Source organism: Pan troglodytes, chromosome 14 (assembly GCF_028858775.2).
Source record: "Pan troglodytes isolate AG18354 chromosome 14, NHGRI_mPanTro3-v2.0_pri, whole genome shotgun sequence".
Lineage (NCBI taxonomy): Eukaryota > Metazoa > Chordata > Mammalia > Primates > Hominidae > Pan > Pan troglodytes.
In genome coordinates this window covers 53,885,149-54,159,212 of record NC_072412.2, presented here as the reverse complement: position 1 = coordinate 54,159,212, position 274,064 = coordinate 53,885,149, and the positions used below count along the sequence as shown (strand labels likewise).

General features: G+C 37.9%; 4 protein-coding genes, 1 long non-coding RNA gene and 2 pseudogenes across 64 annotated transcripts; 6 read left to right on the top strand and 1 right to left on the bottom strand.

The window, feature by feature from the left end:
* The first annotated feature begins 33,999 nt into the window (after positions 1-33,999).
* Positions 34,000-78,611, top strand: RCBTB2 (RCC1 and BTB domain containing protein 2). 17 transcript variants are annotated; one of them, XR_010150700.1, is made up of 17 exons: positions 34,334-34,538; positions 42,796-42,894; positions 45,156-45,251; positions 45,597-45,661; positions 49,447-49,620; positions 51,836-51,991; positions 52,221-52,371; positions 54,678-54,844; positions 55,399-55,557; positions 55,696-55,803; positions 56,803-56,945; positions 64,662-64,852; positions 65,710-65,836; positions 67,815-67,954; positions 71,233-71,363; positions 74,784-75,086; positions 77,322-78,611. XR_010150700.1 is itself a non-coding variant. In XM_063792532.1 (16 exons), the coding sequence occupies exons 5-16, from the start codon at positions 50,226-50,228 to the stop codon at positions 77,460-77,462; spliced, it is 1,686 nt and encodes a 561-aa protein (XP_063648602.1). In that variant the 5' UTR covers positions 34,292-34,538; positions 42,796-42,894; positions 45,156-45,251; positions 45,597-45,661; positions 49,447-50,225; the 3' UTR covers positions 77,463-78,611. The 17 variants fall into 17 exon arrangements, 13 of the variants coding, with proteins under 13 accessions (XP_063648603.1, XP_016781190.1, XP_054520912.1 ...); XR_010150702.1 differs by lacking the exon at positions 74,784-75,086 and having other exon boundaries at positions 34,292-34,538; positions 49,447-50,297; positions 68,119-71,363; XM_063792532.1 differs by lacking the exon at positions 74,784-75,086 and having other exon boundaries at positions 34,292-34,538; positions 49,447-50,297.
* Positions 60,724-62,752, top strand: LOC129136728 (uncharacterized). The gene has a single exon (XM_054664939.2). The coding sequence runs from the start codon at positions 60,874-60,876 to the stop codon at positions 61,498-61,500; it is 627 nt and encodes a 208-aa protein (XP_054520914.1). The 5' UTR covers positions 60,724-60,873; the 3' UTR covers positions 61,501-62,752.
* A 7,078-nt stretch (positions 78,612-85,689) lies between the features above and the next one.
* On the bottom strand, positions 85,690-256,565 carry RB1 (RB transcriptional corepressor 1). 11 transcript variants are annotated; one of them, XM_509777.6, is made up of 27 exons: positions 256,227-256,565; positions 252,871-252,997; positions 217,524-217,639; positions 215,039-215,158; positions 212,393-212,431; positions 211,234-211,301; positions 200,131-200,241; positions 197,299-197,441; positions 195,300-195,377; positions 192,664-192,773; positions 191,663-191,740; positions 186,765-186,852; positions 183,228-183,344; positions 180,607-180,663; positions 180,177-180,208; positions 180,020-180,096; positions 178,816-179,012; positions 108,376-108,494; positions 105,139-105,284; positions 101,653-101,798; positions 97,668-97,772; positions 96,401-96,514; positions 96,144-96,307; positions 94,193-94,223; positions 90,748-90,890; positions 90,187-90,236; positions 85,690-87,580 (listed from the first exon to the last, which is right to left on the bottom strand). In XM_509777.6, exons 1-27 carry the CDS (start codon positions 256,361-256,363, stop codon positions 87,507-87,509), a joined length of 2,787 nt encoding a protein of 928 aa, XP_509777.3. In that variant the 5' UTR covers positions 256,364-256,565; the 3' UTR covers positions 85,690-87,506. The 11 variants fall into 11 exon arrangements, with proteins under 11 accessions (XP_509777.3, XP_063648580.1, XP_063648578.1 ...); XM_054664916.2 differs by having other exon boundaries at positions 87,398-87,599; XM_063792510.1 differs by lacking the exon at positions 192,664-192,773.
* On the top strand, positions 116,791-201,819 carry LPAR6 (lysophosphatidic acid receptor 6). Of its 33 annotated transcripts, none has more exons than XR_010150680.1 (9): positions 116,824-116,941; positions 137,382-137,522; positions 144,423-144,533; positions 153,485-153,669; positions 155,970-156,052; positions 158,511-158,728; positions 158,826-158,935; positions 166,504-166,592; positions 170,447-170,688. XR_010150680.1 is itself a non-coding variant. In XM_054664917.2 (7 exons), the coding sequence occupies exon 7, from the start codon at positions 147,801-147,803 to the stop codon at positions 148,836-148,838; it is 1,038 nt and encodes a 345-aa protein (XP_054520892.1). In that variant the 5' UTR covers positions 116,791-116,941; positions 121,673-121,876; positions 136,050-136,176; positions 137,382-137,522; positions 142,901-143,054; positions 144,423-144,533; positions 147,116-147,800; the 3' UTR covers positions 148,839-149,089. The 33 variants fall into 33 exon arrangements, 9 of the variants coding, with proteins under 9 accessions (XP_054520892.1, XP_001151721.2, XP_063648588.1 ...); XR_010150687.1 differs by lacking the exons at positions 153,485-153,669; positions 155,970-156,052; positions 158,511-158,728; ... (1 more) ...; positions 166,504-166,592; positions 170,447-170,688 and adding exons at positions 142,901-143,054; positions 180,302-180,422; positions 186,017-186,097; ... (1 more) ...; positions 199,369-199,416; positions 201,442-201,819 and having other exon boundaries at positions 116,828-116,941; XR_010150682.1 differs by lacking the exons at positions 153,485-153,669; positions 158,511-158,728 and adding an exon at positions 168,671-168,859 and having other exon boundaries at positions 116,825-116,941; positions 158,894-158,935.
* LOC129136726 (PEST proteolytic signal-containing nuclear protein-like) lies at positions 231,692-232,214 on the top strand (annotated as a pseudogene).
* On the top strand, positions 239,774-243,569 carry LOC104001834 (protein phosphatase 1 regulatory subunit 26-like; annotated as a pseudogene).
* An 8-nt stretch (positions 256,566-256,573) lies between the features above and the next one.
* On the top strand, positions 256,574-263,777 carry LOC101056985 (uncharacterized). Of its 2 annotated transcripts, none has more exons than XR_008538676.2 (4): positions 256,574-256,983; positions 257,782-257,935; positions 262,307-262,647; positions 263,120-263,777. It is a non-coding gene; the product is annotated as an uncharacterized LOC101056985 (long non-coding RNA). The 2 variants fall into 2 exon arrangements; XR_001708993.3 differs by having other exon boundaries at positions 256,609-256,790.
* Positions 263,778-274,064: the final 10,287 nt, after the last annotated feature.

Here is a 274,064-nt window from a genome sequence, read left to right as displayed (position 1 = left end):
TAGCAATGGACACATCTGATACCCAGATTTTGGTTTCTAAATATCATTTCACTGGGCATCTTGGAGAAACTGAATATGTTCAGGGCTAGGAGAGAGAAAGTACAAGGTAAACCTGTTCTGTACCAGAAAGTAGAAAAACATTCAAAGACCTATAGGTTTACGTTAAAAAAAGACATAAGATCTTGCAGGCCCAAACAGGGATAAGTGGCTCCCTGAGGAAGGAATCTAATGGACAGAAACAACTCTACCCACCAGTCATGTGGTTAATGTTATGTAAATGATGCTTTTGAAGCCACTTAAACCATATAAAGTTTTTTTTTTTTTTTTTTTTTTTTAAGAGTTTCGCTCTTGTTGCCAAGGTTGGAGTGCAATGGCGTGATCTCGGCTCACGGCGACCTCTGCCTGCCGGGTTCAAGCGATTCTCCTGCCTTGGCCTCCTGAGTAGTTGGGATTACAGGCATGTGCCGCCACCATACCTGGCTAATTTTTTGCATTTTTAGTAGAGATGGGGTTTTGCCATGTTAGCCAGGATGGTCTCGATCTCCCAACCTCAGGTGATCCGCCCGCCTTGGCCTCCCAAAGTGCCGGAATTACAGGCTGAGCCACCATGCCCAGCCTATAAAGTCTTAAATACCCCAAATTAATCTTGGTCTTCTTTGTATATTCATTCTCCTCTTTCTTGCTCATAAGATTAGGTACTTAGTTTATATTTATGGATTTGATTTAGTTTTTTATTCTGTTTTTTTTTTTTTTTCATTGAAAGGGACTTTTGGAAAGTAACCAATTATTTGATCATATAAATAATCACCTTGAGGGTTATCTGTTTTCCAACTTTAGATTTTCCTATACTGGATTTCCTAAAAGCAAAGAATATACACTGTACTCATATATGTACGTGTATATTACAGAACTAAAAACTATAAATGGTGGTATATAAAGTTTATAAATGAATTTAGGTAATTAATGGGAAAATTAGAATGAAGTTCCAAACATATTGCAATTTGTTTAATAGATGTTTGATTCAGACATCACCTAAAGTTTTATATTGTATTGTAAATATATTGAATAAGCTTTAATAACGAGTACAATTGAATTAAACACATAAAGTTTCTCTCCATCATCCCCTAATGCACTCCCCACAGAAGACTTACAGGCCTCATAATAACTAAGGGCCTGTGTGTCACAGACCCTAGGACACAAAAGGCAGGAATATCTTTGATGAGATTATCACTCTCTAGTACCTCCTCCGAAATCTGGAGAATCCACCTGCAGTACCTCTGAGATGAAGGACATTTTGATTTGATGTGGCAAAGTCAGATGAGCCACATGAAATTTCAAGAATACATTTCTCATGTTCCCAGTTGCAAGCATACCTGTGAAATATAGCCTAATAGATGGAATGTTACCTGAAGCCTACAGAAATTAAAGGCTGATGCCTCATGTTGTCCCTGGGCTAAATCTGTGGTCCTCAGAAGACTGACCTCACCAGCATGCCTCATCTGGGGCACACGCACATGCACACTCACACTCATGCTAACACACTCACACATACCTATGTTTCCCACTCCCTGCTCTGGCTGATGGAGTTGCTTGTGTGCAGACTGTTTCATCATTGCAACTACTACTTGTTTTCTGGTCTGTACCTTGGCTAACTTGAGGAGAGCCACTGTTTTCTGCGTGCAGATATGAGAAAAAGCCTGAATTCTTCCTTCTGGTTGAATTAGTGACTACAGGAGTTTCTTACACTTTACCTAAGATCGGTGAAATAATCCAAGAATTACCCGACTCAGGTGCAGTTTGGTGGCCTCTGGCCACGCACATTGGATTGGGTACCTTAAATCATGGCCTAGCAGCTCCATCTCAGTCAGGGAGTTTCCTGACCCAGGCTTGGCATATGGGAGGCCTTATTTATCTGGTCAACCTTCCAACTCTCTAGGAACAGAGCTGTTCCTCCCCTAAAAAGGCATACCACAGAAATCATCTGTCCACACCAAATGTTTATTGATTTTATCCTTATAATGCTCATCAGGGTTTCTCAGCTTCAGCACTATTGACATGTCGGACTGGGTGACTGTCGTTGGGGGCTTTCCTGTGCAGTGAAAGATGATTAGCAGCACCTCTGACCTCTACTCACTGAATGCCAGCAGACCTTCCAAAGTTGTGACAACCAAAAATGTCTCCAGGAATTGCCAAATGTCTCCTGAGAGACAAACTCATCCATGAGTAGATACACTGATATACACAAATAATATTGTTCAAATTGGCTAACCATCTTGGGTTACAATCACCTGAAATCTGTACAATCGTCTTACCATTTCATACTTAGCAATTACCTACATTATCATAAGGCAGGTATCAACTACATTTTAAAAAGCAGAAAATATTGAGTGGTCATAACAGTTTGAGCTATCATAGTCTTGGTTTTAAACTATATTCCTACTTCCTCTAGTCAAATATATCTGTGACTTTTTTAGGCCCCTTTTCCCCCTCACAATACTCAATTCTAAGATAAACTGCAGTGCGCATTTGTTTTTATTTTCTCTTGCCTAAAGAAAGGACACAGGACAAAGTTACTGATAACTCCAAGTTGCAGAGTCAGTATTTGTAAAACCTCTCAAAGTGTCTCTTATCACTGTTATAATACAGCAGGTCAGCAGTCAAAAGAGGAAAGGAAACAGGGAAAGATGATCTTTTTAAACTGGTGTAAACATCCTTCTTTATTTGCCATGGCCCCTTATTATCATCACTTTTCCTTAGCTGGGATAGCATAAATATTTTTTTCATGCGACATTATTGCCAATTTCTCCAGAGATAAGATAGCATTTATTTATCATTATTTCTACATAAGAAACTTGAGGACATTGTGTTTTTCTGCCTTTGAAGTAGCAATTTCATTTTCAATCTCTCTCCAAGATGCTGATGGGCAACTGTATATCCTATCTTCCCTTGGGCACTTTTACCAACAAAACGTCTAAAACACTAGCAGAATCTATTGCTCTGTCTTCCGGGTGAGTCACACAGCTTATTAAAAGCTTATCAAGGCCAGAGCAAGCTCAGATGACTTGATAGTTGATGAAACAGAAAAGTTTTTTTATTTTTTAATTTAAGGAAGTCTCACATGGCCTAATTAAGGCTAAGGTTCCTACGGCCATGGTCCCTTATAGTTTAAACACTTATATTTAAATATGATAATTACCCTTAAATAATTATAGCAATCCAGCCTTGAATACAAAGCAACCAGAAGAATGGGATTGATAATTGGAAACTTTATAGAATAATTAGGGAAGAAATTACTTTCTCTTGGTCCTCTGTAGAATTGGGAATTTTTAGAGCAGGGAGAGACTTTGGGGTTTACCTAGACCAGTCCTTTTATATTACAGATGAGGAAGCTGGGAGTCAGGGTGATCTGGTGATTTATCTAAGGTCAGCAGAGAGCTGTTGACCAAAAAAAACAAAAGAAAAGACAGAGAGAAATTTTCCTATGTTTTTCCATTAGACCATTGATTTATATTATTTTTGGACATTTGGACAATAAAGAAATCTATTTGCTAATTAAATTGAGACTTTTTATAGCTAGACATGATAACAGTAAGGGGCCATGATGATAATAAGGGGCCATGGCAAATAAAGGAGGATTTTTACACCGGTAGCACCAGTAGTGCTAGACATTATGTGTATCTCTTAGAAAGAGGTTTGTAGTACAGAGATCTGGGCATAGAGAAAAGTATATTATTTAAGGCTTCAATACAGATTTCTAGGAACATTTAGATATTGGGTACATTTAAGTTCAGTGAAGAAGAAAGAAAATCAAGTTCAACATTTTGTGATTTTTTTTTTTTTTTTTTTTTTTTTTTTTGAGACAGAGTCTTGCTCTGTTGCCCAGACTGGAGTGCAGTGGCGCAGTCTAGGCTCACTGCAATCTCCACCTCCCAGATTCAAGTGATTCTCTTGCCTCAGACTCCCGAGTAGCTGGGACTACAGGCATGCACCACCACACTCGGCTAATTTTTGTATTTTAGTAGAGACAGGGTTTTGCCATGTTAGCCAGGCTGGTCTTGAACCCCTGACCTCAGGTGATCCACCCGCCTCGGCCTCCCAAAGTGCTGGGATTACAGGTGTAAGCCACCATGCCTGGCCTGATTTAAATGAAGAACTGATTGCATTTGAAACCATTTTGACCAATAGAGGAGATAGTCAAGTATTGCTGGAAATAAAATGTTTTCTGCCAGTTGCTTTTGGTTTCAGCAATCTTGAGTAGAGATATCATTGAAAAAGAAATCTGATAGGAAGAATTCAAGGCAAAGAGACCATTGTGGTTGAAGAGGCCTGTCATTCTAGACAGAGATGGGAAATGGCATTGCCTAACATCTAAGTTAATCTAGACAGCTGCAATGGTCAGGAGCCCTTGTTCTGCAGCCTCCACTGCCCAGTTTCAAGCCACATCTGCTGTATTATATTAAGCTTGTCCACCTTTACCCTGTATGACACTACTATAATTAGGTTCCTTCTCCCTTCAGGTAAGAAATCATTAAAAAATTTTTTGGTGTTCCCATAGACTTTGTCCAAGCTTAGGCGTATTATTTAGTTGATCTGAGGAAATTGTACCAAGTTTGAGTCTGCAATTTTGGGCAGAGAGGTTTACTCCATGGCAGAACAGAAACCCACACCTGAATCTCCCTGGTTCAAATATGAAGCCACACTTTGCATGAGTAAGTACTTCTGTGGTTCAGAGGCAGCTCTCACTACCTCTATGGGAGCTAACTCTCATGCGAGTGGTTTGAGGTTTCCTTCTCTGAGGTGAGTGTTGCTTCCTGCAGATAAGGGACTAAACATCTCAAATCAGGGTGTATCACATTTTCTATGAAGGTGATATTCAGTGAAGAAGACACTGGTCCACATAAATTCTATTTGCAGTAGACTTGTTTTTTGATTTATCATCGTCATCCTGAAAGAATAGCTTTCAACAGCAGGTTTCTGTATACTTTTGGTCTGTGAGTCCATTTCAGTGAACATTTTCTAAACACTGTCATTGGGTTCACTGTTTTGACAGGTCCAGTAGAGAAAATGGTCCTTTCAGGAGCAACATCTAGTTTATTTTTCCTGTCACTTTACTGTAGTTTAGATACATTTGCTTCAAGTTGCATGGGTTGTTTTGTGTATCTCAGTCACTTACTTCCTTTTTCAAAAACATCAGAGCAGTAAATGGTGCAATTGCTGCTGAATTTTTTTGTGTACTTTATTCCCCTGATTAAGAGTGTGTAAATTCACTGATTCAGATGCTACATAACAATAAACCTAAAAATAGTAATATCAATATTTATCAATGTTTACTTGGTAAATGACAAATTTATCATGACCTTAAATATTTTAAAAATTAAATATTACTGCAAATAGAGTCACAAAAAATGACTGAGCATTTTGGGTTGGATTTTCAAAGTCTTAATGGAATGAGTAAGTCTGGTTTCTTAGTACTAATCTCTCAAAAAATCAAGGTGTTTGGGAAAGAGCCAATATTATAATGAGCTTGAGGAATATTATCAAATTAGTCCTGGTTGATGCAGTGACTGTCCTAACTTGTGAAGCCACTAGTCTCCATTTGAAGATGTCAACATCAAAAGTGAAACCGTGCCTACAGTGCTCCAGGCAGTGAAGAGGAAACTAAAATGAAAAAGCCTCACCCCCACAAGCTTCTAATTACAGGGAAATAATAGGTAGGAGATTGTAAGGGACAAATGAACAGAAATAACAAGATAATATTGAGCAAGAAGAAATTTTAGAATGAGCTCAGGAAAATAATTCCATCAAACTTCTCAGTATAATCACTGGAGCCATTATACTGCATAATGTTGTTGGGGCTATTAGTATTAATAATAGTAATCATCATTACTACAAGTGCAGCGGAGAGAACAATTTTGCAGCTGTAGAAAGATAGTACAGATAGACTTCAAGAGAAATGTCCCTTCAGTCACATGATGCCATGTACAATATGAATTCTAAGAAAAAAAGATCCTAACCATTTCATTACCAAGAAAATGCTGCCTGACCACATTCGAGGGAAGTGTCTTCTTTACAACCATACTCTTTTAATTATAGAAGATAATTTTTTTTTTCGTTCGGGTCTCACTCTGTCTGCTGTGGCACAATCATGGCTCACCGCAGCCTCTACCTCCTGGGCTCAAGCGATCCTCCTATCTCAGCCTCCCGAGTAGCTGGGACTACAAGTGAGCCCCACCCCACCTGGCTAGTTTTTGTTGTTGTTGCAGGTCTTGCTATGTTGCATAGGCTGACCTTGAACTCCTGAGCTCAAGCAGTCTCTCACCTTGGCCTCCCAAAGTGTTGTGATTATAGGAGTGAGTCCGGCAGAGAAGATGATTCTTAATATAACTGACTCAGCTGAAAAAACACCAGAACCGAGAAGGGTCGTTTTACTACTTGTTAGTTAGTAGCACATTTATCCATCTTACTATTTTCTTTCCTCTTTCAGAAATAACCTGCAAAATAAGTTTACCTTGTAACCCTGTGTAAGAAATCAGGTAAAGGGTATAAAATAGAACTTTAGATAAAAATTAAAGATGTATAGATTATTTAATAGGGCATTTTTATAGAAATTTTTTATTGAGATAATTGTAGATTCACATGCAGTTGTAAGAAATAATCCAGAGAATACTTTCTACCAGTTTCCCTCATTTTGCAAAACTGTAGTATAATATAACAATCAGGATATTGACAGTGATACAAGCCACCTATCTTATTCATATTTCCCCAGTTTAACATGTAAATATTTGTGTATTTAGTTCTATCCAATTTTATCATGTATATGGGTTCATGAATCCATCACCATAGTTAACATACAGAATATTTCATCACCACGAGGGTCCTCCTGCTGCCCGTTTATAACAACACCCACCTCTCCCCTCCCCCATCCTTAACCCCTGGCAACCACTAATCTCCATTTCTAAAAGTCTGTCACCTTTAAACTGTTACATAAATAGGATCATAAAGGATGTAACCTTCCAAGATTGGCCTTTTTTCATTCACCATAATTCCCTGAAGAATCACCCAAATTATGGCCTACGTCAATAGTTTGTTCCTTTTAATTCCTGAGTAATAGTCCAAGGAATGCGTGTATCACAGTTTGTTTAATCATTCATGTCTTGAAAGACATCTGGGCTGACTCCAGTTTTCAACTCTTAAAGAAAGATGCTATGAACATTCTTATACAGCTTTTTATTTCATTTGATCAAGAGTACAATTGCTGGTCATATCGTAATTACATATTTAGCCTTATAAGAAATTACCAAACTGTTTTCAAAATGACTGTATCATTTTGCATCCCCACCAACAATGTAGGAGTGATCCTGTTTCTCCATATCCCTGACAGCACCTGGTGTGGTCACTGTTTTTTTATGTTAGTCATTCTGATGTGTGTGCAGTGATAGCTCATCATGGTCCTAAGCTGGATTTTCCTAATGGCGAGAGATGTTGAACATTTTTTCATATGCTTACTTGACAACCGTATGACCTCTTCAGTAAAATGTCTTTTCATGGCCTTTGTCCATTTTCTAATTGGATTGGTTTTTTGAATGTTACATTTTGAGAATTCTTTATATTTTCTGGAAACCAGTCCCTTGTTGACTATGTTGTTTGTAACTATTTTCTCCTAGTCTGTAGTTGATCTTTTCATCCTCCTCCCATAGACTTTTGCAGAGCAAAGTTTTTAACTTTGAGGAAACCCAGCTGATATAGTCTAAAAACTTTTTGCCTAGCCCTAGATCTTGAAGGTCTTCTTCCTGTTTTGTTTTTGGTTGGTTGGTTTGTTTGTTTGTTTTTGAGACAGAGTCTTGCTCTGTCACCAGGCTGGAGTGCAGTAGCACAATCTCGACTCATTGCAACCTCTGGCTCCTGGATTCAAGCAATTCTTCTGCCTCAGCCTTCTGAGGAGCTGGGACTACAGGCGTGCGCCACCATGCCCACCTAATTTTTTTGTATTTTTAGTAGAGACAGGGTTTCACCATGTTGGCCAGAATGGTCTCCATCTCCTGACCTCGTAATCCGCCCGCCTCGGCCTCCCGAAGTGCTGGGTTTACAGGCGTGAGTCACCGCGCCCGGCCTTGTTTTTAACATTTTGTAGTTTTGTGTTTTACAGTTAAGTTCATCTTTCGGTTGGTTTGTATAACGTATGATATTTAGGTTGAGTTCTTTTGTTTTTGATTTGTATTGTTTTGTTTTTTGCCTATGGGTGTTCAATTGCTCCAGCACCATTTGTTGAAAAGATTTAACTTCCTCCATTCAATTGCTTTTGTGGATGTATTGTCAAATGATTTTTGTGTGAATTGACACTATCATATTATCTTTTCCTTAGGCCGATATACCAATGTTTAATTTTGAATGTTGAACCAATCTTACATTCCTAGAATAAGTCCAAATTGGTCATGGCGTAGAATTCTTTTACACACTATTGGATTTAGTTTGCTAATATTTTGTTAAGGATTTTTATGTTTAAATTCATGAGAGATATTGGTTTGTGGATTTCTTTTCCTTTCTTCTTTATTTTTTAATACTGTCTTTGTCATATTTTAGTGTCAAGGTAATACTGGGCTCATAAAATGAGTTGGGAAGTATTTCTGCTGTTTCTATTTTCTAGAAGAGTTTATGTAAAACTAGTGCTAATTTTTTTAGATGTTTGGATAAATTCACCCATGAAAACATCTGTGACTGAAGATTTATTTTTCATGAGTTTTTAAATTATGAATTTAATTTCTCTAATGGTTATAGCTACTCAGATTGTCTATTTCATCTTAGTTGAGAGTGGGTAATTTTTGGTTTTTAAAAAATTGATCCACTTCTTTTTTTTTTTTTTTTTTTTTTTTTTTTTTTGAGACGGAGTCTCGCTCTGTCGCCCAGGCTGGAGTGCAGTGGCGCGATCTCGGCTCACTGCAAGCTCCGCCTCCCGGGTTCACGCCATTCTCCTGCCTCAGCCTCCCGAGTAGCTGGGACTACAGGCGCCCGCTACCACGCCCGGCTAATTTTTTTGTATTTTTAGTAGAGACGGGGTTTCACCGTGTTAGCCAGGATGGTCTCGATCTCCTGACCTCGTGATCCGCCCGCCTCGGCCTCCCAAAGTGCTGGGATTACAGGCGTGAGCCACCGCGCCCGGCCGATCCACTTCTTTAAGTTATCAAATATATAAGCATAAAGTTGTTTGTAGCATTCTTTTATTAACTTTTTAATAGCTATAAGATCTGTAGTGATATCTCTTATTTTATTTTTGATTTTGATGATTTATGTCTTCTTTTTTATTTTGGTCAGTCTTGCTAGAGGTTTATCAATTTTATTAGTTTTTTTCAAAGAACTAGCTTTTGGTTTCATTGATTTCTCTCTGTTGTTTTCCTGTTTCTATTGCATTGACTTCTGTTTTTACTTTGTTTCCCTTCTTCTGCTTACCTTGGATTTATTTTGATCTTTTTTTAAAAGTTTCTCAAGGTGTGAACTTAAAGTATTGATTCGAGGCCTTTCCTCATTGCTAATTAAGCATTCATTTACTGCTATAAATTTCCTTCTCAGGACTGCATTAGTTGCATCCCACATGTATTGATATGTTGTATTTCATTTCACTCAGTTCTATGTATTTTCTTTCCTTTGAGAGTTCCCCACTGACCATTGGTTAGTTAAAAGTATGTTATTTAATTTCCACATGTTTAGAGATTTTTCTATCATTTTTCTGTTATTAATGTCTAGTTTAATTTCATTATGGTCAGAGAACATACTCTGTATGATTTCAGTTCTTCTGTTGAGGGATTTTTCTTTAATGGCCTATGATATGATCTACTGGGAAGGTTCTATGTAGCCTGAAAAAGAACTGTGTCTTCTGTTCTCATTTGGTGGGGGTATTCCATACATGTCAGTTAGAACTTGTTGTTTGACTGGGTTGTTTAGATCCTCTCAATCCTTGCTGCTTCTTAGTCTGACAGTTCTAAGAGAGGGTAGAAAAACATTTTGAACAGAAAACCTAGGCTAGTTGTTTACTTTCTTTCACATATTAGTTTACTAATTCAATATGCACAGAACGTTAAGAAAAATATTTAGCATTTTATGAAAAATAAACATTAATGATTACTGAAATAATCTCCACCTTTTTAATTTCAAAGAAATATAAAAGTGAATGACTCAAAACCTAGAAGGTGTTTTTCCAACCTAAACAAGTCTTCTTTCCTCATTAAATCTTAAAGAGACCATTCATATTTTGCTAAATTTGCACCAGTTTCATATCTGATGATCAAACATTTTACTGTACCTAAATTCACATTGTAAAGTAATCCATGCTGTTGTTTTCTATTATTTCTAAGATTTCTCTGTGTGTGGTAAGGATTTGTCTTGACTTACATGAATTTTGAGTAATGCAAAATCTCCACAACTACATGCCTTCCATGAAGTGTGACTGCTGTATAATAAAAAGCTAGTCAAGTGAAAAGAATATGGCCTTAGAGTTAAAAGGCCTAAGCTGATGAAAGAATCTTCAGATTGTGGAAGTATGAGTTAGTAGCAAAAAAAAAAAAAAAAAAAAGGAAATTTATTTTAGCTATTTCATAGTGAATCTGCATAATAAGAAGAGTAATGAGAAAAAAACGTTAAAGCAACCTGAGGAAAACACATATATTAAGAAGAAATGAAATTTAGACTCAAACAGCACATGACTCAATAGCAACAACAAAAACCGGATGGTAATAGTCTGTTATCTTCAAATTGCTAAGAGAAAATAAATGCCAATCTAAAATTTTATATCAAGCTAAACTATGATTTAAATGTAAGGACAAAATGAAGACTTTTCAGCTAATAAAAACTGAGCTTACCATTTTTTATCACTCAGTTGTTGCTGAGTAATCAACAAAGGAATATAATTAAGAAAACAAGAAACAGGACACAAAATGAGTATGTGGATATAAGAAGCAACATTAAGCAAAAAAAAAACTGGGTAACATGTGGGTATATCCAACGAATTATTAACTATAAACTGATTTAAATGATTAATTTTGAGATGTTTAAAGGGAATATAGAACCATAAAAAGACTACAGCATGGAATATTGGCAAGCATGGGAGAAACTGGAATTAAAGCATAAGAATGGTATGTAATTTAGTATGAGGGACAAGATTTCATTAACATTTCAGTTATCTGTCATCATGTAGAAATAGATCCCAAGTATCAGAGGCTTAAAACAACACCACTTTATTTGCTCACAATTCTGTGGGTAAATGTTTTTTTCACTCACTTAATACTTGTATTAATTACTTTATTACTTGTTTTCATTTACTTGTATTAATTAATTACTTGTTTACTAGTATAGAGGCAGTTCAAACAACTGGATGCTGGCTGGAACACACAACTGGGACCATAGGCTGGCACCTCAATTCTCATTGTCAGCTCAATTCCTCAGTTCTCTTCCATGTGATCTCAAGGCTTCTCCCTCTCCCTGTGGTTTTTCCATACAGTCTCTCCATGTGGCTCTCCAGCAAGTTAGCCCATGGCGCCTAAGAGTGCAAAAGCAGAAGCCATTAGGCCTTTTAAAATGTTATATTCAGATCTGATGTCACTTCTGCCACATACTATTGGTTAAAGACAAGCCCAGATTCAAGAGGAGCAGACTACACAAGGGCCTGAATACTGAGAGACACAGTTCAGTGTAACAGAATATTACAATTAACTTTAGAGTTTGTCATATCAGTTATGCATGCTAAAAATTTAAGGTAACTAGTAAAATAATTAAAATAAAGTGTTGAGGGCCCAAGAAAACTTAATAAATCGAATACACTAGAGAAAAGTGATGGTAATAGGGAAAAGTAAAAACAAAGCATAGTAAATGCAAAACACAAAAAAAGGTAGCAGACATGAAACCAAACATGTCAGAACTTACAATAAATATAAATGGGTTAAATTAGCTTTTTAAAAGAAAACTTTTTATAAATTATTTAAAAATTAGCTTTTTATAAGAAAACATTCAAATTATAATGACCCAGAAAAATTGAAAGAAAAAAGAAAAAAAAGAAAAATATACTAGGCAAATATTATACAAAATGAAGATGATGTAGTTAAAGTAATATCAGATAATAGATACTTTAAGAAAAACTTTGGTTTTAGTGATAAAAAGGATTAAGACTTAGTGACAGAAAAAAACAATTGATCAGTAACAAATAATCTTGAACCCGTATGCAATGAACAATATAGTCTTATATGCATATAAAGCAAAAAAAATAGGAGAAATTGTGAAAATCTCATTAGGATGGGTGAAAGAGAAGACAGAAGACAGAAAAAATAAGTCAATATATAGAGAAATTGAATAAAATGATATTAACAAGCTTAATATAAGAATACATGAGGAACTCTTACCAACAATTAAAGTTTGGAGCACCTATAGAGAATTTATAAAAACTGAGCACTCTTCTAGGCCACAAAAGAAGTCTTAAAATACAAATTATCAATAGCATACATAATAAACTGGTCACAAGGCAATAAAATTAGAAACTGAAATTTCAAAGTAGTCTGAAAGAAACAATTACAATTAAATTTGAGATGTGTTTAAACCTGAATGACATTCTATGAGTATTGCATTTTAAAACTTATGAATTACAGATAGTGATACTAAGAGGAAAAATTATAGTTTTAAATATCTACATTTTTAAGTTAGAAAATAGATGAGTTAAATGTTCAATTAAAAGTTAGAAAAAAAGAATGGAGTAAACACCCCAAAATTATAATTATATAAGAAAGTCTAAGTAATTCTCTGACAAGATTGATCAAGAAAAGAAGGCACAAATAAACTATATGAAAAATAAGAGTTTAACATAAAGATCATTAAAACTTAACTAAATACTATGAACAACTTCATGATAAAAAGGGCATTTTTGGTTTAATGTAAATTATGTAAATTGACTCAAGAAGAAATAAAAAACTTGAATAGGTCTATATCCAAGAGTAATATTTTAAAATATTCAACTGATACAGGATAGACAATGACGAAACCAAAGGACAACTAACAAATCCAAACAGACAATTGCTGAAAAAAACTGGTATTGACTTATCATGGGTACTAGATTACTTTCAACCCACTCATAACTTTTGAAAAAATTAATTCAAAGGTTTACAAAATAAACATACCAAGAAACACTATGCCCAGAAGAGTTTACAAACAAGTTTTACCAAAACTTTAAGGGGCAGGTAACTCTTTTTAATATTAGAAATGTTTCTAATAGAGGCCAGGTGCAGTGGCTCATGCCTGTAATCCTAACACTTTGGTAGGCCAAAACAGGCAGATCACCTGAGGTCAGGAGTTTGAGACCAGCCTCGCCAACATGGTGAAATCTCATCTCTACTAAAAATACAAAAATTAGCTGGGTATGGTGGTGCACACCTGTAGTCCCAGCTACTCGGGAGGCTGAGGCAGGAGAACCGCTTGAACCCAGGAGGCAGAGTTTGCAGTTAGCTGAGATCATGCCACTGCACTCCAGCCTGGGCAACAGAGTGAGCCTCCATCTCAAAAAAGAAAAAAGAAATAAATATTTCTAATGGAAAAGAAGACTCATTTCCCCACTTAGAACCAGGCAAGAAAATATAAGAAGGAAAAATTGAATGTAAGCTTATGTATAAATATAGATGCAAATCCTATAAATAAAATTTTAGCAAACTGAATTCAGCAATGTATGCAAAAATGTTATCATGACTTAGAAGCAGAGAGTAGAATGATGGTACTAGATCCTGGGAAGGATAGTGGGAAGAAGGGATGCCAGAGGTTGGTTAAGGAATCAAAAGTACAGTAAAATAGGAGAAATAAGTTCTAGCATTCTATAGCACTATAGGATGACTATAGTCAACAATAATTTATTGTATATTTTCAAACAGCTAGAAAAGAAGATTTTGAATGTTCCCAACATGAAGAAATAATAAATGTTTGAGGTGATGGAGATGGTAATTACCTTGATTTGATCATTACACATTGTATGCATGTATCAAAATATCACCCTGTACCCCATAAATATGTAAAATTATGAGTCAATTAAAAATAATAATTTAAAAAATTATTATGACTAACCAGTTTATCACAGGAATGTAAGGATAGTTTAAGGCATAAAAATATATTAATATAATTTGCCATATTAAAAAAAATTTTAAATATATGATCATCACAATATATGCCCAATAAAAGCATTTAATAAAATTCAACATTTATTCATGATTTTAAAATAAACAAAAAGAATATTTAATTGAGGAACAGAAGGAAACTTTCCTAAACCATCAAGAACATTTATTAAAAACTTACTACAAATGTCACACTTGGTGGTGAAATGAACTTTAAAAAATTGTGCTCTTAATTCTTAGTGATGTAAAGGGAAAATGCAACATTATCGCAAATGTGAATGAATTTTATTCCTCTGACATTTCTCTTCATATCTAAAAATTTATTATTTGCTCCCATGCCCCATATACACCAAAAATATCTAAATTTTGTAGCATAGAGTCCAAAGCTTTCTTGATTATTGCCACATAAAGTAGATAGCATCCTCACTGGCATCAGTTAAGATAGGTTCAGTCAGCCGGGCGCAGTGGCTCACTCCTGTAATCCCAGCACATTGGGAGGCCGAGGCGGGCGGATCACGAGGTCAGGAGATCAAGACCACGGTGAAACCCCGTCTCTATTAAAAATACAAAAAATTAGCCGGGCATGGTGGCAGGTGCCTGTAGTCCCAGCTACTCAGGAGGCTGAGGCCAGAGAATGGCATGAACCTGGGAGGCGGAGCTTGCAGTGAGCCGAGATCACACCACTGCACTCCAGCCTGGGTGACAGAGTGAGACTCTGTCTCAAAGAAAAAAAACAAAAAAGATAGGTTCACTTACAGTGTGCAGAGAACACACGAACGGTGACTTATAGAAGACAAAAGTATGGTATGGCAACTCTACAGTCATCAGAGACCCAGGCTCTTTCTCAATTGTTGCTCTATCATCTTCAACATATGGTTTCCATCCTGTGATCCAAGAAGCTACTTTAGGTCCAGCCATCACATCCACATTCTGGCCAAGCAGATGGAAAAAGTGAAAAAGAACAAATATCCCCTATCTCTAAGGACATTTTCAGGATGTTGTACACATCACCTTATGCTTATATCCCATTGTCTGGAACTTAGCTATATGCCATACCTACCTACAAGCACAGCTGGAAATGTAGTTTTTATTCCAAGTGGCTAGTACCCAGCTAAATTTTCGGGCTTCTATTATAGGGAAAGAAAAGAAGAACTGATATTGTGAGAATAATCAATAGTTTCTGACACACCATCCTTCTCCCTTTCTTTTCTCCTTCTCCAAAAGGGAGAATACTAATTTGATTCCAGAATATTGACTGGGTCATGTTGTCACAGAATCCTTGGGGTATCACTTCTCCAGCCAGAAACCTCTGTGGCCGGGGTGCCTTCTGCCTGAGTATTGCTCACACTCACTGGGCTCATTCCACCCACCTGGCCCAGCAGGCTGCACTCAGCTCACACTACTGGCCCAGATCCCACACCTGCCAAGTGCCAGCCAGGCACAGAGCAATTAGGGGTGTGTGGGCAAGTGAGCACAGGGTCCAGACACTGCACACAGTCAGTCACACTGGTGGGGCAGGCAGCTCCAGGCATGGGCATAGGTACCAGCTCCATGCAAGGCTGCAGCTGGACTAGATGTACTGCACGCAGCTTCCACTATGGGCACCTGCATCTGGACAAGGGGAACGTGGTGGCACCTGGAAGTTTGGAGATGCCAGAAACTGCAGAACCCCAAAGAGGTTGTCACAGCCTTGGTTCAGGGAGCCCCTAAGTCTGGGATGCCCAAAGGGCCATAGCTCTTCTCTCCTTGTCACCCACAACATGGTGAGAGGGAAGCTGGGGGATGCATTTCAGCCTTGTTTGTGTTACAGCTCTTTTAGTCCTGCTATTTGGCAGGTCCCGAGTTGTTGTCCCATGTCCAGGAAGAATGCGGTACACAGACAAGTGGATGGTGAGCAAGGCAGAGAGGCTGAGCAGCAGAACAGTTCTCAGGAGACCCTAAGTGGGTAGCTCCTTTCTGCAGGCAGGTTGACCAATGAGTGTCCAGCCCTCAGTGGAGAGGAGACCCAGAGTGGGTAACTCCTATCTGAAAAAGGCAGGTTGTTCCATCATCAGCCTGAGTCTGGCTGAGTGCAGAGTTTTTATGGGCTTCAGAGGGGAGGGAGTGCATGCTGATTCATCTGTGAGTGGCCATGGATGGGCCAGGAAAAAGCACCATAAATTCTCACCCCATTTGCAGAACTGGCAGCCTGGCCCCCCGGCTTCATGCCATCCCTGGCTTGAAGGTAGGGCTTCACTGGGGATCTGTCCCTTTCCACCCAGAAGCCTGTCTGCCTCCTGCCACCATCAACCTGCCCTCTATGGCACCCATGGTGCCCAAGCTGTTTGTGCTCAGGGGTGCCTGCAGGCCCCTGAAGAGCTGTCCTCAGCACCCCCTCATCCTCCCTCTGGAGCTCATGTTGGAGCCCAAAGTCTGGAGGGAGCTGAGGTGGCAGGGGGCTGGCATGTCAGTGCTGCTCCGGGCATGTGCACACCTGGCCATGTTGCAACAATGCTTGGACTTGGCCTCAACTTTACTCCTAAATTGGAGCAGGCACTGGGAGCAGGGAGAGGCCAAGCAGTGGATGCAGGCACTTTCAAGCCTGCAGGGACGGGGGGCTTCCTGGGTCCCCAAGAGCACGGGGATGCCTGGGTCCTCAGCCTCGGCAGGGTGGCTGCAGCTGTGCCCAGGAGGGCAGGGCTCTACTCCTCCAACTCAGAAGCCCCCACCTGTTCCCTGCTCCTGTCAACTCCATGGATCCTGCAGCCCCTGCTGCACCTTTCCCACTGCAGTTGGCATCATGACTGCTGCTGCCATCGATATTTACTCCTGAACAGAGCCACTGCACAATAAAAGGTCTCATGCATAGATGCATTGATGTAACCCTTCTTGGATGCTCTGCTCCATTTCTTCCCTCCATGAAGCTGAACTGGTAAACTGATCAAGGCTTTGTCTGAGGGATAATCTAAGCATCTTTGTTTCTGGTCTCTTTTTCTTGATTTATAATTGTCTGGTTGTTCTCAGGGCAGCAGTTTGCTAGTGGCTTGCTTTGGGCATGCATGGGATGTGAATCACATGCTTCCTTCTACTTTACCCAAAAGTCATGTCTTAAGGGTTATGGGCTTGAGACCAGCTAATATGCAAAATAAAATGGATATATTGGTTTTAGTTTTAAAGAAAAAGTACTTGGAATCAAAGTCAAAATCTCAAGGGACTGCTCAAGTAATAAAAGATGGTAGCTACATTGTTTTACATATAGAAGGAACCAAAGAGGCTGGAGGCTGTGAGGTGGAAGGATCAGAAGGAAAACCACCTATAGTAGGATGGGGCAAGGAGAGATGAGAAATGACAGTGGGGATCTGCAGGCTGTGTTCTGGGCAAATACCTTGCCAACCTTCTCTTTTTTCTTATCAGTGAAATATTCAGTAAAGTGTTCATTGTTCACTAAGGCATTATATGAGTAGATTCTTGATGGAATTCAAAGAGGAGGAGGAGACAGGTGACAATCTGGATTCTACCACTTGCAAGTTCAGAAACTCAAGACAAACTAACAAGGAAGAGAAAAGGAAAGTAAGTTGGCTTATAAAACAGGGAAGTCTGGGGATGAATTTAGATTTACGCATAGTAAATAACATTGTTTTCTCTCTCATTTCCCTTCTCTCTCCCTGCCCTTCAATCTCTCTCTCTCTCCTTCTCTCTCTCTCTTTCTTTCCATGGCTGCTTCTGTTTTCCTCTTTCTATTGGCCTCACTCTTTTCCTTTCCACTGAAGACAGGCTTCCTCCATGCAACCAGGGAAGGCACCCACTGGTAGCCCCAGATTCACATTCTCCCAGCCCAGCCATCCCAGAAGAAAAGCAATTCACTCACCACATTTGTATATCAATTCAAAAGAAAGCTGTTCCTGTGGAATCATGTGGCCATTCTTAAACCAATCAGTTTATCAAGCATATAATGAACCATGAGTGACCCAGTCTGGATCACATGACCATCCCATGGCCAAAAAGTAATTGACACCCTGTCAGTCCATTTGTGGTGCTATAACAAAATACCTGAGACTGGGTATTTTAGAAATACAGATATTCACTTCTTACAACCCTAGAGGCTGGCAAGTCCAAAATCAGGGCACAAGCATCTGCAATCTGGTGAAGGCCTTCTTGCTGTGTCCTCCTATGGCAGAAGATAGAAGGACAAAAGGGCTCAAACTCCTTCCATCAAACCCTTTTATAATGGCATGAATCCATTCATGAGGGCAGAGCCTATATGTCCTAAACACCTCCCAAAAGTCACCATCTCCCAACACTTGCGTTGGGGATTAAGTCTCCAACACATGCATTTGGGAGGACAGATTCAGACCATAGCACAACCCCACATGCATTTGGGAGGACAGATTCAGACCATAGCACAACCCCATCCAGACCATATGGAGTTAGGAAAATGTTCCCCAAGGCAAATGGCATACTGGGACCAAATGTGCTGGGCAGGCAACAACAACAATAATAACAAGACCAAATAACCCAACAGTTTCCCCAGTCCACTATACTATGTTATGTTTTCTATCTTTAAACTAAGATTAAATCACCACCCCAGAACTGAGCAATTCATATTCTCCTACCACTGTGAAAGTGTTGAATGGATGGTGTGGAGAAATAAAAATGGGCCTAACAAGGACTGAGAATACCATTTTTGAGTCAGAGGAAAATTACGGAAAAAACTGGGTTTGGCTTGGCAGCTTTTGCAGGGATGCTAAGTTCATGACAGAATGGATTCCTAGAAATAAAATTAAGATGTCAAAGTATGTTCATATTAAATATTGACAGATTTTACCAAATTGCACTACAAAGAAGGGGTTTCAGTGTACACTCCCACCAGCAATGCCTGTTTCCCACACCCTCAGCAAGACTTTATATTATAGAACTATTTAACCTCTTCCCTCTGAATAGTTTATATGATGGCTTTGCAAGGCAGGGTAGCCCGCAATTAATCATGAGAGAAAATACACGATTTTTTCCCCAGATTTCTTAGCTGAGGATGGATTCTTTCTTTTGTGTATGTAATGATCTATGCCTATAATAAGTCCATTTTATTTCCTTTTTTAAAATGAAAGGATGTTTTAAAATGGAGATAGTAATGTGCATTTACTCAATATAGAGAACATATGTGTGTTTTTTAGACCAATTCCATCAATGTAGAATGTGATTTCATTTCAGGAGTTTAAGTGAACAGACTGAGAGAAACTATTAAAAAATATAAAAGATTAAAAGGCCTGAGAGATAAAACAGTTTTCACAGGGAAGAGAAAATCTTCTGGAGAAAGAAGCTAATTTTAAATTAAACAGACCACATTCCCAAATTCACTTGCTGTATTTATGAAGCACTGTTGGAGAGAATCTGTGCTTCATGACCTGACACTGCTGAATGGTGCAATCCTCCCACGAATACCAGGGCTGGCCTATACCTGTGGTTTTGCCCCCAAACGCCAAGGGCAAAGGTTACACTCAGCCAGTCTTAAATGCCTGGCTAAAAAAGGTCTGAAACACAAAAGCAAATATGGGTAGGTTTTCGTTCATTCTTTTTCCAAAATGTCAAAAGCAGATATTTATTTATTTATTTGAGATAGGGTTTACTTTGTCACCCAGGCTGGAGTGCAGTGGGAGGATCATAGCTCACTGCAGCCTTGAACTCTTGGGCTCAAGTGATCCCCCGACCTCTACCTCCCCAGTAGCTAGGACTACAGATGTGTGCCACCACACCCAGTTATGACCAGGCCCATTCCAGAAATTATAAGAACACTCCAAGGTGCTAGAGATGGGGGTCTCACTATGTTGCCCAGATGGTCTCGAGCTCCTGGCCTCAGTGGATCCTCCTAAAGTGCTGGGATTACAGGCATGAGCCACTGTGCTTAGCCTTAATTTTTTTTTTTTTTTTTGAGACAGAGTCTTGCTCTGTCACCCAGGCTGCAGTGCAGTGGCATAATCTCGGCTCACTGCAACCTCCACCTTCCAGGTTCAAGTGATTCTCCTGCCTCAGCCTACCGAGTAGCTGAGATTACAGGTGCATGCTACTATGCCCGGCTAATTTTTGTATTTTAATAGAGACGGGTTTTCTCTGTTTTGGCCAGGGTGGTCACGAACTCCTGGCCTCAAGCAATCCACTTGCCTCGGCCTCCCAAAGTGCTGTGATTATAAGCATGAGCACCACGCCCAGCCTGGCCTTAATTTTTTAAATAAGAGGTTGTATACATATTTTACCTACTAGATTTAAATAGAAATTTTCTGTGTATGATTAAGACTAGCTATATATTAAGATAGAATTAACCATGTAAGCCTTCTGATATTGTAGCAACAAACACAGATGAAATGAAATGACGCAATGTATACATTCTCATGAAATGGTCACTTGAGTTCCATTGAAATCTGTGTTCATAGCCTAAATGTAGTAAATTGAGATAATATGGATAATCTCAGTCAAAACTCATTTATCTCATCATTATTTAACTATATCAGGTCCAAGTTATGCCATGTGACTCAGCTCTTCATTTTCTAAAACTTTAAAGTTTTAAATCCATAGGAAGTTTCATCCATTTTTAAAATATGCTGTAAGAAGATGCTGGATTCAGACAGACCTGGGCTTCGTACTCAGTTCATCTTAAACAAGTTACTCAGCCTCTTTAAGCTTCTCTTTTATAAAATGAGGACAGTGACACAGTGCTCATCTCATGGAGTTATTGTGAGGCTTAAAATAGGTCATATGTAAGGACTTAGAGCAATGCCTAAACATAATATGCATGCTCCAATATTGTCATTATCACTATGATTAATGGCACATGGTACCTAGTACACAGCACTCAATAAGTGTTAGTTCCTTTTCTCTCTAACAGAAGCTCTTGTTGCTATGGTTCTGCATTTCAAATCATTTGCCATATACATGTCTTACCACTAATTTATATTCTAAAGCCAAATCAGTTCAGGGTAAAGGAGTTACACTGAGACAGGAGTTTCAGGGACAATGCTAAAAACATCAACTTTGTTCTAAAAAATAGTTTTGATCATATTCTGTGAACAGACGAGAATTGTATGACTTAGCGGTGTCAGCTTTCTAGCATTATCTTCAAAACACAATTCTCCATTTCACAGTGGATGCTTTCATAGTGATCCATAGGCCTCTATCCTCTGATGAGCCTAGAAAGCATCAGAATAATCCTCTTCAAGTCTCAAACACTGAAAGAAAAAGGGAGGGGACCAGCAGGTTTCCTGAGGATTATCACTTTGGGGTAGAAAATCCTCTGAGCTTTTTGGAAGATGTGGAAGACGTATCTGATCCATGAGCTGGTTCAAGTGGTCCTATGGGGAAGGAAAGGGAACAGGGAACTACGAAGACTGGTTAAATGAGGGCCTGGACATTCCCATGAATGAAGTGGCAGTGCTGGGTCATAGGTGATCAGGAAAGACAGACTGCTATGGAAAATGTTGAGATACACAGATGTGCTGGGAAAGCATTCCAGGATGTTGAAACCCCGAGTGAGCCAAGGAAAAGCTAAATCCTAATCCAAGAGAAGTCCAAAAGAAAGCCCTGTCAATCTTGTGGAAAGAGATCAGAAATAGAAGTGAACTGAGATGAAAAGCAAATAGAAGAGAGCATGGGGCATAGCCACAGAGCCTGGAGCATTGCATTGCATCTTCCCGGTTTCTCAATAGTGTGGGTCCTGCCTACTTGGCAGCCCTGTTGTAAACCATTGACTGATAATCGCCTCCAAATTTGCCTGTCTTAAGCTTCATTTCTCCTTCTATAAATTACTTGAGAAGTCCCCTGGGAACAGAATCAACAGCCATTTTGGTGGTGATGTTGGGACAGGGTTTCAGTCCCACGGGCCATACCCCAGGCTGCATAGCTCCAGGGGATAGGGCCAGAAATTTTCTATAGACCTCTCTCTTAATTTTAATTTTGGAAACCCTGAAGCTGAGTTTACCTCAAACCCATCACAAGGGTAATTATCTCAAAGTACAGAAAAAATTAAAATGTTCATGTTGTTTCTTATTCCACTGTCATGTATATAAGACCATCAGTTTAGACTATACTATTGAGCTTTAGAAACATTATACCAGGTCTTGCAAAATGAGACGGTACATTGGTTTCCAAGGTTTCTCTAGCGACTTGTGTCTCAGGCCCCAAACTCTAGCTAGGAACTAGCACACCAGATAGGAATCTCAGGAGAGAGGATTAAATGGACACTGGTTCTAAATAATACAGACTCAATACCGTTTCTTCTAGGTGAGGCTCTTAAACTTTCTCACTGACCCATGCATTGTGATTTCACAGCTGGGATGGCATTCTTGAGCCAAAGCTGATGTGAGATTCCGGATTTTGAACATCTTGGTGGGGAGACAGCCCCAACCTTCCTTCCAGGTTGCAGATTTGCTACAGTATCTCCAGACCCAAGTTGGCTCAGACTGGAATGGCAAGATCAGGTTTGAGTTCCTGCTGTTCCAGAGAAAACTTAGGAAGGCCTCATCTGACCTCTAACTAGATTTCAGAGCAGTCTGTTCCCTAAAGTGAAATTTGAGTGAAGAGCCAGTTTTGTAGGAAGGCTGCAAATGATCAGGCCCATTCCAGAAGTTATAAGAACACTCCAAGCTGAGGGTGTGAGGAACACCACCCCACTGAATACCCTAAAAGGAGAACAGAGATTGGATATCAAGGCTCCAATATGGCCCTGGGATTGATGGCCTACTGTTTTTGAACTGGGGTCAGGATAACATCTTTATCTGTATGTATGGGGAGGTGATTCCTACTGTCAGTCATCAAGTGAAGATGTGGATTTGTCCAACCAAAACACAAATCTGCAGATGTCTTGGCTTAGTTTTACGAGTTCCATGCTGGCTGCCAGGAGCCAACTGTTCCTCCTTTAGAGCTCTGACCCAAGGATGGACAGAAAAATCTTGTTTTCAGTTTAACCCTTCTGAAGACTCCAATGATGCTAAGAGAAAACAAGCGAGAAATGACCAAAGAGACTATACAATGTAAGTATTTGCCTAATTCTGGCTTTCTCTTCTCCTCTCCATCTCAAAACCACTGCTCAAATTCCTCTGGATTCCTTCAACCACGTCTATTTGTTTCCCTACATCCAACCTGTCCCCCTCATGTCATCCTCCAGACCGTATCTGCTCTTTGTTTAATATTTATCAATGCCCTTGAGGAACTGCCTTTCTAGATTCATCTTCAGCCTCGGCTCCACATGTTTCTTTCTGCCATTTCTGACTTTACTTTATGAGATCCAGAGAGTAAGCTTATAGCTTATGTTGAATTTGTCACAACTTTCATAATGTGGGGCATGCAGCACTGAGCCTATTTCCTTTGTCTACTGTGATAGCCTGGCCTTAACTCCCTGTGCAGGACCAGCCATTTAAAAGGTCATTAACAAAAGAAAGAAGACCCTTTTTCAATTTTTCTCCGGAAGCCTAGAAATTTTTTAAAAATATCCTTTCTGTTTTAAGAATATGCAGTGTCTTAGGAGAATTAAATGGACCCAAGAAATTGAAATTTCTTAAAGGTAGGCTAAAGGGAGACTGCTTATCATTTTTACCACTAAGTGAAAAATGTACTAATTTCATTTTTCTAGTGAGTAGAAAATGTCTATAAAACTCACGTTTTTCTGAAAGTGTTTTTTCTCTGACAAGATGACTGTGCTCCACTGGGCTGGAAAGCATTATTAAGTATAACAATAAACTATACAAAGAAAAAAATCACAAAAATTTTCAGATCAGGAAATGCTTAAATGTTTCCAAAAATGTTTATCAGTAAATGTTATTCTAGAATTAAAACATTTCCTGTTGATGATCATGCCATGGAGAAAATCATGTAATGCCAGTTATGAGATCTTATATATTTAGAAAAAAAAACCCATTATAAGTAACATGAGATAAATAGGAATCATACTTTTAAAAAAGATTATTATTCACATAAAAATTTAAACCTTAAACAATATAAAAATACAAGAGAGAAATAAATTAGTCAATATTTCAACTCTCAGAAATGACCACTCAATATTTAAGTATTTCCAAGCAGGTCTCAGTGTAAATAGACACACTTGTGTTCAATTTTACATATATAGTTTTTATGACTTGTATTTATATCAGCAACACATCCTGGACAGCTTTCCCTGTCAAAAAGTCTGGATCTGCAGTATTAGTGTTCACAATTGTGCATTTGTGTCACTTGTATCCATTGAGATGTTCCAAGCTTCAGCAGCACCTCTCCAAACAAGTCCTCATGTGACAACCTAAAAAAAGCAGGAAGGGAAGGAGGGGGCAGCCGAGTGGGTGGGTGGGCGTGTTTTTTCAGAAGCCTCCTAGTGGACTTCCTTGTATGAAATTGAAGCACGATATTTCCCTGACCCCTTCGTGGGACTCACAAAGGGGCTGTCTTGTTTACTGCGCCCACAGCTCTCAGTTCCTTGAGGGAGGGAGCACGTGAGCAAATGAGGCAGGAACTGGAGTGCACGGGTGCTGGAACTAGCCAGCTGCTTCAGTGCCAGCAGGAGTGAACTCCACTCACTTGGATCTGCTGCGCTCCACTCCTCACGGGAGGGAGCACATAGGTGAGCAGGTGCAGGAGCCAGGGCGAGTGCTTTTGGGTACTGGCAGGAGTGAACTCTGTGCAGGCCCTGCGGCAGCATTTGCAGGGGGGTGTGCCTGCAACCCCTGAAACCCCAGAGGGAGTGCTACAGTGCCCTTTTAGCTTTGCCTGCTGTACACAGACAACTTGAGTGCTAACAGTTCAGCAGGCCCTCTGCCTTTTCATATGAGGCGGCTGCCTTCTGCCAGAGAGGGCAAAGGGCAAGTGTGACAGCTTTTTTGTATCCTCACTCATGGCTCCCGAGCTCTTGCCCAACATCCAGGAGAAATGAGGTCTCATGAATGAATTGAAGGATGGTAAATGCATGGATTTTATTGCCAATGAAAGTGATAATCACCAAGAGAGGCAGCTGAAAAGGGGACAAGATGGGAAGGTAATCTTCCCCTGAAGTCTGGCAGTCTCCAGCCAGATTCTTCTCCAAAGTTACGCCACCAAGCTGTGCTTCTGAAGTCAGGCTGCTTCTCTCTGATGTCCAGCTATAGTCCCTGACATTCAGCTGCTTCTCCTCTCTCTGCCAGCTGAGGCTGATGTTTCTATAGGCACAGGATGGGGGGCAGGGTGGGGCCATGGGTGCTTTGGAAAAGGCAAGATTCGAGCAGGGAAACAGGGGTGTAAGTTCTAACTTTGGGCCGCAGTCTCAGGCTTTTCAGCTTGAGATGGGGCTTCACCAGGGACCTGCCCTTCTTTGCCTAGAATTTCTCTGTTCCCATTCCCATCAAAATGTCTATGGCTAGGACCAGTCACATGGCCACCCCAGACACTATCAAGTGAGAATGAATTGATATGACTGTCTCGGACAAGCCAGGCTTGCTCCTCTGTGATCATCACAAAAACCAGAGTCCTGTGGGCAATAAAATAAGCTTAAATTCATGAATTCACGACAATACCAACAAAGAAACTCAATTAGTGGCCATTGCAGACTGCTAATGACCAACCCATTATTATAAAATTATTATAAAAACTGGCAAATTAAGAGACAGAATCAAATGCTTATCATGCTTTTCCTATGTCATTGGGAAATCAAATCATTGAGGAAGAAAGTTTCCCTTTATAAAAGCATGTCAGCTAATAAATGAAGATGAAATGATAGGGTTAGGATATCACCATTTCCAGTATCTGTTGACTTAATGGATCTAGGTATTGAGCACTAACAACTACCAATATCACAGAAAGAAACAACCCAACATTAAATGCCTCCTGGTGGAAGGACACAATACCATCTAGGAAGTCATCTTGCCAAAAATATAGAACCTCAATCTAACGGAGACTCTAGATCCAATCACACCAATTTGAGGGAAATATGAAGGGTACATTCAAGGAAATCAGATTTTGGAAAACTCAGTGATTGGCACAATTGTAGGCTACAGTTTGTTTACACCTCTACTTGTTTTTTTTTTCTTTTTTTAATTTATTTTTTATTATTATACTTTAAGTTTTGGGGTACATGTGCACAACATGCAGGTTTGTTACATAGGTATACATGTGCCACGTTGGTTTGCTGCACCCATAAACTCGTCATTTACATTAGGTAGTTCTCCTAATGCTATCCCTCTCCCAGCCCCCCACCCCCAAACAGGCCCCAGTGTGTGATGTTCCCCTCGCTGTGTCCATGTGTTCTCGTTGTTCAGCTTCCACTTATGAGTGAGAACATGAGGTGTTTGGTTTTCTTTTCTTGTGTTACTTTGCTGAGAATGATGGTTTCCAGTTTCATCCATGTCCCTGTAAAGGACATGAACTCATCCTTTTTTATGGCTGCATAGTGTTCCATGTACACCTCTACTTGTTATAATTTATGATGTACAGAAAAACCTTTAGGCCAAACTTAAAATATGTAAGGAGGCAGCTTTAAGCTAAACTTGATTTAACAATTATAAATGTTTCTTATCAGATTGAAGGTCTGAGTTAATGTTAATGCTGGCTGGCTTTTCCTGAATTCCAAAAGGGAGGAGGGTATAATGAGGCATGTCTGACCCCTCCTTCCCATCATGGCCTGAACTAGGTTTTCAGGTTAACTTGGAGTGCACGTGGCCAAGAGGAGGGGTCCGTTCAGATGGTTGAGGGGCTTAGAATCTTATTTTTGATTTACAACTATTAAGCATGAACCTAGCTTTCATCGTATGTAGCCACTTACTAAAGATTTCTTTGATCAAAAATGACTACAGACTATTAAATTTTATCAAACATTTTTCTCATCATGAATTAAAACATTTCTATTCCTTTGACCTATTATTATGGAAGAATATATTAATCAATTTCTTAACACTGAATCATATTTACATCACTGAAAGGAACCCAATCTTGGTAATCGTACAATATATTTTTAAAAGTATTGCTAGTTTCTATTTGTTACATTTTATTTAGTATATTTTTCCTAGTTAATATGCAAACAATGTGCCATCTTTATCACATTTTGTTATCAGTTGGCTTTGCAAAAATCTTAAAATATTAAGGAAACACTAAGTCTAATCCTCCATTTTTAAAGGTAAAGATTTTTGAGGCCCCCAGAATATTAAGTGACTTACTAAGTTCACATTATTTTATTTTTTTTTATTCCCTGCAAGTGTTGCACATCTACTCTTTTTTTTTTTTTTTTTTTTTTGAGTTGTGGGGTCTGGAAAACTCTGTCACCCTGGCTGGAATACAGTGGCACAATTAAGGCTTTGTGGCCTTGAACTCCTGGGGCTCAAGTGATCCTCCCACCTCAGCCTCTCTAGTAGCTGAGACTGCAGAAATGAGCCACCACATCCCACTAAGTTCTTTTGTGTGTGTGTGTGTGTGTGTGTGTGTGTGTGTGTGTGTGTGTGTGTAGAGACAGGATCTCACTGTGTTGCCCAGCCTGGTCTTGAACTCCTGGCCTCAAGCCATCCTCCTGTCTCAGCCCCACAAAGTGCTGGGATTACAAGTGTGAGCCACCACACCTGGCCATTTTCTACTCTTTATATCCAGTCTTGCTAATTTCAACTTCTGAAATTTTCTCAAATCCATGTTCTCCTCTCTCTTTAAGCCCATGCCACTGTTAACACTGAATTCAAGGACAGCTGGTGTCCTGCCAGGGTTGATGCAATAGTGTCTTCAAGTGGTTTCCCTGGCTCCAGGCTCACCCTTCTCCCCACTGGCATGATGGTGAGCCATCATGTTGTCCTCCTGCTTAAAATATTTTGTTAGATCCTATGATACATCTTGCTGTTACATTGCCAAGGCCTTCTATTATTTGGCCCATTTACCTTTACATCTCATTTGGAAAGAGGCCTCATGGTCCAGTGGAAAGAGCTCCAGATGGGAATCAAAGATGGATTTGAGTCCTAGTTCCACCTCTTACTACTTATGTGACCTTAGGCAAGTTACCTAGGTCTCCACTATCTCACCTGTAGGATGGGGCAAAAATGACTTAAGTTGCCAGTAACTGTAATGTTGACAAAAAGAGTCAAACTCTGTAAAATGTCTGAAGGGGTTTATTCTGATCCAAATATGAGTGACAGATGGCCCATGACACAGCCCTCAGAAGATTGTGAGAATATGTGCCTAAGGTGGTCAGGATAAAGCTTGGTTTTATACATTTTAGGGAGACATAAAACATCAATCAATACATATAAGGGGTATATTGGTTTAGTCCAGAAAGATGGGACAACTGGAAGGAGCGGCTTCCAGGTTATAGGTAGATTCAAAGTTTTTCTGATTGGCAATTGGTTGAAAGAGTTAAATTATTGTCTAAAGACCTAGAATCAATAGATAGGAATGTCTGGGTTAAGATAAGGGGTTATGGAGACCAGGGTTTCCATTATGCAGATAGAACCAACAGAAGGGGATGTCTGGGTTAAGATAAGGGGTTGTGGAGACCAAGGTTCTCATTATGCAGAGGAAGTCTCCAGGTAGCAGGCATCAGAGAGAATAGATTATAAAAGTTTCTTATCAGAGGTGATTCTCTCCTGGAACAGGAAAAAGGAGGGAGAAGAAAAGGGATTCTCTTTAAAATACAGATTTTCCCCACAAGTCAGCTTTGCAAGACTATTTCAAGATATGGCAAAGAAAATAAATTTGGGCTTAAAATATTTTGATTTGCTTCCTTATGTATCATGTGATGTTATGCCAGAGTCAGACTGGAAAGTGGACCACGTTATATAGCACTAAGTAAAACCCGTCTGATGAGACTATGGTTTGGAGGGCGTGACTCCCCAGGCCCCAACATGGTGAAACTCGGTCTCCACTAAAAATACAAACATTAGCTGGGTATGGTGGCACATGCCAGTAGTCCCAGCTACTTGGGAGGCTGAGGCAGGAGAAGCACTTGAACCTGAAAGGCAGAGGTTGCAGTGAGCTGAGATCGTGAAACTGCACTCCAGACTGGGTGACAGAGGGAGACTCTATCTCAAAAAAAAAAAAAAATTATTGCTATTTTAAACAATTAATTTTTACAGATTTATTTTTTAATTAACAAAATTCTTTATATTTACGGTGTATAACATGATCTTTTCATATATGGATACATTATGAAATGGCTGAATCAAGCTAAGTAATATATGCATTACCTCATATACTTATCATTGTGTGTGCCTGCTGAGCACATTTAACATCTGCTTTCTTGGCAATTTGTAAATATACAAAACATTGTTATTAACTACAATCACCGTATTGTACTATAGGTATCTTGAACTTATTCTTCCTATCTAACTGAATTTTTTTATTCTTTGACCAATATCTCCTTGATCCTTCCCAGCCCCAGCCCCTAGTAACCACCATTCTGCTCTTAACTTCTATGAGTTCAACTTTTTAAGGTTCCACATATGAATGAGATCATGTGATATTTTACTTAATGACCTCCATGCTCATCCATGTTGTCACAAATGACAGAATTGTCTTTTTTTTTTTAAGGCTGATTGATTTTTGACAAGGCTGTGAACACAACGGGAAAAGAACAGTCTCTTCAAAAAAATGGTGTAAGTAAAATTGGATAGCCATATGCAGAAGAATGAAATGAAACCTTTTTCTCACACCAAATACAAAAATCAACTAAAAATGGATTAAAGACTTAAAACTTAAGACCTGAAACTATAAAACTACTATAACGTAGGGGAAAACTCCATGACATTGGTCTGGGCAATGATTTTTTTGAAGATGACCCCAAAAGCACAGGCAACTAAAGCAAAAATAGACAAAGAGAATTACATCAAACTATAAATCTTCTGTACAGCAAAGAAAACAATCAACAGAGTGAAGAGAAAAGCTAGCAAGTTGGAGAAAATATATGCAAACCATACATCTGTTAGGGCGTTAATATCCAAAATATATAAGGAATTCAAACAATTCAGTAGCAATAAAACAACCCAATTTAAAAATGGGCAGAGGACCTGAATAAACATTTATCAAAGAAGAGCTACAAATGGCCAAGTAGATGAAAAAAAGTTCAACATCATTAATCATCAGGGAAATGCAAGTTAAAACCACGATGAGATATCACCCCACACCTGTAAAGATGGCTGTTATAAAAAAGATGAAAAATAACAAGTGTTGGCAATGATGTGGAGAAAAAGGAACCTTTGTTGATGGGAATGTAAATTAGTACAGGCATTACGAAAACCAGTACAGAGGTCCTCAAAAAATTAAAAATAGGACTATTTTTAGCAATCTCACTACTGAGTATATGTCCAACAAAAATGAATCAGTATGTTGAAGAGATATCTGTGCTCCCATGTTCACTGCAGCACTATTCACAATTGTTGAGATAAAGAATCATCCTTAGTGTCCATTCATGAATGAATGGTTACTTTAATTTCCTACCATTGCCCTATTCCCTCCATATAGCCTTTGTTTCAGCCTTACTAAGCAATTTATAATTCTCAAACACATCACATTTCTTATTCTACTTAGACTACTTCCCTTCCCTAACACTTCCATCCCTAACCTTTGTTCTCTTAGCTAACTCACACTGACTCAGCCTCCCAAGTGGCTGGGATTACAGGCACCCACCACCATGCCTGGCTAATTTTTGTATTTTTAGCAGAGACGGGGTTTCACCATGTTGGCCACGCTGATCAAGAACTCCTGACCTCAAGTGATCCGCCCATCTCCGCCTCCCAAAGTGCTGGAATTACAGGCATGAGCCACGGCACCCAGCCCACACTGAAAACTTAATGCTAAAGTAATCTGTTTTGGAAAGCCTTCTCTGATCACCTCTTGGTATTTTGTCATTCTTTCACTATTGCCACAGTAAGTGTATATGTGCCTATTATCATCTTTATCACTTTTATATTCTAACACCAATTATAATACCATGCTGACATGCACAATGCTATACAGCATGGTAATAGCATGCATCAGTAAAGGTGCAGTGTGACTGATACCTCTACAAAACACAGAGCTGGGCAGTGCACCAATTTAATGGAGTCTCAAGGAATTTAAGTTCTAGAAAACTAAGGTGCTACCCAAGGTCATTCACCTAATCAATGGCACTTAGGGCACCAAAGTGCAGGCTGCTTGCAATCATTCATTCATGCATTCAATCTGTAACAAGCAGACTGATGTAGAAATTTACTGGTGCTAAATTTTTGTTCTGGAGACTCAAAGAGGAAAAAAAGAACATTTTCCTCTTCCCTGAAGCATAATTAGACTTTCTGAATTTCCAAGAAAAAGTCAAAAGATGGCCCCATCCACCTTTTCTTGTGATTAGGGCCTTGGTGCCTGGATACCTGAAAAGAAAAAAGCAAGATGAATTCCTCTGCTTTTGGATAACTAAAGGAGGCTTAAAGATACCCCAAAAGCAGAAGTAATTAGGGGGTTTAAAAAGGGAAGAAAGGGAAGACTTTTATTGCAGCTAGATCCCCATTGTGGGCTGGAAAAGGACAAGGGCTCCTAGTTTCACAAGAGTAGTGTCATGAACTTGTTAGGACATAAGAAGTGGCAGGACTAAAACCATGTCTTGAAATAAAATTACTAAGGGAATGAGAAGATAGAGAAGTCCAAGAACCAAACTCTGGGTATGCCAATGGCTGGAGAAGTGGTGGATGAGCCAATGGAGCTGCCAGTGAGATGGACGAACCAAGAGACAGGGGCCACCTGAAGGCCAACAGAAGAAGATGAATGCTTCAAGATGGCAGCTGTAAGCAAATGTTTCTAATGCTGCTGATAGTTCAGGTGAGATAATGGAAAAGTAACCACTGATTTAGCAATTCTGAGGTCATTGGTGACTTTGCCAAGAGGAGTTTCAATGGAGGGGTAAGGGCAAAAGCCTGGCTGAAATAGATTCAAGAATGAATAGGAGGGCCAAGCATGATAGCTCACATCTATCATCTCGGCACTTTAGGAGGCTGAGGTGGATAGATCACCTGAGGTCAGGAGCTCTAGACCATTCTGGCCAACATGGCAAAACCCCATCTCTATTAAAAATTCAAAAATTAGCTGGGCATGGTGGCACACACCTGTCGTTCCAACTACTTGGGAGGCTTAGGCACGAGAATCACCTGAACCCGGGAGGTGGAGGTTGCAGTGAGCTGAGATTGCGCCACTGCACTCCAACCTGGGCAACAGAGCAAGATTCTATCTCAAAAAAAAAAAAAAAAAAAAAAAAGAGGATGAATAGGAGGAGGGGATGAGGATACAGTTAGTATAAGTGACTCTTTTAAGACATTTTGGAAGAGACCAGAGAATACATTGGTAGCTGATAGGGGACATATAATCAAGGAACTTTTTAAAAGATAGGCAAATGTTGCGCAATGTTAATATGCTTATGGGAATGATCCAAAAATTAATGATACAAAAATTAATAATGTAGGATTGAGAGGTGACAACTACCTGAGTGAAAACCTTGAGACTGTAAGGAAGACAGGATCTAATACAAAGGTGGAAGAGTTGAACTTAAATAAGAGCATGCACAGCTCATTCCCAGTAATGGGAAGGAATAGAGTGCACAGGTCCAGATGTAGGTAAACTTGGGAGATGTGGTGATGGGAACTTTAACTCCTGAAATACTAACCTATACTCTCTCAGAGTCTAAATTTTTAGTCTACTGAATTCAGCAGTAGACTAAATACAGTGAAGTTTAGTAGACCAAATTATCCAAAAGTGTTGAAGGAAACTTATATGTGATGGAGACATTTTTACTTCTTACTTTTAATTTTGACCGCCCTGGGAAAAACTGTTGGACCCATATAAAATTAAAATCTTTAGTGAAACACATTCTTTTATAGGTATATTTTAAAGTTTTAACTTCTGAGATAATATCAGTTTTCAAAACATTAAGACATGTTTTTATTGTTAGCTAATTGTCAGGCTTCAGCTGAAGCACAGCGTAAGGCCTGCATGAACTTCAGCTGTCCGTAATGCGTAAAAGACCAAGTGCGCAAGGCAAACAGATCTTGCCATGGTTGCTGATGAAAGAAACTTAATCTCTTGGGGCCTGAGTTGCCTTATCTGTAAAGTAAGGATAATCCTTGCCTTACAGGATTATTGTGAGCTCCAAATAAGATAAACCTCTTGGCACACAATAGGTGCTTAAAAAAAAAAAAAGCCAGCTATCATCACTGAAGTGAGCTTTTTCTGAGAGCAAACCTGTTTAACTCATAAATTTCTTTCATTGATAAGATGTAACCAATGGAGAAACTTGGGGCAGGCACACGATGCCTCTCTGCACTATCTCTGCAACTTCCTGTTAATGTATACTTACTTTTTCTTCCATTTAGAGCTCTACAAGAAATACCTGTGTACCATTTTGCGTGCCTCCTTCTGAGGCTCAGTGGGCTATGCTCAGAGAATAGAGATAAATGTCTGCCCTATGTAGCAGAAAGGCAGTTATACATTTTAGAATGATGTTTTTCCGAAGAAATGACAAAAGCCAGACGAAACAGACTGACACGGTCACTGTGGTTTGGAATGTCAGTTTTTCTCTTTGGCTTTACTACTTTTGGCTCTACACTGTAGAGGAACCAGTGTCCTCATGAAACAGCCAGTATAAAAGCAAGCAGCTTACTTCACAGGAATAGCTAATAACATTTAATTGTTGAGCATTTTACCAAAACCCACTCAGGTCAATTTAAGTGTAGTGCAGTGGAAGAAATTATTGCACACTGCAAAGTTGTGGTGCATTTTACTTAAATCTACAAAGGCCAACAGAAGTGCAGTGTAATATAATAAATTACTGCAAAATATAATCATAAGGGGAGAAGGTGGCTGTTTTCGAAGCCCTTGGCCCCAAGGTAACTGAGGTCATCCCCCTGAACCCCCCAGCACACATCCTCATTATTTCAGCATTTGTACTACAGGGGGCTACAAGACTTCCGCCCCACAGCAATGGGGTGAAAACGTGAAGTGATCGGAGCTCCCAGATAGAGGGGCCAGCAATAGAAGAAAAGCTGGGGCAGGCTGGAGGAGAGGGGCTGTGGAAAAGGTTGCTCTCAGCATCATACACGCCTCATCCTTCTAGGTCGGGTATCCACAAATTCCCAAAATTTGCGAGAACATAACCCTGGAGAAGGTGGGGGTGACCCACGGAGGAACTCCCTGGAAAAGCGGAGGCGGCCCCAATGGGAGACTCCCGGGGGTCAACTCCGAGGGGAGGGGGCGTCTGCGAGAAAGGGGAGGGGCGGCGGTGGGCAGCCTAGGGAGGAGAGGAGGGGCGAGACGCCGTCGCCAGCCCCCTCCTCTCGTCTGCGCTCCCTTCGTTTCCCTCTCGGCCGGGCACCCGAGCGCATCCCGCCGAGGCCGGGCCGTTTCAGGGGGAGGCGCCAACTCGTCGCGGCGCCGGGCCCCTGACCGTGCAGTAACCGCTACCCAGGAGGCGGAGCGGACAAGGCTCCGGCCTGCGAGGAGGTAAGAGGGTGGAGGAGTGGTGTGGGAAGCCGAGGGGGATCGCGGCCGTGACGTGGGATGCTGTCAGGTACCACTGGGGGAGGCCACCCCTCCCCGCCCCTGCGGCCCGACCTCCCCGCCAGAGACAGCTGAGGGGCCCAGGGGACTAGAGCCGCGACCGTGCCACAGGCCTAGGCGTCGTCGCGCATGCGTAAAACTGCTGGCGGGAGTTAAGAGCTAGGTTCTGGGGCTACACCCAGCCCAGGCCGCAGGCAGAGGCGGCCCTGCGCATGCGCAATTCCGCTGGCGTGGGCCCGGTGCGCTGCTCTGCGACTACATCCTGCCCAGGCCGCCGGCCCAGGCTGCGCTGCGCATGCGCGAGTCCTCTGGTAGGGGTCGCGTTTGGCGTCGTTCCAGGCTGATCATCTGCTCGGAGGCCGCTCTCATCCTAAGCTCACGCGTCTGGTGTGGCTGGGGCGGGGGGGGGGGCGTCACAGGTCCCGAGGGAGCGTTCTGCCTGAAGTTTCTCCCTCCTAACCCACTCGCTGCACTGCATATGTTGCCGATGTTTTCATTTCTGTGGCCTCGACCCCTAGGCTCCCGTCCCATAAATCTAGTACCCCAGGTCCCGGGCACCGGCCCGGCTCACTAACTCAGTGGCAGTATATGCTTTCGACATTTGGACCTGATGTCCAGGAATAGCGCGAAAAGTTTGACTTTGTTAGGTGAAGCCGTTTTGGAACTGTGGAGGGATTGGAAGAAATCGCCGAGCGTCTTAAGCCGCAACATAGTGCTCTGCTCAGCCCTGGAAATAGAGGTTTTCAGACATTGAAAACTTTCCAAGTGCTCCGTCTTGGCGGAGAAAGAACTGAGTTGGAAGGCGAATTTAGAATGAACTTTTTGCTTTTATTCTTTGCAAAAATTACATAAAATGTTGCAACAGTTCGAGACCAGGACTATAACAAAACGCATTTCGTGGAGCTACTTTGTACCGCGCTTGGCGACTTACCTTGTCAGAGCTGAATAAAAGTGGTTGAGTTCACAAACAGTGCTCTGGATCGTTGCTCTTTCCCCCAGACACTGTTTAACGTTTATTGAGCCTCCTGGCTTTGCACCTTCCTAGTATTGCGTTCCTGCTGGGTTTTACACCTTACTAGACAGTGGGTCTTAGTTAAGTCAGTTTCGTGACTCCTGGGGCTACTGTGAAGAGTTTCTAACAATGTCATTACTCTGTGCTTTGTAATCTTATATGATGTGCTGATACAGATATTTGGGGGCTGGAATAGAAGAGCCACTTAGGCTCAGAGAATGAGTATTCTAGGTGAAACGTAATCTCTTTATTTCCTGCTAGACAGTACATGCGTGTTATTAAGCAGCAGGTAAAAGCAACAAGAATGATACGTTCTTGCATTCCCCACTTCCACCACTCAGGCCTTATTGCTCTTGCTGGGCTCGCCAAGCGGACCCTCATCCCAGGGCGTCTGCGTTTGGTATTTCCAGTATGCTCAATGCTCACTTTCCCACTCTTCGCAAATCTGCATGGCACAGAACTTTATTTAAGTCTTGAAACAATTGCCATCATTTCAGAGAGGTGACTACCTCACCTAAAATGTCTGGCTCTCCAAACTCTTGTACTGCTGGTTCGGCTTTGTAGCACTTAATCACCATCTGATATTATATATTTGTAAGGGTATGATCAATCTATCTCCACCATAATTGAAGCTCAGAAGGTATTTGTGAATTGTAGAAATAAAATTGGAAACTAACTTACTCCAGAGATATTTTTTTACTGAGCTCAACCTAGATTCATTCATTTATTCAACAAAAATTGATTTTCTATCACGTCCTGTCCTTGATGCTTGGGATGCATCAATGAACAAAAGAGACAAAGATCCCTTCCCTCTGGAGCTTACATTCTAGCAAAGAATGATAAAAAACATATTTGTATATTAGGTTAGAAAAGTACAAATGCTATGAAAAAATGAAAAAGGAGAACAGAGAAAGGGAATTGGGAGTGCAGGTGTGGGTTGCAATTTTAAACATCATGGGTACGGTGAGTCTGAAGGATAAACCAAAGGTGATGTTTAACATGGGGAACTGGGTTTTAGAAATAAATGTTCTTCTGGGAGAAAACGTTCTTTATCGTGCTCTACAATGTCTTTTATGGGAGCCCACGGCATGACCCTTGTAATAAACGTCACCATTTTTTATAGTATATAGGTGAAAAAACATTTTTTTCCCAAATAAGAGTTCAAATTATTCAGGAGTTTACAGTTTAACTTAGCACATCAAATGAAGACACTGGACTTTTACAAGGAAGAGCTAGCCAGACATCTATGTAAATTGTGCTGAGAAAAACTACGTTGTCTCCACAGTTTTTGCAGTTGCTTCTAAATGTCCCTCTGACTGTGAATGACTAGTGAAGATCTTTTCTAAGAATGATCATTGCTTTTCTGTATTTGAAACTGTGTAGGAGAGGAGCTTAAATCACTTGGTGTGATGTTATGCTATAAGGTATTAAATGACCTCTCTTAGAGGTATCTGAATGAACCAGATAGACCTAACTAAATTTCAATCCATAATTAAAGAAGGCTTAGAGAAAGAGGGTGATGGAGAAGAATAATTTTAGAAAGTAAAGTGTGTTTCCCCTCATGTCCTTTACTTACATAGATTACAAATACTCTGTTCAAACACCAAAATATTATTAATCTAGGACCATAAATGTAAGGAGTCCATGGAATTTGCTTATGCCCTATGAAATTGTCATATTCAAGTTTGGTTTTATCAGTTGGTTAAAGTAAAATTTAAATGCCCCAAGATACTGCTACTGTTGAGGTTTACTTGGATTTAAATTACTACAAATCAGGCCGGGCGCGGTGGCTCACCTGTAATCCCAGCGCTTTGGGGGAGACCAAGGCAGTCAAATCTTCTTGAACCCAGGAGTTAGAGACCAGCCGGGACAACATGGCAGAACTCTGTCTCTACAGAAAAACGAACAAAAAAAAAAAAAATGAGCCAGGCATGGTGGCACACACCTGTAGTTTCAGATACTTGGGAGGCTGTAGTGTGAGGACCACTGGAGCCGGGAAGGTTGAGGCTGCAGTGAGTCATGATCACACCATTGCACTCCAGTCTGGGCAATAGAGTAAGACCCCATCTCATAAATAAATAAATAAATATTGCTACAGATTAAAATTGTCCAGGAAAAGGCAGATTGGAGACCAGGAATTATTGGGGTTACAGAGTGACATTAAGGACTCTTGTTAAAGACTAAAAGAGAGTTCTACTTGGAGATTTTACTTCAAAGGAGTGGATGGCTTGCCTCCTGGTAAGGGATATTGATAATGTCCATCAATGGAAGGCTGAGATGATACTTCCAGCTTTCATTGTCTGGAAGGAACATGTATCTAGTTCACATGGTGATCACATTCTAACAACGTGAAAGTTTCCAGGAAACTTAAACCATAATAATTTTTCAGCATTAATTTGACATTAGAGTGGGTTTCTTTTACGTCTTCAGCCTTGCTAATTGGCCTGAGCTAATATCTCTTATGGATATCTCCCTATGGAAGATGTTTTGAGCTAACAAGTACCAGTAGGAGATAGTATGTGAATAAAACATAAATTTTGACTGCATTATAATATGTCCTGTATTATGCTGCGTGTATGCATGTATATAATACTGAACAAAACCAATCTCAAGTGGAAATGAGCCAAGGCCAAGAGGGCCTGCCATGTTGAAGGAATATATATGCTGTGGGTCAAAGATCTTTAACAATTAGGATCTCTGTAGCAGGCGTGTTCAGATTTTTTTTTGAAAAATTGGATTAAATCTATAAGGACCTAGATTTAAAATGGATTTACAAATGAGATCTCAAGTCTCAACTCACATTAGTGCATATAACAACTTAAAAATATTTTTATCATTTATGTTGGTTATTTTTCATATTTGAAAATGACACTTTTGCCGTGTGTGGCTGAAAAGACCGAAGTTGTCAAGCTCAGTAATCTTTTCAATTAAATACCGCTTTGCTTTGTACTGAAGATCTGACTCATCACTCTTGTTGAAATTTGGAAAACTTTTTAAAAAAACAAGTAATTAAAATAGCAACAGGGTTTCTGTATTCTACACAACAGTTTTCTGTTTTTCATGAACATATGACAATACCATTTCCTTTGAGGTTGTGTGCTAGTTTTAGTTATGCTTTTAGTGTTTTAGTTTTGTCCGTCCTGTTTATAATTGTTCCATTTTAATTAGCCATGTAGGTATTTTACTGTTACTTGTCATTGATTTTAGACATCTCATTTAAGTGGAGCTAATATTACAGCTAACACTATCCCTTTTTGCAAGTGAAAACTGGGATCATGTTTTATTGTATATGTATTTATATTATTTATAACTTGAAGATGACCCTTAAAAAGCTATTAAAGATACTATCTAATGACTCACCTAAGGATATATTTGGGAACCATCATTATCCTATCGAAATTTATGTGGTCTGCAGCTCATTAACACACCGATGCTGTAAACTGCATGCTGGTACCCTAAAAGATATCGATATTATTTAATTTCCTGTTTCTTTTGATTATAAAAGCATCATCAAATGTGTTACCCACCCAGATGGGATAATTTTAAGCATAGAGTTCTATATTGAGAGAATTCTAAAAATATCAATGTGTTTCTCAAGCATAGCTTTAGAGTTGATCTCATTAAGTTGAATTTTAAAATATGTAATACTGGGACTTCTCTGCAGGAATTGCTATTTTTTTTCACCCCTTCTTCTGTAATCACTTCTAAAGAAGAATTATTAGCATTTAGAAGCCCCTGATTAACTGCAAAATATCAGCATTTAAAACCTACCATTGGGTTGGGGTAATGTGGACAGAAGTCCCTAAGAGAGCTGGATATTGTTTTGCTCTACGTTATTCTGTTTGCTCTCATGTATTTGCTTTCAATTCAGTGCCTACTGCAGGCACTGAATTAATATTTGTTGAATGAATTAGGCAAATGAATCTATGTCCCATAATCAGCTTAACTCATTTTTTAGGTCAGAGGTATTACCGAGTAATATAACACATTGTGTAGCAGATACACTGATTAATACTGATTACTTTACCACAAATAATATGTACAGACTGCCTGTTATATCTTTTGTACAGGCAAATGAATTATTTGACTTTATGTGAGGATTAAGAATGAATGTGTTTATCACATTATCAAAAGAGTGTCCCCTTGTTCAGTAGTCTTCAACTGTGTAGTTTTTAAAAGTGTAGAGAAAACTCTCAACATAGAATATATAGAAATAAGGAGTTATCTGCCCCAAACAGGGATACTTTAAAAATAAATTAGTGAACCGTACAATTAGGAAAACAGCTGAAATAGGAAATGTCATGTGACAGATTACCTTACTTGATATATATTTGGCTTTGAAACATTACTTTTGTACAGACTTGAACTACTGGCCACCGAGTGTCCCATTTGGAACCTTTAAAGACAGAGATCAGTGGCAGGAACTTCTGCTTGGAGAGGTTACTTATCATTCCATTTTCTATTTATATTGCAAGGCAAACATTAGTACAATAAGATTCTGTAAAAACAGTTTTAGGTTACATTTTAATAAAATGAGGAAATAACATAGGAGACTGTTTTGCAAAGAACAAAGCACCTTTTAATATAAATATATATCATATATATATATATATGAGCCAAGTCATATATCCCAAAACAAACATATAAGGGAAAAACTAATAAAGTAACACATAGTAAGATAGTAAGATAATATTACTGTCATCCTATAGTAAGATGATATGAGATGATCTTATGCTGTAACACTGTCACTATGAAGAAAATCTTCCCAATACTGTTGCCAGCTTCTGCCCTGGCTCTACAAGAAACATTGCCCTCCTATGCAGAAAAGGGGGGACATTTGTAAGCAGATTTAGACCATAAGTAGAAAGCACATTTTTGCCATTTTAATACACTGATATTAAACATTTTTTTAACTATTTTGGATTTTTCTTACAGGTACAATAGTATAAATGCTACTCATTGGATATGTTATTTAATCCTCCTATTTAAAAAAATCTATTTATTATTATTATTTTTTGAGATGGAGTCTCACTCTGTCACCCAGGCTGGAGTGCAGTGGTGTGATCTTGGATCACTGTAACCTCTGCCTCCCAAGTTCAAGTGATTCTCTTGCCTCAGCCTCCCAAGTAGCTGGGACTACAGGCACACACTCTTACGCCTGGCTAATTTTTGTATTTTTAGTAGGGATGGGGTTTCACCATGTTGGCCAGGCTGGTCTCCAAACTTCTGACCTCAATTAATCCTCCCATCTCTGCCTCCCAAAGTGTTGAGATTACAGGCATGAGCCACCGCGCCCAGGCTATTTTTATTTTCTTAGAGACACAGTCTTGCTCTGTTGCTTAGGCTAATGTGCAGTGGTGCGATCATAGCTCATTAAAAAAATTATTTATTTTTTATTTTTTGAGATAAGATCTTTGTCACCCGGGCTGAGTGCAGTGGTGTGATCATGGTTCACCGCAGCCTCCACATCCTGGGTTCAAGCGATCCACCTATCTTAGCCTCCCGAGTAGCTGGGACTACAGGCGTGTACTACCACGTGTAGCTAATTTTTAAGTTTTCTGTAGAGACAGTGTCTTCCTATGTTGCCCAGGCTAGTCTCAAACTTTTGGGGGCCTCAAGCGATCCTCAAAGTGCTGGGATTACAGGTGTGAGCCACCATGCCTGGCCTTCCTAGGGTATTGATTCAATTTTATTTTACAGATGGCTAAAGAAATTATAGTTTATGAGTTTTCATTACCAAACGTTTATTGAGTTTCCATGTCCTTGGTAAAGGCAAAATTAGAATGATAGCATTCTCATTTTAAGAGTTTATTTTCTTTAACATTGGGTAACCTTCATCTCTCCATCCTGAGATGATTAATTTAAGCTTAAAATCTTGAAAACCATCTTGTCAGATGGAAAAGCTGTAGCATACCAATTCATTGACAGAGTTACATGGGACCTTTTATCTTTGGTATTCCCTCCACCAAAACTTCCCCACGAAAAAATTCCCATCAAAGTCTAGCCATGCATATGTTGGTATCCATAACACATTAAAATAGTACTGTCTTCTGCATGTTTTAAAATGTTATCAAATATCAAATGTTATCAAATGATACCATATGTATCATTTTGTGACTTAGTGATTTTGGTGAACATTGTTTTGTAGATATACCTGTTTTGATTCTAGATAATTTATTTTAATAGCTATATAGTATGCATATGCCACAGTTTATTGGTTTTGTTGATCAATTTGTTCTTTCTTGCTTTTTGCTATTGGGAATATTTGTGTGTATGCTCTTGAGTTTATCTAGGGCAGTGTTGCTAAAATTGCAGGACTTGTTAGTGATCTGGAAATTAGTGGGCTGAGATCAGCATTTTCTTTTAAAATGAAATTGAACAGGATAAAATAGGATAGAGTAGGGTAGAATAAAATAGCGTAAAGTAGAAAAATGGAAAAGATATCAAGCATCTCATGTAGGAGGAGTAAGAATTATTTTGTGAAATTTCAGTTATATATACATCTATAACTGAATATATATATATATATATATATATAACATGAATCCTTTGCTCACTTTTGAATTGTGTTGTTTGTTTTATTCTTACTGATTTGCAGGCATTCTTTATATATTTTGTGTATGGATCCTTTCCAAGCTGTCCATTATGTATGTTACAAATATCTTCCCCCATTCTGTGGCATATTTTTCCCTTTGTTCAAGTTTACTTCTCTTTTCTTTGTGTTTTATGCTTTCCTGTCTTATGTATGAAATCTTTAACTGCTCTGAGGTCATAAATATATTTCTATACTTCTAAAAGTTTGAAAGTTTTGCTTTTTTTTACATTTCCACATGGATTCTCTTTTATTTTCCATATGGAAATACTATAGATTAAATTCTCCTTAGTGTGCATTTTTTCATGTGTTTCAGTGTCCAAATTGTTGAAACCCTCTCCTGAAGCTTATAAAGTATGATATTCTAAAGTTACATTTTATAACTTTAGTATTTTTATAATAGAGCATCTCTGCTGCTGACTTTTTAATAGTAGATAGCACAGATACAATTTTTAAGCTGTATTTTTCTCAGATAAAGAATGGATTGTTAAATGTGCAAGACAGTATAAAGAATGGATTGTTAAATGTGCAAGACAGTATATTCTTTTCCTTCTGTTTTTCTCTAATAGAATTTATTTGTGTATTTATATTTCCAGTCACATTAACTTTGCTCTAGAAGACAACTTTACAAGGATCTAAAAGGAACAGGATTAAAGATGACTGAATACTGGGTTCCAGAAATTTAAAACAATCAGGTACAAAAGTTTTTGGAGGGAATGCTCCCAGCCAGTCAGTATAAAATAGAACTGTTGAGAATGTACACAAGAAAAACTTAAAGTATCTAGCCCTGAAATACAGTGGAGGGTCCCAAAACAAGGGCTTTGGAATAGTCCTGGTTCAAATACTGGCTCTGACACTGATTGGTTGGTGACTATTGGTCACGTTACTGAAATGTGTGAATAAAATGGAGGCAATGATTAACCTGTTTCATTTGGATATTATAAAGATTAAATAAAGTGAGGCACTTAGTGCCTGGCACAGAATAACTTTATTTTTACTGTTGTTATTGCTGTTGTTATTTAGAATACATTTTATCACATCATGGATATGGCTTTCTGTATGTATATTGTGAATTGTTATTTTAAGTATATATATCAACATATTGTTAATAGCCTGGTGAAATCACATGGATAACAGGGTAAGGTAATCTCCACGTGTAGTGCACAAACTATACATGCAAATTGGGGATGATAGTTTTCTTTATTATGTATGCATCACATTGAAATAATGTAAAAAAAAAAAAGCCAACCATCTCCCACAATGCTAAAAAATTCAAAACACTTTTTAATAGTATTATACAATAGTAATTAATCTTGATTTATTTTTAAATCTTGAAGGACTTTCTGATTGACAAATATGAAATTATGTTAATCTTACATTTCATTCAATTTGAATCCTGCACGTCATTTCTTTGAATGTGGTAATTTCCATGACATACATACAATTATGTCTTAACCTGATGTCAGATAAACAGAATGGCCTGTTTTCCTACCATTCTAATTTTAAAGAGTTTAATTTTACTTGAAATTGATAAAAGACACTGAAAAGAGGTTATTTCCTACTCAAAAGCCCAGGATCAGTTTTTCATGATTTTAGCACATTAGCAAGATTTCCCTTCTGCTAGGAACGAAAGGGGCCTAGGGTAGTGCAGTGAGGGGCAGTCACATCTCTACTTGGTCCCTTCTCCTTTTTTCTCTTCTCTCCCTCTTTCTTCTCCTCTCCTTTTATTTTTTATTCCAGTAAACTTGGGGCAAATATGGAAAAAGTGTTTCCTGGTAGGGTGAGGCAGAAGGAGAGGGAACTTTGGTTACAGGCCAGTTCCAGTATACAAAAAGCTGGGTTCTAAGGATGCTTTGTATGAATACGTTGCGTTTTACTCTGAGCCATGGGCTGTGGGTTATAGCAATGAAGGAATCGTCTGCCCTTTTGAAGAACTTACCAATTAATAGACAAGGTACATCATACAAGAATAACTGTCATATGAGGCAGAATTTGAAAAATGCCTTCAATGTAGTTAAAAACAAAACAAAAAGTGCTGTGGAAATACAGAGAAGAGGTCCCAGCCCATTTGGGTAATCAGGATCCACATTGATGTAAATCTCAGTGGCAGTCATGCTGGGTCTTAGAGAAAATTAGGATTTTAACAGATCTGCTAAGATGCCATAGATAATATGTAGTAAGTATTAATTAAAATGACAGAATATCTTTCCATATTGTCAATCAGATCGGTTTATAAATTTTTAAGTGAGAAACTTCTAAGTAATCTTCTAAAAAGCAAGCATATCTTTTTTACTTGTTTCCAAATGTTAGAAAGTAATACTTTGCTATTAATTTTCATAATTTTAAGTTATAATAATTCTGAATAAATTATGATTTCTCGTATTCTGAGAGATCTTTTTATAGCTGAGGAAAAAAATTACTAATATCCTCAAGGGCATAGAAAACATTGATAAGGAACACTGTTTAGACTTGGCCGTATTTTGATTATTGTTTTTATCTGTCTATTATGAGGCTCTCACTCTACTGTAGAAAATACCAGATAAAATGTTCTGATGTTAGTACCTGAAATAATAGATTGTATTTAAGTAAATAGACCCTAGCTCGTCAATTAGAAAAAGCAACATCATTAAATACAGCCTTATTAAATTGCTTTTTGGAGGAGAGAGAATATTTTATTTTTATTTATTTTTAATGATGAAATCGTTAACTACATAATGATTAAACCACAGTCCAGACATATTGCATAGCTTCTGCTAGAGCTGCTCCTGCTGTTACTTTTACCTGGTAGAAAGTAGGTGATGTGGGCATGGTTATTAAGGCAAGAACATTTAGTGCATTGCTACATATTTGATGGCTGTTGTTTCAGATTTTTCATTAAGTCCAGAATAACAAAGCCACATTCATTCATTCATTTTTTTTCATCATTTTCATTCATTTCTCCTTTTTTTTTTTCCAGCTTAGCAAATCATATATTCTTCTGTGGAGCTGAGAATTGATGTCCGCTCTTCCCCGTGATTTGGAACTTTCCAATCCCAGAGAAAAGTTGACAAAGGTCTAAAATTTATTTTTCCTTATCACAGGAAGTCAACTCTGAAATGAAAATTTTCTACTGATTTCCTTTATAGAGTTAAGGACCCATGTGAATTTTGAGACTACTTTTTCAGACCTCAGCAGGAAGATTCCCGTAAGAGGCCATCCAGTAGTTCCAGAACAGTTAAAACATTTTTGGAGTTTTATAGCTGTTAATTCCCATGCCTAAAGCTTAATTCCTTTATCGTCCTTTCACAACATTTGAGCTTAGCTTATTTTCCCTGCTAATTAGAAGTAAAGTAATTTTAACCTGCCTGGTTCCATCGAACATAAGGGATCCTGATTTTACCACATACTTTTTCCTCAGGGACTGCCCAGGACTGAGTCCATATGGAAGAAGAACTTCCTCTTTTCTCTGGAGACAGTGGCAAGGTTAGAAAAAAATCATGCCCTTGGAGCATGTGTGTTCTGTTGCATGAAACATACTTCATGAAGCACCTATTGGTCACCGATAGGAAAATCAATGAGATACTATCTATCTTTGAGGGGCTCACAGTGTAATCACTGAGATGCCAACAGATAATCGTTGTGGGTATGGAGAATGCTGAAGGGGCCAGCAGGAAACTGATATACCTCAGGTTCAGAGAAAGGGCTCCCAGCGATGGTGGGAGTGACAGATGAGGCGCAAAGGCCATCCCCTGCTTTCAGACAGTGCTGGCCTGCAAGAGGCTATGAGTTGATCAATGTTTATCCCATTCCCAGAGATTTTTAAAATTATAAACTGTCTGATCTTAGATGATATGTTCTCAATTCATCATAGACATTCTTTAATTTCTTTCTTCATCACATCTGAACATGACAGTCAACCAACTTATGTCTACTCAGTGTCCAGTTGTTGTTAAAAGCCTCACATCTTCCTGCACACATATTGATTTCCATCTTGTGTTATTTTGTTAAATTTACATAATATCTGCTTATTGCTATTAACAGCTTAATATTAACTCACTATTATTTAATAAAATCAGGTCAAAATTCAATAAAACTGTTAATAATTATGCAAAGCCCGCATTGTATACAAAGATGGCAAAGCTTTTGAAACTAAACTGTAGCATTACCGTGTGCAGACTTAAGTGTTCATTTGTGAGCCCTTGTAGGAAAGTCCAAAAGTAGCTTACAAAAGTAATGTATAGAACTCGAGAGTCCTACAAAAATGTTAACAGAAAAATTCCTAATTTTTCCTAGGAACAGCTTTCATAAAATAAAGAATAGATTCACAGAATCAGCAATGAAATTACTATATTATTACTACATAGTGATTGAACATATACAAATATATATACAAAGTGTTATAATGAATGAATGAATATGATATAATGCATACTACATAGTGAATATATTTATAAGATATAATGAATATAATGAATATATATGAAGTGTTATAATGCTAGGAAGTACTCAAAAGTTGAGGTGTTGGCATTTTTTCTTAACTCTTTTTTGCTAGGTATGCCTAACGTAATTTTGATTCTCTTTAAATATACTGTATTTTAAATTGAATTGCAACAACTTGATAGCTGTCTGTAATTAAGTGAAGTTTGGTTATACACTCGATTCTTCATATTGCTGGAGAAGCATAGTTATACAGGTATCACACACTCAAAGGAATAATAAAGTGCAATTTGGTCTCTAATTTTGTGGCAGATGTATTTCCTTAATTATGTTTTCCTTGAGCTAATATTAAAATTTCACTACTTGACATTTCTCAAACAGACGCCAGGTCTTGAAGGAAGGGGAGGTGGACTAGATGTGAGAAAAGTAGTAAAAGAAAGCCAGTCTGGGTTAATTATCACCTGCGGTAGTGTTATTTGCAGTAAGGAAGGTTACCTGTGCCAAACTAGGACTGAATTCTAGGGACACCATATTGCCATGCTCTCATTCCTTAGTAGTGCTTTTTTCCCCATACAGATTTTTCTCTTGACCATACTTGGCTCTTGCTCAGCCAGTTTCTTACTTGACAGTTGGGCACGGAGTTGATTGGGTCATTCTGCAGAGACAGCTGCTGTCATGCAGAATGGCTGCAGATAGATTGAGGCTCCTACGGGGGACTATTGTGTGAATCCTACATTGTTTCATGAGTGTGCTGGACAGAAGAATGTATATTGCTTCTGTGAACAAAGATGCTGTAATTCCTTGAGACTGACACAGGTAGAGTATCCCTTATCCGAAATGCTTGGGACCAGAAGTGTTTGGATTTCAGATTTTTTTTTTAATTTTTGAATATTTGCATTATACTTACCAGTTGAATATCTTTAATCAGAAAACCTGAAATCTGAAATGCTCTAGTGAACATTTCCTTTGAGCAGGACCTTTGAACATCATAATTGGTGCTCAAAAAGTTTTGGGTTTTGGATTCAGATTTTTGAATTAGGGATGCTCAGCCTGTATTAAATATGTACTTCAAAAAATGCAAATACATGCATTTTATAAATTTAGTCATCAGTTCCCTATGTAATAGTTGCCCTAACAAACTTAAAAATTGAGTCTTTGATGACTAACTTCCAACAGCCAGCCTTCTGCCAGAAATTAAAAGCAATGTATTCACATCTCTGTTGTACTTAGGTTATATTGTAATTATTTGTTTTCTATTAAATTGTGACCTCCTTGAAGGGAATGATCATGTCTTATTTTTGTACCTTAGTCAATGATACTATCAGATCCCACATTCTCTTGACTTGTAGCATCATTTCATAAAACTTACAGACTGGAGGTTTCATTAAAGAAAACACACGCATTGGAATCCCAGTAGCCAGTAGAGTTACGGGCTGGGTACCATAGGTTTTTATACAGGTGGGCCAGGAAGAAAGCCTAGAACTAATCATTTGTAGACAGGTATGTAAGAGCTGGCTGGAATTTACAGCCTGATTCTAGACATCCAGAAAACCACTTGATTTTATAGCAGAGCAGGATGAAATATAAAACTCTGCTTGCAAGGGAAAAATGAAATAGCCGTCAGTCATTGTATCTTTCCATGTGTGCTGTTTGTGGAAGACAACCCACAGTAGGTATTATTGCCTGTTCCTTAAGGAGTCTGAGAATAGCCAAAGCCCTGCAGATGCAAGCAAACACTAGGTCTACCAGCAGTATCACAGTTTATGTAAACTTTTTACTCAACAATCAGATGATATGTGGAAAGAACTCTGGGCTTTAATCTGGCTCATCCACTGAGAAGCTAGTGATCTTGAAAGATTACTTAGTCTCCCTGTGCCCCAGTTTCCTCATAGGTAACATGAGGATAATAATATCTATGTCCTACAATTGTTGTGAAGATCAGAAATAAGATATAAGATATAGACATTATTAGATTATTAACATCTACATTAAATACTTTTTCCACTTCCTAAACCTTGTTCTTTTGGAAATTTACAGACTTAAAATAGGAAAAAAAATAAAAACGAAGGCCTCATAGAAAATAAGATTTCTTCATGATATTGGGTGGTGGGGTAATTTAAAGTAGAAGCTTAACTAAAAGCTAACGTAACAAAATTCCATCCTTAGCTCTATTGTGGCCTTGGGCAAGTTGCTCTTTTTTCAGTAAACCAAGTGTCATAGAGAAGAAATACAAATTTTAAATAAAGATTCTTGGATTCCTCGATTAATGTAACATCACCATAGAACACTGTGTTCCTAAAATTATATATATAATAAAATTGGGGACATAGTTTTACACTTGCATATAACTGGAACTTCTTACATATGTGAGATTTTTTTTTGAATTCCAAATTCCAAATTAAGGTTGTCCTGTAGGAAATGCCTGTGGATTTTCCTACCTCTAAGAGGTATATATATATATATATATATATATATATATATATTTTTTTTTTTTTTTTTTTTTTTTTTTTTTTGCAAAGTACTCTGTAATTAAAGTAAATGCAGAAACAGTAAGCACTGTTTCAAAAGTGAATGGGAGAGCCAACTGTTGGTGTTGCCCAAAAGATAACAGAAGGTGTCCTTCTTAGGGCAAGGTCTTATGATCCAAGTGGCACGTGAGGGAACATGACTAGATTTGGCATCAGGAGAGCTTAGCCCTGGTACAGGCTCTGCCATTAACTCACAGGGTGATGCTGATAGCAGGGACAAGCTGCTTGTCTTCTCTGTTAGTTTCTTTGTGCTGCTGTAACAAATGACTACAATTCAAACAACAGAAATTTCTTTTCTCACAGTTCTGGAGGCCAGAAGTCTGAAATCAAGGCATCATCAGGGCAATGCTCCCTCGATATCTCTCAGGAAGAATCTTCTCAGCTTCTGGTGGTGGCCCCCAGCAATCCTTGCTGCTCCTTGACTTCCAGATGCATTACTGCAGTCCCTGTGTCTGTTGTCACCTGGCCTTCTTCCCTGTGCGTCACTGTGTGCCCTCTCGTCTTCTTTTAAGGACACTAGTCATTGGACGTAGGGTCCACTCTAATCCAGTATGACTCCATCTTAACTCATTACATCTGCAAAGACCCTATTTCCAAACAAAGTCACCTTCTGAGGTTCTAGGTGGATCTGGACTTTGGGGGGAAGCCATTCAACCCACTGCAGCTCCTCTCTGGGGTTTCTTCGGGTTTCTCAGAAAACTATCTTTTGAGCTCTTTTTAGCTACAGCATTCAATAGTGCCATGAAGATTATTCAGAAAAGATAGAAACCTGAAAACAAAGCTTTATTTACAAGAAAAAAGCTGGTGGCTCTGCTTATTTTTGCTTTAGGTCCAGTGGCCATTGGGACAGCTGCTCTGTGCATCCTAGCTTCCCTTTACTGACTGCAGACTTTACTTTGGATACAAGTTAATACTGTTGGCCGTGATCAGAAGGAAACTTAAAAGTTTGAGGACTTAGTAACAAAGTTGTGTTTGATGATATGGCTCAGGTGAAGTAGAAATGGAGAGCTTGGAGCCGAGAGCAGGGATTTGGGGCCCAGTTTTCAGAATGGCTTCCGTGTGAAGGAGTTACAGAGGATGAGATGGAAAGGAGGGCTGTGAATCTGGAAATGAGTCACAGCCATTCATTTACTTGTTCATTAACCAACACAAAGGTAGGTATTGCATTGTTAGCTCCTTTCAAGGGATGGATGACACGGTGGTGAAAGACTCGGTCTCTGTCCTCCTGAAGTGTACTCAGGAGTCTGTGAAGGTGGCCCCAGAGAAATTCATGGTAATGAGGACAGGGGAGGCTTACTAAGTTAATAGTGTGGACTTGAGAAGAGCAGAGTTGCTGACTTGTGCTCTCCTAAGGTGGAAGGGACAAGTAGGTGTTCAGATCTGTAGAAGGTAAGTGGATAGTCCACTCAGTTATACACCAGACCACATTCCCAGTAAGGTTGATTTAATAACTGATGGGAAAGAGAGGCCTTAGAAAATCTTTGTTGCTTTAAATAATGTGTAAGTTTGTTGATGCTGTGGGAAATAGCAGACATGCCATTTGATAGACATATTGGCTGTTTATGTATCTTATTATAACCTACAAAATGTTGGCAAGTTGAAAAGTATATCAATAAAAATGCCTCCTAAGTAGCAAATAGGTAAAACTCTTTTAAACAAATTTATAACTTCCTCTTATAGGAGTGTGGGTGCTCGTGATCTTAATGTATGCTGTTAGGGGGTTAATTGTGACCCTGCAACATTTATGTGTTGAAGTACAGCCAGTACCTCACAGTGCAACTTATTTGGAAATGGGATCAATGCAGATGTGGTTAGTTAAGATGAGGTCATTAGGGTGGACCTTAATCCAATATAATTGGTGTCCTTATAAAAAGGGGAAATTTAGATGCAGAGATATGCAGGGCATGGGGGGAGATGATGTGAACAGACATAGGGAGAAGACAGCCATCCACAAGCTGAGAAGCACAGCCTGGAAGAGATCCTTCCCTCACAGCCCTCAGAAGGAGCTAGCTAGCTGATACCTTGAGTTTGGACTTCCAGTTTCCAGAACCATAAGACAGTAAATTTCTGTTGGTTAAGCCACCTCGTTTGTCACTACTTTGTTACGGCTGCCTTAACAAGTACACGTGTTTTCTGGGTGTTAATTCCTGTCAACCCCCAAACTTCCTTGAGGGATGAGGAAACCCACCAATTCCTTAAACTGAAGGCCAAGTAAAGCTTGCCCATGAACTAAAACTTCGGACCATTTCCTTGGTGTCACTTTCAGCGTTGTTCTTTACCAAGCATTGTTCTTGACTTAGGCAGCAGATGACATGGCAGCTCTCTCTCTCTCTCTCTGTCTCTCTTGCTTTTACAACCAGCCTAGTTTCCACAGCTACTTTTAAGACATAGCCAATATTTAAAGTATCTGCTGAACATTCAGTTCCCAGAAGCCCAGCTTTGGATGACTCCTGTGTCCTTGAGGACAATGAGTAGGGGAGACCTGGTTCCATCCGGGCCTCCGCTGCTCGATGGCTGTGAGCCTCCCAAAAGCAGCTGGCAGAGGCAATCCCTGCAGCTGCGAGAGGCCTCTCAAAAATGGATGCAGTGTGTTCCTCCCAAAACCAGTGTTCACCCTCTTCTACAGAACTGAAGGGGCAGAGAAAATTCACTTTTTAATTGGTCATTTCAACATATATTTTTTCCTTTTCAGCCAGTACAGGCTACTCTGTCATCTTTGAAGATGTTAGATGTGGGAAAGTGGCCAATTTTTTCCCTTTGTTCTGAAGAAGAACTACAGTTAATTCGTCAGGCTTGTGTCTTTGGCAGTGCTGGCAATGAAGTTTTATACACTACAGTAAATGATGAGGTAATTTTGAAGAAAATAAATCAGCTACTCATATTTTTAGAAATGGATTTGCCAAATTGAAGATCTTGGGGGAACTAGGGAATAAAAGGTTAAAAAAAAAGCACGGAAATTAGGTTTTATTTATTATATAAAGAAGCAGTTTGCTTAAGGAAGATGATTCCTGTTTGGATGTAATTTATAGATTTGTTAGAAATAGAACTGCTTGAACTAACAGTGGTTTTTCCCATAGATTTTTGTGCTTGGCACAAACTGCTGTGGCTGTTTGGGGTTAGGTGACGTCCAGAGCACCATTGAACCTCGGAGACTGGATTCTTTAAATGGCAAAAAAATAGCCTGCCTCAGCTATGGGAGTGGTCCACATATTGTCCTTGCAACAACAGGTAACCTAGGAACCCCATGTAGAATTTCAGCTTTATTCGCAGCTGCCCTTGAGAACATTGTTTAATTGGTTGAGAGTTGCTAGCTCTTCCTGTGAAATTGACTATGTTTTGCATACCATAAAACATGAATGTATCTGAATGCCAGCATAAGGTGATGTGGCAGATGGAATCTAGGAATCATTGGCATTTTAGATGTATGAATGACAATGCTATAAGCCCAGTAAACACTGACGAACTGATTGTGGACTTTGGCAAGTCTGTCTGAACTTTGGATTCTTGATCTATGAATTGAAAGACTAAACCTTGTGTCCAACATCCCCCCGCCAACTCTTAGCATTCTGTGATTCTTACACTAAAGAGTGACTGATGGCTGTAGTTGGCATTAGTAGTAGGGATTAGCCACTTCATAAGGGATTGACTAGAAAAATTCCTTGCTCTGAGTGAAGCAAGGAGGAAAAAAGGAAGAAAATAAATAAAACTTCTCCCCAAAAGGTTGTAACCATGGATTTGTAGTTTAATTCACATCAAGACTGAACGGTCCAAGAAATCTCAACCCTTGAATTTATTCAAGGTACTGGGTGGCAAGTGCCTTAAGGGCATGATAGAAGTTAATGCAGATCCTTTCTAGGGGAAGGCACCTTTATCCTAGGCCTGAGAGAATTAACCAAAATAATTGTTCAGTAGCAATAGGCAGCACATAGTCAGAGATAACCAGATATACAGTAGTCTCCCGTTATCCTTGGTTTTACTTTCTCAAGTTTCAGTTACCTGCAGTTGACTGTGGTCTGAAAGTATAAATGTAAAATTTCCAAAATAAACAATTCATAAGTTTTAAATTGTGTGCCATTCTGAGTAGGGTGATATTTCACCATCTTGCTCCATCCCACCTGGGACATGAATCATTCCTTTGTCCAGCGTCTCTGCCATAGACACTCCCACCCGTTAGTTACTTAGTAGCTGTCTCAGTTATTAGATTGACTCTCTTGGTTTCATAGTGCTTGTGTTCAAGTCACCCTTATTTTACTTAATAATGGCCCCAAAGTGCAAGAGTAGTGATGCTTGCAATTTGGATATGCCAAAGAGAAACCATACGGTTCTTGCTTTAAATGAAAAATGGAGAGTTTCCATGCTGAGGTTGTTAAGATTTATGGTAAGAAAAAATCTTCTATCTGTGACATTGTGAACAGTACATTTTGTAATTGTTCTCTTTGATTATTAGTCATTGTTGTTAATCTCTTACTATGCCTAACTTACAAATTAAACTTTATCATAAGTATATACGTATAGGGAAAAACAGTGTATACAGGTTCAGTACGAGAGTCTTAGAATGTATCTCCTGCAGATAAGAGGGGCTTGCTATGCAAGGAAACAAGGTACCATGAATGGGAACCAGAAGAAACAACAGACAGCAAGAACGGATTACTAAATATCAGGCATTAAAATTATCAGACACCAATTATAAGACAGCTGTATTTATTATTTGAAGAAATTAAAATGAGCTTGAAAATAATCTGCAGGGATTATAGAAGATTTGAAAAGATCCAAATGAACAATATGATTATCAAAATGAAAATTCAGTGGACAAATTTTGTAGCAGTTTGAACACAGCAAATTAGTAAAATTAGTAAACCGGAAGATAAATGAGAAGTCACTATTCAGAATATAACACTAAGAGACAACATGCTGGAAAATACAGATGAAATGAGTACAAACTGTATGATTCCATTTATTTAAATTTCAAAAACAGGAAAAACTAAACATTTGTATGCAAGATGCATATGTGAGGGCCTTTTGGGGGGTGATTATAAGGTTATATTTCTTGACTTAAGTAGTACATGGGTGTGTGCTTTCTAATTTATAAAACTGTACATATATGTTTTATTAACTTTTCTGTATATTATGCTACCCAATAAATAATAACAAAGATTTTTAAAAATCAACTTGGTGATTATTTTAAAGATAAGGAAATTAAGACCTAGGGGAGTTAAGTGGCCTTCTAATATTTGACTTCATTCTAATGTTTTTGCTATTACTCCCAGCAGCCTTTTCTCTGCTCTTTATTAAAAACTTATTTTCCAGTTGTTATAACTGCATGCATTTAAATTTCACCTTGTTGCTTTGAGGTAGAATGCAGTTTATACTTTCCAAATAGATTCTTTTGTAGAATGACTTTGGTGGAATGGGGAAGTTGATTAGCTTTTTGCACCTGAATTTTTAGATTTCATTTGTGGAAGCTGTGCTACATATATTTTCGTATAACGAAGTAGATGTTGTAAAAAACTGATTGTCTTTCTTTTTATTTTCAGAAGGAGAAGTCTTTACCTGGGGTCATAATGCTTATAGCCAGCTGGGCAATGGGACAACTAATCATGGTTTAGTGCCCTGTCATATCTCTACTAATCTGTCAAACAAACAAGTCATTGAAGTTGCCTGTGGGTCTTACCATTCTTTGGTGCTAACATCTGATGGAGAGGTGAGAACAGTCAGCATAAAGCTCATTGATTTTTTTCAATAAGATTATGTAGACTTCTATAGTAGTCCTGGAAATACAATCATTTGATTAAAATAACCACCTCCCTCAAATTCAGCCTTATTTTTGGTAGCAATTCACAGTCAGGGTGTTGATGTTGTGACATTTACCTGTACGTAGTAAGGTCTTCCATAATTGCAAAATTTAAAAGGAGGTATTGTTCCTTCTCTGTTGCTGTAGTAAAGAGGTTATTTGCAATAAGAAAAATCCCCAAATGCTGGAAAAGATGGCTGGGGCAAAGTAGATACTTTTGTGTTACATTTTATTTAATAGTAATTATTACTGTTTGTATAGATAGCACCAATAACCTAATTGTATAAAATCATGTACATTGTATAAGAATGCATTTTGTAAACACTTCTCTGCCTGTGTTGTGAGGATTTATGAATGTGAAGCACTTTGAGAGGAAAGACTTGGTGCCACAAGTACATGTCAGTGTCCAGTTGAGACAGTTTATAAATTAATGTGTTTCATTTACTGATCTTTCCTTTAAACAGGTATTTGCCTGGGGTTATAATAACTCTGGGCAGGTAGGATCTGGATCAACAGTTAATCAGCCAATCCCTCGAAGAGTCACTGGCTGCCTACAAAATAAAGTAGTTGTGACCATAGCATGTGGGCAGATGTGCTGCATGGCAGTAGTAGACACGGGGGAGGTAAGGAAGTTATTTTACATCTTGTTTAAAAACCATGTTTGCCACATCAGTCTCATGCCAGTATGGTATGTCCCACATAACAGACAGCTTGCTGGCCATTTGTCTCTTGAGAGGATTGAGGGTCTCATTTTCTCTCAGGTCTATGTCTGGGGTTACAACGGAAACGGGCAGCTTGGACTCGGCAACAGTGGCAACCAGCCAACCCCTTGCAGAGTGGCAGCTTTGCAAGGCATCCGTGTCCAGCGGGTACGTCCACTGTCAGTTTGTGTGCGTGTATTTTTAAGTCTTCGCTGGCAAAGATATCAATGTATTAAAAACATAGATTTGTTGGCAGGATGAAAAGTTTAGCTGCTTGGATGTCTTCATTAAAGTAAAGGTTAAGTCTCTTTTTCCTTGAATTAAATTGCAGCTGTTCAGAAAATTTCTGTTCCAGGGCACTGTCACATACCTTTTGGAATATAAATTGTTACAAGCTTTCCTGAGGAAGCTTAAAAGCTTTTATACCCTTTGACCTGTAGTTCTACTCCTAGGGAATTTCCCTGAGGAACCAACAATTCCTGTAACTGTCTTACAGAATTAGTTAAGAAGATACATATACATATAAAAAGAGGATAACTTTAATAAAAAAAAATAGGTGTAACAGAATTTACTAATCAAATCGTAAGTTAATCATTAGATAAATTATGCCAAGTATATATGCTGGAGATGATGTATTGTATACAAAGAATTTTTAATGATATGGAAAACTGCTATGTGTAATGGTAAAATGAAGCAAGATACAGAACTGCTTATACAACATGGTCAGTAAAAAAATGCTATAGGTACATATCTCTATGTCTATATAGAAATAGAAAAAAAATGCCTCTGATCTTCAGAGTACGTTTATATTTATATTTTTCTATATTTTTCAAATTGAACATGTTTTACTTTTATAATCAAAAAAGAAAATAATTATTTAAAAAATACAAGTGTCTGTTTCTTACATTCCCCTCATACCCCTTGATTTCTGTGAGTATTAAAGCTCTAGTGAACTGGGGCAGGTGCTCACGCCAGGGTACTCATGGCAATCTTACTGCAGTTCTGGCCCACATGTTCTGGAAGGATGTTGGTTAACTTAATGCTTGCCTCTCCTACGGGTAGGCTGCCTCTTCCTTTTTTTTTCATTTTTGATTCTTAACCTACTTTGTGGAAGCAGTGAAATAATTACTTATATTTGCAGTCCTGAGTGGATTTTTTTCCTTCCAGGTCGCCTGTGGCTACGCACACACATTAGTATTAACAGATGAAGGCCAAGTGTATGCTTGGGGCGCCAATTCTTATGGGCAGTTGGGCACTGGCAATAAAAGCAACCAGTCCTATCCTACTCCTGTCACTGTGGAAAAGGACAGGTAACACGGGCATTTTCACAGTCCCCACACTGGTCTTTGGTGATTGTGATTAAACAGGACTTAGATATATAGAGAATGGTGGGGAATGTACTGCTAGTGTTAGAATATTATTTAACAAGAGTATTTATTCCTTTAGAAAAATTGGCTTTGGAATTGTTGGGGAGGTTGATTGTATGTTAAATATGCTATTTTCACTTACCCATGTTTCATCTATACCTCCAACAGCTATTCTAAGCAAACTGCAGTGACTAAACTTGCAACAGCTATTCTGTTACTCTTCTGCCTTACAAATCACCCTTTTGCCCTCCTCCTTTTCCTGTTTTACATTCTTAAGGGGGTGTCAATAACATTCAAGGTCGCTCTTCCCTGGCTTAGGAAAAGGTACCTTGCATGGGGTATAAAGCTGGTCACTCAGCTACATAGAAATTTGCCAGTTGAAAAGGATAGGGTTATTTCATTACTTTAACTCCCAAGCTGTCACTACGAGGAGGAGTAAAATGGTTAGGAAATTAAGATTTACTTTTGTGCACTTGTTTGCAAGGTTGTGTTATGTAATTAGCACATCCAGAATTAGTTTCCACGTTATTCTGATATTTTTGAAAGCCTTTGGAATTTCTCAAGCATGGTCAGATCGCTGCCTTTCCACTTTTCATTTCCTGATAGTAGTGTAGAGCAAAAACGTTTCATTATCTTTTCTTTTAAACCAGGGTTGCAGTCATTGTAGAAATGAATGCTGCTGTTTTTACTGCATGTATCTTTATTATATTTAATTTTAAAAGAAATATGTAGACAAACAGATTAGCTCACATTTATATGCAGTTCTTTTCTAATTTTCTGTTGGAATACTTAACAATGAAAATGAAGAACCAAATTATCATTTTTCAACTGCCTCAGTTTTCATTTGAGTATTGTGAACTTGGCTGACTTTCTTTAACCTACGTTTTAAAAGTTTTGTTTAACCAATTTAACATAGGTTAATTTTATAGGTTAAATAAAACTTTTTTCTCCAAAAACCTTAAAATTTAAGACCCCTGGCCCCTTCAGAATTGGGAGGAGGGACAATAATGGAGGCAGGAGGTGGTGCAGGTAGATGCCTGCAGCTGTTCATTCACATATCTTGTAGCTTAGAGCTCCTCAGAAGAGAAGGGACAGTCCTGAGGCTTTGAATAACCACAAAAGTGCCTCAGTTGGTAGGGACACTTAACATTTAAACTGAAAAACAGAGTTAAAGGATCAAATAAAGATGGCATGGAAATAAAAACGATGGATTTGTATGGCCTGTTATTTTTTTATTTTTATTTTTTGAGACACAGTCTCCCTGTCTTCCAGGTTGGGGTGCAGTGGTGCAATCACGGTTCACTGTAGTCTTGACTTCCCAAGGTCAGGCGATCCTCCCACCTTAGCCTCTGGAGTAGCTGGGACTACAGGAGCATGCCACCATACCTAGCTAATTTTTGTGTTTTTTGCAGGGCCAGGGTTTTGCCACATTGCCCAGGCTGGTAGCTCCTGGGCTCAAGTGATCCTCTTATCTCGGTCTCCCAAAGTGCTGGGATTACAGGTATGAGCCACTGCGCCTGGCCTGGCCCATTACTTTTTATGGTGCTCCTACACTTACCCAGAACTTTAGCACATCCATCCCTGGTCTCACAGAATTCTGCCGTCATTGCCCACCAGTGACTTGCTGCATTGCACTGCTGGTCCCTGATCCAGAATGATCACCCAAGGCTTCTGATTCAGGTTCTCAATGGGGCAGATGGATTGTGGGGCGTCAAGATGGGAGAAAGAAAAAGTAGCAGAGAAGCAGGTAATGGGAATGGAAGCTGTGTGAGTGCCAAGTTGCTTAACTGGACATTGGGAGTTATCTATTGCATTTCTGTCTTCTTAAACTGCAGTTATTTTTGAATTATAATTTGGTTATAAAAATCATGGATGGGCCAGGCACTCACGCCTGTAATCCCAGCACTTTGGGAGGCCAAGGCGGGCGGATCACCTGAGGTCAGGACTTTGAGACCAGCCTGGCCAACATGGTGAAACCCTGTCTCTACTAAAAATATAAAAATTAGCTGGGCACAGTGGCACATGCCTGTAATCCCAGTTACTTGGGAGGCTAAGGCACGAGAATCCCTTGACCCCAGGAAGTGGAGGTTGCAGTGAGATCGCGACACTGCACTCTAGCCTGGGCAGTAGAGTGAGACTCTGTCTCAAAAAAAAAAAAAAAAAAAAATGGATGAATGTTTTAAATGAGATGTTCCTGATTTTCTGTTTTCCGTACTTGAATTTCAAGTGGTGGTTTCTGAACTTGCACAGTTTCAACCAGGCACTCAATCACGGGCGTATTCCGAGGGAGGGGTTTATAGGTCTGTGCTGGGACTTGTTCTGCACTTCTCCACCCTTTCCAGGGATGGGAGAGTCAAGTATATGTCATAACTTATCCCTGGGGAACCCCGGAGCCTTACTTCTGACTCTTCTGCGGCCCATTGCAGGAAAGCCTGACTAATTAGGAACTGGATTGAATGTGGGGTGGGGTGGGTTTCAGTTCTTAGTTACCTGTTCACAGAAGTGGGAAGGAGAAATCTGTCTACATTGTTTTCTTTGCTGGAACAACCATCCAAGGGAAACCTTTTAAAATCTTTCCCAGAAAAAGATTTTATTTATGATGGAGAATACTGATATTTGTCAGCAATATATGTTTACATAAAAATAAGTTTAATGATTAAAATGATTGTCTTCTCCTAATCCAGTCATCCAATCTTTCTGAAGTTTCAGTACCTTGGGGACAGATTGACCAACATTTGTATCTTTGTTCTTAACGTTCCCTAACAGCATATTTTAAACTAAACTGATGTGAAGCTAACTTTTCCTTGAATTTCTGAGAATTCTTCGACTTCTGAGGTAGTTGGTATAATACTTGGGCTCTTACAAAACCAGGATTGGGAATCCCTGCTGTGGATCTGTCATCTTTGCTGTTTCTTCTCCAATATTCTTCTCCCTCACAGATGACCTTTCACCCCCCTCAAGGTTTTCCAGTTTCTATTCTTTCTCACTCTCTGCTTTTTCATTTCTAGTACTTCATAGCCAATAAGCTCAGCAGTTGTTGTTGATCATTCCCTCAAGGTGACACAAAACCTGTTTATTATCAACATATAGTGATTTTTTTTTCCCATTAAGATTGGCTACAAAATAAAAGTGTGAAATACGCCAGACATCCTGACAGTAAAGGTTAGCTCAGTTGATAGTCATTGTCTGTCGCATGTCTGGCTGGAAAATTGGAACGTCGGTGTTTGCTGCTTGGTATGAGTCCAGTTTAAAAACCAACAATGACCTTAGGCAATGGCAGGATTCCTTAGCGGTTGCTTGGGTCACAAGCCTAGACCTGAAAGTACCCTCTAAACTTTCTGCATTCTCATTCCTGTAGCAGCTACTGCAGCCAACCAAATCCGTGCCCCACCCCTGACTTCCCATGTGGAGCCGGGTGTGCCAGGTATATGTCACAAGGCCATGCCCCGGGACGGGCAGCATCACATGGCCTTCCCTGACCCACCCTTTGGCTCTGTCTGTCCCAGCCCTTCTCTAGAGAGTAGTGTCCCACTTCAGGTCACCAGCTGCTCTAGGGGCAGAGGCTACCCTCTTTCATGGATGCTAATAACAAAGAACAAACATCTCAGAAGGGAACATAGGAACCGCATTATTTGGCTTTTCTGATGTTGGGCAGATCAGTGAAGGATGCTGTTGTGCTCCAGTCACTGACATTTTTCATAGAACATTACCCCAAAGGACACAGAAATGATTCCAAAAAATGTAGAAGTCTTTGCCTAGTAGGTCACTGCAAAGTGCTAAAATCTGAAGAAAGGAAGAGCAGTTCACAAATGCTTATCTTCACATTGTTCATTGGGCTGCCCTAACCTCCCCTGCTCCCAGAGAATGCCAGATGGCTTTACAATTGAGGTGGTTCAAACACAGAAGGCCCTTTTTCCTTTTATTAATTGCTCAGCTATGTGTACATTGGCCCCCACACCTGCCACCTGACCAGCGCGGCTTCTGCCTCCCTCAGCACTGCCAGCCGGGGGTTTTCTTAGACTCATCCCCTGGGCCACCTTCCGCTCCTCTCCCTCCCTCTGCATTAACATCCAGGCCACCCTCATTACTCCTTGGCAGCCTAGCTTGGGTTGGCCTCCCCAGCCAGCCTTCCAGACTATTCTTTCTCTCCCTTGCAGCCTGTCTTGCACACCACTGTGGCCAGGTCAGTCTTTCTGAGAATACCATTTCCTCACATCATGGCCCTGTTTACAAAGCAGTTTCCCATTTGCCTATCACATCAGATCAAATCAGAACTCTTCGGCTCTGGATTGAAGCCGACGCCACTGTTCCTGGCAAGCCTCATTGCCCTCCGATCCCGGCGTTGGCCTCCGTCCCTGTCAGGTCTTGTACGATGATGCTGCTCTCTGCCATCCTGCCGTCTCCAGCTCTGCCTGCATGTTGGTCCTGCATTGCTCTCCACCTCACACACTCTTATTCCACGGCTCTGGCCAGTCCAAAGCATACATGGCCCAGTTAGTTCCCTTTTACTTGAAATATTCCCTGAGGAGCCCCCAGGTATTTTTCCTTACTCACTGGAGACTTGTAGTCAGGGCCACACTGATGTCATTTGGGAATTATTTGCAAAGTCACAGATCTGGACTTCTCTCTCCAGCTAAATCATGAGTTCCTCAGCTAAATCACGGGCCCACAGTTCTGCAGCAGCTGGTAAACACTTTTAGTCACGGAAGGAAGCCTTTTTCGGTTCTCAGCTCTGCCAAGGAACTTATTTCACGTACACAAAACCACAAACCGTGAGAGGATTGCTGCCTGTATCCTGTTCCCCCTCATCTTTTTTTTTCTTTGAAAAGATGGTAAAGCTGATTATAAGAATTGAAATAACGTGGCCCTAGAACTACACTCTGACTCTGATCCGCGTGTCCTGCCCACAGCACCAGGCCACGAAGACAGACCATGTCGCTATCCTCACATTTGCTTGTAACTTAGGAGGCTTGCCAGTAAAATCGATACTAACAGTGGACGTACTTCTCTTTGAATAAGTTTATTCTATTTCCTTCTCCCATTTTCTTTATTTGTTGAAAAGAATGGTGCTGATTGAGAAGCCAAATATTGTTAACCATTTTCCCCATCTGGCACGGTTCTTTTGCACAGCACTGGATTAGGCCAGGGGACTGGCCTAACCCTGCAAATATCAGGAAAGGACTCTTCTAGGGAAAGTCGTACTAATCTGAATTGATCACTAGAAATACATGGTCTCCACCTAAAAGATGCTTTGTCACTTAAAAGGCTGAGTAGTCATCATAATGTAAAGAAACCTCTATTGTCATGCAACCATTTGCACCCAGACATTGTGCCTGGTTGGCACTTAACATTTTATCACTTGATTCTCACACCACCCTTGCAATGTGATGAAACCAAGGCTCCTAGGTGCTAAGTGACATTCCCCTAGTCATGCAGCCTAGTGCTAGTCACACAGCCTAGTGGTAGAGCGAGGATTCAAACCCAGTTTTTGTTTTCCTTTGAGCTGGAGCTGCAAGAAAAAAAAAAGAAAGAAAAAACAAACCTAGGTGTGACTCCAAATCCTGAGCTCTCCACTGTGGGCCATCGTAGCCTCTTTTCCTCTAGTATTTGTGGGTGGTTTTCAAGGGCTAAGAACGATCCTCATAATAAGTCAGTGAGATTACCGCACATGAGAACAGCATGTCTCAGCCTCTGAGGTGAGCCGGTACAAGCTCCAGCTTCTGTGATAACACCTCCCTCCTGGTTTGAGAGCAACTGCCTAAAGGAGGCAGTGGAGGATCATCCTCACCCTTCAGGTGCTAGCCCGTGTCAGTGGGGTCTTATACAACCTTTGCTCTGTGTTGTTGAGTCTTCCTCAGTCAGTAAAGTGACCCATAGATTATATTCAGTAAGACACCACGTTATGTGCTTAGAGAGAATTAAGCCAGTGATTAGGCCTGCCAGAAACTGGTCATCTCGCTGAACAGGTGAAACGGATGCATAAAGTAACAGGGCCAGGCTGGAATGGTGTGGACAGGAAGTGCTGCAGGAGCTCAGGTGAGCGGGAGACCTCAAACTTGGGGCAGTTTGAACTGGGCCTTACAAGATGGGTAGGGTTTGTAAGGCAGAGAGAAAGAACATTCCTGAACAACCATGTATGAAGTCATTGAAGGGCAATGAGAAAGCCTGTTTGTTGAAACAGGGTGTGTGGACAAAATTGACTTGTGAGATGTATGTACAGAGGTGACGCCAAATCATGGACGGAGTTATGTCTTGTGTCAGGATTTTATCTGAGAGAAGCCACTGCCCGTGTGAAAGTTCTGATGAGAACGGTGTTCCAAGAGGATGATTAACCTGCCAGCACTGTGTGAGTTGGGGCAGAAGAGAGAGTCTAAGGCAAGGGAGACCTGGGAGGCTGTTACAGGGGCCAGATGTGGGGTGTGCCTGACCCCCCAGTGGTGGCTGAGGGGAGACATTACAAAGAAAGCATCTTTGTTATTTAACTGGATATTCTAAAGAAAGTGGTAAATGAGGAGGGAGAAGTCAAAGATGACCCTGAAGTTCTGAGCCTAAGTCTCTGAGGATGCTGGTACCATTGTCTGCTGTAGCAAAATCAAGATGGGGACTTCCCCTGGGTTAAAAGAGTTTACCATTTTCCTTCCATCTGTATGGTGGCTTATTCTGATGGAAAAGAAATTACTTCCAGATCAACAAGACAATGTTTTCCATTAAGAAGTGTTCTGAGGCCGGGTGCAGTGGCTCACACCTGTAATCCCAGCACTCTGGGAGGCCAAGGTGGGCGGATCATTTGAGCTCTGGAGTTCAAGACCAACCTGGGCAACATGGCAAAACCTTGTCTCTACAAAAAATACAAAAGTTAGTCAGGTGTGGTGGCTTGCACCTGTAGTCCCAGCTACTACAGAGGCTGAGGTAGAAGGATCGCTTGAGCCTGGGAAGCAGAGGTTGCAGTGAGCCAAGATCCAAGATCGTGCCACTGCACTCTAGCCTGGGTGACAAGGCAAGACTCCTCTGTCTTAAAAAAAAAAAATTGTTCTGAGAACTACCTCCTCATCAATCGTGAACTTAGATCAGTAGGGCATATCACATAGTGATCCTAGGAAACTGCTCTCCTGGGCTCCAGGTCATACAGCCCAGTGTGGTAGAACTACTGAATTTACTCTGTGCAATAGGAGTTGGAATGACCCATAGCATTCTAAAAATCGGTGAAGTCTTCATTAAAATATTTATTTATTGGCCCTCAGTCCAGATGACCCAAATCTTTATTATTTTCTTCAGTAAGTGATGTTTTAGGGGGAAAAATTTTAAACCACCCTTTTTTGGTAGGGGGGACCACTACTCTCTTGGGTTATACTTGAATTTCAAAACAGGGTGGTGCATATTTTTATAGGCCTACTGGCTAGAAGTGGTACAAACAGATCTTCATGAGTTATAAGTGCCATTGAAGTGTGGCTTAAATGTAAATAACGGTTTGGTGCCTGATAATTTAGGAGATGAGGTGTATGAGTCATGTGGTGGGTTTTTTTTGTTTTTTTTTTTCCTTTTCCTGACCCTTTTTGTAATTTTATGATGTCCCCCATCAGTTAAACCTGGCGGGAGGAGGACCCAACTTGTTTCTGCCCCTGGTCACTGTGCTTATGTGGTGTGTGTTTGTGAATTTAGGATTATCGAGATTGCAGCCTGTCACTCCACACACACGTCTGCGGCCAAGACGCAGGGTGGGCACGTGTACATGTGGGGCCAGTGCCGGGGTCAGTCCGTGATCCTCCCGCACCTCACCCACTTCTCCTGCACTGACGACGTGTTTGCCTGCTTTGCCACACCCGCCGTCACGTGGCGCCTCCTCTCCGTGGGTAAGCTGGTCACTGTCCATTTGGGGGATGGCCTGAAAATCTGGGAAAGAACTCAGGGCTTTACTTTGATAATGAGGATTTTGTTAGGTGCACTATCATAATTTATTTCTCTCTGATGGGCTTTTGCAAAAGGGAACTAATTTTATTTTCTTCAGAGCATCAGAAATCAACACCAGTACTAAACTAAAAGTAATTTTATTTGACTACTTTTTTTTTTTTCTTTAAGAGAGAAAGATGAGGTCTTGCTCTGTTGCCCAGGCTGGAGTGCGGTGGTGCAATCATAACTCGCTGTACCCTTCAGCCCCTGGGTTCAAGCGATCCTTTTGCCTTAGCCTATTGAGTAGCTGAGACTATACATACCCATTACCACGCCTGGCTAATTTAAAGAAACTTTCTTTGGAGGTGGGGTCTCTCTGTGTTGCCCAGGCTGGTCTTAAACCGTGGGCCTCAGACCATCTTTCTGTCTCTGCCCCTGCCAAAGTGTTGGGATCACAGGTGTGAGCCATTGTGCCCTATCCTTATTGGACTGCTTTTTAATTTTACTGAGAAACTGTGTTTTTTACTTTTAACTAGCGTATTTACTCAAATGTTTAAAATTTCATGCAAAATTAGTGATGTGGCTTGGGACTTTTTCTTGTTATTTTGCCAGATTTATAAGCAGATATGTGTGAGATTCTTATTCTTAATGATTACAGAGGTGCAAATCTGTCTTCAGGGGAAAAAACCCATTGCTCAGTTGCTCAGTTATTTTGAGGAATTGGTCCTTTCATGAGTACCAGTAGAGTAGTGCCATATCCTGTCCTGTGTGTTCATTATGTCTGTAGCTAACTCTGGAAGCATTTGCATTATTCTCCTAGAACCTGATGACCACCTCACGGTGGCTGAGTCACTGAAGAGGGAATTTGACAACCCGGACACTGCAGACCTGAAGTTTCTAGTTGATGGAAAGTACATTTATGCACATAAAGTCCTTCTCAAGATTCGGTAAGGAATCATTTATTTGAGAATTGAGAAAAGTAATTCATTCAACAATTATATTCTAAGTGTCCAACTATATTAGGCACCTCAGTAATCAAGAAAAATTGTAAGGCTGTTTTTGCTCTTACAAGCATACAGTGGAGCAGGGAGAAATATACATGAAACAAGAAATAAGACAGGTTGTGTGGTTCCGGGAATCAGTACCATAGGCGTTCCTTAGGCTTGAAAAGTGGTGTGGTCACCTTGGCAGCAGGGAGCAGCCAGCGCACGCTCCAAGTGTGTCCTGTGCTCTGAACACCGTATTGATACTTGGACGTCCATCAGTTACCGTCTCTGCCTGGGAATCAAGCTCAGCTCATAATAATCACCTTCTTATAATCACTTGTGGTGTACTTTTAGATGGTTTAAAAAAGAGAAGATCAAGGCCTTTCCAGACCAAAAAGGTCTATAGTGAGGCTAGCACAGAGATTTTAAAAAATCACATTTGTGAATGTTTTTGAGCAATGAGCTGTGTGCATTTCAAGTGTGCAGTTTGATGAGTGCTGACACATGTCTACGCCTGTGAAACCACTGCCCCACATCCAGACAGAGAACATTCCCATCACCCTTCAAAGACCCCTCATGTCCTAGCCCTGGGTGACCGCAGCTCCTTCTGTCACTGTAGCTGAGTTAGCATTTTCTAGAGTGTATTTAGATGGGATGATACAGGATGCATTCATTTGTGCTTGGCTTCTTTCTTTTACATGATGATTTTGAAATTCATTATGTTGTGTAACAGATATTTAAATCCTACTGCAGTGAGTCACACACTCAACACAGCATTTTAGTCTCCAGTTCCTCTTTAGTAAGATCAAGCTGTGCAGCGTTTGTTCACTCTCTCTATATCACATCAACCTGCATGAAAGAAGGGGGGTGGATTTGTTTGCTGTAACACAGTACTATGGCCCGGGTGGCTTAAGCAACATAAAGTTCTGGAGGCTGGAAATCCCAGATCAAAAGTGTCACCTGGATGGGTTTCTTGTGAGGCTGTGAGTGAGAATCTGTTCCTGCCTCTTTCCTAGCTGCTGGGGATTTGCAGACAGTCTTTGGCCTTCCTTGGCATGTGGCTGCTTAACTCCAGTCAGCATGTGGCATTCTCCCTTTGTGCATGTCTGTGTCCAAATTTCCCCCCACCTTATTTTTTTTAGATGGCAGAGTCTTTCTCTATTGCCCAGGCTGGAGTGCAGTGGCCTGATCTCGGCTCACTGCAGCCTCCTCCTCCCAGGTTCAAGTGATTCTCCTGCCTCAGCCTCCTGAGTAGCTGGGATTACAGGCGCACACCACCATGCCTGGCTAATTTTTGTATTTTTAGTAGAGATGGGGTTTCACCATATTGGCCAGGCTGGTCTCAAACTCCTGACCTCGTGATCCACCCGCCTTGGCCTTCCAAAGTGCTGGGATTACAGGCGTGAGCCACCGCGCCCTGTCCAAATTTCCCCTTTTTATAAAGATGCCAGTCATATTGGATTAGGGCCCACCCTAGTGACCTTCTTATAACTTGATTACCTCTTTAAAGGCTCTCTCTCCCAGTAAGGTCACATTTTGAGGTATTGGCCATTAGGACTTCAACACAGGAATTTTTAGAGGACATCATTCAACCCGTAATGGAGTGAGGAAGCAGAATTACTTAGATTTTATAAAAATAAACCCACTGATTTCTCTAAATGCTGACAGTGGTTGTGGTGTGAGAGAGATGCCAGGGAGCCCAGCTCTGTCCCCATTAGCACGGCCATTGGGGCTGCTTCCCAGGCCACCCCTGGCAGCAGGTTTGCATATACAGCCTTGCTGAATAGATGATTGTTTGAAAACCCTGGCCAGCAAAGAAAGTGAGGAGCCACAGCAGGGACGTGCCAGCGTGCACCTTCGAGAGAAGAACGTGGTCCTCACAGAGGCCATCTGTCCTGGCTGGGAAGCTAGGACCTGACATACTGCTTTTTTCCTTCAGATGTGAGCATTTTCGTTCGTCATTGGAAGATAACGAGGATGATATTGTAGAAATGAGTGAATTTTCATATCCTGTTTACCGGGCCTTCCTGGAATACCTATACACAGACAGCATCAGCCTTTCTCCTGAGGAGGCAGTAGGTAATTGCCAAAGACTTCCAAAAACTTGGCAAAATGTTGAGGAACTGACAAGGTGGTTTCTATAGAACCTAAAAGAAAGTCACTGTGAGAGTAATTACAGAAGTATTTCTTTTTGTGTGTGTTGAATCCAAACACGTTTCCCTTGTTACTACTTTATTACAAAGGTTGACTGGACAGATAAGAGAGAGAAGAATCAAATCATCACCACCGTGGAGCATTGCAGGCAGCAGCATGGAGGAAGGGACAGAGACTGAGGGCCATGCAGCAGATCCCCGTGTCTCCACCAGCAGGGCCCAGGAATTCCACTTATTTCAGGCTGTGGGCCTGAGTCAGTCAAGTCTGTGCCCAGCGGCTTAGGAGGCTGGGAAAATGGGCATTTCCAGAGGGCCGTAGCTTGGCTAAAAATTCTGTGGTTTCAGTAGAAAGGAAGAATGGATGTGTGTGTGAGAGAGAGAGAGAGAGTGTGTGTGTGTGTGTGTGTGTGTGTGTGTGTTGGGGTAGGGGTCGGGAGAGAGGCAACTAGCAGCTTCTGCCACAGGAGAGATGTGATCTGTGTTTAAAACATCAGTTATTATATTGGTTCAGGTGTGAGATGATGGTCTCCTGGGTTGGGGTTGTATAGCAGTGGAAGTATTGAAAAGAGATCAGATTCTAGATATATTTTAAAGAGGTTGCTGATGGGATTTGTTGATAGATGGGATGAGAGGTGTGAGTTGAGAGAGAAGGATGGCTGCACTGAGGTACTTGGCCTGGGTAGCTGCCTTAATGGCACTGAGGTGAGGAAGATAGAGAACAACAGGCTTGCTCTGGACTTTGAAAGTCAAAGGAGTTTGAGCTTCCCATTAGATACCCAAGTGATAATTTTTTTCTTTTTGAGACAGAGTTTCACTCTTGTTGCCCAGGCTGGAGTGCAATGGCACTATCTCGGCTCACCACAACCTCCGCCTCCCGGTTTCAAGCGATTCTCCTGCCTCAGCCTCTCGAGTAGCTGGGATTACAGGCATGCACCACCATGCCTGGCTAATTTTGTATTTTTAGTAGAAACGAGGTTTCTCCTTGTTGGTCAGGCTGGTCTTGAACTCCCGACCTCAGGTGATCCGCCCATCTTGGCCTCCCAAAGTGCTGGGATTACAGGCGTGAGCCACTGCGCCCGGCCGCGAGTGGCAGTTTTTTATCAGCCCACCACTAACATTTGTGGGGCTGTAGCCAAGACTCCAAATGGAGACCTATGTTCCATATGTCTAAAAACTTAAAGTTATATGTCAAGCTAGTGAACTTCAGATAAAAATATGTCCAATCCTCCCACCTTGAAAAATGTAATTTCATTAAGAACTGAAAGGACAGGTTTCAATTTTAGTTGACATTTAGAGTTGCAGGACTTCTTGTGCCAGAACCCAATGGCACAGGCAGGACAGGCCCCTCCTCCAGCAGAAGGGTGTGTGGGCACCCTAGCTTGCATTCCAAGCTCTATCCACCCCCAACCCAGGTTACCCTTTTGGGCCAGGGGGTCTGCACATTGGTGGTGGGGTCTAAGGGAGGAAATACCCACACATGTGGCCTCAAGGCCAATTATGCAGGCAGTCCCAGGTTCCCAGGTACCCAAAGTGTGGTCTAGAAGTGGGCATGTGGCTCCTTAGCCACCCCGTGCTGAAGGTGTGCGTGGAGGAGGCGCAGAGCCGGGGCTTGGGGCAGAGTCCTCTCTTAGGGCAGTGCAGCTTGCATGTGTGTCTGAAGCTTGGGGCCAAAAACAATGAAGCCATTCACAACTCAAGATTTCAGTGTCCTCCAGTGGGCTATCTGTCTTTCCTCTATAACTTTGATAATATTTGTTATTAAAAAAGCAAGTTTCCAACCAAAGTCTACCACATGTATAAGATTTATTAGCAGATAGACACAAAAACAATTAATATGGTGAAATTGATGAAATCCCTGCTCTTTATACTTCGTACACTCTATTAAGTACCTTGCGTGAAAAGTTAGCTTGAGGTGGACATGACAGTGTTCTAGTAGCCGGATTCAGCTAGCCTTTTGATCCTGGCTACCACTCATTTCAGCAATGACAAACTAATTCTGACATTCTTTATGCTAATTACAAATCCTGTAATGAAGATTCAGAAAAACAAATAGGATCTTTCAGATGCTGATTGACTGCTTCAATTAGAGTACTTCCTATCATTCCTTGGGGTAGATTAAAATTAATTTACATATGTCACCTCACCCAGTCTACGTTGAATTACTTGAAAATAGGTGACAGGTAATATAACAGGACTTACCTGCATATATAGATGATATTTAAAACCCTGGGGCTGGGGTTTTGGGAAGTAAGTGAGGAAAGTGTCTGAGGATTTAACCCTGGGGCACTCAAACATTTGGAAGTCAGGAAAAATGATCCAGCCTAGAGAACTGAGGAGCAACTAATTAAAGAGAAGAAAAATGCAAGCAAGTGACAAAGTGTCCTAAGGAGAGCATTATCAACCATATCAAATTCTGTGTAAATGTCGAGTAAGAGGAAACCAGAGAATATTGCACCCTCAAAGCCACTGTGACTGCCACAGGTGTGACCACCAAGGGTGTGACTGCAGTAGTGGTGGGGATGGGGTTCTGCTTGTAATGGCTTGAGGTCAGAATGGGAGGTGGGAAAATGGAGACAGCAGATACAGATAGCTCTGTCTAGGAGTTTTGCTGTAGAGAGGAGCAGTGGGATAGGGTAACAGGAGGAAGACACGTGTCCATGAAAGGGTCTCCCCTCCCCTCCTCTCCCCTCTCCTCCTCTCTCCTCACCTCCTCTCCCCTCACCTCCTCTCCCCTCCCCTCTTCTCTTCTCCCCTCCCTTCCCCTCCCCTCCCTCTCCTGCCCTCTCTTCTTTTCTTCTCTTTTGTTTTCTTTTCTTCTTTTCTTTCTTTTCACGGCGGGCACTCTTACAGCATGTGTGTGTGCTCCTGGGAGTGGCCCAGGAGAAGCTGACATTGAGATTGCAGGGGAAGGGGTCATTCAAGGCGCACATGCTTTTTTCCTAGGAAAAAAATATTAAAGCTATTTTCCCTGTGCTCCTGTTTTTCAACAGCTAATGATTTGTGTATCATGTTTGCTCAGCTTGGCTGCCATCCTGGGTAGAGCCCCACACTGAAGTATAAGTGTCAGTCAGCATCAGTCTATGCAGTGCTTCACTGAGGATTATATCTAAAATAGTGTCAAAATCATCTCTGAGTGGCTGAGTGAGCAAGTGTAAATCAGGATGCTTGAAATCACTCCCCCTAATAAACACCTCTTTCCGCCAGGACTGCTAGACTTGGCTACATTTTATAGAGAAAATCGTTTGAAAAAGCTCTGCCAACAAACTATCAAGCAAGGCATCTGCGAGGAGAATGCCATCGCTCTGCTCTCGGCTGCGGTGAAGTATGATGCACAGGTAAGGAAAGCTTGCTTCCAGCTGCCGGCCTCCTGGAGAAATGGAACCCAGGTGTCTGCCTCGTACCTTAAACTAAAAGAAAGTCTGGGTAGAGGAAATATTTAATATTTTTTTAAAAATGAAGTAACAAGAGTACTAGACAACATATAAGCGAGTATTTATATAATGTTGGGATGGACATCAAAGGCAGAAGCCATAAAGGAAAGGATTTATAGCTCTGATTTAAAAAGATAAGAAACTTTTATCCACTTAAAAATACCATAGAGAAACTTACAAAGTAATGAGACACTGGGAAAAATACTTGCAACATATAATGAAGTCTGTTTACCAGAGTGAAAAACAAAAAGACAATAGGAACAGTTTGGTTGAAAGAAATGGACCAAAGAACAAATGGCTCTATAAATAGACAAAAAACATAAATGAAAACAAGGTATAACTTTTCACCTGTCAAAGCAGGAATATATTTTTAGAGATAATGTATAGGATCAGAATAATGGTGTTCTCCTAAACTGCTGATGAGAGTACAAATTGGTATGGAGAACAATTTGGTATAATACGTATTAAGCACCTTAAATTAAAGACATAATTCTTCAAGGAATTCACTCACAAGTATTTATCTTGAGGAATTAATCATGGATTTGCACAAAGACTTAGCTTCAAAGGTGTTTACTTCAGCAGTTTATAATTTTGAAAAATCAGAAAAAGGTTAGTGTGAATAGTGGAGGCTTGTTTATAAAATGTTAATATCAAGAAATTATGCAGCTATTCAAGATATATCACTAAGTGAAAAACTGTTATCCTATTTTTATTTTTTGAAAAAGTATAAATAGCTGAATAAAACACTAAAATTCATTATCTACATAGAAAAAAAGACTGAAAACTATGCTTAGTGGTTATCATTGAATGGTGGGATTGTGGATGATTTTTATTTTCTTCTCTTTGCTTATTTTTTTTTTAACTTTTACAGTGACCATGTATTGTTATGATAATAAAGAAAGGAAAGAAAACCAATCTTAGAACCAAATCTTTAGGAAACAGGCTGTAACATCTTCGAGTCAGTTTCCTTTTGGTATAAGGATATCCTCTCCTTTGGTCAAAGAAAACAGAGACATTACAGTAGATGAAAGGTTATAACTTTTTTTCTGTTTACATAAATAATACTATGCTTATTAAAGAAAATTTGTAAAAGACAAAAAGTGAGGAAGGTAATGACTCATCAACCAGAGAACATTAGCACTTTCATATAACAGCTTCTGAGTTTTTGTTTTATGTCACATTATATATTTGTAAATACTTGAAACCTAGATTTTTTTTTCACTTAACATTAAAAAAAAAAGTACTACCTCAAAACAATGACATTTAAAAGCACAGTGAATGTTTTATATCAAGGCAATAACATATTGGGCACTTACAACACAGAATGTTTCATGGTCAGACAAAATCCATGCACTTTTCCTAGTCCATTCTCGAGCATCACAGTGATGAGCCACGGTGATGGAGGGCCATCTCCAATGTCAAGATGGTGGCATGTGGTGTTTGCATCTGAATCAGGCTTCATTTTTAATACTTTTTTATATTCTCTATTTATGTGAATTATTTGTCTGGCTACCTTCCAGCTCTCTGTTTTCTAGAAAGTAAGCTCTTTGAGGCATGGCAGGGACTTTGTTTTGCTCACAACCATATCCCCAGCGCCTAGAACGGTGTCTGACACAGAGTAGGTACCTACTAAATACTCTTTTCATGGATGTTCAGTTTTGCCTATAGAGATGCACTGTTGTACTACAGCCTGTCCAGCTAATTGCTGTACCCTAAATTAGTATAATAGACTATAAGTAAAATAGACTGTATATGTACTTAATGTAAAATACAAGCTTTCGTAAATAAAGAACAGTGCTGTATTTGATTTGCCTGGCTCAAATAAGCAAGAAATGGGCTCTTTCAGCAAATTATTATCCCTCATGCTGGACTGTCACTTAGTACATAATTAATATGAGCCAGGGATTATTCTAAGCACAGTTCATGTTTCATTTACTCCTCAAAACAACCTTATATGACATAGGCATTATTATATTAGATCCAGTTTATAAATGAGAAAACTGAAGCTTGGAAAGATTAAGTAATCTGAGTAAACTAGTAAACTGCAAAACTGGGATACAGTCCAAGATTGGGCACATTTTAAAACTGCATGTTTAACTACAATTCTCCATTGTCCTCAGTATTTTGAAATCAGGAGTATTTATGCATGGATTCAACAAATATTCACTGAGTGCCTGCTACATGCCTGGCACTGCCCTAGGCACTGGGGTACTGCAAATGAGCAAAACAATCCAAAATCTCTGCTCTCATGGGAATTTCTGGTGAGGGGAGATAGGTGATCAATAAATGAATAGGATATATAGTATGTCAGATGGTGACAAGTGATATGGAAAGAAGTAAGACAGGGAAGACAGCCTAGGGAATGCCATCCTGAGATGAAAGTTGAAATTTTGAATAGAATGGCCAGGGAGGCAAGACATCAGTGAGCAGGTGACTCAAGCAGAGACCTGAAGGAGGTGTGGGTGGCGTGTTCGGGGCAAAGCAAGCCCGGTGTGGAGGGAGCACCGTGGGGAGGGAAGTAGCTGATGAGGCAGGGAGATGGTGTGGTGGAGGCGCACAGTGGCGTGTGTGGGAGGAGGCGGGGCCTGCAGAGTCCATAGGCAAGTTTCAGGAATCAGAGTTCCAAGGTGAGTGGCCATCAGAGGGTTTGGAGAGGAGCAGATATGATGGGCATTTGAAGTAATCCTCCTGCCTCCTGGCTGCTGTGTTGAGGAGGGAGGGAGGGAGGTAGGGAGAGAGAGAGAGGGTGAGAGAGAGAAGAGAGAGAGAGAGAGAGAGAGAGAGTGTGTGTGTGTGTGTGTGTGTGTGTGGAGAGAGAGAGGGTGAGAGAGAGAAGACTGTGTGTGTGTGTGTGTGTGTGTGTGTGTGTGTGTGTGTGTGTGTGTGTGAAGGAGGGTACTTAGGAGGCTGTATAATCCAGTAAGTGATGATGGTGGATTGGTCCAAGTTATCACCTGTGGGGATGGTAAAAAGTGGTTAAGATTTTGAATACATTTTGAAAGTAGAGCCAACAGGATGTGCGGATGGATTAGATGTGAGGAAAAAAAAGACGACTGAGGAGGTTCTGTCCCTCAGCAGCTGTAAGGATGAAAGTGGCATCTATTGAGATATAGAAGATAGGAGCAACATTTTGGGGGAAATATCCGGAATTTGGTTTTGAATATGAGAAGTATGTGATGTCTATTAGACATCCAAATGGAAATGTCTAATAAGCAAATTGGATAAGCAAGCCTGGAAGTCAGAGAGAAATGTGCTGAAGTCAAAGCTATGAGGCAGTGACGTGAGACAGGTTTGAAGATTAAGTCCTGAGCTCTCTGTGCTTAGAGGTTGAGGAGATAAGGAGATACCAGCAAAGGAGACTGAAGAGGAGTGAGCAGTAACGGAAGAGAGAAACCAGCAGACCGTTTCCTGCAGGCTGGGAAAGAAAGCGAAACAGGAAGGAAGAAGTCCGAACCACACCAGATGCTGCTGGCACGTCTGCACGAGGACTGAGAACTGACGAGTGGGTTTGGCGATGAGAACGCCGGGGGGGCCTTGGCAAGCAGTTTTAGCGCAGTGAGGCGGGAAGTCTGATCGGAGCGTGGAAGTAGAGGAACTGAAGATGGGGAATAGAGGCAGCTTTTCATGGTAATTTTATTATAAAGATAAAAAGGAAGAGGTTTGGGGCATTTGAGGTAAAACATCTTTACTTTTTTAAGATGTGGGAAATGGAAGCTTGTCTAATGATGCAAATGACTCAGTGAAGGGGAACAAGCCAGTGATGCAGGGGACAGTTGGTAGAGCAGGGCCCCTTAGTAGGCGGAGCAGTGGGATCTAGTGACAGAGCAAGGGCTCTGCTTTCTATAGGGTCTTGGACCTTTGATCCAGAGAAGATTGCATGCACAGGCCTCTCTGTAATAGGCAAGGAGACGTGGTGGGGAGAGCTTGTGGAGGTTCTTTTCAAGTGATTCTGGTTCTCAGTGAAATAGGAAGTCATGTCAGCTGAGGATGAGGATGAGAAGGGAGATGTCAGGCTTATGGGGAGAAGTATGAGAGTCCTGTAGGAGAATGAGCAAACTAGGAGAATGTGGTAGGACTGCAGGACAGAACAGAGAGCCCCATTTTGAACATGAAGCCATACAGAGTGGTAGCATTCAAAATAGACTACAATTCTTTAACTGAAAAATAATGGGGGCCTTGTTTTCTATGGACAGAATTCCCCTATAACCAGTACCACCACCCTATGCCAATTTATTGAATTCTTAGAATCACAGGAACTCTTTCCAAGTCCTGTCCTTAATTTAGTATTTAGGGGAAGATCCCACTCTAGAATAAAGTAAAGGAGCATGGATCCAAGTGATAACTTTTTAGGGTCCTTTCATTCTCCCATTAATTAGCAATTTTCCTGATGCTGTCCAGATCTGTGAGGCATCAAACTGCCCAGCCACCTAACTCCAGACACACTCTAATGTGTGTGGTGTAGGTATGAATTCCTCCATTCCTCTCTGTAGACTTCAGCCAAAGAGATGATGCATCTCTATCTGGTTTCACTTTTGTGTGCTGTAGGCAAAAATGTCATTTCTGAAAATTTAAGCAACAGCACATAATTTTAAATGGACCCTGAGATATTCAGCATGTATCATTGAAGCACATTTTTATGTATAGTATGCTGTGATGACAAGTGGGTGTGTGAATTTTCCCTGTTTATCACTGAGGGCTTACCTGGGACAGAGGCGCATCATATTGCTGGTGTGGTACCAACAGCCTGCCCAGTTATGTTCAGGCATGAAATAAACATTTTCCTAGTATAGTTTCTTTCTTTTCTTAAAAGAAAATGTACCGTAGGTTTATATGTACATTGGCAAGGCTATCAGCATTGCTATTTTTTTTATTTTTTCCATCTTCAGCATTTGCTATAATTTATGTCTAAAGAAGAAAAGACTATCGTGTGTAATGTTCATATGTAATTGCTTAGAAAGTATTTGGGGCTTTTATTTTTTATAAATTACCTACAGTAGCTTGGAGAGGAAACTTTTAAAAATTGACCACCACCTAGCAGCATCTTGTCCTAGGCCAAGTAGCCTAGGGTTTGAGGCATATTGGAGGTCTCAGCAGCCTGCCCTCACTTCTCCAGGGCCAAAAAGCATCTGGTCAGCCTCATTCTGATTTTCAAGTTATAGTTCTAATCAAGAGAATTACTACAGCATTATTCTTTGGCCCAGAGTGCATTACAGTAAGCCAGAAAACACCAATCTGTTGGGTCTCTCTTACCAGAGACTTGGAAGTCATGATTTCTTTAAAGCATTTTCCCAGTTGAGATTATTGAAGGCATATGTAGTGTGATCAAATCCATCCATCCCATCCTGTGTCGTCTCATAAAGAGAAAAAGCGGTGGCCTGTTAATGACTTCAGAGCAGCAATTTCCTGGCATTACTGCTTTTTATGGCTTACCTTTTTCTTCCATCAACTCTTTATAGGCAGACATACTTAAAGACGCTGATATAAATATAAAAGAGGAGTATAGGGCTTTTAACAATTATTGAAAGTGAAATCAACAGTTACAAATACTGTCACTAGACAAAGGTACCAAGGAATTCACACACTCACATGCCTATCTCTGGGAAGAAAAAGTTAGATTCTTTACCTAGGTTAGTGCGGAGGAACTTGAATGTTACTCTGTGCTACTTAAATTTTTACAAGCATAGATGATTCATACTTGTTATACTTTTTATGACTATTCTTTAGGTATTACCATGCCATCATTTCCTCCACTTGCCTATTAAATCCTTTTTCTTTGCCTAACTTGTTTTAGCGATTTTCATGCTATGTTGCATTGAATTAGTAAATATGAATTTATTAAACCATCTTTGTTGTTGTTCCTAGGATTTAGAAGAATTCTGCTTCAGGTTTTGCATAAACCATCTGACTGTAGTAACACAAACATCAGGTTTTGCAGAAATGGACCATGATCTCCTGAAGAACTTTATCAGCAAAGCAAGCAGAGTTGGAGCCTTTAAAAATTGATCCCATCTGCAGGAAAGTTTTTGAGCCTTTCCATTTCCCCTGCAAAAGCCAGAGATGAATCACTTCTCTTTAATTAATAGTATGTATGATGAGCTATGTTTGGCTGAGTACTTGTAACTGTCAGAAGAAGGATGGTGGTGAGTGGGCTTTGTCTGCCTAAACCCAGAGTTTATGTAGAAAGCATTGAATGTTCTGATCAGATGTGACTAAGGTCAAGGAAAAAAAATTGAAATATCTTATTTACCATTTCCTCTTTTTGAGTCACTTAAGTTGGACACCTTTGGTACCCTGGTCTCAGTATATGCTATTCTGGCCCAAATGTTCCATTATTCAGCTGGCTGATACCACATAGATAGCTTGACAAGGAGTGCTGTCTGTCCTTACCACATTTTCAGCACTCAGCACAGCGCCTTGTGTATAATAGGCACTCAATTTATTATAAATCTTCAGTATGTCCTGAGAACAGCTTTAGTCATGGAATACTGGGAGAAGGAATAACTTTCACAAAATAAACTTAAAACAGCCTGTAATTATTGAGGTTCATGTTCTTCTGGTATATCATTCTGAGAAATTGTGGCTAATTTAGAACATTGTTTAGAATTGACAAAAGGCCCTGGCAATTAAATTTTCAGAGGCCCAAGGGCTAATTTTAATTTTCTTTTTACTTGGAGTCATTCATTAATTTCTCACATGGGATTATGGAGTATGAAGTATTATCTTTGAATGAAATTCCTGGGCTGATCTGCCTTACATAATCATATAAGGTCCTTTGCTTTTCTTTGTGTTAAGAGGGATTTGCCTCTGTAAATGAAAATGACAATGTGCTTTTCTTGTAGTTGACTTTCATGTCACTATAAAATAGGTCTCTTAACCTGGCATCAGTATAACTATAAAGCACTAGCTGAGAAGGAAGTGATACTTACATTTCATGGACAGCATTAACAAGAATGAGATAAATTTGTACTTTTTAGATCAAAACAAATTACCTAATTGCAAAAGAGAAACTGAAATGGAACATAGTCTCAGATTCTTCTAATGTGTATCTCACAATATCATGTAATGTAAAGAAAACCCTTTTGGAATTAGAATTCTTGTTCTGATGCTGAACTATTTGGTAATAAAGTGCTTATTTGCAGATAACAGAACAAATGTGTTGGGGTTTTTTTTAATCCCAAAACAGCAGCAAAATTATAAAATTGTCAACCTCATGTCTCTTAGATGTACATAAATCAATTGGATATATTATGCTCTTATCAAGCAGTTACTCAGATAAAGTCTCATAGGAAAGCCCACCCTAGACCACAAATAGCTTATAAACAACCTAATTATCATTCATATTATTGTCTTGGTCTGCTCTTTATTGGCGAGGTGACTTTTTTGAATACTATTTTTGTAGAGCAGTTTTAGGTTCACAGCAAAACTGTGAAGAAAACACAGTTTTCCCTTATGCCTCATGCCCTACACATGCACAGCCTTCCCTGCTGTCAACACCCCCCACCAGAGTGGTGCATTTGTTATACCTGATGAACCTGCTTGGACACATCATTATCACCCACGGTCCATAGTTTACATTAGGGTCCATTGTTGGTGGTGCACATTCTGTGAGTTTGGACAAATGTATAATGACCTGTGTCCATCATTATTGTATCATAGAGAGTGGTTTCATTGCCCTAAAAATCCTCTGAGCTCTGCGGAATTCATCCCTTCCTCCTTTGCCCCTAACTCCTGGCAGCCATGGATCTTTTTACTGTATCCATAGTTTTGCCTTTTCCAGAATGTCCTATCGTTGGAATCATACAGTATATAGCCTTTTTGGATTGGTTTTTCACTTAATAATATGCAATTAAGTTTCCACAAGTCTTTTCGTGGCTTGATAGCTCATTTCTTTTTAGTGCTGAATAATACTCCATTGCCTGGATGTACCACAGTTTATCCATTCACCTCCTGAAGGACATCTTGGTTTCTTCCAAGTTTTGGCAATTACAAATAAAGCTACTATAAACATCTGTGTACAGGTTTTTGTGTGGACATAAGTTTTCAACTCCTTTGGGTAAATACCAAGGAGCATGATTACTGGATTATATGTTAAGAGTATTTTTTTTTTTTTTAAGAAACTGTCAAACTGTAGTTCAAAGTGGCTGTACCGTTTTTCATGTCCATGAGCAGTGAATGAGAGTTCTAGTTGCTCCACATCCTCACCAGCATTAGGTGTTGTCAGTGTTCCAGATTTGGGCCATTCTAATAGGTGTATAGTGCCATCTCATTTTTGTTTTAATTTGCATTTCCCTGATAACATAGGATGTGGAGTATTTTTTCATGTGCTTATTTGCTATCTGCATATCTTCTTTGATGAGGCATCTGTTCAGATTGGTAGTCAATTTTTAAATCTTTTTTTTTAATTGTTTTGAGTTCATTGTATATTTTGGGTAACAGTCCTTTATCCAATATGTCTTTTGCAAATATTTTCTCCCAGTTTGTGGCTTGTCTTTTCATTCTCTTCGTTGGGTCACATTTTGAATCCATTATTTCTGCTATGATTTGGATGTGGTTTGTCCTTTGCCAAAACTCATATTGAAATTTGATCCCCACCGTGGTGGTGTTGGGAGGCCTTAGGGACTGGTGGGAAGTGTATGGGTCCTGGGGACAGATCCATTTTGAATAGATTAATGCCCTCCAGCAAGAGTGGGTTCTGGTTCTCTTGGGACTGAATTAGTTCCCAAGACTGAGTTGTTATAAAAGGGGTTTCAGGCCGGGTGTGGTGGCTCACACCTGCAATCGCAGCACTTTGGGAAGCCAAGGCGGGCGAATCATAAGGTCAGGAGTTCAAGACTAGCCTGGCCAACATGGTGAAACCCCATCTCTATTAAAAATACAAAAAATTAGCCAGGTGAAGTGGCGGGCACCTGTAATCCCAGCTACTCGGGAGGCTGAGGCAAGAGAATCACTTGAACCTGGCAGGCGGAGGTTGCAGTGAGCTGAGATTGGCACCGCTGCACTCTAGCCTGGTGACAGAGTGAGACTCTGTCTAAAAAATCAAAGGGATTTCAGCGACCTTGGTTTCTCACCACATGATCTCTTTGTGCACGTCTGCCCCACTTTGGCTTTCCACCATGACTTGAAGCAGCCCCAGGTCCCCAGCAGATGCATCTGCCCAATCTTGAAGCTTCCAGCCACCAGAACCATGAGCCAAATACACCCCTCTAATTTATGAATTAACCCAGCCTCAGTTATTCTGTTACAGCAACACTAAATGGACAGTTTCTCTTTAACAAATTGCTTAACCATTTTTCTTCAGACTTTATCTGGTAGAGGCAGAGTCTGAGTGTCTCTAGATCTAAATCTGAATCCTGTTTTTAAAACTATATAGTTTTATTCTGTTGTTATTTTAAAAGTAGTATTATACCATTTGTTTTCAATTTTTGATAAGTTTGCTATTTTATCCAACAAAAAAACATTCAAACATGGCAAGCACCTATAGCATCTGTTCTGGCCATTAGACAACCACAGTCTTTGTTTCTTTGGTCTCTCTCCCCCACCTTCCTGTGCTAGCTATAGCTGACCAAGCTTTTATAGCTTCACAGTGTCTTCCTTTTTCTTGCTTATTTCTGACAGGGTCTTCTGAAGCTCCTCAGTGCCTTTTTCTTTTGTGAACTCACTTCATCTAAAAATTGGAACACTCAAATGGGAACAGATAAGTTTACTGGGGGATGAAAAATGGACTACCTTTTACACACTCCACCGTGGGTCAGTAGGCATACTGCCAGAGTACAGATTGTTACTCTGGACTCTTACCCCGTTTTGCTCCCTAAGCTTTGTTTTGTGTAGGTTTACATGCTTCTTATCTCTGCACACAACAGAATAATCTATGGAATTTTTTTTTTTTTTTTTTGAGACTGAGTCTCACTCTGTCGCCCAGGCTGGAGTGCAGTGGTGCGATCTCGGCTCACTGCAAGCTCTGCCTCCCGGGTTCATGCCATTCTCCTGCGTCAGCCTCCCGAGTAGCTGGGACTACAGGTGCCCGCCACCATGCCCAGCTAATTTTTTGTATTTTTAGTAGAGACGGGGTTTCACAGTGTTACCCAGTATGGTCTCGATCTCCTGACCTCATGATTTGCCAATTTGCCTGCCTTGGCCTCCCAAAGTGCTGGGATTACAGGCGTGAGCTACCGCGCCTCGCCTTTTTTTTTTTTTTTTTTTTTTTTTAAGAAGACAGAGTCTTGCTCTGTTTGCCCAGCAGGCTGGAGGCGCGATCTCAGCTCACTGCAACCTCTGCCTCCCGGGTTCAAGCGATTCTCCTGTCTCAGCCTCCTAAGTAGCTGAGACCACAGGTGCACACCACCATGCCCAGATAATTTTTGTATCTTTAGCAGTGACAGGGTTTCATCATACTGGTCAGGCTGGTCTCAAACTCCTGACCTCAGGTGATCCACCCACCCTGGCATCTCAAAGTGCTGGGATTACAGTCATGAGCCACCACGCCCTGCCCAAATTCAGTACATTTTAAAAGCTCCACAAGTAATTTGATGTTCAGCCAAGGATGAGAATTAGTGGTTTAGCCCTTAAAACTTCTGACGCCAAACAATAAAGAAGAGCTAGTTTTAGATCTGAGAGATGACAGATGAGTCCTGGGTGTGGGTACATCTATCTGAAAAAACATGCTTTCTTTCTGGTCTTTGAGGATAGGCTTGCCATTGACACTCCTATGGGAAGGAGAAAGATTTCCTTTTTAAAATTTTCTTCTAACAGATGAGTGTTTGAAGAACCTTAGTGATATGAGAGAAAAGGTACATTTTCATAAGGACACTACATTAGAAATTAATGGATCCTTTTTTTTGCACAAGTTTATCTTAGATTTTCCCAAAAGTTTTGTTTCCTCTCTTGCTCACACAAGGAAGTCAATGTTTTAGTGCTTCTAAAATAATTGTCCACTAATTTACACAGAGAAAGGTTAAGATTTTATAGGAATGAAGAAGTGCCCTCATCTGCTGATAGAGGTTTGTGAAGATGCCATTGAATTCATTTTAAAAAACAAAGGTTAAGAATGTTAAGTATGTTCTTCAGGTTATAGTTCATGTAAATTGCCAGTCATTCTGGACCTTAACATGGAGAGTTTTATTTAGAGGCTGGATTCTTAACCAAGAATAATGAAAAGATGCAACTACAAACTATATAATCTTAACTATCTTATTATGCAACCCCCCTTTATTACATCAACAGAGTTGGGAGAATTGTGAAGAGAAAGGAAAAAATCAAATCTTACTGTTATTTTTAATTCAATCTTTGTCAAAACACATAGAAATACAAAGCTTACCAATTTTCTCAGTAAATTCAGTTAAAAATAACATTTTGTATTTAGGAAGTAACTGAGGTTGGTCTGTGTAGTAAATTTAACCTTTCATATTGTCATTGTTTAATATGACAATTGTCATATGTCAATACTACTATATATAGTCCCAAGATAATGGACACACAAAAAAAGTATTGAGAATGGATGACTATGCTTACTGTGTATTAAAAGAGCTTGTTTGAATCTCACGTAGATATTATACAGTGCTACCATATTTCTATTTAAGAAGCTACACCTACGGTGGAAATTTAATATTTCTGGAGGTAAGGTTTGAGTCGTCCTGTAAAATATCTATTTAGTCCAAAGGAAAATTCTACTGAAACTTTACCTATGCTATGTATACTATATTGGCCCTAAAATGAGGAACAAAAATGTACTTCTAAAAGCAAGTTTCTATGAAACCATCCAGATGATAATAGAACTAGTATAACTAGTTTCTTCCTGGCCATTTGTACCTTTAGAAAGCTGTAATGAAAAAGTAAATAGGCGAGGTGCAGTGGTTCACACCTGTAATCCCAACACTTTGGGAGGCCAAAGTGGGCGGATCACCTGAGGTCAGGAGTTCGAGACCAGCCTGGTCAACATGACAAAACCCCATCTCTACTGAAAATACAAAAAGTAGCCGGCGTGGTGGTGTGCTCCTGCAATCCCAGCTACTGGGGAGGCTGAGGCAGGAGAATCGCCTGAGCCCGGGAGGTAGAGGTTGCAGTGAGCCAAGATCGTGCCATTGCACTCCAGCCTGGGCAACAAGAGTGAGACTCCATCTCAAAAAAAAAAAAAAAAAGTAAATATATGAATTTGAATTTGCCCCTTTTATTATAGTGAGTATTTATTCATTGGAATACTAAATTCATCTCTAGAAGTGAACAATTCTCTGCCATGCAGACAAAATTTTTTAGTGTCATTTAGGCTGCTTGATTTTGACGTGACCTAAGAGACTGCATTTCATTTAAGATCCCCGCCCAATATAAATACAGCCTACTGAGATACGCTTGCTGCTTTTCCTGCTCTGCACACTTTGCCTTTCTTCTTTCAGGAACAAACATGTCACTGTCCCAGAAGGAAAGAATTTCATCTGCCATGTTTTTGAGAAATCATATAAATTTAAGATAACCCCTTGTCTGAAACCCTTGGTGCCAGATGGGTTTCATAATTCTGGGGGAGTTTAGAATGATTAGAATGATAATATGGTACGTATGCCAAATAATACCTAACACCTAAGGTGGGTCTGGGTTAGCTCCCAATCAAACATATTAATATTTCTGCAGTGAAATGAGACTATTCCAATTATGATAAAGATTATAAATAGCTCTGTGCCAGTTTACCTATGGTTTTGATGCCATATGACTTTTGGCACAAAACACACAGAATCACTTGGATTTTAAAGCTTTCTCAATTTTGGAACTACAGATAAAGGATTATACACTTGTAATATACATAAAGGCCTTTTATACTTTGCATTAGACGAAGAGAGATACTTGCTGCCCATTTTGCTATGACCTCCTAATTGTTCTTCAAACACACCAGACATACTCCTACCTCTCTCTGTGGAATGTTTGACTCCTGCTTGTGTCTGGCTCACTCTCTTGTCTCCTTCAGATCTTTGCCCAAATATCACTCAAGTCTTTCCCTGATCACTCTCTTTTAAATTTTAAAACTCCTTTCCCTACCAGCCTTCCTTGCCCTCCTCTTTGCTTTGTTTTTCTCTGCAGTCTTTAATACAATCTCACATACTATGTATTCCTCATTTATTCATTCATTTGCTCTCTTTGCCTGAAACTAGAAAGTCAGTTCTGCAAGGATGGGGATTTTGGTTTTATTTATTCATTGTTATAGCTCTAGCATTTAGAACTGTGCCTGGAATATGGTAGATACTAGTACGTGGCATTTTAAAAGAGGAAGAGAGTGTTGTTTGTTGTCACATACTTGGAAAAATATGGAAAACATATATTCTGTTTCTTACTCTACAGATGGACTTTCTAGGTGCTAGACCTAAAGTGGTAAATAAGAATAGATAGGCTGATGGTTACAATCTGGGGTGGGGAGTGGCTAGGGATGGGGAGACAGGTAACAAGAAAGGCAATTTCAGATGGTGGGAAATAGTGATAGATGGATGCTGTTACACTTTTGAAGGAGAATGATACAATACACAGTGATGATTTTAGCTTGGTGGTCAAGGAAGCCCTCTGAGCTGAGTTCTGAAAGACAGAAAGGCACTGGCTATGCAAAACTGTGGGAAAAGAGTATTCCAGGCAGAAGGAAGAAGAAATATAAAAGCCTAAGGTAAGAATAGGCTTGGCGTTTTAAAGAAAAAGGTTCAGTGTGGCTAAAGCACAGTGACAAGGAGAAAATTCTACAAGATGAGGATGGGAAGTCAGTAGGGGCTTTATAATTCCTGTTAAGTACTTCAAGTAGAGAGCAATGTGAATCAATTTATATTTTTAAACAATCATTTTTGTTCTTTATGGAGTTTGACAGTAAAGAAAGAAAGGGAACAGGGAGACTGGTTAGAAGTCTTTAGCAGTGGTCCAGACAAGAATTAATAGATAGCTTCTAAGTTTTTGACTTGATAAGTGTTTAATAAAATGGAGAAAGACCAGGGTAGAAAAAAAAGATTTTTATTTATTTGATTTTAGTTTATATTTGGAGACATTGGGTAGAGGGGAGTAGGAATCAAGAGTTCTGTTGGCTATAAAAGCCTTGACCTCTGTGAAAAGATCAGGGCTGAAGAAATAAATTTGGAAATCTCTAGCATATAGAGCCCCTTAAAGGCTAGGAATGGATGAGATACTAGGAGAGTTATCTTCTATCTATCTTCTCCTAGATAGAGAAGAGAACATTAGTGTACTTAATACAAAGAACACAACATCAAACCATTAAGACTCTTAACAACTAATTTATTTTAAAATAGACAAACTATTAATTGTAGAAAATAGTAACATAGCAATTTTAAATGTACAGTTTTAACCAATACAAAAAAAGCAATAAAGCAATAATATCTGAAGCATTATTTAAGAAATCTCAATACACGATCTCTGAAGTTCCTAAAATTCTGGCACTAATTCTAATGTGAACTTAGTAGCAAAAGACCCAGAAATAGTAAGCCCTTGACCTAAAAACTAACTGATTTGTATGATATTCATGCAGAAACAATGATGAAATGGAGTCAAGTTTTCTAGTGTCATTGTTATCAAAATAACTGTCAAAATAGTAAGTTTGAAACTTAATTGAGCACAAAATAAAATTTTGTTTTCTAACAAGACCAGATTTCTTTTTAAAAATAATTCTGAGTTAGACAAAGTGATCTTCCTAAAAGCTAGCTGAAGCTACCTTAAATATCCCCTATTTTAAGTTACAGCATCTCTAAATAAGTTAATCACACAAGATAGTTTAAATACACCTTTAGGTGTAGGGGAGGGGAGAAGCGCCTCTTTTTCTAATGCAGCTGTTTTAATTTGAAGCTTTTGCACAAAATCAGATAGAAACATTAATGCCTAACCCATAATGACCCTTGATTACTTGTAATTTTGGACTAGAAATAATGTGGCTTTGAACATGCCAGTGTTAGACCATACTGACTTAAAAAAATAAAAGATAAATAGACAATTGCCAGTTCAAAAGATACATGGAAGACATGTACCATTCCAGAGAAAACACAAACCTTCCCAAATTAAGGAGGGCAGAATAATTTTGAGATGCAATTAGACAAATCTCTATGAAAAAAAAATTAAGGCTCCTATAATTAACAGTCTGTTTATGGAGTAAAATTAATTTGTATCTTAATTCTTCAGGACCCAGAAACATTAGAAAGTGCACTTGGGATATACTGTGTTAGGGTCCTCTATACCTAAGATCTGGCAGAACACTTTACTTTTTCAAGTACTAGATGGGTACTTTATAAATTCAGTGATCTGAATGGTATAAAAACCAAGAGTACTATCAATAATCCTCATTTAAAAACATAAGTTGGATGAAGAAAATAATCAGTAAGTTCTTTTACGTTCTGAGGTATGAAATCTGTTTCAGTAGTATGATAGTATCATATGGTTATACTTTTTGCTTCCAGCTTTTATTTAATTAAAAGTAAAATTTTATAAAACAAGCACACAGTATATCAGATTCCAATAGTAAAATAAAATCTAATGTGTAAAATTAGTAATTTTTTTCTAATTTCTAATAATATCCATTTTTGCAGAAGAGTTTAGGATAATTTGGGTGAATGGGCAGTCAATCAAATTGCATTTGGAAGATAGATAGGACACATTTTCTAAGGGTGTTCATGTTAAATTAAAAAAAATACATATAAATTAATAAAAACAAGAGCAAACATCACCTATATGCTACAAAAGAAGGCAAAGTAGTCAGACAGGCATGGGTTATCAGGACTCCCACTCTAGGGCCATTCTTACTATCCATAAAGCACAGCAATTTTACTTTGGAAGAGGAAACAATCTGCTACAACTTTTTAAATGGCAGGATTTACACAAGATTTTCAATCTTGTATAAATAACAATGACTAACATTTCAAGTGGCTTAGGAATCACCCAAACAATTGCATCTGCACATTTTATATCCACAAAAAGAGCTGAAGATATTAAATGTGGCCATAAACAGAACCTGGGAAAGTTATACAGTCACATCTGTGAGAGACAATGAATCCAGAGGTGTACACAGTGTCCACCAAGGTCCTGAGATCCTCATTTCTCTTCCTTGTTTGAGGTATCCATGCTATCATTCATTTTCTGCTTTTGCATTCGTGTTCGAGTAGAAGCTGGAAAAAGGATGAAGAACTGTTAACAGCATTGATGGTACTGGGTAAGTTGGCAAGTGGCTGCCATATATATTATGCTCATGTCAAACTGATGGCGCTCAGGACCTTGCAAAAGCAGTGGTCTTCATTCTAGTATTTGACAGTACCGTAGGGAGTTACAGTTAATTTACTGCATATTTCAAAATAGCTAGAATTGTAATGTTCCCAATGCAAAGAAAAATGTTTGAGGTGATATATATCACAATAACCCTGATTTGATCATTACACATCGTGTACACGTATCAAAACATCACATGTACCCCTAAAATATGTATAACTATGATATATCAATTAAAAAAAAAACAAAAATTCCCTCCCCACCCCCCAAAAAAACAGTGGTCTCCAAATCTTTAAAAATCATATATCCCTGTAAGTAAATTTTTTTCCAAGCCTGTACCACAAAAATACGTATGTATGTACAAATTATAAAACACATACCCCAAGCAAACATTAAAATGAGATAAATAGAACTTCTACTTTATGTACCCCAAAAGATGACCTTGCATACTTCAGGTATGCCCCATTTTGTAGGCCACTATTCTAGAGATGAGTTGGTTGATGCTTGGCATATACTTCAGCAGACTAGAATACTCGGCTGGCCCAGACTGAATCTGCCAGAGTGAGTGGTGGTATTCTTTACAAAGCTATAGGTTCCCTTATGTTTGCAGATGCCTTGCAGGTACTGCAAATACATCAAATCATAGCTCATTTAAACTGGGCATGGATTTTTTTTTTTTTTTTTTTGAGACAAGGTCTTGCTCTGTTGCCCAAGCTGGAGTGCAGTGGCATGATCATGGCTCACTACAGCTTTGACCTTCTGGGCTCAAGCAATTCTCTCACCTCAGCCTCTCCAGTAGCCAAGACTACAGGCACATGCCACCAGGCCTGGCTAATTTTTGGATTTTTTTGTAAAGATGGGGTCTTGCTATGTTGCCCAGGCTGGTCTTGAACTCCTGGCCTCAAGCAATCCTCCCACCTTGCCCTCCCATAGTGCTGGTATTACAGACATGAGCCATCATGCCTACCTGGGGCATGGCCATGTTAAAAGCATATTATGAATTACAATATAGACAAAGCCGGGATACTTATTAAATTTCTTAAAAATTCTTAACTTGATTTTAGAGGTAGGCATGAGTTCTTTATAAAGAAGCACATTTGGAAAAATGGAATGCCCTTCCATTCTGGGCAATCCAGCATTGTATGATGATCTTTTCTAAATGTAATTCTTTAAGAAAAGCTGAAGAGCATCCTAAAGAAATGCCTTAGCCTCAGGGGTTAAAATTCTGCCTGCTTTGTCACAATTTTGTAGATGCACAAAGGTCCTGAACTTTGGCCTGGCAGAGGAAGCTCGCCATCATAGCTAAGTGTGTCACTGGGAGATGTACTAACTATAGCAACTGAACTCTTCTCTAAGAAAATATACATGTTTTTACAGCTTTCAGCTCCTTTTTAAGTGCATATTTGTGGGTTCCAAAATGTTTCCATATGTCTTCAAGGCCTGATTTTGGTTATGAGCCTCTTGTCTATTTTCATGTACTGAGGGGAAAAGATGCAACTATTTAAAAGTTAAAATAGGAATATGTAAGTTGACATAAAATCCAAAAAGAGATTCATTTATAACTAGAAAATTTTGTTTTATTTATTTAGTTTTAATTACACTTTAAAAATAATACATAGAAAAAAAGCATCCTTTTAAATATCTTATTTTCAAAGTTAGTATCTACAAAGATGTATTAAAAGAAAGCCTCTCATGTTAATTGGTATTGTTCTCATTAGTGTGTCCTGTGACCTAGGAATGATTGTTTTAACACCTATCTCCTGAATATTTGTCTTCTTTCAAAATCCCAGTTCCTTTTCCTATCAATGGATCTGGCAGCAGATACTGGGAAATGTTACACTCACTACCATAACTACCTAAGACAACCCAATAATAGTTAGTGAACATTTATCTCTTTCCTAATGTGCTTTCCATCTACTATACTTGGATTAATTTTTTTGTCTAGTCTCAGAGTAGTTTTGAATAGAATTCCACTTACCCTAACATGATATCACTCTGTATAACTTGGAAAATGACATAGTGTTCTTTATTAAAATTCTGATTTCCAGTAATGGAAACTTTTGTTTGAAATTGTTTTAAGATTTGCAAATAAGGAAAGTTTAATAATGGTAGAATCAAAGGTTATTCCTTAAATAAGGGTGATGATGTTTACATATGCTAGGTTTATAAAACTTTTCCCTATATCTAACACTCCCAAATAGTTCCTCTTTGTAGTTCTGCTAAAGTATTTTCTAACTGTAGCCATTTGTGTTGAATGTGGTCAAGCAATGTTTCACTTCTTAGTCTTCCTGCATGAAAGATCACAGAAAGGGTAAAAATGACCTTCACTTTACATCATACATTTAATCCACAAATGTTTGTAGATAAATAACCTTGATTGAATTATATTTTAAATGCATAAACAAACCTGCCAACTGAAGAAATTATACATTCTTTTATATAACGAAAAGACTTCTTGCAGTGTAAACAATTGTTTCTTTCATTTACACAAGGTGAAAAAAGTACTTACTCATTTCTGCCAGTTTCTGCTGAAATTTGGACTCTCCTGGGAGATGTTTACTGCAGATTTAAAAAATGCAAAATATTTCATGTGTATTTATAAATGGAAAACTCAAATTTCCAGTAACTATGATGCTTTCGATGACTTATTTTATGCTATTATTTTAGTGAGTAGCTTTTAATTTTAAAATTTAAAAACTAACCATCTAAAACATAAATGTCACAAATTTATGATGCTATGTATTTTTTCAGTGGTTCTCACAAAATACAGTGGTTAATATTTTTCAAGAGTAAACATTTTTAAATTTAATGTTAAGAATAACAAAATTTTATCAATAGCTTTGTAAAAAAGATCAGGGTTTATTAGATATCTTCACTGAATGTTGGTATGCAATTTGTAAGATGTTTTTAACTTTGCACTATACTCATATCTATTATTTTGAGCCATTCTCACAACTTCCAAATAAACTTGGCATGAAAGAAATTGGTATAAGCCAGGAGCAGTGCTGAGACTCTGGATTCCCCAGATGACCATCTCAGCTACTGGAAAACATTCAAAACTGGTTCCTACCTTCCATCTGCTTCATCTGATCCTTCAATATCAAAGCGTAGTTTTTTCAGTGGTTTAGGAGGGTTGCTTCCTTCAGCACTTCTTTTGAGCACACGGTCGCTGTTACATACCATCTGATTTATTTTCTGGAACTTCTCAGAAGTCTACAAATTACAGAATTCTTTACTTTAAATCATTAAATGCCAGTGTTTCATAGTTAGCAACCTCAAGTTATAGTTTGAGGTGTGTCAAAAATCAGGCAGAGGTAATAACTTCATTTAAATTTTCTGCTTCATTGGACCAAATAAAAGATATGAAAAATCTAAAAATCAGAATAACTACCTAATTCCATCCCCAATTAAACACCCACTCTTTGTAAATCCTCCTGTCTTTTCCCATGCAGCTCACATTCTTCCTCCAGCAACTGCCTACTCTGCAAGTCCTGGTTCCTCATTTTCAGAACCCACCATACAGGACTACTTTTCAGAAGTAGGCAAGTCAGAACAGCTTTCTGGAAACTTGCTTTTGTCATTTTTTTTTTTTAGGCTATTATACAACCAGAAGGAAGGTCACAAGAATTTGATAAGAGATGATGTGTTCAATGAATAATAATTTTTGATTCACTTTATGGGTATTATGTTGACAAGTCATATAGACTTTCTGATAGAAATTATATCTGATTTGACGGATGGATTCAACAGTGAGGATTAGCTTTGCCAATTATACTTTATTTTCCAAAAATTAAACTAGCGAATTCTCCCAATATTAAATTCAAAACAGGTTTTGATGGTAAATCTATTTGGAGCACATATACAATTTAACAAAAACTAAATCCCGTGCTGCTATTAAATGTATAATATTTTAAATTATCAGCTTTAAGATACGGAAGTACATTCAACTTTTTCCCAATTATTTTAGAGGTTATGGCAAGCAAAAATGTTTGAAGACCACTATGTGATACCTAGCCAGTTCCAGCTGTTCTTATAAGGTCCCATAGCTCCTTTGTAAAGTCTGACAGCTGAGCCCATCGTGAACTATTTGTAACACACATTTTAATATTTGGTCATTTGGCATATAAACTTTTACCTCTCCCTAGTTACTTGAGGCAGTGTGGTGGGCAGCCTCTCAGATGGCTCCCAATGACCCCACCTCCTGGTATTCACCTCCTTGTGTGATCCTCCTCCCCTCGTGTGTGGGCTAGATCTACTGTTGTCTTGCTTCTAACCAAAATAATATGCCAAAAGTAATGGGCTGTCATTTCCAGAATTAGATTACAATAAGACTGACCTCTCTCTTGCTCTTTATTTCCCTGCCTCCCTCAGAGTCCCTGCTCTGGGCAAAGCAAGCTGCCATGTTGTGAATAGCAAGCAGTACTATGGAGGGGCCCAAGGGCAAGAAACCAATAGAGGGGCCAATAGCCATCGAGGATCAGCCGACAGCCATTTGAATAAGTCTGCCAGTGAATGCTCCTCTAGTGGAGCCTTGAGATGACTGCAGGCCCAACTGACACCTTGATCACAGACTTTGGAGAAACTCTGGCCCAGCTAAGTCATGCCTAGATTATTGACCCACAGAAATGGAGATAATAAACGTTTGTTTTAAGTCACTAAGTTTGGGGGTAATGTATTATGTAGCAACACATAACATAGGCAGTCTTCCCATTCCTATAAGACTATAAGCTCTCTGGCCAGGTGCAGTGGCTCACATCTGTAATCCCAGTTCTTTGGGAGGCTGAGACGGGGTATCGTGGAAGCCAGGAGTTCAATACCAATCTGGCCAACATGGCAAAACCCTGTCTCTACAAAAAATTTAAAAATTAGCTGGACATGGTGGTGCATGCCTGTAGTCCTGGCAACTTGGGAGGCTAAGGTGAGAGGACTGCTTGGGCCGAGGAGTTTGAGGTTACAACAAGTAGGTGACAGAGTGAGACACTGTCTCTAAAAATAAAAATTAAAAAATTAAAAATATAAGCTCTCAGGGGAATGGAGATGGTGCAACATATTAACAGTAATGCATACTGAATATGGGACTGCTGAATTAGTGACTTTAATGGAAGGCCAACTAGGGTTGTGGATTTGCAGCCTAGAATAAATGTTTCAAAGCAAAGCTTTCCCTTGGATCTCCTAGAATGAAGCTCTGCCACTTTCACTGAGGCAGGATCTCATGTAAACAATTCCTAATCAGTGTACCAGAACAAGAATATCCTAGAAGTCTGAGAGGAAGGACAAGCAAAAAGTGCATATGTATGGAAGGAGACCAGTAGGCAGGGACAGGCTGGTGACATTTGGATATCGGGCTTACATTTTGGAGTATCTCATTTCAAATCACACTCATAATGAGTGAATTTCAAAATTGTTTTATAAACATTCCTGTGAGGTTGTGTACATACATACATGGTATCATTGAAAGATATTTGGTCTTTGTCCCCAGTTCCTGGGACAGAGCTCCTAAAACCCTTCGAATTTCATGTGTGATAAGGGTGATGGGACCATCTTTTGTTCTAATGAGGTGATACTTGGTGGGTACCTAGCTAATTTAGGGTGGAAGCTGGTTGCCAGAAAGACCAAGTCTTGAGTAGAAGCTTGGAACTTTCAGCCCCACCCTCTATCCAGGGAGGGGAGGGGGTTGGAAATTGAGTTAATCAATTATGCCTATATAATGAAACCCCCATAAAAACCCCTCAACAATAAGGTTGGGAGATCTTTGGAGTTGGTAAACATGTCTAAGTGCTAGGAAGGTGGTGCACCCCAACTCCCCAGGGACAGAAGCCCCTGTGCTAGGGACTCTTCTGGACCTCACCCTATATAATATTTCTTCATCTGGCTGTTCATTTGTATCTTTTATGATGAACTGATAATAGTAAGTAGAATATTTTCCAGAGTTTTGTGAGTAGTTCTGGCAGTGGATCAAACTGTAAGGAAGAGGCACTATCGGAACCCCCCAACTTTGTATTCAAGTCAGACGGAAGTGTGGTGTAGCCTGGGGACCTGACACTTGTGACTGGTGTCTGCAGTGAGACCATTTTTGTGGGACTGAGCCCTTGAACCTGTGGAGTCTGATGCTGACTCTGGGTAATTAGGGTCAGAATTGAATTGAATTGTAGAACACCAGAGAGTTGAAGAATAGATTTGGGTGAGAAAAAAATCTCACACATTTGGTGATAGAAGTGTTGTGAGCAAAAACAGCTCACGTATATATGTATGTATATACACAAATGTATATATGTATTATATAATCTCAAGTGGATATTTAGAAAAGTTTTGAAGTTCACCAATTAGGAGTATGATTTGAGATTAAACTTGATTTGAAAGTAAATCTGAGATATATATATCTCATAAAATCCTATGCAATATGCCTGGATGAGGTGTTTGAATAACTGCATTTGGAAATTCAAATTATAGAAAGCTTTAATTTCTTTTATACTTACAATGCATACTATTATATTTCATAGAAAGAAAATACTCACCCCGAATGATTCACCAATTGATACTAAGATTCTGTCAAGTTAAGATGAAATACCAATTAGTAATAAAAAACCATATACAATTTTGCAGAGATGAGCATAGATACATCATTCTGAACTATTAGGAATACCAAATTAAAGGTTACCTCTACCCTAGAACCACTGACAAACTATATTCATTTGGGAATTATTCTAACAGTGCCCGTCTAATCATATACTCACCTAGTCTCTTAGTTTTAAAGCAAAAGTTATAGGTCTGCAAGAACATATTCTGCCATTGCCCATATTTAGGGAGGGCAAAGGCAAGTTTCAAGGTTACCCCTACTTAGTTCTTCATAAATCAATGGGTAAGTTATCAAATTTCTTTCATATTTTCTCATTTAAAATTCAAGTTATATTTGGAAAAAACTTAGAATATTAAGTAATAATCAGAATTCTAATTAGCATCTATATTGACATAGTAAAGGCTATTTATCATATATCATAGAGTCAGAAATCTTTATTAGTCTGTCTTTATTTGAACCATATAATTTATGTTCTTTATAATAAAGCTGAAGAACATCATTAGCCTGACATGACTCGACAAAGATTTGAAAACATGAACATGGAACTAGTGAATATAGAGATTTTTTTGCCCTCCAATTCCTTGATAAGTGGCCATCACTCTACATATAATATTTGATTAACCAGAGTACCTAAATGTACTGGGTAGAGTGTTAAGATGCTCTTCTAATGCCTGGTCAATGATTTATTAGTTAGGATGTTCAGAATGTGACGTTTTTGCTGAAGAATACCAACACAGAATTTATTTCACTAAGGATCAGCAAGTAGCCATCATTATCACCATAATATGGACTAATTATCACTATTAAAAAAAACTACCTAAGTATACATTTTCATATAGTGGCATGGAACAATGTAAATTTTCTTAAATAGACATGACGTGGCATCTTAGCAGCTTAGAACAAGTAGTAGATATCAGTACACAGATATCCAACTACAAGAACACCAAATAAATAAAGGATGATACAGAGACACATGAGAGCATTTGTATCATATTGCCAATTATTTCTTACTTCATATTTTTCTGTAGAGTATGAGTACGTACTACTTAAATAATTAAATATACCATGCAAATATTTTCTGAAAGGCCAACATATGCCCCCTTTTCTTGCCCATTAGGTACAACCATATGGGCTGATAATTTCTGAGATGAGACTACATTAACTATACTAGCTAATCTGCCTCCTACTTTACACAAATAAAGTCAGTTTCAAATAGCCCATGATAACATATAATTAGTCAACTGAAGCACTTCAAAGCTAGAGAGCACTTGTGGTTGGATATGGAAGATAATATAATGATTTGTAGTTGCATACAACCTTTCATCTGAGAATTTAAAACAGCTTCATACTCATCATTTCCCTGATCCACAGCACCCTTGTGAAGTACAGATAGAGACCTGCCCAAGGTGAGGTGGTAAAGAGGCCGCCAGCAGGATTAGGGATGGACCTCTAAAGACTTAATTGACAGTAATCTACATTTAATATAACAAGCAAAAGGAAAAAAAATCCACAGGAAGCAAAATTTACAGGACATCCAATAAACTGCAAACTAAAAGTACTCAACCTAAAGTAACCTGCTTTGTTTAGCAGATTGGCTATTTACAAAAATATAAAAGTGTTTTGAAACATATAACCAAACTGGTTCTCAAATTGTTCTCAAAAGAAGATACCTAACAGTCAGGAAAGCTGATAACTAAATCTGTAAACCCATCCAAGTAAATAGATTTTCTTCACCCCGCCCCCATATTCTTATTATGTTACTTAAATAAGCAAATAGAGTTTCAAGAGTCTAGCTTATTTGAAATGAAGACTGCTTTATATTTTTTATTCTTGGATCAAAATAATCCCCCTCTCATTCTTTACTACTTCCCTAAAGAGAAAACACACACCTTGATCTTGGAGTCATTTTTGTTGGTGTTGGCAGACCTTCTGAAATTTTATATGGACTCTTCAGGGGTGAAATATAGATGTTCCCTCCAGGAATCCGTAAGGGTGAACTAGGAAACTTGTAAGGGCTTCGAGGAATGTGAGGTATTGGTGACAAGGTAGGGGGCTAGAGCAAAAACAAAAAAGTAGATTATTTATTTAATGTTTTGGTGGACCCATTACATTAGATTTTTCCAATCAAAGGATACTTTTGACCTACCCTGGTGGAAGCATACTGCAAAATATTTGTTTTCAGTCTCTGCATGAAGACCGAGTTATAGAATACTATAATAGAATCATACTCCTCTTCTTTGATCAAAACACGTTTGAATGTCTGAGGAAGAACAGTAAAAAAATATAAAAAAGTAAAATTTACTTGTTAAATGAATTTTAAAATTTCCACCTTTAGATTTTCTTTTCTAATAGTTTATAATACTTTTTGACTGGTAAGAAGCACATATTATAAAGGAAAAAATAATAAATAAATAAAATTACTTCTTAGGCTTGAATTATAGCTGCTCTTCTAGAAGTGAAATGTCACAGAATGATTGAGAGAAATAGCCAGGCAGCAGCAGATGGAAGAGCTGGCCATCCAAGAAGAGAGGAGTAGATAGACTGGGAAGAGAGGAGTAGATAGACTGGTAGAATGGAAAGCATGATGGGAATCAAAGGGCCAGAGCTGAGCGAAAGCCAATAATATTATCCACCAATATTTGGACTACATTCTCTGGCCTGTACCTCCCGGTATCCCCCCCAATCTATAAGGGTTTCAGTATACATTACTCAATTGCAGGAAGTAGACATTTAGTAAAAGCACTATATTTTAGTGATAGTTAGATTTCACTCAAATTTTAGGGAAAAACACAGAGGTTATATCAGATGCCTCTGATATATACAATTAAAATGATTGAATTTAGAAAATAACTTCAAACATACAAACAAAAATGACTTGGTTTGTATTACTTTTGAAAACTCCAAAATAAATGGGAAAAATATCCCACAACTCACTTTCCACAGAACAATATGAAATGTGTCATACCAAGTATATTTTACTACTACTATTTCTCTAAAGGGAAGGTAAACCGGAAACACAAAATGTGTTTATACTGAACATTTGTATTATTGATTTGCAAGGCTGCATTTATACTGGCTTTTCCTATAAAGTAATAAAAATAACTTCAAAGAATATCTAATGTTCTATGACTCATGTCAAGTTTATTACAAATACCTGCTTATTACAGGGATAAAATATTATTTATTAACTTTATAAAAAACTATGAATATGGGTAATTTCATAATTACCCTTATCTTTCCAATTCTATTTAAGTTACAAATAAATAATATAAAAGTTTTTATTTGTGAATTTACATAATAAGGTCAGACAGAATATATGATCTCATTAATGAATAAATGAGATCAAATGAATTACCTATGTTATGTTATGGATATGGATTTATCAAAAAAACTTACTATGGAAAATTACCTACCTCCTGAACAGCATGAGGAAGATCCTTGTATGCTGTTACAATGATTTTGAATTTAAGGTCTATATTCTTCACTTTGCATATACCATACATGGAACACATCATAATCTAGTAAATAAATTGATGTAAAAGTAGTCAGAATTTTATTACATGGTTTTGTTCTTAAAAAATACCATTTTCTTTCTTTTAGCCTCAAAAAAGAAAGGTTTAATCTTCTACAGTTATTTCTTTCCATACTGAGCTCAGTTTGAAAGTCTACATGAAGTGTTTAACCCAAAGTGTGTTTAAAGAACAAAATGCAAATCACCAAGGCTCAATTATTCAGGACTGATCATCTGGTTTGTAAATTACCCTAACTTTGGCTCTTGTCCCTTAAATGTTTCCCAGAAAAGTTGAAAGTAGAATCAGTTAATTTTGTATAACTAGCACTTTAAAAAGCCAGGTGTGAAAATGTTTCAAACTATTAGATAAAATAATATTGAACACACTTGGTGGTGGTGGCAAGGAGGCTATGGTGACTGGAAGAGCATGTAAGAGAGTCTTATGTGTTGCTGACAATGTTTTGTTTCTTGATCTGGATGCTGGTTATATAACTAAGCTCAGTTGATGAATTTTTGTTAGAATGTATCCTTTTGATACACAGGTTTTTACATATGTGTATTACATTTCAATAAAAGATATTTTAAATGCAAAAATAAGATCTGAAAATGATTCCCTGTGACTTTAAAATGTCAGATTTTCTTTATTTGTATGAACTTTATAGCCTAATTTAAGTACTCATTGCTTCTGCAACATTCTTGCTCTTACCTACTATTGCCAAGAATGCCAAATAATCATTTTTGCTTGGCATCCTACAGCCAAGTGTACAGTGTAGTCCTGACATAAGAATAGCTTATGTAGATCTCATATGAAACAGAACTGAGAGTCCAGAAATAAATATTTATATATTTACAGTCAACTGATTTTTTGACAACTGTCAATGAAGAGAGAAAAAAACTCTTCAAAAAATGGTGCTGGAACAACTAGTTATCCACAAACAAAAGAATGAAGCTGGACCCCTACCTCAACTATATTAAAAAATTAGCTCAAAATGGAGCAAAATCTAAATGTAAGAACTACAACTATAAACATTTTGGAGGAAAACAGGGATAAATCTTAACAACTTCAGATTTGGCACTGGTTTCTTAGATATGACACTAAAGCATCAATAACAAGAAAACAACTACATAAATTGGACATCATCAAAATAAAAAACTTGTGTTTCAAAGGACACTAACAAGAAAGTGAAACAACTCACAGAATGGGAGAAAATATTTTCAAATTATATATGTGATAAGCGACTTGTATGTAGACTACATAATGACCCCTTACAGTTCAATAATAACAAGACAAATAACTCTATTAAAAAATGAGCAGTCTGGGCATGGTGGCTCACGCCTGTAATCCTAGCACTTTGGGAGGCCAAGGTGGGTGGCTTACTTGAGCTCAACCATTCAAGACCAGCCTGAGCAACATGGCAAAACCCTATCTGTACAAAAAAATACAAAAATTAGCTCGGCGTGGTGGTGTGTGCCTATAGTCCCAGCTACTCAGGAGGCAGAAGTGGGAGGAACACTTGAGCCCGGGAATTCGAGGCTGCAGTGAGCTGTGATCATGCCACTGCACTCCAGCCTGGGTGACAGAGTAAGACCATGTCTCAAAACAAAATGGGCTGGGCATGGTGGCTCATGCCTGTAATCCCAGCACTTTGGGAGGCCAAGGCAGGTGGATCACAAGGTCAGGAGTTCAAGACCAGCCTGACCAACATAATGAAACCCCGTCTCTACTAAAAATACAGAAATTAGCCAGGCGTGGTGGCACACACCTGTAATCCCAGCTACTCAGGAGGCTGAGGCAGAAGAATTGCTTGAACCCAGAAGGCGAAGATTGCCGTGAGCTGAGATCGTGCCACTGCACTCTAGCCTGGGCGACAGAGCAAGACTCCGTGTCAAAAATAAAAAATAAAATAAAATAAAATAAAATGGGCAAACGGTCTGATAGACATTTCTCTAAAGAAGATATACACATGGCCAGTAAACACATGAAAAGGTGCTCACCATCACTAGCCATCAGAGAAATGCAAATCAAACCACATTGAGATGCCATTTTATACCCACTAGGATGGCTATTATTAAAAAAAAAAGATTTAAAAGTTGGTGAGGATATAGAGAAATTAGAACCTCATACATTATTGGTAGGCATGTAAAATGGTATAGCCACTTTGGAAAATGATCTGGGCATTCCTCAAAAAGTTAACATAGAATTATCATATGACCTAGCAATTCTACTCCTAGGTATGTACCCAGGAGAAATGAAAACATGTACATGAATGTTCACAGTAACATTATTCATAATAGCCAAAAAGTGGAAACAACCCAAATGTTTATCACTTTATGAATGATAAGCATAATGTGGTATATATCCATACAATGGAATATTGTCTGGCAATGAAAAGGAATGAAGTACTGATACAAGCTACAATACAGATGAACCTTGAAAACATTATGCTAAATGAAAGAAGCCATACACAAAAGACCACATATTATATAATTCCATGTATATGAAATGTCTAGAAGAGGCAAATCCATAGAGAGAAAATAGATTAGTATTGCCTTGGGCTGAGGGGGTAGGGGAATAGGGGGTGACTGCTTGAGGGTATGGAGTTTCTTTCTGGTGTGATACAAATTCTAAAATTGATTGTGGTGATGTTTGTATAACTGTGAATATACTAAAAACCACTGAATTGTACATTTTAAATGGGTGGTTTTTATGGTGTGTGAATTATTTCAGTAAAGCTATTAACTATATATGTATATATTTTTTTAATTAACAAAATTTTTTTTGAGACAAGGTCTTGCTCTGTTACCCAGGTTGGAGCACAGTGGTGTGATCTCAGCTCACTTGCAACCTCCACCTCCTGGGCTCAAGAAATCCTCCCAGTTCAGTCTCCGAAGTAGCTGGGACCACAGGTGCAAGTCACCACACCTGGCTAATTTTTAAATTTTTTGTAGAGACAGAGTTTTGCCAGGTTGCCCAGGCTGGTCTCAAACTCCTGAGCTCAAGCGATCTGCCCACCTCAGCCTCCCAAAATGCTAGGATTACAGGCGTGAGCCACTGCACCCAGCCAAAAGTATATTGTTCTTATTAACCTATTTTATAGAGAAAAAGGAGGAGATGAAAAATGATTCTCTCATTGTAAACTAATTGATTTCATTCATTCATTCATTCAATAGGTATTGTTTTAAATCAACTGATTCTTAAGTCTCATGCTTTTTTCACACTAAAATGATATCTAGCTCACTACTACATAGAAAAAGCCAGTGATAAGAAGGTTCTTCAGCTATTTTTTTTACAGGTAAGATCTTTTGTGTCATTAAATAAGCAGTTACTAAAATATACTCTTGAGTGTTAAAGCTTTAATTTCTAAGAATTACAACAAAAATGTAAATGGTAGCCAAAAAGTGAACATATATTAAGTCTAATAAATTGATCTAGTTTCTCATTTGAATCTAATATTTTCTTTAGAAATCACTTAACAAGGCTGGGTGCGGTGGCTCATGCCTGTAATCCCAACACTTTGGGAGGCCTTAGGTAGAGGGATCACCTGAGGTCAGGAGTTTGAGACCAGCCTGGCCAACATGGTGAAAACCTGTCTCTACTAAAATACAAAAATTAACAAGGTGTGGTGGTACACGCCTGTAATCCTAGCTACCTGGGAGGCTGAGGCGGGATAATCACTTGAACCTGGGAGGCGGAGGTTGCAGTGAGCCGAGATTGCGCCACTGCACTCCAGCCTGGGTAACAGAGTGAGACTCTATCTCAAAAAAGAAAAGAAAAGAAAAAAAAGAAAGAAAGAAAGAGAGAGAGAGAAAGAAAGAAAGAAAGAAAGAAAGAAATCAGTTAACAAGTAAGTAGGGAGGAGAGAAGGTGAAGTGCTTGATTTTCTTACTTGGTCCAAATGCCTGTCTCTCATGAGTTCATACTCATTCTGCAGGGTGTGCTGGAAAAGGGTCCAGATGATATGTTCTAATTCTGGGTGCTCAGACAGAAGGCGTTCACAAAGTGTATTTAGCCGGAGATAGGCTAGCCGATACACTGTGGGAATAAGAAAAATTAGTCATTTTTACTGTTCATTTTGAATTACAAGTAGATTTTTTTCAAATCATGAAATTGCTCTAATTATAATGCTGTTAAGTAGCATTTTAACAGAAACCTCTTTTTTATCACTCTTTTCTTTCCCCCAGAGAAACATGTTTACTGGTTTATTATGAAGCATATTACAAGGGATACAGATGAAGAAATGCAGAGGGCAAGGCATGTGAGAAGGGGCATGGATTTTCCTTGCCCTCCCCAGGCACGCTATTCTCCAGGAACCTCCAGTTGGGCAAATATCCAGAAGCTCCCAGAACCAGGTCCTTTTGAGTTTTTATGGAGGCTTCATTATGTAGGCATGAGTTTTTTTAAAAAATAGGTGTTTGGGGGAACAGGTGGTGTTTGGTTACATGAATAAGTTCTTTAGTGGTGATGTTTAAGATTTTTCTACCACTATTTTCCTTAAAAATAATTGATTCCTTGTGTTAGCACAGTTATAGGTACATATAAGGCAGAATGATACTTGCTGAATTAACTATTATGGCATGAAATTGGGACAGAGGTGGGAAGTAGTGGAGGAAAGGTCATAAGACACTGTAAAATTAGACAAACCCAATAGGGTTTGTTTCAATTCCATTAATAATCACTCACCACTGGTCATTCCCACTATCAATATTAAAGAGGAATAATCATTTTTTAAAATTATATAATTGCCAGTGTCTATGAATTTTTCCAATCCTAAAAAAATTAAACCACACATTTCTCTATAAAATACCAATGGAACATACTCTGTTGAAAAATGGTAAACTTGTAGATTACCTATATGTAAAATGACTGCAATATGTAATTTATTTAGTTTATAAAAAATACTACTGAAAATGCAAATTTGGCAAAAAGGAATCCATAAAATTGAATTTTCCTTCATCTACTTTAAATATCATATAAAGACCTTTTATATATCTCTTTCAACGACTTGCATGAGGTAATTTGAAATTTTTAAAGCTAACAATTTATCTCAGTGGTCTTAAACTTTAGCATACATCAGACTTAGCTGGAGGGTTGTTAAAACAAGGTTTTGAGGGCCCTATCTTAAGAGTTTCTGATTGAGCAGGTCTAGGCTGGAGCCCCAGAATTCTCATTTCTACAATTTCCAGGTGATGTGGATTCTGCTGGTTGGGAACGACACTTTGAAAACCACTGCTCTAACTTAAGGATAATATCTGACAATACGCCTGTAAAGCTCAGCATAATTCTTACTTGAATAAAATCAGGAAAAAGATTATCATGGAGGAACATGACCTTTTACTGTCTTTCAAAGAGCTCCAAGTGGATATGCACTAGGAAGTATATACGCATGCACAGACACTCAAATCAACCTCCCCACCCCACCATATATATACACACTCAGAGAATGCTACATGACCTGGTTACTGGCCTTCTTAAATGTCCTGAAAATATCCAGGAAATGTGTCTGCAGTAGGCAACAACACACTACTTTTGTATGTACATCACACCTGCTGCAGCAGGGAGGCGTGGATGGGGCGGCACGCTCCAGGAAGCCCGGAGGAGCCGGGGACAAGCAGGAACCCCGCCCCTTCCGAGTTGGGACAGGAGCTCCCCAGTGCTTCTGCAGCCGCCCAAGCCACCGCTGCGGACCCAGGCATCCCTGTGCTCTCTGGGCTGGGGAGCAGGTAGGAGTCCCACCCTCCCCAGTGCAGCTGCAGCTACCCAAACCGTGGCTGTGGACCCAGGCATCTCTGTATACTTGGGGGCCGGGGAAGGCACCCCCCAACCGCCACCGCCCTCGCAGGCTCAGAAGTGCCTGCTCCCACTGCCTGGTTTCTCCCTGCTGCCAGCGCCCACTCCAATCTCGGAGCAAAGTCAGGGCTGAGCCTGGGTGCTGCTGCAGCCCAGCCAGATGTGCGCACGCTCAAGGCAGCGCTGACACGCCAGCCCCCTGCCGCCTCAGCCCTCTCCAGACTTTGGGCGCTGACAAGCACGGGGGGGAAGCCGAGGCGGGGGCTGAGGGCAGCTTGGCACTGGCCTACAGGTGCCCCTTGACGCATGGATGGCGGCAGGAGGCAGATGGGCTCCTGAGCAGTAGAGGATGAGTCCCTGTTGAGGCCCCACCTTCAGGCCAGGGAGCGCCTGAAGGCTGGGGGTGGGCGCTGCCAGTCCCACGGACAGGAGTGAGGACTTGTGGTACCTTTTCTGGGCCCACTAGTGGCCGCCCATGTACCAATCGGTGCACACTTTCTTCCCGCTGAGGCCCACAGAAGCCCGAGTCTCAGCCAGAGCAGAGCAGAGGATGGAGAGACAACTAGCTGCAGCGAGGAACTACCCTCTCTACTGATAGCTGAACACTTGTCAGGACGAGCAGCTGCAGAGAGGAGCTACCTTTTCTGCTGAGAACTGAACACTTGTTGGGACGACCTGCCTGCAGAGAGGAGCTACCTTCTCTGCTAGGAGCTGAACACTCATCGGGACTTTGTGGTTACAGAGAGGAGCTGCCCACTGTGGGTCTTCTCTAAGCTGTTCTATTGCTCAATAAATCTCCTCTTCATCTTGCTCACCCTCCACTTGTCTGTGTACCTCATTCTTCCTGGCTGCAGGACAAGAACTCAGGACCCACCAAATGGCGAGGCTGAAAGGGCTGTAACACAAACAGGGCTGAAACATGCCCCTTGCTCGCCATGTTGTGGGTAAAGAAGAGAGAAGAGCTGCGGCCCTTCGGGGAGCCCAGAATTGGGAGCTCCTTGAGCCAGGGCTGTGACTCCCTCTTTGGGGCCCTGTAGTTTCTGGCGTCTCCAAGCTTCTGGGAGCCATTTTATTGTTCCCCAGTGCCAGCTGTGGAAACCGCTTGTGGTGTGTCTGGTCCAGGTGCAGCCTCACAGAGAGCTGGCACCTGTGCCAGCACCTGGAGCTGCCCGCCCCGCTGCAGCAGCCAGCATTTCTGACTGTGGGCAATGGCCAGATCTCATGCTTGCCCACACACCCCTCTCCGTTCCATGTCTGACTTGCTCCTGGCTGGCATGGACCCAGGCCAGTAGTGTGAGCCGAGTGCAGCCTGTCAGACCAAGGGGCTGAAATGAGCCCGGTGGGCCTGAGCAAAAATTGATCAAGGGCGCCACCAGTCACAGAGGTTTCCAGCCAGAAAAACGACTCTGAATAGTCAAGAAAGATCTCGCAACATTATCATTTCCATTTTATAGATGAGGAAACTGAGACACAGAGATATTAAGTGACTTGCCCAGTAATGTACCTAGAAAGTAGAAGAAACATGATTTGAACCCAGTCAGCCTAGTTTCAGAGTCCATGCTCTTGAAAATAATCATCTACTAACCTTTTTTATAAAACAGTGAAAGAGAGGTAGATTTCAATGGCTTCTGGGTCTGGAAGGCTGAGGTTGCTTGTGTCTCTGCATTTGCAGTAGAATTTACACGCGTAGTTGAACCTTTTTTCTTTGGAGATCTTACAGGAGAAAGATACCTAGATATATTTAAAGGAAAAGTCTTCATTTCAAGTTGGCTAAGAATCACAGATTATACATACACTTCAAGGTTATACACCCAGATACATCTTGTCTATTTAATTGGTATTATAGCAGACTATTTAAATGCAAGCTGGGAAAGATATATTAATAGGAAAACTGCTTGTCATCATCATATCTAATTCTATTTTAATAAATGGCTTTTCCTGGGGATTACTGCCTTATTAGAAAAAAATAGCTATATATGTATAATGTACAATTTTAATAATTATATTGGTATTGAGACCATAAGGTAATTCCAGCTTAAAAAACAATTTATTGATATTAAATACTGTTATCTTGTTTTTGTGATTCTCCTTCTAAAAATTTTTTTAGCGATAACTATGGTTCATATCTAAGATTTCAGTTATACACACAGATTTACACACACCTAAATTACACAGTACAGAATTCTATGAATTAATACTTCAAATAACATTATTCAGACAGATTTACACCATACTAAATATGTCAGGCATAACTCAAGGCAGGGATATTACAAATATTATCGTTCTGTGCTGCCCCTATTTAACAGAATAATCTAGATCCACTTTCTGATTTTCTTTTGGTAGCTGGCAAATGAACTTATTTTTAAAGACAAACTTTAAGAACAAAGAGAACAGGAAGTAGAATTTGTACCTTACTATGGATGTTTCTACAACATGTAGTATATTAAACAGTCCACTAAGAAAAGCGACCCATTATCACAATGATTTTAGAAGGACCAGTGTCTGGTCTAGTATCCACTTTGGATTTTCATTCAGTTCACTGACAGTATCGTAAACTGGCCTAACTTGGGCAAAGTTAGTCTCTGAAGTTCTAGGTGTAAATCTCCAATTACCTACCGGATATAACTACTCGAATCTCAGACTTAATAAGAACAAAGCAGAGCTCTGGATTTATTTTCCCATCTCAAAGAATAGATCCACATTACATCTAGTGTCTTAAGTCAAAAACCTAGGGTTATGTTTAATTTCTCCATTTTCCAAATTCCTGAAATCCAACATAAAACCAATGTAAAACCTATTAATTTATCTCTAAATACACCCCAGATCTCTCCATTTCTATTTCTAATACCATACCTTAGACCAAGTCACCTACATCCCTCATCTGAACTACAGAAATAGTCTCCAAATTGGTTTCCTCGCTTTTTGCCTTGCCCTGTCCCTTTCCTCCAAACCCACCTGTACTTCAGATAGCAGCTAGAGAGTGGAGATCTCTACAAGATCTACCCTAGCTTAGCTCTTCAGTCTCATCTTGCACCATTCTCCTCTTCCAATACCCCAGCCACACTAGGATTTCTTTCTTTCTGTTCCTAAATCCAACTAAGTTTGATCTGCCCTACAGCCACTGCACTTGCTGTTTGTTCTGCCTGGAATGCACATCATGCAGGTTTTTGCCTAGCTAGCATCAGCTTGCCCTTCAGGTGTGACGTCAAAATATCACTTTATCAGAGAAAGGAAAGTGCCACTAAGCATTCTATCAGCCTCTCCGTTTCTCTCTTTCACACCACTCTGTTTATTTCCTTTGTAGCACTTATTATACTCTAAAATCATCTTACATCTTGGTTTACTTGTTCATTGCCTGTGTTCCTCCTCCAGAATGTGAGCTCTATGAGGGGAAGGACCCAGGCCATCTTACTTCTGTATTCCCAGTGCCTACACCACTTCCTGGCAGTTTACAGATGACTGCTTCTTGAATTTTAAAAAAACAAGGCTTAACTTATTTATACAATGCATTAGTTAGGAAACAAATGTATACATGAAGGCAGGGTCTCCATATGCCAGAAACACTTTGGGTACAAGTTAGCATGAAAATGACATCTCTGGAAAATGGCCCCTGCACTAATACAGAATACTGTAATGTCAGTTCCTACACAGAATTAAACAGAAACAAAATATTAGGCACATTCTGTGAAAGGCAATGTAGTTAGAGTAATTAAGAGCCTGGACTTTGGGATTAGATAGCTTGTGTTTGAATTCTATTGACCTTACGCAAGTTATCTTATTTCTCTAATTCCTATTTTATAGTTAACAGGCTGACAGCAGTATCTATTACCTTATGGGCTGTTATGAAGATTAAATGAAAAAATAAATCTTAAGTACTTAGGCCATTGCCCAGCACACAGTTAGTGATTGCTTTTGTGAAAGGAAAATAAACACTTGGGACCCCAATTCACTATGCCAAAAGGAAAAAATTAAGCTGAAATCTGAGTCATGCAAGAAACTGCCTTTCCTTTTGTTCCCACACAAATAAATACAGATAAAAGGTTAAATACCTCCACAGACAGTGACTCTATGTTCACCTTATCTTATGTAAAGTGTCGATTCACTCAGCATGAGATGGATAGATAATTGACGATTCCTCTACCTGCTCTTTTTCTCTTGCAACATGTGGATTACCATACCCTTTTTCTTTCCCCTCCAGACTGACTTTCCCATTTAAATATTGGAGCCCTCAAAATCATCACTGGAGAAAGGCACAGATCTCTCTCCTGGGCACGTCCTTAACTTTGGCAAAATAAACTACTACATTGATTGAGACCTGTTTCAGATACATTTGGGTTTACATTTTCTTTTCCCATCATCATCACCAGCACACACTAATCAACTGTGTGTTAGTCCACATCCCATACTTCTCCCTACACTTATCCTATGCTTCACTCCAAATGGACTGACCTGCACACTCTGAAAAATGTTTTCTGCTTCCTTTGACATTTTTGAGTTAATGCCATTCTGACTCTTGGAACACACTCCTCTGTCTCCTCTATTCTCTCCAGTTTCCACATTGAAATCCTATTCCACCTAAACTGCCAACTCTGCCATGAAAACTGCTCTCATTATGCAAATCCTAGGTGATTCAGTAGCACTCTGTACTCTTTTATATGACTTTATTTGGGTCATGTACCTTTTATTACTAATTTCTTAAAAACTGAAACAATTCTTATTCAAAATTCTATTCCCTACAGTTTCTTTATAGAATGTTACATTGCACTTATGCTTAAAATCTATTTGCAGTTTGAATGGTCAACATAACATATATTTTGCTTACATATCTGCTGCAGTGTGATTATTCTGGAGAGGAAGATTAAGAGGACAAGCAGATTCAAGGTGATCAGTTGGTCCTTCTCGGTCCTTTGATTGTTTAATAAGATCAAATAAAGGTGAATCCTATATGAAACATGATGAAATTAAAACCACATTAGTAAGCATAATTTTCCCAGGCACATATCAAAATCATATTGTTTGACATGGTAAGTACTATGAATTTTAGGCACAATTGACAGTGGCAATTTAAAAGTCAGAATGAAATATTTTTCTCTACTTCGAAATTCCCAATTGACAATTTTTGTACTTCCCACACACAAAAAAGTAGAAAAATGTATAACCTTCAACGCTTATATTAGAAAATAAGTTAGAAGTTAGGAGGAAAGACAGAAAAAAAACAAAGAAAGTGGAGAGAAAGAAATGAAGACATGAGCAGAACTTAATGAAACTGAAAACAAAGATAAAACACAGTTTGGTCAACAAAGCCAAAAATGGGTTCTTTGAAATAACTAATAAATCTCCAGTCAGATTGATCAAGATAAAGAAAAGAGATAGATAGGCAGTATTAGGTATGAAAAATGGGACAAAATCACAAAGATTAAAAAGATAATAGGGAATTATTATGAATAATTTTATATCAATAAATTGGAAAACGTAGACCAAGTGGAAAATTACTACAAAAATACAAATTACCAAAACTCAATAAAAAAGAAATAAAATAACTTACATAGTCCTGCAACTATTAAATAATTTGAATCAATAATTTAAAATCTTCCCATAAATAAAACATCAAGCTCATTTGGTTTTACCAGTAAATTCTACCAAACATTCAAGGGACAGATAATTCCACTTTTACTCAGATTTTCTTCCTGGAATGGAAAAACTAGAAACATTCCTCATCTCATTTTATGAAGCTAGTACAATATTGATACTAAAACCAGTTCAAAGAGCAAACAAACCCCAAAGCTAGCAGAAGACAAAAAATAACCAAGATCAGAGCAGAACTGAAGGAGACAGAGACACAAAAAACCCTTAAAAAATCAATGAATCCAGGAGCTTATTTTTTGAAAAAATTAATAAAATAGACCACTAGCTAGACTAATATAGAAGGAAAGAAAGAAGAATGGAATAAACACAATCAGAAATGACAAGGGATATACCACCCTTACCCCAAAGAAATACAAACAACCATCAGAAAATACTATAAACACCTCTATGCACATAAACTAAAAAATCTAGAAGAAATGAATACATTCCTGAACACATACACCCTCCCAAGACTGAACTAGGAAGAAATCAAATCCCTAAGTAGACCAATAACATGTTCTGAAATTGAAGCAGTAATAAATAGCCTACCAACCAAAAAAAAAAAAAAAAATCCCAGGATCAGATGCATTCACAACTGAATTCTACCAGAGGTACAAATTTCTACTGAAACTATTCTAAGAAATTGAAAGGAAGGGACTCCTCCCTAACTTATTTTATGAGGCCAGCATCATCCTGATAGCAAAACCTAACAGAGATACAACAAAAAAAGAAAACTTCAGGCCAATATCTCTGATGAACAGCAATGCAAAAATCCACAATAAAATACTAGCAAACCAAATCCAGCACACACCAAAAAGCTTATCTACCATGATCAAGCTGGCTTCATCCCCAGAATGCAAGGCTGGTTCAACATATGCAAACCAATAAATGTGATTCATCACATAAACAGAATTAAAGACAAAAACCACATGATTATCTGTGGTTGCAGAAGAGGCCTTTGATAAAATTCAACATAATGTTAAAAACTCTGAACAAACTAGGTATTCAAGGAATGTATCTCAAAGAGCCATCTATGACAAATCCACAGCCAACATAATACTGAATGGGGAAAAGCTGGAAGCATTCCCCTTGAAAACCAGCACAAGACAAGGATACTCTCTCTCACCAATCCTATTCAACATAGTATTGGAAGATCTGGCCAGGGCAATCAGGCAAGAGAAAGAAACAAATATATTCATATAAGAAGAGAGGAGGTCAAATTATCATCTTAACCCAAAACATTCTTAAGCTGATAAGCAACTTCAGCAAACTCTCAGATACAAAATCAATGTGCAATAATCGCTAGCATTCCTATACACCAACAATAAGCAAGCAAAGAGCCAAATCATGAATGAACTCCAATTCACAATTGCTACAAAATGAATAAAATACCTAGGAATACAGCTAACAAGGGAAGTGAAGGGCCTCTTCAACAACCACAAACCACTGCTCAAAGAAATCAAAGAGGACACAAACAAATGGAAAAACATTCCATGCTTATGGATAGAAAGAATCAATATTGTAAGACTGACCATACAGCCCAAAGTTATTTATAGATTCAATGCTATTCCCATTAAACTACCATCGACTTTCTTCACAGAATTAGAAAAAACTAATTCACATGGAACCAAAATTCATAAAATTCATATGGAATCAAAAAAGAGCGCAAATATCCAAGACAATCCTAAGCAAAAAGAACAAAGCTGGAGACATCACACTACCTGACTTCAAACTATACTACCTGACTTCAAACTATACTACAAGGCTACAGTAACCAAAACAGCATGGTATTAGTACAAAAGCAGACACACAGACGAATGGAACAGAGTAGAGGACTCAGAAATAAGACCACACACCTACAACCATCTGATCTTTGACAAACCTGACAAAAACAAGCAATGGAGAAAGGATTCCCTATTAAATAAATGGTTCTAAATAAATTCCCTATTAAATAAATAAATGGTCCTCAGAGAATTGGCTAGTCATATGCAGAAAATTGAAACTAGACCCCTTCCTTAAACCTTATACAAAAATTAACTCAAGATGAATTAAAGACTTAAATGTAAAACCGAAAACTCTAAAAATCCTAGAAGAAAATCTAGGCAATACCATTCGGGACATAGGCATGGTCAAAGATTTCATGATGAAAACACCAAAAGCAATCACAACAAAAGCAGAAATTGACAATGGGATCTAATTAAATTCAACAGCTTCTGCACAGCAGAAAAAAAAATCATCAGAGTGCACAGACAACCTACAGAATGGGAGAAAATTTTTGCAATCTATCCATCTGACAAAGTTCTAACATCCAGAGTCTACAAGGAACTTAAATTTACAAGAAAAAAACAAACAACTCCATTCAAAAGTGGGCAAAGGATATGAACAGATCTGAATTCATATAAATTGGAAACTTCTGGATGACTAAAACTACAACAAACTAAATTAAATGGAATCTTCAGAAGATAAACAACATTGGTTAAAGATGACAAATTGAATGCAGACATTAACTCTCTCTCATAAAACCCCACTAAAACGGCAATAAACTGACTTATTTTAAAAGACATAAACCTTTCAGATACAACACTTTTTTTTTAAGAGACAGGGTCTTGCTCTGTCACCCGTGCTGGAGCACAGTGGCACAATCATGGCTCACTGCAGCCTCCTGAGTAGCTGGGACTATAGGAATGCGCCATGGTGCCCAGCTAATTTTCTGAAAATTTTTTTGTAGAGACAGGGTCTCCCTATGTTGTCCAGGCTGGAGATACAAAATTTTGAAAGCTTGGAAGGCAGATACACAAATGGTAACCTACTCAGTAGGTGAGAAAAAACTGAATTGGAACTCAGCATTAAGGAAAGCCAACAGGCAAACCAGATAAACTTTTAACCCACCAAAAGGATGTGGCAGTGGCGATACCAGGTACTTTGGGCAGTGAGGTACTGAGTAACAGGATAAAAAACCTAAAGATATGCAATGGGGGTTTCTTAAGAAATTGCTCTACCAAATAACTATACAGTGAAGTTCACAAACCTCACCCAGGTGCTCAGAGTTTCTAACTAATTTTTAGTGATTTACTCTTTTATATGAGTGGCAATCAAATATTTCCAGAAAGTCCCTAATATAAATATGCCAAAACAAAATAACAAAAAGGCGATCTGGGAGATGCAGAAACTATGCAGGGAGAAGAAATTTAAAAAGAAAGAAAAAAAACGGCGATTATGCAACAGTTCTTTCAAATAGGAAGTTACTCATGCCTAAGCAATACATTACTAAATACTATTTTTCTTATTTATCCTGCTCTTAATTCACTCAACAAAAAAAAGCATGAAGAACAAGTTTAAAAAAAGCCATTAGCAATAAAAGCACAGGTCCTGGAATTAGAGATACATAAGCTCAAATTCTTGTTTACTAGTTTGAAGTTTACTAGCAATGAAACGTTTTGCTCTCTGAACCTCAGTTTCATTACTTGAAAAACAGGAATACAGCACTCATTTTGCAGGATTACATGATACATCACATGAAGTGACTTCAAGTAGCCACTTGAACATTCAACTCTTTTCTCAGCTTTCAGTGATTTGGCTTGATTATTTTATTTGAATTTCTTGGATGTATGTATGAATGTGTTAAAGATGCGCTTTCAACTCTAAACTTTTAGGAGAAAAAAACTGTCTTTTCTTAACTTTACTCTTTTCCTTTCTACATGTCAAGTAGGTACTTGATAAGCTGTGAATAAAAAGAGGCATGATAATCATATAGTCATTACACATATCACTGCAAAAGTTTAACAATTTTCAGCCCTTTTTCAGTTCCAGCAGACCAACAGGAGATGGGTTATTATCTGTAATAGTGACTCACTACAGAAATAATTCTTAAAGGTGGAGATGGTGAGCATGAGTTGTCTCCTATGGAGGCATCAGAAGAAAAGGTGTCCTACAGGAGCTGGATTTTATGGGGGGGAGAAAAAAGAGAAGGTGGCATGTATGCTTTGGAAAAAGAAGCAGACTCTACAACTCCAATCATATAATTTTTGTTGACAAGTCATCTTTTCCTATATTCATTAGGGGTACTGCAGTATAAATAATGGCTTTCATCTGAGCAAAGTAATGCTAACAATTAACACTTAGGAAATTCATTCCAGCTAATACACATACTGTTATACTAAATATTTTATACTTCCTAGCCATGGATGAATTGAAAATCTTTAACTAAAATGGTATGAGTATAAACCCACATATATTCAAGAGTGGCCTACTACCAATTTTTCTCTCAAACAATGAAATTTTAGGAGACTCTTGAGACCTTGCAAAGATGTGTGATTAATAGGACTTAAGTACACTAATTAGATATTTTAGATACCTTTCAGATATGAGATAAAACCTAGTTGTGCTTCAGATTCACCCAATAGGATTATACTAAAAGTAAATTTCTCTTCCAAGGATTAAGGTGGCATTTTTCACCAATAGTCTTCATATTTCATTCAAATATCACTTTTATCACTCCATCACCCCAAACCAAATGGTCACACAGATATATAGATATTGGTTTATGATGATGAGTATGTCATGATCATGGGAAAACTATAGTGCAGTAGGTAGGAGCACAAACTCTGGAGCCACAGTACATGGGTTCAAATCCTGGCCACCTGTAGCTACATGACCCTCAATAAGCTTCTCAACTGTAGAGCAGAGATACTAATGATAATAGTAGTAACTTAAATCATAGTATATGAGAAGTGAATTAATAATGTTAAGAATTGGGAACAGTGCTTGACACAGAGTAATATATAATATTTGATATTATTATGGTTGTGATTATTTACATCTATGAGTGCCATTATACAAAGAACACTCTATTTCCTCAAACATATGACTGTATGCCTAGTTATCCATCCATCCACCCAGTATATGTTGTATGTCTATGCTAGGAAGTAGAGCCATAAATGTAACAATGCTCCATTTGTCAGATACTAAATAGCCTTGAAGGAGTATTTCAGAAGCATCTGCCCTATTTGACCTTACTCAACATCTTCACTTGATGTCTACGTATAAAATAAACTTTAATCATCCTCTACCACCCCCCAAAAATGACTGCTTCTCCCTAGTCTTTACCATATCATTAAATCACTCCTTATATCCAGTTGCCCAAAGCAAAAACGACAAGGAGTCATCATTATTATTCTTTCTCTCATACTTATCCAAGACACCAGGCAAGTCATATTGGCTCTAAATTCAAAATATATTCCAAGTTTGACTTCTTTTCATTACCTGTACCATTGCTAGAGTCAAAGCAATTCTTATCCTTTTCTGTCCCACTGCAAAAGCATCCTACAAACTGGTTTCCATACTTCTACTCTTGCTGCCTCCTAGATGTCCTCATAGAGCTAATATGTTACTCCCTAACCCACCTCCATATTCAAAACCCTGCAAGAGCTTCCTGTCACACGTAGAATAAATTCAAATGCCTTATCTTGGTTTACAAAACACTACATGAGTTCTGGCCCCTTGATACCTCTCAGACCTCATGCTCTAACACTCTTCTTACTCCAGCCATCCTGGTCATCTTTCTATTCCATGACTGTGGCATAATTCTTCCTTTCTCTGGGTTTTTGTACTTGCTGTTTCCTCTGCCCAAAATACTCTTTGACCATGCTTCCTATGACTCACCCCACTCCATTATTCACATATCTCCTCAAATAGCACCTCCTAAGCAAAGCCTTGTCTAAACATCTTGCCTAAGACAGCCATAATTCCCATTTATTTGCTACTCCTACCTCTGCTCTATTTCCTTCATAGTATTGATCACCACTTGAGGTTATGTTATAAATTCATTTATTTTCTTATTTATTATCTCTCTACTAGCAAGCAAGATGCAGGAAGGCTTGGGCTTTGTCTATCTTATTCAATAGTATCCCCAATGTTTAAAACTACCTGGCACACAGTAAGGGCTCAATAAACATTTGTTGAATAAATGAATAAAGTGAGAAGGTTGATATTAAGATAACTTAATCTCAAAGTTTTCTGAGATTAACTCCACCTCAAAGTGAGAATAAGATTTAAAATGGGGCCAGGCATGGTGGCTCAGGCCTGTAATCCCAGCACCTTGGAAGGCTGAGGCAGGTGGATCACCTGAGATCAGGAGTTCGAGACCAGCCTGGCCAACATGGTGAAACCCCATCTCCACTAAAAATATAAAAATTAGCCGGGCATGGTGGCACACACCTGTAATCCCAGCTACTCAGGAGGCTGAGGCAGGAGAATCGCTTGAACCCAGAGGGCAGAGGTTGCAGTGAGCTGAGATCGTGCCACTGTACTCTAGTCTGGGTGACAGAGCAGGATTCCCTCCCAAAAAATAACAAATAAAGGGAACCTTCTTAGTTATATATACCCTAAATCCTCTAAAAATATGTGTTATCTGCTCCTTTCCCCCATGTTTTTTACCTCAAATGTTAGTCAAATAGAATACGTGTACATGTATACCTTAGCCATTAAGTATAAACAGATAAACCGTTTCAGACTTGGGTCTTTGAAATAATACTTTGTTCCTACTTACATGGTGCTCAGGGTCTGGTGAGAAGAGGCACACAAACAAGGAAATAAGTATGTGATGACAAATTCAGAAAAATCCTATGAAAGAACAGGGTTCTCTCATGAAGAATAAACAGGGAGATCCAGGTGGATGGGCTGGGTTCAAGGAAGGCTGATTTGGGAAGGTAACATGGACGCTGAGTCTTGAAATGTGAGAAGGAGCCTGTGCTTTGAAAGGAGAAGGGGCAGAGATCTTCCAAAAGATGAAAGATCATATGCTAAGAAACTGATGTTCTTTCAGAAAATGAAAGAGGCCACCAGAACTAAAGTACCCGGGTGGGATAGTGGAGAGGTTGCTAAAGAAGAGGTTGCTGTATGATCATGCAGAATCTGAAAGACCATGGTAAAACGTTTAAATATTCTAAGAGAAACAGTAAACCAATTACAATAGAAACTCTGTTTTAGGATAAGTCACTAATATAGAGATAGCTAGTTCAATTGTGTCTGGCTTCCTATCACATCACTAGCACTTAGTACAGAATTGGGGTCCTAAAAATATTTGGCAATGATGACCTGTGTTGCTTTCAGGAAAGTATTCCAAGTGATAGGGTCCACCATAATCCATATTGCTTTAGCTCTGTTACAAGTGACAAAATTTTCTATCAATTTCCAACTTCCTAGCTCCAATGTCTCAAGAATATGCCAGGCGGGTGTAGGCACAGCTCCAGACAGCAAACAACTTTGGGGTTGTATGCATATAACTCAGGAGTTAACTCTATTGATCTGTGAAATTAAAAAAAAAAAACTACTATTTACTCAATTTACCTAAGTCTTTAACTTCATATTATGCAAAACTGAAAATATATAAAAACTGTTGTGTTGTTATAATGTTTGGTGTGGTAGGCCTCAGGGGCAGGCCTTGGACCTTCTCTTGCCCTCCTTTAACCTGTTCCAAGGCAGGACTCTAATTTTTCCCCCATCATTGTAAATTGTGTGTCTTTAAGACCCTCCCCAGAGAGGGTTTTTGCCCTATAGTGTAGGGGAGGAGTGCTGACATCATAAAAATCCCAATGCTGACATCATAAAAACTGGATTAGGAGAGCTTCTGGATAGCTGAACACATGGAGGTTTCTGGAGGGTGTGGCCCCCAGAGGGCATGGAAGCTCTGCACCCCTGCTCCCATACCTCACCCTACGCATCTCCTCATCTGTATCCTTTGCAATATCCTTTGTAATAAACCGGTAAGTGTGTTTCCTTTGATTTTTTCTTTTTGTTTTTTCAGACAGTCTTGCTCTGCGGCCCAGGCAGGAGTGCAGTGGCACAATCTCGGCTCACTGCAACCTCTGCCTCCTGGGTTTAGGTGATTCTCGTGCCTCAGCCTCTGGAGTAGCTGGGACTACAGGGGCATGCCACCACACCCAGATAATTTTTGTATTTTTAGTGGAGACGGGGTTTTGCCATGTTGGCCAGGCTGTTCTTGAACTCCTGGCCTCAAGTGATCTGCCCACCTCGACCTCCCAAAGTGCTGGGATTACAGGCTTGAGCCACCGTGCCCAGTATCCTTGAGTTTTGTGAGCAGCTCCAGCAAATTAATTGAACCTAAAGAGTGTGGTGTGAGAACCCCAATTTGAAGCCAGTAGGTCAGAAGTTCTGGAGGCCTAGGATGGTGTCTGGGGGTATGAGGGGCAGTCTTGGGCACTGAGTCCCCAACCAGTGGGATCTGACACTATCTCCAAGTAGACAGTATCAGAACTGAGTTGGAGGATGCCCAGCTGGTATCTGCTGCTTAGTGTGTGGGGGAAAAAACCCACACATTTTGTCACAGAAGTCTTTTGTGTTGACAACTGTTGTGGTGGTATGAGAGCAGAAGAAAAACATGGTTTGAGAGAGTTTTTTCCTACACATCACTATGTTCTGGGTTTTTATTTCAGCAATAGCATGTCATCAACAAAAATGTTTTTCAGCTTTTTTCCAAAAGAAAAAAAAATGTATATAAGCAATATAAAACATAGCCAGGTCTAAAAGCAACGGAGGTGCCTAAGATGGAAAATTTAAGGAGGCATTTACTCTCACTTGCACAATCTTAGTATGAAATGTACCCTTGGTGCGCTGAACACTAAACTGACAATAAAAGCTAGTTAATTTAAGATACACTGGCAAAATAGAATGATGTGTCTTTTACTTTCATGGTTTCCTTACACAAGAATGAAAGTACTTTCAGTTTAAAAGGTTTTATTTGAATGTATTACCTCATTTAATCTTCAAAATAAGTCTTAAAATTAAGTGTTATTATTCATTTTATGAATCAGAAAACTTAGCTATTTTAGTAAACTGTGACTGAATACATTAGAAATATTTTTTGAGTGTGGAATAACATTTGAAGTTTATAGATATTAAAACTAAAACTCTTTTAAACTTCTTTTTAAAAATAAAAAAGCAAATGAATAGAGAAGCTTCCTAGAATTAAGTATTAAGATATTTATGACTCTTTCTTTAAAACATTTTATTAATTTCTTATTTTTCAGCTTTATCCATTTACTGAAAAAGGAATCTTTTTTCTTAGCTAAAAAATAGCTAAGCATTTTTTTAAGTCTTTCAAAACAGTAATCCTTTCGCTAAATTATAGACTAAGAGGAGATATTTTTAAGAACATAACAATGTTTAAAGGAATAGTAATGTTATATCAATGACATAATTTTATACACATGAACAAACACATTTTAAAATGTGTTTCAAATGGATTTATTAATTAAATGTCTTAAAATGTCTTTCAAAGTGGATTTATTAATTGATATCTTGGTCAAAATTTTCAAAGAAAATGAGAGCTATATCAATTTGATTAGGTCTGATTTCAAAAATTTTTATTTTATTTTAAACTAAGTTACTTTGTGGTGTTGGGTATTTTTTTAAATATTTAAAGTATTTTGAAAAGTGCAATATGTAAAATATATTTTGTGATTGTTCTGTTAATTTTAAAATATTGTTTAAAGAAAGGACTTCCTAACTCAAAATTAGCCAAGATTTCTAAAATTGGGTCCAGGTTTACTTGAGGATGTCTGATATACCAGCTCTGGGAGGCAGCTCCAAGGGAGATGACAAAATTCATGTAATTAAACTAAAATAGTCACTTATCTGAATGAGGTGTTAACAGAAGTCAAAGTCCTCACCCATCATTACTATCTTCAATTCAGTGAGGGTCTTCCTCCTTTCTAATAGCCAGGAAAAAAACCTTGTTAAAGAGTTTTTGTGGAATTTATCCTAAGTACAGTAGGAAAGTTACCTTCTGAATCCAAAGAAAAATATCTTGTTCTAACTGAAATAAGACAAAAATATCTATGATGAATATTTGCAAAATGAATAAAAACTCATACTATATCCATCCTGGCTAACTCAGTGAAACCCCATCTCTACAAAAAATTAGCCGGGCATGGTTGCATGCGCCTGTAGTCCCAGCTACTCGGGAGGCTGAGGAAGGAGAATGGCGTGAACCCAGGAGGCAGAGCTTGCAGTGAGTGGAGATGGTGCCACTGCACTCCAGCCTGGGCAACAGAGCAAGACTCCATTTCAAAAAATAAAATAAAATTCATACTGTAGGAAGAATTAATACTATAAAAGGAACTAATACAATGTGAGAAACAGACATTAAAAGAGGAATAGGAAAGTTCTTGAAGCTAGCATGTCTGAATATGATGAAAGTCAAAGATGCCTCACCAAATTTTGTAGATGTAGAAGGAGTGGGGTTACAACTGAATAGAAAAACACAAGAAGGGTGAATTCGAGTTTAAAAGTCAGAAATAAACATGCTTGTACTGCTAAGTGACAAGGCATCAAATTATCTATTAATAATGCTCATGACTAAGATTTGTGAATAAGTTAAAAACAAGTGAATAAATAGATCCTATAATTAAATGATCAAAATTAAAGTCATTTTAAAATAATTCCTGCCTCTTAACTAGGACCTCTATACCACAGAATGAAAATCACCAGGTTTTTGCCAATGGGAATCTAACTGGTACCCTTTACCCATATATATAATTCTATGATAGCAAATTGTGTCAAGTTTAACCTATTCCTAGTGCTAAAGTTTTTTGTTAAAAATTGCTTGGTGATTAAACATGGTATAGTTTTATTTTCCAGTAAATAACACTTAAAAATTAAACAACACTATTAAAAATTGTATTGGTTTTTTGGGTTTTGCTGCTTCTACTTCTAGGTGGACCTACTCCAAGTTCCCAGAATTTCATAATCCTTAAAGCTTCCAATTCTGAAACAGAACTAGATCTGAGACAGTAGGAGTAGGCTTATTAGCTAGTATTGGGTTCCTACCAAGTGATTTTTGTTGATATGCACATGTTACTACTTCTATACGTTTGGAAACCCGTTGGTCATTCTTGCCCTAGTGCCTTAAAATCAAAGGTTTGCCAGATACAATAGAAATTTGATATGTAAAGGTAACATAAGGGTCTTCAGGCACAATTTAGTTTCAACACATCCCTCATGAAAAGGATGATTAGTACCCTTATAAAAGGGACCCCAGAGAGCTGCCTTGTCCCTTCCACCGTCTGAGGACATGGTAAGAAGGTGCCATCTATGAACCAGGAAACAGGCCTCCGCCAGATATCAGATCTGCTGGAAACTTGATCTTGGACTTCCCAGCTTTCAGAACTGTGAGAAATACATTTCTGTTGTTTATAAGCCACCAAATCTATGGTATTTTGTTAAAGCAGACTGAACAGATCCAGTGTAATAAGAGTTCAGAAAATCTAATGATTAATTTCAAGCTTAGACTATCAATGGCCTAGGTCATCCTTAGAATGTCTGCAGGATTCTTTTTTTCTTCCCTACATTTTAATTATAAGCAAACCTTGAATATTACAATATAGGGCATTCTTAGCAATACAGATGAGAGTTTAAAATCATAATTTTAAAATTGTTTTCTCTGATAACTATGTGTTCAATTTGCTTTTTAAGCTCCTTTCATTTTCTATTTATTATGAATACATTAATTTTTTAAATGAAAAGTTAAGCAAGTATAAGAGATGTCTCTTTTTTACCTTTTAACAAAGAAAACCCTTTATCTATGAGTGCAACTACAATTTTAAATTTAACTAAGTTCTTCTTGGTTAAAACAAAATCATATAATTAATACTGACTCTAGCCCTTGATCATAAATTCTTTGACACAGTAGAAGAAAGGCAAGGCAGATCGCCTTACCCCAATCTTTACATATATGAAGCCAAATACTAAATTTCAACCAAAAAATTAAACTTTGGATCATGCGCCCATCAGGCTATGCATGTAAATAACAAACATTAAAGTTAAAAAATATGCATTAGCTATTTGTACATAAGTAAATGAAAATTAACAGGGCCCAACATAGACAATATCATACATAAAAGAAAGATGTCTTCATCAACTCTAGCCTCCCTCCTCTTTGCCTCACAGAACATAGCAAAAGTTATCTCCCAAATTTCAACCACTTCTATCTCAGGAAAAATAGTTAATATTTTGTAGAACATCTGACTTTAGTTTTCGGTTATATTTTATACTGTAAACTCCTATTTCCTGATATGGCTTGTAATTTATTTGGGAGGCAGCATATATCAGAGTCCCCAAGGAAGCTTTATTAAACATGCATGCCAGGTTTCCCTTTTACTCCCAAGATTTTGATATACCCAAAAAGAGAGAATATCTACATGTAAGAAAAGCTCCTAAGCAGATTCTAATGTAATCCTACTATTCTATCTCCTTCCTACCCTATTCCTGATACTTCTCTCATATACATATAAAAATATTTAGACTTATGTATATATGTATGCATGTATCTATCTAATCTCCTCCACCACCTCCTTAAGAAGTATAAACTATATTTCTGCATTTTTCTAATTCTGATATAAATTTCTGAAAAGTGACTTAATATTCTTTCTTAAATAGCAATATTGTGATAACAGTTCAATTTCTTGTCTTCTTAGGTTCAAAAAGGCCTTCTTTCAAACCTTCCCCAAAGCCTATTTTCTGGAACACTAATAACTCAGGCAAATTTGAGGTCTATCAAATGTAAAAAGTACAGACTCTACTGTGAATCTCAGAAATTCTCTAAATCATAACACATTCAATAGCTGACAGAAGACTTTTGTTTCTCTTTTTCCCAGCATTTGGGCTAAAGTGATGATACGGTAAGAAGGCAGAATATTCTAAACATTTCATTAACTTTAGTTTATGAGGATTAATTTTTAACTTTATCCCAGACTCAGTGGGCAAAAATGTTGTGTGGACTGGTGAGGATACTGCATTATAAGGAAGATTAACAACCGTAATCTTTCTATCATGCCTGATTTCGATAACTATGATTAATGATTCAAAGTCATTACCTTATACTTCATGATTCTATTTTATTTCTCTCACTACCTCACTACCAAAATTCTGTCTTCATGATTATCTTAATTTAATAATAGTACTAGTTAATATTTATTGAATATCTACTATATGCTAGGTTCTATGCTAAATATTTTACATATATTATCTCATTTAATCTTCAAAATACTTCCATAAAGTAGATATGTGTATTTTATAGAAATTATAAATTTTGCCCCATATTATATGGCTGATAAGTGATGGAGCAGTGATTCAAACCCAAGTCTACCTGTTTCTAAAACTTGTGCCGTTAGCTGCTATACTAGTATGGGAGTCACGTTCCTTTGCTTACTGTCTCTTTCACTCTTTCTTTGCCCATTGTCATGCTTTTAACCATGTTTCTAGGTTGCTGTTTACCCCTACAATTAGTTCCACTGGCCACAATTCCATCTATCATTCATTCACTGATCCATTCATCTAGAGATGCTAAGAGAAATAGCACATTCATAGTAGTACCCACTACATAGAGTTGTTGTGAAAATAAAATAACCTATATAAAAAGTTTGGTATGATACATGGCACATGATAAGCAATCAATAATTCTACCCTCAAAGAGCTTAACAGATAACATTTATTGAATGCCAGACATAGCACCAACCACATTACTTATATTATTTAATTCTCACAACAAACTCTAGAAAGAAGGTAATTATTTTTTAAATGTCATTTTATAAGTGAAGAAAGGTAGACAAGGAGTAAATTGTCCAGTCACATGAATAAGTGGTGGATCCAGGACACAGTTCCAAACTGTTTGATTTCAGAGCCTTTGTTCTGAACTTTTATGCTATAGTTTACAGTCTAATGAAAAAAAAAAAAAAAACAGATAAGTAAATAAAAAATAGCAATACAAAGTGCTAAGTACCAGAATAAAAGAATACACAGGGTGCCATGAAAATCAGAAGAGACAACTAACTCAGATTAGGAGCATTAGAGAAAACTTCTTGGAAGAGATTATGCTTGAGTTGAATCCTAAAGAAAGAACAAATTATTTTAAGTAAAAAGCAGAAGAATAGTGTGCTCAGAAGCAAGAGAAGAAAAAATAATATGGCCCTGGGGAAACTTCATGTAGCTAATCTATAAGATAAGAAAAATAATGCTTACTATAGGGCTGTTTTGACAATTAAGTTAGATAATAAATGTAAAGTGCTTAGAAGGGCACCTGGCACACAAGCCTTTGAGACAGAAATTTTTCTTTCCATAATGCTAAAATACAGATTTCATAGCAAGGAAATAGCAAAATATAAACTCGCTGAAGGATTTTAGACAGGTGACTACCAGGGTTCAGATGGGACTTTCAGGGAGTTCTTAAAATAAAATTCCAGTGCCAAGCATATAATGGACACTTGGTAAATATTTCTAGAATATTGACATATGATGCAGCCATATCATGAGTCAAATTAACTACAGCAAAGCACAAACAAGAAAACTGACAATAGGATTTGTTTTCTAATTGACACTAAATCATAACTATGGCAGCCAGCCTCCAAGATCACCCCAATAATCTCTGACACTGTGTATTTATATCCTTGTGTAGACAGTTCCTAAACTGTACCAGGGTTAGTCTGTGGGCCAATGACATAGGGCAGAAGTGATGGCATGTCACTTCTGAGATGAATTTATAAAAATCTGCAGTTTCCATCTTAGGTTCTCTCCCTCTCTAGGATCTCTTCCACTGGGGTTGAGGCAGGGAGCTCCTATGGAGTAGCCCTACGGAGAGGCTCACATGGCAAAAAAAATGAAGCCCCTGGCCATCAGCCAGCAAAGAACTGAGGCCTGCCAACAACCACACGAGTGAACTTGGAAGTAGACTCTCCAATCCCAGTGAAGCCTTAAACTAGCTGCAGCCTTGGTTGACAATTTAAGAATCTCTCATGAGGAAACATGAGTCAAAATCACACAGTAAAGCCACTCCCAGTTTCCCGACTTTCAGAAATTGTGTGAGATAATAAATGTTAGTTGTTCTAACAGATAATTAATATAGCAATTGATCTTTTTTAACTATAAAGAAAATATTTCATGGAATACTTAACTTTTGAAAGTAAAATATGTATATTTCTTTCTAAAGCATTGTTTCTATCCAGGACTTGGGCAGTAGTTTTCTCTTGTACTCAACTCATGTTATTACTTATCTACTCAAATTAACTGTCAGCCTAATTGCTCTCTGAACAACGCTTCACTCTGTTTTGCTACTTAGTCTTGTGAAGGAAACCAGGCTCTCACTGTCAGCAAGATTAGTATAAATTTCACTGGGTAAATACTATTGATAGAAAAAGTAGAAGCTATAAGTCTGTTCTACATGACTTTTCATAACTAACATACATTTCTAAGGCAAGCATGAACTTGTCTAGAAAGTAAAGGACTCCAAGGCTATTAAGTCAAGGTGCTCCTAAAAGAGATTCTGATTATCAAAGTAAGTACAAGTCAGTAGTGCTAGTAGAAAAATTAACAATAGAGGAAGTGGAAGGCAGAAATTGCTATTGTTTTCTGGGTATTTTAAGGAATATTATTAGAACTACGTTACAGGAAATGTTTTTGTACCACCCTAAGCTAAATTCTAAGACTGTTTTGCCTCGCAAGAGGAAATTAGAATAGAAAATAGAAGGATTTTGGCAGACCTTGGCCTTTCTGAAGATCTTTTCCATTTTACCTTGCTGGTCCTTTAATACTAATATTTCTGCAGATCTGCTTGCCAATACATATGCTGGCTGAGCCACTATCATGATTTTTTTTTTTTTTAAGAGAGAGTCTTGCTCTTGTCACCCAGGCTGGAGTGCAGTGGTGCAATCTCGGCTCACTGCAACCTCCGTCTCCCGGGTTCAAGCGATTCTCCTGCCTCAGCCTCCCGAGTAGCTGGGATTACAGGCATGTGCCACCACACTCAGCTAATTTTTGTATTTTTAGTAGAGATGAGGTTTCACCATGTTGGCCAGGCTGGTCTCGAACTTCTGACCGCAGGTGATCCGCCTGCCTTGGCCTCTCAAAGTGCTGAGATTACAAGCATGAGCCACAGCACTTGGCCTCATGATTTTAACTATATCTATATTATTCCTAAGTCTACATTTCTGACTAAAACTACGCTTTCAAGTTCTAGATCCATATTTCCAACTGGACACCAAAGATATCCACATGAATATGTGGCAAACATCTCAAATATAATAGGTTCAAACATTAACATGAACTCATTTCCTTCATCACCAACCAGCTATGAGATGGTCTTTCAATACCTACTTTGGTTAATTGTGTTATCAACCACCTAATCACCCATAGTACAAATCTTAAAATTATCCTCAGTTAACCTCAGTTCCATCCAGGACCTAATCTTTTCATTCATCCTTTTAACATATTCGTGTCTTTATATTTACAATAGATTTCTTTTGGATAGCATAGAGTTGGGTTTTGTTTTTCATCCACTCTGATAATCTCTGCCTTTTAATTGGGCTGCTTAGAGCACTGACATTTAATGCAATTATTAATATAATTAGTTTAAATTCTACATCTATTTGTCTCATCTTTTCTTTGTTCCCTTTTTGACAAAGATACAAAAGCAAATCAATAGAAAAAGGATAGCCTTTAAAACAAATGGTGCTGAAACAACTGAACATCCATGGTGCCCAACTCAGCACCCCCTAAAAAAACCTCAACCCAAATCTCAAACTTTGTACAAAAATAAACTTAAAATGGATCATGGACTTAAAATGTGAAACTATAATTTTTTAAGTATAAGGGAAAATCTTCAGGATCTGGAGTTCTTAGATTTGACACCAAAAGCATAATCCATAAAAGGAAAAAGTGATAAACTGGACTTTATGAAAATTAAAAACTTTTGGATGAGAAACATGATGTGAAGAAGATGAAGAAAGAAGCTACAGGCCAAGAGAAAATATTTGCTAACCACATATCTAACAAAAAAGACTAGTATTGAGAACATATAAAGAACCCTCAAAACTCAATGGTAAAAAACAAACAATCCAATCAGAAAATGAGCAAAGACATGAAGAGAAATTTCACCAGAGAGGAAATACAGGTCACAAATAAACAGGGAAAGGTTAATCAATATAATTAGCTATCATCCTGATGGGAAATGCAAATTATAACCTCACTGAGATATCCTTACACTATCAGAATGACTAAAATAAAAAATAAAGACATCATCAAATGATGGAAAGAATGCAGAGAAACTGGATCACTCACTCGTATATTGCTGGCGGAAATTTAAAATGATTCAACCACTCTGGAAAATACTTTTGCAGTCTTTTATCAAAGAAAATGCAAAATAACCATACAACTCTTCAATTTTACTCATTAGGCATTTATCCCAGAGAAAAGAAAACCCATACTGATACTAAACATAAATGTTCATAGCAGCTTTATTTGTGATAGCCAAAAACTAGAACCTGTCCTGATATTCTTCAACATGTGTCTGGCCAAAGAAACTGTAGTACATTCATGCTACAAAATACTAGTCAGCAATAAAAAGGTATGAACTATTGATACATGTAATATCGTGAATGGATCTCCAGAAAATTATACTGAATGAGAAAAAAACTAATCCTGTTTGATTCCACTTACAAAACATTTTTGAAATGACAAAATTTGAGAATTGAAGGGCAGATTAGCAGTGGCCAGGTGTTAGGGATAGGGGTAGAGAGGCTGGAGGGATATGGGTGCGATTGCTTGTGGTGGTGGATACATGGACCTACACATTTTCACCAGGTCAAGCTGCCTGGTGGAATGGTGTATAGTGGAAACCCCTGAATAGTGTCTCTCTACAGGCCTGGTGTTCCTGGGCTGAGAAAGAGTCTCGGCTGTAGGGTTAAAGAGACTTCCTGGGCCAGGGTGTTTTTTGTGGCTGGGTCCCTTCTGCTGGTTTCACTTGCTTGCCTGGAGCTTCTTAATGGGGAAGGGAATCTTAGGAGTCTTAGGCTTGTTGGATAAAAGCACCTGAAGAAAAATGACTAATGCTATTTCCAGATATTGCTGACAGAGCAATATTGAAATAATCTATCTGTTAAAAATTTTTTTCTCCGTTTTTATTATCAAGACTGAATCCAAAAACAGATTCACTGAAGAATAATTTTATTTATTTATTTATTTATTTATTAAATGGAGAGAGATTCTCACTATGTTGTCCAGGCCGTTCTCAAACTACTGGCCTCAACTGATCCTCCTGCCTCAGCCTCCCAAAGTGTAAGGATTACAGGCATGAGCCACCAGCCCTGGCTCATTGAAGAAGAATTTTAAAACTTCAATGTTTCAATTTATAATATAATAAAATACAAAGCTATTATGATTGGAGAAATTATTTATTTTAATTCTCAACATTTTAAGAACATATATTCTTGTAACCTTTAAATAAATATTGAGGCCAGGCACAGTGGCTCATGCCTATAATCCCAGCACTTTGGGAGGCTGAGGCAGGAGAATAACTTGAGTCCAGGAGTTCAAGACCAGCCTGGGCAACATAGCAAGACCCTATCTGAAAAAAAGTATATATGTATATACATATAAATAAAAAATATTGAGGTAATAAAGACAAAAGTTGTAAGATATGCTTCTTCTCAAGAAGAAACTAATTCAAAGATGATGAATGGAATAAATCTGAATAAGCCAAAGTCCTTATTTGTCTAGTTTAACTGAAAGTTTTCCAAAAGATATCATTGTTTTGTAATACAATGCATACCTACTAAAGGTAAAAAAAAAAAAAAATGCATTTTTGTTAACAGTAAAACAAAACAGTGGAACAGTTTTATCAAGAAACAATTATGCTTTTGTCATAGTATTTGGTGTAAGTTATAAAAAATGGTTTCATTTAAATACAGTCTATCCTATGTGGCATACTTATTTAAGACTTATTCAGTGGCAGAAATTCTCTGAACAAAAATTTTTTACAGATTCATCTCCAGCAGGTACTCTGAGGGAGTCCCTGAAAAAGCTCTTTTAAGTTACAAAGCAAGGCAACAGAATCCCAATTCTCTTCTTCAAATAGTATACATCTTAAATAAGAATTTTAATGCTTCTAATCAAAGATAGTTTTAAAATTTAGAGTTAGTGGTATATTTAAATAATTTTAAATGTTTTAAAACATCAAAGTACATTTTCCTATGTTCTATATTTACCCAGGTATACTCATAAATAGAAAAGTACATATGTATCTTTTTGAAAAAAAATTAACATCTAAAAGAATCTATTTCTAATAAGTCACGTTTTAGATATTTCATAATACTGAGGTTTAGTAGCTTACATGTATGTTCATATCAGAAATTAATTTATTTCTCATATTGTTTAAAATGTACAGTGGTTAAAATCACTTTGAGAAACTTATGGTATGACAGAGTTTATAAGACACAGTAGAAAGAGTTCTTATCTAAGAGCACATAAAAAGAAAGAGCAGTATTCCGTTCCAAATCTTAAAGATATTCTCTGATTTCAACTATATAAGCATAATAGCAAAGACTGAAATTAAATCTGGAAAATCATAAACAGCAGATTTATTAGAGTTGTAGGGTTATGCTATCTTTTTTCCTTTTAATTTTATTCTGTCTCTTATAATTGCTTTTTAAGAGCCTTAATAGTAATATCTCTCCTATATTATAAATTAAAATTTTATTCCAAGGAAATAAAATTTTATATTCCTGTATGCTCACTCAAGCATAGTTAGGACAAATAATTGACAGAAGTCAAGGAAGACAGTTGACATAGGCTGTCAGATGTCCCTGCTATCAGGGAAATTAAATTCAGGAGAAGAAAGTTCAGTCTCTTGAGGTAAACAGGATGCTAACCAAAGCATTAAAGAGTAAAAGACATGAACCTAATCACCGAATGGTGAGAAGAGACAAGTCAGGGTGGAATGTGACTGAAATGGAACTGTTGATCTGGGGCTCTTTAATGAGAGACAGCTACTCTCTGAGAAGTATTTAGTTTCAGAACACTGGCAAGTAGCCTAAAAAAAAACAAAAAAAAAAAACAAAAAAAACATGCATTCCTATTTTATGAGGTGCCATGAAAAATAAGAATCAGAAGCAGAAATGTAGAATCTTACCAAGTTGAAATACTGTTTAGAAATTTCTAATTGCCCCAAAGATCTTGGGGACATGAACATGGTGAGTGAATTTCTGGGAGGTGAGCTGGAAATACAGATTGGAGAAGGCCTTTTAAAGATGTTGATCAGTTAAAGGTTAATTCCCTGAGACAACCACATGATTCATTCCTTCACTTCTTTCAAGTCTCTGTTCAAATGTCCCCTTATTAGCAAGGCCTTCTTTGACCTCTATGTAGAACAGTAAAAGCCCACCCCCTTTTTCCTCCTAAATTATTTTTCTTCAGAGAACTTATCACCATATGACCAGTTGTATAATTGTTTATTTATTGATTGTCTTCTCCAAATAAAATATAAGCTCAGGGATTTTGTTTTATTCACTGCTATATTCCCAGCACCTAGAAAAGCACCTGGTACACAGTTACACTCAATAAATATTTTGCTACTGGAAAAAAAAAAATAAGTATCAGTTGACCCAGAGATTAAGACAACATAAGCAGGAAAAAATTTTAATATGCCTGTCTTAATTTCCTATTTATATGGCCAGGGCAAAAATCCAGCAATCTTTTTCGGTTAGGTTGAAATAGTCCACTTCTGTTTAACTAAAACAACAACAAACGGCTGGGCTTTAACAGGGAGCCTTTTGTAGAAGCCGTCCTTTGGTCTTTTGTTTCTAACCTTTCTGGAGTAGTGCTCGTATCTTCTAGTATAGACAGGAAACCCTCAAATTTTCCAAACATGTGAAAACAGTTGATTAAAGCAAGCACACTAGAAAACCAATAAAAAAAAGTAACCACAGAAATTTTGCTCTGGGAATAGATGACTAGTGGCTTAGAATCATACCAATAATTCTTCCTTACCTTTGAGTATCAGTATCTGTTAAAGAGCTAGTCTCTTTCTTTGAATTCCAAGTGGGTTAAGAGCGAAACATTTATCTGCATAAATGCCTAAAGTCAAAATATGTTTTTGGTTTTAAGCATACTTGCTTTAATGTTCATAGCACTAGTCCTTAAAAATCAATCATCTATAATAAAAAGAAAAGAAAGAAGTCTAATCAAATGTATAGTCATTTTTATTTTGAAGGCCAAAACTTAAAAAAAATACAAATATTAAATTTGGGTACCTAAAACTGAGAACCACTTTTAAGTTAAGGACAAAATGTTATGCTTGTTTAGATGCATCTCCCACCTTTTTGAATGGGTTGTTATTTTTTGTTAGTTTGTTCTAACAGACTTGTTTCCATAACTTGTCATTTAACTATTCTGTAAATGTTATAACTCATATGATTCATATGATGGACTGATGTTTTCTTTCCACTTTATGTTGTTCTTGCAACAAAATTATTTAGTCAAACCTATCTTTTTTTAAACACTAGATTTTATATAATACTTAGAAAGCCTCTACTGCTATTTTTAAATATATTATTTTATTTTAATTGTTAGAGTTGGGCTGTCACCCAGGCTGAAGTACAGTGGCATGGCCTACTGCAGCCCCAAACTCCTGGGCTCCAGAAATCAATCCTTCTGCTTCAGCCTCTTTGCTGGGATTACAGGTGTGAGCCACAGCAGGCCTCTACTGTTTTTTGTTTTTTTTTTTTTGTTTTTGAGATGGAGACTCACTCTGTCACCCAGGCTAGAGTGCAGTGGCACAATCTCGGCTCACTGCAACCTCCGCCCCCTGGGTTCAAGCCATTCTCCTGCCTCAGCCTTCCGAGTATCTGGGACTACAGGCACGTGCCACCATGCCCAGCTAATTTTTGTATTTTTAGTAGAGACGGGGTTTCACCACGTTGGCTAGGCTGGTGTCAAACTCCTGACCTCAGATGACCCACCTGTCTCGCCTCCCAAAGTGCTGGGATTATAGGCATGAGCCACAGTGCCTGGCCTCTACTGTTATTTTTCTAACGTGCTCATTTTTTTCCAGAACTTATATGGAGTCATTTTTTAAATGGAGTCATTTTTTATTGAGATTATTGATCTAGCTAGAATTTATTTTGGTATAAAGAATAAATCAAAGTCTACCTCTTTTTTTTCAAATTGCTATCCTGATAACTCATGAGCATTTACTGAATTATCCTGAATTTTCTCCACTGATTTGAAGTGGATAAATTATCCTACATTAAATTCCCCTGGGTATGGGATTATTTCTGGACTCCTTATAACTAAAGAAATGCAAACTAAACAAGATACTACTTTGACCTGTTAAAAGTCTAATAATAATCTGGTTTGGGTGAAGGTGTGGAGAATGCAAATTAGGAGGGGATTTTTTTCTTAGAAATGAAACTGCTAGGTGATATAACCCACGGTATCTACAGGTGAACAAACTTGTAAAAACATGCACTGAAAACATACTGAGATTTTTACTGGATTGGCATTAAATGTATAGATTTGTCCCAGGAAAACTGCCTGACACATGTTCAAGTATTCTCTTATGGCCTTTATTAAAGTTTTGTAGTCTTTTGCTTTGTTTTCATCTACATCCTGCACTTTGCCTATTAAGCTTATTCCTAAGGTATTTTATACTATTTGTTATTGCTGTAAATTGAATATTTTTCATTACATTTTCCAGTTGATTACTACTGGTACATAAATTGTCTTATTTGAGAGATTGGCACCAGTTAATTTAAAAAGCTAAGCAGGAAATCATTTTAAAATAATATATATAATTCCATATAACATTTTAATTTTAAAAACACAAAAAGTGTATTCATTTGAAAATCTCTTTACGTAAGGTCAAGGTTTTTTGTTTTTTTTTTAGTTCTAAGTTGTTTTTCTTCTATAAACCACACCAATAATGTGGGTTTATGATTTTCACTATGTGCAGGGTGAGGACAGAAAAATGCAAAGGAGTCTGAGGCCTAGAGACACAATCCTTCTACTTTCTGACCTGGGTGGGTTCGCCCCTCCTTGGGCAACCTGGTAGTCCCCTGCTCCCAGGAGGTCACCATATTGATGCAGAACTTAGTGTGGACACCTAATCAGCATAGCGCACAGCCCAGAACTCCTGGGCTCCAGTGATCTTCCCACCTCAGCCTACAGAGTAGCTGGGACTACAGGCATGTGTCACTGCACCTAGCAATCCTTTCTAGTTTCTTACGTTGCCCCCTCATATCTTTTCTACATCTAAGTCTACAATATTTTCTGCAACTTGCCTCTGAGTCATTTCAAAGCACCGAACTTGGTTTGACTAAAACAACCCTTTTTTGCACTTCCATTTTATAACATTACAATAATATGAAAAACCAGCAAATATAAATCAGGGAGTAAACAATGCTTAAACTTTTAATACACACACAATTTCACTACTGGGAGCAAAAGAATTCAGGTATATCAGAGAATAGCTTTATAGCCACAAGCATGCAGCTTCCAGGAGCATCCTGAGAGACCAATCCTTTTTAACTTCTACCCCTCAGTAATAGGTAAAAGATACAAGTCAATAAGTGTTTACTTTAACTGAAGAGTACTTGAATTTCTGATAATAATCTATGCTGGAAGGTGTTAAATTTACTATTCACAGAAAACCCTTGTTCTAATTATTTGAAAGCAGCAGAGATATTTCCTGCTTTTGTATAAAACTTGGCACATTACTATGTACAAATGCAAACTTTTTAAATAAATAAAGATGAAGCTAAAAATGAAGGATGGTCATCATACGATTTTAATCTACAGAAGGATGAAAATGTCTAAAATCTCTTAATCTTAAATTTCTATCATAATGTTAGAATTTAGTGTTTTAAAAAGTCTGCAGAGCTTACTCATTTAAAGACAAAGTTCTTTACTTAATATTTACCTAAGCTATGGACCAAGTTTCCTATTTTATGTCTGATATGGTTTCAATGTTTGTCCCTTCCAAATCTCGTGTTGAAATGTGATCCCCAATGCTGGAGGTGAGGTTTGGTAGAAGATGACTACATCAGGGGGGTGGATCCCTCATGAATGGTTTAGCACCACCCCCTTGGTGATAACTGAGCTCTCGCTCAGTTAGTTCACAAGAGATCTGCTTGTTTAAAAAGGGTATGGGACCTCCTCCTTCCTCTTGCTCCTATTGTCACCACGTGACATGCCTGTTTCCCCTCCGACTTCTGCCATTAATATAAGCTTCCTCAGGACTCACCAGAAGCTGAGGAGAAGCTGGTGCCATGCTTCCTGTACAGCCTGAAGAACCGTGAGCCAACTAAACCCTACTCTTTTCTTTACAAATTACCCAGTCTCAGGTATTTCTTTACAGCAATGCAAGAACGAACTAGCACAACATCAGTAAGAAAAAAAGGGTGAAAGCTACCTGTTACAACGAGAACATTTGACTAGAAGTCAAGAAACTAGGATTCGAGTTCCTGCTCCAGCAATAATCAGCTATGGTTTTAGTTTCCTAAGTTGTACTTGAGTGACTGGAAGGAGAGCTAAACTATATACCAAAGAAGATGAATGGCTAGTTGTAACAGGGGTAAGGTGGACTTTTATTCTGAATTTCTAGGATCCAGTGCTAGCTCCAACATTAGAGGATATTAAGACTAATGCAATATGCAATGTGTTAACCACCAAGCAAACTAACTTAGAAATATATGTGGTTTTTATAAGCAAAGCCTATGTCTATTTGATTTAAATTGGCTGTACATTAGCAGTGCTAAAAAAGGCATACCAAATGCATCACATGATCACTTCTTTATCTGACAGAGCACAGGCATCCTATCTGGTCAAGAAAACAAAACAAATCTTATTGTTCCATGATTTCCCACAACATAACCTTTATTTGTATAAAGTTAAGATATTATAGGTGATGTCATCTATAATAATATCTTTTTAGAGGTTTACATTCAGAATATGTTTTCATTTCATTTTATTCTGAAAACTCTTCATAAGGTCAAAAGGGCATGTCATATCCATCTTAAAGTTCAGGGCAGAGTTTGCCCAAGGTAAGGTCAAAATTTAGAAATCAAGGATTCTGGATCTCTAGGTCACAGTGCTTTCTATTATCCCTTTATGCATGCACTCACTAAGTTGTATTCTTTCATTATACAAACATGTATAAGGAACTGGGTTGGGTACTTCTTGTGAGGACCCAGTTTTTAGTTTTGACTTCATCATTCTCCACCAATAATCACTTTGTAATCCTAAGCAAGTCACAACTTCTCTGAATTTTAGTTTCTTGGTCTGTAAAATTGAAACAATAATATATGTTCTTTCTGTCATTGAAAATTAGTGGGGAGACTGAATTAGATAGAAAGCTAAGAGCTGAAAAGAATTCTATAGGTCTAATTTAATACTCTCCTTTTACAAATATACAACAGAGAAGCTAAATTATTTGCTCAAGGTCATGTCATTTTTTTTTTCCTTTAAGAGTTGAGGTCTCTCTATATTGCCAGGCTAAACTGGAATTCCTGGGCTCAAGAGATCCTCCTACCTCTGCCTCCTGAGTAGGTGGGGCTCAGGAGACGCACATTAATTTTTAGTAACTTGGATTAGAATCCAAGTCACTTAACACCTAGTGAAATTGGTCCTTTCATTACACTTTGCAGCGTCTAGACTAGGTGAAAAATTTTTGAAAGCTACAACCCACCTAGCCTTACCCAGCTAAGGTTTTATGACCAAATTCAGCCTTTATGCCACAAGGCATATATTGTATGTGAAGAATTAACATCTTCCAGGAATTCAGAGTAGGACTAGGTTACATAGCATCCTTGAGAGAATGGAGAAAATAGTCACTCAAATAGTTTTCTGTGTTTTTGGATGAGAAAGGCAGCATGACTATATTAATGGGACATTATTACCAGGAATGGCTCTAGCCTTCAAGACCTGAAATTTAAAATTTGTATTCAACTGTAAAGGCTAGCCTTCATTACACATCATCTCCTCAAGAAGCTCTTTACTAAATTCGTAGATTCTCATGTCTATGTGTTACTAATAGCTGTTGTTATATCTTGTATTGCAATTATTTCTTTGTTTTGTATTCTTTTTTTTTTTCTTTTTTTTTGAGACAGAGTCTTGCTCTGTCACCCAGGCTGGAGTGCAGTGGCATGATCTCCGTCACTGCAACCTCTGCTTCCCAGGTTCAAGCGATTCTCCTGCCTTAGCCTTCTGAGTAGCTGGGATTACAGGTGTGAGCCACCACACCTGGATAACATTTTGTACTTTTAGTAGAGACAGAGTTTCACCATGTTGGCCAGGCTGGTTTCAAACTCCTGACCTCAAGAGGTCTGCCCGCCTTGGCCTCCCAAAGTGCTAGGATTACATGCATGAGCCACCACACATGGCCTTGTTTTTCATTCTTAATTGAATTGCACGTATATGTCTTAAAAGGCAAACTAAGTACTGTGGAAGTACAGAAAAGGAACTGATGAGATTAAGGAGACTCCATAGAAAAGACGTGATACGATTCTAAGAGTTGGAGATGAAGAAGCAACAAGAGAGTTCGGAAAAAAAGATAAGGAAGAAGGGACAATTCAAGTGTATGCACAGATAAATATGCTTATTCAAGTTTTAAATCTTACCACAATAACATTTTCACTCCTCTTGATTTCCTTTCCCTACTTGTTTGAACCTGCTTCAACCACCATTCCCATCAACTTTTACTTTGCTCTAATCATCATTCATCACCCTTTAAATCTTTCCTCTTCTACTCCCATCCAACTCTATAAAAGTTGGTTCAACTCTTTGAACTTGGGTAGATGACTCACATTCCGGTAAAAAGTAACATACAGTATTAAGTGTTTACAATAATGAAAGGAAGGTAAATCACTTCGAAATGATACCGATAGACTTATGGTAATACTAGTCTAGAATTTAAGATTTTTTCTCCTTAGGCTAAAAGATATTTTTATAGAAAATAAATATATTCTGTCAACATAAATTACAAATGTTCATTTCTCAAATTGAAAAAGGTTTGTTTCTATACCTAAATAGAAAATTTTATCATAATGAGCATCAAAAGAATCCCAAATGAGAAAACTGCTTTTTTCATAAGTGTAAATTAAGAGATGGAAGTCACATTTCACCATGGCAAACATTTGCTGCATGCAAAATGACTGAAGTAAGTTTAGAATAATTCTTTTTAAATTTTAAAATATCAATGTCCCATACTTTTTTCTTTCTTTCTTCTTTTAAGAGACAGTGTCTCGTTATGTTGCCCAGGCTGGAGTGCTGTGGCTATTCATAGGTGTCATCAAAGAGCAATGAAGCCCCAAACTCCTATGGCCTTAAGTGATCCTCTTGTCTCAGCCTCTAGAGTAGCTTCGACTACAGGAGTGTACCACTATGCCTGGCTCACACTTTCTTTTGAACTTAAATGAATTTATTTCTGTTTTAAGTCTCACATACTCTCTCATCTGATTTTTTTCTTTTTTTTTTTTTGCATATCCCCTGTTCTCAATGTTATGTACAATTTCAATTATGGCCTTCAAAACTTTTAATGAGAGAATTCTTTAAAGTTTTAATCAATTCCTCTTTGATCAATTTTATAGTAAAAGAACACGGTGTCTTATTGTGGAAAAAATACGTCTTTTAAAGAAGAAAGCTATTGAAACATAAAGGGAAACCTTTTACAGAATATTTAATCTTATACATGTTTCTTGTGCAACCTGTTTCAAAAATCAGAAATCCTTAAACATAAAGAGTGTAAGGTGACTCCTTGATCTATTATACCTGAGAGTGAAAAAACCCAACCTGCGGAGGTTGCAGTGAGCCGAGATCGCGCCACTGCACTCCAGCCTGGATGACAGAGCAAGACTCCGTCTCAAAAACACAAAAACAAAAACAAAAACAAAAACCCAACCCAGCAGCTTAAGCAGTGAAAGTATTCAAAGAATCATAATCAGATGTCATTAAATTTTAAAAACCGATGCATTACATAATGAAATTCACTATATTTCATTCTTTTTATTTATTTACTTATTTATTTGAGAACAGGCCTCTCTCTGTCACTCAGGATGGAGTAAAATGGTACAATCATAGCTCAATGCAGCCTCAATCTCCCGGGCCCAAGTGATCCACCCACCTCAGCCTCCCTAGTAACCAGGACTACAGGTGCCCACCACCACACTTGGCTAATTTTTGGAAACAGGGTGTCACTATGTTGCCTAGGCTGGTCTTGAAATCCTGGTCTCAAGTGATCCTCTCATCTCAGCCTCCCAAAGTGTTGGGATTATAGGTGTGAACCACAGATCCTGGCCAAGATTCACTATATTTTGAATTGGTTGTATATGTAGGCTATATTCTTTCCTTTTTGTTTTTTTTTAGACAAGGTCTTGATCTGTCACCAGGCTGAAGTGCAGTGGTACAATCAAAGCTCACTGCAGTCTCAACCTCCTAGGCTCAAACAATCCTCCCACTTCAGCCTCCCAACCAGCTGGGACCACAGGTTGACATCACCACACCCAGGTAATTTTTAAATTTTTTATGGACACAGGGTTTCCCTATGTTGCCAAAGCTGATACACTATATTTCAAATCAGTCTACAAGGTCATTATGGCAACAGTCCTAAAAAAAGGCTTGTCTTCACCATTTTTTAAAAGTATTATACTTTAAGTATTGGGATACATGTGCAGAACATGCAGGTTTGTTACATAGGTATACACGTGCCATGGTGGTTTGCTGCACCCATCAACCCATCATCTATGTTAAGTATTTCTCCTAATGCTATCCCTCCTCTAACCCCCAACCCCGACAGGCCCCGATGTGTGATGTTCCCCTCCCTGTGTCCATGTGTTCTCATTGTTCAGTTCCCACTTATGAGTGAGAACATGCGGTGTTTGGTTTTCTGTTCCTGTGTTAGTTTGCTGAAAATGATGGTTTCCAGCTTCATCCATGTCCCTGCAAAGGACATGAACTCATCCTTGTTCATGGCTGCATAGTATTCGATGGTATATATGTGCCACATTTTCTTTATCCTGTCTATCATTGATGCGCATTTGGGTGGGTTCCAAGTCTTTGCTATTGTAAATACTGCTGCAATAAGCATATGTGTGCATGTGTCTTTATATTAGAATTATTTATAATCCTTTGGGTATATACCCAGTAATGGGCTTGCTGGGTCAAATGGTATTTCTGGTTCTAGATCCTTGAGGAATCGCCACACTGTCTTCCACAATGGTTGAACTAATTTACACTCCCACCAACAGTGTAAAAGCATTCCTATTCTCCACATCCTCTCCAGCATCTGTTGTTTCCTGACGTTTTAATAATCGCCATTCTAACTGCCGTGAGATGGTGTCTCATTGTGGTTTTGATTTGCATTTCATTAATGACTGCTGATGATGAGCTTTTGTTCATATGCTTGTTGGCCACATAAATGTCTTCTTTTGAGAAGTGTCAGTTCATATCCTTCACCCACTTTTTGATGGAGTTGTTTGCTTTTTTCCTGTTCCTTGTAGATTCTGGACTTTAGCCCTTTGTCAGATGGATAGATCGCAAAAATTTTCTCCCATTCTGTAGGTTGCCTGTTCACTCTGATGATAGTTGCTTTTGCTGTGCAGAAGCTCTTTAGTTTAATTAGATCCCATTTGTCAATTTTGGCTTTTGTTACCATTGCTTTTGGTGTTTTGGTCATGAAGTCTTTGCCCATGCCTATGTCCTGAATGGTACTGCCTAGGTTTTCTTCTAGGGTTTTCATGGCTTTAGGTCTTACATTTAACTCTTTAATCCATCTTGAGTTAATTTTTGTATAAGGTGTAAGAAAGGGGTCCAGTTTCAGTTTTCTGCACATGGCTAGCCAGTTTTCCCAACACCATTTATTAAACAGGGAATCCTTTGTCTCATCTTTGTCAAAGATGAGATGGTTGTAGATGTGTGGCATTATTTCTGAGGGCTCTCTTCTGTTCCATTGGTCAATATATCTGTTTTGGTACCAATACCATGCTGTTTTGGTTATTGTAGCCTTGTAGTATAGTTTGAAGTCAGGTAGCATGATGCCTCCAGCTTTGTTCTTTTTGCTTAGGATTGTCTTGGCTATATGGGCTTTTTTGGTTCCATATGAAATTTAAAGTAGTTTTTTCTAATTTTATAAAGGAAGTCAATGGTAGCTTGATAGGGATAGCATTGAATCTATAAATTACTTTGAGTGGTACGGCCATTTTCACAAGATTGATTCTTCCTATCCATGAACATGGAATGTTCTTCCATTTGTTTGTGTCCTCTTTATTTCCTTGAGCAGTGAAGTTTGTAGTTCTTGAAGATGTCCTTCACATCCCTTGTATGTTGTATGCCCAGGTATTTTATTCTCTTTGTAGCATTTGTGAATGGGAGTTCACTCATGATTTGGCTCTCTGTTTGTCTATTATTGTTGTATAGGAATACTTGTGATTTCTGCACATTAATTTTGTATCCTGAGACTTTGCTGAAGTTGCTTATCAGCTTAAGGAGATTTTGGGCTGAGATAATGGGGTTTTCTAAATAGACAATCATTGTCTCTGCAAACAGAGACAATTTAATTTCCTCTCTTCCTATTTGAATACGCTTTATTTCTTCCTTTTTTCTAACTGCCCTGAACAGAACTTCCAATACTATGTTGAATAGGAGTGGTGAGAGAGGGCATCCTTGTCTTGTGCCAGTTTTCAAAGGGAATGCTTCCAGCTTTTGCTGATTCAGTATGATATTGGCTGTGGGTCTGCCATAAATAGCTCTTATTATTTTGAGATACGTTCCATCAATATGAAGTTTATTGAGAGTTTTTAGCATGAAGCAGTGTTGAATTTCATCAATGGCCTTTTCTGCATCTATTGACATAATCATGTGGTTTTTATCTTTGGTTCTGTTTATGTGATGGATTACATTTATTGATTTGCATATGTTGAACCAGCCTTGCATCCCAGGGATGAAGCCGACTTGTTTGTGGTGGATAAGCTTTTTGATGTGCTATGGATTCAGTTTGCCAGTATTTTATTGAGGGTTTTCACATCGATATTCATCAAAGATATTGGCCGAAATTTTCTTTTTTTGTTGTGTGTGGCAGGTTATGGTATCAGGATGATGCTTGGCTTATAAAATGAGTTAAGGAGGACTCTCTTTTTTTCTACTGCTTGGAATAGTTTCAGAAGGAATAGTACCAGCTCCTCCTTGTACCTCTGGCAGAATTCAGCTGTGAATCCATCTGCTCCTGGGATTTTTTTGGTTGGTACGCTATTAATTACTGCCTCAATTTCAGAACTTGTTATTGGTCTATTCAGGGATTCGACTTCTTCCTGGTTTACTCTTGGGAGGGTGTATGTGTCCAGGAATTTATCCATTTCTTCTAGATTTTCTAGATTACTTGCATAGAGATGTTTATAGTATTCTCTGATGGTAGTTTGTATTTCTGTGGGATCAGTGGTGATATCCCCTTTAGCATTTTTTTATTGTGTCTATTTGATTCTTCTCTCTTTTCTTCTTTATTAGCCTGGCTAGTGGTCTATGTATTTTGTTAATCTTTTCAAAAAACCAGCTCCTGGATTCATTGATTTTTTGAAGGGTTTTTCGTGTTTCTCTCTCCTTCAGTTCTGCTCTGACCTTAGTTATTTCTTATCTTCTGCTAGCTTTTGAATTAGTTTGCTCTTGCTTCTCTAGTTCTTTTAATTGTGATGTTAGGGTGTCAATTTTACATCTTTTCTGCTTTCTCCTGTGGGCATTTAGTGCTATAAACTTCCCTCTAAACATTGCTTTAGCTGTGTCCCAGAGATTTGGGTATGTTGTGTCTTGGTTCTCATTGGTTTCAAAGAACTTCTTTGTTTCTGCCTTAATTTCATTATTTTCCCAGTATTCATTCAGGAACAGGTGGTTCAGTTTCCATGCAGTTGTGCAGGTTTGAGTGAGTTTCTTAATCCTGAGTTCTAATTTGATTGCACTGAGGTCTCAGAGACTGTGTTATGATTTCCATTGTTTTGCATTTGTTGAGGAGTGTTTTACTCCCAATCATGTGGTTAGTTTTAGAATAAGTGTGATGTGGTGCTAAGAAGAATGTCTATTCTGTTGATTTGGGGTGGAGAGTTCTGTAGATGTCTATTAGGTCTGCTTGGTCCAGAGCTGAGTTCAAGTCCTGAATATCCTTGTTAATTTTCTGTCTCATTGATCTGTCAAATATTGACAGTGGGGTGTTAAAGTCTCCCACTATTATTGTGTGGGAGTCTAAGTCTCTTTGTAGGTCTCCAAGGACTTGCTTTATGAATCTGGGTGCTCCTGTATTGGGTGCATACATACTTAGGATAGTTAGCTCTTCTTGTTGCATTGATCCCTTTACCATTATGTAATGCCCTTCTTGTCTTTTTTGATCTTCGTTGGTTTAAAGTCTGTTTTATCAGAGACTAGGATTGCAACCCCTGCTTTTTTTGTTGTTGTTGTTGTTTTTTTTTTTTTGCTTTCCATTTGCTTGGTAAATCTTCCTCCATTCCTTTATTTAGAGCACGTGTCTTTGCATGTGAGATGAGTCTCCTGAATACAGCACACTGATGGGTCTTGACTCTTTATCCAACTTGCCAGTCTGTGTCTTTTAATTGTGGCACTTAGCCCGTTTACTTTTAAGGTTAATATTGTTATATGTGAATCTGACCCTGTCATTATGATGCTAGCCAGTTAGTTTGCCCATTAGTTGATGCCCATTAGTTTCTTCATATTGTCGATGGTCTTTACAATTTGATATGTTTTTGCAGTGGCTGGGACCAATTTTTCCTTTCCATATTTAGTGCTTCCTTCAGGAGCTCTTGTAATGCAGGCCTGGTGGTGACAAAATCTCTCAACATTTGCTTATCTGTAAAGGATTTTATTTCTCCTTCACTTATGAAGCTTAGTTTGGCTGGATACAAAATTCTGGGTTGAAAATTCCTTTCTTTAAGAATGTTGAATATTGGCCCCCACTCTTTTCTGGCCTGTAGGGTTTCTGCAGAGAGATCCACTATTAGTCTGATGGGCTTCCCTTTGTAGGTAACCCGACCTTTCTCTCTGGCTGCTCTTAACATTTTTTCCTTCATTTCAACCTTGGTGAATCTCACGATTATGTGTCTTGGGGTTGCTCTTCTTGAGGAGTATCTTTGTGGTGTTCTCTGTATTTCCTGAATTGGAATGTTGGCCTGTCGTGCTAGGTTGGGGAAGTTCTCCTGAATAATATCCTGAAGAGTGTTTTCCAAATTGGTTCAATTCTCCCTGTCACTTTCAGGTACAGGGACAATCAAACATAGGTTTGGTCTTTTCACATAGTCCCCTATTTCTTGGAGGCTTTGTTCGTTTCTTTTCATTCTTTTTTCTCTAATCTTGTCTTCACACTTTATTTCATAAAGGTGATCTTCAATCTCTGATATCCTTTCTTCTGCTTTGGCTGTTGATACTTGTGTATGCTTCACGAAGTTCTTGTGCTGTGTTTTTCAGCTCCATCAGGTCATTTATGTTCTTCTCTAAACTGCTTATTTTAGGTAGCAATTCCTCTAACCTTTTTTCAAGGTTTTTAGCTTCCTTGCATTGGGTTAGAACATGGTCCTTTGGCTTGGAGGAGTTTATTATTACCCACCTTCTGAAGCCTACTTCTGTCAATTCATCAAACTCATTCTCTGTCCAGTTTTGCTCCCTTGCTGGCGAGGAGTTGTGATTTTTTGGAAGAGAAAAGGCATTCTGGTTTTTGGAATTGTCAGCCTTTTTGCGCTGGTTTTTCCTCATCTTCATGGATTTATCTACCTTTGGTCTTCGATGTTGGTGACCTTCAAATGGGGTTTCTGTGTGGAAGTCCTTTTTGTTGATATTGATGCTATTCATTTCTGTTTGTTAGTTCTCCTTCTAACAGTCAGGCCCCTCTGCTGCAGGTCTGCTGGAATTTGCTGGAGGTCCACTCCAGACCCTGTTTGTCTGGATATCACCAGCAGAGGTTGCAGAACAACAAAGATTGCTGCCTGTTCCTTCCTCTGGAAGCTTTGTCCCAGAGGGGCACCCACCAGACGGCAGCTGGAGCTCTCCTGTGTGAGTTGTCTGTCGATTCCTGCTGGGAGGTGTTTCCCAGTCAGGAGACATGGGGGTCAGAGACCCACTTGAGGAGGCAGTCTGTCCCTTAGCAGAGCTCGAGCAATGTCCTGGGAGATCTGCTGCTCTCTTCAGAGCCAGCAGGCAGGAATGTTTAAGTCTGCTGAAGCTGCACCAATAGCCACCCATAGCACCCTTCCCCCAGGTGCTCTGTCCCAGGGAGATGGCAGTTTTATCTATAAGCCCCTGACTGGGGCTGCTGCCTTTTTTTCAGAGATGCCCTGCCCAGAGAGGAGGACTCTAGAGAAGCAGTTGCGCTACAGTGGCTTTGGTGAGCTGCAGTGGGCTCCACCCAGTTCAAACTTCCCGGTGGCTTTGCTTACACTGTGAGGTGAAAACCACCTACTCAAGCCTCAGTAATGGCAGATGCCCCTCCTCCCACCAAGCTCCAGCATCCCAGGTCGACTTCAGACTCCTGTGCTGGCAGTGAGTTTCAAGCCAGTGGATCTTAGCTTGCTGGGCTCTGTGGGGGTGGGATCCACTGAGCTAGACCACTTGGCTCCCTGGCTTCAGCCCCCGTTCCAGGGGAGTTAACAGTTCTGTCTCACTGGTGTTTCAGGTGCCACTGGAGTATGAAAAAGAAAAAATCCTGCAGCTAGCTCGGTGTCTGCCCAAACGGCTGCCCAGTTTTGTGCTTGAAACCCAGGGCCTGGGTGTTCTAGGCACCCGAGGGAATTGCCTGGTCTGAGGGTTGTGAAGATCATGGAAAAGGCATAGAGTCTGGGCCGGAATGCATCGTTCCTCGTGGCACATTCCCTCATGGCTTCCCTTAGCTAGGGGAGGAAGTTCCCTGGCCCCTTGCACTTCCCGTGTAAGGCGATGCCCCACCCTGCTTTGGCTCGCCTTCCATGGGCTGCACCCCCTGTCTAACCAGTCTCAATGAGATGAGCTGGGTACCTCAGTTGGAAATAGAGAAATCACCCACCTTCTGCGTTGATTTCGCTGGGAGCTGCAGACTCCAGCTGTTCCTGTGTTCACCATTTTAGCATCTATCTGGCTCTGTTTAATTTTCGCTCCCCCCAAAAAATCCATATAAGAAATAAGTTGATTCTCAAAGTTCCAGAAGTGTAGAGATCTCACATTAAAATAACAGTTTGCCTGAGTTTATCAAATACAAAAGTATCTATTAAATATAATTGATTATATGGATTCATTACATCCCTTTGCAAGTAGTTACTCTGTATTTTTCCAATTCTAACCTAAGAATTTTTCAAAGTTTCTAAATTCCCCTTTGGTTCCTTAATTAGAAGCCAAATTTAATATCTGGAAAAAATGCAGTATTCAATTATCTTCTTCCTGTTCAAACAGTCCCTCTGCTATGGCTCTTCCTCAGTAGAAACAACTGGCAACAAAATTCAAGTTTATGATTCATTCATCAGCAAACATGTGAGAATCATCTACAAAGAACCAAGAATTGTGGTAAGAATTATACAAACATTTACTATGATACTGATAATAATGAAAAGCCTAATTCAACAAATAGTGATCTATCCATTTTTAAGCCCCAGTAACTCAAACATTAAAAAACTATAAATGAACAGGCCGGGCACGGTGGCTCACACATGGAATCCCAGCACTTGGGGAGGCTGAAGTGGGTGGATGACTTGAGGTCAGGAGTTCAAGACCAGCCTGGCCACATGGTGAAACCCTATCTCTACTAAAAATACAAAAATTAGCTGGGTGTGGTGGCGGGTGCCCGTAATCCCAGCTACTCGGGAGGCTGAGGTGGGAAAATCGCTGGAACCTGGGAGGCAGAGGTTGCAGTAAGACAAGATCGCACCACTGCACTCCAGCCTGGGTGACAGAGTGAGAAAAAAAAAAAGAAAGAAAGAAAAAGAAAAGAAAAGAAAAAACTATAGATGAATGACTTAAGTGAATAACAAGTCAAGTGAGTAATGACAATATGTAGAAGAATATTCCAAGTAGAATTAATAAATTTTAATTATTTGAATGAGAAAATGCCATATTCAAAATGAAAGTAAAAGTAGGATGAGATCAGCATATACAACTGCATATATTTCATTAATTAAAGATGACTAAAGAGGAGACTATCAATTTGAAAGAAGATTACTAAGATTTTGTTTTTTTAAAACATACTGAACCAAATAAAAAAAAAAAACAGTAAGACATAACTACTAACAGAAAATTTCTTCCAATGAGAATACAAGCTTATTAACCACTCCTTTTTTCATTAATGCTCACTCAGCTTCTACCAGCCTTCTAATAAGAACACACACATACATCTTTTCTATACCAAATGTGATATAAAAGATATTCAACCCTTCAAAATTTTAAGTATTGGTTATAAGTAATACTCATCTTTTTTTGTCATTTGATAATAGATGAATTTTCTAGTCCAGACAGTAGAAATAGATTATAGTTCATCAACAAATGACAAAAATTGCTGAGTGTGAAAGAATGGTGCAAAACAACACAAAACATTTTACTGTAATAAGTTATTTTTAAGCTAGCTAAGTAATTTATGAGAAAAAAATAAATTGTTCTTAAATTACTTAATACCCAAGAGGAAGAGTTTCAGCTTAAACTAGACCAAATTAAAAAAATAATAACAGTAAGGCATAACTAGATCTAGCCTTTTTTGAAGAAAATGATATTTAAAACAAGAAAAACATGTGCCATAGAGGTTGTGATATCCTCAATCTTTGAGGAAATAACACCTACATTTAAGTACCCTCACCTTACACACACTTTCTTCTTCTGATTTTGGAGTCTTTAAAATATCAGTATACTTTTTTTTTTTTTTTTTTTTTGAGATAGTCTCGCTGTCGCCCAGGCTGGAGTGCAGTGGCTTGATCTTGGTTCACTGCAACATCTGCCTCCCAGGTTCAAGCGATTCTCCTGCCTCCGTCTCCTGGGTAGCTGGGACTACAGGCACGCACTATTGCCCTAGGCTAGTTTTGTATTTTTGGTAGAGATGGGGTTTCGCCATGTTGGCCAGGCTGCTCTCAAACTCCTGATCTCAGGTGATCCACCTGCCTCGGCCTTCCAAAGTGCTGGGATTATAGGCGTGAGCCACTGCACCTGGCCCAAAATATGAGTATACTTTAAATATAAACATATAAACCATTGATAGAAACTTTTAGATGGAGACAAAATCTGAAATATATTTCAATATATAGTTAATGTCATATTAAGGGGTTAAGGGAAGAGCTGGGAGGAAGAAGGAAGATAAGACTATGAACCTAAAATTTTGCCAACTAGTAGGATTTTTATTCTCTAAACCTTATTTCAATCAATTTAAGGTTAAAAAAATTTTGCTTAAAAAGATGCAATTTCATTTTGTGCTTAGAAAGTAAAATTAACACCACACCAAAGATAAACATTCTTGAGTTTGTTCTTTTGGAGAAATGAGTAATTTAAAAATTTAAACAGCTCTAAAATATTAATACAACTTCATAGGAAAGAGGAAAGAATGTTAGAAAATTGCTTATCAAAAACTAATGAGACCCAGGATAAGAGCTACTCATAATGATAACAATTAAATATTGAGTATTTTTCAGAAACCAAGAGTCAAATGCTTGTTATACCTTAAAGGTTAAAGGCCCCTGTTTCATAGTCATTAAACAGTTCTTTGAAATGCTATGTTAAGATATCACTAACAATTTCAATTTTAAATACACACCCATACACATTTTCTTTTCTAAATTGTCATATCCCAAACACGAAAACAATCGAATAAGAGAACAGGCTGAATAGTGATTTTTTTCTTTCAATTATTACTACTGAAACAAATCAAAACAACTCTGAGAGGTTGCCAGCACCGCAGAAGGCATTTCCACATAAAAAGAGTTAATGAGCAGACCACGCAGTTCAACAGCCAGTGACCATTTGCAAGCCTCCTAGGTATATTCCCAGCAGACACATTATCAGATTAAAGGAAGTGCAAACAAACTGGGCTGAAAGTTTCTTTGTCCAAACCCAGCCTCTTCTTCCTGTGATGTCATATTACAAATCTAGGAAGCCTTTCTTTTTCACTTCAGAGAAAGCGACCTCAAGATACAACTGGCAACTGAGGAAAAGGCCTCAATTCAACAAGCGCTAACAAGCTTGGGAATTTATTTCGGAATCTTTAAAAGACTCTTCTGCTTACCCACAATCTGGGATCCACTGCAGGAAAACAAAAAAGGAAAACTTCATTTAAAAGAAGCAAGAAGTAAAATGGGACAAATTGGGAATGTTTAAGTCTCTGAAACTCTGCACTGAAAAGAAAATAAGATTGATAACTTAAGCTTAACATTCTGAGGCATAAAGAAACATTAACTTTGGAGTATTCATCTTGACTACTGAAATACAAGTTTGGAAGACAAGTGGTTTCATTCTGGTCACAGATCACAGCTTTTCTTTAAATTTATAATCCTATGGGTTGGCCTCGTTGACTGTATTTTTTAAAGGTTGCTCGTCAGTTAACTGAGCCTTGGAATTCATGGATTTTCTAAAGACTAACAAATGAAAATATTTTCCTGTTGAAGAACCCAGCGGAAATTTTACAGCAACAAATTTCATGTTTCTTTTGGGTATTTCTGAGAAAAAGGAAATATTTATAAAACCATCCAAAGATCCAGATAATTTGCAAATAAATTGGAGGTTATAGAGGTTATAATCTGAATCCCAAAGGAGACTGCAGCTGATGAAAGTGCTTCCAAACTGAAAATTGGACGTGCCTTTATGATGGTAAGCGTTAACAGCTCCCACTGCTTCTATAATGACTCCTTTAAGTACACTTTGTATGGGTGCATGTTCAGCATGGTGTTTGTGCTTGGGTTAATATCCAATTGTGTTGCCATATACATTTTCATCTGCGTCCTCAAAGTCCGAAATGAAACTACAACTTACATGATTAACTTGGCAATGTCAGACTTGCTTTTTGTTTTTACTTTACCCTTCAGGATTTTTTACTTCACAACACGGAATTGGCCATTTGGAGATTTACTTTGTAAGATTTCTGTGATGCTGTTTTATACCAACATGTACGGAAGCATTCTGTTCTTAACCTGTATTAGTGTAGATCGATTTCTGGCAATTGTCTACCCATTTAAGTCAAAGACTCTAAGAACCAAAAGAAATGCAAAGATTGTTTGCACTGGCGTGTGGTTAACTGTGATCGGAGGAAGTGCACCCGCCGTTTTTGTTCAGTCTACCCACTCTCAGGGTAACAATGCCTCAGAAGCCTGCTTTGAAAATTTTCCAGAAGCCACATGGAAAACATATCTCTCAAGGATTGTAATTTTCATCGAAATAGTGGGATTTTTTATTCCTCTAATTTTAAATGTAACTTGTTCTAGTATGGTGCTAAAAACTTTAACCAAACCTGTTACATTAAGTAGAAGCAAAATAAACAAAACTAAGGTTTTAAAAATGATTTTTGTACATTTGATCATATTCTGTTTCTGTTTTGTTCCTTACAATATCAATCTTATTTTATATTCTCTTGTGAGAACACAAACATTTGTTAATTGCTCAGTAGTGGCAGCAGTAAGGACAATGTACCCAATCACTCTCTGTATTGCTGTTTCCAACTGTTGTTTTGACCCTATAGTTTACTACTTTACATCGGACACAATTCAGAATTCAATAAAAATGAAAAACTGGTCTGTCAGGAGAAGTGACTTCAGATTCTCTGAAGTTCATGGTGCAGAGAATTTTATTCAGCATAACCTACAGACCTTAAAAAGTAAGATATTTGACAATGAATCTGCTGCCTGAAATAAAACCATTAGGACTCACTGGGACAGAACTTTCAAGTTCCTTCAACTGTGAAAAGTGTCTTTTTGGACAAACTATTTTTCCACCTCCAAAAGAAATTAACACATGGACATTTTAAAGTCTTTAGTATAAAGAAAATTTGTATTCAATGTGTTAAGCATTAACATGTATTTTATTTGTGTATCCACTCCATCTGATTTTTCTGAGCCATTTTGATTTGTTCCTTCATTAAAAAAAATCTCTTAAAGTTATTTAGTGTCTAAAAGTGACTGATTTAAATTATGTGGTGCCAATCTGTAATGTCTTTGAATTCCTTTTTATATTAAATGATTTAATTTACTAAATTATTTTATACTAATTTATATAAGTTTAAATACGTAATATTTTATTCAACATACCATTTTTATTTTGAATTAAAACTACTAATCATATTTCTTAAACTATGATTAACAAATGAGAAAGACGAGTAATTTGAAATAAATGTTTTGGGAGTATTTTAAAATATATGTATAACTAAAAATGTAGTCTTCTGTAGAAATGATGACATATTAACATTGTTGGAAGATCTTGAGCAGTAACACACTGATAACATTTTGGGAGTTTGGTCTGTGTAGGCAATTTGTAGAAAGCAGATGCTATCTATATGGTATGCTTTGAAGTTACTATTTTGATTTTCTGTATATAACGCACCCAATTTCAAAATGATGTATGCCACAAAAATTGAGAGGGAGAAAACTAATAAAATGTCATTTTGCTAAGTTTTTACTTAGCAAAAAAATAAAATACTACCAGAGGTACATTTTAAAGGTGCATTTACATCACAGTCAAGAACTTATGTTTTAAGTATGTTAGGTCAGAGAAACATCAGAGATAGTGAAATATAGTACTTGGCATTTAGAAAGTAATATACTGTCATGTGTTGCTTATGATGCTTGCTTAGGTAATTATGTCGTGCAAACATCACAGTGTGTACTTACACAACTCTAGAAGGTATACACTTACACACCTAGGCTTATATGGTACACCCTATTGCTTCTAGGCTACAAACCTATACAGCATGCTACTGTAAAGAATACTGTAGGCAACTGTAAAATAATGGTACTTGTGTATCTAAATACATCTCAACACAGAAAAGGTACAGTAAAAATATAGTATGATAATCTTATGAGACCACCATCGTTTATGCGGTCATTGACCAAAATGCTATTACGTGATGCATGACTGTAAATATTTTCTTTTCCTTCACTCTTCTGGCCATTTTAAGCCAAATATTGGGAAGTTCAAAACATTATTTCAAGTAGGCAAGATGTTATTGTACGTCAAAATGATTAATTAAGGACACAGTTCCTTACATTATAAAGTAACAAAACTACAAGGCCAAATAACTAAACAAAACTATATTTTCATTTCACTAAACATAAAATAGGTCTGGCTCTGAGGTATACTTTAGAAAAAAAGTACCAAGTACACTAAAACTTTTTTATTATCCAACATATTCCTTTTTTAAAAAAATTCAGGCCGGGCACGGTGGCTCACACCTGTAATCCTAGCACTTTGGGTGGCTGAGGCGGGTGGATCATAAGGTCAAGAGATCAAGACCCTCCTGGCCAACATGGTGAAACCCCGTCTCTACTAAAAATACAAAAATTAGCTGGGTGTGGTGGCACATGCCTGTAGTCCCAGCTACTCGGGAGGCAGAGGCAGGAGAATCGCTTGAACCCAGGAGTCGGAGGTTGCAGTGAGCCAAGATCTCGCCACTGCACTCCAGCCGGGTGACAGAGCGAGACTCCATCTCAAAAAAAAAAAAAAAAAAATCAAGCAGTTCTCCAAAGTTAACTAAAAAAGAATGCCTTCTATTTAAGAAAAAGGACATGTAATTAAATTCAGCATCCAACCTATCTGATTTCTACTGTCTTAATCTTTCAAGTCCTCAATACAACTTGGACAAAAAACTCTTTTAAGACATAAATTTGATTTTTGCTGTTCTCTGGGTTTGAGGTGTAATGATTTCAGAAAAATCACAATCATTTGCTAGACAGGTAAACCCATTTTCAATAAAATAACAGTGGGGGGTTTTCTTTAGGGATCCATGGTTTCCTTTAGATAAACCTAAAGCAAAATACATCTTTAATGCCTTCAGCCCAGGAGTTCCAAGTTAGAGTGAGATATGATCACACCACTGTACTCCAGCATGGACAACAGAGCAAGATCCTATCTCAAAAAAAAAAAAAAAAAAAAAAAGAGAAAAGAAAAAAACCCAAAAAACTAGTGAAGATACTAACCATGGTCCTTTATATCCCAAGAGAAGTATATACATAATATAAATGTGTTTTCTTCCATTGACCTGAAATTCCTTTATTTGATATTACACTTCAGTAAATAAAAATACACTCTTTCTTAAACATACTGAGTTGAGAAGCAACTACCAATCTACTGATCTGGGGGAAAGGGGTGGAGAACTGTATAACTTTGAGATTTCTCAGAACTCTCCTCAGCTTAAAGATCTCAACTTAAGGCAAGATCATAAAACATGAATATAACTTTAAAATGCAAGTAAAACAGTCATTAAATAGTTGTTATTACTATGTTCATAAAGAAACTTTTTGGTGTCTCTTGTCAACAGGAAGACAAATGAATCAAAAGTTTTGTAAGATTCTTCATAAAGCAATACATAACACATAACAAACATGGTTTTCTCATCTAGAACTATGGAAAAAAAGTGTACCAGAACAAAATTTATTTTCCTTTGCTAGTGTTGTACTTTGTGGTAAGTCATATATTCTGAGGGTTTTCTCTTCCCTTCCCCCTTTATTCAGAAAAACCTATATTAATATTAGAACTCTGATGATTTTACTTTTGATTACCTGAAAATGATAGCACTAAGCCCCCCTACAAAAACTGTGCCCACTGTTATTAACATTTTCATAAAATGGTAGATGATTTGACTAATCTTCCTTCCCACATTAACTCCCTTCAAAGGAACACAGTAAGCTGAGAAAATTTTTCAGGTGTGGAAAAATGGCTTTCCAGCATCCTAATAATTTCTGAACTTAGAAATCATCTTTACTGAGAAAATATCAAGTACCTAGTTTATTTTAAAAAGCATAAAAATATATGTATTATACATAATATATTCACAGAAAATTAAACTGAAGACACTACTTAAGGAGCTATCAATGAACCTTAATATTCTACATTCAAAATGCTGAAAAGTAAATTGGAAATAGAAATCTTAATTATAGATATTGGTATTTAAAGAAATTAGTCACTAAATTGAGAAATATAAAATAGAAAATGGAGCAAACTTCATATTCCCATCCGAGAAACATTTGGTTCATGAATGGTACATAGTTATCAAGAATCTGAAGCAATTGCTTTTTGGTCCTACAATTTTGGACACCTGATGAACCAAGTATTTTGTCCTTTGTCAATATATTAAATTACTATTTCCAAGAAGAAGCATTACTACCTTCCAGCACCTAAACTTTTTTCGTGCCTAAATGCCAGTCCAACTCTGGATGTCACAAATGTTCTTAGTTGTGAACAAATTTTTGTGTAGAAACAATTTTATAAACAGTGCTTAGGCAGGGATGAAATCTTAAAGACTCCAAAAACAAACTTTTTAAAAAGCTTTTTGGGGCTTTCCTGAAAACTGAATTACCCATTTATAACATGGCTTCTAAGAAATAAATTACAAATTAAAAAGGACTAATGAACAAACTTAAGAATGTAGAACACATTAATATCTAAACCGACCAGAGTATTTAATGATCAACAGCATTACTTATTTAGCAATATTTTCCAGAGATCAGCATGTACATAACTCCTAAAATCTCTAATTCTCAAATTTCTATTTTCTCTCTTTATCATTTTTACTTGATGTCAGACAGTTTTATAAAAGTACAAAGAATGTCAATTAAACAAGGCAACAGATCAGATAATAAATGAACAGGAGATTAACACCAGGCAAACTTCTCTCTCTTTTTTATTACCTTAAAATGATAGTGTTAAGCCTCTCCTACCTTCCTGTCTTCCTGCTCCCAAAAGATTTACTACAATAACCTCTTAAAAGGGTAGAAAATTACCTCTTTCATTGGAAAAGCAGTGTTAAAAACAGAATTCAAAAGATAGAGCCCCAGAAGGGGTATAATTCAAAAATTTAATAATCAGTTTTCTCAAAACTTGGTTTACTCATAATAGATTTCAAGTGATTTTTAAAAATAAATAATTGTAAGAAACAATTATGTGTTGTATACTTACAGCAGAGTTACAGTTAATAGCCATGGGGTAAATGTGCTAAGTTCCATTATCGTCCTATCAAAATGGCTTCTGGAACATTCACAACTTAGAACAGAAAGGGCCTGATGGTCATCTGATGTAACTACACCTTAGGCTGGGGAAACTGAGGAACTGTAAGACTAAACAACAGACACAATGTCACATAACAAATTAATGTAGCGCCAGGGTAAGAACCCTGTTTGTTTGTTTGTTTTAATAGAAAGATGAGGTCTTGCTATATTGCCCAGGCTGGACTTGAATACCTGGGCTCAAGCAATCTTCCCACCTCAGCCTCTCAAGCAGCTGGGACTACAGGTGCAGGCCACTGCACCTGGCTGAACCCAGTTTCTTTGTTTTTACTTGTCTAGTTACTTAATGGTGGCAAGGCAAGCACCACAGGCAAAGGCCCTGTGGGAGAGAACTTGGATACTGAAAGAATTAAAACATTCAAAGTGGCTGGAGAAATAGGGCTAACGTCTTACACGTACTTATATGCCATGTTAAGACCACGTTAAGTGCTGAGAAGCTGTGGAAAGTCCTCAAGAATTTCAAGGTAGGGGAGACATGATCAAATAAAGATTCGTCTGATACAGGGTAGAGATGCATTTGTCTTCAGCAAGAAAAGAAAAATAATCACAATAAGAACTATATTTATACAATTTAAAGGGCTCTTCTTATCCTTTTTTTCTGATTTGTCCTTTCTCCTTTATTAAAATGGGAGAAATTCTTTTTTAAATGATGGTGATAATAGATGAGAAGAATATTTTAATGTCATTACTTGGCAAAATTTGGACAGTAGCAGTCATGGAGAAATTGCTACCTTCATACATTTCCGGTGGGAATGAAAAATAGTACAAACCTTATGGATGGGATTTGGCAATATCTAACACACACATACACACACACATTAACCCTTTGACCCAGCATTCTTACTTCTAGGTATTGATCCTCAAGACACAATTTCAATTACATAACACACACATACATACATACATACACACACACACACACACACACACACAGTTATTTATTGTGGTAATAGTTGAAATTGCAAAATACTGGAAACTACCTAGATGTCCAATCATAGAAAACTAGTTGAACAGACTGTAGTATATATACAAAATACAGTACTATGCAGCTGTAATAATGAGAAATATCTCTATAAATTGATATGGAATGACTTCAAGAAGGTAGTGTTAAATGAAAAAAAAGCATAAAAGAGCACACATAGTATGCCACCTTTTGTATAAGAAAAAGGCAAAATAAAACGTGCATACCTGCTTATTTTTATAAAAAGAAACACAGGAAAGATAAACCAAAAACAAGGGTGGGGTTGGAAATGGGATAGAAGGAATATCAAAGAATATGACATTTTTCAGATTATACCTTTTTGTATAGTTACGACTTTGGGAAACATGTTAATGCTTTATATCGGGTATTGACAAACTTTCTTCTCAAGGAGTAGATAGTAAATATTTTCGGTTTGCAGGCTCTACTTTCTGGCTGCAACTTCTCAACTCTGTACTGCAGTGCAAAAGCAGCCACAGACAATATATAAATGAATAAAGTGGCTGTGTTACAACAAAATTTATGGTCTGTGGGCTGTGCATGCCATCTCCTGTTATATGCAGTCAAAACTATGGGCCAACAAGGATGGGGGAAAAACACCCTAGAACTTCATTTATTTTAGTGTCTGGCACATAATTGGTCTCAATAATTAGAATGAATCTTAAAATTCTTCAAAAGCCCGAGGAAAAAAGGCAAATTTTCTTTCGTTAATACACAAATTCATTATTACTCTTATTACTTGATTTATCAACTTTAAACTGTATTTGTTAAATTCCCACCATTTAGATGAGGTTATACAATTGTTAAAAGAAACCATTTTGTTGTTGAAGGCATTCTTTATGAAACTATCTGATTTCTCATGCGGAACAAACATTTTCTGGGCTTGTTGCATCGTAGGATTTTTTGCATTTTTCTCTCTGCTCTGGTGTGACAGTTTTTTTATTAGGTCTTATGATTTCCCTTTTGTGGATTCTTTTTTCATTTTGTTAAAGCATATTCCCTAGTAATTTCATTTCAAAAGGGCAGTCAAAAGATAAACATTCTGAGTCCTTGCATTTCCAAATTTCATTTTGCTGTCATATTTGACAAATTTTAGGTTATAAAATATCCAGTATTCCTACTGAGAACTTCTGTGCTGATCTGAATCTCATTCCCCTAAAATAGCTTACTTTTTCTCTCTGGAAGCTTTTATAATTTTCTCATTATCTTTAGAATTCTGAATTTTTTGCTGGGTGGGGTGGCTCACACCTATAATTCCAGCACTTTGGGAGGCCGAGGCAGGCGGATCACGATGTCAGGAGTTTAAGATCAGGCTAACCAACATGGTGAAAACCCGTCTCTACAAAAAATACAAAAATTATCTGGGCGTGTTGTCTCGTGCCTGTAATCCCAGCTACTCAGGAGGCTAAGGCAGGAGAATCGTTTGAACCTAGGAGGCAGCGGTTGCAGTGAGCGGAGATCACACCATTGCACTCCAGCCTGGGCGGCAGAGCGAGACTGTCATTAAAAAAAAAAAAAAGTATCCACATTCATTCATCATGCTTGGCACTATGGGCCCTTTCCATCTGAAGCCCCCTGGTTTTCATTAGTTTTGGAATTTTTTTTTCTGTTCTTTTTTATTATTTTCTCTCCTCCATTTCCTCTGGTCTTTCTTATGGTAATGAATAAATACTGAACTGAGGTACCTGAAAATACCAAAGTAAGGAACTACATAACCTACCAGTACAATACTTTGTTGTATTTTCCTCCTAGGAAGAACTGCCTTTCCTATTTCTTTTTCTTTAGGTCTGTTACAGAAGTCTGGGTTTACTTCAATTTCTGTTCTGCTTCTCTCTTTGGCACCATCAGGAAACCCTAGCCCTGTGTCTGTAAGTGTACACAAAATTTGAAGGTGGGCGCAGGCTTGTATCTGTATAGTTTATGCACTGCACAACAGCATGGGGCTTCAGCCTAAACTCTGCATACCAAGCTTAGGGTTGCTGTGTCCAGACGGCATCTTTTTATAATTCATTAGTAAAGAGGAAGGTGCTTTTTTTTCGTTTTTCTTTGAGACAGTGTCTCATTCTGTCACCCAGACTGGAATGCAGTAGCACAGTCACGGCTCCCTGCAGCCTCAACTTCCCAGGCTCAAGCAATCCTCCCACCTCAGCCTCCCAAGTAGCTGGGACTACAGATGTGCATTTTTTTTATTCTCATAGGCTGGCATGGCCTTAGATGGGGGACTGGTCCAGGTGTTTCATGTTCTTAAAATGTTGCTCACAAAGTGTAGTACCCAGACCAGCAGCATCAGTATCACCTGGAAACATATCAGAAATACAAATTCTTGGACCCTACACTGGAAACTTTGTGACTGGGCCCAGCAATCTGTAATATGTGTTTTAACAAGCCCTCCTGGTAATTTTGATGCATGCTCAAGTTTGAGGACCATTGCCAAACAGCACTTTAGAAAATCTTCCTGATTATTGCCCCACTCTCTGTATCTGCTACTTTGAGCTTGGGGGCTCTCTAAGACTCCGACTTCCACCAGTCCCCTTTCCTGGGGGTGTTGTGTGCTGTGGTTTTCTCTACTTTATTGTATCCACAATACACTCATCATTTATTTTTTATACTAAAAAAAAGAATCAACTCCTCCACTTCCCTCCACAGTTTTTCTGCTTCACAGTCTGAGTACTGCTGGGTTTCACTCCCCTGTGATATGTGTCTTTTTTGTCACTTCTGTAGGGTTTGCGGGGAGAAAGGAGGTAGAAGTGTGTGTTCAGTCTGCTCTTCCGATACACTGAGTTCCATTATCTCATTATAAATGAGAAATAGTTTCATTTTTAAAAGCAATTGCACAATCCAAGTTACACAAAAAGTCATACTACTTAAGCCCTTTTACTGCTGCTAAAAAATAGTGTTTTTACATCAAAACACAGGAGATCTTTAAATTACTAACAACATAACCTTCAATTTAATTTTCTTTTAAAACTGATAATTTTCCAACTAATTTTACCAATTATTGTTAGCTCATATTTTAATAGGACATAAAACCTATGAATCATAGGTTTTATATACAAAAAAGGTAAAAAGGTTTTATATATAGTACTTTATGAACAGAAGCAATTTATTTAAATAAAAATGAATACTACTTAAGACTTAGCACTAAAAAATTATACCATTTGATTTATATGTCATATAGGTAATTTTTGCTAATGGCCAAAATTATTGGACAAAAATTACTATACTTTATGTTGTGGTCTCATAAGACTTCCTGAGATGACAAAGACTGAAACACACATGATTCAATATAATCTTAGCTACCTAAAACAAGGGGAAAAAATGGACCTGCATTTAAAGAAAAATAAAGCAAAAGACACATATAAATAGTTTCTGTAGGCCAAGAGTGGCAGCTCATGACTAATCCCAGCACTTTGGGAAGCCAAAGCAATAGGATCACTTGAGTCTAGGAGTTTGAGACCAGCCTGGGCAACAGCAAGACCCCGTCTCTACAAAGAATAAAAAAAATTAGCTGGGTGTGTTGGCTCACACCTGTAGTCACATCTACTAGGGAGGCTGAGGTGGGAGGATCACTTGAGCCCAAGAGTTCAAGGCTTCAGTGAGCTATGATTGTGTCATTGCACTCCAGCCTGGGAAAACAGAGTGAGACTCATCTGTTTAAAAAAAAAAAAAGGTTTTCTACAAGGGAATTCTTTACCACTCTCCATCCCTTCCCCAGGCCATTTGTTCTTCATTGGAACTGAAATGTGCAAAAGTTTATTTTCAGAAGACCCCGTTAAAATATGTGGGTTCAACTAAATCAGATGCCAATCTAAAAGTGTATACTATTAAAGGTGTCCGATATTCCTATGAAAAAGATAATGCAAAAAAATTATATTTTCAAGAACAGATAGTAAGTTCAGTATTGGATTAGTGTATCCTATGTTCATTTTTGTTTATGACTCATGTAAAAGACAAGTAATTTCACTTCTCCACCTTTTTCATCTTAATGTTTAAAAGAAAAAAACTAAATGATAAAACCTAATATAAAAACTATCATTACTTAATATGTAAATTTAAAAACTTTTAGACAATTAAATTATCTTAAAATAAGAAAAGGGCATAATGATAAAATGACCAGACTTAAAAGATAGCAAGACAGATTTATGTTAGTCTTTGAAGAATTCTTAAGGAATATAATCAAAACCTTAAAGATAAATTTGTTGTTATATTTAGTGGAGATAAGAACCACTGAAACTTAGCAAAGTAAGAAAAGGCTTTTTTGAAAAGGCTAAGAAACAAATCCAGCTGTTTCCTATTCTACGTTTCCTTATCATGTTCTAAATCTAGCACTTACAGGAAGACACCAAAAATACCTTTGATATTTGGCCATTTCTGAGAAAAGCTGAAAATATGAAGAACCAATTAAGTAAATTAGTAACAACACCAAGGACCACAAATGTGTATGTTGAAACAGACTGGGTCGTGACAGTTCAGAGTTTTTAAAACATGCTATAAATATTTGGAAAAATGAAATGCCAAAAAGTTGTTCTATTTTATAATTAAAGGTAAGTAAGCTTAGATGATTGAAGCATAATTGCCTTAGAGTAGTTCTAAAATTTTAGTAAACTCAATAATTAATAACAGCCTTTTATTTTGCTGCAGAAATTCAGAAGCCACACTAATTAGGATCGATTTCTCCTATTTCTCTTCTTTGTTTCTTGCATATCCAGAATTCTAGAGCCCTTCCTCACAATTCCAGTTAAGATTTGACTGTAAGTTTACAAACTGAAAATTCTAAAACTAAATTCAAGTAATTATCTAACATCATGACTCTTTATAAAATTCTCTGAATAAGAGTATATGTGCTTCCATCCCACAGGTTAGGTACAGAGAGTATGTCCTAGCTATTCTTCTACCATTGCTACTTCCCTTCGTGTTTGTACTTGAATAGTGAACTAACACCACCCTCAGGGTAATTACTGACATGATTCATAACTAAAGCAACATAACAAATTCCAACTGTAATATAACAGTGAACACTGCCCATACTTAACAATGCTGGAGTCCCATGATGCCTTTTCCCCCTGAACTTTTTCCATTTTGAGAAGGTGATGGGGGAGGAGGGGTGCCTCAAGAGAAGAGAAAAATTCTCTGTACTTATAGTAAGCCAAGATAAACAGGTTAATACTGTGTAACTGAATCCTCGGTTCTCTGTTCTTATGAAATCACTGTATAGCAGAGGAAAAGGAATGAAGGGTACTAACAATTAATTGTTATGTTTCTAATTACTATTCTCATAAATGCTCATTTATTCCTCACAACAACTGAAAGTTATCCCTATTTTACATACAAGGAAACCTGAGATACAGAGACATAATTTGCTCAGAACCACACCAAAGCAAGTTACATGACATCTCTGGACCTCAGGTCTCTTTATCTATAAAATAGGGATAGCAATGTTTACACTTCCAGGCTTCTGTGAATATTAAGTAAGATCCGCTAATTCAAAGTCTAGGCCCTTTTTGCCATAGCATAGTAACACTCACAAACACAAAAATACAAACACAGATAAAACATGAGCAAATAAACTAATCATGACAATGCACATACCAAACAGTAAACTAATATACACTAAAAGGCAACAAAGAGCCTAAAAGTATAGTCTCTGGAACCAGATAGCCTGAGTTAAAATTCTGGCTCTGTCACCAACCAGTTTTGTGGACACAGGAAAGTTTCTCCATCTGTGAAACAGTGATGACAGAATCTATTTCATAGAGTTGTGAGAAGTTATGAGTTAATACACTGAAGCACTTTTAACAGTACCTATAATAGGACATATGCAAAAACATTACCTATTATTACTTCTACACTGAAATGTCACACACATAAATGAGAGTTATTTTGATGCTGGTCTGTATAATTACCAGACAAACTTCCAAAGAAGTAGGCAAGTGATGAGCACTACTTCCTAAACTAAGTTTCTATGAGCTACCTACAGGACATTCCTGAGTTGTTAGATTTTTGTTTGTTTTTTATTTTTGGACATCCTTGAATTTCTTAGTCCCTTTTGCCAATTAATGAACAAAGAGAATGGGTAATATGTATAATATGGATGGTGTGGTGGGGAGGAGTGACATGAATAGACAAGTTATGAATATTTCTCTACAGTAAACTCTGGCATTTTTTCATATGTCAGAGTGTTTTAAAATTAAAGAAGGGTATAGATACATAGAGAAAAGAATAGACTTAGGGATCAGACATAGGACTCAGGTACTACAAGTTACTTGAGCAAAGGTTTAGAAATGAAAATGATTTTATGTTTAAAATCATAAACAGATCTGGATGAAGAACTCAGGCTTACATAAGCATTTAACACAGAATACCTGCATTGATTTATAAGTTATCTCAGTTTCTTTAGATTTTCTTATTGTTGTCCTTTTTAACATATGAGGACCCACATGAAAACCCATTTAATGCCTTATTAATCCTTAACAATGATGAAGAAGAAAGTTATTTTATTACATTGAGCTTATATTCCTAGATCTTTAAGCAATCATCTAATTACATTTCATATGTAGCATATCCTTGCTACATTTCAGTGGATGATTATTCATATGAATTAAATTACTATCTTTTTTTTGTTTGTATTCTTTCTGCTTATCTATCTTAAAATTTTTGTAGATTATTAGTTCACTAGCAGAAAAATAATGTCACTATAAAGTATTTATTCCTAAGATATTGCCTTCTTTTATTTTCCCATCTTTGTCGTTACATTTTTGCATTCGTATAGAAGATGACTTTAGGCATACCTGGAATCTTTTACTAAAAACAGAGAAAGAGTAAAACAACAACAAAAACCTCAGGTCCAATGTTTCAGTCTACGAAAACAATCTAGATGTCTATTTCACCTCATTCTCACCCCTTCCCTTGAAAGTTGATCCAAATACCTAATTTCAACCTAAATTATTGTGGATTCTGAAAACACTTATAGTAAAGTCTCATTTCTAGGAGTTGCATGAATGAAACATATATGCATACTAGCATTTACTTTTATAATATAGTTTGCTCATTTTTGTAAAGTCTTCTTTTAATCCTTCTTCCTGAGGAATAAGTCAGACCAATAGTCACAGTGCACTGCACAAAGGAGCTAGTCAACAAATGTTACTTTTCCCTTTCTTGTTACTTATTAGCTCCTAGGCAAAACACTTCCCTTGTTACTCAGGATAAAAAATACACATACATATTATGCTTTCACTTAGAATAAAATTAACTTACTATTTGTATTGCTCCCTTTATACTGTCCCATATGCCTGACTATATATTATAGAGGTAATAAAAACAGCATGAATGATTTCACAGAAATAATGTAGTACAGTGACAGAGACCTTTACTAGAAACCAGTATGGAATTTGGAATCAAACCAATATGAGTTCAAATGCCAACTGGGTGACCTCAGACAAATTACTTAAAGAGAGCTGATGATCTGTTCTAGGGAAGTGTAATGAAGTATATTAAAATAATAATATAATAAATATGAGAGACAGCTTTAAAAAAAATTACAGGACTCTATCAAACTATTGAGAAAGAAAAGGAGAAAATGCTCAGTATTTAAGCCCAGATGATTTGAAAAGTAATGGAAAAATAGACATAGTGGGAAGCAAAGTTGCATTTAGAACAAGCTAAATAATTTCAGTTTTGAATAATGAAGTCAAGTCTCCTAAATCACTTGAGAAACTAGTATTTAGCTGTGGAAGTCAAGGGCAAAGCTATATTAGGAATACATTGGGTCAGAGTGAGAAAGGTTAAAGCTTTAGCTATGTTTTCAGAATTGAATTTTTTTTTAATTAAAATAAAATGTTTCCTCTTTCTGGCAAAGAAAAGTAAATACATGGTTATTTTAGGTAATTCATGAGAAGCTTTTAAAAATATAGCATAATTGCTTTATCATTATATTAGCATGGCTGTTGTGTAAAAGTATATATGGCATCATACTGCTTCATTGTCCTGGCCCATGCTTTTAAAAAGTGTTAAATGTGGCTTAATCGTTATCTTACAATTCACTTGCCTTCCTGAGTTGTAGCTCTCAGCAAAATATAACTTAAAACAAATAATGTCCAATGGTAAATACTTAAAATACTTCTGCAAAGTACACCAAAGGTTAATGACCCACCATACAAACATACAACAGATATCCTTTTTGGTTTTTTCAGAGCCACAGACTGTTCTCCCTTTTGTGTTTGCTTCCCATCAATTTTGACATTTCAAAAGAATACCAAAAAAGCTTAAAATTTTGTTTATAAGTTTGTCAATAAATCAGGACTCTAAAACTATGGGCTATTCATTACAAACTATACATAAAATGACCCTCGATTTAAATTTGAAAAAATAATTTGAAAGATATATTTTAAATATTTTCTGTTTTTTTATTATACTTTAAGTTCTAGGATACATGTGCAGAACGTGCAGGTTTGTTACATAGGTATACGTGTGCCATGGTGGTTTGCTGCACCTATCAACCCATCATCTACATTAGGTATTTTTCCTAATGCTATCCCTCCCTTAGACCCGCACCCCCTGACAGGCCCCGGTGTGTGATGTTCCCCTCCATGTGTCCATGTGTTCTCACTGTTCAGTTTTAACTTATAAGTGAAAACATGTGTTGTTTGGTTTTCTCTTCCTGGTTAGTTTGCTGAGAATGATGGTTTCCAGCTTCATCCATGTCCCTGCAAAGGACACGAACTCATCCTTTTTTATGGCTGCATAGTGTTCCATGGTGTATATGTGCCACATTTTCTTTATCCAGTCTACCACTGATGGGCATTTGGGTTGGTTTCAAGTCTTTGCTATTGTGAATAGTGCTGCAATAAACATATGTGTGCATGTTCTTTTTAGTAGAATGATTTATAATCCTTTGGGTATATGCTCAGTAATGGGATTACTGGGTCAAATGTTATTTCTGGCTCTAGATCCTTGAGGAATCGCCACACTGTCTTCCACAATGGTTGAACTAATTTACACTGCCACCAACAGTATAAAACCATTCCTATTACTCCACAGCCTCTCCAGCATCTGTTGTTTCCTGACTTTTTAATGATCACCATTCTAACTGGCATGAGATGGTATCTCACTGTGGTTTTGATTTGCATTTCTCTAATGACCAGTGGTGATGAGCTTTTTTTCATATGTTTGTTGGCCACATAAATATCTTCTTTTGAGAAGTGTCTGTTCATATCCTTCACCCACTTTTTGATAGGGTTGTTTGTTTTCCTGTAAATTTGTTTAAGTTCCTTGTAGATTCTGGACTTTAGCCCTTTGTCAGATGGATACATTGCAAAAATTTTCTCCCATTCTGTAGCTTGCCTGTTCACTCTGAAGATAGTTTCTTTTGCTGTGCAGAAGCTCTTTAGTTTAATTAGATCCCATTCATCAATTTTGGCTTTTGTTGCCATTGCTTTTGGTGTTTTGGTCATGAAGTCTTTGCCCATGCCTATGTCCTGAATGGTATTGCCTAGGTTTTCTTCTAGGGTTTTCATGGTTTTAGGTGTTATGTTTAAGTCTTTAATCCATTTTGAGTTAATTTTTGTATAAGGTGTAAGGAAGGGGTCCAGTTTCAGTTTTCTGCATATGGCTAGTCAGTTTTCCCAATATCATTTATTAAATAGGGAATCCTTTCCCCATTGGTTGTTTTTGTCAGGTTTGTCAAAGATCAGATGGTTGTAGATGTGTGGCATTATTTCTGAGGTCTCTGTTCTGTTACGTTGGTTTATTTATCTTTTTTGGTACCAGTACCATGTTGTTTTGATTATTGTGGCCTTGTAGTATAGTTTGAAGTCAAGTAGCGTGATGCCTCCAGCTTTGTTCTTTTTGCTTAAGATTGTCTCGGCTATATGGGCTCTTTTTAGGTTCTATATAAAATTTAAAGTAGTTTTTTCTAATTCTGTGAAGAAAGCCAAAGGTAGCTTGATGGGGATAGCATTGAATCTATAAATTACTGTGGGCAGTATGGCCATTTTCACGCTATAATTTTTCCCATCCATGAGCATGGAATGTTTTGCCATTTGTTTGTGCCCTCTCTTATTTCCTTGAGCAGTGGCTGCTCTTAATATTTTTTCCTTCATTTCAACCTTGGTGAATCTGACGAATATATGTCCTGGGGTTGCTCTTCTTGAGGAGTATCTTTGTGGTGTTCCCTGTATTTCCTGAATTTGAATGTTGGCCTGTTTTGTTGGGTTGGGGATGTTCTCCTGGATAATATCCTGTAGAGTGTTTTCTAACTTGGTTCCACTCTCCCTGTCACTTTCTGGTACACCAATCAAACATAGGTTTGGTCTTTTCACATAGTCCCATATTTCTTGGAGGCTTTGTTCATTCCTTTTCATTCTTTTTTCTCTAATCTTGTCGTCACGCTTTATTTCATTAAGCTGATCTTCAATCTCTGATATCCTTTTTTTCTGCTTGATCGATTCAGCTATTGGTACTTGTGTATGCTTCACAAAGTCCTCGTGTTGTGTTTTTTCAGTTCCGTCAGGTCATTTATGTTCTTCTCTAAACTGGTTATTCTAGTTAGCAATTCCTCTAACCTTTTTTCAAAGTTCTTAGCTTCCTTGCATTGGGTTAGAACATGGTCCTTTAGCTCGGAGGAGTTTGTTATTACCCACCTTCTGAAGCCTACTTCTGTCAATTCGTCAAACTCCCCTTGCTGGGGAGGAGTTGTCATTCTTTGGAAGAGAAAAGGCGCTCTGGTTTTTGGAATTTTCAGCCTTTTTGTGCTGGTTTTTCCTCATCTTCATGGATTTATCTACCTTTGGTCTTTGATGTTGGTGACTTTCAAATGGGGTTTCTGTGTGGATGTCCTTTTTGTTGATGTTGATGCTATTCATTTCTGTTTGTTAGTTCTCCTTCTAACAGTCAGGCCTCTCTGCTGCAGGTGTGCTGGAGTTTGCTGGAGGTCCACTCCAGACCCTGTTTGCCTGGATATCACCAGTGGAGGTTGCAGAAGAGCAAAGATTGCTGCCTGTTCCTTCCTCTGGAAGCTTCGTCCCAGAGGGGTACCCACCAGATGGCAGCTGGAACTCTCCTGTATGAGGTGTCTGTTGATTCCTGCCAGGAGGTGTTTCCCAGTCAGGAGGCACAGGGGTCAGGGACCCACTTGAGGAGACAGTCTGTCCCTTAGCAGAGCTTGAGCACTGTGCTGGGAGATCTGCTGCTATCTTCAGAGCCAGCAGGCAGGAATGTTTAAGTCTGCTGAAGATGTGTCCACAGCTGCCCCTTCCCCCACGTGCTCTGTCCCAGGTAGATGGGAGTTTTATCTATAGGCCCCTGACTGGGGCTGCTGCCTTTCTTTCAGAGATGCCCTGCCCAGAGAGGAGGAATCTAGAAAGGCAGTCTGGCTACAGCAGATTTAGGGAGCTGTGGTAGGCTCTGCCCAGTTCGAACTTCCTGGTGGTTTTGTTTACACTGTGAGGGGAAAACTCAAGGCTCAGTAATGGGGGATGCCCCTCCCCCTACCTAGCTCTACCATCCCAGGTCAACCTCAGACTGCTGTGATGGCAGCGAGAATTTCAAGCCAGTGGATCTTAGCTTGCTTGGCTCCATGGGGGTGGGATCCGCTGAGGTAGACCACTTGGCTCCCTGGCTTCAGCCCCCTTTCCGGGGGAGTGAATGGTTCTAACTCGCTGTCGTTCCAGGCACCACTGGAGTACGAAAGAAAACTCCTACAGCTAGCTCGGTATCTGCCCAAACAGCCGCCCAGTTTTGTGCTTGAAACCCAGGGCCCTGGTCGTGTAGGCACCCAAGGGAATCTCCTGGTCTGTGGGTTGCGAAGACTGTGGGAAAAGCAAAGTATCTGGGCTGGAATGCAATGTTCCTCATGACACAGTCTGTCACAGCTTCCCTTGGCTAGGGGAGGGAGTTCCCCAACCCCTTGTGCTTCCCGGGTGAGGTGATGCCCCATCCTGCTTCAGCTTGCCCTCCGTGGGCTGCATCCACTGTCTAACCAGTCCCAATGAGATGAGCCGGGTACCTCAGTTGGAAATGGAGAAATCACCTGCCTTCTGGGTTGATCTCGCTAGCAGCTGCAGACCAGAGCTGTTCCTATTTGGCTATCTTGCCAGCCCATCCTAAGTATTTTCTTATGTAAAAGTATGTTGGCCAAGTACTTGTGTAACTGAATGAAGAAATTTGCTAATATTTGGTGACCACAGAAAAAGAGTATGACAGAACCAATTAGTAAGTCAGCTACATTTGACACATTTAAAGGAGACTCAATGTTTATGTGATGTACCAAAATTTAATACAAAAAAAATAGTTAATAACTAGTACTTCTATGTTCTCCATATAGTAAGCACCCCTCTGAAACAGTATAATGCATCAGTCAGAAGACCTGATGCATTTAACACAAGGAAGCGGAAATGGTACCCTAAATATTCTGTAAGTATACATATTTCATATTTGTAAATACTTCATCAATCACTAAGCCTTACGTTTAGTAACCCTGCCAGCTCTGATGAAGAAACAGGGACCAGATTCGTTTAAACAACCACAAAACTGAACAACATAAATAAAAGAATTCTTTTTACACAATAAACAACAGGCAGTACAGAACAGCAATCCCTGGGAGAAGGAAAACAAATGGTGAGCCTCATTATTGCCACAGCTTACTGCCTGGGGACAGTTTATGGTCCACAGTCCAGAGATGAGAAACTGGAATGCAGCCCAGTGGTCCCCCAGTTGAAGAAACAGAGTTAAGAAATGGGAGATGCCAAGGCAAACTAAAATTAGCAGGACAGAATACTAGAGAGAAGAAAGCTACAAAAAGAGAACTCCAGAGGTCTGCAGAGGGTTAAGCTTGAGTCTTCAGCTGAGTACTGATCAGTGCATGGATGTGATGATAGTACTCAAAACCAGGGAAGAACCATGGGAAGGAGTAGAATCCTTCCAGGAGCTGACACAGGGTCAGGAAGAGTTCTGCTTTCCACTAGCCAGAGTGGAAAAACCTTGTCATATATGGGATATTCAGTAGAGTACTCAGAAGAGCAATGCCTGGATAGTGAAGGAAAATTAGCTATTGATTAAAGACTGCTCTGTGTCCAAAAACAAAAACCAGATAAATAAATAAATGAAGCCTTAAAAAAGTCAAATTATTTCCAGATAATTTAATTGTGTTCCAAAACACAGGTCAAAATAGTGAAAGGAATACAAAAATATCCAGGACCCACTAAAGCAAAATTCACGATATCTGGCACCTAACAAAAAAATCACCAAGCAGTCAAAAAAGCAGAAACATACGACTCTTAAAAAAAAAAGAGAGAGAGAGAGAACTATCAGTCAAGAGAAACAGACCTAAAAAGACATAGGTACTAGACTTAGTAGACAGGGACATTTAAAAAGTTATAATACCTATATCCCATATGTTCAAGAAGGTAAAGAAAAGCATAAACATAATAAAAATAGATATGGAAGATATAAAAAGGACCCAAACCAAATTTCTAGAAATGAAAACTATAGTAAGACTAAAAATACAATAAATGAGATTAACAGCAGATTAGATACCTCAGAAGAAAAAAATTAATAAACTTGAAGACATAGCTTTAGAAGGTATTCAACATGAAATACAGAAAGAAAAACCTGCAGGAAAAAGATATAGCAAAAAAAGAACAAGGCCAGGCGTGGTGGCTCATGCTTGTAATCCCAGCACTTTGGGAAGCCAAGGTGGGTGGGTCACCTGAGATCAGGAGTTCGAGACCAGCCTGGCCAACATGGTGAAACCCCATCTTTACTAAAAATACAAAAATTAGCCGGGCATGGTGGCATGTGCCTTTAGTCCCAGTCACTCAGGAGGCTGAGGCAGAAGAATCGTTTGAACCTGGGAGGCAGAGGTTGCAGTGAGCTGGGATCATGCCACTGCACTCCAGCCTGGGCAAAAGAGCGAGGCTTCATCTCAAAAAAAAGAAAAAAAGAAACAAGGCAAACCAGAAGACAGTGGAGCAATATTTTTAAAGCACTCAAAGAAAAAACAAAAAGACTGTCAACGTAGAATTCAATACCCAGCAAAAGACCTTTTAAAAATAAAGGTAAAATGTTTTTTTCCAGACATAAAAGCTGGAAGAATTCATCACTAGTAGACATGCACACAAGAAATGTTTTTTGTTGGCTGGGTGCGGTGGCTCATGCCAGTAATCCCAGCCCTTTGGGAGGAGGCCGAGGCAGGCAAATCACGAGGTCAGGAGTTTGAGACCAGCCTGATTAACATGGTGAAACCCTGTCTCTACTAAAAATATAAAAATTAGCTAGGCATGGTGGCGTGTGCCTGTAATCCCAGCTACTCAGGAGGCTGAGGCAGGAGAATCGCTTGAACCCGGAGGTGGAGGTTGCAGTGAGCCAAGATCGCGCCACTGCACTCCAGCCTGGGTGACAGAGAGAGACTCCATCTCAAAAAGAAAAAAAAAATAGAAATGCTTTTTGTTTGTTTTGTAAGAATAGAGACAGAGTTTTGCTTTGTTGCCTAGGCTGGTTTTGAACTCCTGGCTTCAAGAGATCCTCCCGCCTCAGCCCCACTAAGTGTTGGGATTACGGGTATGAGCCACCGCCCCTGGCCAAGAAATGTCAAAAAAAAAAAAAAAAAAAAAAAAGTTTTACAGTCAGAAGGAAAACAAAAGGAATCTGGATCTACACAAGGAATGAAGAGTACTGGAAAGGTAAATATGTAATCAAATAAAAACATCTTTTTTCTCTTGTTTTGAATTCTCTTTAAGAGATAATTGGTTTAAAACAAAAGTTATGAGTGTATTGTAGAGCTTATAACTTCTGTTGAAGCAAAATGTATGACAACAACAGCCCAAAGGTTGGAAAAGGGAAAATGGAAATATACTATTCTAAGATTCTTATACTGTATGTGAAGTAGTGTAATACTATTTAAAGAAAGACTATTAAAGATTAAAGATGCATATTATAAATCAAAAAACAATTACAAAATAAAGAAGTATAGACAGTAAGCCTACAAAGAAGATAAAACAGAATTTTAAAAGTTCAATCCAAAAGAAGGCAGAAAAAGAGGAAAGGGAGGAAAAGGGAGATGAGACAAATAGAAAATGAATAATAAGATGGAGAATTTAAACCCAACCATATCAATAGTCACATTAAATTTAAATCTAAACATCCCAATTAAAAGGCAGATACTGTTAGGCAAGATTTAAGAAAGCAACACCCAACAATATGCTGCCTATAAGAAAATCACTTCTTTAAGAATAAAGACACGTATAAGTTAAATAAAGAATGGGGAAAATATGCCATGGTGATATTAATGGGAAGAAAGCTGGAATGGCTTCACTAGTATCAGGCACAAGTAGTTTTCAGAGCAAACAATATTACGAGGGATAAAGAGAGGGTCATTTTATAATGATTAAAGGGGTAAATTCATCAAAGGACATTACAAATCTAATGCTTTATACACCTAAATTCTATATGTTAGACATTAGATTAGGTATTGAGAGAGAGATTAGTTTTTTTTTAAGTGAGCCAGGAGTTTTGCTTTCAGGACCTCTCTAGCCCTCTGCCCCATTTAGTCCCACTTGTCTCCTGGTTACTCCCCTCAAGCACTGAAGACATTAGTCTTTATTTCAGTCACATTCCTCCTTGCTACATGTCCTGGACTCTTGCTCACTGTACTTTCTGGCTCCTTGACCAGGATCCTCATGCACTCCCAAGATCATTTCTTAAAATACAGTAAACTACCCAGAAATGTTCTGTCTCCAGAAATTCTAAGGTGAAACAACTCTTTGACTACAACCTCCTACACTTTCATTCTCATTGTTACTCCCACTACACCTATTAAACTTCATTAAATTCATTACGTTCAACTTCATTATTTAATGAATGAATTATTTAATGAAATATCCTGTTACTTTTTGTTTGTTTGTTTTGGGGTTGTTTGCTTGTTTTGTTTGTTTTTGAGGCAGGATCTCATTCTACCACCCAGGCTGGAGTGCTGTGGTGCAATCACAGCTCACTGCAGCCTTAACATCCCAGGCTCAGGCAATTCTCCCAGTTCAGCCTCCCAAGAACCACAGGTGTGTGCCACCACACCTGGCTAATTTTAAAAATTATCTGTAGAGACAGGGTCTCCCTATGTTGCCAAGGCTGGTCTTGAACTCGGGCTCAAGCAATCCTCTCACCTTGGCTTCCCAAAGTGCTGGGATTACAGGTGTGAGACACTGCACCCTGCCAAATATCCTGTTTCTTAAAACCTCTACTTTCACTATGAATCTCCTATCTTCTCTCTGCAGGTGAAAACTCCAAAGCTTAACATTTTAACCACTCTAGGGAGGGAGGATGGGAGGAAGAGAGCTGAGTGTGCACCAAGGAGCGGTAAGATGCCAGACCTGTGAGTGAAGAAGCATCTTGGAAGTGGACCCTATAGCTCCAGGCACCGGCTGACACATAGTCGGAGACAAACCACCCAGTCAAGTTCAACCCAAATTCCTGACCCAAAAAATCATAAGCAAAATAAAATATTTGTTTAAAGCCACTAATTTGTTATCCAGCAATAGAGAACACTTCTAATGGCTCTTTTCCATCAATATTTAAACCCTACCTTTCTGATTTAAAAAATATGTTTATATTCCCTCTACTTCACATACATCAAGCTGTATCTTTACTTCTGTTATATCTTTATTTCTCTTCACAGGCAAAACTTTTGATAAAAGCCATCTATTATGACTGTGTCCACTTTATCTCTCATTCAGATCTCATCCTATCCCCACCTCTTCATTTAACAGTCCTTGTCACTGTCACCAGTGACTTCATTGTTGCTAAAACTTTTCAGCTCCTATCTGAAAAGTCTGAGTGAGCAAGCACTCACTCAGACTTTGTAATGTTCTCTCTCTCCTTTTCCTTTTTTTCAGTTTTTAATTTAATTTAATTTAATTTTATTTTATTTTATTTTTGAGACAGAGTCTTGCTCTGTCACTGAGGCTGGAGTGCAGTGGCACAATCTTGGCTCACTCAACCTCCGCCTCCCGGGTTCAAGCGATTCTCATGCCTCAGCCTCCCGAGTAGCTAGAATTACAGGCATTCACCACCAGGCCCAGCTAATTTTTGTATTTTTAGTAGAGACAGGGTTTTGTCATGTTGGTCAGGCTAGTCTCGAACTCCTGGCCTCAAGTGATCCACCTGCCTCAGCCTCCCAAAGTGCTGGGATTACAGGCGGGAGCCATTGCACCTGGTCGGTCTCTCTATGATACCACTTCTCCTGATTTTCTTCTTATCTTCCTGGCTGTTCTATTTCAATCTCTTTTGTAGGCACAGGCTTCTCTTTTCTGTCCATCCTTTAAATGTTAGAGCTCCTTAGAATTCTATCTTTAGCCTCCTTCTCTTCTCATACTATATTCTCTCCTTAAGTGATCTTATCCCTTCTCCAAACTTCAGTTACTCAGCAAAGCATAAGGATTAATAGCTTTGGAGCCAGAAAGACCTGGGTTCAAATCATAGATCTTGCCATTTTGCTTGTGTGGTCTAGGGCAAGTTATTAAACTTTTCTAAGCATTCATTTCCTGATCTAGGGTAAACTACCTCATGGATTATGATGAAAATTAAATTTAAGAAGTGCTCACCAAAGTGCCTGGCACAAGATAAACTGTCAAAAAAGGGTGGCATTTTTTATGGTCCATAATCTTAGCCTAGATTTCTTTCCTAAGTTCCAGACACACATATCCAACTGCTACTTGACACCTCTATTGAAATGACCTATAATTACTTAAAACTCAATCAAATGAAATTCATCTTCCCAAGCAAACCTCATTCAATCCTAGGTATCTTATTTTAATGAATGACACTACTATCCACTTAAGTTATACAAGCCAGAAACCTGCATGTCATCATAAGTTGACTCCTCTCTGTCCTTTACCCTTATGTAATTAACTGCTACATTTTATAATACAATGTCAGATATTGTTTTAAGTACTTTACATGAATTTAACATGAGATATGCACATATAGTAAAACAAAGTTTATAAATGACTAGTAAGTATATAGATAATAAACAATTTAAGACTAAATGAGGGAAGAATGACTATAGACTAGGATGATCAGGAAAGGCAAAATGGACCTTAAAATCTGGTCAAGAAAAAGGCAGAGGAAAGCATTTCAAGACTCAGGGACAGGCAAAAACAAACATGGTTGTGTGAGTGAAAGACAAGTCTGAGTGGGGAAGAGAATACAGGCAAGGGTTCTCAAACTTTTTGGACTCAAAACCCTTTTATATTCTTAAAATTACTAAGGACCCCAAAAGCTTTTGTTTGTGTGGGTTAAATCTATTAATATTTACTTTGTTAGTAATTAAAACAGAAATTTAAAAAATTACATCCTATACAATTCACCCATTTAATGTGTACAATTCAATAGTTTTTAGTATATTCACAGAGATGATAAAAGTGTTATAAAATTGACTACAATAATGAGTCAATTTTACAACATTTTCATTATCTCAAAAAGAAAAACCATACTCTCTAGCCATCATCCTCAAAACACCTAGTCCTCCCCACCAGCCTTAGAAAACCAATAATCTACTTCCTATCTCTACTGAATTGCCTCTTGTGGACATTTCATATAAATGAATTTATACAATATGTGGTTTTCTGTGACTGGCTTCTTTCAACATCATGTTTTCAAGGTGGTTATATATTCTTCCATTAGGAAGCATAAAGTAGCTAATAGCTTTTTTACATTAAAGGATGTTGAGGGCTCAAAAGAACTTGAGAAAATTTAAAAATATTTATCTTAATAAACCCATTATGTTAACATAAATAATTTTTAATGAAAAATAACCATATTCTACAAAACAAAAAAGATAGAACAATAGCACTGTTTTATGATCTTCTGAATGTCTTCACTATCTGGCATAACAGCAAAGAGCTGAATTTTCCTATCCGCTTCTACATTTACTTTGTTGCAATATGCTGTTTAGGTTGAAGTATACAAAGAAAAATCTGGCCTCATATGGAAAGAGGAGGAGTACTTTAATAACCTTTTCAGATAATTATGGTTACTGTTTTCTGACACTACGCCAAAACTCAACAAGTCATAGTTTCTTAAAGGTTAGTTGCAGGGTGGAACTGGAAACAATCTCAATGAACCGAAATAAATTTTTCGTATTTTAAGACTTTAAAATCCATTGGTTTATCTTGAACTTTTAATGAATATCTTACCCGTGAATGATTTTATAACGATGTATTTGGTCATTTGGAAATACTGGTTCACTGAATTATGTACTTCTTGTAAATGTTTACAAATCTCTGTATACAATATTTTAAAAATCACATTCATTGATATCACCACCGATTTCATCAGAAAAGTATTTTATATATTAGGACTCTGTCAAGCTTTCAGTGGTGGATACAAGTTTCTAAAATTCTAATTTTTACTTGAAAACACAAAATTTATCATTGGCAACCTTTACTGTCAGTTGTTTTCTTTGAAATGACAGGCTCACTTTGTTCACTTTCAAGAATCTACCACATACCCAAGCATGAATAAACACAATTGCTTATCAGTCTTACAAGTAACACATGTGTTTCACGAAAAGAGTGACGGGTTCAGTTCACAACTCAACCAATAAAATAAGTATTTTTCCTCAAGACAGCTATCATACTTTGGTATGCAACTTTCTACATACTTCAGTTTCATCACATTGAATATTAAAAAGACATACTCAAGAGTGGAGGTTTAAAAAAAAAAAATACCATACAGGTCTGTAGTCTAGAAGCAACAGGCTATTCCTACCCTGATGTGTAGCAGGCTATACCACCTAGGTTTGTGTAAGCACACTCTATGATGTTCACACAATGACAAAATTGCCTAAATGAAGTATTTCCTAGAATGTATCCCCATCATTTAGCAATGCCTAACCAAAGTTAACTTAAAGCTCCCATTCTAGTTTTTTTGTTTTTATTTTTTATTTTTTTGAGACAGAGTCTCGCTGTGTTGCCTCAGCCTTCCAAGTACCTAGGACCACAGGAACATGCCACCATGCCACCACACCTAGCTTTTTTTTTTTTTTTAAGAGATGGGGTCTTGCTTTGTTGCCCAGGCTGGTCTTGAACTTCTGGGCTCAAATGATCCTCCCACCTCAGCCTCCCAAAATGCTGGGATTAGGTGTGCACCACACACCTGGCCTAAAGCTCCTATTCTATAAACCTGCATTTGGTTTCTTTGACCTTCTTTCTATGCTGGATAATTTTAGAATTGTATCCTGAACATCATAAATGTTACATTGTGAAGATCCTAAATTCTGTTATTTTTCTAAAATGAGAATGGTTTTGTTGTAAGAAGCAATTATCTTTGCTTAACCTGAACTGTTCTGTTTATTGGGCAGCAACTCCAGTTTCAGTTCAGATCTTTTGCCCTTCATTTGGCTGCTCTGAGTCTGTGACATACAGGAATTATTCAGATTTCAGACAGAATCTGGGTACCCTTTCTTGGCTCTTTCCCTTGCAGGATTCTTCCACTCTCTTCAGTGGCCAAGGTTTCCCTAGCTTCAATTTTCCAGTTTTCCTGGTGAAGAGACCCATAGTTTTCCCACTGACATCCCTGCCCTACCTTACTGTCCTTCCCTATACCTACTGCACTTAGCCCTAGACTAAAAGCCTTCTCCTCAGGCTCCTAGCTCCCCTCTTCTCTTTCTCAACTAGCATCTGTTCTTCCTGTCCAGTAATTTCAGTCAGTTACTTTTTGTATTCCAAACAGGTAGTATAGTGGTCTTTTTTGCAGAAAGCCATATGGTAGGGTCTTCTTCCAACATTACCAGATGAATATGTCCTCCACAGGAGGTTTTTTACCTGAGGAATTAGCATGATGAGATTTACATTATGAGCAGATTTCTCTGGCTGCTGTGAGAGAAATGGTCTCAAGGTAGCAAATGAGAGATCAATAGGAAGAGTCCAGAATAGTCCAGGAAAGACAGATCATATAGGGAATAAAGCATCTGACATACTTTGATTTATAAACATTTATTGAAAAAATATGATAAATTCTGAAAATACTGAAACTAAGGCATCCAAATTTCATTTCATCACCTGCTGGCATTATAAACCTCTTAACAGATTTAATAGGGCCAAACTCTTGGAAGTCATTTCATCTAACCCTTAGGTATGATGCATTCGATAGCACCTGTAATCCCCCAACTTTTCAGAGAATGAGATTTCACTAGGTTTCTCAACAGACTTTTCCAGTATCTTACACTCATATATTGCCCATTAATCTCTCTGGGATGAAAAGAAACAGAAGTGGGCTTTTTCCTTATGGATTTATTTTATCTCAAGGCTGTCAAGCAAAAATGCTGAACCCAGTTCCCCACACAACCATTAAAAATAAGATGATGTTCTTTCTTTCATTAAATTATTGGCAGGAGAGAAGTAAGCAGCACCTCATTTGAAATTTCCCTCAGTCAACAACTCTGTGTGAATATGTTCCTATCAATCTACAGTTTTAACGAGAATTTTTTATTATGACACAGAATCAAAAGACTATGAAAGCTTGCTCTGGGCCTTTATCTGGGTGTTGTTTACACGGATGTGTTCAATTTGTGACAAATTCACCAAACTGTCACTTGAGATATATACTTTTCTTAATATGTGTTATATTTCAAATTTTAAAAAAAAGTCTGTGAAAACGCAAATGTATCTATGCCATATCCCTTCTCTATAATGTCAATTATTCTCACAGGAAAAATACACAGTATCCTGTTTGTGTGGCATAACTTATCTTCACAAAGTTATCCACTACCACTCAAGGTTTTTATGATTAAAAATGTAATATAAGACTCAAACACTAAAAATATATGACTAAATAAAAGTCCTCTATAATTTCATCTGCCAGAGATACTACATTTAATATTTAAATTCAGAGGCTTATGACTTCCACGTCTCCTATTGTAAATCAATCATACTCTTTTCCAGATTTGGGGCTTGTCACTTTTTCTCCAAAAATTCTCAAAAATAAAGGAATATTGTTTAGAAGCCCTAAATAACTGAGCTAAACAGGCTTGAGTACAAACAATTTTTAAACAGTAAATTTCTATTACATCCTCCACAATTTTCCAAGCCTTTATCTTTTTTGTATCTTCACAGTATCTCTCTCAATTCAAGGCATATGGCGTATGTTCAATAAATATGTGTTGATAGAAATAAAATTAATTCTCTAAAAGAAATAACAATAGTCACTTTCAGATGATACAGGAATGTCTCAATATCAATTTCTGGGAGGAGAGGACACATAAGCCTTTAAAAAGTACTCTATGTGCTTATTTTATTTACTTATCTATTTATTTTTACTTTCACTTAATTACCCAGATTCAGAAAGTCTTCTTCTAAGTACTCCTTATCAAGTGTAAATTCATTCCATAAGTAGTTATGAAATTCAATAATAGGAGTGTAACATTCTTCTATCAATTTCCCATGTTTCTCTCCTCTATTCACTCTGTCTATATGGCAATACAAGAAAACACTAAGAAATAAATTATCGCTTAGTCATTAAAAATTCAAAACGTAAGGAAATTAAAACTAAGGTTACATGTGCAAATTAGGATTATGGCATACCTAAAGTCTTAATTTTTTAATTACCACTTCTATATACTGATACAAATTAAAAGATATATACTTAGCATGCAACACAGTTTCAAAAGAAACCATTAATTTACAAAACTGATGATTCACAAAGTATTATCCAACTATGTTGATTTGAAGAGCATAACCTCAAGTTGCCACTTTTATTAAAACAAAAGCCTTATCAATAGTTATAATGCTATAAAGAGAATCCTAGACAATATAATTTGTGCTCCTATATTGATTGAACCAATACCTATAATTGAACAATAGTATAGATTTTTATACTTTAATAATGGGAAAAAATGAATCCTACTATATTTAACAAGAAAAAAATGCACTTTTTAATAATCTAAATAGCATAATCTCACAATTTAAGAGCAGACATTTGCATTTTCAAATATATAACAACTGTACTTTAAATAAATTATCTAAATACTTTAAAGAATTCTGTTTTGGTTTAGAACAGGGCCCTCAGAAATAATACCACACATCTACAACCATCCGATCTTTGACAAACCTGACAAAAACAAGAAATGGAGAAAGGATTCCCTATTTAATAAATGGTGCTGGGAAAACTGGCCAGCCATATGTAGAAAGCTGAAACTGGATCCCTTCCTTACACCTTGTACAAAAATTAATTCAAGATGGATTAAAGACTTAAATGTTAGACCTAAAACCATAAAAACCCTAGAAGAAAACCTAGGCAATACCATTCAGGACATCGGCATGGGCAAGGACTTCATGACTAAAACACCAAAAGCAATAGCAACAAAAGCCAAAATTGACAAATGGGATCTAATTAAACTAAAGAGCTTCTGCACAGCAAAAGAAACTACCATCAGAGTGAACAGGCAACCTACAGAATGGGAGAAAACTTTTACAATCTACCCATCTGACAAAGGGCTAATATCCAGAATCTACAAAGAACTCAAACAAATTTACAAGAAAAAATCAACCCCATCAAAAAGTGGGTGAAAGATATGAACAGACACTTCTCAAAAGAAGACATTTATGCAGCCAAAAGACACATGAAAAAATGCTCATCATCACTGGCCATCAGAGAAATGCAAATCAAAACCACAATGAAATACCATCTCACACCAGTTAGAATGGCGATCATTAAAAAGTCAGGAAACAACAGATGCTGGAGAGGATGTGAAGAAATAGGAACACTTTTACACTGTTGGTGGGACTGTAAACTAGTTCAACAGTGTGGCGATTCCTCAAGGATCTAAAACCAGAAATACCATTTGACCCAGCCATCTCATTACTGGGTATATACCCAAAGGATTATAAATCATGCTGCTATAAAGACACATGCACACGTATGTTTATTGTGGCACTATTCACAATAGCAAAGACTTGGAAGCAACCCAAATGTCCAACAATAATAGACTGGAGTAAGAAAATGTGGCACATATATACCATGGAATATGTGGCACATATATACTATGCAGCCATAAAAAAGGATGAGTTCATGTCCTTTGTAGGGACATGGATGAAGCTGGAAACCATCATTCTGAGCAAACTATTGCCAAGACAGAAAACCAAACACTGCATGTTCTCACTCATAGGTGGGAAATGAACAATGAGAACACTTGGACACAGGGTGGGGAACATCACACACTGGGGCCTGTCATGGGGTAGGGAGAGGAGGGAGGGATAGCATTAGGAGATATATCTAACATAAATGATGAGTTAATGGGTGCAGCACACCATTATGGCACATGTATACACATGTAACAAACTTGCACGTTGTGCACACGTACCCTAGAACTTAAAGTATAAAAAAAAAATCCGTTTTGTTTTAAAGTGCCATGTTTTAAGAAAAGCTATTCTTAAATAAATCACTGTGCTGTATTAGATGGTTTAGGGTGCTCGAATAAAGCTCCATTCTAATATTCCACTTGATTCTTGGGCTATAGACTGAAATAACATTATTCATTAAATTCCCTATTTGTTCTTGAGGTAGATGTTAAGAAACACCTCTCACTAACAATAATTTGTTAGCCATATGCACATGAATGAATTTCTTCAATTATTTAGCTACTTACTGAGAGCCATGCAAGGGATTCCATGATTCGATGTTCACATCGTTCTAAATGTTTTATCATTTCTCTTGTCAAGTTGCCTTCTGCTTTGATAAAACTTTCGATCACTTTGTAAAAATCAAAGGCTTTTAAATTAAGCACATTCAGAATCCATGGGAAAGACAAATCTGTTCCAGAATCAAGATTCTGAGATGTACTTCCTAAAAATGAAAAAAAAAAAAAAGTAACTATTTATGAAATATTAACCCTTGAGCTAGGTATTTTTTTGGAACTTATTATCAGACAAAGAAAACAGTAGAAAGATTAAACCATTTTTATTTAGAGCAGAATTTTTTATTTTGGAGTCTACGGACTCATAGGAAATAGCCTTCCAATTTTGAGTGTATGCACATCTGTGTTTTTCCTAGAGAAAGGACTTATAGCTGATCTCAAATTTTCAAAGATTTAAATACCCTAAACTTATATCAGGAACAGGTTTAGTGTCTTATCAGCCATTGGCATATCTATTTTAATTCTCATTAATCCTTGGTAAGAGGATAGACAGATTCTACAAGATTCTGCTAATTTCATTAGTTACAAAATGGTATCTCTTTAAAATATGCATTTCTTGGTTATAAATGAGGATTCACAGTTTTCCTTATCTGTTTACTAATAAGGAAACTAAAAGTTCCTCTTTTTCTGTGTTTTGCATCCTTATACAAATGTTCCTTTTGTTTCTGCAAGCAAAACTTTCTTTTAACATTTGCAACATAATTTGCAAAGTGATACATTTATGTTTTTAAAAACATTGTAATTGGCCTTTGTTCTGTTTATCCAGTGGATTCTAGCTTCAATCTTTAGTTTCATAACCATGGAGGTTACAGCAGTGCTTCCATATCAGTAGAGGCCACTCTTGAATACTCCTTTGGCACTCTACAATCTCAAAGGTCTTCGGAGGGATTTCAAAAAGTACCTTTTTTGGATTCAGTATACCAGTATACTCAGAAGAGGAGCCTAGTGAAATATTATCCCCAAGATGGCCTCAAATAACTCAAATAAGCCTCTTAAATGGCTTATAATGACCAATTACATTCTTCAGTATATAGTGATCTAAAATAAGCATTCCTTCTCCTTAACCTCACACTATCCCTCTCCCCCGACCAAAGAAACACACCACATTTTAACTTTAAATTGAACAAAAGTGTTTATTTATGAAAATTTAACTTACTGCTATATGTGGCCATTACAACCTCAAGAGCGCACGCCAATAAAGACATATGAAAAATGTTGTCATTCAGAAGTTTGCTAAAGGAAAAAAAAAAAGATTATAAAATACTTACTTCTATAAAAAGAAAAAATTTTTTTACTAAAAGTAAAAAATTTACCTAAAATTTTGAATGGATAATCGTTCTTCTTCCTGAAACAGATAATTAAAAAAAAAAAAGAAGTTGTTTAATTGAAACCTTATTTGTGTCAGCATTGAATTTTTTTTTTTTTTTTTTTTTTTTAGATGGTGTCTTGTTCTGTTGCCAGGCTGGGGTGAAGTGGCACAATCTTGGCTCACTGCAACCTCCACCTCCCTGGTTCAAGGGATTCTCCTGCCTCAGCCTGCCAAGTAGCTGGGACTACAGGTCTGCACCACCACGCCCAGCTAATTTTTGTACTTTTAGTAGAGACAGGGTTTCACCATGTTGGCCAGGATGATCTTGATGCCTTGACCTCCTGATCTGCCCACCTCGGCCTCCCAAAGTGCTGGGATTGCAGGCGTGAGCCACCGCGCCCGGCTGAAATTTTTTTATATTGTTTTTAACTTACTGATTTAAGCATGGATTCCATTACTCGGTAATACAAGCGAACTCCAAGTTTGTATCGCTACAAACAAACAAAAAGAAAAATAAGAGCCTGCTATTTTAGAAAATCACAATTATGAAATTTTTTTTTTTTTTGAGATGGAGTCTCACTGTTTTGCCCAGGCTGGCCTTCACACTCCTGGGCTCAAGAGATCCTCCTGCTTTGGCCTCCCAAGAGGCTGGGATTATAGGCATGTACCACTATACCCAGCTGACAATTACTAAAATTTTTTAAAAAGCCTTTTCTTAAAACATACTTCTCACCTTTCTTAGAAATATGGCCGCCAAGACAACACAAAAGCTAGCTTGTCTAAAACTCACAACTTAAGTATTAAGTGGTGATTAACATTCCCAAGTAAATTAACAAGAGGGTAGGTCCAGTACCTGGATTTCCTTAACTCCATTTCAGTTTATATCATTCATACTAAAGATAGGTTATGTGCCCAGTACTATTTTAAGCACTTTATGTACCTTATATAACATTTCTCATGACCTAGGACATGTATTTTCAAGACAGCTGTCTAGGATTAAGAGGACAGTCTTTGTCCATAAATTTAGTAAAACTGACACAGGCAAAAATCAGATCAAACTGACCTTATGAGCAAGAAGTTTTAGCCAAATAACTAGTTCCCATTATTTGAAAGAATAACCAAATTTTAGAAATATAAACACACACCATATTATTTCCTTCCAAATTAAGAGCAAAAATCTCATATATAATCATGCACCGCATAACAATGTTTTTGGTCAATAACTGACTGCATATCTAACAGTAGTCCCATAAGATTATAATGGAGCTGAAAAATTCCTATTGTTTAGTGTAATGTAGTGCAATGCATTACATTACTCACATCTTTGTGATGATGCTGATGTAAATAAACCTATTGCACTGCCAGTCATATAAAAGTATAGTACATACAATTATGTACAGTACATAATACTTAATAATGAACATGTTACTGGTTTATGTATTTATTATACTATACTTTTTATTAGTTTAGAGCATCCTCCTTCTACTTGTAAAAAAAAAAAAAGTTAAATGTAAAACACCCTCAGGCAGCTCCTTCAGGAGATATTCCAGAAGATAGCATCATCGTCATAGGAGTTGACAGCTCTATGCATTTTATTGTCCCTGAAGACTTGGGACAGAATTTGGAGGCAGAAGACAGTGGTATTGTTAATCCTGATCCTGTCTAGGCCTAGGCTAATGTGTGTGTTTGTCTTTGTTTTTGGCAAAAATCTTTATGAAATTGAAAAAATTTTTAAGTAGAAAAAAGTGTACAGAATAAGGATTATAAAGAAAGAAAATATTTTTGTACAGCTGTATAAGGTGTTTGTGTTTTAAGCTAAGTGTTATAAGAGTCAAAAGTTTCTTACAAACTGAAGATTTATAAAGTAAAAAAGTTACAGTGAGCTATGGTTAATTTACTACTGAAGAAAGAAAAAATGTTTATGAAATTAGTTTAGCCTAAGTGTAGTATTTATAAAGTCTACGATAGTGTACAGTCATGTCATAGGTAATGTTGTAGGCCTTCACATTCACTTGCCACTCGACTCACTGACTCATTCAGAGCAACTTTCAATCCTGTAAGCTCCTTTCATAGTAAGTGCTCTGTGCAAATGTTCCATTTTTTATCTTTTGTACTATATCTTTACCTTTTCTATGTTTGGATATATTTAGATACACAAATGGTAACACATTATGTTACCATTACCTACAGTATTCAGTACACATGCTGTAGAGGCCTGTAGCCTAGGAACGAATAGGCTATATCATACAGCTTAGATGTACAATCGGCTATACCATCTAGGTTTGTACAGACACACTCTACCAGGTTCACACAACAAAATTGCCTAATGATGCATTTGTCAGAACATATCCCTGTTAAGTGGTACATGGCTGTAGAATCAAAAAGAACCATTAAATATCAATGTTTAAAACACTGATGGCATCAAAATATAACCTCACTACACTGAAATAAATGTGTACAGTGGACTCCAGTTTTCCAATATATTTTTGTATATTATCCTCATTAATGCCACACAACAAAGCAGAGCAAATATAGAACCTGAATCTCAGAGAAGTTAAATGACATGTCCAAGATCAACAATGGTAGAACCAAATATAAACCCAGGGCTGTCACTCCATGGCCCATACTCTTACCTATTATATTAGCTTTAGATTTCCTGAAATAATAATAATATCACTCAATAATATCACTGACAAATGGCATGTATAGTCCCATTCACATTAGGATATCCATACATGAACAGTCATACATGTAGAAGTCAAAGCAAAATCAAAAATTTAGTATCAAAGATTTCAATTTTTTTCTTAGTTGTATTTTCCAAAATTTCTACAACGGCTATGTGTTCCTTTATTACATAGTTTTTATAATGGGGTGGGAGGTAGTTTTCCATAAAGTTACCCATAAATAGCAGCATACACAGGCAGCAGGGATATAGTATCTGACAGTATTTTATACTACTAGACAAATACTGTTAGAGTATTTATACGAACTGGAAAGATGCTGCTTTTAATATTATTACTCTATAGTACCACGAATTAAAATGAATTCAAGTTACCTGTGATCCAATTTCGACACAACCCTGTCCCACAGCTTTAGCAAATTTCTCTTTAAAGATGTATCCTATATCCTTCACTCTTTTCAGTATACTTTCTTTTGGATTCACTGTGCAGTTCTTCAGGAGGTAAAAACAGAAATCAATGTCGAGGATACTGTGTAATCAGAATTAATATTTTGTGCTCCATAATATATGACTTTTTAAATTGTTCATAAAAATGTGGAAACAATTCCACAATAACTAGGTAACCACAACTACTGAACATAAGCAGACAATATCATTTCACTGGATGTTAATGACCAAAGAATACTACAGTACAACTAAAAAACCCTATTATCTAAATTTTCTGCCACTAGGCTAGAGAAGAGCAAATTTGTTAAGATTTCCATCCATCAGAAAGAGCCTCATACATTCTCATAAAATACCTTCAATTAAGAGTTATATTGGGATGTATGTTGCTTCCAAAAAAGCAAATGAAATAAAACCAAGGCTTGAGCTTGGTATCATTTACTAATTTTTTTTTTTTTTTTTTGAGATGAAGTGTCACTCTGTCGCCCAGGCTGGAGTGCAGTGGCGCAATCTCGGCTTACTGCAACCTCCGCCTCCCAAGTTCAAGTGATTCTCCTGCCTCAGCATCCCAAGTAGCTGGGATTATAGGCAAGCGCACCACGCCTCACTAATTTTTGTCTTTTTAGTAGAGATGGGGTTTTGCCATGTTGACCAGCCTGGTCTCGAACTCCTGATTTCAGGTGATCCAACCACCTTGGCCTCCCAAAGTGCTGGGATTACAGGTGTGAGCCACCATGCCCGGACCATTTCCTAATTTTAAAACGTGCTTTGAAAGAGTTATGAATTAGCTAAATCATTTGATTACATTTTCAGAAATACAAGATAGGGAAATTGTTGCAAAAGAAGTTCCAATACATGTATCATTTGGAGTGGGGCTATTCAACTTTAATAATTAAAACACATCACAAGATGATGTATTAAAATGCATATTATATATTATATAATTCATATTATGATATATAAAAAGTAATCACAGCATGAATCTCATCAGCTACAAAGATTTATTCTATTTTTTTATCCTTTATACATAAAACACATTCAATATATACATTCAAAAATAAAGTTTCTAAAATTAAGATTATGGCCAGGCACAGTGGCTCATGACTGTAATCCCGGCACTTTGGAAAACTGAAGTGAGCAGATCACCTGAGGTCTGGAGTTTGAGACCAGCCTGGGAAACATTGTGAAACACCATCTCCACAAAAATTACAATAATTAGCTGGACATGGTAGCAGGCTTCTGCAATCCCAGCTACTTGGGAGGCTGAGTCACAAGAATCGCTTGAACCCAGGAGGTGGAGGTTGTAGTGAGCCAATTATCATGCCATTTCACTCCAGCCTAGGCGACAGAGTGAAACTCTGTCTCAAAAATACATATATATATATAAATAAAAATAAGATTATAATTTTCATTGTAATGTGCATTGTCTGGCAACATTTTCACATTCTAGAATATCAGCAATTCTATATTCCTAAAAAAAAAAACAGCACACAAACTTAGAAACATATAACAAACAAGCATTTCCTGTCATAAAAGAATTGTTGCCAAAATGTCCATTAAAATGTTCATAGCTTCTAAGATTTTACATGGAGGGAAGGTGGCATTAATTTTAAAAATGAAGAAATTTGAACTAATAAGGAAGTAAAATGAAGGAAAAACATAATGACCTTCAAGACATGTTCACTTTGACATATGCAACTTATCATCTACATAATTAAGCTTTTAAGCTTCATTAAAAGTTAAGCTTTAAATTGAGCTCTAGAAAATGTCTTTCACATGCACTCATATGTTCACTGGTATGCTATTCACAATAGCAAAGACATGGAATCAACCTAGGTGCCCTTCAGTGGTGGATTGGATAAAGAAAATGTGGTATTTATACACTATGGAGTACTATACAGTCATAAAAAAAGAATGAAATTATGCCCTTTGCAGCCACATGGATGTAGCTGGAGGTCATTATCCTAAACAAATTAATACAGAAAAAGAAAACCAAATACTGCATGTTCTCACTAATAAATGGGAGCTAAATATCGGGTACTCATGGACATAAAGATGGCAACAATAGACACCGGAGACTACTAGAGGGAGGAGGGAAGGAAGAGAGCGAGGGTTGAAAAACTGTATAAAAACATAAAAAAAATCATATAGTTTCCAAGTTTAAAAAAAAGTCTTTGAGGCAGAATTTTTTAAATAAAAAAGAACTCCTACATACTCCAAATATTGGAGGAAGTATTCAAAATGATATGAGAAGAAAGGGCTTATCATTCTTTTAAATTCTTTCATTAGCCCTTGCTAAAAGGTTTAGGTAATTGGGGTACATATGTTTTGGCATATATTCTTGTGCTATAGATAACTCATAAACAAAAGCGACTTTATGCATATTGGACAAACAAAATCAATTCTGAGCCAAAACAATTATGAATATGATGACAGAAATTACTTTGCTAATTCCTGGGGGAACATAGCAAGAGATGACAACAGATTATGACAAAATCACAGGCAGGTTATGGCAATGAATGAATTGTTAACAAGTACAAAAAGCACAGTTGCTGAAATAAGCCAAATTTTAATAAGTCTCCTGACCCTATGTCCAATTTTAGTGGATGAGCATTTCAGTGGGTCCCAATCCTCATCTGAGTTTAAGTAAGGAGTGAAGGAGCAAGCAAGCAATATAGATGATAGTTTCATTCTCTCTCTTTCTTTCTCCTTGTCTTTAGGGGAGAGAGGGTATCAGATGCCTTCAGATATTAAACTCATTGTCTATCAGGAGTTGCAAACTATAATGCTAACAGGGCCAGGTAAGAATTGTAAATAAAAATGGGTTAAATATTGGATGAAAAAGATTGTAGGGGTATGGGGAATGTTAAGTCCTATCTAATACTACATTCAAAGAAAAGATCTTAAAAGTAGCCAGAGAGAAAAAGACAGATTAACTACAAAGGAACAACAGTTAGATTGAGTGGCATAAGACTTCTTAATTAGCAAAAATGGGATCCAGGTAATGTATTATCTTCAAACTTATGAGAGTCTAAAAAGTAAATGTCAACCTGGAATTGAAGATCGAGCAAAGCTATCTCACAAAAAAATAAGGGTAAAGAAAATTTCAGATCAAAAAACAAAACAAAACCTCAAAAAGTTCATCCCAAATTAATACCACTAAAGTAATTATCAAAGGATATATCTGAAGAAGAAAAAAATTATCTCAGAAGTGAGGCATAAGTTGCAAGGAAGAATGGTGAGCAAGGCAAATAGGTAAACATAAAAATGTTTTAAATAACACTGTATAAATAAAACAATACTACTAATAATATATAATTTGTAAGATTAAAAAAGCAAGAAAAGATTATGGATAACTACATGTTAGATAGGAGATTAGTATTTTAAAAAGAACTCAGTACTTTAACTTTTAATTTCAAGTTTCTTTGCCAAGATATTACAATAAATAATGTTTCATATATGGCTTACGTTAAAATAGGAAATCAGATTTTCTGAAGGTTGATCACTTGCTGAATTTAAAATCATCATTAATTGTTGGATAGTGTTCATAACAGTCCTAGAGGGGATAAAAATAGGAAAATGTGTTAAGCAATGAAGGGAGAAAAAAAGAAAAAATGAAATGTTTTCTATCTCCCAAGTTAAATGTATCTTCAAATACACTGCCTCCCACTTGTCTCTACATTCCCTCAAATAAGACTGTGGTTTATAAGAAATTACATTTTACTTAAATCTTTAAGAAAATATGTATTCACAATCAATAAGTTTATAGTTATAGAACAGATATACTTATTTACTAATAAAACTACATATCAATAAAATAGTGGCATTATTTTTAGGAGAAACTATATAAACTGGCAACAAAATGGTATTGTTTTAAGAAAACATTATTACAACCAAATATTAAACATTTTCAAATTAAAGACAATAAGATATTTAGCAACTCAAGTAAAGAATCAGATGATTTTTCTTTACAGAGACCTTCAAGAAGAAAGGATACTAAGATCCTGGATACATTTAAAAATCACCACTTTCACAGCATAAAATTAGGTCAATCTCTTAAGATCTTGTTAATTCTATAATTTTATGTGTGTGTATTATGAAGGGGGCAGTATATGGTAAATATCAATGTTACAATTTTGGAGTAGCTGAACATTTGGGACACTTTAATTATGCAAAGAACTGTAGAATGTTTAGGGCTGAAAAGATCCTCAACTATTATTTAGTAAAATATGCTCAGTGTTCTCAGCTAAGCATGTCTAAACCAGTATTTACACTTCCTCATCTTTCTTTTCTTTTTCTTTTTCTTTTTTTTTTTTGAGAAGGAGTCTTGCTCTGTCGCCCAGGCTGGAGTGCAGTGGCGCAATCTTGGCTCACTGCAACCTCCACTTCCCGGGTTCAAGTGATTCTCCTGCCTCAGCCTCCTGATTATCTGGGATTACAGGTGCCCAGCTGGGCTAATTTTTGTATTTTTAGTAGAGACAGGGTTTTGCCATGTTGCCCAGGCTGGTTTCGAACTCCTGTCCTCAGGTGATCCGCCCACCTTGGCCTCCCAAAGTGGGATTACAGGCGTGAGCCACCACACCCAGCCTCGTCTTTCAAATATATTGCAACACAGCTTCTATATGCTTCTGTGTCCACTAATCATATTTAAGCTACAGTGATTAAAGCCACAAATGACCAACTGATAAAAACAAAAGACTTTTCTCATTTGTTCTAATACTTGACCTTCCTTGAAGCATTTGACACTGTTAGAGAAATACTTGCTCTTAATGAAACTCCCTCCCTCCCTCAGCTTTCTTCGCTTCAATCTCTGCACTCCCCAATCATACTTTCCCATTCTCTAGAACAGCGGTCCCCAACCTTTTTGGCAACAGGGACTGGTTTCATGGAAGACAATTTTTCCATGGACCATGGAGAGTAGGGGGAATGGTTTTGAACTGTTCTACCTCAAATCATCAGCCATTAAATTCTCATAAGGAGCATACAATCTAGATCCCTCACATGCGCAGTTCACAATAAGGTTCATGCACCTATGAGAATCTAATTCCACTGCTGATCTGACAGGAGGTAGAGCTCAGGCGGTAATGCTCACTTGCCTGTCTACCACTCACCTGCTGTATCGCCCAGTTCGTAATGGGACACAGACCAGTCTCTGGTCCGGGAATTGGGGACCCCTGCTCTAGAACCTAACAATTTCTGTCTAGTCCTTAATGCTAGAATCCTTTAGGCTTCAGCCCTTAGCCACCCACTCTTGCCATTATGCACCCTCCCTTCAAGCAATCTCATTTTTTTTTATGGGTTTAACTCCCCTGATGATTCCCAAATCTATAGAAGGCTATCCTACTGCTTACTAGATATCTTCTTCAGAAATGCCTCAAGAACAACATTCTAAGTATGAATTCATCAAATATTTATCAAATCTGTTATTGTTCCTTCATTCCCACCACTATCGTTGGTTCAGATCTTTAAAAACTCTCAAGTAAACTGCTACAACAGACAAGCCCAGAGATTTTTATACACTATGTCTGTGGTAGTAAGGCCTAGGCATATTCCTCAGTGGAATGGGACACAAAATTTTTAAAAAGAAAAAACAAAACAAAATTCCTCAGGTTATTCTAATTTGCACACCTGGTTAAGAACCACTGAGACAGACAGACTGACAGGTCTATTTCTCACTTTTTCTTATTCTCCTCAGTCTATCCCCCCACAGACTATTACCATGTGAACTTGCAAAAATTATGTCTGATTTTATCCTTACCCCTGCTTAACATCCATTTATAGCACAGGCTATATCATGCACATGCTACACTCCAAATTTGTGAGTATGGCATATAAGGCCCTTCATATCTAGTACCCACTCTCCTCTCCTGTGACTTCCTACTCTCATTTTATAGTCAATCAATACAGAGCTGCTAATAGTTCCCCAGACACATTGTGTTGTGTGATATTGTGAAATAGATGTTTGGTCTTTGACCCCATATCCTGACATACAACTCGTAAAATACTTAGAAACTCCAGTGATGTCCTTTTGTGTGCTAATGAATTGACATGGCTGGCAGCCCCTAGGAAGCATCTGGATGGGGGCTGGTCACTAGAAAGCCCGAGGCAGAGTTAGAGGGTTGGAACCTTCAGCCGCAGCCCCCAACCTCTAGGAAGGGGAGGGAAGCTGAAGGTTAGGTTGATAATCAATAGCCAATGATCTAATCTGTCATGCCTATGCAATGAGGCCTCCATAAAAACCCAAAAGGGCAGGGTTCAGAGAACTTCTGGATAGCTGAACATGTGGAGGCTCCTGGATGGCTGTCTGGCCAGGGAGGGCATAGAAGCTTCCCATCCCATCCCCCCATGCCTCATCCTATGCATCTTCACATCTGTATCCTTTGTAATATCATCTATAATAAACCAGTAAACAGAAGTGTTTCCTTGAGTTTTGTGAACTACTCTAGCAAATTAATCGAACCTAAGAGGTGTCATGGGAACCCCAACTTGAAGCCCTTTGGTCAGAAGATCCAAAAACCCAGACTTGCAACTGGCATCTGAAGTTGGGGCCAGTTTTGGGGACTGAGCCCTCAACCTGTGGGATCTGACACTATCTCCAGGTAAGCAGTGTCAGAAGTAAATTAGAGGACACCCAGCTGGTGACTGCTGCAGAACTGATTGCTTGTTTCTTGGTGAGGAAAACTTCCCCACATTTGGTCACAAAAGTCTTCTGTGTTGATTGTTGTCGGTGGTGTGACAGCAGGGTTTTCTCCACTTACATGTTTCACAATTCCAGCCCTTTGAACATGCTGTTCCCACTCCCTAAAATCTTTATCCTGTGACACAGGCCTTTGCATGTTTCAAAATTCAGTTCAGACATTGCTTTATAGTCCCTTCTGTGTCATCTCATTATCTTGTCCAAAGTATATACTATACTTATATGAAAATGTATCCATTTACATATCTATACAGTCATTTGAAATATATTACTGATTGCCTACTATGTACCAAGTTTTATAACAGGCCCTAATTATTAGACAGTGAACAAAAAAGTTATGGTCTCTGTGATATGGAATTTTAAGGCTATTTTGGGTATTAGTAAAAAACAAGCAAACACAAATGAATCTATCAATATAAATTGGGATACATGCTATAAAGGAATGGAACAGGATGATATGAGAAATAATGAAATACTTCAGAGAGAAATATCTTTTCAAAAGCAATATTTGTGCTGAATGAAGAGTAGCAGTTGGTAATCCATGGAAAGAAAAGGAGGAAATTTCAAGAAGAGGGAATATCAAGTACGAGGGTTTTCAAAAAACTTGGAAAGCCCAAGAAACTGAGAGAAGGCCAAAGTGTGGCTAACACAGAGTGAGAAAGAAAACAAGATGAGGTTGGAGAGGCAACAGAAACCAGACCATATAAGATCTTTTAGGCATTGTTAAGGAATTTGCACTGTATACCAATTGCAATGGGAAGCAGTCAGTGGGTTTAACAGCAAGGTGAATGTAACTGATTTACATTTCTAGGAGAAATTCTGGGGGCTCTATGGAGAATATCTTTGATGGTGAGGAGACAGGAACAATGATGAGACCAGAAGGAGCAAGATCAGGTAGTAGGCTACTGCAAAAAATCCAAGAGAAAGAGAACAATGTCTTGGACAAGAGTTGCGAGAGCAGAAATGGAGAAAAGTAGATGCACTCAGGAAATATTTTGGAGGTAGATTATTCAACAAGCCTTGATAACAGATTTTGATGTGGGAAATGAGTGAGGAAAAAGACATAAAAAATAGTTCTAATCCTTTAAGGTTGCATGCAGATCAAATAGTGATACTTTAATTTTTCTTTTTTATTTACTGAAATGGAACACATTCCTATTTTAGGTTATGTTCTTTAAGAACAGACAAAACTAGGTCCAATAACCATATCTTCAGCAACCAGTAAAATGCCCAGCACACAAAGATTATATATACACATTTTTTTTTTGAGACGGAGTTTCGCTCTTGTCACCCAGGCTGAAGTGCAATGGCACGATCTCAGCTCTCTGCAACCTCCGCCTCCCGGGTTCAAGCAATTCTCCTGCCTCAGCCTCCCGAGCAGCTGGGATTACAGGCACACACCACCACCCCCAGCTAATTTTTGTATTTCTAGTAGAGACGGGGTTTCACCATGTTGGCCAGGCTGGTCTCAAACTCCTAACCTCAGGTGATCTGCCCGCCTTGGCCTCCCAAAGTGCTGGGATTACAGGTGTGATCCACCACACCTGGCCTTCAATATATATTTCTTACATGTATGTATGAATACATAAAGAAACGTGAACAAATCTGAAACACTATAAAGCCATGAATAACAAAATTATAATATAATTAAAAGTAGGAAAATTCATACCTAACTGGAGTGTGTGGAGGAATGACATTCACCTCTTCATCAAGGTTACTTTTTCGTGGTGTTCTCTGTGTTTCAAAACTAAATAACAATAAGCGAAGTCATTCACATACTGAAAATTTACAATTTGTGCTTTATGCATCAAAAAAGCAGTATAATGCTTCTGTTGTCTCATAAAATCATATAAAATGATAACTCAATAATAGATAGGATAGAAAATAGATGACCCAGCTGCTGCTTAAATAAAATATTTTTCACTACTCTTTTTAATTGTGGGTCTCTTTCCATTATGTTTATGACAAAGAGGTACACCAATCATTAAGTCTTTTTTTAAAAGTGAAAGTCAGATGCTTTCTCCCTGGTGGTATTGATAATCAAGTTGTTCAGTATTAAAAAGCATTAAAACTCAAGTTTTTCAATGCATTATTCCTTCTAAAAACTTTATTTCCACTTAAATAAAATTTAAAACATTTTACTGTGTTTAACTTCTAAATTATGCATATTTTCAGTTTCATATTAAAAGAGTTCATGCTAAAGACACAAAATTAACTTTACTTATGATCAGTCAAAAATTTTAACAATCACTCTCAACCATTCCAATTTTAGGTTTCTACATGATAATAACAGAGACTACACTTTTGTATAAACTTTTTTAAATAAACCAGGCAGGCAATAGTATATGAAAGGATAGAAATAAGGTAGAGACCACTATTTGAAGAAACTAATTACTTTAGCCATTATCTTTTGGTGCACATTTAAAAAAATTATATTCAGTTAACTGCAAAAAGGTAACTGTTATAGGACACACAATTCACATTAAATCTATATTTGTAGATAAGTTATATGCTTAAAATACTGTTAACCTTTTCTTTGTATAAAGACATTTGAAAGTAATTTGTTATAAATGATATCTAAAGGTCACTAAGCTAAAAACTATATAACCTACCTATATCAGTATCAACCTATATCTAAAGCAAATCAGTCAAATATACCATGTGCAATACCTGTCTATAGAATCAGTCTGAAGAGTTTTATCATGATCCAAAAATAATCTTGCATCTAGATCTTTATTTTTAAGATAAATTTCTTCGTATCGTTTAGAAAGATTTTCAACCTTGAAAGAAAAAAGTCACTGACAATTATCCTTTACATGTCATTACATCTCTCAGCACACAGAGGCACAGATTTCATTAAAGAATTTTTGTATAATATACATTTAATTTTGTAATATACACTGAGTTCGCATGCAATATAAATAGGGTCTATCTAAAAGTGAGGTACAGAAAATTGCAACATTTGTTCAACTTTGATTTTAGGTCTATTTCGTGCATAGAAAATATTTATTAGAATTTTATGTAGACAAAGATAGCCAATGCTACAAAACAGTACCTAAGATAAAAATAGGTATTATAATAACTGTTTAACTGCCAAGATTTTCCAAACATCCCATATATGCTTTACTTTTAATCTTTTTTTTTTTTTTTTTTTTTTTTTGAGATGGAGTTTCGCTCTTTCGCCCAGGCTGGAGTGCAGTGGCACAATCTCGGCTCACTGCCACCTCTGCCCCCGGGGTTCAAGCAACTCTCCTGCCTCAGCCTCCCGAGTAGCTGGGATTATAGGTACCTGCTACCATGCCCGGCTAATTTTTGTATTTTTAGTAGAGACGGGGTTTCGCCATGTTGGCCAAGCTGGTCTTGAACTCCTGACCTCAGGTGATCCACCTGCCTCGGCCTCCCAAAGTACTAGAATTACAGGCGTGAGCCACCGCACCCAGCCTACTTTTAATCTTTTATGCTTATCAATATAAAACATTTTTTCAAACATTGTTGCAAATCCTCTTGATTACATATTCTACCAATGTTTTCTAAACCCTTTGGTTCACTCCAGTACCCTTCAGTTAAGTATCTTGGGCAAGACAATTAGCTCAATTTATCAGTTCAATTAACACACTTGCACAATTTATTCCCAATCTTAGATACTTTTTCAATTGCTAGAATTTGTAAATCTTTCATCAGTTCTGATCCATAATTTTTTAATTATACTTTAAAAACCAACGCCCAAGAGAAAACTATTGGCATGCCTTCTACTGTGACTTTTAACGCCAAAGTGATTCCAACCTCAGAGAAGTAAAATTGCATTTTAAAAGGAGTGATAGGAAGAAATCCAATTAAATGCAAACTTTTCATTAATCTTCATAAATGTATTAGATAGAACAGTAATCCATGCTTAAGTTTAATCATTGTTCCTGTCCTACCTTAGTTGAGGCACTAATTACCAGTCATCTATTGATTGGCTATATTATGTGAAATATTGGAGAAAAAGTAAAATTACTCTTAAGATTTATATTAAAACTATAATCCTTTTAAAGGAGAAAAAAGATTGCTACAACAGATTTTAAAGTTATGAACAGCCTATTTTTTGGTACCAAAAGTGGTAACAAGACTCATTAATATAACATTTGGTCCCTTCTTGCCTCTTCAGTACCATATTTTAATTGTTCTGCCCTGTATCCCAACCTTAATGAATTACTTAGAGTTCACTGATCAGACCATACTATCATACATCACTGCACCTTTGAATCTACAATGTCCAACCCTTGGAAATGCTATATCTGTAATGCTTACTCAGATTTGAAATCACATCACCTCTAAACTATTTTCCACAAAACCTATCAGCCCTAGTTTGGATTAGGTAGCTCTCCTTTGAGATATCACAGAACCCTGTGAATACTTTTTTCACACTCTTGTAGACTCCTGTAATGGTCTATTTCTTTGTCAGCCTCTCCCACTAGCACTTTAAGGATAGTGACTGAGAGTGAAATCTCTGTATCCATAGTATCTAGCACGTGCCTGACATATATTAAGCATTCAAAAAATATTTGTTGAATTAATAAATTAATTCAAAAACTAGCTATCAATTCAGGTTACAGAACTAGCAGTCTAGCTATTTTATTTCATGCCTTTTGGTCATAGTGACTAATACTAGGTCTTCTAAAACACTGGTTTTGTTCTTCATCATCTATCACAGCATCCTTTTCTCCACATATTTCATCTTACCATGCAAAGCTCTCAGTTATTCTGTTCTCATTGGAAAGACATTTGTAGCAAAATGCGAAACAAAACAGGTAGATGGATGGAATATCACTAAGGTAAAACACTTCTGCAATAGTCACAGTCATTTCAACAAATACATTTGTATTTTCAATTAAGCAGTTCTTAAAAATCCTCAAAAGAGATGTTCCACAATATAGTAATGCCAATAATGTTGATGGCATTAATCATGGTTCCTACGCTTAATGAGGCTTACCAAAGCAAATTTAATGGTTTATATTTAGCTATTAAAATTTAGCTATTTAATGGTATTTAGAAGTTTAAAAGTCTATACTTTGATTTTGGAAAAAATTCAATAAAGATTGATTTCTAGTATAAATCACAAAATGATGCTAATACATTTGATTATATACTCAAAAGCTTTTTGTTACTATACAAAAGTTAGTTTCACCACAATTTTACTTGGCTAGATCCTTCTTGGGCAAAAAAAAAATTTGATACACAGTAAATTGATCTAAGAAAGTTAGACAATTATCCTCCCTCCACAGTCTCAAAACATTAATATTTTATTAAATTTCCTTTCAGATTACCTCTGGAAGTCCATTAGATGTTACAAGTCCAAGAGAATTCATAAAAGGTATAAAATTTTTGAAATAAACATTTTTCACCTGAAAAAGATGAAGTTACAACATGATCATTAAAATTTAAAACAAAATCTAATCTCTTGACTCTTGAACAATGCAGGGTAAGTTAGAGGTGTCAATCCCCCATGCAGTAAAAAATCTGTGTATAACTTTTTTATTTTTTATTATTTTCTTAGAGAAGGGGTCTCTCTATATTGCCTAGGCTGGAGTGTAGTGGCTATTCACAGGTGCAATCACATGCATTACAGCTTCAAATGCTTGGGCTCAAGCCATCCTTCCACCTCAGCCTCCCAAGTAGCTGAGACTACAGACCTATCGATTACTTTTGAGTACCCAAAATTTAACTAACAGCCTACTGTTGACTGGAAGCCAACCAATAACATAAAGATTGAATTCACATATATTTTGTATATGTACTATATATACATACTAAATATATTATCTTCTTATGATAAAGATAGAGAAAAGAAAATATTAGGAAAATTGTAAGAAGACAAAATACATTTACAGTAAGTTTATGTCATCTGTTAACAAAAATCATCTGCCTGAAACTGCAGCTACAGTTTTTTATGTATTTTATGGTATAGTAAATGATAAAATAGACTAGTATCTACATATATTTTGTACATTCAAGACATGCCTTTTTCTTAATTTTTTCTGTATTTGTAGGCTACACGGTTTGCTACAAATTTTTTCAAATTATTGCAAATCTGCAAAATTTTTTCTAATATATGTAATTAAATATATCTGTGTATAAATGGACCCATGCAATTCAAACCTGTTGTTCAAGAGTCAACTGTATATTTGTTGAAATTAGTAAGCCATAGTGCAAAAACTATGATATATCTTGATAAATCATTCTAATACTTCTTAAACTAGATTTTAGGACCACACTCTCACTCCTTCCCAAAGTTAACAGAGAAATTTCAAAGATGTAACATTTTTTACTGCTATCTGGTGTTAGTGATTGTGGACAATAAAACAAACTATGAGAAAAACTGTATGGTAAAAAGGAAAGAAGCAATAGTACCAGATATCCCAAAGTCTAATGTAGACGCTGTAAATAATAAGCTATCAGTCCCTGGAAGCTTGTTTACTCATTATAAAAAGGAGATTGAATACATTATTTGTAAGATTCCTTCTAACATCCACATTCTATGAACAAGACAAGTAATTCCTGGGAATTCATATGTATTCTCCAGCAGTCATTATGTGCTGTAATATTTAGAAAGAGAGTAATTATAGAAGGCCAAACAGAAATTTAATGTTGGTATCACTTATCACTAAACTAAAACACTAGAGCACTAGAGTTTTCTAAGCAGGGCTTTTTTGGTTTGTTTGTTCGTTTTTGGAGACATAGTCTCACTCTGGCGCCCGGGCTGGAGTGCAGTGGTGCAATCATGTCTCACTGTAACCTCAAACTTCTGGGCTCAAGCAATCCTTTTGCCTCAGTCTTCCAAGTAGCTGGGACTACAGCACATGCCACCATGCCCAGCTTATTTTTTTAAATATGTATTTTGTAGAGACAGAGTCTCGCTATGTTGTTCAGGCTGGTCTAGACCTCCTGGCCTCAAGAAATCCTCCCACTTCGGCCTCCCAAAGAGCTGGGATTACAGGTGTGAGCCACCATGCCCAGCCTTGGCAGGGTATTTTAAAACATTAGGGGTATCAGTAACCTCAGAGGAATAAAAAAAAAAACTACATTTGAAAACTATTGTCTTGATTATATACTTTTCAGTGATTCCAGAGTGAGGGAGCTACTCTCTTTAAAATCAAAGTAACTAAATATAACGAATTAATTTTTTCTAAATATTTTGCTACTGCAAAAGAGTTAGCACTAATTACAAAAAAAACATGCTCATAACAAAAGAAGTAAATATTGTTAGGGAGAACTTACATCTAAATCTACTTTAACTGTTTTAAAGAAATCATGAAGTTAAATTACCTCATCTATATTACATTCATGTTCTTTACAGAGAACTTCAATAATTCTTGTATCATTTTCTAGTTGTTTTGCTATCCGTGCACTCCTGTTCTGACCTCGCCTGGGTGTTCGAGGTGAACCATTAATGGGTATAACAGCTGTTTCTGTAAAAGTGGTAAATTAGATAAGAACAATTGTACATCCATCATATAAAATAATGAAGTATTCTAACTATAACTTAGGTCAAAAATAATCTTGGTAACATTCTACTACTTTTACTTATTAGGTTTCATTAGAAGGATAACAATTTCATCCATATCTACTACAAATTATGTACTAATATTAGTTTTTGCCATCCCTCTTCTACTCTGCTCTCAAAAAGAACTGTAAACTACAGTCTCATAAACAAATACAAAGAGAAGGCATGGAAATAGCCAACTTTCAAACTAAATCTAAGCGTAGTTTAGTCTGCAGGAGGAAAAAAAAGTTTTCTGTCCTAGAGTCTTAAAAATAATTGGCAAATATTTCTGAATTCAATTTCTAGACATAGCATAAAAACAATATTTTAAGTTTTAGTAAATTATGATGTCTTTAAAAGATAGGTATAAAATATATTATAGTAAATATAATAATATGATAATAAACTGTGATTTTAAAAAAATCTCCTGGATTATTTTCAGCATTCCCAATCCAAACTAAATACAGGTTCAGCTATTAAAAATATTACAGATGGCTGGGTGTGGTGGCTCACGCCTGTAATCCTAGCACTTTGGGAGGCCAAGGCAGGTGGATCACGAGGTCAGGAGTTCAAGACCAGCCTGGCCAACACGGTGAAACCCCGTCTCTACTAAAAATACAAAAATTAGCCAGGTGTGGTGGTGCATGCCCATAGTCCCAGCTACTCGGGAGGCTGAAGCAGGAGAATTGCTTGAACCCGGGAGGCAGAGTTTGCAGTGAGCTGAGATCGCGCCACTGCACTCCAGGCCTGGGCAACAGAGTGAGTGAGACTCTGCCTCAAAAAAAAAAAAAAAAAAATTACAGATGATTAAGTATAAAAAGTATGTATTGCCTCTAGATCCAATCAACAACTTACAAGAAATTGAGAGGACAGAAGAACATGTTAAACTATACCACAGAATATGATCAGCAAAAACCACACTGTGGAAAACTCAAGACAATCTGATTATTTAAAAAATAAATTACAAGGAAAAAAAGAAAGGATGGAAGAGAAACTTTTAAAAGAGTTTTTAAAACATGTCAACCAAACACAAAGTATAAATCTTATTTAGATTCTCATTCAGTCAAACTGTAAAAAAATTTTTAAATTATTTTTACAAGAAAATCTGAGCACTTTCTAGATATTCAGTAATATTAAGGAGTCACTATTTATTGATTTGTAGGTGTGATAACAAAGAGCACTGTAATTACGCTTTTTAAAAAGTATTTTTTAGAGATACATACTGAGATGTATAAGGATGAAATGGTATGCAAAGATGTGCTTCAAAATAATACAGCTGGGGGAACTGAGCAGGTGATGGGGCTACAGATTAACTGTAAGTTATCTGTTGAAGTTACATGATAAGTACATGGAGGCTTATTATACTACTATTTTTGTATTCATTTGAAATTCTCTACAACAAAAATTAACTAAGAGTTACCATATTCAGTCAGTTCAATAATACCCCATGCTGATTTCTCTTTAACAGAGCACTTAGAGAATTCACATGTACATTTGAATTATCCAAAAGAACAAAGATTGTCAACCTAAAGTAACTTGCAACATCAACTTATTAAAGTTATAACATTGAAAAAAGTGGGGAAAGGGTATATAAAGGAAATTTATAAAATTTGGGAGAAAATTTGAAGTATATTTGTTTTCTATATAGAATTTTTTTATTTCTTTCTTTGCATGTGGTTTCTGCTAAATGAAGGTTTCTGCCTTCTCTGCCAAACCATGTTCAACACATCTTCAAAATTCTGCTCCATACTTCATTTTTCCACTAAATTCTTGTTCACAAAGTTTAATGAGCCTTCATCCTTCCATCCATTTCAACAACACTTTGAAACTTCCATGTTATCTATTATTTTTAGCATTAATACTTTCATCATTTCAGAAGCAAGGAATTAGTCTGACCTTAGGTAAGTTTACATTTTTCTGTATATAATAATATAATAAGTGACTTTGAAATCCTACTCTTGAAGCCATGAAAGGAAGCAATTCTAGGCTAAAAGGAATATACCTTACTCATACTTCCTTAATGCTATCTAATTATATTAGCAAGTTATTTTTATTTAAATATACTTCCCATCTCATCACTCATCACCCACTGAAATAGTATGAGTTATAGCTTATATACAAAAAAATACATAGTTATTACAACATCCAATAGTAATAAAAACTTAGTTAAGCTGTTCCCTTAGAATAGGCCACTCTTCCCCATGCAATTTCATTCATATCTTTTTCTTGTTTCTTGCTTTTCTTCACTGGGAATGCCCTCCCCCAACACTTTACTGAGAATGCCTTTCCCCAATCCTAACCACTCTTCCATGTTAATTTCAAATACTACTTCTTTTATATGGTATTCTTTGGTCTTCCACAGCTGGAAAAACTTTCTTGTCTCCCAAACCTCCATTTGTTGTATTTTGACCCAAACCACTTTCTACCATATACTCTAATCATTTGTTTCCATGTCTTATCTTTCCTTCTATAACTTACACTACTTATGGGCAAAGTCCATGTCTGATTTATTTTTTATCATCCTGTCAGCCTTAGAACCATGTTTGGTACCCACTAGACATTCAATAAGCAACTGCTGAATGAGAAAGTAAAAGGGGCATAAATTAAATACTTACTATATGGTTCTTTGAGCAACACGGGAGGTGAGAGTTTAATAAAATAGTCAAGGACACATAGCATTAACTGAAATGAAATCACCAGATCATCTTCCATTTGTAATACTTCCCCTGAAAAAAAAATGTACATTTTTAAAGAAAGTTAGAGATTCAGATCTTTGTATGAGAGAAAATCGCAGGGTAGAGTATATCCATAAATTTATTCATTCAACAATCACTATCAGCATGGTAAAGATTTTCTTTCTTTTTTTTGTAAAAAAAAAAAAAAATCTGTTTTAAAAGGTATAAAATATGTAAAATAGAAATATGTAAAGTTATGGAATTATAAATCAAGTGTTAAGTCTACTCTGAGAATTTTACATTTAAGTATTTCTAATTAATTCTTTATGTCTAAAATCATTATAAATTTTGCTTTTTAAATTTATTTCTAATTTTAAGAACTATAGAATGTATTACTCCAGAGAAAGATTTTGAAGTATGATAAATGCTAATCTTTAATTCTAATTTTATAAATATTTTATTTATATTTGTATAATAAATATTTTATTATAATTAGAATTCAAATTTTTAATTCCAATTTTATAAGTATATTTATTATATAAAATTACTAAGTTTATTAGAATTTATTCTAATTCCAATGATTCAATTAATTCTCATTATCTAAAAATTTAAAATAATTATTTTATTTATAAAATTATGATTTTATTCCAATTATTTATATCTAAACCTTACATATTTTTAATTTCAACCCCTCTAAAATCTTACAATAACCAAAACCATTAAGAGATAACAAAATTAGTATATAAATTTAAAGTCATCTATAAAATAATTGTTCACCATAAAATCTTTAAAGTTATTAGAATATATATACAACTAGATGGCTGTGAGAAAATAAATGCATATAACAGATACCTAAGAAAACAAATAGTGTAGCTACATAAAATATACAAATCATGATAAAACACAGCTATTACAAATTTGCTTATGGCTCCATGTCATACATTATTTTTAAAAGAGAAGTTCAATTTGATTCACTTTCTATTTTCTGAGTATCTCACTGCTAAACCAGTAATAATCTCAGCAAACACTGGATGTGCAGAAACTTTGTGAGAAAACAGATAACGTTGCATCTTTATAGGTTTTCTAGATACAATGGTATGGTGCAAAAAATATGTCTGCAATATATTCACAAATAAGTTATTTTAAAATACCATAGTGGTAAAGAACGATATCAAGGATTTCTAGGTAAAAACGGTGAAGTCAGATGAAAGAATCTCTCTGAAGTACATTCTTTTGCTTTCATTTTATTAGGTATTAAAGTGCTGGTACCAATATCAAATGAGAGACTGACTGAGCGAGACTAACTCAAACGGTATCCTCATCTTTTGCCTCTCTGACTTGGAGGGAGAAATTGCTGATAAGAGAAGAGTAAAATGGAGGAAGTAAACAACTATAGCTTATTTTTCTGACAACACAGAGACTCTAGCATACTGTGTTGAACTGGGGACAATTTGAATCCCAAAACAATCCTGCTATAGAAAAAAGATAAAACTGCCACTAGAAGTGTTCTGTTATAAAGTTCATTCTAACAAAAACTCAGAACAACGGCTTGTATCATTACAGTTGAATTATCTACTTTCTCCCTTACCTCCTGACTAAAAGCAGATATAATAAAAATGCCTGCTCCCATACCATAGCTCTTTGGGGAACATAAACAAGTCACAGATTAAGTGCAGAGTGAAGGGATATTCACTCACATTAAATCAGAGAAAACAGAACATCAAATCAGGGTTACACATATACAGTCCCAGCAATACGAGGGGGAAAAGCACAGTGATTATGTAAACATAGAAAATCAAAAAAGAATCACAACATAAGAAGGGGAAAAAAATCAGACAGAGAACCCAATCTGAAAGATAATCTAAAAGAAGAAAATGCCCTATGAGTGCTTGCACGAAGAACTTAACCAGCTGAGGCTGATTTGAGTGATAACTCCAGTTCTCCCACATGGGTCAGCCTAGTGGTCAATTAAACTCTCTCTACTGCAATGCCACAATCTTGGTGGATTGATTTTGTCTGTGCAGCCAGCAGGAAGAACCCATTGGGGGATTACACTTTCCCTTTACATTCCTTATCGCAAATGTAGTTAAGTATTTCTGTGATTGTTCATTTAATGTCTATCTCCCTTACTTGACTGTAAGTTCTAGCTGAGCAGGGAACATATATATCTTCCACCACTTTAACCTAGCATGTAATATCATGCTTGAGACATTGTAAATTCTAATAAATAACTAATTGTTGAATCAATAAATAAATGGTAATATTGAAGCTTCTCCTGATCATCATCTTACCCTCTCTGATGCACAACCATGACCTTTAGTCACCTGTAATGTACTATATGAAATGTAAACGTGCCTCTGAGATAAGAGGGTAGCATCACCATCACCACCTCATAGCTTTTACTTGGCAGCCATCACATCACTAAGTGTACCCCTCCCTGTAGAGACCTGATGCTAATCTAGAGTCCTTCTTAACACAATGGGCCGGGAAGCCACTAGCAATTGATCTGGGTTAGCAGGAGGGTTAAAATCCATTTGCTATTCTCAATATATTTGTTTAGTGATCCAAATACATATTATTGAATAATTCGTCTATTATAAATCCAATTCAATAAAAATGTATCATAAAAAGGAAATTAATGAGCAAATTATATAAAAGGAAGGAACTAGACAAGCTAAGAAAAAAGATGAGGACCAAATAACACCATTACAAAAATAGTTTAGCTCAAAATGGAAAAAATGCTTGAGATAAAAACAGCCAATATGTAAGAAAAAGATTTAAAAATTCAGAATAATATGAGAGAAGACAATAAATAGGGAGAATAAAAGCAATCCAACATAAGAAAATGTTCCCAAAATACAATGGTATAGAACAACCTAGCTGAATAGAATATTTTTAAATAGAGTATGTTAAGATTTTCTAAAATGAACAGCAGAACCTTCAGTTTAAAAAGGGATACGGTGTTCCAAAAAAAAAAGCTAATACAGAATAACAAAATCAAGAAATATTATCCTGTTTAAGGTATTAAACCTCAAATTAAAAAAAAAATTCTTCAGGAAGTAAATGAGGAGCGGAATTACGCTAGTCTCAGCTTTCTCAACAGCAATGTTCAATGCCAGAAAATATTGTCCTTAGGGAAACAAAATATGACTCAAGAATAGAATACATGACAAAGCTGTCCTTCAAGTATAAAAGCTATAGACATGATTCCTAAACATGTCAAACATAAAGAACATGGAACCAAAAAGCATATTTTTAAAAACCTGTTGATTGTAAAATACAGCCAGCTAAGAGATGAATAAAAATAAAGAACTGAGAAATGGAGAAACTATGATATAGGAGTTATGATAACCTTAGAATCCATTTAAATACAGAACTGAGACTAACCAAATGCAATAATTATAGTGACAAAATAGAATTTAAATGTTATAATACTTGATAATGTCAGAACAATAAAATGGACTAATCTGAAAATGGAGAGGGGGAGGCACCAGGAAGAGTGAAGATAGTAACCTTCTTCAAACCAGATTAATGTATATTGCTTTAAATAAAAACACAAACTTAAATAAAATAAAGATTGTAACCTCTTAATTTTTTCACATTTTTTCATAATCTTAGAGAAATAATTTTAGAAATAATATTACTTAAAGTGACAAAATACTTATCTAAATTTAAGCAATTCCTTCCATTTCTCTCTTTCTTCTATAAAATTTCAGTGAAATTAATTTTTATATTTTAAAGGTAGCACTGTAATATGAACCTAGTTTTAGAAAATTATATTCGTGAATGCACTCAACTACCCATCTTTTTAATCAAAATGTATATATGAAGATATCTGGAATGACAATTACATAATTTTTTAAATTTTAATTTTTGTGGGTACATAGTACATATATTTACGGGGTATGTGAGATGTTTTGATACAGGCATGCACTGTGAAATAAGCACATTATGGAGAATGGGGTATCCATCTCCTCAAGCATTTATCCTTTGAGTTACAAACAATCCAATTACACTCTTTAAGTTATTTTAAAATGTACAATTAAGGTATTATTGACTAAAGTCACCCTGCTGTGCTATAAAGTCTTATTCATTTTTTCTATGTTTGTGGACCCATTAACCATCCCCACCTCTCCCAAACCTCCACCACCCTTCCCAGCCTCTGGTAACCATCCTTCTACTCTCTAGGTCCATGAGTTCAGATTTGATTTTTAGATCTCACAAATAAATGAGAATATGTGATGTTTGTCTTTCTGTACCTGGCTTATTTCATTTAACATAATGATCTCCAGGTCCATCTATGTTGTCACAAATGACTAGACCTTGTTCTTTTTTATGGCTGAATAGTACTCCATTGTGTATATGTACCATATTTTCTTTATCCATTCATCTGTTGATGGACACTTAGGTTGCTTTCAAATCTTAGCTATTGTAAACAGTGCTGCAACAAACATAGGAGTGCAGATACCTCTTTGATATACTGACTTCCTTTCGTTGGGTATATACCTGGTAGTGGGATTGTTGGATAATATGGTAGCTCAATTTTTAATTTTTTTGAGAAACCTCCAAACTGTTCCCCATAGTAGTTGTACTAATTTACATTCCCACCAACAGTGTACGGGGGTTCTCTTTTCTCCACATCCTAGCCAGCATTTGTTATTGCCTGTCTTTTGAATATCAGCCATTTTAACTGCAGTGAGATAAATACCTCATTGTAGTTTTGATTTGCATTTCTCTGATGATCACTGATGTTGAGCACCTTTTCATATGCCTGTTTGTCATTTGTATGTCTTCTTTTGAGAAATGTGTATTCAACTCTTTTGCCAATTTTTTTGTCAGATTATTAGATTTTTTCCCATAGAGTTGTTTGAGTTCCTTATATATTCTGGTTATTAATTGCTTGGGTAGTTTGCAAATATTTTTTCCATTCTGTGGGTTGTCTCTTCACTTAATTCATTGTATCCTTTGCTGTGTAGAAGCTTTTTAACTTGATATGATCTCGTTTGTCCATTTTTGCTTTGGTTGACTGTGTTTGTGAGGTATTGCTCAAGAAATTTTTGCCCAGACTGATGTCCTGGAGATTTTCCCCAATGTTTTCTTATAGCAGTTTCATAGTTTAAGGTCTTAGATTTAAGTCCTTAATCATTTTGATTTGATTTTTGTATATGGTGACAGATAGGGGTCTAGTTTCATTCTTCTGCATATGGATATCCAGTTTTCCCAGCACCATTTATTGAAGAGACCGTCTTTTCCCCAGCATATGTTCTTGGCCACTGTCAAAAATGAGTTCACTGTAGGCATGTGGATTTGTTTCTGGGCTCTCTGTTCTGTTCCACTGGTCTATGTATCTGCTTTTATGCCAGTACCATGCTGTTTTGGTTACTATAGCTCTGTAGTATAATTTGAAATCAAGCAACGTCATCTTTCTGCTTAGGATAGTTTTCGCTATTCTGGGTCTTTTGTAGTTCCATATAAATTTGAGGACTGTTTTTTCTATTTCTGTGAAGAATGTCATTGGTATTTTGATAGGAATTGCATTGAATCTATAGATTGCTTTGGGTAGTATGGACATTTTAACAATATTAATTCTTCCAATCCATGAACAACATAAAATATTTTTTCCATTTTTTTGGTGTGCTCTTCAATTTCTTTCATCAGTATTCTATGGTTTTCATCATAGAGATCTTTCACTTCTGTGGTTAATTCCTAGGCATTTTATTTTATGTGTGGCTATTGTAAATAGGACTACTTTTTAAATTTCTTTTTCACATTATTCACTGTTGGCATACAGAAACATTACTGATTTTTGTATGTTGATTTTCTATCCTTCAACTTTACTGAACATGTTTATTAGTTCTAATAGTTTTCTTGTGGAGTCTTTAGGTTCTTCCAAATATAAGATTGTATCAGCTGCAAACAAGGATAACTTGACTTCTTTCTTTCCAATCTGGATTCCCTTTATATCTTTTGTCTGACTACTCTATCTAGGACTTCCAGTACTATGCTGAATAACAGTGACGACAATGGACATCCTCGTCATGTTCTAGATCTTAGAGGAAAGGCTTTCAATTTTTCCCCATTAAGTATTATGCTAGCTGTGGGTCTGTTATATATGGCTTTTATTACGTTAAGGTATGTTCCTTCTATCCTCAGTTTTTTTAGGGTTTTGGGCATGAAGGATGCTGACTTTTATCAAATGCTTTTTCAGCATCAATTTAAATGATCATATGATTTTTGTCCTTCATTCTGTTGATATGACATACCATATTGATTTGTGTATGTTGAACCATCCTTGCATTGCAGGGATAAATCCCACTGCGACATAATGAATGATCTATCTAATGTATTATTGAATTCAGTTTGCTAGTGTTTTGTTGAAGATTTCTGTATCAATATTCCTCAGAAATACTGGCCTATAGTTTTCTTTTTTTAATGGGTCTTTATCTGGTTTTGGTATCAGGGTAATACAGGCCTTGTAGAATGAGTTTAGAAGTATTTCTTCCTAGTCTATTTTCCAGAATACTGTAAGTAGGATTGGTATTAGTTCTTCTTTAAATGTTTGGTACAATTCAGCAGTGAAGCCATCGGGTCCCAGGCTTTTCTTTACTAGGAGACTTTATTATGGCTTCAATCTCATTACTTGTTATTGGTCTGTTCAGGTTTTGGATTTCTTCCTGGTTCAATCTTGGTAAGTTGTACATGTCTAGGAATTTGCCCATTTCTTCTATATTTTCCAGTTTATTGGCATATAGTTGCTTATAGAAGCCACTAATGATACTTTTAGTTTCTGCAGTATCAGCTGTAATGTCTCCTTTTTCATTTCTGATCTTATTTGTATCTTCTCTCTTTTTTCCTTAGTTAATCTAGCTAAAGGCTTGTCAATTTTGTTTAACTTTTTAAAAAAACACTTTGTTTCATTGATCTTTTGCAATTTTTTTCATTGCAATTTCATTTATTTCTGCTCGATCTTTCTTTTCTTCTACTAATTCTGGGTTTGATTTGCTCTTATTTTTGTACTTCTTTAAGATACAATGTTAGATTGTTTATTTGAGTTTTTCCTCTTTTTTTCACCTATAACTAACCCACAGCCAACATCATACTGAATGTGCAGAAGCTTGAAGCATTCCCTTTGAAAACTGGCACAAGACAAGGATGCCCTTTTTCACCACTCCTGTTCAACAAAGTATTGGAAGTCCTAATCAGAGCAATCAGGTGAGAGAAAGAAATGAAGGGCATCCAAATAGGAAGAGAGGGAGTCAAACTATCTCTGTGGCAGATGACATGATGCTATATCTAGAAAACCCCGTAGTCTTAGAGCCAAAAAGCTCCTTCAGCTGATCAACAACTTCAGCAAAGTTTCAGGATACAAAATCAATGTATAAAAATCACTAGTAGTTCTACACACCAACAAGAGCCAAGCTGAGAGCCAAATCAGAAAGGCAATCCCATTAAAAATTGCCACAAAAAGAATACATAGGAATACAACTAACCAGGGAGGTGAAAGCTCTCTACAACAAGAATTTCAAAACACTGCTCAAAGCAATCAGAGATGACACAAACACATGGAAAAACATCCCATGCTCATGGATAGGAAGAATAAATATCATTAAAATGGCCATACTGCCCAAAAAAAATTACAGATTCAAGGCTATTCCTATCAAACTACCAATGACATTCTTCACAGAAATAAAAAAAAAAAACTATTTTAAAATTCAACTGGAACCAAAAAAGAGCCTGAATAGCCAAGGCAATCCTAAGCAAAAAGAACAAAGCTGGAGGCATCACATTATCCAACTTCAAACTATACTACAGGGCTACAGTAACCAAAACAGCATGTTACTGGTACAAAAAGAGGCACATTTTTTTCAGAATAATGTAAACCAATGGAACAGAATAGAGCACCCAGAAATAAGGTTGCACACCTAGGACCAGCTGATCTTTTTGACAAAGCTGACAAAAGCAAGCAATGGGGAAAAGACTCCCATTTCATTAACTGGTGCTAGGATAAGTGGCTAGCCATATGCAGAAGATTGAAGCTGGACCCATTCCTCACACCATATACAAAAATCAACTCAAGATGGATTGAAGATGGCCAGGCCAGGTGTGGTGGCTCATTCCTGTAATCCCAGCACTTTGGGAGGCTGAGGTGCATGGATCACCTGAGGTAGGGAGTTCAAGACCAGCCTGGCCAACATAGTAAAACCCCATCTCTAGTGAAAATACAAAAATTAGCCGGGCATGGTGGTGCACACCTGTAGTCCCAGTTACTCAGGAGGCTGAGGCAAGATAATCACTTAAACCCAGGAGGCAGAGGTTGCAGTGAGCCGAGATTGTGCCACTGCACTCCAGCCTGGGTGACAGAGTGAGACTCTGTCTCAAAAAAAAAAATAGATCCTAGACATAGGAACGGGCAAAGTCTTCATAATAAAGACACCAAAAGCAATCACAACAAAATCAAAAATTGACAAGTGGGATTGAATTAAACTCAAGAGCTTCTGCACAGCAAAAGAAACAATCAACAGAGTAAATGAACAACCTACAGAATGGGGAAAAATTTTGCAAACTATGCATCTGACAAAGGTTTAATATCCAGCATTTATAAGGAACTTAGACAAATTTGCAAGAGAAAAAAAACCAACCCCACTAAAAAGTGGGCAAGGCACATGAACAGACACTTTTCAAAAGAAGACATACATGCAGCCAATAAGCATATGAAAAAAAAGCTCCATATCACTGATCATTAGAGAAATGCAAGTCAAAACCACAATGAGATACCATCTCACACCAGTCAGAATAGCTATTACTATAAAGTCAAAAAATAACAGATACTGGTGAGGTTGCAAAGAAAAGAGAACACTTATACACTCTTGGTTGGGAGTGTAAATTAGTTCAAACATTGTAGAAAGCAGTCTGACAATTCCGCAAAGAGCTAAAAGCAGAACTACCCTTGGACCCAGCAATCCCATTATTGAGTACATACTCAAAGGAATAGAAATCATTCTACCATAAAGACAAAAGCACGTGAATGTTCACTGCAGCACTATCCACAAAAGCAAAGACATGGCATCAACCTAAATGCTCATCAATGACAGAATGGATAAAGAAAATGTGGTACATATATACCATGGAATTCTATGCAGCCCATAAAAAAGAATGAGATCATGTCCTTCACAGGAACATGGATGGAGCTGGAGGCTATTATCCTTAGCAAACTAATGCAGGAATAAAAAACTAAATACTACATGGCCTCACTTATAAGTGGGAGCTAAATGATGAAAACTGAAGAACACAAAGATGGAAACAACAGGCACTGGGGTCTACTTGAAGGTGGAAAGTGGGAAGAGGGAGAGGAACAGAAAAAATAGCTATTGGATACTGGGCTTAATTCCTGGGTGATGAAGTAAGCTGTACAACAAACCCCTGTGACACAAGTTTACCTATGTAACAAACCATCACATGTACCCCTGAACCTAAAAGTTTTTTTAAGAAAAGATGTTTTCCTCTTTTGGGATGTAGGCACTTACAGCTATAAACTTCCCTCTGTACTGCTTTTACTGTATCCCATAGGTTTTGGTTTGTTATGTTTCCATTATTTGTTTCAAAAAATTTTTTAATTTCCCTCTTAATTTCTTCATTGACCCATGGCCATTCAGGAGCATATTGTTTAATTTCCATGTATCTGTACAGTTTCCAAAATACCTTGTTATTAATTTCTAGTTTTATTCTATTGTGATCAGAGAATATGCTTGATATTATTTCATGCTTTTTTAATGTTTTAAGCCTAACACATGGTCTATCCTTGAGAATGATCAATATGCAGACAAGAAGAATATATAGTCTTGGATGAAATGTTCTGTAAATATCTATTAGATTCATATGGTCTATATAGTGCAGATTAAGTCTGATGTTTCTTTGTTGATTTTCTGTCTGGAAGATCTGTCCAATGCTGAAAGTGGGGTGTTGAAGTCTCCAGCTATTTCTATTGTATTGGGGCCTGTGTCTCTCTTTAGCTCTAATAATATTTGCTTTATATATCTGGGTGCTCCAGTATTAGTTGCATAAATATTTAACACTGTTATATCCTCTTGCTGAATTGACCCCTTTATCATTATATACTGACCTTCTTTGTCCTTACAGCTTTGTTCTTGAAATCTACTTTGTCTGATATAAGTATAGTGACCCCTGCTCTTATTTTGGTTTCTGTGGGCATGGAATATATTTTTCCATCCCTTTATTTTCAGTCGGTATGTGTCTTTATAGGCAAAGTGTGTTTCTTGTAGGAAACAGATCAAATGAGTCTTGTTTTTCCATCACTCAACCAGTCTGTGTCTTTTAATTAGAGACTTTAGTCCATTTATGTTCAACGTTATTATTGGTAAGTAAGGACTTACTCATGTCATTTTGTTATTTGTTTTCTGGTTGTTTTGTGGTCTTCTCTTCCTTCTTTCTTTCCTTTCTGACTTCCTTTAGTGAAAGTAGTTTTCTCTGATGATATGCTTTAGTTTCTTGGTTTTTATTTTTCATGTCTACATTGTATGTTTTTTGGTTTGAGGTTACTATGAGGCTTGCAAATACTATCTTATAACCCATTATTTCAACTGATAACAAGTTAACACTGTTTGCATAAACAAACAAAAATAATAAAAATTCTATACCTTAACTGCATCCCAATTATGTAATTTTAATGCCGATTATCCCTGGGTGGATTTTAGATAATTTTTCTTTGTGCTTTTGTGACCAAAATTATTTTATTTGAATTATTTATCATGAGCAAATATCATTTTTATGAAAACAGTAACATCATTATTCTTCAAAAAAAAGAAAGGGAGGGAAGATGGAATATTAGAAACAAAAATGAAATAAAGCATTTCCAAGGTTGTTTCTAGTACCAGAATTATAAGAACTTGCTAACAGTTAATAAGCCAAGCAGAGAATGAGGGAGGAGTACATTACTCAATAAAAATTGGGGAATTTAGTCCAAAGGAATGCCAATTTAATTATTACATTTGAAATATTAGCATTTAATAAATATAATGAACTTACCTTTAGCTAATAAAAATGTGATCCAAGAAACTTTTAGCACCAATGCAGAATTTATTTCAGTAGATATCCTATTAAACAAATAGAAAGCAGAAAAAAAACAGGAAAAATGTATCACTGAAAGAAAGTTTTCCAGATATATCTTTTGGGTGTTTCTTTTTGTGCATTAAAAAAAAAATGACCTTAGTTAAATGCATAATAGAATGCAGTCCATTTTAATTGCATAATTTACACCTGAGTTTATCTCTATTCATTTAATGTTTCTATGTCTTATAATTCTAAGATATGATATTTAGCCCACAGAATAGTATACATTCTTGACCATGAGAAGCTGCAAAAAAAAAAATTAAGAAAAAAAAGTATACATTTTGAAAGAAAAATTTTGTAACAGAAATACTGAATATTTCAATTCTAATATAAAAATATATAAAAGACATAGTATGTTATAACATACTTTGTTTCAAATTACCTTAATATTTTTTGCTCTTTTTTCTGATTAATTATCAACACTGTGAGCAGAAAAATGAAGGTTTGGATGACTTAATTTGCCAATTTAACACTTTGCCTTGATAATCTTTCCAGAGACATTCACTTGTTGGAATTAATAGATTGATATCAATTAATCAGTAAATATACAATTTCCCTTTATATTAATTATCTTCAATACTACTCCAATGAGGCAGAAAATCTCATGTACTACTCATTCTGTTTCCAAGAAAAAACTCTGGAGCTCTACATGGGCATACTGTTAGAGCATGCATTATACATTTAAAATAATCATTTGGAAATTTTAATACAGATTTTTACATTTATTCTCACACAGAAATTATGCTGATTATTAGTTAATAAAGTGCCTGTAACAGACCCTCAATAAAGATTTAGTCAATGAATTTGCATTTGTTGCATTTTTCTCAGAGTTGGTGATATGCTGTCCTGAATCAATTCCACCTTATTAGTTCTTCTTTGTAGTACAAGGCATGTATTTTATACTATTTTCTTTGTGAGAAGATAAATAATCTACACAGGACTTAAATCTATGGGCTTAATTTATGAAGTAGCCTGCTATAATCGATCAAACTAACCCTAACTATCAAGATGTTTGAGATTATTCCATAAAAATCTTTTTTTTTAAGTGAAAAATAACATTCTGTGAACTACTTACGAACTGCTGGGTTGTGTCAAATATATAAGTTCACATGTCCTGAAAAGAAAAACATTACGACTTTTTAACATTTTTTCGTAATTTAGAAGTCATAGTAGTTTTCTCATGCTTTATTCATCTTCTTTAAAGAAGTATATATTTAAAAAATATATATACAGCATTATAAAACAAAGTTCAAGTAGATTTTCCCAATTTATGACATCTCACATCACTGTAATATATAATTACAGTTAATCCTCTCAATTAGTCTTCAAAAAAAAGGTATAAATAAGATAGAAAACACCCAACTGATCCACCTAAGGTTAGTAAAGTTTACTCTTTAAATTATCTCATATGATTTGTCAATAAAAATTTTAAATCCCTTTTACAAAGTCCTGAGTGGTCTTTTGAGGCCAAATCCAACTGTTACTCCCTAGTTTAAAATCATTCAAGGAGTTTCCACTGCCTGCAGGGCAAAGCCCAAGATTACTACCAATCTGATCCCTTCTTACCTTTCAGCCATTAGCAATATCAAAGTACATCCTGATATCACTGCTTTGGCTTTGTACACATGCTAATCTCTAAGATGCTCGCTCCCAGTTCCCACTCATTTTGCTTGGTGAATTTCTATTTTTCCTGTAAACCCTATTCGGACATTGCCTTCTATGGTTTTTTCTCTGACCAAAATCACCACTATAGTTACCCTTCACCCTTAAACATATACAATGTAATGCTTTGTCCACTATGTAATTCCTGCTTCTTACAACAGAAACAAATATCCAAGCAGATTCCTTATCTCAGACAGCAGAGCAAACAACTTGGAAGCATCCAGTCGAAATTACTATAGCAGGAAAAAAAATCAGAACTGTACCCCAAATCACTCCTACCAATGAGTCCCCAAATTCTATATCTAGAAAAAAAAAACCCTGATGATTATAGATCTTAAAGTACTTATATGTATAGAATACTCATTAAAGTTGGCTTAAAGAAGTTTTTGCTTGCTTTGTTTACTAGAAAGGTAATACATCCTCCTTACAAATGTAAGTTACTCATATAAAACTTGGGTTAACATTGTGGTAAACTTCTCTCCAGTCATTTCATTCTATGCGTTAGTGGTCTAGGTTTCTTCCTTACACACAGTCATAATCAGAGTATATCCTGCTTCATTTGTTTAACATTAGAAGCACTTGCCAATATTGCCATTATTCTTTATCACATTTTATTTTATATTTATAACATTTTATGTTTAGATATGTTTAATATTTATTGTTTAACTTCAGCTGTGAATATCAGTTGTTTCCAGTTTTTCAGGGGTCTAAATAATATTGTACCAAAAAAACTCTAAAGCAACATTGTATTTAGGATCATATTAAAATAAGCTACCAGATATGAATTAAAAAGGTTGTAAACAAGTTTAAAGAATAGAAAAAAATTTAGAAAGTCACAATTAGGTAAATTTTAAAAGCCAAACACACACACACACACACACATATAATATTCTACTCAATGTGAAACAATACCCAAAGGAAAGAAACATTCTAAAATATGAAAAGTGATTCTCTCCACTGTTGACATTTTGGTCGATTCATATTTTATTTATGCCTTTCTGTGTTTTCCAAGTATTCTATAATTAGTTCATGTTTGTTATGCAAATTATTTAGATAATTTATCTCCATTAATAATTAAAAATTTCCCTTTTTCTTGTGCAAAAAGCTTCTATTCTCATCAAGAAAAGACCAAAAAAAAAAAAAAAAAAAAAAAAAACAAGATGGCCAATGCTACCATATTACAATTAAAACCAGGGGCAAGAAAAGACAGTCCTTCAAAAGCCCTAGGCCTTTGAGTTTTTTCTCTAATTTTTCTCATCCTCCACCACAGTTGTGAAGTTTTTGTGGTCAAAAAAGAAAAAGGGGGAGAAAATAGAGCCATCCTCCTAAGGAGATGCTTCTTTCCACCTCTATCTCCGTCCTCATTCTCTCCAGAATAGGGCCATGCCTCTTTTACCCTTCTCCCTTTACCATGCTATTACACAATTGCTTATTTAGCTAACACTGTAACTTTCATATTCTCTTAACCGCAAATGAAATGAGCCTCAAAACAAACATGATAACAGACATATGCCAAATTAAGGGCTGAAACATTTGGGGTAGGGAAGTACAGTTTTGATGAAAAGTATAGAAAAAACTTAACCTAAGCATATTAATTATGCTCCTACTCGAACTGTAATGGAAAAAGTCCTCTAAGCCACCATTGGGAGTACAAATCATTACTTTATAGTATAGGTCACATACACCATCCATTCCAAGTGTTTTCTCGTTCCAAACTAAATAACAGTATTAGGAAGAAGTTTAAATTTATGTCACCATTCTATTCAGAACTAGAAGTTTTCTGGCAAAGAAGGCTAAAATGGGAGATAAGCTTAAAGTTTTTGAAAACAAATGGAAGACATGAAAGGATAATAAAACGGTTAATTTTCTAGGAAGCATTCAGAATGCATATTACTGGATAAATAAGAAAGCTAAGAATTAATGAGCTAACATTAAAAGGGACAAGTCTAAGAATTAATACTTACTAACTTTACTAAATGTGTTAAATAATTCCCAGAATCTAATTGTGAACAATGACATAAAAAATCAGAGTGTAACCCTAATAAAATGTTTACTTTACCTTTCCAATTTGCTGAAGAGTGCAAACAATACATCATACTTCTTCAACAGTCTTGACATAGCATTATCAACTTTGGTACTGGTATCAATTTCTTTTAGTAAGTTAAAGAATTTATGGACACTACAAAGGAAAGAATAGAAAAAAGTAAATCAGTAACCTTAAAAATTTGTGTTATTTCGTTTTCAAATCATAGATATTTCAATTCAAAAGATTATCAGCTCTACATCTAATCACTACTATATCCTTTGGAAGGAATTACTTTTTGCAAAAACAATTAGCCTTCAACTTACACCTCTATTATCTATATACCTATGCTTATATCTATTCATCATTGAGAATATAAGAAAACGAAGGGTCAAGAAGAGATATGCGTATATTTATTCTGTATCTGTCTATGTGTTTTAAAAAACATGAGTTCACATCCATTCATCCAATTCCAATATAAAACCATATGCTTCATTTTAGTGTTTCCCTTTCTATATTTGTAACTCTTCATTGACAGTGGGAAACCTGGAACCCATTCATCCTCAGTTTACTTACTCATTTAATCAATCCCCCTGTAAGTAACCATTTTCTATCTCCAAAGCCACCCCCTCCCCCGTGTGGACACTTTTCTGTTCTTCTCAGAACTGACTCCCAGTTCTGGACTTACCCCACCCCTTAGCATAGACACTTCCTCACTGTGGAAGGGTTCTGACTCCCCACAGCAGGCTGCCCTCCTCACCTCACTTGTGCACCGGCTGCCTGCACACCCTGCTTAGTCTCTGACACTGCACACAAAGCAGCCCCATCAGGTTGCCCCCACACAAAGGATGCCCTCCTCACCCTACTTTGACTCTAACATCCTGCTCTGGGCCCTGTGGCACCCTCCTGTCAGAGATACACACCAAAATGCATACTTTATTTGCCCCACCAATGATTTTAGAATTGAATTATTTTTGGAAAAGGAAAGTTGATTTAAATAATTTAAGCAGTTTAAATAATAACTTTAAATCACTCTTCGTTACTCTTTTCCATAAAAATTAACGTATTTGAAACATCAATATATACATTTTCCAATAGGATATTAAAGATAGCAATCATCAACTACATCTCACATGCTAATTTCTAATCATGAATTTTGTATAAGGAATTATACCAAAGCAGCTAACTGAAACAAAAGATAGTCACCTGACCCATCCATAGGCTGTCCAGCAACCAATGAGTTATAGCCCTCACTCAAAAAAATGGGCTGGACCAATCAAACACTGGGGAAATAAAAGCTTCAGCTAATCAGCAGGGGAACCAAAAGGTTATTAAAGTTCCTATGATACAGAAAGGAATGGGGGAGCCATGACAAGCTATGTGAAAAAGCAAATAAAGAAAGAGTAGAAATGACAAAGAACAGAAGATCAGAATGTTGATTAGAAGAGAAAAGAGAAAGGAACAAATGTGCAGATATATCCAAAGAAAAAGAAATCAGCCTCAGAATAGCATTTATTAAAGAACTACTCTCAGTTCCAGTTTTTTTGAGGTATATGGCAATACCTGTCCTGAGATTACCATGAAAACTGAATTGTTACAACAAAGCCTTTTTTCTAGGGGAAACTTAAGGGAAGAAAAGAAGGAAGGGAGAGAAGCAGTGAGTGCCTGTGGTGTTGCAGGTATTGACTCTATGAACTATTTATGTAATTTCTATTATTTTGTATATTTACAAATATACAAAGCCTTTGTTTCCACATTTTATTTAGATATAGCAAAAAAAGTATTTCAAAAATGCAACAATTTAATCTATCTCGTTTAAATAAAATATCAATTATGTTTAATTCTAGATGTCTTTGTTCAAGGAGAAACATAATTACCTATTTGGTAAAAATACATACTGTTGCATTTTTGTAAATATGTTGCAAAGAAAATGACTGGAAGTCCTGGATACTTTCTGAAGATAAAGTTCATACATTATTGAAAACACATTAATAAACTCTTCTTATGAGGCTTATAAACTCAACAACAAACACCTATTAAGTAATTAACTGGTTCAAGTATTGTAGCATGTTCAAATCAATATATAATCTGAAAAAAAGCATTTAGTTATAATATCCTCTAGTTAAAACAATCTTAGGCTTTAATAAATCTTACCTAAATACCTTTAAGATAAACTCAAACTACTTATATAAAGGTTTTAATATAAAACAAGCCTATTTACAAATCCTTGCTTTTCTGTTCACTTTATTAACAGCCACAATTAAGAAAGCTTACACATGAATAGTGAGAGACACAATGAAAATTTTTCCAGGACACAAACTGCTACTTCTTAAAGAAATACAGCATAAATACACTTTCATAACGGCTCCATGAGAGAATGGCAGTTCACTATTTGGTCCAAGTTCTTTTTGTTTTACTTTATTTTAGCATTTCTCACTAATTCACGAAAGTCTATTGAGAGGAAAATCCAGAATTCGTTTGCTTTTATGGCAGAGGCTTACATTTATACAAGAAACTTTACCTGATTTCTATGTTTTTCTGTAGCTCAGTAAAAGTGAACGACATCTCATCTAGGTCAACTGCTGCAATAAAGATACAGATTCCCCACAGTTCCTTTTTCTTTTGAATATAACCTCCCTGGGAACAAAAAATAAAGATCAAATATTTCATTAAATAATTCACACACTGGATACTATGTTAAAACTGTATTATAACTGATTTTTTCTTATTCAGCATACAAAATAAATGTTTGTAATACTGTATGCTTGTAACACATCTTTCTGATGGCATATATTTGAAAGGATTTCATTTCACACTAATAACAAACATTCAAATTTTATATTATAAGGCAAAAAAGTATTAGAAAGATAAAAAAATTAAATAAGTTATTGTGGAAACTTTAGGGGTCAGTCAGTTCCTCAAAATAGTTTCATTTTTCAATAATCCAATGTCACTGAAGCTAAGTTAAGAGATCTAGAGTCCATAACATATAATTTGTTTGAAAAAAACAAGCCCATGTTCTTATTCGCTTGTTCTTTCCTTGCTCTATTCATTCATTCCTTTTATCAATTTATTTATTCAATTATTTTTAACCTTGTATTTCATGTTTCAGTTCCTTAACTGCCTTCTTTGTAAAATCAAAATAAGAATATGTACCCCATTTTGTAACAATTAAATGAAATTATATTTATAAAGCCTTTGGCATAGTATATAGTATACAGTCAGTTCTTAATGATTGATGGCTATCATTATCACTACAGTACTTTTTCATTATCTTTAGAACACATTTTCCCCACGATATATACCACCCCTAAATATTACATTTTATGGGTAAAATTTGGATTACATTAAGTTGGAAACAAAAGAAATGTCAAATTAATGTTCATTAAATAGTTGGAACTATTTACTTACTCTTAACTGGAGATTACAATAGAGCTAAAAAGCATGTAATACGATCTTACATTATTTTGAAATATCAATTATATAAAAGCTTTAGGATAAGTGAGTTGTTCCAGATTACCAAATTTTACAGGTAATTAAAGGTTTACCACCATCCAACTCTAAACTTTTTCTTAATTTTAGCTACTTGGGATGTAAATATTTTACAACTTAAATTACAATTATACACCCACTAGAATAGCTAAAATGTAAAAGACTGACAATATCAAGGGTCAGTGAGGCTGTAGTGCAATGGAACACTTAAACATCACTGGTGAAAATGTAAAATGGCACAATCATTTTGGAAAACAAGTTTGGAAGTTCTTATAAAGTTAAATATGCACTTTTCATAACACATAGCAATTCTACTCCCAGATATTCATACCCAAGAGAAATGAAAACATTATATGTGAATGTTCATAGCAGCTTCAGTCATAATGGCCAAAAACTACAAACAACCCAAATATAAAAAAAAAAGAAGTGCATGGAAAAATAAATTGGGGTATATCCCTACAATGGAATGTTATTTGAAAATCAAAAGGAAATGTCCTAATATATATAACAATATAGATAAATCTCAAAATTATTACACTGAGAAAAAGCCAGACTCAAAAGGATGCATTGAATAATTCCTTTCATATGAAATTCTAGAAAAGGCAAAACCAATCTTTAAAGTCAAAAAGTAGATCCGTAGTTGCCTGCGGAACAGAGGGGAGGTGTTGGGAAATGACTGCAAAGGGGAATGAAAGAACTTTCTGGAGTGATCAAAAAGTTCTATATCTGAATGGTGGTGATTATATGAGTGAATATGTCTGTTAAAACGTATTGAACTGTGCACTTAGAATTGGCATATTTTGTGTATGTAAATTATACCTCAATAAATCTGATTTTGAAACTATGTTACATACTGTTTCTGAAATTGAAGATACAAAGTATACACTGCTTCACTGTTTTCATGACTAATTAAGAATATATATTTTAATAAAATGAACAAAAATCAACTTCTGTATTTGTGTTTATGTTAATATGGTCAATTTCTTGGGAACTAATAAGATGTCAAAGGTTGTTTGTCTCTTTAATAAATAACCCCAACTACCATAGTCTTTAAATTTTTATGCTTATTTCTTACCATTTTGGTTTGCTTCTTTGCACTCAGGCAATAACTGCTCTCAATATATGTCCTTTCATCAATTCCAGCCTTTTTTTTCTCTCTCTCTCTTTTAAAGATTAAAAAATGAAGCGAAAGTTGCTAAAATTTAGTATGTTGTTTATTCATTTTTTTAAAACAGCGAATTTTATTAGAACATTTAGTAGTCAAAACAATGAAACACAGGATCATCTGATATGATAAAATGCATAAGTGAAATGTTCTACAAGTAGGTTCTGATTTTTAAGGACCTGAAGAAGTTTTCTATGAGCAAAATGTGACCTTTATTTCAGATGCAGCTTGTGTTTTGACTTCCATAAGAAGTATATTTCAAGGAACAGAAGTTTTTAATTTTGATTAAGCTCAATTTATTCATTTTTTTTCTTTTATGGGTTATGTTTTCAGTGGTAGGTATCTATGAAATCTTTGCCTAACCCAAGCTCATTAAGACTTTCTCCTATGTCATCTTCTAGAAGTTTAGGTCTATGCTTCATTTCTGGTTAGTTTTTATAAATGGTGTGAGGTAAGGATTGAAGTTCATTTTCTGCATTTGAATACCCAATTGCTCCAGCATTATTTGTTGAGAAGAATATCCCTCCTCCATTACCTTCGCACCTCTGTAGAAAATGAACTTATAATAATATATATATGTGGGTCTACTTCTGGATTATCTGTTCTGTTCCATTGATTTACTTGTCTTTTTTCACCAATATCATAATGTCTTCATTATTGTAGTTTCATATATTTTGTTCATTTTAGTTGAGTTTGATTCAAAATTTTTCAATCTAAAAAAGTCATTGGATTCACTTCTCATCATACAGATGAAAAATTAAAGACTAGAAGATGGCCGAATAGGAAAAGCTCCAGTCTACAGCTCCCAGTGTGAGCGATGCAGAAGACAGGTGATTTTTGCATTTCCAACTGAGGTACCAGGTTCATCTCACTGGGGCTTGTCAGACAGTGGGTGCAGGAAAGTGAGTGCAGCCAACCAAGTGTGAGCCAAAGCAGGGCGAGGCATCACCTCACCTGGGAAGCACAGGGGGTCACGGAATTCCCTTTCCTAGCCAAGGGAAGCTGTGACAGATGGCACCTGGAAAATCGGGTCACTCCCACCCTAATACTGCGCTTTTCCAATGGTCTCAGCAAACAGCACACCAGGAGATTATATCCTGTGCATGGCTCGGAGGGTCCCACACCCACGGAGCCTCGCTCATTGCTAGCACAGCAGTCTGAGATCAAACTGCAAGGCAGCAGCGAGGCTAGGAGAGGGGCGCCTGCAATTGCTGAGCCTTGAGTAGGTAAACAAAGCGGCCGGGAAGCTTGAACTGGGTGGAGCCCACCGCAGGTCAAGGAGGCCTGCCTGCCTCTGTAGACTCCACCTCTGGGGGCAGGGCATAGCCGAACAAAAGGCAGCAGAAACCTCTGCAGACTTAAATGTCCCCGTCTGACAGCTTTGAAGAGCCTAGTGGTTCTCCCAGCACGAAGTTTGAGATCTGAGAACGGACAGACTGCCTCCTCAAGTGGGTCCCTGACCCCTGAGTAGCCTAACTGGGAGGCACCCCCCACTAGGGGCAGACTAACACCACACACAGCTGAGTACCCCTCTGAGACGAAGCTTCCAGAGGAACGATCAGGTAGCAACATCTGCTGTTCAGCAATATTCACTGTTCTGCAGCCTCCACTGCTGATACCCAGGCAAACAGGGTCTGGAGTCAACCTCCAGCAAACTCCAACAGACCTGCAGCTGAGGGTCCTGTTAGAAGGAAAACTAACAAACAGAAACGACATCCACACCATACCCCCATCTGTACGTCACCATCATCAAAGACCAAAGGTAGATAAAACCACAAAGATGGGGAAAAAACAGCAGAAAAGCTGAAAATTCTAAAAATCAGAGTGCCTCTCCCCCTCCAAAGGAACGCAGCTCCTCGCTAGCAACGGAACAAAGCTGGATGGAGAATGACTTTGACGAGTTGAGAGAAGAAGGCTTCAGATGATCAAACTTCTCCGAGCTAAAGAAGGAAGTTCTAACCCATCATAAAGAAGCTAAAAACCTTGAAAAAAGATTAGACAAATGGCCAACTAGAATAACCAGTGTAGAGAAGTCCTTAAATAACCTGATGGAGCTGAAAACCATGGCACGAGAACTATGTGATGAATGCACAAGCTTCAGCAGCCGATTCAATCAACTGGAAGAAAGGGTATCAGTGATGGAAGATCAAATGAATGAAATGAAGCAAGAAGAGAAGTTTAGAGATAAAAGAGTAAAAAGAAACAAATAAAGCCTACAAGAAATACCAGACTCTGTGAAAAGACCAAATCTACATCTGATTGGTGTACCTGAAAGTGACAGGGAGAATGGAACCAAGTTGGAAAACACTCTGCAGGATATCATACAGGAGAACTTCCCCAACCTAGCAAGGCAGGCCAACATTCAAATTCAGGAAATACAGAGAATGCCACAAAGATACTCCTCGAGAAGAGCAACTCCAGGACACATAATTGTCAGATTCACCAAAGTTGAAATGAAGGAAAAAATGTTAAGGCAGCCAGAGAGAAAGGTAGGGTTACCCACAAAGGGAAGCCCATCAGACTAACAGTGGATCTCTCAGCAGAAACTCTACAAGCCAGAAGAGAGTGGGGGCCAATATTCAACATTCTTAAAGAAAAGAATTTTCAACCCAGAATTTCATATCCAGCCAAGCTAGGCTTCATAAGTGAAGGAGAAATAAAATCCTTCACAGGCAAACAAATGCTGAGACATTTTGTCACCACCAGGCCTGCCTTACAAGAGCTCCTGAAGGAAGCACTAAACATGGAAAGGAACAGCTGGTACCAGCCACTGCAAAAACATGCCAAATTGTAAAGACCATCGAGGCTAGGAAGAAACTGCATCAACTAACGAGCAAAATAACCAGCTAACATCATAATGACAGGATCAAATTCACACATAACAATATTAACCTTAAATGTAAATGGGATAAATGCTCCAATTAAAAGACACAGACTGGCAAATTGGATAAAGAGTCAAGACCCATCAGTGTGCTGTATTCAGGAGATCCATCTCACGTGCAGAGACACACATAGGCTCAAAATAAAGGAATGGAGGAAGATCTACCAAGCAAATGGAAAACAAAAAAAGGCAGGGGTTGCAATCCTAGTCTCTGATAAAACAGACATTAAACCAACAAAGATCAAAAGAGACAAAGAAGGCCATTACATAATGGTAAAGGGATCAATTCAACAAGAAGAACTAACTATCCTAAATATATTTGCACCCAATACAGGAGCACCCAGATTCAGAAAGCAAGTCCTTAGAGACCTACAAAGAGACTTAGACTCTCACACAATAATAATGGGAGACTTTAACACCCCACTGTCCACATTAGACAGTTCAACAAGTCAGAACGTTAACAAGGATATCCAGGAATTGAACTCAGCTCTGCACCAAGCGGACCTAATAGACATCTACAGAACTCTCCATCCAAAATCAACAGAATATACATTCTTCTCAGCATATCGCACTTATTCCAAAATTGACCACATAGTTGGAAGTAAAGCTCTCCTCAGCAAATGTAAAAGAAAAGAAATTATAACAAACTGTCTCTCAGATCACAGTGCAATCAAACTAGAACTCAGGATTAAGAAACTCACTCAAAACCGCTCAACTACATGGAAACTGAACAACCTGCTCCTGAATGACTACTGGGTACATAACGAAATGAAGGCAGAAATAAAGATGTTCTTTGAAACAAACGAGAACAAAGACACAACATACCAGAATCTCTGGGACACATGTAAAGCAGTGTGTAGAGGGAAATTTATAGCACTAAATGCCCACAAGAGAAAGCAGGAAAGATCTAAAATTGACACCCTAACATCACAATTAAAAGAACTAGAGAAGCAAGAGCAAACACATTCAAAAGCTAGCAGAAGGCAAGAAATAACTAAGATCAGAGCAGAACTGAAGGAAATAGAGACACAGAAAACCCTTCAAAAAAATTAATGAATCCAGGAGCTGGCTTTTTGAAAAGATCAACAAAATTGATAGGCCACTAGCAAGACTAATAAAGAAGAAAAGAGAGAAGAATCAAATAGATGCAATAAAAAATGATAAAGGGGATATCACCACAGATCCCACAGAAATACAAACTACCATCAGAGAATACTATAAACACCTCTACGCAAATAAACTAGAAAATCTAGAAGAAATGGATAAATTCCTGGACACATACACCCTCCCAAGACTAAATCAGGAAGAAGTTGAATCCCTGAATAGACCAATAACACGTTCTGAAATTGAGGGAATAATTAATATCCTACCAACCAAAAGAAGTCCAGGAGCAGACAAATTCACAGCCAAATTCTACCAGAGGTACAAAGAGGAGCTGGTACCATTCCTTCTGAAACTATTCCAATCAATAGAAAGAGAGGGAATCCTCCCTAATTCATTTTATGAGGCCAAAATCATCCTGATACCAAAGCCTGGCAGAGACACAACAAAAAAAAAGAGAATTTTAGACTGATGTCCCTGATGAACATGGATGCAAAATCCAGAAAGACCTCTATGCAGCATCCGACACTGTTGCAATTTTTCTCCTTCAATATACCTCCATGCAACTTTTTTCAGTAGCTTTTTAAAATGCCCTCACATCCTCATTCTCTTCTCTTTTCCTCTCACAACTTTTTCATGGGGTTTCTCAACTCCATGGGCTTTTTTCCCACCATTCTCTTTTTTCCTCAGCACTCTCATCCACTCCTACAGCCCTCATCATCTCATATACAGATGATTCTCATATCTCATTCTGCTTTCCAGCCTGATTCCTCTTTTAAGGTCCAGGTCTCCTTTTCCAACAACAATTTGCAACCTAAAATCTGTAACTGATGTGTTTTCTTGAAAATTATGAAAAGGACTCAGGATAGCACTTTAAAAATTGTTGAAACAGAAGAAAAGTAATTCTTACCTAGCCAAAACAATTCCCCCACACACACCAAAAAAAGAACAAAAAATGGGGGGAAAATGGGCAAAGAACAAGCACTTTGCAAAAAAAAAAAGGTACTTTCAACAAACATATTTTCAACAAACATATTTGAGAATAATGTCAATTGAAGGACATTTTGTTAAAGTACATAAAAATCCTTAAAATACCTCAGTTTTATAGCTAAGAATTTAACAAGTAAAAATAGAGTTGAGTCAAGATTTAGAGTAACAGAACTGCATGCCTGCATCAGGGCATTTCATATGCCCCATAAATGTGTACACTTGATATGTACCCACAAAAATTAAAAATTAAAAAAAGATTTAGTGTAATAGATGTTTGAAAAGTTATTTATAATAGCAAAAATAGTAGGAAGAGCCTAAAAATCTTAAAACAGAATGGTTAAACATATTGTGATAGAGCTATATCATAGAATAATATAAAAACCCAAAACAGTTTCAAGGAATATTAAAGGGATATGTAAAAATACCCAACATATAACGTTAAGAAAAAAACAGAATAAAAAGTTCTGCACATATTTTGATTCCAATTTTGTGAAAAAACAAAAAAGAAGAGAAAATGAAAATATATATTAAAATGTTCACGATTATCTCTACATGGTAGGATTACGAACAGTTTTCATTTTCCTTATTAATCCTGCATACATTTTTTAAATTATCTACAATTGTAAAATAGGAGAAAAGTCAATAAGTGCTACATTTACATAAAGCAGCAGAGAGAAAAATTAGAAATACTCGAGAAAAATCTTTATCAAAATTTTAATCACATACATTACAGTTTAAATCAAAATCTACACTCAGTACTTGAAGAGATTACCAATTATACCATCATTTAGTTGAGTTCATTTGAACCAATCTAATGATAACCCCTAATTAGTGACAACTTATACTCGCTTTTTTAAACAATGCACTTACTTATAAAAGAGCTCCACCAAGTGGTGACATAAATCATCTTGGAACTATCAGAAAAGTACTACTATGCATGCTATCATAACTGACATAAATTTAAGTTGCAATTTCAAAAGTTAAAAATAATGTTCTATCTAGTTTGCACTTTGTGAAATATGAAAGATGAAAATAAGTCATAAGAAACATGTGCTTTTGTGCTCTACCTCAGGGTCAAAAGATATATCCTTACACATAGTTCATGAGACTGTAATAAGTAATTAGCAGTAGGGTTACATTAAATGAAATATGAAGGTATTACAGAGAAATAGGGGGAAGAACTGCCTTTATCTTTTGCTCCTAGATTTCCTCCTTACCTAGGTGATACGTAGGAACAGAAGGAATAACAGGCTAAGATGCTAGAAAATTTCACCTGTATAATATGAGCTTACAGCAGTCTAGTGTTAAGGACATTCTTGGATGTGCACAGAAGTAAAAGGCAAGAGTGGCAAAGCCAAGAAGAGGAATGTAAAAACTGACCTTACTTGTACTCAATCACATTTTTGAAACAACATGCAGGGGTGAACACCATGTGAATCAGTCACCCAGTTACACAATGCCTTTGTGGGTAAGAAAGTTGATTCTATTTCCAGAAAAACATGTACCTGGCAAATTCAGATTTACCTGGCCATCTGCCCAAAAGTTGAGCACCTGGGACTCCCTCCCTTAAGAACTCTTACAGATCATGCAGCATATGATCAGAAAAATTAAAATAAATTGGAAAAACTCCTACGGAACTCAGTTCATAAACCTGTCAGTTCTTAACTGAACTGTGACTTGCTTGCTTGCTCATTTGTCCCTATCTCAACTATGAATATATAAGCAACCTGAAGGCAGAAATATTGTATCTAATTCACTACTTTACCCCAAGAGCCTTGTAGTGTCCAGCACTAACACTAGCGTAGTTCTAAAAAGGAAAAAAAAAAAAAAAAAAAAGTTGTGGCAGTAGCTACAGAGTGGCTTTTTCTCTCTTTGTTTTTTTTTTCTTTTTTTTCTCCGTATGCTCAGAGAGACAAGCAGCAACTGAACCACCAAAGTGTAAGTTAAGACTGTTGGTTCCACTATAGTTTCTTCAGCTCCCATTCACACATTGATAGCAAACTGGTAAGTATCAATAAGGGTAACACACACACACACACACACACACACACACACACACACACAAAGAACGACATTACAGACCTCATTTTCTGAACAGATGATACATAACCTACCTAGAACTAAGTTTCTGGTCAAGCTCTCTGCTTAGATTATTGAGCTCAAAGCCCCAAAATGATCCATCCAAAAAGGTATAACCATATAGGAAAGAAAACTGCCACCATACTCAAAGGGCTACTAATTAGCTTTTCTGAAAAATAGCTACAAAACTGATATCTACTACTCTTGGAAACAAGGTTGAAAACCATTGAGTAAGGAGATTAATTCCTACAACTCAGATCCAATTATATGGATTAACAATATCAACTCCTTTTACCAAATATCACATGTGCTGTTTCAAAAAAGGAAATCACCAACAAACAAATGAGGTCACATTTTTTTCCAGCTTTATGGAGGTACAATTGACAAATGAAAAAGTTTATATTTAAGGTGTTCAATGTGATATTTTGATACATCTATACAATAAGAAGTGATTACATCAGTCATTCCATATCCACGGTTTCACTTTCCACAGTTTCAGTTTCCCATGGTCAACCATGGTTTGAAAACAGGTAAGCGGAGTACCTATTTTGAGAGAAACAGACTACATTCACATACTTTTTATTACAGTATCTTGTCATAATTGTTCTATTTTCTTAGTCATTGTTACTAATCTCTTACTGTGGCTAATTTACAAATTAAACTTTAATGCAGGTATATATGTACAGGATAGGAAAAAACATAGTATATATAGGGTTAAGTACTATCTGTGGATTCAAGCATCTACTGAGGGTCTTGGAACATATCCTCTGAGGATAAGGGGGCACTACTGCACTACAATTAAGCTAATTAACGTATCTATCACTCCACATAGTCACCATTTTGTCTGTGTGTATGTCGTAAGGATACTTAAGATTTCTCTTAGTGAATTTCAAGAATACAAAACATTATTATTAACTATAATCAACCATGCTGTAAATTAAGTGTCCAGAACTACTACTTTTTTTGTTTTTGTTTTTGAGGCAGGTCTCATGACAGGGTCTCACTCTGTCACCCAGACTGGATTGCTGTGGCACAATAATAGCTCACTGCAGCCTCAACCTCCTGGGTGCACAAGCACTCCTCCTACCTCAGAGTCCCAAGTAGCTGGGACTACAAGTACATGTCACCACCTGTAAAATTTTTTTTAATTTTTGGTAGAGATGGGGGTCTCCCCATGTTGCCCAAGTTGGTCTCTAACTCTGGCCTAAAGCAATCCTCCTATCTTGGTCTCCAAACGTGCTGGGATTATAGGCGTGAGCTGCCACATCTAACCCTTATTCATTTTATAACTGAAAGTTTGTACCCTTTGACAAACATCTCCACATTCTCCCCAGGCTCCCCACCCCTGCTAACCACCTTTTTACTGTTTGTATGTATTTGACTCTTTAAAGATTTTACATATAAATGAGATCATGCAGTATTTGTCTTTCTGTGTCTGACTAATACAACATAATGTCCTTCGGGTTCATCCGTGTTCTTGCAAATGGCAGGATTTCCTACCTTTTTTAAGGCTGAATAAAATTCCAATATATATAACAGATAGTCCTTGACTTACAATGGTTCAATCTGCGATTTTTCAACTGGGTTTGTCATGATCTTAATGCAATTTTAACTTAAGATATTTTTGACTTACAATGGGTTTATCAGGATATAACCAATCATTAGTTTAAAACAATCTGTACCACATTTTATCTATACATCTAATGACAGACACTTAGGTTGTTTCCATATCTTTGCGACTGTGAATAATGCTGCAATGAACATGGGAGTGTATGTATCTCTTCAACATACTGACTTCATTTCCTGTGGATATATACCAAAAGGTAGGATTGCTGAATCATGTGGTAGTTTTAGTTTTAATTTTTTGAGGAGCTTCCATACTGTTTTCCATAAAAGACATACCAATTTACATTCCCACTAACATTGAACAATAGTTCCCTTTTCTCCACATCCTCTCTAACATCTGTTATCTTCTGACTTTTTGAATAATAGCTATGAGTCCTCAGAGACCTGAGGTGGTGCAGGGTATCGCATGGTGAGAGAACTGAGCATGCTAAGATGTTAGCTTGGGATAAAGCCACTGATGCCACTCTCATGAAAACCAATTAATCCATGAATAGATTGATCCATTCATAAAGGCAGAGGCCTCAGGACTCAATCACCTCTTAAAGGCCCCATCTTTAATACTACCATATTGGGAATTAAGTTTCAACATGAGTTTTAGAGGGGGAAAACATTCAAACTGTAGCAAATGTCTTTTATTTCTTTTTCTTGCCTAATATCTCTGGCTAGATTTCCAGTACTATGTTGAATGCAAGTGACAAATGATCCTTGTCTTGATCCTGATCTTAAAGGAAAAGATTTTAGGTTTCCCCACTAAGTATAATGTTAGCTATGGGCTTATCACATATAACCTTTGTTGTGTTGAGGTACATTCCTTTTATACCTAACTTGTTGAGAGTTTTCATCATGAAAGAATGTTAAGTTTTGTCAAACACTTTTTCTGGATCTATTAAGATGATCACATAATTTGTCCTTCATTCTGTTGAAGTGGTATATTTATAGATTTGCATATGTTGAACCATCCTTGAATCCCAGAGATAAATTCAATTTCATCATGATGTATGATCCCTTTAATGTGCTGTTGCTAATATTTTGTTGACAATTTTTGCACATATGTTCATCAGGGATATTGACCTATAATCTTCTTTTCTTGTGATACCCTTGCCTGACTTTGGTATCAAGGTAATGCTAGCCTTGTTAAATGAGTTTGGAAGTGTTTCCTCCTACTCAAATTTTTGAAAACGTTTGAGAAGGATTGGTATTCTTCTTCAAATGTCTGGTAGAATTCACCAGTGAAGCCATCAGGTCCTGAGGCTTTTCTCTATTGGTAGATTTTTGATTACTGATTCAGTCACTTATTTGTTATTGGTCATTCAGATTTTCTATTTCTTCATAATTCAGTCTTAGCAGGTAGTATGTGGCAAACAATCTGTCTCTTTCAGGTCATCCAATTTGTTAGTATATAATTTGTTCAAAGTATTCTCAGGATTCTTTGTATTTCTGTGATATCAGTCATAATGTCTCCTCTTTCATTCCTGATTTTATTTATTTGAATCTTCTTTTTTTCTTATTCTAGCTAAAAGTTTATCAATTTTGTTTATCTTTTCAAAAAACTCTTCATTTTGTTGCTCTTTTCTATTGTTTTTCGAGTCTTTCATTTATTTCTGCTGTGATCTTTCTTATCCCCCTCCTTCTATTACTTTGGGCTTATTTGTTCTTTTTCTACCTAGTTCTGAGAGATGTAAAGTTAGGTTACTTATCTGGGGTCCTACTGTTTCCTTCATGTTGGTGTTTATCACTATGAAATCTCCTATTGGAACTGTTTTGCTGCATTCCACAAATCTTGATGTGCTGTTTCCATGTTCATTTGTATCACATATTTTTTTTAATTTCCATTTTGATTTCTTATTTGACTATTGGTTGTTCAGGAACATGTTTAATTTTCACATATTTGAGTATTTCCCAGTTTTCCTGTTATTTTTGCTTTCTAGTTTTATGCCATTATGGTGAGAAAAGATGCTTGATATTATCTCAATCTTCTTAAATATATTAATACTTGTTTTATGGCCTGACATATGATTGATCCTGGAGAATGTTCCATGTATGCTCAAGTATAAAGGCATTCTTTCCATGGTAGTTGTCAAAATTGGTGTTTCTGAAGGACAGCGCTACTATTCCACCATCTTGCTGACATCAGCTGTCTAACCATTCTTATTCTACACAATGCTGAAAATTATCTTAAACTGAAATTTCCACTTTGGGGAATATGTCCTGAGGAGGTACCAAGACAATAGAGGAAAGAATGGGTCTTTCCAAAAGAGCAATGAGTTGGCATTGGAATAAGAGAATTCCAAGTTGAAAGAGAACTGAAAGAGATCATTAACCATTAAGTCTCGTGGTCTGGGAGTTTCTAGGGTTCCAAGTCATATAATGATAATCTGGTGAGTTTTCCAATACTTTAAAAAACCTATATGTTTGCTTTCAATAAAGCTACAATAACTAAAATAGCAAATACTTTACCTTTGCTAAAATTCAACGCAGTATAGTAACACAATTTACCTGATGCTGATGAAAAGCACTAGTTGGCAGCTTTGTATATCTTGAATAAAACTAGGGAAAATAATTACTTAATAAACAAAGTTTGGTAGACAGTTTCTGAAACACAGATTCAATGTGGGTGAAAACTAATAATAGGTACCTGATGATTTTCAAGTACACTGTAATTCTGAATCAACCTGTCTTTAAAAATAGTTTTTAGAATATGAAAATGCAATATCAAGATGCATATAAATGAGGTAAATTAAAACAGGAACATAAGTAGAAATGTTTATTTTATATTCTTTGTTTAATAAAATAATTTACTCCAAAACTCTGCTAAATATCTAGGTCTCATAAACTTGATTAAATGTTTATAGTTGAATACATAAGAGACAGAAATAACTACCAATCTGAACATCAATAATTATGACTATCAGGCCTTTAAAATTATAATGTACATAAATAAGGAAAGTTATAATGTATATAAATAAGGAAAAAAATACTTCACTGACATTATAGCCATCTATTTCAAGACTACATCTGTTAGATCTATATTATATTTATAGAGAATGGAGAGATATTTAAAGCACAGGAAAACAATTAGTTTTATTAAATTGAGACTTAAAGATATCCTAACTCATCTGGAGCCTATAATAATCTCCACACTGATTTGAATCCTATGAGAGAGGTGTTATAGCAGTGTTTGCTGTATCCTTCTTGTATCTATTTCTGACAGAAAGGACAAGACTTAGGGCTTGACTCTTGACTGCTGGGAGCTGGGGGTGGAGAAAGTTAAAAGAAATACCTTGTAGCTATTTTCTATATCTAATTATTTATATCCCAACTTGTATTAGAAAGATTTTTGAAATCTTAAAAAAACAATGCGGCAGGGGAAATGGCTGATGGGAAGGCGGGAGAGGAGAAGCCTGAAAAGTCGCAATGAGCTGGAGCTGCCGGACTAATGGAGAGGAAAGTTCCAGCCGCAGCGCTGAGAAGCGATCAGCTGAAGAAGAAGCTGCAGACCTCCAACAAAGCCTGCAAAGATCTCCAACTTTGGATTTGCCATAGGTAGTCAGACGACAAAGAAAGCATCACCCATATCCATCAAACTTGGATCAAGTAAGCCTAAAGAAACTGTTCCAACTCTTGCTCCAAAAACTCTTTCAGTAGCAGCAGCTTTTAATGAAGATGAAGATAGTGAATCAGAGGAAAGGCCTCCAGAAGCAAAGATGAGGATGAAGAATATTGCAAGGGATACACCAACATCAGCTGGACCAAACTCCTTCAATAAAGGAAAGCATGGGTTTTCTGATAACCAGAAGCTATGGGAGTGGAATATAAAATCTCATCTTGGAAATCTCTATGACCAAGACAATTAAATGATGTTTTGAAATTGGGGTGTGGGTGGGTATAAAGTTAAAAAAAAAGTTTCCTTTTTTTAAGAATGGTATAAGACTACCTTTGGAGCCACTTTTTTTTTCTTTCTCATCTTTTTAAAAGATTGAGTGGTACACTAATAAATGAGAGTTTGAAATTAGAGGTAATTTATGTTTTGTATACAGATTTCAAGACATTTGCTAATTTGGTAGTTTTGTGTGATTAGTTTCCAAAGTTTACAGATAATAAAGAAATCAGAAATGGTACCTTTTTAAGAATTGCCTATTTTTTTAGACACAACTATTAGCACATTAAGAGGGAAGCAAAAAGTTAATTGTCTATTTAAAACTGCAAGCAGTTACTCTCTTAACTCCCTTATTACCTAAACTTGTCTGGCTCCCAGGAATAGCCTTATAGAGAGAGGGAGTATTGTATTGGGAGGAAAATGTTACTGAACTATTGACTGAAAGTACATTTAGATAAAATTAAAATACAGCTTTTTTCTTCATGGGCATTTGTTTTCTTTCAAGTCATCATAAACTAGGTGTTGCATTGCTATCAGTGGATACAGACGCTTAGCTCTTAAAATAACTTTTTTATATGTAAACTGTTGAATATTTGAAATAGCCCACTTCACCTTAATGGGTCTTGTCTATCTTCATTAATCTTCAAAGAAAAACCATTTGCTACCAAAGTAAATCAGTATTTTGAATGTGCTTCTCTTGTTTTTTGTTTATTAGCTAGTTCCTGTAAGCATTTCCACCAGAACTTGAAGCGAATCATAAGAAAACTGTTTCTTTTAAAATACAAACCACCACCAAAAATTTAAATGTACATATTGCTTAAGTATTTGGCTGCTTTTATTTTTTAAAAGGTATAAACACCAAAAAAAAATTTTAACATTGTATGAAGATGGAAAACAAGAAGATGCACTTTCTGTAACTTTGTCTAAGGATTTAAATTACTAACTTGTGAAATCCAATTTGAATTGAACTTAACTACTGGCTTTCTTACTAGTAAAATTATATGGTTTATTTTAAATGTATATATATTGACCAATGGCCTCTCAAAAAGCACATTTTAGATACTGAAATAGAAGGAAAGAAAATGCATCTTCAAACATTTTTTGGAATCTCACCACACATACTTTGTTAATTTGTGTATTGTAGGGTGTTTTATTTTTGTATTTTTGTATTGTATACGAACTTTTTTTTTAATGTGACAGTTAAACACATCTTTAAAAGCACAGTCACAGACAAAAAAAATACAGTATAAAAATTTCCTTGAAAACTCCTACTACAATATTGTATTTGGAGGCAGCTTCAGACCGTTTTATTGGTGGTAACTGCTCGCTGAGCTCTTTTAGTCGGTAATAACTCAGAGAAGCAATCTGTGTATATTCCTAACTCTTTGTTCACTAGTATTTAAGTTTAGAATAAGCCCCAGGTAAAACAATGGAAATGTATATAGAACTCTTAGTTCTTATATGATTTAATTATATCAAGATACTTGAATTTAACTCACTTTAATGTAGGTAAACTATCCATTTTTGTCCATTTTCCTGTTTGTTAAAATAACATACCTCTTCTGATATTCTTTTCTTGACCCAAATGAAATATTAACCTAAGGTCAAGCTGGGAGAGAGAAACAACTGAGATGAATGTCTTTAATAAAATACCAATAAATTTGTCAAACTCAAAAACAAACAAACAAACAAAAAACAAGACCAAAAAAATCCAAAATAAGTGGGCAAAGAAAGTCAGTATTTTTTTTTATTCATTGAGATACAGAGGAAAAAAAAGAAATTAGGCATTTTTACGGAGGATAATTTTGGATACTGTTTGCTTATGTATACGATTTATTCAATAAATATTTACTAAATGCCTACTAAGCATCAAACACTATTCTAACTGCTAGAAATATATATTAGTGAACAAAACAAACATTCCTGTTTCTTGGAGCAGAGGGAAAAAGACAGTAACCAAAAAGTAGTATAAATAGGTAAACCATATGCTATGCTAGAAAAGGAATAGAGTGCAATGGATAGAGAAGTTCAGGGAGAAGTAGGGGCAGGTTACAGTATTAAGCAGAGTGGTCACGATAGGCCTCTTTGGTAAAGTAAGATTTGAGCAAAGACTATTCTATGAGCAAAGACTTCATTCTATGAGCAAATTTAAAATTTTTAAATGTGAATACCTTCTGACCTAGCAGTTCTACTTCTAGGAATCTACACTATAAAAGTACTCTCATTTGTGCATGAAAATGTATATATAAGGATAATTCACCGCAACGGTTTGTAGTATTACACATTCAAAAACAAACTAAATGTCTCTCAACAATGAAATTCATAAATAAATTATGATATACCCAAAAAATAAAAAAAAATCCACTAAAAGGATTAAGCTAAATACAGAGGGAGATGTGCTCTTCAAGATATATTGCTAAATGAAAAAAGCAAGGTGTAGAATAATGCAAAACTAGAAACTTTTATTAGTTGCCTCTGAAGAGAAGTGGGTGGCTTACGGAAAGGAATGAGGAGACTTTTTACTGTTTATACTTTTCTTTCGTTTGAATCTTGAACCATGTGAATCTAATGCCTATTCCAAAATTACTGATGATGACTTGTTAAAAGGTGTAGATAAGTAAGACTTCAATTGGGTAAAATTAAAATCCTTGTGTATATGCTGGAGGAAGGAAAAACTGGAGGGACAGAGTAAGCAAAAACTATCAATGGTCATTTCTATGGATATAACTAGGAATAGAAAGAGAGCAATGTTTTTCAGGGACATGGATAGAGCTGGAGGCCATTATCCTTAGCAAACTAATGCAGGAACAGAAAACCAAATGCTGCATGTTCTCACTTATAAGTAGGAGCTAGATAATGAAAACACATGGACACACACAGGGGAACAAGACACACTGGGACCTATCAGAGGGTGGAGGGTGGGAGAGGAAGCGGATTAGGACAAACAACTAGTAGGTATTGGACTTCATTCCTGGGCAATGAAATAATCTGTACAACAAACCCCCATGACATAAGTTTACCTATGTAACAAAACTGCACATGTACCCCTGAACTTAAAAAAAAACAAATCCCATGCAATGAGATACTACTCAGTAATGAGAATAAATAAATTGTTCATGCATATGCCATCATGAATGAAGCTCCAAATAATTATGTTAAAACAGTAAAAAAAACAAAAACAAAAACAAACAAACAAACAAAAGCACAACTGCTTGTGGCAATGTAAATTAGTAGAGCCACTATAAAAGAATAGTTTGGAGGTTCCTCAAAAAAATAAAAATAAAACTACCATATGATACAGCAATCCCACCACTGGGTATATATCCAAAAGAAATAAAAACAGTATATCAAAGAGATATCTGCATTCCCATGTTGAATGCTGCATTTTTCCCAACAGCCAAGACATGGAATTAACCTGAATGCCCATTAATGGATGCATGGATAAAGAAAATGTGGTACATATAAACAATGGAATGTTATTCAGCCATAAAATAGAATGAAATCCTGTCATTTGGAACCAGAGAACATCATATTAAGTGAAATAAGCCAGGCACAGAAGGACAAGTACCACATGTTCTCACTTACATGCAAGAGCTTAAAAAAAAAAAAAAAATTGAACTCATGGAGACAGAGTAGAATGATGATTACCAGAAGCTGTGAAGGGTACTGGGGATGGCAGGATAAAAGAGGAGTTGGTTAATGGGTACAAAAAAGACAGTTAGATAGAAGGAACAAGATCTAGTGTTCTATGGAAACACTATATAGTCACAATACAGTGACTATTGTTAACAATAATTTATTGTATATTTCAAAATAACTAAAAGATTAGAATTGGAATGCTCCTAACACAAATAAATGATAAAAGCTTAAGATGATGGATACTCCAACTACCATGATTTGATCATTACACATTATATGCTTGTATCAAAACATCACATGTATCCCATAAACATGTACACCTATTATGTCTCCATAATAATTAAAAATAAAAAATTTTAAAGTAAAAAAGGAGAGCAACAGAGACCCGCTCTTTATTACTATAAAGTGTGATTTATGTTAAAACAAGTCTTTATTTACTTATAATTGTGAAAGTAAAATATAGAAAGATGAAAAAAATGACAAGAAAAATGCTAGTATCCCCCAAAATGCATGCTATCATGAAAGCTGGCAGTTAAAACAGTAACAAACAATTATAAGATTCATAGTATCTATAAGGTTAAATTAAATTAATTAGTTAGCTTCTCCAGGAAAGCTTAATGGGTCTTGGACCAAAGATTTCTTCCATGGTTCCTCATGAAGAAGAAAACACGCTGTAGTAAATAATATTGGCCAAGAGTGAAAACTTTTATGAAGTCAAAGCCTTAAAGAACAAGCAATTCTAAAAGTAGGCAGTACAATTATATATAAGATATATCTGACTATTACATGATGAAAGTACATGATGATGAACTTTAATAGAGTTATCCAATACACACATTAAGTATAAACATTGGGTAGTGAAAAAACAGGGAAAAATTGTTTGATCAAAATTTTTTAGAGAATAGAGAAATAAAGAAAAATCAATGAAACCAGAAAAAATACTTTAAATCACCAACATTGAGAAACTTCTAGTTAGACTGACCAAGATAAAAGAGAGAAGGCTCGAATTAACCAAAATCAGGAATGAAAAAAAAAATTACTACTAACCTTACAGAAATAAAAAGGATTATAATGGCAATGCCATGAACAATTATTTGCCAATGAACTAGGTAACTTAGATGAGGTAGACAAATTCCTAGAAAAATATAAAGTATAAAAAGTGATTCAGAAAGAAACTGACAAACTGAATAAACCTATAACAAGTAAAATGACTGAATTAGTAATTTTGAAACTTTCCACAGAGAAAAGTCCAGGCCCAGATGGCATCACTGATGAATTCTACCAAATATTTAAAGAAGAATTAATATCTATTCTTCACAAACTGCCCCATCAAAACAGAAGAGGAGGGAACACTTCCCAGTCCATTCTGTGAAAGGCCAGTATTATCTTGATACTAAAATCAGACAAAGACAGCACAAGGAAAAAAACTAAAGACCAAAATCTCTTATAAATACACGTATAGAAATCCTCAAAAAAAAAAATTAGCAAACCAAATCTAGCAACATATCAAAAGGATTATACATTGTGACCAAGTGGGACTTATTCCAGAGATGCAATGTTGGTTTAACACCTGAAAATCAACTAATATACTACAGAACAAGAACTACATTATTATATCAATAGAAGCAGAAAAATCATTTGACAAAATCCAACACCCTTTCATAACAAAACACTCAACACCCTAGAAATAAAAAATTCTTCAGCTGATGAAAGGCATCTACAAAAACCCCACAGCTAACATCTACTTAATGGTGAAAAACTGGATGGTCTCCCACTAAGATCCAGGAAGAGACAACAATGTCCTTCTCATCATTCTATTCAACATTCTATTGGAGATTTTAGACAAAGCAATTAGGCAAGAAAAAGAAATAAAAGGTATCCAGATTTTAAAGGAAGAAGTAAAACTATCTCTATTTGCAAATGACATTATTTTACATCTAGAAAATCCTAAGGAATTCACTAAGAAACTATTGAAGCTAATAAATTAGTTCACCAAGTTTTCAGAGTACAAAATCAACATACAAAAACCACCTGTATTTCTATATACAGCTAAGTAATATGGAAACAATCTATGTGTCTGTCAACAGAGAAGTGGATAAACAAAATGTAGTATATATAAACAATGGAATATTATTCAGCCATAAAAAGAAAGGTGATCCTGTCACTTGCCACAACACAGGTGGACATGGAGGCCATTATGCTAAGTGAAATAAGCAGACACAGAAAGAAAATTATTGCATGATCTCATTTATATGTGGAATCTAAAAAATAGGGGGTGTCACCAAAAACAAATGCAACAAAAACAAAACTAAGTAAATGGGACTTAAACTAAAAAGTTTCTGCATAGCAAAAGAAATAATCAACAGAGAAAAGAGACAACCCTCAGAATGGGAGAAAATATTTACAAACTATACATCCAACAAAGGATCCAGAATCTACAAGAAACTCAAGAAAATCAGCAAGAAGAAAACAAATAATCCTGTTAAAAAGTGGACAAACTAGATGAATGGATTTTTTTTGTTGCTGTTTTTGCAATGCAGTTTCACTCCTGTCTTCCAGGCTGGAGTGCAATGGCGCAACCTTGGCTCACTGCAACCTCCGCCTCCTGGGTTCATGTCATTCTCCTGCCTCAGTCTCGAGAGTAGCTGGGATTACAGGCGCATGCCACCACGCCCAGCTAATTTTTGTATTTTTAGTAGACACGGAGTTTCACCATGTTAGCCAGGCTGGTCTCGAACTCCTGACCTCAGGTGATCCACCCGCCTTGGCTTCCGAAAGTGCTAGGATTACAGACGTGAGCCACCGCGCCCAGCCAAACGGACATTTTTCAAAAGAAGATACACAAATGGCCAATAAACATGAAAAATACTCAACATCACCAATCACAAGGGAAATACCAATTAAAACCATAATGAGATACCACCTTATCACAGTCAGAATGAGCATTATTAAAAAGTCAAAAAAAGGTGCGGGGCGGTGGCAGCGGCGCGCGGGGAGGCGGGGCCCGGGCGGAGGCCCTTGCCCCTCCTCCCTGCGCGGGAGCCGCGGTGGACAGGGAGACCATTATGCTAAGCGAAATAAGCAGACATAGAAAGAAAATTATTGCCTCATTTATATGTGGAATATCAAAAAGGGAGTGTCACCAAAAGCAAATGCAACAAAAACAAAACTAAGTAAATGGGCCAGCCCCAGAGACCCGGGCCCGCCGCCTCCCCCCGGATGCGGGACGCGGGACGCGGGACGCAAGCGCAGGCAGGGTCAGCGCGGTGGGTGGCAGGGGGCCGGGCCGAGTCAAAAGTCTATTTAAAAAGCAGAGAGAGGATGCGTCGGAGTGATAAAGGCCTTATCCTTGGGGCGTTTGGGGACACTGGCTGCAGTTTCACAGTCGACCTGGTTGCAAAGAGAATTTCAAGAGCTCGTTGGTCAGGTCAAGAATAAATCTATGCGTAACGTCGTCCTGATCCTGGGTTTATAGTCGTCGTCCTTTTTAAACTGCAAAGAAGCATTTGCAGACTTTATCTCATGGGCACCACTTGCCACTCTTTTTTTTTTTTTTTTCTTTTTTGAGACGGAGTCTCGCTCTGTCACCCAGGCTGGAAAGCAGTGGCGCGATCTCAGCTCACTGCAACCTCCACCTTCCGGCTTCAAGCGATTCCCTGGCCTCTGCCTCACGAGTAGCTGGGACTACAGGCTCACACCACCACGCCCGGCTAATTTGTGTATTAGTAGTAGAGACGGGGTTTCAGTATGTTGGCCAGGCGGGTCTCAAACTCCTGACCTCGCGATCCGCCCGCCTCGGCCTCTCAAAGTGCTGTGATTACGGGCGTGAGCCACTGCGCCCCGCTGCCAACCTTTTGAGTATATGAAGCTGGCAGAGAAATAAAGCGTCGTCCCTCTGCGCGTCCCTCCCCTTCTGCTAGAATGTTTCTCAGGAACGCTACTCCAGGGGTTGCTCCCCAGTCCAAATGGGAGGCCTTTGGCCCACCAGGGAGCTTTAGGTTCCCCGGGTGCTTCTCGGAGGCTGACGAGGGCGTGGAGAGCGTGTCGGTGAGCGCCCGCCCGCGTGCAGATGCTCATCAGCACGCTGCAGCGCAGCGGGGTTGCTCGGGGCACCAGCGATGAGCGCGCTGCACAGAGGGGCCACAGGGCAGACGCCAAGCCAGCTGCCAAGCCCACCGTGCACAAGGAGCAGCCCGCATTGCCTGCCTGTGGTCTTGTTGCTGACTTTGACCCCATGAGGGAGGAGGAAACTGCAGACTTTGGCCCGTTGGTGCTAGATTCAATGATGATTCCGTGGACCGGGACATTGCGGAAGCCATCCGGGAGTACCTAAAGGCAAAGAGTGGAGCCGCACAGCCCGGGGCTGGCAGGGGCCAGCCAGGCGCAGCCCAGCCTTCCAGGGCTGCAGGCAGTGGCAGTAGATGTAAGCCAGAACTATCTCACGGCAGTACCCCGACTTCCGTGTGTCCCCCCAAAACTTGTACCTGGCTCAGGTGGTGGCCCTGGCAGCCAGGTGAGATCCAGTGAGGACTAGGGTTCTGCCTTCCCGGTCAGAGCGAGCAGCAACGACTCCGAGCAGAGCATTAAGGCGGAAATAGAACAGCTTCTGAATGAGAAGAGATAGCATGCGACCCAAAAATGTGATGGGGTCAATAGATAAAAAACCAGACCCAAACGAAAATTCGACCAAGTCACTCTTGAAATCCCACGAAGAGCTAGCCGCAAAGGTGGCGCATCGGCAGGGTCTGAGGGGCGCCCATAAAGAGTTCGCCTTTCGCAAACCTCCCCGGTTAGCAAAGACGAACGTGCAGCCCAGAAGCCTCAAGTCCAGGGTCACGACCAAGCAGGAGAACAAGGGCAGCCCGAAGCCAGCAGCCCCCTGCAGCCCTTCAGAAGCACCACAGAATAAAAGCGGGGTCAAGAGGAGCGCTGGCGCCCTGAGAAGGGGAAAGCAAGTCACAAGTGCGGCGCAGGCGCCCGAGGCGTCAGACTCCAGCAGCAACGACGGCACTGAGGAGGCCATCCAGGTGTACTAGCTGCGGCAAACACGCAAGGAGGCCAACGGGGACCTGCCCCAGAGGGCCCAGCGCCGGGAGGAGAGAGGACGCCTGACCCCGCACACAGCACAAGCAGCGCCACAAAAAAGTGCCTTGCGCGAGACCCACAGGAAAACACCCAGCTAGAGGAAGCCAGTGGCCACCAAGGCCACAGACCCTTGCCCGGGGTGCCTAGACGCTGACCATTCCCCACAAGCTCCCGAAGGAAACCAAAGCTCCGCCTCCAGCGAGCCCGGCTTCCAGGAACGAGTTTGTAGAACGGTCCTCGTGCCAGGCAGACACGTCCGCTGAACTGACGCGCGCGGAAGCAATCTTGGGCATTTCCAAGACTACCCTGCCGGCCCCCATGTAAGGCAGCAACAGGTCCCTGTCTGCAAGCCCACGCTTCTACTCCCCGAACGTGCCTTCCCGCTCTGACGACGACAGTAGCTCCGTGGACAGCGACGACAGCATCGATCAGGAAATGCAGACGTTTTGACCCTCAAGGCATAGTCGGGGAGTTTGCGGGCCAGAGGTGAGAGCTGCTCGCAGGCTGCCCAGGGCCCACTTTCACCGCCTGGCCCCAACAGCCAGACCAGTGGCCCCAAGGCCCCCCTCTCTAAAACACCGGACCCGCTGCTGAGCTGCAAAAGGAAACGTAGAGGCGGCGGCCATGCCATGAGGCCGTCCACGCCCAAGAAAACGCGGGAGGTGGTGAAAGATGGTGGCCAGGATGCCGACCACAGCCAGGCGTGAGCCGTGCCCGGCCATGAGGGGCGGGACCTGCCCGTCCACGGCAAAGCCAGCGAGGTCCCGGGAGGGGAGGGCGCAGCCAAGGGGCCCGGCGACACTCCCATGACGCAGGGCCAGGGTAAGACAGACAAGGTGAGGCACCTGGACGAGAAGAAGAGCTCCGAAGACAAGAGCAGCTCCCTGGACAGTGACGAGGACCTGGACACGGCCATCAAGGACTTAAGGTCCAAGCGAAAGCTCAGGAGGAGGTGCAGGGAACCCAGGGCTGCGTGCAGGAAGAAGGTCAGGTTCAGCACTGCCCAGACGCACTTCCTGGAGCAGCTGGGCGGGCTCCCGAGAGACTGGAAAGACAGAAGCCCGCCGGTGCTTAATAGCTGACTCTCCAAGTCCAAGAGAGACAGCGGCGAGGGTCCAGGGAACAAACCTCCCAGTGTCTGTGGCAGTATGGCAGAGAAGACGAAGCAGGACGGCGTCAGGAGCCAGGACACGGCCCCGGCCTTCCGAGTGAGGGGATGCGCCTCTGCCTCCGCCTCTGAAGGGAATCCATTTCCCCAGGGAATGCCAGGGCCCAGCTCCCAGCCCCGGCTCCCTGTCTGACGACAGGAGTTCAGTGGACAGTGACGAGAGCATCGAACTGTAGATTAGTAAGTTTTTGGCGGAAAAGGCCAAGGAGTCAGTGAGCAGTTCAGAAGTTCAGGCAGAGGGCCCTGCTGCTCTCGGGAAGTGGGGCTCATTCAGGCCACAGTTGCTGTGCAGGAAGGAGCGGGCCCCACCGCCTGGCGTGTGCACGCGGAGCCAGTGGGCCAGGGGGGTCCCACAGCCGGCAGAAGGGCCATGAGGTGCAGAGAGCGCTGGAGCACAGGGCACAGCCGACCTGTTCAGCCAGGGCAGGAAGGGGTTCCCCGCTGCTCCCGCCCAAGGGGATCCGGCACCGCCCAGGAGCACCAGTGGCAGTGTCTCCGCCAAGGGGCTCTCAGCGAACAGGAGAAATGTTTACATTCAGAAAGACCAGCGCTCACGAGGGGCCGAGCATGCTGCCAAAAGTGCTTTTGTTCAGCTGCCCAGCAGTGCCACAGCGGGCACAGAGGCCGGAGGTGCTGGGGGGAACTTTCACATGGGCTGCGGGAGCCGGGGCTTCCTGACCCCTAGCCAGGAAGCTGAGAGGGACTCTGGAGCCCAGGCTGACCACACCCTGCCCTCGAGCGACTTCACCCACCGGAACCCGTGCGCGCTGCGCTAGGAAGGTAGAGATGCGGAGTGGAGGCGGGGCGTCGGGAGCGGGAAAGACAAGGGGTCCGAGGGCCCCGCCTGGGGCCTGCCCAGCCTACCCCTTGCGGGCTTCTCCCCGCGCTGTCCACCCAGCTCTTCCATTTTGGAAAGGGTGTCTCCCAGGGGGGCAGGCAGGCCAGCCTCTTCAGCCCGACATGGGGCTGCCTCCGCAGGGCCCGTCCTTCTCTGCCTTCAGGGAGGCCCAGGCCGGGCCCAGCCCTGTCTTTGGAAGCCCACACTTGCTGGCGAAGAAGGACGGCGGGCCCTGGCCAAGCAGCAAGGCACAGACAGGGCTGAGTTTGCCCGACAGGAGGAACTCGGGCTCGGAGGAAAGCATTTTAGACCTGAGGTATTGACGAAGGGTCATCGATAGGGACGACCAGGACCAGGGCGCCTTGGGCGGGGACGCCTTGGGCAGTGAGGCCAGTGACTTCAGTGACACTCCGCGCACGGAGGACAGTGGCGGCAGCTCAGCAGTGAAGGTCTAAGCCCTCGAGTTGTGGGTTTGCGTCCCGGTTTCCGTGCATTTGTGGAAAGGGGCGTATCTGTGCGTGTATCCGTGTGTGTGTGTGTGTGTGTGTGTGTGTGTGTGTGTGTGTGTGTGTGTGTGTGTGTGTGTGTGATGGTTCTGTGGTTGCAGGGAGGGGAAACAGGAGTCGGTTATACATAGCCCTGTATAGACGTACACCAACATGAAACAATGCTTTTATTTAACAGATGTGTCCTGGTAAATATGATTTCTGTAGCTTTCTGTAAATTATTTAAAGTGATGTAAAAAATATTTTTAGAAAATACTGTTGTTCAATTTTGTAGGGTGTTCCTAATTGCAATTTCCTGTGTTCTGCATACAAGTCTTACATTAGAAAACATTTGGTTCTTATCATCGCAGCCAAGTTCACAGAGACTCTGATGTTTTTTGGTTGATTGCTGGTGAGAATGTCCGTCGGTGGCTGCAGTGGTAGCCTGAGGAAGGCAGAGCTGCCCTCCCCGGGAATCGCTCAGATGCCCCAAAGTGTCCGTCGGGAAGCTCGCAGGACAGCACTTTTTATACAGAGGACACCCCCGCCCCCCACCGCCCCCCTGGTCCTTGGAGGCCAGAGCACATTTGAAAACTGCAGTCACAGCCGTCCGCTGGAAAAAACGATTTGAAGCACAATGGCCAGCAAGCACGTGAGAGCTCCCTGTTGCATGTGAAATCCCCGCGGATGTCAGCGGCTGCTCTGCAGCTCAGCCCTGGGCCTGGGTGGATTCATGTCCAATCTTTCTGAATCACTAGATGATTCTAACATCTAAATAAACCCCTTTTTATATGGAAAACAAAGTAAAAAAACAATAGATGTTGGCGAGGATGCAGTGAAAAGGGAATGCTTATACACTGTTGGTGGAAATGTAAATTAGCACAACCTCTATGGAAAATAGTATGAGGATTTCTCAAAGAACTAGAAGCAGATCAACCATTCGATCCAGCAATCCCACTACTGGGTATCTACCCAAAATAAAAGAAGTCATAATATCAAAAAGAAACCTGCACTTGTTTATTGCAGCACAATTCACAACTGCAAAAGTATGGAATCAACTGAAGTGCCCATCAGCCGATTAGTGGATAAAGAAAGTGTGGTATATAGCTCAACAAACTAGGCATTGAAGGAACATACTTCAAAATAATAAGAGCCATCTATGACAAATCCACAGCCAACATCATACTTAAGAGGCAAAAGTTGAAAGCATTCCCCTTGAAAGGCAGAACAAAATAAGGATGCTCTCTCTCACCACTCCTATTCAACATGGTATTGGAAGTCCTAGCCACAGCAATCAGACAAGAGAAGGAAATAAAGAGCATCGGAATAAGAAAAAAGGAAGTCAAACTATTCCTGTTTGCAGATGATGATTTTACACCTAGAAAATCCCATAGTCTCTGATCAAAAGTTCCTTCAGCTGATAAGCAAAGTTTCAGGATATAAAATCAATGTACAAAAATCACTAGCATTCCTATGTACCAATACCCAAGCTGAGAGCCAAATCAAGAATGCAACCCACTCACAATAGCCACAATAAAGAATAAAATATCTAGGAATACAGCTAACTAGGGAGGTGAAAGCTCTCTACAAGAATTACAAAACACAGCTCAAATAAATCAGAGATGACACGAACAAATGGAAAAACATACCATGCTCATGGATAAGAAGAATCAATAACATTAAAATGGCCACACTGCCCAAAGCAATTTACAGGTTCAATGCTGTTTCTATCAGACTACCAATGACATTATTCACAGAATTAGGAAAAAGAAAAAAAAATCTATTTTAAAATTCATATGGAACCAAAAAAGAGCCCGAATAGTCAAGGCAACCCTACACAAAAAGACCAAAGCTAGAGGCATCACATTACCCAATTTCATCCTTTGAAAAGATGTAGTTCAAAGGATATGAAGTAGCAAATACATAGGATGAACAAGTCCAGAGATCTAATATACAACATGAGGACTATAATAAATAAAATGGTACTGTATTAGAGATTTTTGTTAAATACATAGATTTTAGCTGCTTTTTCTTTTTTTTTTTTTTTTTTTTGCCCAGGTTGGAGTGCAGTGGCATGACTTCGGCTCACTGCAACCTCCGCCTCCCGGGTTCAAGCGATTCTCCTGCCTCAGCCTCCAGAGTAGCTGGGACTACAGGCGCATGCCACCACACCCAGCTAATTTTTTGTATTTTTAGTAGAGACAGGGTTTCACCATGTTGGCCAGGCTGGTCTCAAATTCCTGACCTCAAGTGATCCACCCACCTCGGCCTCCCAAAGTGCTAAGATTACAGGCGTGAGCCTCCGTGCCCAACTGATTTTAGCTGCTCTTATCCAAAAAAAATAGATTTTATTTCTATCCACCTACAATGAATAAGCCAAAAAGGAAAGAAAACAATTCCATTTATAATAATATCACCAAGAATAAATATTTAGTAAGATTTATACTCTGAAAACTGAAAACACTGGTGAAAGAAAGACTTAAACGAAAAGACATTCCATATGCATGCATCTGAAGACTTCATGTTGTTAAGAATGCAATATTCCGCAAATTGATCTACAGATCCAACATAATCCCTATCAAAATCCCAGCTGCCTTTTTTTAAAACAGAAATTGACAAATTGATCCTAAAAATTCACATGGAAATTCAAGCACCAAGAGTAACAAAAGTAATCTTGAAAAAGAAAACCAAAGTTGTCGAACTCACACTTCCCTATTTCAAAACATACTACAAAGCTATAAAACATACTACAAAACAGTATGGTACTATCATAAGAATAAACATACGGCCAGGCACGGTGGCTCACACCTGTAATCCCAGCACTTTGGGAGGCCGAGGCGGGCAGATCACGAGGTCAGGAGATCGAGACCATCCTGGCTAACACAGTGAAACCCCGTCTCTACTAAAAATACAGAAAAATTAGCCGGGTGTGGTGGCAGGCACCTGTAGTCCCAGCTCCTTGGGAGGCTGAGGCAGGAGAATGGCATGAACCCGGGAGGCGGAGCTTGCAGGAAGCCGAGATTGTGCCACCGCACTTCAGCCTGGGCGACAGAGCGAGACTTCGTCTCAAAAAAAAAAAAAAAAAAAAAAGAATAAACATACAGAGCAATGGAATAGAACTGAGACTCCAGAAATAAACCCTGGTTTTTATAGTCAACTGATTTTCATCAAGGGCACCAAAACAATTCAATGAAGAAAGAATAGTCTTTTCCATAAGTGGTGCAGAGACAACTGGATATCCACATTCAAAAGACTGGAGTTAGACCTCTTCCTCACATCATACACAAAAATTAACTCAAAAAAAAAAAAAAACAAAAAAAACAACCCAAGACTTACAAGAACTAAAAACCATATGACTTTTAGAAGAAAGCACAGAATAAGTCTTCATGACCTTGGGTTAGTCAAGGCCTTCTTAGATACAACATCAAAAGCCCAAGCAACCAAAACAAAAACCACCACCAAAAAAAAAAAATAGAAAACTGGACTTCATCAAAATTAAAATCCTACGCTGCAAATGACATCATCAAGAAAGTGAAAAGGCAACTCACAGAATGGGGGGAAAAGTCTGCAAATAATATATCTTATAAGAGACATGCATAAAGGAGAAGCTTTAACTGCATCTTAAAAACAGAATTTAGGCTAAAAGAAAAAAGAAGGGTATTCCAAAAAAAGGGGAGATCGCATGAATATGAATACTATCATATTCATATGGAAGATATTCATATGGAAGATTCATATGGGAGGGAAGAGAACACAGGCATTGGGGGCCAACAATGGAAATAAAAAATAAGACTGGAAGGAAGGTTAAAGCACAGACCATGAAGAACTACAAATACTGAGAAAGTTTGGACTTTACTTCTTCATAATGGTGGTGGGAGCATGGGAGGGTGTTACAATGGAGGCTACTGAGAGTGGGTTGTAACAATGAAAAATAAATTTTAAAGCAAAAGGGGCAAACTGTAAACCAGTCTTTTCTAAAAATCAGGCACAGGATGGACTGGATGGAGAAAAGAAGAGACTAGTCAGAAAGAGGCACTAAAACATGCATAAAAAATGCTCAAGTCAATGACAAATGCTTCCACCTTCTGAAATTAAAAAAATAAAAAGGAAATTAAAACCAAAGCAAACAGTAAAAACCAAGCACTGCTGGTAAAAGAAATGAAGGGACAGACGTGAGAGGCAATGCAAAAAGATAACTTGAGACTGAACGGATAGGTTTAAAATAGGAGTCTGGTATAGTTTTAATTAGTCCTATGGACAGACACTGAATACCAAGGTAAACCTGTAAAGAAAGCAAATGGTAGTGTAAAATTCCACTTCTTCCTAGAATGCAGAAAGCTGCAAAGAGTATTGCTCCCACCCTCACAACAAGAACAAGCCAGATAAGGAACAAAAACATAACCTTTCTTGAAATCAACATATCCTTTCCTTATATTTCAGATTATTTAATTTCCCCTAAAAAAAGGAACCTCCAATGAGAGAAAAGATATAAATAATGGCTCATCTGTGGCACAACATGAAAGGAAGAGACACAGGGAACCCTAACAAAAGTAAAAAGTATTCAGCTAAAAATTTTTAATGAATGCTGATTACAAAACAACAAAAATCCATTTAAATATAAAAAAGAAATAGGTTAAAATCAAAATGAAGGTAAACGATACACATTGTAAAGAGTGATCACAAGAAAAGTGGAATGGATATGTGGACACTGCAGAACAAAAGATATAAATTTGGATAAAAAAGCACATTACATAATGATAAAGGTACCAATTTACCTAAAAGGCATAAAAATTCTAAACTTGTATGTACCCAAGGATAAAGCTTTAAAATACACTAATAAAGGCCAGGCACAGTGGCTCACGCCTGTAATGCCAGCACTTTGGGAGGCCGAGGAGGGCAGATCATGAGGTCAGGAGTTCGAGACCAGCCTGACCAACACAGTGAAACCCCGTCTCTACTAAAAATACAAAAATTAGCTGGGTGTGGTGGCGCATGCCTATAATCCCAGCTACTCGGGAGGCTGAGGCAGGAGAATCGCTTGGACCCGGGAGGCGGAGGTTGCAGTGAGCCGAGATCGTGCCACGCACTCCAGCCTGGGCGACAGAGCAAGACTCCATCTCAAAATAAAATAAAATAAAAAATACATTAATAAAAAACAGAATTTAAAAGGGCCATTCTAATTATAGTTGGAGGCTTCATATTTCTCCCTCAATAATTAGTAAAACACATAGAAAGAAAATCAGTAAGGATATGGATGATCTACTGTACCTTTTCTATGTATAGATATACAAATACTTACCATTGTGTTACAATTGCCTACAATGTTCAGTACAGTAACATGCTGTACACATTTGCAGACTAGGAGCAACATGCTATATACCACACAGCATAGGTGTGTCATAGGCTATACCATCCAGGTTTGTGTAAGTACATGCTATGATGTTCACACAACGATGAAATCACCTAATGACGCATTTCTCAGATGTGTTCCCATTGTTAAGCAACACATGACTGTATTTATTTAAAATATAACCACCATATCACAAAAATAAGTAAGTGGTTCTATCAAGAGCAATATATCCCAAAGCTCTTTGAGATATGTATATCATACATTTCATATACATATATATGTATGTATAACAAAAAGCCTATGAGGTTCACATTCAGGCATTATTTCTGCCTTACAGGTGTGCAAACTGAGACTCACAGAATTAACCAATTTGCCTAAAATCATATAGCTACAATATAATTACAACCGAAGTTTTCTGCCTTGAGGTCCAAGGCATTTTCCATTCTACCACACTACCAATCAAGATGCAGAAAGTAAACCAAAATTCTAACAGCTGATTCACCTTAAGTCACAATATGAACAGCACCTTAGCCAATTTCTTAATGGAAAGTCCTATTCATATGCTATAATCAGCATAAATACAATCTAACCTTATGAACAAAGCTAATCTTTATTATTACACTTTACTAAACATTTATTTTAAAAAAAGAAAACACTTTTCTAGACAAAATACCACAAACTTTTCCTTTAAAGGGATTAATATATGCTTTCATGTATGCATAAACAACTTTTCTGATGCTAGAGTACTTAAAAATAAGAATTTTAACAAACATTACTACATCAAAATCACTACAATGCATTTAAAATTGTAACCATTTTAACTGATATCCTAAGTTCTCCTAAAAAAAATACATTAATGATAAAATTTTCTGGGGTATTTCTTAAGTAAAATTATTCTGTTTGCAAGACCTAATATACACACTCATTGACTCTAATAAGAGCTTTATATGCATTAATTTATTTAATCTGCACATAACTCCAAGATCCAGAAATTATTGTCAGTCCCTTTTACAGGTAAGAAAACTAAGGCTTGAAAATTGTAGATAACATGTTCAAGATAATGGAGTTCGGACATGGTATATCTGTTTGACTCTTAATCCTTGCTCTTAACTCATCCTCTATCCCAATAAACATCACCTACTTTCTATTGTTAAAAAGGGTTTCCTTTTTGACAATATTCCTCCTCTTGTTTCAAAGAAGACAGACAACTGCCACTAGAATAGCTGCACTGGAAACACATTTATTCTGTCATTACATTTGCTTCTTAGAACACACTGTATCACATTCTCCCTTAGATATTATTATATAAATGAAGGTTAAATTCTCAGGCCAACCCTCAAAAACGTAACTCTAACTTAAAATCATATTTCAAGGAAAAGTCTGTTGATTTACAACAGGACAACAGGACATCATCTTCCATCATACCCTTCAAAAGCACACCTCAAATCCCAAAAATAACATGAAATTCCTTTCTTACCTTCCTCCAGTACCTAGCCATAGATAATTTCACACATCCTAGTCCCCATCATGAGCTCCATTAGGAAATAAGATTCAAACTGGGCCAGTTCCCAGGGAAGGTAGAGACAAAGCCAGGATGAAAAAGGGTAATAAAGCAGTAACATTTGCTTATATATGTATTCAATTCTGAAGCTCAAAAGAGCCTCTACTGTTAAAACTATTATTGTTATAGTTTAGTACAAAAAAAATAAGTTATGTGAACTAGGCTGGAAACCTAACTACTATATCAAACTTGCAAACAGATTTGGAACACAATGCACTTATAAATTGAAAACTACAGTATGTATATTCACTAATGCTCTTTATAATCAGCTATCCCTTCCAAAATTTCTGAACACTAAAAATCTAGTATTTTAGGAAGAGAAAAGTGAAGGAGCTCTGATCCCATTTAATTGTATATGCACAAAAACAGCTTTGTACATGAAGTACCCAAGTCAGTTAAAATATACATTAGATGCCTGGGGATTATAATACCCAAGTCATACATTCAAGATACTTCAGTATTCCTCTCTTTTTACATAAGAAATGTGAGACTATGTTCAATTCTTTGGAAATCATGACACTTGTTTTCTCCTTTTTACTGCCAGAGATTTTATTTAATGGTTTTAAACAATTTTCTTATGGGACATACATAAACACATGCCGCTGTGTTAATCAGATCAGTAAAAACAGATATATACTCTTATACTACTATGTTGAGAAAGTAAATTCATTAAAAGTATCTGTCTGAAGTGTAATCTAGCAATAATCATCAAGAGTCATAAAAATGTTCATAGCTTTTGATTTAGTAATTCAACTTATAAGAATTTATTCTAATAAAATAATCAGAGATTCATTCATTAATTTATTTAACAAGTTATCAAGGACTCACTTTGTGCCAGGCATTATTCTTACGAATACAAATGTTTATTACATTATTTTATAGCATCAAAAAGTTGGAAAAAACCCAAATATCCAGTAAGAGTTAACAAATTAAAATACATCTAATAGCTAAAATATTATACTATCACTAGAAACTATATTACAAAAAAACTTTAATAAGAAAATGCTCATATGAGAAAAAAACAGGAAAATGCAAAACTATGTGTAACTACATGTAACTATACATAACTACATGTATAATCTCAAATTTATATTTGAGATCTTATTTCCTAGGGACCTTGGTCAAGTTACTCAACCTCACTCTACTCAGTGTCTTCATCTGTTAAATGAACATTTCACATTTTACACATTAAAAAAAGATTTTATATTTCATATCTCAATGATTTTTAAATGAGTTATTCGTAGATTTGTAAAGTTCTGGGTTTTTTTTTTTTTTTTTTTTTTGAGATGGAGTCTTCTCTGTTGCCTAGTCTGGAGTGCAGTGGCATGATCACGGCTCACTGCAACCTCTGCCTCCCAGGTTCAAGCAATTCTCCTGCCTCACCCTCCCAAGTAGCTGAGATTACAGGCATCTGCTACCATGCCTGGCTAATTTTTGTATTTTTAGTAGAGATGGGGTTTCACCATGTTGGCCAGGCTGGTCTAGAACTCCTGACCTCAAGTGATCACCTGCCTGGGCCTCCCAAAGTGCTGGGATTACAGGTTTTAGCCACCACGCCCAGCCTTATTTTTATTTATTTTTTTTTTTGCAACAGGGTCTTCCTGTGTTGCCCAGGCTGGAGTGCAGTGGTGCAATCTTGGCTTACTGTAACCTCCCCCTCCCAGGTTCAAGTGATCGTCCCACCTCAGCCTCCCAAGTAGCTGGGACTATAGGCACACACCACCATGCCCGGCTATGTAAAATTCTTATACTATTGCCCCAGTACATATAAAACTCTAGTAATTATTTGCTCCTTTTATTAAACATATACATCTATAGTTACGCAAAGAAAAAATGAAAGGAATATATCAAAATATTTTCAAGATCCTGAATTCTAACAAAACTAATTCTGAGTCAGTCAGGAAATCTGAACACTGATTGCATATTAGAAGGTATAAAAATTATTTTATAAGGTATGGCGGTGTTTTTTTAAAAGTCCTTGTATCATAGTGAATAAAATATAACTAAGACCTGCTTTAAAATAGTTTGGTGGGAGGCATTTATGGAGGGATTTTTTTCAAACTTTTTTTTTTTTTTGAGACAGACTCTCGCTCTGTTGCCAGGCTGGAGTGCAGTGGCACGATCTCGGCTCACTGTAACCTCCACCTCCTGGGTTCAAGCAATTCTCCTGCCTCAGCTTCCCAAATAGCTGGGACTACAGGCGCACGCCACACCCTGCTAATTTTTTTTTTTTTTTTTGTATTTTAGTAGAGACAGGGTTTCACCATGTTGCCCAGGCTGGTCTCGAACTCCTGAGCTCAGGCAATCCACCCGCCTCAGCCTCCCAAAGTGGTAGGATTACAGGCATGAACCACCGTGCCCGGCCTCAAACATTTTTAATGTTAGCAGAGGTAAATTTCCTCTGGGTAATGGAATTATTATTAGCTTTTATTGTCTTTATATTTTTCTATCTTTCAATTTTTGTATAGTGATTTGAAGTTGTTTTTAAAATGAGAAAAAAAAATTTCAAAACATTTTAAGAAAATCCTTACCAATACTCCATCCACAGATGAAACTTTCTCCCAAGTTAACCAAGCTCTCTCTCTGACATGATCTGGTATCTTTAATTTCTGACATAACGCAGTAAAATCAGGTTCTTCTGTTTCTTCAAACTCAAGCCTACCAAATGAAAATAATCATATAATTGGCATATACTTATAAATCAAATTGATTCAGTACACACTTGTTTCAATAGTTTGCACATAACACTACTGTGAAAAAGAACATTATTAAATACTTTAAGATCTTATTTTATCTTAGAAAAAAATTACACTTCAAATTTAAACATATGATTATCTTTTTCATGGTCATTCCAAAATAAGGATACCACACAGTGAAAAATATTTGCTTGCATGGTAAGTCAAATATACTTCAAAGCAGCAAAACACTTCTGTGAAGGAAAGTAAATGTAATAGCTAAAGCTGTTTGGGAAAATAGGATAAAGATAACAACAAAAAGATAAAAACCCATAGATAATACTATACAATTCAACACCAGTGACTTTGTTAAACTGTAGTCTTCTCTTATCAACGTTTCATATATCTCTCTACCTACTAGCACATCTTACATGATGCGACTGCTTATTTTTGTCCTTTCCCCTTAACAAAGACAAGCATTTAATAAATTCTTGTTGGCTAATTCATTTTCATTCATCTAATTTCTATGTGTTATCTACTAATAAGAATAGTATGAAGAATAATTAATAATTTTTGAGTATTTACTATGATCCTGTAGAAAGTACCTTAAACATATGGTTTCACTGAATCCCGACATCAGCCCTTTTAGATAAGTATTCTCATCTGTAAAAGTAGACATTTACAGATGTCTGTCAAATCAGAGAAGTTAAAGAACTTACCTGAGGTCTCAGCCAGTAAGAGGTAAACCACCATGTGAGCCCAACAGTCTAACTCTATAATCCATGCCCTTGACCACTATTCTAGACTGCCAATTCCTCCTTCAAAACATAATTAGTTTTTGTTTTTTTTTTCTTGTTTTGAAATAGGGTTTCACTCTGTCATCCAGGCTGGGGTGCAGTGGTGAAATCATGGCTCACTGCAGTCTCAAACTCCTGGGCTCAAGGGATCCTCCCACCTCAGCCTCCTGAGTAGATGAGCCTACAGGTGTGCCACAGCAACTGGCTAATTTTTTAAAATTTGTTTTAGAGACAGGGTCTTGTTTTGTTGCCCAGGCTGCCCTCAAACTCCTGGCCTCAAGCAATCTTCCCATCTTGGCCTCCCAAAGTGCTGGCATTACAGGCGTGAGCCAACATGCCTGGTCAGCTTTTTTGTTTTTTTAAAGACTGGGGTCTTGCTTTGTTGCCCAGGCTGGCCTCCAACTCCCAAGCTCATGTGATCCTCCTGCCTCAGCCTCCTGAGTAGCATGGACTACAGGTATGCGCCATCACACCCAGCTCGAAACATGATTAACCTTTGATTATTTCAACAATGAATGTGGTATGCTGTTCCTAGTGACAGTTTCCCTTCCAGCTACATTACTTAGGCCAGAGATAAGGCAACAGAAATAAGATCTCAACTCTCAAATCAGGAATGGAATCTGTCACTGGAAGTGCAGTTGGACTGAGCCTTGATTCCATCTCCAGGCAAGGTGCTCAGCATCAGGCTGCATGGCAGTGGTTCCACCCTTGCTGGTTAATTTATAGAGTTCAACTATCTATGTTAATGAAACCCTTTGTGGGTATGGATAATCAAGAACAGACTGTACCTTGTATGGTTTTGACTTATAAGAGAATTTTTTATAGTTCCATTACTTAAAATATATAAAATGAGTTAAAAAATGAAAGAAACAGTCCTCTTTTTTCCAAGCAGTGGCCAGAACGTCAATATTCCTGGTTACCCTACATTAGAGTATGCTTCCAAAGCTGTGTGCATAACATGGAATTCTTTAGAGTAGCCATTACTGCATTTTCCCAAGGGAAATTTGCAAGAATTGGATACATCAGAATTTAATCAGAAACTAAAGTCATGTCTTTTCCCGGAACATGCCCCAGACGTGGTTTTTAGTTTTTTGTTGTTGTTATTTTGGTTTTTTAACGAATATGGTTTTTAACTGACCTATAAGACAGTCCATTTAAATATATAAATTTTTAATAGCCTTCCAGGGGCCATTTCCTAAATCCCACTTCAATCTTTTCTGCCGTGAATTGTTAGTGTATACCGAGTGGAAAGAAATGGGTGAGGGTGAAAGGATTTGGTGATAGACAAGAATGGGAGAGAAAATAGTGAAAAACAGAAACAAGTCCCATTCCCTCTGCAATGAACTTGTCTCAAAGTAGAACCAGTGCTGACAATAATGACAATTACACTCTTTCAGTCATAGCTATTTAACCATAAAGTAGAAAAATCAAGAAAAGTAAGATGTTGTAATACAATAAATACTTCCCTTCAAGATCTAGTGCATTCGTATGGACTTGCTTAAATTTAGATTCCACTTAATAAGGGAAAACGAAAATTTCCATTTGCGCACAGAACCACTAATTTTGTGCCAAAAACAAAGGCAAAAAGAGGGGACACCAGGATCCTTGCTGGTTCAAAGTCAAAAGGCAAAATGGAAGAAATAATGAGACAAGCTGAAGCCGACTAACACGCAAGAAGAGTTCATCAAACAGGAAAAAAAAAAGTTTAGAAACTTTCAAGCATTTCTGGTAAATGTCTCATGAAAGTTTTGCCCATGTATCGTTCCTCTAAAGAGTTACGCTCCATCAATCACTACAGATGGCTTTGAGTCCCCAAGGCCTCGATGCATTATTGTTCTAAGGAAACGCCGCAAAGCTCCTGAGCCGAGTATCCTGTGGGCAATGGACACTCAGGACCCTGCGCTTCTTGTCCAAGGCTTTCTGGTCGGCCTCTCCCACGAATGGACTTCAGATGCAGTGCACGCCCGGAAGAAAATACTTCCCAACTGTTGCATCGCGTGAACCAAAACAGAAAGACAGACGACCACCGGAGTACTCCAATTCTCCGGTGAAAAACTCTCCCACAGACACCATTTTTGTATTTTTATTTTTCATTTTTTGCGTCTGATGGACGCTCGCAACGACCCTCTGCCTCCGAGCCTCACAAGAGGGAACTGCACCTGTCACTTCGCTCAGGACCCTAGCCCTACCCGCCCGACACCTGTCAAGTTGAAGCCGAGACCCCTCGCCCAAGAACCCAGAATCCTGTCACCATTCTGCAGACGCTCCGCGGTGGCGGGGTCAGGGAGGGCGCCTCCTCCCGCCGGGACCCGGCCCCTGGCGAGGACGCGTCCCCGCCGAGCCGCCTTGGCGCCCGCCCTACGCACACCCGGGGCGCCCTTCCCGCGTGAGGCGACGGCGGCTCTGCTCGCTCACCTGACGAGAGGCAGGTCCTCCGGGCCGCTGTCCTGCTCTGGGTCCTCCTCAGGAGGGGGCGGCGGCGGCGGTGCCGGGGGTTCCGCGGCGGCAGCGGCGGCGGTGGCGGCCGTTTTTCGGGGGGTTTTGGGCGGCATGACGCCTTTCCGCGGCGGGAGCCAGCGAGCTGTGGAGGAGCGCCGGGGAGGACGACGCGCGCGCACGTCGGGGCACGCCCCGTCCTCTCCCGACTCCCGTTACAAAAATAATTTCAACGTCCCCTGAGAAAAACCGGACGCGCACTCCCCCGCCCGGCAACTGAGCGCCGCGTCCAACCGCGGGAAAACGTCACTTCCGCCCGCGGCGTCACGTCCGCGAGGCTCCCGGGCCCGCCGGCGTCTGTGGGGAACTGGGGCGCTGGTCGGTGCGCGGGCTGGGACGCTAAGTCATGAGGAATTAAACTGGGAAACCTGGCGTGGGTCCAGGCGCCTTCCAGGAGGCATCCGGCGCGGCCCGGACGTGCTTCTACCCAGAACCACCCCCTCCAGGCCGGGGTGCACTTAACGGGGCTATACAAAGAGTCTGGTGGGTGACTGTGGGCCTCATCCCTATCCCGGGGTCTGATAGGGAAGACTCTCGGGCCCCGCAGGGAATATCTGGCTAGTGCACCCTCGGCGGGAGCGCCACTCTCCCTCCTTGGGCGGCGCCCCCCTTCTCATCCCGCCCAATCCGTTTTGCAAAGTCGGCCAAAACAAAAACAAACTTGGAGCGCTGATAGGTGCGGAACTTTACCAGTCACTTAGAAGATAGAAAATGTTAGACACTTGCTGGCCTTTTGGGATCACTGGTTAGGGAAAGGAAGGGAGGGAGCTGTGGGGAATGAACGGATAGTAGTGTAATAAAGGATTGTAGTGGTGTAAGAACGGGAAGCACCGTGGAAACGTCTGAGGAAGATTTTCAGGGGAGCAGTAGCTGTTGAATAGAAGTTTGTCAGGCAGGCCTGACATTTACTATGTACCAGGAACTGTGCTGGCCACCTTACATAATTGTCTTATTTAATCCCCAGAAACAGCCTTTTTTTTCTTTTTCTTTCTTTCTTTTTTTTTTTTTTTTTTTTTTTTACTTTAAGTTCCGGGATACAAGTGCAGAACGTGTAGGTTTGTTACATAGGCATACGTATGCCATGGAGGTTTGCTGCACCTATCAACCCGTCATCTAGGTTTTAAGCCTTGCATGCATTAGCTAAGAAACAGCGCTTTCCAATGGGTAGTATTAGCTAGTCTACGTTGCAGATGAGGAAACAGGCTCAGAGGAGTTAATTTGTCCAATACCAGGGCCGATGGGTAGCAGAGAATTTGAACTCGATTCTATTTGATTCCACTTGTCCATTATATTATGTTGATGAAAAAAACAGTGACAGAGAAGGAGCATGTGCAAAGGCACAAAGACATCAGAAAAGAGCTTGCTGGGACTACTACCATCAAACATTGGCTTAAAGCTGTTATCACTTCTGTGTCTTGGTATTTGTACCAATAGATTATCTAGTTTGAATACATTTTTTTTTTCTCTTTGGCAGACACTGTTATTGCCCATCTGAACTCGTCAACTGAGAAGGAATGAGATGGTTTATGCTGTGAATAAAATACAGTTGTGCTGTGATGTAAATCCCCTCATCCTGGAGCAGCTGAGCAAGGTCTAAGGCAGGAAGAACCTTCAAGCAGGTCATGGCTGTAAGCCTCCTGAGTTTATCCCAGCAAGTTGTATAAGGGATTATCTTTTTATCTGCATATTATGACATATGTGAGGATGTGTAAAGGTTTGGCAAGCACTGGCCTACTCAACAGCCAGTCCTACCTAACTGCAGAAATCTTTCTTGTGGGCAAATGTCAGGAGATAGGGCCCAGGCCCAGGTCCAGCTACAAAGAATGAATACAATTAAAGTGCTACTTCCATTCACCTCACCCCAGATTAGTTTAGGCAAGAGCTCAGGATGCAGTTTTGACATTTGAAAGATAAGGAGTAGTCTGCTGGGAGCCTGATAAATTGAAACACAGGGATGGCACAGTTCTAAATATTATTAAATAATAGTAATAATATTAAGTATTACTGAGGATGTGACACTTCTGATTGCTGCAGCCATTGTAACGTGAGGCAAGCCAACCTACAGAGAAGGTAGAAATGCTGATATTGGTGCAGGAGGAATTTCAAAAGAATCTGGATCCTCAGTGTTATAAATGAGCCTCTGATTTGGCCAGCCCTGGAGCTGACCTAAGCTGAGCTGAGGTTTTCACTTGTTTGCAACAGAAAGCATCATGACTGATAATGTTTCTCTTGTGCTTATCTTCAGGACAGAGACCAAATCTTGGGTATCATCGTTGCCTTAGTACCTAGCACAGTGTTACACACACAGTAAATGCTTGCTTACTAAAAGTAGGGATGGCAGGAAAGTGAAGGAAAGTTCTAGGAACTGAAGTAAACTCTCTTCATACATAGATATCACTTGCTTTATTTAAAACCAGTTTATCAACATCTAGATTACATTTATGTAATCTAGATTTATTTATTACCATATTACAATTATGATAAAGAGATTTCTCAATTTACAAAAGAATGTATATCTTGATCATGGATTAATTTAACTACACTCACTAGTATGTAAAATATATTTTCCTGCAGCCATAAAAAGGAATGAGATCATGTCCTTTGCAGGAACATGGATGGAGCCAGAAGCCTTTATCCTCAGCAAACGAACGCAGGAACAGAAAACCAAACACTGCATGTTCTCACTTATAAGTGGGAGCTAAACAATGAGAACACATGGACATGAAGAGGGGAACAACACACACTGGGGGATTACTTGAGGGTGTAGGGTGAGAGGACAGAAGATCAAAAAACTACATATCAGGTACTACACTTGTTACCTGGGTGGTGAAAAAATCTGTACACACCAAACCCCAGAGACACACAGTTTACCTATATAACAAACTTGCACATGTTTGTTATATAATAAACCTAAAATAATAGTTTGAAAAAAGTGTGGTGTATATATCATAATATATACACATAAATAGATATACACACACACACACACACACACACATACATACCATAAAATAGACCCAGGAAGGGGAACAACACACACTGGGGCCTGTAGCGGGGAAGGGTGGGGAGAGGGAGAGCATCAGGAGAGCTAATGGATGCTGGGCTTAATACCATGGTGATGGGTTGATCTGTGCAGCACACCACCATAGCACACATTTACCTGTGTAACAAACCTGCACATCCTACACATATACCTGGGAGCTTAAAAGTTGAAGGAAAAAATAATAAAATATATTTTCATCCACACAACTCAGAAGCAATTGAGTTCACCATCAAAATCTTTAGTTTTCTGTTGCATTACCAAAGAAGTATTAGAATTTCGGCAGAGTCTAGACCAGGTACGGTGGCTCACGCCTGTAATCCCAGCACTTTGGGAGGCCAAGGCGGGTGGATCACCTGAGGTCAGGAGTTTGAGACCAGCCTGGCAAACATGGTGAAACCACATCTCTACTGAAAATACGAAATTAGCTGAGTGTGGTGGCAGGTGCCTGTAATCCCAGCTACTCTGGAGGCTGAGGCAGGAGAATCACTTGAACCCAGGAGGCAGAGGTTGCAGTGAGCTGAGATCATGCCACTGCACTCCAGCCTAGGCGACAAGAGCAAGACCCCATCTCAAAAAAAAAATATATATATATATATATATTTCAGCAGAGTCTTAAAAAAATTCCCCCTGAACTTCTTGAAATTCATGGATCTCTTCCAACCTGCTTGGTAATTTTAAGAAGATTGCTGTAAGACTCCTACAAAAAATATATGTATTTCTTAGATTTTCTATCTAGAGAGGGAACTCTCTTCAGTTTGAGACTCCTTCAGTGATATTAAAATTTGGGGAAGGGTCTAAAAAGTCTTCATCGGTCTAAAAAGTCTTCCTTCAAAGTTTTTATACCCCCAAGCTACCACACTATTTCCATTTCTTAACCACCTAGCTTCTTAGAAGGGTAGTCCCCATTGGTTCTCTCTGCTTCCCCAATTTCTCAGCCTGCTGGCCCCTGGCTTTCTTTCACTACCACCAAGAGCCCCCTTCTGAAATCACTCTTTCAAATGTCACTGATGATAGTTGTCAATCCCATGGCTTCTTTTGGTCCTCAACCTACTTGACCTTTCTTGCAGTCAATATAGTTAACCACTTCCTCTTAAAAATTCCCTAGTCTTCCACAAATCTATGGTCTCCTTGTTCTCCTCCCTTGTTACTTCACAAATTCCTTCATTAGTTCTCTTTCTGCCAGTCCCTTCAATGCAAGTGTTCCCTAGAGTAATGCTACTCAAAGTGTAGTTCTTGGACCAGTGTCAGTCTGCGAACTGTTTGTGTTTAGTCCACAAGGAAATAAGTACAGAAATTAAAAGGATAAGTGCTTAGCAGTGTTTATATCAATTTGACATTTCAGGAATATCCAAGTGCATGATCATTGGACATTGCTTGTTAAACAGTTCAGGTATTCTTCAACCTGGTTCTTGAGTTGCAGGTGGCATGGTTGTGTCCCTGTCATATGCAATAGTACGATATTACAATGAGTAAAATTTCAAGGTTTGTCACCTGCAACCCAAGAGTAAAAATCTATGAAAATGTAAATATTTATTTAATTATATAACTTGTTATTTTTACAATCATTTTCATTTTTAATCAAGCCTATTTTTTGTAAATTCTTAGCTAAATTAGGGAAGTAAAATTTGTGTCATTTGTTTTTAACCCTAAATTATAGATGGCAAAACAATCCTTACTGTCCGATTTTGCCAATACAAGACACACATCAGTAATGTGTTAGTAATCATAGTAGTAAACTAAATGATGATCAGAGAAGTAATTCCAAAGAATTAAACAAATAGGAGTTTGTACTAATTTTACTCAGAAGTATAATCCCGTGTTATTGAGTTTGTAGCCATAACTCATAGTGAAGTGCTAAAATCATTACAGACTAATGAAACAATAAAGCCATCAAACTTAAAGGACATTTATATACAAAATATGAAAAAACTAATTATAAATTTGATAAAATATCTGAGTATTTTCTATCAAAACAAGCTCCACATGCAAGAAATTCATGGATCCAAAATCCGTTTATTTCATTGAAAGATAACTTGAGTGACAGTTTTTGAAACTGGCTACTGATGAAAGATTGAAGATGAATTTTGAAAATAACGCATTGTTTCCATCATTAAGGATAAAAGTTAAAAGTGATTATCCTGATATTGTTAAATTGCTTTAACTCTTCTTCTGTTCTCTTCAACATATTTTTGAGAGACTAGTTTTTCTACGACTAGTGTTGTTAAAATAAAATATAAAAACAATTTAGATATACATCATCTCCTGCAAGTAGCATGTCACCAATCCAACCTAGATTAGATAATTTAACAAGCAAAGAGCCCACTCATTTGTCACATTAAAACTTCAAATATTAACATTCATGTTGTTTAGTGGGAAATTACTACTTCACTCCCAACTTTTTGTTAGTTGTTATGGCTGTGAAGTGATAAATATTAGGAGGATAATGGCAATTCTCTTTATTAATTATCTATCTGGACACTTTCAATAAGCAATGTACATTTTGTAATTTTTTCTTTTATTTATGTTTGTTCTGATAATTTTTATTGAAATGTAATTCTATTTCTGTTTAATCTAAAAAATGTGAGCTTGTACAATATTTGGTGTGCCTCTGTTTTCATTATAATTTTTTGCAATTTGTTTCTATTTTACATTCCAAAGTGTTAATATCAGTTCATGACAAACAGTTAATGAAAAAGAATGAAAAGTTCCTTCACAGATAGTGTGGGAAACACTGGTCTTCAAGTGTCTTCAATTCTCCTCTCTTCTTGCTCTATTTCAATCCCATGACTTAAATAACTTCCCATATGTGCATGTTAGATTCTTTCAGGTTTCAAGGAACAGAGACCTGTTCAGTTTATCTGAATTATTCAAGGTTAATAATAAGGTCTGGGAGGAAAAGTAAAGAAAACAAAAAAGAACCCCTGCTGTTCCACTCATGTATCTTTTCATCCCCCAGCAGCAGACTCCACTCCTTCCCGCCATTGTGAATATTATCATCTTCATCTTTTTATACTGTACTACTTCTGCTACACTGACCTTCTCTCCATGCCACCAAACCACACTCCTAAGTGCAGAGAATATGATTGATTCTCCTACTATACCAATTTCCATGAGCAGGACCAATTACATAATTTGCAGGGTCCAGACGAAAAAAAATGCAGAACTCCTCATTGAAAAATTACTAAGAATTTCAAGATGGTGGCAACAGAGCATTAAACCAACCACGGGGTCTTTCTAACATGGAGAACTAAGTGACTACACAGGCTACATGTCCACAAAGCCAGACAGTCTATGAAGGTAGGTCTATATCTGTTCTCCTAACCAGTGGGGCTGCATGCCTAACATGTGCCTGGCACATAGTAGACATTTGACAAATACTTTTCCAATGAATGACTCTAACAACCTCATTTTAACTTAATTACCTCCGTAAAGACCCTATCTCCAAATGCAGTTTCATTCTGAGGTACTGGGAGTTAAGACTTCAAAATATAAATTTGAGGGAAACAGTTCAGCCCATGACACCTGGGGCAAGAATGTTGGTGAGACTTTAAGCTCTCTTCTGATAAAGAGGCTAGATATTTCTCAAAACAGATGGGGAAGGAGATTAAATATTCAAACAAATCTAGCCATCACAAAGGCTCTGGCTCATTTCTGGGGTGGTGGGGCGGGTAACAGAGGTATAAAGATAACAGGCAGGCCTTTTAAAAAAAGAAAAAGTTAAAACATTTTCCATAACGTTTGTATTGATCCAGTATTCTCATGCCTTTAGTGCAGGCTCAACTCTGCCTGGCAGTGGCAAGGGCCAGGGCCAGTGACTGAAGCAACAAACTGCCAGATGACTGCAGCTCAAGCCAATGCACAAAGCCACTGCAACAAGAGAGGAAATTCTTCCATTTCCAAGTGTGTCGATTTCTCCCCATCAAGGAAAACAGCTAAGGCAATGTGTTGATATTTTCTTTGACCAAGTCATCAGGAGTCACATAGACATACAGCACTCAAGAAGTGGCTGTAACTAAAGGCACATCTCGTTCATCTACAACCCTTGTAATCCCAACCTTTGTCTGATGCACAAACCCTTCCCTAGTTCTCCCCACCACCACCACTGCACCTCCAAGTGGGGACAACGAATTGTTTCATTTGCATGTGGTTTTTCTCATCAAAAGTATCATTAACATGAGACAGCCCCAAACCAAGGAAACCAGAAGTGGGGTTTGTGCTTGGTCTTACTGAGAGCTTTCCCTACTTGACCAGACCCCAGCATTGTTCTAGATTTGTCTCTTGTGGGCTACAGGAATGCAAACATTTTGTAGTTTCCTCTTTTTTGTTTTCTTAATGGCTTGATGAGCCACACATGTTTCTCTAAATGCACTGATTTTAAATTCACACAATTTCTGCCAACTAAACTTAATGCATTTTCCTCCTCTTCTAATCAATAAGGGCTATCAGAATGTTTTGGGTGAAGATGAGTGGAAGGTAAGAAATTGTATACTGTGGGCCAGGTGTGGTGACTCACATCTGTAACCCCAGCACTTTGAGAGGCCAAGGCATGCAGATCGCTTGAGGCCAGGAGTTCAAGACCAGCCTGGCCAACATGGCGAAATCCTATCTGTACTAAAAATACAAAAATTACCCAGGCGTGATGGCTCATGCCTGTAGTCCCAGCCACTCAGGAGGCTAAGGCAAGAGAATCACTTGAACCCAGGAAGTGGAGTTTGCAGTGAGCTGAGATCACGCCACTGGACTCCAGCCTGGGCAACAGAGTGAGACTCTGTCTCAAAAAAAAAAAAAAAATTACATACTGTCGAGTATGACCTAAAAACATAGAGAGACTATATTTCAATAGTATGACAGGATTATGTTAGCTGCTAATAACAGAACCCAAAATAACAATAGATTAAATAAAAGATTAGTATCCCAGGTAAAAGTCTAGAGGTAGGAATTCTAGGACTAAGTGAAGGTTCTGCTCAGTGAAGTCCTCAGGGACACAGGCACCTTCAGCTCATAACTCTATCATCCCTGGAGGGTACTTAAGGGTCCAGGATGGCAGCCAAAAGTTGTACCTACGTTTTAAACAGCAGGGTGCTGGAAGGCATAAAGAAAAAGCCAGAGGCACACGCCTGTTCTCACTTAAGGAAAATTCCTGGAAACTGCCACAATACACCTTCGCTTACATCCCATTGATCAAAACGTGGATGCAAAGCCACACCTTACTGTGGGGTACAGGGAAAAAAAACTTTTTTTGAGAATCATGAGTTCATTAACAGAATTCAGGGATCTCTTAATACAGAAGCAAGGGAGAACAGCTGTTGGGGGACCACGGGAAGTCTCTGCTCTAAAGAACAATGTAAATACCTGGTGGTAGACTAACACTGATGGCCTACAATGAATCACACCTACTGACATTCATGCCTTTGTGCAGAGTTCCACACTGATGCTGGGCTTGGCCTTGTGACTTGTTTGGCCAATAGGATCTCAGCAAGCACCTTGATAAGTGCTTGTGCATTAGGGCTTGCTGTCCTGAAATCCAGGTGCCATGTAAGAAGTGTGGGTTAGTCCCTATGAAGATGACAGACCACATGGAGAAAGAGGCTGAGCCTATACCCACCCACCTACCAGAGAAGATCAGCAGAAGAACCAGTGAATCATTATTGCTTTAGTCATTAATTTGGGGGCAATTTGTTATACAGCGATAGATAAGTCGTACAGTACGTAGACAAATTTCTGCAGTTCATCGAGCATTAGCACCAAATAAGTATACAACAGTGTTTGGAGCACTAAAGAGAGTATAAAATATTGCTTAAAATTGTTTCCTTGGCCTCATGAAGCAGAAATCGGCTCTGATTAGCAACCAAAAAATGAGAATTTATTGGAAGAACACTAAATAGAATTAAACAAATGCCGAAAACCAAGATTCAAGAAGGGCAGTGTGGTAGACATACCAAGCAGTGTATATGTCACCTATAAGCCAAACAGCCTGGCCTAACTCCAGGGTCATTGACCACTTGTTTTCCCCAACTGCCACCATAGCAACCAACTGTATGGGCCCTGCCCAGAGACTACTGAAGCAACAGACTTTACATTGGCACATCCCAATGGTTCCCCTCCCTTTCCCCAAGCCACACACATCTCACCTCCCACCCCAAGAGGGCTGAGATAGTGCCTAACTGTTGGGCTTCTAACAAAGTGTAGCCGTAAGTGCAGTGGAGTTAATGTCCTTGGGGTAAATCTAATCAAAACAAGATGGGTCCAGCATATAAACTCCTCTCCTTCCTCCACCCAGACAGATTGTCCTGAAACACAGTAGTCCATACTACCTCTCAAAATATGACCCTCATGATACTGACCAATCACCCGGGCTTGATACCAAGAGGTAGCTAGTTCGGTAATACACTATTTTATTATTAATAGTTTCTCTTCCTTCTTTGCCCAGCACATTCGTCTTCACTCCAGTTTCTCTCAAACTACACTCAGGCTCTGTTTTCTACAGAACCTAGGCTAAAAGACTTGGCACCAGGAGTGTCCTGCAGACACTCAGGATGGAATGCTAGAGTTGGGTTACTTACCGACCGTGTGGCAATAAAGACCCATGGCACAGTGAGTGGGTAGTTATGAAGCAACACAGTGATACCATGATTACAAAGGCTTCCCACCTGTAGCTAATTGAGATGCAGTGCAGATAGAAGGTGGGGCATTGGGATAGGTAGTAGCCGTACTGTTTGAACAGTGTGGGGACAATAACTGTAAGGACTATAGAGGGGCTTGATTCTGTTGATGGAATTGTATACCTTGTAAAACAAAATGATGCCTCAGGGCAGCCACCTGTCACCTTAAGTCACACCGTGAAGGCCAGAGGGCCTCTACTGGCAATTTTTAGTAATATTTAGTGTAGTTTGCTTTAGGCTACAGGAAGTCACGGAAGCTGATTGTAAGGGCAGAAGAGTTGAAAAGGCAACCAAATGCATGGACTTTCAGGGTCTCCTAGCCCACATCTTGTTCTTGAAAGGAAAAAGAGTATTACCCTAAGACCTAGGATAGGGCATTTGGATAGATGAGCCTGAGAATATTGAATCTTCTAAGCTACCCCTGACTCTGTAATGTACTGGAAAGAAATTTAACAACCAGCTCTCAGGGGAGAGGGTGGTGGGGAAGGACATTTTAATATTTGCCAATTTCTGTTATGTAAACACTCCCACCTTGGTCAATTTCAAGCTACCAGCATAATGTCACCAAACACAGAATTAAAAAGAAATGCACACAAATGGCTTCTGCAAGGTGGAATGTGCTCACTGCAGCCCACTAGTGCTCTGAACCCTCTGGCTGGCAGAAGCAGCACCTCAAGCTTGAGAAGTCTTCTCTTGCCTATAAGTTATGTAATGACTCCTTTTGATAGGTGGCTCCCCAAAATGACTCGTGGCCATTTGCTAGGTGAGAGCATGCAGTGGAAGAAAGAGGAATATCAAGTATTCAAGAACTGTTAGATACAAAGTCTGAGCTGACCCTGATACCAATGTAATTCTCCAGTTAGAATAGGGACCAGTGGAGTTTGGGCTCAATTCCAACTCACAGTGGATCTGATTGCCCATGATTGCATTTTATGGTTAAATCACTGAATGTCTAATTAAGGTAGTCAGCTGGCAAAACCTTCACATTGGCTCCCTGGCCTATGGATTAATAGTCATTATGTAGGAGGACCAAGTAGAAGCCTTTGAAACTGCCACTGTCACCCCAAGTCAGGATAGTAAATCAGAAGCAAGACAGCATTCTAGGAAGAATTGCAAAGATTTACATCACCATCAAAGATTTAAAGAATGCAGGAGTTGTAGTTTCCCTTATATTACCATTCAATTCTCCCGTCTGACCCCTGCAAAAAATGGGATCATGGCAGATGACAGTAGACAACTATACTCTTAACCAGGTATTAGCTCCAAGAGGCGCTGCCATACAGCATGTGATATCTTCCCCTGAGAAAATCAACATTGACCTTGGTATGCAGTTACTAACTTGGTAAATGTGCCTTTCTTGATTCCCATCAGCAGGAAGGATCAAAAGCAGTTTGCCCTCATATACAAAAGATAAGAATACACGTTTACTTTCTGGCCCAGGGCTATTTTAATTCTCCTGCTCTCTGTCCGGGAGGGAGTACAAAATACAAAGGGGCAAATACTCTGGATCCATGCTTCTGAAACTCTCCAATTCTTTATTAATTTTTTCCAAACTGTCTTGGAGCAATACTTTTGGAAATAACTGAACTTGAACAGTAGGTATCTTGCTGTATGTGCAAATCACCATATGAGTTTGACAATAATCACAATGATCTATACTTTGTTCAATGAGATTAGTCTTCTGATCATGTGCTTGGAAGTCACAGCAATGGCAAATTGCTATAAAATTTCTAAATATAGATTTTCAATTTATGAATTTATCTTTCCACAGGCTAGTAACCAAGTGTTCACCAGCCAACATCTGTCTGTAGACTACACTTTGAGTAGACAGGCTAAGTGGCCAGTAAAATACATGTAACCCAAAGTATGGGAGATAAACTCCAAGATAATTGAGGGCTTGCCACATTGATCAAGTTGTTAAGATTCAATGCTCTGGGTATGCTGGGAGCATCACCTTTAATGTAAATGACAATTTATTGCACTTCTCACCCCCTGCCACTAAGAAAGTGGCTTGTCACTTAGTGGGCCTCCTCTGATTTTGAAGGCAGCATGTACTGTCTTTGGGAATATAGCTTCAACCCATTTATCAGGAGACTTAGAAAATGTCCAGTTGCTAGTGGGTGCCGTAGTCAGAGACATCTCAGGATTAGCTCCAGGCTGTGGTGAAAGCTGCTACTTGAACTATATAATCCAGCAGATCCAATGGTGTCAGAGGTATTTGCTGTAGATAAATGCTATCTGGTGTCCCTGGAAAGTCCCAATAAGAGGCACACCCCTGAGGTTCTGGAGCAAGGCCATAACTTCTGCAACAGAGAATTATTTTCTATTTGAACTGCAGGCAGCCTCTAGGAGCTGAGGGCGCCCTCCAGCTGACATCCAGAAAGAAATTGAAGCCCTAGGTTGTGAAACCACAAGGACGTGAATTCTGCCAACACATAATGTGAGTTTGAAAGCAGATTCTTCCCCAGTTGAACTACCATCTGAAAATCCAGTTTGGGCTAACAACTTGATTGCAGCCTTTCAAAAAAGAATCAGCTAAGCTGTATCCAGACTTCTGACCCATAAAAACTGTGAGATAGTATATCTGTGTTGCTTAAGCTGTTTATTTTGCAGCAATATTTAAGTTGTTGCTGTTAAGTTACATAGCAATAGATAAATATAAAATAGTACAACCACTCTGGAAAATAGTTTGACATTTTCTTATTGCATTAAACATACACCAGCCAAATGACCCAGCAATTCCACACCCTAGAGAAGTGGAAAACATAGGTCCCTCCCAAAAACTTATACCTATGTTATAAATACCTCGTTATTTATGACAACTTCATTTGTAATAGCTAAAAATCAGGAAAAAAAAGTCCATCAATACAAAAAAGGATAAAGAAATTATAGTATATTAATACAGTACAATGGATGCAACTCAGCCATAAAATGGAATGAACTTTTGATATAAACACAACATGAATGAATCTCAAAGACATTATGCTAAGCTAAGGAAGCTGGACACAAAATAGTATGAACTGTATGATTTCACTTTTATGAAATTTTGATACAGGCAAACATAATCTATTGTGAAAGAAATTGGACCAGTGGATGCTCTGGGGATTGAGGGCAAGCATTGACTTGGAAAGGGAATGGGATAACTTCCTGCAGTGATGGACATGTTCTGTGTCTTGGGGTGTAGGTCACGGAGGTATATGCATTCGTCAAAACTTTGGAACTTAAGATCTGTGTTTGTTATTATTTGTAAATTATACTTCGATTTTCAAAAAAAAATTTTAGTAAGCAAAGAACAAGGGAACTATCTGTTTGCTAAAGGATGGTAGCATGTCTCAGCCAAATTACCCCCAAGACACTTGCAAAAATAAAGAGACTAACTGATGCCCTGTGGAGTCTGAAAGAACATAAGGCTCTGGGAAAAAAAAGACACCTGTGATTGGTTGTGCCCTCTCAGTTGATCTTTTTTGCTTTGAGCTTCATTGACTCAATCCACCCAAAGAAAATCATCCCTTCAATGAAAGCCATGAACTCCATATCCCATATTTAATCAATACGTAGTCAGAAAATAAGCTATACACAACCAAAGCTGCTCAAACAAGTTTCAATGATAACTTGATCATCCTTACCATGTAGCTACTTCAAACATGATTTGCTTTTCATCAATTATAGATATTACCTAATTCAAAGTAATATTTGTTGTGGTACTCTAGTGTAAGCAAAGTACAGAGAATAAATAACCAAAAGACCTGTGAGCTCAAAACTGTCAGGGACATCAAAAACGAGAAAAGTCTGAGACACTATCAGAGTTCCAGGAGCTTAAGGAGAAAAGACGACTAAATATAATGGGGTATCCTCGATGGAATCTTGGAACAGGAAAGGATATTAGGTAAAAACTAAGGAAATCTGAATAAAGTATGGACTTTAGCTAATAATAATGTTTCAGTGTTGGTTCCTTACTTGTAACAAATGTACCATACTAACTTAAGATGTGAATAATAAGAGAAACTATGTGCAGGGCCAGAGGTGGGAAGGTATGGGAACTGTACCATTTTATCTGCTTCTCTGTTAATGAAAAACTGCTCACAGCTAGGTGGGAGGAATAAGTTCTAGTGTTCTATACCACCGTAGGATGACTATAATTAACAATACTATATTATACAGTTTCAAATAGCTAGAAGGAGGGTATTGGAAATTCCCCACACAAAAAATGATAAATATTTGAGATGACAGATATGCTATTAATAATTATCCTGAGCTGATCACATTATACATAGAAACACTGCTGTGTATCCATACATATGTACGATTATTATGTATCAATTATAAAAAAGGAATGCAAAGTTCTTGTTCCATCCACCACTCACAGGAAGATAATCATTACTCACGTTAGTGCTTTAGTTTGGACTTTGCTATGGCTTGAATATGGTTTGTCCACACCAAAAAGCAAACCTTCAAACAAAAAAAATTGCTCTAAAATTAAAATTTGTTTTTTTAAAAACCAAAACCTATGAGAGCAAATTTTTATATAATTTATTAGGAAGATCTGGGAGACAAGCACTGCAAGGGCATGCTCTGGGAGATTTATCACATACAAAAGACTAAGAGAGGACAGGATTAAAATATGAGGTCAGAAGAAAAAACTCAACACCCCAGGAACAGAATCAGTGCTTTTTCCTCCAAATAGTTATTTTGAATGTAATCAGCATCAACCAGCCTCTCTTCTGCCAGCTCTTATTATTTCTATTTTATCCCCTGCCAATCTGGATGTGGGACAAGTGCAAGTTCCTCCAAAGAAACTACTGGTGTAAAAGTATAAATGGGAAACGTAGTTGTTTTTGATGATTTTGTAAGAAAAATGGAGAAGACATTTATGTTGAACATGGAAAACATGTTTTAAATCTCTTTATATTGGAGATTAGTAAGGATATTATTTGGATGATAGGAGAAATTTGAATATGGGCTGAATATTAGATATTGTATTGTATCAAGTTTAAGTTTCTGAGTGGAATAATTATGTTGTGGTCATGTAAGAGAACGGCCTTGTTCTTAGGAGACACATGCTGAAGTATTTGGTGGTGAAGTGTCATGATGCTTACAACCAATTCTCAAACAGTTCAGAAAATTATACACATGTGCACATTTGTCTCTTTATCTATTTATCTGCCTATCTATACACAAAATGTGTATACACGAATATTTATTAAAATATATACCCTCTTTTTCTGTGTACTATATGGAAGGGGTATATGAATAATTGCTATACTATTCTTGCAACTTTTCTAAATTATTGATATTTGTCAAAATAAAACATTTGTGAGAATCCCCCTTAATATATCTGTTCCTCAAAACCCACACTTGGCTCCTCACTTCCAGGGTGCTCGTCTTTAACACTGTCCCAGCTTTGATGGCTCTGGAGTTTTCCACAAGATTTCTGTCTCTCTCCCATATCAAATATGTTTCTTCTGTTATACAAAATGTTTACCTCTGCTTGGCATCTACCTCCAAACTCACAATCCTAAGCCCTTCAAAATGTTCTGTGAAATCTGGTGAGTTCCAGTTAATAAAGCCTGCTCCTCTCCTGAGAAGACAGTTTAGCTATCACCATGGGCAACCTGAGCATGCGTTTTTGAGATATCATCCCTACCCCAGGTCACAGAACACAATGGTGTTTCTACCCAATGCTACTGCACAAGAATTCTGAGGAATGGAATTTTCTTAATGTCATTTCATAACTAGGACTCCAACACGATGCTAAATTAGAAACACTAACGTTATTTCTAACCTTAACACATGTCGCATGTCATCTGAAGCTTGATTGGAAGTCGACTTCCTAATTCCCAGTTTTCAGAACACTGACAAGGACTTTCTCACAGAAGTATTAAACTTCCAGAGATGTCACAAAGCAAGAACGACTTGTTGAACTGACAGCCAAGGGCTTTCATAGTAAGCACAATAACTAAAAAGGATTTCTAGTAGTTGAAAGGTTGAACATTGATTTCTAAAGCCCCAAGTACTGTTAATTTCTTATACTGAGGGCATTTGGAAGTGATTGTCCTATTCTGGAACTCTAAGTACAGGTCAATTACACCTTACACTAATTCTAAATGGATCTCCAAGGTAAATGAGCAAGAGCCTGACAGCTAAGCATCAGTAAACAGGATTTAATGTTATAATTATTTGACCTCAAGGCAGGATATCTGGGTTTGCCTCTAATACCCACATATCCCCCTTTCTCCCTTTTCCCCTCTCCTGAAATAGTTTTTTCCAATATGCCCATGTCCTTGTGTTGAGCTCTCTGTTTAAAGACCGCAGATGTGCTCAACAGTTACATTATTTCTCCCCATTGTCTCCTCCACCGCAAACTGATACCCCAGATGGTGCAACTTTTTATTGTTTCAGAGCTCTTTCATGTAATTGGATCAATCCTCTCAGTAATTCAGTGGGATGTGTTTTATTAGACCCTTTTTACAACTGAAGTAACTGAGGCTCAGAGAAGTTAAGAGAATGCTCAAGGTCACTCATCTATTAATGGGCAAAGTAAAAATTCAACCTGGGTTGTGATTTTAAACCTAGCATTTTTTTCATACCTCAGATTAAATTCCAATTTCAATGGTTTAGGTTGAAGTATTTATGAATTCTGTATGAGAATCACAATGAAAACAAAAGGAATATTGGACATTCATTGGGCCCTTTTCCTTCTTCCTTTTTCTATTGTCTCTTCTTTCTCTTCCCATTAGAAACAAGATCCTTTCCCAACTCCTCTCTTCTTCCCTTAAAATGCCCTCTAAGGCCGGACGTGGTGGCTCACGCCTGTAATCCCAGCACTTTGGGAGACCAAAGTGGGTGGATTACTTGAGGTCAGGAGTTTGAGACCAGCCTGGCCAACATGGTGAAACCCCATCCCTACTAAAAATACAAAAATTAGTCAGGCGTGGTGTTGGGCACGTCTAATCCCAGCTACTCAAGAGGCTGAGGCATGAGAATCACTTGAACCCAGGAGGCAGAGGTTGCAGTGAGCCGAGATCAGCCACTGCACTCCAGCCTGGGCAACAGAGCGAGACTCAGTCTCAAAAACAAAACAAAACAAAACACCCTCTATTCTCACACTAGGTCACTAGGGACCCACATCCCACTCAGACCTACCTTTTAATAGTGAAACTAGGTTAGGGGATGCTGTTAATAAAACAAACACTTTGCCCACATGATATGCGTATGAGGGATATTTGCATTTTAAAAGAGAATTGTATAATGGTTTCAATTTGCAGCCCACAAACCCAGCTGTATAAAAACATAACAAATTTATGTTTCTCTCTAATTTTTTTTCTATTTAGAGCCTCCATCCTGTAAGCAGTAACAATTTAAAATTAGTCAATATGTAACTGCAGGGAAATAACTAATTTCTGGGGTGCTTGTGGCATGTCAACATGTGGGGAGATGGGGTACCTGGTCCTAGACTGCTATCACCTGGGCCTTCACTGGGCCATCCATCATCCTGTTTAGTGTTCGTTTCCTGACATGCAGATGATTGCTACCTTGTCCCTATGATCCCATTTAAAAGGCTCCTGCAGGTTTGACAACTATCCTTTCAACTTCTATAAAGCCTTTGGGGTGCCCAGGAAGTCATTCCACTGCCAGGCTGAGTCATGGAAACTGCAGGCTGTGACCTAAGACCCACGGACTCCTGCGGCACTCTCAGGCCCCAGAACCATCCATCTGCTTCCAGGCCACACTGTGACATATGGGACTCTGTAAGCTGTCCCAGACTCTTATCTGCCACATAGCACCTTAGTCTCTGAGATCTTGGGTCTCCTTGGGCCTTTGCCTGAGAACACTTCTAGATTGCCTCCCCTTTCAGTTCCCATAAACTTACCTGACATTTCTGTCATCTTCCTCTTCCCCACTGGAGCAGGCTTAGCACTCTTTTCAGTGACCCACCAGGATAAGTTCTCTCCTCACTCCATTTGCTATCTGGACATTCCCTTTCCCCTCAGCCCAGGGAATCTTTAGGCTGAAGTCAGGAAGCTTTTTCCTGATTCATATTACAATGAATTG

Coding starts and splice junctions, on each gene's coding strand:
- LOC129136728 (XM_054664939.2), top strand. CDS start 60,874: ATGGCTTTACAATTGAGGTGGTTCAAACACAGAAGGCCCTTTTTCCTT.
- LPAR6 (XM_054664917.2), top strand. CDS start 147,801: ATGATGGTAAGCGTTAACAGCTCCCACTGCTTCTATAATGACTCCTTT.
- RB1 (XM_509777.6), bottom strand. CDS start 256,363: ATGCCGCCCAAAACCCCCCGAAAAACGGCCGCCACCGCCGCCGCTGCC. Junction 252,998..256,226: donor GAGGACCTGCCTCTCGTCAG/GTGAGCGAGCAG, acceptor TTCATTTGGTAG/GCTTGAGTTTGAAGAAACAG. Junction 96,515..97,667: donor TTCCTCATGCTGTTCAGGAG/GTAGGTAATTTT, acceptor GTTCTTCCTCAG/ACATTCAAACGTGTTTTGAT.
- RCBTB2 (XM_063792531.1), top strand. CDS start 49,489: ATGCTCCCTCGATATCTCTCAGGAAGAATCTTCTCAGCTTCTGGTGGT. Junction 49,621..51,835: donor GTCACCTGGCCTTCTTCCCT/GTGCGTCACTGT, acceptor TTTCCTTTTCAG/CCAGTACAGGCTACTCTGTC. Junction 51,992..52,220: donor ACACTACAGTAAATGATGAG/GTAATTTTGAAG, acceptor TTTTTCCCATAG/ATTTTTGTGCTTGGCACAAA.